Source organism: Opisthocomus hoazin, chromosome 7, assembly GCF_030867145.1.
Source record: "Opisthocomus hoazin isolate bOpiHoa1 chromosome 7, bOpiHoa1.hap1, whole genome shotgun sequence".
Lineage (NCBI taxonomy): Eukaryota > Metazoa > Chordata > Aves > Opisthocomiformes > Opisthocomidae > Opisthocomus > Opisthocomus hoazin.
Genome location: NC_134420.1, coordinates 22,265,167 through 22,553,524, shown reverse-complemented (window position 1 = coordinate 22,553,524; position 288,358 = coordinate 22,265,167). Strand labels below are relative to the sequence as shown.

The window sequence follows — 288,358 nt, the reverse complement described above, 5'->3', positions numbered from 1 at the left end:
TCCTTGCCACGTGTCTGCATGAATGCTTTTGCTGTGTAAGGGAGGGAGTGACACAGGGATGGGAATGACCAGCTGAGGGAGGGCCAGACCACTCCTTTACTGTGGCAAATCCAAGTTGTGCTGTTTTAAGAGAACAAATGGCACTGCAGTGTAAAGAATGGATGTGTTAGAACTTCCAAGTAAATCAGTGAAAATAGCATCCCCTCACACTCGGAAGCCTCTATATTTTTTCTGTGTCTTGACGAGCTGTATATTCTACATTTGTGTACTTGAAGTAAAAAGAAAAGAATGCTTCAACACTGGATAGCTGAAATACGGCAAACAGGTACTTCAAATGTAAAGATATTAAGTAATTGCAGTCAGGTGTGGTACCATTCTTGCAACATATACACAGAGTTCTCGCAAACACCTTGAATGGAAAGGTGCAGTTTAGATACCTAAATTAAACTTGTATAGTAAATGGGGCAGATGGTTCTTCTGAGAAAACAATTTAAGACTGTGTGGTAACAGACAGAATCATACTGTATTCACAAGTGAGAATGGAATGAACTGGTAAAGGACACGTGAACAAGATTCTTCCTAATACTTGAGGATTTGGCACTCATTTAAAACAGTGCTTTAATACTGTTGTGTTTATGTGAAGATTATTCATTATTTTCAGAGTGAAGTAAAATGAAGACATTATAAAACTGTAATTATTGTCAGTCACCTTATGAGTCTTGGACTCTTATCAATCCATCATGCTTCCATCTACAGGACTAAATATGTAATATGGTAGTGGAGAAAAGCTATTAGCTTAGAACATAGAAGTGGAGGTCCTCTCATGCGGAGTCAGGAAGTATGTCTGTCCCTCTCTGATGCTATTAGGTATTTTGATAACTTTTATGCCCACTTTTTTGGGTACCTGAAGTTTCTGATAAGGAAGCTTCGATCCAGCTCTTTGTAGTAACCCTCCTTGGCTCTTAATTTTCATGTTGCCAAAAATTCACACATATGACAGCAAGAAAAGGGAAAAAGTGATCAAAATGACAGTTTCTTATTAATAGTTGAAGCCCAGACTGAACTTCCTGGGACAAATAGGTCCCGTGACTTTGTATTCCTGCCAGCTTCAGAGTTGTATTAGGTTGACAATTTTCTACAATATGCAATTGTGCAATCCAATCATGTATCACTTACTACTTTCATAATAACTCTTGGTCTGTGGTATGTTCATTTTATAGAGGTGTTTGCTTGTATGTTCTGTCCACCATCCCAGTAAAATCAGCAGTGTGAAAGGCATTAGCCGCAAGGATCATTTTTTGCATGAGGGGTGGGGAGTGGAGCAATGGAAACAGGTGCACCACATGTCTCATTTCAGCTTTTGAATAAATTCATCTGTTGGGGAGTACACACATATGACTTCAGGTATGTGTTTCTGTTATGAACTTAGTGAATTTTCTTCTACTGAATGCTGGAGTTTTGTGATCAAAGAGGAAATCTTGTGAAAACACCTGCAGTCCTGCTGCTTTAAGTTGTTAGCTCTATGCCTTTATGAAATCTGAAATATTTGATCTGTCATTGTGCAACTAAGAATGCTTTCCTAATACAAGCACAGTTTCTCATCACCTAATTTTTATTTTTCTTTAGATAACGTTCAGGAAGATAAAGCAGAAATTTGCCCTTGATTAAGTTCACATTTTTTTAAACTAAAACATTAACAAAAATATTGATTATATAGGTGCTTGATAAAGATTAAAATCAAACCCAGGAGAAAAGAGGGAAGTGAAAGGAATCATAAAGCAGAGAGAAAACTTTAATCACGTAAAGAAGAAACAGAACTATAGAAGCATAAAGTTTGGAAGTAAAGCTTGATGTCAAGCTGAACTCACTTGATATTTTTTTTTCATCTTCCATACCAATTATTCCTAGTTAGAAGATGGAGTTAGAACACTTTTTTTGATGATATCAAAATAAGGATTTAGCAATTGTTAGGGCTTTAGCTATTTGCTAGTGATTGTACAAGATAATCTGCTCTAGGCAATGCTGTGTGAAGTATGAATGATGTACAAGGGTCCTCTGTCACTGAAATTTCCAGAATATGGTCTGCAAGATCTTTAGTAAGTATGGCTAGTTGGCAGAAATATGCTGAAGAGCTAAAACAGTACAAAGACTTTTCAACTGAAAACATTTTTAGGAATATATTGTAAGAAATAGTTGAGGGGAATTATTCAATGACCAAGATAGTTTGGCAAGCACTTCCAAAGATTGGCCCTTAGCAGTCATCCAGTATAATGACTGCAAAAAGGAGTAATGACCCTACAACATCTCAAGAAAAGGGGTACAGTGACTACTGTTTGTGATGGCTTCAAAACACCTATATCTAATGCTGCTAACAGTACAGCTGAGACAATTTGCAGCATACTGTGAAACCTACCCAGGAAATGGGGTGAACACAGGTGGGTATTTTGTGTTGAATTCCCATTCTGCCATTAATCTTTTTGATTAATTGAACATTTGGAAAAGTTAGTCCACAAGGCTTAAAAATTTTGCCAAATCTTCTTTTTGTGGCTGATGAACTGTCAGAAGTTGAATGTTCTGTGAAATTTGGCCAACATTTTCTGTAAATGTTCAATGCTGACAGGGATATAACCCAAAGCCAGACTAGGCAAATCTAATCTGATTTCCCTGCCTTATTTTCTATGCCACGCTATCTGTGGGGTGTCCACCTCCAAAACTTCTTTTTCTTATATGCTAAAGGCTTTGTTCTCGATGCAAATGTACTACGTGCTCAAGTAATTAATTAGCTTAGTTACAGTCCTTATGGGTTGAGGAAAATTAAAGATTACTCTTTTATCTGTTGGTCAGAAACATGTATCAAACAGAAGCAATTTCAGAATCTCTTAATTGTTTGATTGTATTGGTATTTAATATAGCTTGATCCACAATAAGATTGCAGATTTCGTTGCTGTGTTACAATGCTAAAAAAGCTGTAATGCATTTGTATGTATTAGATATCATTATATAAAATAGAGCTTTATTCTCGCTTCTCTTGGGATATTTATAAAGCAAAGGTTTCTTATTTTGCCAAAATGCTTAAGGATGCTACTTTTGGAAGATAACATTTTGTTAGAAAAATTCAACAAAATATTCAAAATGTTTCAAATTTTCAATATGAAAACTAGGAATATTGAGATTATCATGAATACCGTTAAGTGAACTGATGTGGATTTTTTTCTTGTTGTTGTTCATTCTGTAACTCCTTTTAAGTGCTTTGTGTAGCTTTATTGTTTTTATTTGACTGAAGGATTGCTGCATTCTGCTGTGCTGATTACTTAGTAATGATTGTTAGAACACTTACTTCAAAGTTTAAAAAAAGAAAACAAGAAAAAGCAAATACATGTGCCCCCAAATTCTAAAATTTTATAAGAACAAAAAAGGAAAAGTAGAATGCCTAACATGTACAAAACATACGTGTTTTTCCCACCTCATTTTCAGATCTGTGTATTTTAATGGCTGACTACTTATGGTGTGTCTAAATATTGTAAAATATTTAAAAATATAAACCCAGGAGGTTCCTGGAGTGCATTGATATTAATTTCCTTCTCCAAGCAATAGAGGATCGAACGACGAGAGGTGCTATGCTGGACCTTGTGCTCACCAACAAGGAAGGGCTGGTGGAGAATATAAAGCTCAAGGGCAGCCTTCGCTGCGGTGAGCATGAAATGGGGGAATTCAAGATCCTTAGAGCAGTGAGGAGGGCGCATGACAAGCTCAATACCCTGGACTTAAGGAGAACAGACTTCAGCTGCTTCAAGGATCTGCTTGGTAAAGTACCATGGGATAGAGCCCTGGAGAGAAGAGGGGCTCAGGAAAGCTGGTTAATATTCAAGGATCACCTCCTCCAAGCTCAGGAGTGGTGTATCCCAACAAAGAGGAAGTTAGGCAAAAACACTGGGAAGCCCGCATGGATGAACAGGGAGCTCCTGGACAACCTCAAGCACAAAAAGGAAGCCAACAGAGGGTGGAAGCAAGGGCAGGTAGCCTGGGAGGAATACAGAGCAGCCAGGGGTCAGGTTAGGAAAGCTAAAGTCCTCATAGAATTAAATCTGGCCAGGGATGTCAAGGGCAACAAGAAAAGCTTCTAGAGATAGGTCAGTGATAATAGGAAGACTAAAATGTGGGCCTTCTCTCTGGAAAGATATGGGAGACCAGGTTATCTGGGATATGGAGAAGGTTGAGGTACTTAATGACTTTTTTGCCTCAGTGTTCACTGACAGTTACTCCGGCCACACCACCCAAGTCGCAGGAGGCACAGGCAGTGACTGGGAGAATGAAGAACTGCCCACTGTAGGAGAAGATCAGATTCATGACCATTTAAGGAACCTGAAGGTGCACAAGTCTGTGTGACTTGATGAGGTGCATCTGCAGGTCCTGAGGGAACAGGAAGATGAAGTTGCTAAACTACTAACCATCATATTTGAGAAGTCATGGCGGTCTGGTGAAGTTCCCAGTGACTGGAAAAGGGGGAACATAACCGCCATTTTTAAAGCAGTGAAAAAACGAAGCCTCAGGGAACAACAGGCCAGTCAGTCTCACCTCTGTGCCTGGCAAGACCATGGAACAGATGCTCCTGGAAACTGTGCTAAGGCACATGGAAAATAAGGAGGTGATTGGTGGCAGCCAGCATGGCTTCAGTAAGGGCAAATCATGGCTGACAAGTTTTGTGGCCTTCTATGATGGGGTTACTGTGTTGATGGATATGGGAAGAGCAACCAATGTCATTTACCTGGCCTTGAGCAAAGCATTTGACACTGTCCTGCGGGACATCCTTATCTCTAAATTGGAGAGACATGGATTTGATGGATGGACCGCACGGTGGATAAGGAATTGGCTGGATGGTCACACTCAAAGAGTTGTGGTCAACAGCTTGATGTCCAAGTGGAGACCAGTGATGAGTGGTGTTCCTCAGGGGTCGGTATTGGGACCGACGCTGTTTAACATCTTGGTCGGTGACATGGACAGTGGGATTGAGTGCACCCTCAGCAAGTTTGCAGATGACACCAAGCTGTGTGGTGCAGTCGACAAGCCTGAGAGAAGGGATGCCATCCAGAGGGATCTTGACAGGCTTGAAAGGTGAGTCCATGCAAACCTCATGAAGTTCAGCACGGCCAAGTGCAAGGTCCTGCCCCTGGGTCAGGGAAATCCCAAGCACAAATACAAGCTGGGTGGAGAATGGATTAAGAGGAGCCCTGAGGAGAAGGACTTGGATGTGTTGGTTGACAAGAAGCTCGACATGACCCGGCATTGTGCGCTTGCAGCCCGGAAGGCCAACTGTATCCTGGACTGCATCAAGAGAAGCATGACCAGCAGGATCAGGGAGGTGATTCTGCCCCTCTGTTCCGCTCTGGTGAGAGCCCACCTGGAATCCTGCATCCAGCTCTGGAGCACTCAGCACAGGAAAGACATGGAGCTGTTGGAGTGGGTCCAGAGGAGGGCCACAGAAATCATCAAAGGGCTGGAGCACCTCTCCTATGAGGACAGGCTGAGAGAGTTGGGGCTGTTCAGCCTGGAGAAGGGAAGGCTCTGGGGAGACCTTATTGCGGCCTTCCAGTACCTGAAAGGGCCTACAAGAAAGCTGGAGAGGAACTTTTTACCAGGGCACGTAGTGATAGGGCAAGGGGTGATGTCTTTAAACTGGAAGTGAGCAGAGTTGGATTAGATGTAAGAAAGAACTTACTCACTATGAGGGTGGTGAGGCACTGGAACAGGTTGCCCAGACGAGTCATGGATGCCCCCTCCCTGGCAGCGTTCAAGGCCAGGTTGAATGGGGCTTTGAGCAGCGTGGTCTAGTGGAAGGTGTACCTGCCCATGGCAGGGGGGTTGGAACGAGGTGATCTATAAGGTCCCTTCCAACCCAAACCATTCTGTGAAAATGCCCTGTATGTTCACACTGAGATCTTGTAACCTCAAAGCAGCTACACAGCTTTTTATATTAGCAAAATTATTGTCCATGTCAAAAGTACAACTAAAAAACTTTGCAATTAAATTGCAGCTTTTGCATTGACATTTAAAATATATTGCTCAGTATTCTGACTAGTTTCATAACCTATATGAACTGTACAGTATACTTTTGTTTCAGTGGTTGTAGGCATTTTTCGTAACCATTTACATGCACTGTGAAACTGCATTTTCTAGTTTGCAAAGTAGTAGCTCATTTTCTGTGTCCTGAGGCAATTAATTAAAACTGTTTAAGTGTAGTAGTGAGAGTTAACATTGTTTAAACATAATAGTGTGAGTCAGTCTTATGGTGTTTGTAATAACAAGTTTCCACATTATTTTTTCTTTAAGCACCGATATGAATTTTTTTTCTTTGAAGAGGAAATCAATTGTTCCATTCTGCAAATGAATCAGCATTTCTTTTATAAGTAGCTTTTTCTAGTCTTAACCAATTCATTTTTGTGAATTCCAGGTTGACTTTCCTGTAAACAACATCTTTCATCGTTAAAGCTTTAGTCCTGAACTTGCACTGCTTCTTGAAATTATAGTCCTTACAAGAAGATAAAGCATTTTCAGCTATGTAAATGTATTCCTAAAGTTTACCTTACAAGACAAAAGGTATTTAAGAAATAATTTGCTGTCTCCTTTTTTTATCATCTTGTTAGATAGTAATGAAAGACCATGGGTGTCTGTTTTCCAGGTCATCTCTGAAGTGGCTATTCTGACCTTTTTGGGTGTGCTTCTGTAGGCTATTTTATTTGCAATATAAATGTGTATTAAATTATGACCATAACTTTTTGTAAATGTATACAAATCTATTTATGTGCATGTACATGTGTATGTGTGCACATATCATAGTTTAATTCAAGTACCATTATGTCATGTGATCATCCTTCTTAGTATCTTTGAATTCAGTGGTTTATTTCAGTTAAATTTGATAGAGGTTAATCATCTTGAATAATAAATTTCTGATAAATTTCATGCAAATCAGTAGCCAGCAAGAGAAGAGATCCTACTAGCACCGTTGTAAAAAAGACTGAAGAAGCCACAAAAGACAGGTGGAATGAGTACTCTAAATAGAGGGAAATGGGGCATTTAGAGCTTACAACTCCATAGTTGTCAGGTGATCTAGTCATAAGGCAGAAGTTCCAAGGATTTAATCATTTGTGCTCCTCACAGAACTATTTACCCCTTTTTCTGAAAAAGGGAGGTTACTGTTATAATATTCATTGTTCAGATGTTTTATTCAAGTTTTGGGAAGATGGTCTTCTGTGTAATGAAAGGTGACAGTGTATTTCCCCTCACTTTATAGGACTTAATTTATCTACCAGTTACAGAAACAAGCTATCTAGCGATGACAGCTCCAAGATAAATGAAATGCTGTCTCATTTATTGGCTGATTTATTTATGCTCTGAGCCTTTCTCACAGTAGACTGTAACTTTTTTTGTTTGTAACGAACTACTGCATTGGAAGGGCAATGGCCGTTCTTTGAAGTAGGTGCTCAAACACATTTTGACTTAGCATGAGGCAAGCTTCACTGCATTGCTGGGATATGAAAGCAAGTGGTCTCACTGGTGTTTTATTTTGTGTTGTACCTATTCAGAAGTAGACAAATAGGTCACAGTCTATTCTTTTGGAGCCCTGAACAGTGAAATGGACAGCAGATAAAAGGATGTAGCAAAGAAGCTTGCTTTGCAGGGAAAAAATGATTTTTCATAGCATTTCTTTTCGCAAAATGACCAGAAAGCCGAAAGTTTTATTGACATTGATCCCCACTCATTTTCCTCACAGTTTCTTCCGATACTTCAAGTTATTTTTTTCCTCTCTAAGAAAAGTAACTTATGTATGAGTGAAGTGCGTTTTCATTGTATGTCCAAGTTCATGTTTTGTTTGCACATAAGAGGGTTTATATGTTTATTGTATATTATATATATGTATATTGTTTATATGTGTGCTGTCTATTTCAGCAGGGAGGTGATTTTTTTTTTTTAGTTAACAAGCTAACATTTATGAAGGAGAGGGTGAAGAAGGAAGAAAGACCCTTACTTAAAACTTGGCCATTTCCAAGACCAGTTATTAGAACAAAGACAACAGCAAAATCAATCTCCCAGTAAGTCTTACCTGTTTATGGGATACAAAGCTGGTATTGTAGGAGCGTAATTCTAACTGGAATTCTGCAAGTGTTTGCTTAGTGCATTGGCTGCATTTTTGCTAACAACTGGACATTTCCTTCTGGGTCTTTGCTTCCTATCACAAGTTATATTTAAGAGATTATCCAGGTGGCTTCTGAATGTCTCTGTATGGGAGACGTACCAGTAGTGAGCCTTGGACAACAGAGTCTCCTGCTGGTGCTGTCCATAGAAGCATGGTTGAACGGTTTTCTAGCCTCTCAAAACTTCTCAAAGCATAGAACAGTTTGAATAGCTGTTTGTTCCCTTCGGCACCTTGACTGTTTCCAGATACAGCAGCAGAAAATGATGCTTTGTTTCCCAAGGCTGTTAGAAAACTGGCAACTCAGTTCTCAGCTGTCATGGTGGGAGGTGTGATGGGAAGTAAACTCAGAATCCTGGAAAAAGTTGACTTGGAGTCCATGTACAGGAATATAAATCAGAAAGCAAGCTGAAGTAATTTCTGACCCATAACCTAATCAACAAGGAAGGCTTTCCTGAGTTTACTAGAGCCAATTTTTTCTTCAATTCTCTCTGCATGACTTACATATAAACTACTTAGACCTTTGGCTGGTGTAGGAATGTTTCAGTTTGGGATCAAATAGCTATTCTTGGCACAAATTACTTTGGAACAGTGTCTAGAGACAATGGTCTTTATGGGTGCATTGATATCACAGAAACAGCTTTCTCCTGGTAGCAGAGGAAAAAAAAAATACTATGAGATAAATGAAACCACACATTATCTGCTTCAGATCAAATTGGTGTTACTTGCTGCTTTTCCTTGTCTTGGTTTCAGAGAATTTGGGGATGAAAAGTGTAGAACTGTTTGCATGTCAGGAAGTTAATATTTAAAAAACCAAAGATTATCCCTGTTTGCTGTCTTTTATATAATTTTTCCACTTTGCATATGGATGGTGGGTTTCTTTTGGTGGAGTGAAGAAGGAATGTTCCTGAATTTGATCACTTCCATTTGATATAGTGTATGTTCCAGTTAGCCTTCCCAAATTTGTAGTACTTCTTATGTTAGCTTAAAGGAAGAGGCAGATTGTGTTCTCTTTCCATACAGTTTTTTGATTGGAGATGTGTACAACATAAAACTGCGATACATGCATACAGAGCTTCTCATGTCTGAGTAACTAATTACAGTTCAGGGGTTGAGAGTGACTGTTGAACATGAGGCTTCATATTGGAAATATGACAAAAGACTATGAAAATAAACATTCTGGGTTTTGTAATATTGACTCATATTATTCAATTTTCTTCTCTGCAATGTCCCTTTTTTGGCCATTCTAGTTTTAGCTTCTTCCTTCATGTTTTCTCAGAGCCAGCAGGAGGAATGTGAGCGCACAAGGTACAGACACTCTCTGTTACGATGTCTAACTTCACAGTGCATTCCTCTCAGGCCCAGCTCTGATGAGAAAATGGCTTAATATCCACAGCCTGAAGCTGGAGAGTGCCTAATAGAGGTGTAATACATAAATCTAGCACTTAACTTTAAATAACATTTTTTGAATTTGCCCAAACTATGCACATTTTTTTTTTTCTTCTTCAGTAGATTTCCAAAAGTGTAATAAGTGGTTAGAAACTTTATAATGTGTTGTTGTATAACGTAAAGTATCAGGCTACTCAAAATTTGGGCTTTATTTGTAAATTACGCTGGACCAATAAATAAACCTGTACATACAGTTTTCACACACATTCTTTCTAAATTAAAATTTTGTAATTGTAAAATTAAGCTTATTTGTGAAGCTGTCACAAACAGCTTTGCAGCTGTATAGGTTTATGGTTTTTATTTTTGAGGGTCTTCAGAATAACTTTTGTATTAGTTATGTAGAGCACTTCCAAGTGCCTTAAATGCTAGCCTTTCTAAACATTTGACTATTTAGAAAATAGTGATGGGATTATTATTTTTACTCCTGCAGGTTATTTTGTGAGATCTTTTGTTTTCCTGCTCTGGGAACAACAGGATTTTGTCCCTGTAAGCAGTTACTCAATGAAGTTGTTACTAGATCTGAACTTTTGTTTACAGATTAAACAGAAGTGAAAAAGCTCAAAGCTTGCATTCCAAAACTGATGATTTTTTTTTTTTGAGGGGTGCGTGGGAGTAGAAATTGTGCCATTTAAAATACAGAAAAAAAATCTATTACTTTGGCTGTTTACTGCAATATATTTAAGCATATAAACATTCCTTGAAAATCCCATGAAGTTTTAGCAAAGATCTTTTGTACATTTCTTTACAAATTTGTATCTCTTTTCCTGAGCTATGGTGAGCTCTGCATACTGTCATTCTTTTTCAATTGTAAACATAGTTTCGGTACTACCACTTTTGCACCAAACGCTGTTTCTAAGCGACTGCTGACGTCAGTTGTTGCAGCACAAGAAGGTTTGTGTGTTTATCTGCTGTGGGCAGACTCGTAGAAAAGACGAAAGTATGTAACTAGATTAGGCCAAAGAAATTGCTCCTTTAAATAAGCACACATACTGTTTGCAATGTCATACTTTACTTTTTCTGTATTTTATTTTCATTAACCGTTGTATCTTCCATTGCATGTGTCACAGTATCTAGTTTGCAGGAGATGATAAGGAGGGGTATATATTCACTTTGCTATGGCTTTAAAGGAGTAGCCTTTTTTCTTCTTTTCTATAGCAGAGTTAGAATGAGAACTTAAACGGAGTGTGTGTTGTAGCGTAGAGCCTGCACCTACCTGATCTTAAGCTTAGAAATAGGACTATTAGAAATTAAAGCAGGCATACAATTTCCAGTTCAAGGTAAATGTATTTACTTAGAGATTTTTGGCCAGAGTCTATACATCTGGAAAAAATGGAATGATACTCTTGGAATATTTTGCTGCATGCCTTTGTGTCCAACAGGGTTGGAGTGGAGCAGGCTTAATAACCTGTGTGATTTCTTTTTCTGTCCTTGATTATACTTGTAGTACATCCACATTGGATAAAAATTACCTGTAGAAAAAACTCTTTGTATGAAAATCTTTTTATGAAAGTAAAAGAAATAGTAGAGGCACTGCAGTCATGGCAGGCCAGAGTGAAGCTGAAGAGTTTAGAGGAAGTAGTAGTACCGGATGGGTTAATAAGGTAGGAAGAAAAATGACAAGCATAGAATCTCTTCTTCAGCTGAAGAATAGAAGCAGCAACTTTCAGAATTAAATAAAAGCTGAGAACAGTTCCTCCAAACTAACTTAAATGAGATTAAAATTTAAGAAAATGCCTGTGGGACATAGGAGGACATTAGCAAGCATAAAGGTGAAAAGGTCAAGCTAAATAAAGTCTGCTTTGAATGTGGTGATTGTGATGATTTTACTGGTCTTGAAGTCCACATCAATCGTTTTACGTTTCCTATAGTGTTAGATTATGCTGTCCAGTATGGCCTCGGAAACCTTGAAGGTTGGAGACTGCACAACCTCTCTTGGCACTCTGCTTCGCCTTGTCCCACTGCTTCTCTGTCCTCATAGCAAGAATTTTTTTCTGTATATCTAGTCTGAGCTTCTCTTGTTTCAGCATTGCCTCTCATCTTCCTTGTACACGCCACTGGGTACAGCCTGGCTTTGTTGTCTTGATGGCCTCCTGTTAGACACTGACAGGCTGCTGTTAGGTCCCCCCAAAAGCCATCGCTTCTCCGGACTGGTTGAGACCAGTTCCCCCACCCTCTTCTCGCAGGGTAGGTTCTCCAGTCCTGTAGTCATCTTGGTGGTCCTCTGCTGAACTTGCTCCATTTTATCGATGTCCGGGGGAGCCCATACCTGGACATGCTGTTCTAGGTACGAGCTCACAAGAGCTGAGCAGAGGGAGCAGTGATTTCCCTTGGTCTAATGGCTGTGCAGCTGTGAATATAGACCAGCATTCTGTTGGTTACCTTTGCTGCCAGGGCGCACAGCAGGCTCGTGTTCAGCTGTTCATCGTTTTCAGAAGAGCAGCTCCCAGCCTGTGTTGTTGCAGGGGGACTCTTCCTTCCCAGGTGCAGGGCTGCGTGTATGTATTTCCTAAGACTCCTATTCATTCATTCTTCCATGCTTTCTAGGTCCCTCTGGATCGCAGCCCTGTCCCTGCCTGCACTGTCTGGTTCCCCCAGTTTGGTATCATCTGTAAGCACGTCTTGTAAACTTTAATCGTTCAGAAGAACATAGTGGGTTTTAATTCAGATTAATACAAGTTAAATAGCTGCAGGTACTATTACTAATTTGCCCTTACTTCTGCTTCTTCTAGGTCTTTATTTTATTTTCATTCTATTTAACCACAATTTCTTATTATAAGAATCTTTTCTCCAGCTTTCAGTAGCAACTGTAGAGTTAGGAAATGACATTTAATTCGGTAAACTTTTTTTAACAAATGGGGAAGTTACTAGTGAGTTTCATTAGTATAAAAGCATAAAAATGGCTCAGATTGAGAGTTTATTTAGTTTAGTATTCTGTCTCTAATCTCTGATCTTTGTCTAAGGTCATGTTTAACATCTGTTCTTATCAGTTAAATATCTGTCACATCCTTGACTTGAAGGTGTCATATTAAACAAATTTTTTGGGACCAAAAGATGGATTAGAACTTTTTCTGTCTATCCTGTGCATCTGCCTGTTATTGCAGTGTCTCCAGAAGCCGCACACTAAGGGAAAAAAATCAATAAAACCAGTAATCGTAAGTTGCTGCTTACCATCTTCCTGTCCATTACAAGGGCTAATGTGCAATTAAATGCATTAAAGATCATGGGGGGAAAAGAAAGTAGCCATAATCAGAGGCCGATGGGAGGATAAAAATATGATAACATATGATACTCTTTTTTTTCCCATACCACCTTCCTAGACTGTCCCAGCTTCCACCTGTTTTCAGCTCAGGGGACTTCCTAATGTGGTTTAGCTATCTAGTTACAAGTGCCTGTTCAGTCTCCCTTTCAATGTATGGGCACTTCCTCCTCTGCCCAGTTTCCCCCTGAACTTGTTTAAACTTCTTGCATCCACAACTTCCTTTGATAAGGCAGGTTACTTGCTGCCTGTTAATGAAGAACTGCTTCTTTCCGTTTTGGACCTGGCTCATCCTAGTTCTTTCTAATGGCTTCTGGTTCTTGTGCTGTAAAAAAGTAGTCTGTTGAGTTTAACTTTCTGCTGACCAGTTCCTTGGGCAGAATTTGCAACAATCATGAATTCAGTGTAGCAATATGCATGACACCTAGCAGTGACAATAACTAATTTGTTTAAAAATTATTTTAAGGTGATTTGAGAGACCAGCTTGATATGTCTTTGTATATTTTTAGACTGAATATATTGCAGTAATACATAATTTTGTTGTCTCCTGGAGTTTGATAACTGTCTGCCATTAGGATTTTTTGTTGCAGGATGATGCCACTCAAAGTTCTTCCCAATGATAGCAGATGTTCTTGTACAAAACACCTGGAGAGAAATGAAGAGCAGAAAAAGCCGCTCAGAGAAACGATACCGTGCTATTATATTCATTTCCTTTTGCAGGGGAAAGTTGTTGCTTCTGTATTGTGTGAGACCAGTTGGAATTACTATAACTGTCTTTGCACACTTCCAGAGAAATGGCTGCATCTTGGATATATGGTTTGGGTTTTTAGAAGTATTTGTTCTGCAGGTTCGGCTCTTGTTCACAGAGAGCAAACTTTGTATGTTTGTTTTGTTTTTTTTAAATAAATGGATTATTCAAAAAATTATCCTTTCAATGTCACTGACTTCAGAAGGCAGCCACAGAAGGGATCCCAAAATACAGTTTTATAGACAGAGAAAACGTCACACTTTCCGTGTTAGGTCATGTGTTAACAGCAAAAACAACAACAAAATATCTTTTAAGAAAGGAACTAATTTTTTATGACTTATGATCTTATAACAATACTGTTTGAAATTTTGAAAGCTGTTGCTCTGAGATACTATTAAAATACATTGAATTTCTAGAATTATTTTTTAAAAAATGAACCTATTTAATTTGTTAAACAGTTTAAACAGTTACTATAATCTCTCCTTGAATTAAGGGTATAAAACATTAAAATGAAATTTCCAAGAACACCTGTGAGTTAACCATAATTATCTTAAATTGAGACAAAGCAAGAGACTTTTATTACATTTCCTAATTGCAGTACACCCTATAGCAACCATTCTTGTCTCGGGTTTCTTAGTTACCATCCTGTATGTTCTATCAGTTTGTGAAACTATAACTGGGCTCTGATCCAAAACCTCCTCTCTGTAAATTTATAATAGACAAACCGAGAAGCATTTGTCTCTCGACTTGCAAGAAATACTTGTTCTTTATAACTTTTTGATAAGTTATTTGCTGGATTATTTTTAGCAGTCCAATGTTACTTTTCAAAAAGTTACATTTTTAGTGCGGCATCATAATATATGAAGCTGCATTATTCTGTCATCTAGGCTTTTTTAATAGGTTTTCAATACAATTTGTAGGTTTTCAATCATCTTAAACTGGCAAGCACAGTTTTAAAATTTTGAAACACGGTGTAGAGTCAACAGAACTTTTCAGAACTCTTTTGCTCATTTACATAGGAAAATTAAGTTTTAATAAGGAAATGGAATAAATTGGGAAGACGTGTGATGTTACTATGAGATGTTGGAAATGGAATAATGCTTCACTGATAATTGGCTAACAGATTTTGTTCTTTTGCTCATTGTTTATACAAAGATTATGAAAATATAAATTTGATCTAACTTTGAGCCTGTAAATTTCTTCTTCCTACTTTTCATTTGACTTTTGCTCTTATTGCAAATACACAATTAATCAAGTACAAAGCTAGTGTCTTCAGAAAGATCCTGAAAGGCTAGGAGACTTCAAGAGATATAGCTTGATTTTTGGCTAGCATGTGTTATGCAGTAATTAATAAGAAGGTTGGTTGGTAAGGTGCGTTTCTAAAGTTACAAATTAAATATATTTTTACTTAAGCAGTGAAGATGCTTTTTGTCTCTGTAGCCCAGAACAAATACTTCTATGAGGGATAGCTCACATATGGCTGCCAAAAAAAGAGAAAAGGTTTGCAGATAAACTAGACCTGATGTCCGAAAGAATTAGTTTCGACTCAAATATGGCAATTTCTAATGTAGTCTTTGGAGGCAATTTGGACACAGGCTTGACTTTGTGATGCCCTTTTGAGTTGTTCTTTTTAGGAGGCAACCACTTTAACATGTTTTTCCTGAGGTGGATTCATAGCATATTCTGTGAAATACTAGTTATTCTTTTTCTGCTCTTCGTAGCTTTGCCTCGTTGCCTAATTTCAGAAACTGACTGTTCTTTTTGGCCAGATTGATTCTCTTACATGTTGTACAGCAGTGGTACCCAAACTACTTGGGGTGGCTGATGGTAACCACCCCACTTTGGGTTACAGCAATTGCAAGGGGAATTCCATCCCTGATGTAAAATATAACTGCTTGTTAACATTTGGAGTTCTAACTCTAGCAGATGAGGCTTGAGATAGAGATTATCACAACACGGGAAATAAAATTGCCAACTACTCCTTTTGGTATAAAGGTAAGATGGGGATACAGCATAATGTTTATTCTTTCATAGAAAACATCTACTATTAACAGGAGTCTATGACCTCTTCATGTTCCTTTCAAACAGAATTATCCTAGAAGACTATGTACCTGTTGGTGTGAAATTTTGTGTAGACATAGCTAACTAGTTCAGGTACTGCTGAGGGTATGTTTGCAGTAGCACATAATTCTTCTCAGGCTGTGAATCCTGGGAAAGGAGCTGAGCAAGTATTTAAGCACTGAGTCAATGTTGAACTCTAGCCACTGTGGCTACTGAGCTAGTACTACCACAGTTTTTTAGCTTGTAGTGCTCTAGAAAACATAGAGGAGTTTTCTAACACAGCCCGTACTGGCTTGTATGAATGAACTAGAAACATCTCAGTACTTTTGACTACTACTTATGTCATTGTAGAAATAGGCCAGACAACTTCATATGTCCCATCTTGCTTTTCTTGGGATTTAAACTTGCAAAAACTAGAGCGTGCCTTATTACTTTAACCAGTAGCTCAAACAGTCTGTTAGCTTACCATGTTAATGTAAACTTACCAGAATGTATTAAATCCATGTTTCAAAAGGTGACGGGAGCAGACTAAATGTTTAGTGTTCTGAAACATGCATTTTAGATGCCTGTAGTATGTTCTCACTGTATAGCACAGCAGTCATAGCAATGATGTGTTCAAATCATATGCCTTTAAATATCATTGAAATGTGAAAAATTCTTCTACCATGATATAAATCTTAAGTTGCACTGATGTTTAACTTAGGGTTTTGGTTAAATCTTGTGAATTTTGGAGGAAACTGTTCGTATACTTTAATGATATGTTGCAGTGCTCTCTGACTGCAGCATTAGTTGCCTTTAATGTTAGTGACCGAACTCTTCAAAAATTAAAACCTGTTGTTGATATTTTTAATGTAGTTCTCTTGTCTCCAGGCTGGTATGAAACCTTTGTTGATTTTGGATGCTGTTGTTTAATGCTGCTGAAGTAATTCATGATAGAATGAGCTTTGAAGTATATTTTGCTTAAAAGCATGAGTCTGTGTCTTCCTTTTGAGAAGCCTGTTATGTATGGGAGAATTGTCAGAAAGAAGTGATACCAGATGATTCTTGTCCTTCATTAGATTCCTTCAGCAAAGTATGTCATGTGTAATTAGTAAACTACATACATGATTCACATTAGAATTTTTAAACTGTTTTACTCTGTAAGCACAAAATCTATTTTAAAATTCTTGGTTTGTGAATCATATCAAATTTTGTTGTGTTTCATGAACAGATTACAGGTAGATTTTGAACCCACTGATCTTTACTTTAACTGCTAGTACTTGAGCTAAAGAAATAATTCTGAAATCCCTCTGTAGACCTGTTCCTAGAAAAGATTTTATGCACATTTACCCAATTAATTAGTGAATCTTGGGGTTTTTTTGAGTGAAGAACCATGCAGCAGAGGAACCCAGAGTAGGAACGGTGCTGGATCCCACAGCAAGCTGAGATTTCAGAGCTTAAATAGGTTAGCACCTGGTAAGGCCCTGCTAGATGTCACTCTCCTCCATTAGATTTAGGTGCTACAGTGTCTTTTGTGACTTTGATTTTAAAGCTTGTTAATAGCTTCATTAACTATTATAGGTGTTGAAGCAGCTGTTTGATGCACTAGACCACTAAGAAATCATAACTAAACATTCTGTAACAGAAAAATGTGCTTCTAAGGTCTACAAGAATTCATCATTGCGTGAGTAGTATACTGAATTTATGTTATAGGAGTTTAAAAATTGAGTAGTCCCTTACAACAGGCTTTATCAAGAAAGTTAGAAATTAATGGTGGTATTATGAGTAGAAATAACACAGTAGAAAAGTTTGCAAAAACTATCTTACAAACCAGTCTGAACAAAAGAAAGAACAATACTGTGGGGTTTTTACAAGTTGTCATCTATGTGTTTAATTAAAATTAGTGAAAATCTCACAAGTCTAAAGAGTCCAGGTAATTGTAAATTGTTGGTTGATATTGAGTTGAAATTAATATCAATATTAATTTTAGCTTCTAAATAAAGAATGAGCTACATATGACAGTAAAAAAAAATTAAAATCTTGAAAGCTACAATGAGTATCTCTTCACAAAGCCGTAGTGTGCAATGTCAATACTGTCAAGAGTTATTACTGAATATTGAAGTGGATGGCTTATGTGAGTTAAAACAATAAATGTTTTGTGCAGATAATGTGGATATGTCTTCAACTGAGTATACAAGTATATGTATGAATAATTATGGAAGCTCTTGCAGGTGCTTGTCTGTTCCTCTGCTGTCAGCTTAGAAATCAGATAAATAGCTAAGAATTTTTTTAAATGTTTCAACAAGACTTTTTCTTCCTTCAGAGATCTTGTGTTTTGTGGCACCTTAAGAATTTTATAACTACATTAATTAAATATATCATTATGTAGATTTAGATTTTGTGTGAGTGTGGGGTGCTCAGATTAAACCTTTAGATACCATCAGTGATTGTTTATTGAAGCAGCCAGTCACAGAAACCAGAAAAGGAAAAGCAACTGTCAACTTCTTCCTGAAAAATATTTAGGATCTGCTTCAAAATAGTAATCAGAGTGCATCTCCGTAATGATGATTGCAATTCATATTGGAGGAATGGAAACAAGAAGATCTGTCATGCTTGTGCTTAAATGGCAAGTATATCAGTCAGAAAAATTGTTAAAATAAAAGGGGAAGGTAAATAAAGTAGAATCCCTGCAGGTGGCATAGAGACTATTCAAAGACATCGTACTGGAAACTTGAGAGAAATGCATGCATTTATCAAAACAAGATAGAAAGATAAAAGGAAAGAAGCCATGATTAAACAAGACAGTAAATAATGCTTACAGGAAAAAGTAAGCATTCTTGAAAAAAGTTGTATCTAGAACAGACAGGTTAAATGTAGTAGTCCAAGGCAGACAAAAAGTAATCTGAAGACAACTTGTAGAAAATATAAAAAATTATTAGTAGTATTTGTTCAAATGCATTAGAAGCCAGAAGCCTCCCAGAATGCCTGTAGGACTGGTAGGTTCTCGGAAATAGGAGGAGTGTCCATATAAGATGAGGCACAGCAGAAAAGATTCTTTTTGATAACGTTTGCTGTGGGAGAACCTGGAGAAAATTCCTATGCTGGAAGTTTACAGGCAGTGTTTCGGAGGGTTTAAGTCAATTTTAAATGTTGTAAAAGAAACTGGGTAAAGGAAATACAGCAGAATGTCAGGACCAGATGACACACGCCCAAGGTTCTTGAGAAACCTGAGGATGAAATACCTGATTGCTGAATGTAATGTGCAGCTTTTTACTTAAAATTGATTAGGTCCCAGCTGACTGCAAGTTGGCTGATGTCATGTCACTTTATGAAAGTTCCCAGGAGAGCTCTAAAGAACTGTTGACCGATAATTATGACTTTCATAGCAGGCAAATTGGGAGAAATCATAACAAACATTAATGTTGCTTATTTCAGAGAAAGGTGCTGTTTTGGGGAAGAGTAAACACTGCTTTTGTTAGTGAGTCTTGCATCAAACAAACTCGCAAGAATTTTTTGAAGGAACCGGCAAGTTTGTAGAAAATAAAGATACCATCTGATATGGTCAGCTTAGATGTCTAAAAGGCAAGGCTGGAAAGGGCAAGAGAAAGAGGTAACAGGGCTAATCAAAGCTATTGGAAACCCTTTTATACAAGGCACTATGAGGGCTGCTGTGGGGGAAGTTAACTCCATCCCAACCAGACCCAATACAGTGGGCTGTGACTGCAGCAGAGAAAGATAGCTATAGGGAGGATATGACGGTGGTCTGTGAAATCGTGAAGGGCAGAGAGCGCCATAAGAGGCTAGGGGTATCAGCTGTTTGAGCCTTCTTGAGATGTTGTGTATTTTAAGCTATGAAGCATCTTCCTGCAAGACATGTAGATGCCAGAAGTTTCAGGAAGAAAATTAATTGACAGCAATTAAATACAGTGCCACTTTGAGGAAGCACTAGAGCTGCAGGTTGCTGGATACTTGGAAGGTTCAGGAGAGCAGATTTTTTATTTCTGCCGAGGAATCTTCTGGTGACTTGTCAAAGACAGAATACTAGGATAAGGAGGTTTGTGGTCTGATCCAGTGTATTCTTGTATTCAGTGTATTCTTGTTTAAACCAGTTAGGACACTGTCTGTTACTTCTTGTATAATTTAAGTGGGTATTCTTGATTGCAAGTACATACAGAAGAGGAGGGAAGAAAGCACAGGTAAATTAACAGTTTTAAAATCATAATATGTTTGTTTTTCATTTAATCAGAGGTTCTGATGTTAATTTATTATGTTTTTTTGAACTTCCATGAATGAAAATAACAGTAGCTGAATTCCCGATAAAACCCTACTTTATTTTAACATAATTGTAAAGAATCTTTTGGCTTGTATTCCTAATGACGAATAACTAAATTTTTCTCTCGGAGCAAACTGGAGTTCAAAAGTAGGCTACACAGTTATCTGTTACTGTAAATTTGCTACAGAATTCCATTAATACTTTTACAAAATACTATTCTGTAGATTTAAGTTCTAGATCTAATGTTTAATTTTGCCAACTGTTCCCCCTCTCAATGTTTAATCATGTTTTTTCTTTTATCTTCATTGGTTTACAATCTCTGCATAACCCAAACCATGAAGAACTTGTAGAGGGAAAAATGAAAGTTACCTTCTTCCAGTTACAGTTCTCAGAAATTGATTCTGAATATTTATACTGTTTGTGCACCTTTCACTTTGTCACCTGAATTACCAGTTATTAGGATTTTGAAGAACTGGAACAATTTGATTTGATTGGAGTACCAAAGGCAGGGGCAGCTGGTGTATGTGAGAGTCCTTCAGCAAGTATTGATTTCAGGAATTGCTTTTATTTCATGTGTTTTGTTAGCATGAATACATGGAGTCCCTCTTGAAGAACTCAAATTACAAGTATGTAAACTTATTTTTGTGTAATGCTATAGGTAACGAAAATGTAAAACCTGGACTGAATATAGACATATTTGAGTAGAAATTTGTGTGGTTTATTTTTTTAGCTCTGCACATAGACGGACATAAATTGTTAGGTTAGATATGTGGTTCTGAAGTGAAACCAAACTTTTATTAAGCCTGTCTAGCCAAAACTCGTAAATTGATTTCTAAGTTATGATCTAGCTTGCCTTTGCTTCCTTTTTCCAAAATGAAAACTACTAACTTGGGAAATGGACTGAACTTATTATTTCTTTCCTTTTCCTTTCATTGGTTTAAGACCAATGTTATCTTAAACTCCTCTGTTGTAGGACAAGACCAGAAATTTAAGAGAAATGTCCTTTATGACAAGGATATGTGTATTGTTATCTTTGTGAAAATCTGCTTTCACACCAGCTATGTTTTTTAAATGGTATTTTGCGTATGCTCAGTAGAACTTCTTTTATCTTTATTGCACAGCACCTGAAGATTCCACCACAATGCGTACGATGCTGTCTGAAATGGACTTGGCCTATGGTTTCAGCTCTGAGCTTGGGCTGTGCCCCAGAACTGAACAGGAGGATGGTTTCTTCTGTGCTTTGTCTTTCCCTTGCCTTGTGTTGGTTAATTTGGTTGCAGTAGGGATAAGAACTGGATGCAGATGTGGGGAAGAAAATAAATTAAAATGTTTTCGTAAGCAGAATGGAAAAAGTTGGTCTGAAGAACAGGAGGTTGAAATGGTACTTTGAACTTGAATGAGAATGGTATACTTTTGTGTCTGGACTGTTGAGATTGACATGCTAGACAAGGAGGTTATGGTGAGAAGCTAGAGAAGTAGACATAGCTGGAGATAACTGAAGAATGAAACTGGGATAAGGAGCTAAGGGATGGGTCTGGATTAATGCTGGAAGGGACGAGGCTGTAAATCTTATATTCAAGAGAACAAACAGAATGCATATGATTTTGCAAGCTTAATCATATAATTCCATACTGCTCTCCTGTGTCATTTTGCCCGCCTCCCCAACTCCTGAAATTTGTGGTGCATCACAGTGAATAATGAGAGATTTTATTGTTTTATGTCTCACTGTAGTTCCCAGCTCTCCGTGCCCCCAGATAAGTGTAAAGAAGGAGTCAGAGGTCAGAAAAAAAGAAGAGGTGGGTTTAGGCTTAGGCTTGAGGCAGTTGAACATTGCATTGGAGAACTGAGTTTTATTCTGGCTTTGTCACTGAAATTTCTTTGTGTGTGTGAGATCCTTGGTGAGTCACTCAAATCTGATTTTTCCCAAGTGATTACTAATTGTGTGTGCTGGGTTTGTTTTGTTTTGTTTTTTGGGTTTTTTTTTGAGACTATGGATCTGATTTGCAACAATTGTAGCCACCCTTTGCTGTAGCCAAAGACTATCAACTGTACTTTGAATGCCTAAAATCTATGTAAGTGGTGAAAGAAACTGAAAATTCAGTTAGACATTCAAATTTGGCAAGATGATTTTTAATTATTTTTATCTGAGTTACTAATCAGTAAAGTACTCCAGTATTTTACAAGCATTTTATAACTAATTTTGTGAGAATGTTTGTGAATACTCAGGTGTTACCATAGTAAGCATTATACCAAAGCCAGAAGTAAAAAAAACACCAAGGTTGAGTGGTTTTAAACTGCATTCCGCAAGTATGGGACCATATGCTGAACAATAAAGAAGCACAGAACTGTGCTCTCTCTCTGGACCTGATCCGTTGTCGCTCAAGAGTGGCAGCTCACACTTCGCTATATTCCTTGTTGACGGAAAAAATTTCTATCTCATTTACCCAGCTGTAAATCCCTTAGAACGAAATCTTCTTAGTATACTGACAATGAGTGTGTTTGGTTCTTATCTATTTATACACACATTAGCGTGATTTTTTCTAAACGTAATTATTACGTCAAACTTGAGGCTAGCTTATGAGACTGAGAATTTAAGAGATAATTTTATACATTGAATTTTGAAAAAATGCTTTCCATTCGCTTGAATCAGTGATGACGTACTGCCACGTGTCACCAAAATGGAATGTGACGGCTAATTAATTGTTCCGCAGTAGAGCAAGTTCTGTCAGTCATCAATTGAAATTGTTTATAATACATCAGCTCATGGCAGTCGTACTGCGATCCTAAAACATTAACCTCAATATTTTTAATGTCTAGAGCACTGTGAGTGCTGCTTGTATACTATATAACTCTGTTACAAATATATATATGTATATTATACTATACATTAACTGTATAGCAGATTTTTGTAATTTTAATTCAAATATTGGAGTTTTATGTACAGTAAAGTACTGTGGTGCTTTTAAGAAACCTGCATTTATGCTTTACAGTTTTGCTTGAAATGTTACAATACTGATAGCCCACACTTCACTTCCAGTGTATGTGACTATGATAAAGCCTTTCCTTTTCCAGCAATCATTTATCTTTTTCTCCAGGCTGGATGTGTTCAGAGAAAATAATCATTGTAGATAATTAAAGATCTGCAATAAATTCTGTAGTTGATAAGGCTTCTTAAGACCTATGCCTTGTTTTTGTTTCAGGGTTGAATGAGGAGAAAGGATCATTTTGCAATTGTAATAGCTGAATGACAAAGAATCCTTGTGATACAGTATTGTTATGCTGATAACCAATCTATTTCAATTGTCTTTCTGTCTTGGTCTGTCTTTAAAATATTTATTATAATAATTTGATCTGTCTTGGAGAAGATGGAGAATTTTTTTATTTAATAACATTATAGAAAACTCATTAGAAAATTAATTTGTATTCTATTCACAGTTTGGAAGGTTTACGGTAAAGAACGTATGAGGTCACACTAAATGCATGGAATAGAAAGAAATACTGAATTGTTTCCTTACTCAAAATGGCCTAAGTTAACCTTTTATCCCATAATCATTTAGACGTGTGGGTGGGTGTGTTACTATCACCTGGCTAGTTTGTGATACATCAGCTGTTCTGCGGTAATTGCCAATGGATTTGCTTTTATTTGAAGTATAGTAGTATATTCCCAGTGTGTTTTCTCTGAGGAGTGATAACTTGAAGAATTTAGTTTTTTAAAAACAGTAAGAAGCTTCAGATGGAACAGCTGAAAAGTAGCAGGTTGCACCATGCTAATTGCCTAATGGATGAGTCTGAGAGGGCCTAATGGTTAGAAAAATGTCCCACTTCACTAGGGTGGATTCAACTCTACCTGAAGCTGCAGCAATTCTCATATCTTGAGTTATGTAGTATCAACCTATTTCTACCAGTTGAGAAACCAGGTAATTCACATTTCCTGGAGTTAAGAGGTATATATATTGAGAGCTTCAGATTTATCAGATTGCTTTGAAAGATTGTAATAATTTTAGTGCTTTTATTACTTTATTCATAACTTCCAAGAATTTACTTTGCACCTTCTTTACAATACTACAAAGAAATGTCAGCTACTGCTTGCACAGAAGATGTAAGAATGTTAAATGGGTTGATTTAATTTATTACAACATTAATATTAGGAACCTTAACATTTATCTTTGGCTTGAGTACAGGTTCAGATAACACAATTTCTGTCCCCTTGATTTGACCCAATAGTTTCACATGCTGACCTGACAGTTTTAAGCTGATGATAAAGTTTTCTTGAGCTGTTTTTTTTTTTTCTTCAGAACATTTCACCATTTTACACGTATTCTGAAGATTTAAGTTGAAATTGCTGAAGTCCAACGAATGTCTGTCTCCACTGCTGTGGCAGGCAATTTCTGTCCTTTACACCAGTGGCATCCAACTTTTTCTGATCTGCATGTGAAAAACAGTCTCCCAGCCTTTCATTGCCTATACAGGTGTAAACGTTCTGCTCGCTTGGAATTGCGGGATTTTATCTGCTCATTATGCAGTGTGCTGGTTTCTCAGCACTTTAACTTCTTTTCCTTTCCCACCAGCCTATAACAATTTGGTTCAAACATTTGCATGTTAATAGTATAAAAAAAGTCAAATTTGCATCTTTTACCCACCAGTAATCGTTTTCTGCACGCACTGATGATGCAGTAATGAACTAGTTATGAGAGGGCAACTCATGAATATAAATAGTCCCATTTTACAAGTATTTTGCCAAGGTCAGGGGGAGGGAGGAGGGAGGTCAGAACTAGCTCCTTAGTCACAATCACATCTGGAGCTGAAACAAACTCTTTCTTTGTCTGTAGAAATTTGGCAATGTTTTAGGGTTGCTGGAGTTTAGATGCTAAAATCTGGGACAATGGCAGAGAATTAAATTGTGCATACAGAGATTAACTGTGCATGGAAAGTACAATTTATCATCTGCATAATAACCACTTTTTCTGGATTCCCCATAGCCTTGATTTCTGCATATTTGGAAAAACAACTGTTACCACAGAAATACAGGAAAAACCATAGTCTACATGCTTTTCATATGGCATTAGATTTGACTACTAGAACATAACATCTTAATTATACAGGACATCTGGCAATCCTATGAGGTTCAGTCTGCATTTTTCCCTCATCACAGAAGAAATATTAATGCATCAGCAGAAGTATTCTTTGGATACAGTGATTATTGTTCAAGATAGAACTACTGGCACTTGGTTTTGACCTCTAAACTTGTTTCCGCTTGGCAGTGGCTTTCAGTATTGTCCAAGTGCAGACTGGTGTCTTCTCAAATAAAAAATATTTTTGCTTTCTCTTTATCTGTCAATCTGTCCACTTAAGTAGTCTCTGTTATCATAATATTATAGAATGCAACTTACAAATTGCCTCTGAGTGGGGAAAAACAAACAAACAAACCAAAACCACATGTCTGCAGGTTCAAAAAAGGATGGTGCTTATTGGATTCTTTTTGCAGTTTCTCAGTTTAATATGGATTTTAAGGAAACTGTCTTGGGAACATAAGCTCTTCAAGGAAAGAGGGCATGGGTTGTCTTAAAAAAAAGTTAGCAACTCAGGACTACAATAAGTGTGTATTATTGCCACAAAGAACACCGCAGCCAAGGGACATGGTGGTGGACACTTTCTAGGAAGTGTTTTCCAGCCAAAATAGTCTCCTTTTTTATGTATACTTTTTTTTGTATATTTTTTCTTCCATATCCAACATGTCAAACTGATGGAGTACATAAACTTTTTCTATAATTACTGACCAATCTTGTAGTTTCACTGAATAAATATTTTAGATTTGACAGTTGTCATTATACATAATCAGTCTGGAATAATGCCATAAGGAGGAATCACTGAATGTATGCTTGAGGAATGAGATCATTGGCCCTTAGCTATCAGCTGATGAGTAAACCAAGCATTGTGTCCTCATGCCCCCTGAAACATTCCCACAGGTTTGAAGTACTGTTTGGATATGAGACTTAACACTTTACGAATTCAAGGCCTTTTATGTTACAGTTCAGTGTAAAACTGTGGTGCCGTATAGATTCGGGAAACCTGAAGTACTTTTAAATTACCTAATGGCTGTAGTGATATGTGTCTGAAATGACAGAGTTGTGGTAGAAGGCTTTAAATGTGTTTAGTTTTTTTTCTGCTGCAGCAGAGTAGGAATGGTTCATAACCCGCTGTTATCTGAGCTGGAGTGAAGGCAGGAGCAGCGTTAGCTTCCTGTGGGCATCATCTGCCCAGTGCAGTAGCCTTAGCACATTACTGATGAGTCCAGAGAGAGCATTAAGCTACATGAGTCATTTGATTTCTGGTATCTGAGACAGTTTGTCAGAATGGTAGCTTGAAAATAGGATACATCCTTAGACCTTTAGAAGTTTCAGATGATAATACTCTTTGAATTTAGTGTTCAGTTGTTGCATATAAAGTTATGACCAATATGGATATTACAGCATGGCGATACCCTCAGTAATATCAGATGCTGTGACCATTTTGAAGTAGGAAATCTTTTTAGGAACTTCTTTGGGAAGGGTGTTATTAGCTTCCAGAAAGGTTCATTCAATGATGAGAAAGCCATAGTGTGAACCATGTGGATCTAATAACTATAAGCCATCAAGTAATTTTTTTAAAACTATTTTGGATCAATGCAACAGATAGTGGAAGAGGAGTGGTGGGATGAGATATCGGAATTTTTTATTAAAATTAAGAAGTCGATGATGGAAAAATCAGCCTGTAGGCTTTTTCTGTGTATTTTCATACCACTGGAAATGTCTATTGGTTGCATTTGTTTTATGTTTTAATAGTAAGTATTTATATACTCCCCTTTTTATTTCAAAATATAATGCCTGGTATAGAAAAGCAAACAAGGCAAAAAGCTCCTATTCAAGCAATGTGTGTATCTATATAAATGTATGCATATGTGTGTATATATGTATATGTACACATACATATTAGTGGTGTGACCTCTTAAGTGGTGTGTCACTATCCCCCCAAAAGATCATAACTAAGAAATCAATTTCTGTCCTAGTTCTAAAGTTATTCAATATGTTTAGGTGTGGACCTACAAGCAAATGATTATAACTTTTCCACAAAATGATATGATGGAGGGAAAAAATATTGGAACTTGCTCAAAATTTTAAAAATTTCTTTGATCTCATCCGGGACTACAAACTTGTGCACCGGTCTTAGTTGTGCAGTTCATAGAATCACAGAATGGTTGAGGTTGGATGGGAACTCTGGAGGTGATCTGCGCCAAGCCCCCTGTGCTGGCTGGGCCACCTAGTGCCAGTTGCCTAGGACCATGTCCAGATAGCAAATGACGGCCTAATTTGAATGTAGCTTTTTGTCTGTGAAAAAGAATAACAGGAAAACTGTTCTTGTTGTGGATTCTTCTATAACTGGCTAAAAAATTTATTGTGTTCAGTATTTCTTATGAAGGTCAAACATAGCTAGAAAAATTACTAAATATTGTCAATCTATTTTAAGAATTAATATTTTTTGTTGTTGCTCTATTTTAGGAAGACTGTTTAACTCGAAACATACAAAAGATATAGCTGAATTTGTAGACTTTTAAAAATATATTGGCTATTACATTGAAACACTGATAAAATTTATACAACTGGTTTTAACTGAAGTGTGATAAGGAGGCTTAAAATATGTCATTGCAGAGAAAAGTTCATTTCTAACGTAGTACTTCTGACCTTCCTCACTGTAGGACATTGATTTTCCTGCAGATGTCTTTGTCATTGTTTTAATTTCTTTAAACACACTAGTACTCATCGGGGGTGGTGGATTAAAAATAATTAAAAACAAAAAAAGGAGCTTAGCATTATTATAGATAAAAATTACTGGAAAATAATTATTTAGTCATTTTATGCACTTAAGTTGTATTGTTGCATGTGAATAATGTAACTTTCTTTTCCCTTTTCAAGTTAAACTTGATCCTTGCTCAAATGGACTTCATTACAAAAACTGAAATCTTACTCTTTTTGCAGATTATACAAACCACATTTTTATTGCATAAAAATGCATTTTCTTTTCTTTAGTTATTATACAAAATGATTATTTATGGGTTTAAACTGTCCATATAATCAGAATTACTGTGAAGTGGAATGGAAAATTTCATAGCTGTCCCCTGGTATGGCTCACTAAAAATGTTCATATGGCCCTTCGATCACTTGTAGTACGCTAGTGTCTGACAGGTGGCTTCTTGTTTGTTAGATAGTCTAAAATGGTCACTCCTCATTGATCCACTCAGTGGTCAGTTCTTCATGATTCTGTTACTGCTGTTACTTGGTTAAGTAAAGGACAGGCCTCAATATATGCATTTCTGTCCTGTCAGGTTCCCATTCCTGACAAGTGTTTATACTATCTGTATAAATAATGAAGTAATAGCATGCGTGTAGGAGGTTTTTCAAAAGTCAGTTATTAGTTGGGTAAATCTTGTGTCATAAAAGTTCATGGAATTGTTATCCATCTAGATTTTTTTAAAAGGTTTTGATTTTTTTGTTTATTACTTAAAAGTGGCAAATGTATTTGTACGTATTGACAGTGCACCTTGTAACAAACATATTAAGGCTTACAAAGCTACATTTAGGATGTAACAAAAATGTACTATAGTTGAGGTCAGAGATAGCTATTGTTCTTATCTGAATCGGAGCGGTAACTGTATGGCCTCAGCATTGCTGTGTGAGATGGGAATAGAAAGATGGTGCAGTGGCATGAAAGAGACTGCATCTCCTTTACATCCATCCCTTCAATGTTCCGGGGGAGGCTGCCTGACACTTTATCATGTCATTCACAATTTTGACGTTCTAGGTTCATGCAACAGATGGATTTAAACTGTTATATTTCCTTTTTTAGAAATTAGTAGAACAGAAAGAACAATTCCTAGAGAGAAGTAGTATGTATATTCAGTAAATAGTATTGGAGGTATAATATGTATTTTAACTCCGTTTCCAAAGGAAGTGAAGCTTATATGATTCTGCCTTGCAGGCAGAAAGGTGCAGGAGAGTGTTTGTGCTATCTGTATTTGCCTGTACATCTGTCCCCTCTTGCCTGCTAGCTTTTGAACCTGTTGCATCATTTCAAAAAAATTGATAGAGGAGTAGTTATTTTACTGATGATCCAGTTCCTATGAGTTTTGAGATTGTAGGTATTAAGGATTTTATTTTAAGCCTCTGTGTGAGCTCTGCTACTTGATAGGGATCACCTGTGGGAGAAGGACCTCACAAACATTTTAAGTGCATGGCAATTTCAGTTTCAATTTAAATTTTTGGTGTGACTATTCCCTTTTGCTTGTTTGTCATACAATATTTCATTAAATGAACTCTGGGGCATTCGTACTGAATTTTTGTTTTTTAACTTTCTCACTTCAATAGTAAGCCCTTTCCAAGAGATTTGCTGAAATTATGAGAAGCAGTGTTCCTTTCTGTAAATCTTTAACTATATTGCAGGTACCAGGTAATCAAGCAGGAGTTTCCCTTCTGTCTTGTTATCTTGATGTTTGTAAAGATGTGGAGTTCTTTATGGTTCTGTCTTATTCCAGCTGGTCCTTGTCTATTCTAAACGTGTCTTGTTGAGCCAAGTAACTTGTTTGAGTAGGTGTGTGACTGTTATGTACCTCTTTGAAGTTGTTTACATTGTTGGAATTAAGATTTACCAAACTAATTTTGATCTTATGATTTCTGTTATACTACTTTATTAAATGTAGTTGTAATGATTTTTTTTATTTTTGCTACAAGTGCGAACAAATTACTAGACTTTATGACTAATTTTATCTCTTGGGGGGGAGGGAGAGAGTAAGAAGAGGTAGAGATGACAGATTTAGGCGTCTCCTCAGTTTTTCTAGTTTTGAAACCAAAGCCTAACTTTTGTACTTATTTGGGGAAGTAATGTTGGGATAGGGCTTGTAGCAGAGGTATAGTTGTGTTCTTCATTTTGGAATGTCTTCTGCTGTAGTGCTGGTTGCCAGGCAGTGATACTGTAATAATATTTTGGCAAACAAGTATTCCTGCTGTGTTAGGAAACAAAACAGAAAGCCACCACCAAATAAGGCATATTTACTTGTTTAATAATGTTTCTGTTTTGGTTTTTCTGTTATGTGTGTGGATTCGTGTGTGTTCTGTTTATAAACCTGGAGGTAGTCTCCTAATACACAGTTCTTCCAGCTAATTTGTCAAAATACAAAGTGTAGATTAATGATTTTAGCTCTAACATAGTCTGACTTTTTCCTGGTGAAGAGAAGGCCCCCCCCGAGATTGAAACGTGCAGAATTTAATTTTTATGTATTTTGACAATTAATGAAAAATTACTGTGAACAAAAGAGCATTGAAGAAATTAATTTGATATGATACAACTGTCAAACTTACTCAGATGTGCTCAACTTGAATCTTGCTTGCTACCTGCCAGAAAAATAACCCTGGCTTCTTTTCAGTTCATGGCTGGAGAGTATTTCTATATTACATTCTTAAATTATTGAAGCTTTTTGAGAACTAAATATATGAAACTCAGATGGCAATATTTGAAAGAAGACAGTAGAAATAATGTTTGTTTTAATTCCCTCACATAAGTAGGGTAAAATAATGTCACTTGTGTACGTAATTATTGACTGTTTTCTTGAATAAGGATGTAGTGCTTTTTGAATGAAAGGTAGCATTACATGAGTCTTGGGACTTAAGCAATTATTTAAGATATCTTCCTGCAATTTGAATATTGTCATTTGGTTTCAAGTTTTTGGAAAAGCTTGCTAGCTTTTAGGTGAAATTTAATTTGCCACTTTATCTTGGTAAAAGCTGATAAGAAGGAAAGACAGGTGATGCTGTAGCATCCATACATTATAGTTGAATGCTGAGAGTTCCTTCAGGCTGTCTCTTACTCTCTCAGCCCTGTTCTGAGCCCCAAGATTCAAAAATGCTTGCATAAATGGGTACTTTTTTGTGAGTTATTAATGCTCTCTTGGGTATATAGTTGCATGTGAGCCGGATTGGCTACTTTCCCAGCTTGCATCACTGGCAGCTGTTTTGTTTGAGGCAGATGGCTTGTAAGAGAAGCAACCATAAATTAAGACATTGCTACATTTTTCAAACTGTTCTGTGAGAGAGAACCTGATGAGCTGATGTTTCAAAGTGTTTTTATACACCATGATGAACTTTGTAAGTGTCTAAATAATACATTTTACAGTCATCTCTGGATTTTTTAGAGGAATCTTAGGGCAGTACAGACACTACAATGTAGTCAGCATGAAAATGTTAAATTGTATTAAGAACATTGATGATGTTCTCTGTATGAAAGAAGGTTCTGAGAAAAACAATACATATCAGAAAGAGGAAAGAACCTTTAAATTTTTATTTTTGCAATAAGGCATGCATTTGAGAAGTGTGATATTTGATTTAGCTTCATACTCCAGGAAATAAAGGATTATTAGAGGGAACATGAAGAAGTTGCTCCAGTGAAGTCCTAAGCTTTCCTGCTCTGGTGGCAAGTTGGGAAGGTTTCTAAATCTAGCTCAGGCCCATTTGGGACATAAAGCAGAGAAAAAGAGGCTCTGAAAAAGAATTGGTCTCAAACCAAATTTAGCCCAGAGAAAATAGTTTTTTTCTTTTCCCCTGGGGAAGCAATAAAAAGTTGAGCTTTGTCAGAGCTTTTGATCTACAATATTGGTCCAAGCTGCCTTTGTACGTGGACTACTGTTAAATCTCTGTGTTTCATTGCCTTCTTGCCTTACAGTGCAAAAGTACTTGGGAGAAGCTTTGCTTACAAACTGGCCACAGAATTGAAGTCTGTCTGTCTTTATCATGCTGTTATTTATAAATTGCTTTTTAGTCGTTAAAACATTTAAATAGTTTATTTTTTGTGGTTATGGCAGGTGTCTGTTGATTCCCTCCCTGGCCTCAATATTTTTACTTTTCTTGAAATGCCAGATTTGTTCGTTTTACTACTGAGAAGAAATGCTGAAATGTAACGGTGGTCTTCCTGGTCTGCTAAACTTGCAATATATTTCTTCTTTGTATATGCAACAGATACTGTAGGTATGTGCATATTCTTTTCAAGCAGAGAAGGAAGTTGGGAGTCTGAAGATAGGTATGAACTGTATCTTTCTGTAAGTGTTCGAATCAGAATTATTTTTTTAAAATAACCTGGATTTTGGGATGATGGGTTTTCAGTGCTCCCACACAGTCCACAGAGATGAGGTGATTTAGAGCACTCCTAGTTAGGCTGCATATGACATAATCTAGAGCAAATATTTAAAACATTCATTCACACATACTCTCTTTCAAGTAAAATTAGCTTCTGTGAAAAGACCCAGACATTCTCATGAAAAATAGGCTGTAGAACAAACCAGTTGGTAGTTATGGGATGGGTGCAGAAATTACTACAATCTGTTCTGTCCTATGTAAGTAAAGAATAAAAATAGTCCCTTTGGGCCTAGTATTTCATAACTTTGTGTGTATCCTGTTTTATCTTCTGCTGTTAAAGCTTAACTTGGCTGCTCTTACTTCTTCAGTGTTAAAAGATACTTTCAGCGATCAGTGGCATAACTGAAGCACGGGAAACATGGGCAAATGCTATTGCTGAGCTCCAAAAGAAGAGTATCCTCCCTGTTTGTGTTAACCTGGAGTTAATAATAGGCCTTTAATGAGCGTTGCCGTTTCTGACTGATACCTGTCTTCACTGACCAAGAAGGCACCACTGCATAGTTAGAACTGGAAAGATTCAAATCATAAAGTCTGAAGCAGAGAGGGGTTTGAAATAAAGGCAAACTGTTGCATGTTTTTTTTTTCTTGTACAAATGTGAAGGCAAAAAAAAAAAAGAAATAGCAAACGCTGTTGGCAATTTTCAGGTGAGTTGGGTTTGGGTTTTGTTTTGTTTTTGTAAAGTTTGTCTTCCTCAAAAATTGAGAGAGATTTTTTATTTTTTTGTTTTTCCTGCCATCTACTGACTGATCTCTGGGTCAGAATCCCTGGTAATATGTATGGCAATTAGCCTATGTCTTGCTGATCTAATTGCTCTTATAGGCCAGCTGACTGTCCTTGGTAGAAACAACTATTAAAAAGTTAGACAGTATGAAGGCAGGTTGAAAAGAGAGGAGTTAAAAAAAAAAAAAAAAAAGGAAAGGCAAAAAAGGTAACATAGAAGAAATCATTCCTTCTCTCCATATATTTCAGTCAAGGTTCTGTCAATCATTTTTGCATTTGTGAGTTTATGGGTGCCTGACTTGAACCTTTTGTTTGAAACATTTGATCTGTAAGGTATGTTTATTTTCAATAGCATCAATGGCATATAAACTTACATGTCAGTGATTTTCTGTCCATTTCCACTAGCGTAAATAGAGGTTTTTTCCATATAAAATGTGTTTATTTCTGTCTTCAATACAGGTTATTTGCTATAATATCGTTGGAGTGAAGAGACAAATATTCTGTATCTACTTACCACTACTTTTCAGGGGAAGAAGATATTGGTTATTTTGGCTATCCTTACTTCAAGACATTCCCTCTCGAATATGAGAGTTAAAGTAGTTTAACCTTACGTTATGCTGTTTGTAGTTGGGCAAAAAAAATGCTGTAGTGATAGACATGAAGAAATCTAGCGTGGTTCAAAAGAATAAATACCCTTCACTTGAAGATTTGCTGTTCTCCACTTTCCCTATCATATGACTATTTTTATTTAAGAGGACGTGTAAACTTAAGTTTAAAAGCTATTATTTCAGGTTATTTGATCCAGTACAGTGGAATACGCTCCTATGATCATCAGCCATTCACCATCAGGTTAAAAAATAAGCAATTATATAGATAAAGCAGATCATGGAGCTTTATATGACAATCTGAGCAGTCTGGAAAAGGCATTTAAAGTATTAAATAATCCTTTTGAAATAAAATGGCAGGTTAAGGAACGGTAGTTTAGAAACTCACCAGAATATTAGTGCTTCCTTATTTCTCTTTTCCCCTTCCTCAAGCTGCTGCTCATCTAGTTTCTCTCCAAGCAGTAATAGTAAAATTACTGGAGGATAAATAATGGGGAGAAAAAGGAACCTGTTTCCATTTAGGACTGTAATGAGTAGTAAACACCTTTTAATTTAAAATTTCAGATACAGTTTCTGAAGGTCACTAGCTAGTTTTAAGGAAAGTGCTAACCTCCTCAAGATTTCTTACACGTCTTTTCTGAATTTGGGTTCTTTTAAGCTATTCGGTGATATAACGTTCCGTTTAGAGGCATATACCTTTTGCCTTTTAAAACAGGTACAGTTATGGTTGTGACAGTACCTGTCATCTTCAGATTAGACTTGCAATTCACTCTGATCTTCAAAAAGTAGATTCTAATTGGATTTGCTGGTAATAGATTCATCAAAGTGTGTGTTTAGTTAAGTATAGTTGTAAGCAAGGTCTCAGCTTTATTGGCTTGCTATCTGCAGCTTGGTTCAATTTTGTGTTTGTTTTAAAATTTGATGTTGCATTCTATTACTTGGAGATCTGTGCTGCTGTAAGTGCTGCTCTTTGTCACTGTGGAACCTTCCCAATTATTTTTAGTTACCAGCCTGATATTCAAATTTTGAAAGTGTAAAGAGAAATAAAGTTGAGATGCATTAAATGAAAAAGCAAAAGTTCTGTAGCTTACTCTTTGAATGGATTTTCTGAGAATTATGCAAGATGATGTTTTAGTATATTTTTTCAGTTATTTTGTTATGTTACTCCATTTGCTGATACTCTAGTGTGACAGAGGTGATAATACTATTAGTGCTATTTAAGAAACTTCCCTAATGTGATTAGATACTTTATATACCCATTTCTGTAGAGCTTTTCTGTATATACATATATGTGTATAAACATGTATATACATACATATGTATGTACATAAAAATATTAAAAAGTCCAAAAAGGAAATGTAATAGAGATTTTCCAAGCTCTTTGATCTGTCTTATGTTGAAGTTTTGAAGAAGGTACATATATAGTTATTGGTGGAGGAAGGCTAGCTCATTAATGTCAGTTATTCTGCAAAAGGAACAGATGGATTAAGTCATATTCGAGCAGTAATATAAACAAATCTGGCGGATAGCATTTTTTTTTTAAAACTATATTTCTTTTAAAGGGAGTAAGTGTCATGTGGAACTCTCTGGAGGGAGTACACTTGAGAGCATATTGGGTGGGGGGAAAGAATAGACGCCTCCAGACTACAAGAGTGGAGGTAGAATGAAATTTACAGAAAGGAGCTGGAGACCTGTAGTTCAAAGACAGAGATGGATGAGAGGAGCAACTCTGTAACCAGGCCTCAGAAGGGAACTTCCCAAGGACACAAAAGGCTAGTACAGTTTGCTGCAACCAGGAAAATTGCTAAGATGGGTCCATTTTTATAATTACTCACTTGATGTTAATTGGAGATGGTATCAAACTGGTCCACTCAGCCCAGGCTTTTTATGTTAATAGTAGTCAGTAGTAGCATTTGTTTCAGAAGTGAGTTTTTTCCCCTCTGGGGTACTCTGCCGTGTTCTGTCAAATTATGATTTGGGCCATCCTTAGCTAGAGGATGTGTCTGGGCTGTGGTGAGCAGCCATGGATTGACCAGTCTCTGTGAACTTTTTTTAACATCTTTGGTTATGTTTAGTTTCTGTAAAAACCTGCAGCAATGACTGCAATAACTTAATTATGTAGTGTGTGAGAAATACCTCCTTTGGCTTGTTTTCAGACTGCTGCTAGATGATCTAATTACATGGTCCCCATTCATGTGCTTGTGAGCACTACTGACTAACTATTCTGTATTTACCTTCTCCATAACATATGTAACTATGGAGTATTGTTATAACCCTCTGTTTGCCTCACTTGAGAGATCCCAGTCTGTGTAGGTCCTCACAGTAGAAGCTGCTCTATATCTTTGATTTCTTTTATTAGCCAGTTCTTTTTTTATTTCTTCTATACTTCTGTATCTACTTGCAGCACTCAGACTGTGGGTCTAGCAGGGGTTTATGCAGCGACAGTGTTTTTTCTGTATTGTTTGATGTTCCTTTTCTAATATTTCATTCAACATCTTTGAGAAGTGGGCTGATACAAATGAATTCAAACTCTCTTTCCTTGTTGCTATTGAAGTAATATGAGCCCAGCTTTCTATATAAATAGTTAAAATTTATTTTTGTTCTCAGCATTTACTTATTAGTTAGTACTGAATTTCAGCAATGTCTTATTGCCTATTTACTTGCTATACTGAAATCTTTTGTTGCTTTTTCACAATCAACTCTATTTCTGATTATCCTCAGGAATTCTGTGTCAGTGCATGTTGACACTTCAGGCATCTGTTGCCTTTTCACTTAATTTGGAGTGAGTTGATGAAGAGAGATCCCAGTTTGAATCTTGAGGAACTCTCTATTAGCATTTTTTTCTCTTTTTTTGTGAGCTTTCTACTCTTATTCTTTACTTTCTATGTTTTAACAAATTGCTAATCCAGAGGAGAGCCATCCCTTTCTTTACATGATGTGACGTTTCTTGACATTTCTTTACTCCCGATTTCTTCAGAACCATTAATGGGAGACCATGTCAAAGTTTTTTGCTCTTCTTTTTTTCAAATCAAAGTATGCTGGCTGACTGGTTCTTTTTTATTGGTGTGTGCAGTCTGTTTCAAAGAGTCCAGTAGATTTCTTGGGCATGGTATCCATGTACAAAAGTTCTACTGACTTTTGTCAATGTTTCAACTTAAATGGTGCATCTATAAATTCATTCCATGGCAGGATTTTTTTTCCCCACAGTTTTTTTTCCATTTGCTCTGACAGTTTCCCCTCATTCTTCTGGATCCCTTGGACAGGCTGGAAAGTTGGGCAGAGAGGAACCTGATGAGGTTCAACAAGGGCAAATGCAGGGTCCTGCACCTGGGGAGGAACAACCCCATGCATCAGTACAGGCTTGGGGCAGACCTGCTGGAGAGCAGCTCTGCTGAGAGGGACCTGGGAGTGCTGGTGGACGACAGGTTAACCATGAGCCAGCAGTGTGCCCTGGCTGCCAAGAAAGCTAATGGGATCCTGGGGTGCATTAAGAGGAGTGTGGCCAGCAGGTCAAGGGAGGTTCTCCTCCCCCTTGACTCTGCCCTAGTGAGGCCTCATCTGGAGTACTGTGTCCAATTCTGGGCTCCCCAGTTCAAGAAAGATGAGGAGCTGCTGGAGAGAGTCCAGCGGAGGTCTATGAGGATGGTGAGGGGACTGGAGCATCTCTCCTATGAGGAAAGGCTGAGGGAGCTGGGCTTGTTCAGCCTGGAGAAGGCTGCGAGGGGACCTAATATATGCTTACAAATGTCTCAAGGGTGGGTGTCAGGAGGATGGGGCCAAACTCTTTTCAGTGGTGTCCCAACACCCCTTCAGAACAAGGGGCAATGGGCACAAACTGAAGCATAGGAAGTTCCGTCTGAACATGAGGAAGAACTTCTTCCCTCTGAGGGTGATGGAGCACTGGAACAGGCCGTCCAGGGAGGTTGTGGAGTCTCCTTCTCTGGAGATATTCAAGACCTGCCTGGACAAGGTCCTGTGCAGCCTGCTGTAGGTGACCCTGCTTTGGCAGGGGGGTTGGACTAGATGACCCACAGAGGTCCCTTCCAGCCCCTACCATTCTGTGATTCTGTGAAAAGTTGGTGTTATACCTGCTGGTTTCTAGTCCTGTGGTAAAGACACAACTTGTGATTGGTTATATCATATTGCACAGATTTTACTCCTTTGAAGGTTACTATAATAAAATCTTATCTTTCATGTGTTGGATCAGGCATGATTAAATATTTGATTGTTTATTTTGGCCAGTCTATCTCCTAGTTTAGTTTGTATGTGCTTTACAAGGGTATTTGATTAATATACACATTTTGAACGTCATAATTTAACTGATATATTAAAAATACTCAAATAGAGAAAAAATTGTAATTGCTACATTTCAGTGTAAAGACTGTAATTTAATGCTGTAGATGATATTTGTTTATATGTATTAATTCTAGAATGAAATCGGTAATTCCTGTTATGGAAAAACTCTTCTTAAAGCGTAAGGTGTACAGCTTTCAGGTTTAAAAAAAAAACAAACCCCAAACTATACAACTATTTACCTTTCTCGTAAAGATTATGAGGTTTTTTTTAAATGGAGTAGCCAATTACAGTGGTCTGATAGGTGTTGTAAAAGCTTTTCTGCTTGCCTCATTGGGACAGTATTTTTCTAGTCAGATATTGCTGGGGAATCGTGGCATCCCATAGTTTTTCTATGGTTAGTGTTAGTTTCAAATTCTAGGTATTTTCCCCTTTTCTGCTTTAAAAAAAAAAGCAAAATGTATACAAATTCTAGGAGATGCTAGTCAAGAGCTGAATTTGTTGATAAGAACATAGAAGTAGTCACAGATGAGTGTAGACTCTTTTTTGTTAGATTCATCTCATGAATAGCTATTTTGAAAACACAGTCTGAAAGAGACTTCATAGCAACCCCATTAAAGGCTATTAGAAACAGGCTGAGAAATGAAAAAATTAGTGGTGTTCCCTAAGGAAAAGTTACTTTGCATGTATTTGTAATATTTGATGGATTTATTGGACATGCTACATGGTAACTTTATTGTAAATAATACTTGTCCCAAATGGCAAATGATAGTCTTGCTGTCAATGTTGTACTCTGTAGGCATTTATGTAATTTTCACTATTGTGATGATTTTGCTAAAAATGTCTTGCAGTTTAAAAGATCATCCCAATACTTTTCTGCTTGGGTAGAAAAGGCTGGCGAGTTATTATCTTAAAGTCGTTGGAAGACACTTGACCCATCTTGACTTCTTTCTTTCATACTGGTTTCTCCATCTGAGTCATGCTATTAAAATGAAAGAAAAAAAATATTGTGTTAAGTCTGGGTATTTCTGAGATTATCTCAACCTGATATATTGCAAGGTTTCATTTTTTCGGGAGGTTATCAATTTCACTCGTCAAAGTCGTAGGAAAACCTATTATAGAAACAAAAGTCAGTAGGTTACTTGGAATAAGGAACAAGTCAATTTCACTATTTTTTGTAGTTCTCTTTTTTGTGCTAGAATTTCATATACCTGTATTCAGAAACCTTTGCAATAAGAATGTTATACATAACTGTAACTTGTCCTCTACAAACAGGGTAGCAAAGTGGCGTAGAGAGTAAGTCAAAACACTAGAGTGAAAACAGGCTTTTGGATATGATTTTCCGTTACCTTTGCATACAGTACGTTGTACAGTTATGTCTTCAAGTGTGGGAGAGTCCTGTTGTAGTTTGAACAGCAGAATGGAACATAATTTATGAAAAGGCCAGTGAAAGAAATAACCTGTAGTTTTGGAGATGTTGACTGTGGTACAAAGATGATTTTTCCTTCCTGAAAGAATAGCTTTAGTCACCACATTAGCAGTGTGTGAAATTCAGCTGACATCTACATAAAGTGAATCAATTTCAGGAGGATGTGCTATCAAACGTTTAAAAAATACAAAAAATTTTGCAATGACCGATGGAGTTTTAGGGTGTTGGGGATTCTTTTTCCCTTTTTTAACTGAAATCTGAGCTTGTTCAGCTCTCAGTCTTCACAGAGAACTTTTTCACAACAAGATTAGTAACTGGCAACAACTCCCAGAGGTGTCTGACTGCATACTCACTTTCTAGACAGATGAGTTTATCACGAGGCAAGGTGGATCTGTGCATGTGATCCTCCCCGTACTGTTAGTGGTGATTCCTTTGCTCACTTTGCACGTGCAAGATAAGCATGACATAAACAGCTGTCTATTCAAGACTCACGATTTAGGGGACAAAGTGGATCTCCCCAAGTAGTTTTATTTCATCTAGTCATCATGTAATGTTACAACAAGTGGGAAGGCATCATTGCTCTTTTTCATTTGGAATGGCATCACAACATTACTACATAGAAAAAATATTCTATGTTTTTTTCAAATCTGCTGCCATTTGAGTTTTTTCTCAGATGCTTACAAAGCTGCCAACTGAAGTACTATTTAGCATGAATACATTACAGAAAAGTAAATTGGCACTTTCTGTAGAACGCAGCAATTTGCATTCCCTTATTCTTCTCTGTTTCCGACAGCAGTCTGTATTACATTCTTTAGAATTTCAATATTTTTCCCACAAGAGATCTCATCTTGTATTTCCTGACACTTCAATCAGAAACTCGTCCATTAGGAAATTTTTTTTTGAATACTGATTTAACTCTCACTAACACAATTGCTCTTGTAATCAGACTCATAATTATACTCTCATCTGTTTTTAAATTATTGCTTTTCATTATTCAGCTTGAGAAACTGAGAATTTAGTTAGTTCAACCCCCGTGTATGACTTCCAACCACAGCACTGCAGCAATATTTGCTTTCCTTTATGACATAATATCTTCTTTGGCTTCTTGACCATTTTCTTTCAGCTTTCTTCCCTAGCTTCAGTCCCTGGAATGTTTCTTTTTGGGTCATCATCTTCCTTGATTGGATAAATTATTGCAACAAAATAATGCCTATTTGTGTAAAGCTTGTACCTTGTGCCAATTTTGTAAATAAAAATCCTTAAGATAATAATTAATGCAATTGAATAAAAAAGTGGCGGTGTTTAGTGAATTAGAGGTTTTGTTACTCTGAAGGTGCTGTGTCTCTGAATTAACTAGCCTGGGGGATTAGAAAATAAAACATCATAGTCTGAAAAAAAAATTGTGTCTTGTGGCTGAAGTTAGCTGGAGAGTAACTGTAGGCTTTTGCAAAAACAAGTTGTTCGGTAGGTAGACTGCATGAAAGCGTAGCTGATTGTGTGCTTCCTCACTGTACGAATTTGACGTGGACAGATTCAGAATGAACGGGAACTTTGCATAATCTGTATTTAACTTGTGAAATGCCTTTGTGTATGATACTGGAATTGTCAGAAGTTTATGTGGATTCTGGAAAGATGATCAGGGAGATGCAAAGGTGAAATATCTATTGACCTTTGTAATACACAAAGGCATACAACGTACAGCTCCTTGAGCTGTGGTGCTGAGGCTGAAAGAATATTCTGAGAATTAGCACTGCTTACTTAAGAATATTCTTATCTTGAGGTGGCTGCTGTTGTCAGTGGCAAGATACTGGACTAGATGATCATTTGGTCTAATTCATTTGATATGATCCATTTTCACATTCATGGTAATTTTTGGCTGAGAGAGTTGTACAGCTTACTTTTGTGCCGCTGGTTGTAGACGGGGACTTGGGGAAAGAGGGGAAATGTAAATATTTTATGAGATTTTAAAGAGAAAGTTGTGATGAAAATCTGTGTGAAAAATTCAGTATCTTCTTCAACTCAGTACTGAAAAAAGAACTTGTGGTCATATGAAATAATTTCTCTTTGCTGAAAAGAAAAAGATCTGAGATTCATTCCTATATCTCTAGTGTAATAGATGGAAAAAACCCACTTGATTAAAAAATTTAAGTCAGTAGAGGGGGAAATCAGTTCATCTCTTGTAAATGTTTTTAGTTACTGCATGAAGAATATATCAGCATACAGTAACATGCTTCAGCATGAGATTTGTGCACGTCCTTCTGTTGCAGAAAGACAAAATTTAAGGTTGCTCGCTCCGTCCGTTCCAACACAATATATTAACAGTGTGTCAACACAGCAGCAAAGGCTTCTGCTGTGTATAATTGTAAAGTAATGCCAGTAGGTAACTGTGGAAAGGTTGTTTTGGGAGCACTTTCTAGATTTTGCTTTTTTGAAATAAACACAACTTTAAGAAATGGATGACAGTAAAAGAAGTGCAGAATGCCAGAGCACCGAAACAACTGTACCAGATCAGAGCAGTAATCCACCTGGCACTATTTCTTTTCTTTGGTGATTAGAACCGCATGCTTGAAAGAAAAATGCTTATAATAGGCAATTAAAGGATCTGCACATAGCAGGCTGTTTTCCTCTGCCCTCCCTCCCCCAGTTGCCATAAATTACTGGTTGGCCTTTACACTGATGTGCAAGTCTGACAAAACCTAGAAGGAACAGGAAATGACCTAAGTGTGGTTTTAGCCAGTTTTTTTCATTACCTACATAAGAAGAAAACCTCCCCCTACTTTCCCTTGAGAGACAAAACCCCTTTTAGAACCTTTTTGAAACATTTGGAGATCTTAAAAGATGTTAAAAGGAAGATGGAGCAAACATAACAAACAAGAAGAAAACTGAAAACTTTCTACAGCAGACAAAGCAGAAGCTGACCTGCTGGATACTCCTGGCTACAAAAGAAGTAGAAGAATGTCTTTTTAAAAACAAACAAATGAAACAAACACATAAAAAAGAAACAAAACCACAACCAAACAAAAAATATTTTTCAGCTTGCAGACAGTAATACTAACTTTCAGAATAAACCTGCTGAAAGCTTATTTGAAATTGTAGCTTAACAGTGGAGCATTTTTGCTCTGTTTTTGTTTCTGTGCTGAGGACAAAGTTAGTCAGAAGAGTAACAAAACACATGAAGACTCTAAAGTGACTTGTTAAAGTTTACTTAAGTGCAGCTCTTCACAAAGATTTGTAGTTGCAGGGAAGACCAGAATACTGTGGAGTCCAGTGAAAACATGGTGGCCAGACTCCTGTATGTTCCAGTGTTGTTCTTATGTGTCCAGCTGAACATGTTGCAGGTGCTAATTAGTGTACAGAATAGCATTTACTACAGCAATTAAGTAAAAGCAAGTCTGTTGCCACAGAAGGAAGATTTAGACTTCTTAAAAAAGTGAAGATAATGCCTTTTATGAAAGAGTTCAGTAGAGTTAATGACAGAGTCTAGGGCAGAAGATACGACTGTTTCCTTCAGTACACGTATCCAAACCTCAGAACCATGAAAGCACGCTCAGTTTCTTTTCAAAGACTGTGGCTATCTGCAGACTTCACAACCTATTAGCCATTTTACAACCCTGGATAAAAAGTTGTAAAAATTTAGGAAGTGATAAGCATTAGAATTCAAAAAATATCCTAGCTTTTTCCTGTCCCATTTATTTTCATGGAAAAGTTTAATGGGTGGAGAAATATCGTCATGACTCTAAATGTCTTAAGTATCATATTGAATGTTTTTCCAAGTGCTGTATTTTGTCTGTATTGCAATAATCTACTCAGGTGACTGTTGTTTTAGCCTGCAACATTTTACAAGCGAATGTTGTCTGTGTTATCTAAATAATGCTACCTCTACTTTGACAGAGTCATTCTTTGGTTGCATTACCTTTAGTTTCATACTGAATACAACTACTTAATAACATAATGTTTTTTCAAAATCTATCTTTTCTACACAGAGAGGGAAAAAATCCTAATAAATAAATAAATAAAACAAGGCTTCTAGGTTGTATACTGTTGTGTTTGTTTTTGTATCATTAAATTACATGATTTTAAAAAGCTAATTGATTGTAAGCTGTTACAAAAGACTAATTTAGAAATAAAAGCAATGAATCTAGCATCAGTCTTATTTGAAAGGCAGTCATGAAAAGAAATGGATATTTAATGTAACCTGTTTCATATTTTACAATAGATTAGTTTCTCATTTAGTTGTAGAATTTTGCTTTTGAATGAGGTGATTTTTTTATAGAGCTGATTTCTGAATCAAGTGGCTATGGTGTTGGTTTCATTGTTTAGTTAATTCTATGCTTGGTTGCTATGGAAATACTTATTGATGGAGCTAATGCCTAATGGTGTCAAACAGATGCTAGTACAAACTAGGAATTTTTTATATTTGATCAATGAAAGACTCAGAAGTAGAAACTCATTTTTGTACTCATTTTTCTCCATTAAAATTTTGGAGCATGGGATGTGAATGGGTGGTGTCAAATAGGACAAGTTTTCTTTTCTTAACAAGTGTTAAAGCACATGCTGAATCTCCTGAATAGTATTGTCATTGAAACTAAAACTTCCCACTTACCTAGTTTAGGCAATCAAACAGCAATGTTACAAATCCGAATGTTGTGTATGGCCTTAGATGGTGTGGATGTTTCAACTTAAGGTATGGAGCATATATATCAGTTATATTCCAGTTTTAAAATGTATTTTTAGATTTCTAAGCTCTGAAACATTTTTTTTTTTTGTTGCTGTGTATTTTAAATCTTTGCATAACTATGAATATTGTAATTCTTGAGTAGCTAAAATGGGATGATTTTATGTTTTATGAGTTAAATTATTCTGAAAATATCATTACACAGTTAAGTAGCCAAATATAGCTGAAGTTGAGCATTTACATTTTTAAAAAAAATTGTTTAAAAATGCTTAGTGTATTTTATAGTCCTTTTGGTGGTTTATAACTTGAGAAAAGTAAAACCCGTAGGCTTTTATTGCACTTAAACCTTTAGAATTTTAATTTACTCCTCAAACATGACTTTGGCCAAAGGGAGCTGTGGCACTCATGCAAAGAAGATGCAAAAGAACTCCACCCTCTATGGCATCAACTTGGTTCTGAAATACAGATCTGTTACAGGTCCTGGAAACTCTGGCTTTGCTGTGATGGGAAACATAACTTTTTATATGGAAAAATCATTAAAACCAAAACAAAAACCCCTGAAGGTCTGCCAGGTTTCGTTGCCTGTCTTCTCCCATTTCTCATCTGAATTTGGTTTTATTTAGAATAGAAGCTTCTTGGAGGAGCACTTTTTTCCCTGTTCTATGTAAAAATTTATATTGCTTGTTGCTGTTTGAACTGTGAGCTGTATGAGACAAAGACATTTTTACTGTTACCTTGTATAGTTTTTTAAGAAATGTTTCTGATATTGCTAACAACTTCTGCTTTGCAAAAGTGCCATCCTTAAGTTTTGGTAATTCTTGGGTTGATACTGAACAAGGGCCTTTGCCTCTTCTTTTTTTTTTCCAGTGAATACATGGATTACAAATAGTGTCAGATAAATTGATTGTAAAATTCTTGTGTTCAGATTGCATGGCAATTCCTCTGGAGTGTATGGAAATACAGTTTTCATTGTTTGAGAAAATATAGAAAAGGGTAATATCTGATGCCTACTCTCAATTTTCCTACATATTTCCACTAAGTGATATGTATGTAACGTCTTCTTAGATTTGACTAAACATCCATAGAATTGAATATAGTGTTCATTCTTCAGAACAGCAACTCTCTGGAGAGTTTGTTGGGCTTTAACAACTTTTTTTGGCCTTTAAAAAATGTATTTCCAGTGATGTAAATTCCCTCTGTTGATTGTCTCAGCCTGTTTTGAGTGACGTCTTTCAGTTTGACCTAAACCCGTCACTGGCTGATGGCGGCCAAATTGGAGAAGGTCACTTGGACTTGCAAAAAACTTCTTTGTTTTACAAGCAAAAGCATTTTACAAAAACCCTTAGTTTTTGTAAGCTAGCTTGTCTTCTTTTAACTGTGTTGAAATTTATTTCATAGGCTAAATAGATTCAATTATTATAGTTAAACATAATACAGTCCCTGACTGTTAAAGAACAAGGCATAGTATTGTGTTATGCATGGGTTTTTGTTTTTGTTTTTTTTATAAACTGTCCTTCAAAACCCTGATCAGCTTGACAGAAAATTTTATAAAGCTGGGAAAGTGTGATCATTGCTCTTTGCATGGACTGGGAGCCTCTGGATTTAGAGTCATGCTGATAGAACTTCTCCAAACTGGTAATTTGGTATACGTGGTTATAGGGGGAGAGCTATACATTTCTCACCTTTCAGAAGTTCATCTGCAATATCAGAGTCCACTGCACTTTCATTTTCAGAGGAGCTCCCAGGTGTGTGATTGCTGTGATGTTGGCACAGACAATGGATGCTCAAAAGCCGAAGTGTGAGTTGCTAAGCAAAGGTTTAAGTTGTAGCTTGGAACTCTTATGACTCGAGTCCCTCCTAGATCAGGTGTTTCTTGTTGGAGTAGGTGAGGAAGAATGTTATGTGCAATGGATTACAAAATCTTAGTATTACAGAGTACAGATCTTTCTGCAACAAGTCTTCTGGTTGCAAAATCAAAAATTGCTGAGGATCTGCCTAAGACCTATTTTAAGGTCTGTTGGTCTGTTCACATTATGTCAAAATAAACTGTATCCTTTTTACTCCTGTTGTAAGGGGGAATACTTTGTAACTTTTGTTGATGATCCACAGTAATAAATTAAAGCTTTGACTGTCGAACTCTCAACAAAAACAATGCCAGAAATGCTGCGTTTTTAGCACTCCAGATGTATCTTGCAAGGCATGGAGTTAGGCTAATTAAGTCTGGTAGGCAGTGAGAAACAAAGTAGTTTCCTTGCAGGTAGTTTCTGAGTAGAATGGTAAGGAGTAAATTCTTCTTTAAACAGAAAAGTTTTTGTAAAGAAGCAGAATTTATCAGCTGTCAGCATTTAAAACTGTCACCCCCTTTGTCTCTCAAACCATTTCAATTCTGCAGAAGGTCTGTTAAGGAATACGCTGCTGGTTTCTGTTCATTTCTCACGCAGTGGTTTTTGTGGGGGAGGCTCTCTGGATTTGAGTGCCATCTTGTGGTGCATTGTAAGCAGCTAAGAAAAGGTGATAACCCCCCTTGCATTATTAACCTGTAAGGATTTGATCAGTATAGAGACGTACCAAGTTGTATTCCCCACAGAAAAGTATTCATTGTATAGTGATCTGCATTTTTTCTGTTGTGCTTAGTAGAAGAGATTGCTACTTTGTGCCTAAAATTTTCATCTGCTTGTTTTAATTACTTCAATATGTGGCACATGGAATGAGCCCTGAAAATTTTACAGCTAAAATAGACTGTGGTAGCCTGTTAGCTGTGTTACACCTGTTTCCTCTCAGGAGATATGATGTGTAATTAATGGTGATGTATAGTGAATTAAAAAAAAAAATCCATTGGTAATGTACAGGTGAACTTAAATTCTGTTTATTTCAAAACTGGTTTAGTTTCTTTGCTGTGAAATTAATGTCAGTGGAGAAGCTTAAATCTTCTGGTTGAAATGGCAACAGAAAATTTTCAGTCATGAATCCAAGCTGTGAAACTTCTCATTTAAATAAGATTGCATATAAAATGGTGCCCTGCCATTTAAAATATCAAACCATTATTTGCATTGGAAGTAGATTTTGCATGAGCTGTGCACATTCTTTTACCTTGTGTCTACTGGGTGAGTGTGGTACACAAGACACAGCAGTAACATTTTCCACGGTATGTTTTCTGCCTTTGCAACTTTGAGCCTATTTCTTTACTATAGTAGGGTTAAAGCCAAAAGGAAGTTTTTGAACTTTTTGCGTCGCATAGATTGACCCCTGAAATTATAACAGTGTAGCTTATGTGAGCGTGCCTGCGTGCACATACCTCTGCACAAAAGCTCCCAGTGGCTTAAAGGATGAATAAAGGAGGTTGCATTAATAAAAGTAGTTGCAGTGAAAGGTATGGTACAGAAATAATCTGGAGTTAGCAAGAGCATAGGCATTTTCTTAAGATCTCATTTACAACAAAGAAATAAAATCAGCTAACATACCACATATTTAAAATAAAAATAAAATACCAGAAGAGCTGGGGGAAGGGAAAACTTTTTTGTTTCTGCTAATGGGGGTTGCAGGATTGCAAGCAAGCTGACGCAACTTTGTGTACCGTTAGTATCAAAGGTTGCTAATACAACTAACAAAACTCACATAGACATCTGATCTTCATTGCTGGTTGAGTCAAAAGTCAGTGAAGCAGGGTGATGCAGTCTCTGTGTCCAAGCTTAGGAGGGCAGAATGAGACCATAAGATTTACTTACGTTTGATACAGTGAATAAATGTCAGTCTGGAAAGAGAAACCTGAGGATGAAGAAAAACAAGAAAACCCAGCCTGCCCAGATGGACAACTCCATTCTGGTTATGGAAGACAAACCCCTTCACCTTGACAATTATCATGCTAAAACCAAATGCATCATGCAAAATAGGTGGTGTGGTAAGATAATGTTGGTCATTATCTTAATGCTTGTCAGTGACAGGCTAACAGTCATCTCACATGCTTAGTTTTAAAAAAAAAAATTCATGGAGATGGTGATGGTAGCTAGATTAATGACTTAAAAAACCATAAATCTCAAATTCTGAAGTTCTTAATTCTTGATTTAGATATGCTTGTTTACACAGTATGATTTTCTGCTATTCCATAACTTACTCCCACTTTAAGCACATGCTTGATGATAGATCTCTTCACTTTTCATAGCAAGTAGATGTCATAACTATTAAATTTAAATGTAGTTTAATGGTATCTCTAGGGAGATAACAGAAGAAAAAAAAGAGCTTTTAAGTGCCACCCTTGCCTAGGTACGGCTGACAGGTCAGCCTGTGTTTCTTTATTGACACTTTCTGCACCTTCTGCTGGACATGTGCCAGCCTGGAACATCGTGCTTTGTCCATGAAAGAGCTGCTAGTCTTAGAGGAACAAAAGCAAACACAGTTTTCACCTATAAAAATAGGCAGAAAAACTTACAGGACTGCAGAATATGAACTACAAAGTGGGGTGCTAGCACTTTATTTGTGCTCTGTAGCTAAGGAAAAGTGGGGAAAAAAAGGGTTATCTCTGCATATGTTTATTTTGTGAATGTGTGTTGTGCAAATGAATTCATTTACCAGAGAATAATTAGAACCCATAAGAAGTCACAGAGCCTGAACGCTTTTGAAACAAAACAGACATCTGAATTTCATTTCTTGTATGTTGTTTTTATTTTTTGTCAGTACAGAAGAAAAATTAAGTGAGTGCTGTTGACGTACTTGAAGTTGATAGTATCTTCAGATTATGTTGCTGACGTTCTTTTGTGGGTTTGGTGGGTTTTATGAAGTTATTCAGAACATGCAGATTTGTAACCATATTCAAGCAACACCTAACAAAACCTCCTGCAAGAAAAGGATTTTTAACCTGAGATATCAGGGAGCTTTTTGCCTTTTTTAAAAATAAATGATGTTAATGTAGTGCTTTTTGCACTGTATTTACAAAATTGCTACTGCTTGAATGGTTCTGGAAGGAAAAAATTATAAAATATATTGGAGGTTTTAGAGGAGATTTGCATTTGTAAGTTGAGGTGAATAGAAGCAAGAAAGCGCTGTCACCACCTAATTATTGTACATGTTAAATGATTTATAAACAATCCAGAAGTATTGAAATAAGGCCATATAATTTATTCTGTCATCAAGATATCTCTGTTGCATGCAATTTCTTCAAACTCTTCTTTAGGATTTTTATGGGGGTAGCATTAGCTGAGAAAATGGCCTAAGTTACATACAAAAACATGAAGGGAGAAGCATTTTATGTTACATTACTTATAGTCACAATTTATTCCATTGTTTTTCAGCATCAGCATATCATCTATTACTCTTTTTTTTTTCTTTTTCTTTTTTTTTTCTTTACAGATGATACTTTGGGATTGGGATTTGAAGCAATGGTACAAGCCCTATTACCAGGTCAGTCTATTATGAATCTAGTTATTCTTTTGGGAGATGTGATTGAGTACAAAATTCACTGTAAACTGTCAGATTTCAATTTTTCTGTGGATGTTTTATTTACCTAAGCTGTCCTAGTAGATTGTAGCTCTATGTAGCACAGACTTGATATTTAGCAGTTCTGACCAAGTTGACAGAGATCTGCTTTCTGTGGTGTATATGTGAACAGTCTCAAACCTGACTAAGATGGGAGTGGGTTTTTTTTTTTTAAATATCCATTAGCGTAAGGTTAGGGAGTGATTCCCCAGAAATGTCACCAAACTCAGCTCTACCAGGTACTCACCTTTTTGCTTGATTGCTTATTTCTCCCCTTCTCTCTTGTATCAGTGGTGGCATCTAATAAGCTATTGCTGTTCCTGTTCAGAGAATTATGACAAATAAAAACTAACCACTTTTTTGACAGAATTGTTAGGGTTTGTTTCAGTAGAATCAGGGTTAGTAAAAGTAATGAATTAGGCTGTGGAAATTGCACCTCTGTAAGGTGATTATAACAGTTTGGCCACCAAAATTTCTGTTGATATTATTGGAGGAGATAGAAGATGAAGTTAATTCTGAGACAAAGTAATGAAAAATTGAGAGAAAAAAATCGGCACCGGATCTTTATTTTAAATAGAGAAAAATAAACTGAAAGCTAATGTTGAATTCTGAAATATTTTTTTATTGTGTGAAGAAAAACCCACAAAAAATGGTGTCTGAATATGTCTATATGCATTATTGTCTTTAAAAGAAAAATACATTGCATTGAGGTTTTCTTATTTTTAAAATTTGCAATGGATAAGATGCTTATTTAAAACTTAGAATACTGTGACATGTTTTGACGTGTTAATAGTTTGCAATATTTCCATCTATTCTAGAATGCTGGCAGTGGAAATGGAGTTGATCTTTCAGTACTAAATGAGGCTCAGAGCATGCTAACAGACCTCCTGACTGACCCATCCCTTCCACCACAAGCGATTTCTTCTCTTCGAAGCATTAATGGTTTGATTGGTGCTTTCTCAGGCACGTGCAGGCCAAAGGCTAGTCCATTCACACCGTTTCCTGGTTTCTTCCCCTGTCCTGAAATAGAGGATCCTGCTGAAAAAGGAGATCGAAAGCTGCTCAAGGTCAAATGAATTTAAGTTTCATTCGTGTGTGTGTTGTAATTAAAAAAATATATATCAAGGACAATTCATCTGGAAGGAATGCTCCTGTATGGGTAATAGCTTCTTTACTTTAGTACCTGTGAACTACATTTAAGGTCAAAAGTGAGCAGCTGTAAAAACACATTAAATGAAGGTAGATGAATGCATGTAGATAGGTCCTAAAATACAAATTCAAGTGGTTGATGGATAGACAGGTAAAAGCACTGGTCTGCACTCTGAACGTGTTTCCTTGAAATAAAGACAGGATTAAAAAACTAAAAGGAAATATAAAATGAAGATGTTATATTCTCATGATATGGCACAAACAGAGTTGTTCTTTCTCAGTTCTCCCATATTCTTGATCTAACAATTAATGTGGTTTTTTCACTGACTTTTTCTCCAAAGACATTTACTCTTGTGCACATCAAACTAACCATTAGACAGAAGCAAATCACCTGTGTAAAATGAACAATAGCTTTTTCTGTGCAGCACATCAAGTTATGTGACCAGTGTTTAAGTCTACTGTCACTTCTCCATTATCTAGGATAAATAAGTGAAAGCAAGAGTGTAGTTACTATATAACATGTTAAGGAACATGGTGGATAAACATTCAAATATAGAAACTCAGCTGAAGTGCACCAGAACTGAGAATTCTAGAGTAGCCCAGTACTGACAGCTTGAGGCTGTTTATTGTCCAGGCTGGTCTGGGACGTCCCTGCCTTGTAGTTGCTTTCATTTCCAGGCAGTGGGCAGCTTGGCCCAAATTGATCAATTTGTTGGCTTAGTATTTTGGAGCCAGATAAAATCCCTGGAGCCAGATTCAGCCTGTGAAATGTCTGTAAGAACCATTGTCAAGACAAATGCTTTTGGGGAAAAGCTCAGTTTCTACAGATTGCTCTGTGGAAGAGCATGCAGGATTGTTGCAGTATGAAAGCCATTGGAATATCACATGGATATCTGCAGAAGTCAGTTGGGTAGGGATCATAACCATTCAGCGTATGGAGTTTTTTGTGGATTTTTTTGAAAACTACTAAGGATCGGTACACCAATGTGAAAAATAGAATTTATGTGAGTGTGCAAATACAACTTTGGATTTTTAAAATTTCTGTATAGCTAGTCAGAATTGTTTGAAATGAAAAATATTTATTGTCGAAGACTGGTTATAAATCATATGAAATTGAAAGATTATGTTTTTTTCACAGCTATTCTCTTTTCCTCCTTCCTAAATGTAAAATTTGTTACTCTTTCTTTAAGTTTGGGGGGTTTTCTGTATATTTATTTACCTGATAGATAAAATAGTGCTTGTCACTATCATGAATGTTTGACTTTAGTATATGTTTAGGAGTAAGCCAAAAGATCTACCCATATGTATGTTACTGTAAGAAAGAAAAAGATTTCTCTTTCAAAAACCAGGTAAGTCAGCACAAACTTCAGATGATGACACACCAAAGAAAATCAGAAGAAAATATTTCTTCAAAATGGGACTTTTCAGACTATATTGAATGGTTTCTATTCTCTCTTTCCCTGACTTGGAATATGAAATGTCTTCTCCATATTTTAAATAAGTTGTTTCTTTGCTGAGGGTTATGTACATCTTTATTTCACTTCCCTGACTGGCTTCCAAAATGCATCCAGTTAAATTTTTTTCACTTTTGTTGGGGAACTGCCTGTTCCTTTTGGTAGGAAAAAAATAAGAAAACACAAGAAAAAGAAAGAAACCAGGCTTGAGACCTTGGGTTAGCAATAACTGGTTATCTAATACTAACTCTTCACTCTGAGTTTCTTGGGAGTTGACAACTTGGAAAGCATAAACTGCCCAGCTGGTGCTGTTTACTGATCAATCTCTTTACATTCCGAAAAAAAGAAAAAGGAAATCTTTGTTAGACAAATAACATCTCAGGGCTGGTCTGCCATCAAAAGACTTTCACTTCCATCATGACAGAGCTGTCCCTGGATTTCCTAGCTTGTAATGACAGTATGCTGCTTGGTAGATTGATGGATTTCTGGAGTTACCAACAATCATGATTTTAACAGTTTTCACACTTTAGGCAAGTAAAAGTTGTCTAGGCAAGCTCTTGAGTATCCACATCCCTTGTCTTCTGGCCTTGTTATTGCTGATAACTGAAAGTTTTTCATAATAACTTTGATTTCTGGCATGGTCTAAACTTTACTCCCAGAACAACTTTTCCTCTTTGTATAGTGTTTACCAGTGACTTCGCTAGCATAGAGTGATGTGAAGTTCCTGAGTCCTTTGCTACCCATGGTTTGTTTATTCTTTGCTTCTTTATCAGCAGGGGAAAGTTCTGGAGATATGTCATATCCCCAGTGTTCACTTGTTCTTAGAGGGGAACTCCTTGTTCTCCTTCCCTTTCTTAGCCAGGAAAAAGTGCAGGTGCTGAGGGCCTTCTTTCTGTATTCTACTAACATACGAACTTGTTTTGGGAAGTGAACCTTCCTCTTCCAGCGTTGGGGATTTGCAGCTGTGCTCTCCATGTTGTAGACAGCACTCAGATTAGGTTGATGTGGTCCGCTGATAGGGGAGTCCACCCTAGCCTAAGAGTGTTACCACTGTGCGACAGCACACAGAATATGCTGCTCCCTTTCTCTTTCTGGTAGGGCTGGTTAAGGACTACTGTATGTTTCTGTGGGTGATACGGTGGTCTTACTCTGCCTGTCCAATTCCACCTTTCTGGCTGTAACTGCAGCTTTGCAGCAAAGCAAACAGAGTCAAGGTACATCCCGTATCAAGGATTCAAAGCAGTCTGATTTTTCAGGGTAAGAGACTGTACTCTTTTGTGTCAACACTGTTTCATTTTTTGAAATATGTAATAGCTTTGTGGGTTAAGTATGATCTTTGACCACCTGATGAAACTTAAAATTGCCAAGTCATTATTTCTGCCAGACTTTTGAAGTGATCCAAGGGTCTTCTGTCCTCACACGTGACCCTGCAGAACTTACTCAATACTGCAAATACTGCTTTGGATTTTTTGTTTCAAACATTTTTTTTTCTGGTATCTGTTTTACTTTGCAAGGTCTGATTACACACATCAATATTATGCAGAAGGATCTTCCCCCCCTTCCCCCCCTTCACTGAATGGCCAAATCTAGGGATGAGTTAACAAGCAGATTGTGGATTGAATGCAGTGAGGAACACTTTTTTTAAAAAAAAATTGTTCAAAATGCAATGTATAGGTTGTCTGTGCAGTGGATGCAGGTATGCCAGAGCTGGCTTTGCAGTTTCAGTTCAGTGATCCTATCCTTTCTATTAGCTAAGTTCCACTAGTTCCTGTTTGAACACAGATACATTTTTCTGGGGGCATTTCAGTAAAGCAGAGCTAAGAAGTCCTGTGTTACTTCCATACAGGACTGAATGCTGTTGCCCTGCTTTGCAGAGGATTTTGTTCAGTACTGCAGCGGTTCCCAGTGTTTGGGCTGCAATGTGCCTAAACTAACACAGCTTCCAGGCTGGGAGTGGCGAGGTGCCTGGGAAGCTTCCCGGGTGCTGTTGGGGCTGGTGTGGAAACAGAGAGGGAGCATTGATGGACCAGAACTGACCCTGTGCATTGTGCATCACCCTTTCCACAAGTTCCACAATACTTGCACTGTCAATATTTAGCATGTGATTTATCGAAATCTCAGGCTATCCTCAGAGCTGGAGAGCTGGCTGTGGTCGATCGGGATGGGTAGAAAAAGGATCTGTAATCTTACAGCAACTACTATCTCTAGAAGATCTCAGTTTTTAAAAGCTCTGAAGAATAATTCTTGGACCACATGGCTTTCAGAGTACAAATATATTCACATATTTTAATTTGGGGGAAGAAAAAAATAGATACGAAAAATAACTGTTCCTAGCAAGAAAAATAATTTGATTGCATCTTTTTTCATTTTGTTGAGCAATAAGAGTGAATATAAGATACCATACTTACTGTTTCACTATAAAAAATTAACAATAAATAGTCTTCACAAACAAATAAAATTTTATTGTCTGGTTTTTATTATATAGATTTTAACTATGATTAAATTACTCAACAGGGGATAAATAGCAGGAGTAGCCTGCCAACACCACAGCTGAGACGAACTTCAGGAGTTTCTGGCATTCCACCTATAGAATCAACATCTTCTAGGTGGGAACGGAGTAACAGCAAGAGATCTCATCAGGAATATAACACATCAAGGTAAGCACTTAACCACATTTGCAGGGCAATTATAAATGTAGACTTTCTAAAATGTTAATGTCTGTAATGTTGGAACTTGGCAGCAGAAGTATTTATTGTAAAATCTTGTGAATTAAGTCTCCAAATTCTGCCAGCATAAACTGGAAAATGTTTCAAGTTAATTATATACTATACTTTGTAACTCTGATCTCGACAAGAAGTCAGGTCATTCTGAGGTTGAATGGCGTGCTCTGTCATAACAGGTAGGCCTACATATCAGTTTTAGGAGGAAATGAAAAAAAAGTCCAACATACACGATTGCAAAACAAACTAGTTTAGCCTTTAAACCTTTACTGACTTCCGTCTTGTCTTTTATACTTAAAATATGTATTACTTTCCAACTTCCACATACCCAAAAATTTGTTTTCTAATTAAAAAGATTACGTAGCTTTACTGCATTTAGTAGCCACTGTTGTATGTGTTGTAACATTTGTTATTCCTATGGTCATCAAGCAAGCAGTAAGGTAGACTAAGAAAGTAATTTCTTCTCTACTTGTTAGACAATATGTTGCAAGCAAAGTTTTTATTTCCAGAATTATGATAACATTTTGATTTAGGATTAAGATAGTGTACTTTTTTTTTCTTAGATGTGTAAATGTATATGGCTTTGCTCAGTATCTTGTGAGAAAAGTACAACAGATATTTGAAATTGTGTTGCAAGTTGAATCTGTAAAAATATGTGTGGTTTTGCTTTTTTTTTTCTCTTTTAATACTTGATATCTCTTAATACTGTAATGGTTTTACACAGGTCATAAGGAAAGTATAATAGATGCATTTTTAAAAAGAAAATGAGATATATGCTAATAACTGATAATTAGTAGTAGTGGGTGAAACTATATACACACATCCAATAATTCATCAATATTATATTTGATTTTAAAGCGAACCATTTAAATAATTTGGCCCTTGTCAGTGGCTTTTTCACCTTGAATAAAATATACTCTTGAAGTTTTTACATAGTCAAACTTAATTTTGGTTTGTGTATAATATATAATTGAAGATACTAGTAGTAGTAGTAGTTGAAAGATTGTATTTTCATGCTGATTTGGTTGTCGGTGTTTGAAAGAATCTCCTCAGCTGTATCCACTGGAAATAAGCAGAGACCAGAGAAATCGCTTTACATTTAGAAACTGTGGGACTTCATTTTGAGGCTCAACATTTCTGGTTCAAAGACAATGTACTTTTACAGAGGGTTTCCTTACAGCTCCTACCGACCAAAGACCCTACTCGAGCTCACCCGATTAAAAGTTGCAATACAGAAAACACCCTCGCTTGTACTCCATCACTTTTAAATGATCCCTTGAGCCTGATGACTAGCACTTTGAGTTAGGCATGTTCCCCTGCCCTGCTGCCGTCCACCCCATACAGCCCAAGAATATGTGTTTGCTTTTTGGTGGTTTGTGTCCTGCCCTTCAGAATTCTTGCCAACACTTGCACAGTCCGTGTCTCCTTACATCTTCCAGTGATCATTCTTATCAACTTGCCTTTAACTTCTAACACATAATCATCTCTGAATCCGCTCATGGGTGCTTGCCTTATGGATAAAGTTAGATGAAATAGCTGAACTGGCATAGCTGTTCCTGCTGCCGATAGAGGCAGTCCTGCATTCCTAGAGCACTTTGTGCCTTTGGCTCTAGCTGTTGAGTCAGCCCCTTAAATTGTCAGAAGAGTAACAGCAATAAAAAGACAGTTTTTCCTGCCTTGGGGAGCTGATTCAACCCAATGAAGGACTCAAGGAATGTTGGAGGAGAAGCAAGGAGGATCAGGCTAATAGTAAAAAGAGGGAGTGAAACAGCAAACTGCTCACTAGGAGGAAAGCTTGTCAAAAACCAAGGAATTTTTTTACATACAATGACTGCTTTCAACTGAATTCTAGCTGAGTTCAGAAAGAGAAGATATTACGTAGCAGTACAATAAATCAATATTGCTACAAAATTTGACTCTACGTTCCAGAATTTTTTTTATCCATCCAGATAGTGTTCAAAAGCAACTCTGAGGAGGTGCCGTTTTATTTGCATGCAAACTTTTAATTTGGTTTCTCATTCAAACACTAGTTCCAGCTGAACTGACCTTGCTTAATGTGTTTTTATGTGCTTTAAAAGAATACATTTAAGCTACAATAGCTAAACAATGTACAAACAGTGAAAAGTTCAATCTATCCCAGTTGTCAGCTCAAACATTTTTTAAAGTTGACTAACATGTCAGCATCAGACGTCAGAAGAATAAATCTGTGTTTATTCTTTAAGTTTTTTTTATTTTTATATGTTTAAACAAATGATGGGAGATCAAGTACTATTTCTGTGTTTGACTGTGGTTATAAATCTGATTAAACAAGATTAAATCTGTTTTGGTAAATACCTTTTTCCCATGATAAATGAAAGAATTAGTTTTATATAAACTATTTTTACTATAATTTACATGTACACTTTGATTTTTAATTGCATATCTGATTGGAATTTTGGAGTGCAATTTCATGACGAGAACAGCAGATGGCGTAATTCAACAATCGAATTTAACAATGCAGCTGCTGAAGTACAATATGACTTCAAAAACAGCTTTAGTTTTAAGATTAGTAAAACGATTAATTAAATATGCAATATTGATTTGAAAAGTAAGCCACGGCTGCATAAGATTGTCATGGTATTTCCAAAGTAAGCAATCTTTTAAGTGTTCTCAAATCTGGTAGAAAATAACTTGATTTGTTAAAACATTCAAGAAAAGTAAATACCATGTTCAAAAGTAAAACCTGTGGCACGAGATCTGAATGTATTTAGTGTGTCATTTTAGGACTGCATAAAAGTTTTCTGTTGCTTTCATCCAGTACCCAGCATTTTTTATTCCATACAATTGAAATACATTGTCTAGCTGGTCTTGAATTTGACTTATTTGTAGTACTTTCTGTCTTGAATGGTAGTGGACCTGTAACAGAGCAGTCTAGCTATTTAATAAGCATTTTATTTAATAAAAATGGAAAAAAAAGATGGGAAAGAAAAAAAATTCTTGCTGTTTTGTTTTCAGCCAAGGATCTCATTCAAATGGGTCTTTTGGTGCAAATTTGCTGACAATACCAAAACAAAGATCATCATCTATGACATTGACTCATCATATAGGTCCCAGACGAGCAGGTAAGATTGTGCAGTTTGTATAGCTTAGTGGCAGGCGGTCAAGGTAGTAGTTAGTACATCATGTATTACAATTGGGTTTTTTTCAGGTAAATGTAGTGCTAAAATAACATCAGCATGTTGCATATATTTAAAAAATATTTATTTTTAATCTGGTTCTAAGAATACTAGAAATTACAGTTAACATCAACTTTGTAGAAATCTCAACTATTCAACTAATACTATGCAGCTGCAAAATCTTATGATGTTCAGTATGGCTGGTATCTGTTGAAAACTTCAACATTCACATACGTTAATAAGGGACAATTTTTTAGTAATTATGCTTTTTGTAATGGAACAGTGTCACTTAGACACTCCTAAATACCTAATAGCCATCTGAGATTAATATTTAAACAAATTTTAGGAGTTGGAATAGATTTTATTCTAACACTATCAGTGTCATAAGCCAGTAGATACTGTAACGGCAGTGCTGAAATAATGTGTATATCAGTATTTCAGAGATTATTATGGTCTGTTTGCCTATATTAAGTGAAACTTTAAAAACGACTTCTTTTGACATTTCTGCCTATCTATTTTAGCATGATTTAAAAATAACAACCTGTCGTCAAATTTTGTTTTGTAGAAGTTTAAATATTCAGGTTGGATTGAGAGACATGAATTCACTCTATTTTAAAAAAAAAAAGCACTAACCAAAAACTCCGTAGTTTTCTCTGTGTTACTTACTGATGGTTTGCTCATTTCACTTTCACTCTTTGAAACACCAAGAAACATGCAAACTCAGGCCAGATGTGTATGTAAACACATTGTTGCACATTCTCAGTGGTTCTGTCTTCATAAAAAACTGGGCTGCCTTCTGCACTGTTCTACTTTGAATCTTGTGGAAAATACAGACAGTAATGATATGCATTAAAACCTGCTGAATGTGTACACGTAAAAAGGATGAAATTAAGTAACCAGCATTAGAGTATTAATTTCTTTTCGTTCTGGAAGGAAGTTTACAAATTGCTTCTTGACTTTCCAAATCTTTCTTTACAGCAGTGAAGTGACATTTGCTTTCTAAAATTTCTGTCTCTGCACCTAACAATGTGGACTTTGAAAAATCTCATCTTTTATTGCAACAAAATGTAATTACATATTACTCTTAGGGTGCGTGAGTCAAGTCAATGTAGCCTATGACACTGCTGGAAATGTATAATCTATGAATTCTTATTTAAGGGCAATACTCTATATTCTCTTAGTAATTTGTTGTCAGGCACTGTACAGTCATAAAACTTCTGATGGAGTTTTTGTTTCATAGTTTGCAGCAGAATAAGTGATTCGGCTTTGGAAAAGTCCACAGAACACTTCATTATTTTCCTCATGGGCACTTTATTCTTTTTGATAAAAGTATGTTTACAATGGGTATAACTTACCTTGGGCACTCATAGATAACCTGTTTTTCGTATATTTTCACAAAGGAATGAAATGATGTTTTGGCTTAATGAAAAATTTTTTTGTAAATGAATGTTAGGCACATAGAGTAGCCAAAGTGGAGATTTACCAGCTTGCTTTCCTAGATTTTGGAGATGGAGGCCTGAAGTAAACCCTAGCTTACTGTTTGAACAGGAACGGGGAATTTCATGGATTTAAGAAAGATGGAGTAGTTTGTTGTTGGTTGGTTGGTTGTTTTTATCTCTAATCACCCACAAGGAAAATTCAGATTTTTTTTTTTCCCCCCAATGGCTTATTAGGCAGATTTGTATGGATTATCATGCCAAGAAAAAAAGGTACTTGCCTGTCAAAAAAGGCCAGTATCTGTTCGCTGTAATCCTTTGCTTCAGTTACATTTTGCTGCATAGTTATAGATCTCAAAACTTGGAATGATCTAGCTACTTTATATGTGTTTAACAGTGTGAACTATACACCATGTTTTGAAAAGTTGCACATTCTTTACAATTTATAAAGGTTCTTGTTGTTTAATTTCAGACTTTCTAAACAGTAATGTTTTTATTGTAATCTGAACCCCATGTCATGTTTGTTTTGGAAGGTGCTTCTCCTGGCCTGAGTCCTGTGGGTTCACCTAGTCATACATCTGTCTCCAGTGGGGCTTTCAGCAGCTGGTCACCTGTAGAATTTCCTGATACTGCTGATTTTCTTACAAAACCAAGTATTAATATACATAAGCCTCTGGGATACACAATTAGTTCTCCAGATTTTCAGCAGCAAGTCAAAACACCTGTAGGTTATATGTGTAGCAGGTACTGTAAACTCTGTTACATTTTCAGTAACTTCATATGTGCTGAAAAGAATACTATTAAAATGAAAAAATATGACAAGACCTATACATCCACTAGTACTGAAAAAAAGGCATATCATTTTATAGTAATCTGTAACTATGTTACCCAGGGGACACTAAAGAAAGCTTGTATGTATGCTATTGATTTGAAATGGCTTATCCTTGAAAGCAGCAGTTATTGCAGAGTAACAATATTTTACAGATTTTTAGAAAAGGAGGAGTTACTACCTGGGAATTTAGTTTTGTATTTCTGAATACTATCTAAATAATTAGCCCTACTTTATTAATTCATGGAGGTGAGTCCTGGGAAGGTGGAGGTTGATTATTTTCTAAGTACAAACTAAATCTGTATGTGCCAAATTTAAGAGAAAATACCAAGGTCACTTGGCAACCTTCAAAAGCATGCCTTTTTAAGAAAAGTAATTTGCGGATATTTTTCAGTACAACACAGCAGTAGCAAAAGAAGAAGGTTACTGAATGTTGTAAATATTTTTCATGTATTCTGTAAGCTGTGGACGTCAGATACTCAAGCCTGTTCCAGCACCAGAACCAGAATTTGCAGAATATAAAGACAGAAAATCAGGTGGGATTTAAAAATAGACAAATACTTGATATCGACTTCTTGGGGATTTTTTAAAGCCAATTAAATTAACATTTTTAAATTTCTACATGAGATTTTTTTCTATACTTTAAGTAACTCATATGCATTTACTTTAATTTAGTTTGTGCTTTAGGATATTCAGTTTAAAATATTCCTGCTTTCCACTAAGGATTTTATAATACGCTTCCACTCACAGATTTAGAATTCTGTACTCCACATAACAAGTTCTCTGCCATCTTGGCTAAACTAAACACTGAACGAGTTTTTGCAAGTAAAAAGCTGTGCTTCAAGCTTTTCTCAATTTTCAGATAGGTTTTGTCTCATAAATGTTGTCCTTTACAATTTTTGTTGTTTTTAAATTATTAAATAAAAATGGTTTAGAACCAAGCTATTACTTATATTTCTGTGAAGTGTCTTAATGATCAGTTCAATAATTATTAGACAGCAGTAAGTTACAGATAAATTATTGATACAGTATTTATGTATGTATTTTCTTTAAGGTGAAATTGGAAGTGCTAGTGTTTCAAAAGAATCTTTCCACCATACAGAGAAGAAAATAGAGGAAAGGAAGGAAGTGACTGATCAAACACAGAATAATCTGCTTGTAAGCATGCAATTGCAAAAAACCTTGCAATAACTTTTACCAATATGGTATTTCTTTATAATTTCTAACATGCTGTAAAGAGGTCTTTGCATTGCTACGAGTTATAATTTCTGAAGGTAAATGGTGCATCGTTTGAATTCAAATTGTCATTAAACAATTGTGTATTTCCAGCTTGCATAAATTTCACTAGCAAATGACAAAATTGTGATTTGTATTAACTTTTTGTTGATCAAAATTAGTTTGTGTAGATTTAATGTTGATAGTATTCTCAAACTGATTGACTAGTATTTTCGCGTGGAAGTTCATGAAAGATGTGGCAGTCTCAGTGAGACTTACAAATGAATGTTCCTAAAGTGCAGTATTTTGGAAGTGCAGGGACACAAATGGTTTAGGATTCACTAACATTTTGGGTTTATACATAAATTTTTTTTAAAGCTTGTTCAATTAATGAACTGTCAAAGCCCAGTAAATATTTTGTTAGCCTATGCATATTTTTGCTTTGTTTTATTAACTCATCTTGTTTAAAAAGAAGTAAGAATGAAAATTTAACACCATCTCAGAAAGCCCTGGAATCCCAAAATATGAAAAGTCAAGCCATTAACTGTGCTATTTGTACTGCTGATTTATGATTTTCTCATAGCCATAGTTACAGTGCCATTCAATCACTTGAATGATTTATGATTTTCATGGCTTTTTTGCCAATAAAACTGGAAAATTAGTTTTCATTTTTATTTTAGAGATGATAAAATATCTTACTCTCATACAGGTGGAGCAGAGTCCTACATTAGAAAAAATGTCATTAGACCATGATTCACTAATGGAGAAGATGAACAATTGGAATTTCCAAATTTTTGACCTTGTACAAGAAATGCGAGACCAGTCTGGAAGGATCCTTAGCCAGGTTTATTGTCTTTTATTATAATAAGGAAGGTGCATAAAGCTGTCGTGCTTACATATTTTATTTAAACTGTGAAGAAGTTTTGCAGTCAACAAATATATGAATGCTAACTTGAAAAGCGGAAATATAATTTCTCATGTACTCCATCTCATTGTAAACCATACAAAGCGATTTATCTATAGACAACTTGCTCCAAATTTTCTGAATTTTATTCTCCATGTAAAAATAGGTTAGATTCACACTTGCTAGGTTTTGTAGTAATATGCCATTTCCTATGAAAAATTGTCTCCTGCTTTCAGAATTACTACCTTGTTTGTCAACCATTTCTTTTTTCTTTATTTCAGTAAAATATTTCTGCCAGAGCTACACCTGTGGGGGAAGAGAAGTGATCTTTTAGGCAGTCTTTTGCCTCTTGATCCTACAAACAATGGGATTTTTTTTCCATGCTGCTTTCTGCATGTAGTATCCCTTTTATGTCTTTCTGACTTATTACTAAGCTCTTTCATGCAGTTTTGTGTTGTGCTGAAGCAATCTACTGGCAGGTGCAAAAGTATGATCCTGCTTGCTCTTCCTCGTCCTCTCCCATTCATCAGTGTCATCTGAAAGCTTCTGTCTCTTTCTTTATGCTGGATTTAGAAATCATGGAGCTATAGTATGAGCTGGATTTGCTTCTGATCTGACCACTAATATTTTTATTGCCAGTGTCTTAGTTTCCTACCTAAGAGTAGACTGCATATTACACTTCTGCAAGGGTGTAGTGTTAGGAACAAGCAGCTGGAGGGAAGGGAACAGGTTAGAAGCACTCGGGTGCAGTTGGAACCATAGGCCTGCACGTGTACTGAAGAGAGGAAAAAACAATGGGGATAATCTAATTTTTGTTATTAGACAGTGTCTTTTCTTTCATAATACACAGTATTCTGGGTATTGTTTTTAAATCTTCAGTTAGTCTTGTTTGATCAAACGTTTTCAGGTCTCTTGTCACCTCAGTTAGTGACAACTGTTAATGTAGAGACTAGAATGCCACAATCCACTTTAGAGTGGTGTCTTTACTGTAGTATACCAGTACTCTGTGATCCACATTAGCTTGCATTTCATTGGTGTGCAGTCTAGGGGATAGTTCAAACCTGTAAGTACTGAAGTGTGCAGGTTTCTGCTAAACTAGCAGAATTTCTGTATCAGTTGTTCCTGATATCGTGTGTATGTATACTACTTGTCCTACTCCTCCTCCTGCCCCAGTCCTTTTGTCTGTTGTGCTGTAAGCATCTGATACATATTTTACATAAGAGACAATTAAAAACTATATTTTACCGTTATTGATTGTAAGGTTCTCAGATTGGGTATGTGTAAGAGGAATGGTTGTGACAGGTGGAAGGAGAGGTGTCCCCTCATTTTGCTCACATGTTCCTTTGAGAACCTCCCACACTTCAGAACATATTCTTTCTCTCAAGTGTCTGGGAAAGAAGTGACAAAAATGAGTAGCGGTGGCTTGTTCTGGAAAGCTTTCTTAATATTTGCACTCTTAAGGAGGTTAGGTCTTTGTAGCCACAAAGTTCTACTTGTAAACCACAATATATTTGCACAGTATATACATGTGTGGGTGTTCTGAGTACATTTTTGAGTTATTTTTTCATTTACCAGCTACCTTTGTTAAAAACATACCCAAGATAAGTCATAATGAATGAAAAACAAATAGGATTTCTTTGCCAAAGTCTTAATAAATAGTGTGTTGGGGTTTTTATATTAATGGCTCTACTACTATAGTTAAGTAATTTAAATTTTTGAATAATAAGTAAGAAATTAGATTTCTTGGTTGTAGGTCACTGATGGAATAAAAGTGTGAGTTCTTTAACATTATGAAAATTTTGGAGAATTTTATTGAAAATAATTAGTTGTGCATAGAATTTATCAGTAAAGAAATAAAAGGTTTTATTATTCTGTATTTGAAAGGATGATAAAAATCACAGTTTTGTGCTAAAAAGAAATCATTAAACCTATTTCTATGACAGTAGCTTTCAGATACTCTTTTCAGTAATTTCCATCTCTGTCAGCAAGCAAAATTTCAGAAACAGGAATATTTTTAAAGTTGAAAAAGCAGAATATGCTTAGGTATATTTTTCAGACTAAAATTAATTTTAATATGTATTTAGGTAACTTATACCTTGTTTCAAGACACTGGTTTGTTTGAAATTTTCAAAATCCCAACTCAAGAATTCATGAATTACTTCCGTGCACTAGAAGATGGCTACCGAGATATTCCTTGTAAGTACTATACAATTACATGTGTTTTTCCTTTATATTAGTGTATCTCCTTTAGTTTGTGTATTGGTTTAATGTTTAATACAGAGGTAGACAATGTCTGAACTTTGTATATTTTTAATTAATACATTTGTCAGAATTTAGAACTGATTTAATGAATTGCAGCAAAAAAAATGGACTGCAAAATGGAATGTCTAGCTTGAATATAATCTTAAAGAATTTGAATGAGCAGCTGAGTCAAACCTACTGAAGCCAATGGAAGAATATTTGTTGATTTAACAGAAATTTGGCTTAGGCCTGTAATAGAATAATAACAAAATACGGAATTTTGACAGTAATGATTCATCTTGCTATTTAGGGAAGCCAAATTTACTGGAAAGTAAAACAAAACAAAAAACATGCCCCACATCCCCCACCCCACATGTCACAGATGTTTGCACCAACTCAAATGCTTGTATGTATCAAATTGGAAGTAATGCTAGTGGCTCACCATCACTGATTTAAAAGGCTACTTAATCCCTTCCTGACTCTCAGGTAGGATTAAGTACGCCTGGAGGATGTTTGATGTTTATCTAACTTGTTTCTTAAAAATGTTCAGTGATATATCCTCTACTAACAAATGAAATTCCATTTTTCCTTTATATTTAATCAAAATGTCCCTTATAGTAAATTTGGTACATTATATTTCATTTTTTTTCTTTTTATTCCTTTTGATTATATTTCAGATAATATTTTTGATTATACTTTGATAATTTTCAGATCACAATCGTATACATGCCACAGATGTTCTTCATGCAGTATGGTATCTGACAACACGGCCTATTCCTGGATTTCAGCAAACTCAAAATGAGCATATAATGGGAAGTGATATGGGTATGTATTCACATAGGTTATTTTTTTTCTTTCGATGTAAGAATGTTTTAATGAAACTGCAATAGGTAAAACAAATTACTCTGGAGGAAAATACCTCATTATTCTTATCACTCAAATATTTTTTTGTATTTTAATATAAGGCAGTAGAAATATCACAATGTTAGTACACACTATTCAGAAGTATCATGCAGTAGATTTTCACAAGAACTATTAGATGAGTAGTGGTTAGTTTGTTAGCCAAGAATACAGGCTCACTTAATAAATTCTCTGTGCTGAACGAAACCTCTGTATACTGCCACAGTCAGCATATTTTTAGCATTTGAAATACATTAGACTAATATTTCTTAACTTTATTGGGAAATTGAATGGATCAAAGAAAAAATACAAAACTGAAATTATTTAACTTAACTGAAGTTCTCCTTAATGGTTTTAATGTAAAAATGAGTATTTCAGAGTTCTGTATTAGATATCACATGCATTCAGGCCTTGAAGTCACTACCCTAACAATAACTGCATAAAAGCATCCCTGAAAGAGAAATAGAGATTTCAAAATCAAATTTTGTATGACATTTGTTCTAAAGAAGCTTGCTTTTGTGTTGTCTGTGACTTCATGGAATTAACTTTTAAATACAGATTTGTAGTAAATATAATTGTTCTAAATCTACACCTCTACACTAATATATATGTATTTAAGAAAAATAACATTGGGAATCCAGCAGTAAGAACTCTATTTTGTATGTGCAGTAAAAAAAAAATAAGATGCAAGTCATTTGGCTTTTAAAGGGCTGTAATTTTAAGGAGTAATTAATGAACTGTACAGAACATCATACAGTATGTGTCATGTCTTCCTTACTAATTAGCACCTCTGCTGTCACCTTTCTCTTTTTTCCAAGTTTGTCCATATCCACTGATTGCACCCTATTGCATTTTCTTTCTCTATGTGTTAAAGGGGTTGGGACTGCAGACTTGTTTGGAGGAAAGAAAATTGATAAAAATACTTCTGTTTCCCTTTACAAAAAAGTAAAATTTAAATAAGAAATTATAGTTTAATGCTTTGGAATTCTTCCAGTATAAATGTTACTATGATTTCTAATCCTTGCTTATTCTATTAAGGCAAAAGAGCCCCTTTTTATTATGCGGTGAAGAAAGAAGTACTATTGCTTTTTTGTTTTTTTTGAAGTAGTGACTTTGTCCAGGGGAAGGAGGAGAATAAAACTGTGAATCTCCTTATCATGCAAATATTTCTAACTTAATGGGTTTAGTTCCTTTTGCAGTAGCTTCCACTGTCCCCTAAGCTTTTCCTATAGGTCTGCAAGTTCAGGAAATGGGAAAATTATAGAAATATTAAGGGAGATGCTGATTGATCCTTTTTTGGCCTTATTGAGGTTGGAGAGAGACTGTAGAAGGCTCTTCTAGTGCCTTCATTTTACGAAGGCAATAAAATTCCATGTCTGCATAACAACAGGAGGTCTTTAGCAGCATGACAGTAAGGGGAAGGCAAAGAAGTTAGAGACCTGACCAATAATGTGTAACCATTGGTATCCATGTGGATTTCCTAAGATCTGTAGTCTGGACTACGAGACACACACTTTTGCTAGTTTTTCTCCTTCTCTTCGTTCCCTCCCACGGAACAAATACCTACAAGTGCATTTTAAAACCTTAGAATGTTATTGTTTCTTTCTAATCTAAATTACAACTCTACTGCAATCAAGAGACATGGACTAGATGGCCAGTGTCCCTTGTTCCACTAGATTGCCTTCTGTGTGTGCTGAACCATTCCTCTGAACCAGCCTTCTGCAGCATAAGTGAACTGTAGCTGCGAAGAGAGTGACTTCCTCTGTTTTATGTCTTCTAAGGCACCATACAGTTTCAAGAATCAAGGCAAATCTTTTCTTCCTTCCTCTCCTCTTCTGATGAGGGCAGTAAGTGTGGATATGTGCCCCACACATATTGCCAAAAGTGTAAAGTCTACATTTCTTCTTCTGAGATTGTGTGGCAAGAGTGAGTTTTGACTGTGGTAAATTAAAAATACTTCTTTTTCCTGATTATGACTGTTCACAGCTCTTCTGAAAATATCGTTTATTTGTGTGAATTGTAGTTATCCCTCAGCATTGTAATGGGAAATCTTGTCTGAAAAAGTGGATCCTGAGGTATATCTGTATGTAGTACTAGGTAAAGAATTTGGTTTAGAATACAAACATTCTGCTTTCCAGTTTTGGGACACTTCTTACAGGCTCCCCAATGTCCTGTAGGATTTTGTCCTCCTTGCGTAATGTCATGAATGTTTGCAATAGTATCTGGATGAGTAATTTAAAATGTATTAAAAATATGAATGAAATAATGTTCTAAAATATTTTAATTTTGTATTTTCGATTTTCTTAGACGAAGCCAGTGGTATTGCCCCTGTTCAAGTTAGCTATATTTCTTCAAAGAGTTGTTCTATTGCTGATGACAATTATGGTTGTCTAGCATCAAACATTCCTGCTTTGGAATTGATGGCTTTGTATGTAGCAGCTGCCATGCATGATTATGATCATCCTGGTCGTACAAATGCCTTTCTGGTCGCCACAAATGCACCTCAGGTAAGAAATTCTTTAACCACAAAATTATTTGTCTGTATCTGAAATAAGAGCAATAAAAATTCTTCTCTGTTCCTACTGTAGCCTGTTTAGGATCATTTGCTCAGTTTAAGAAATGGGGAAAATAATTTTCATTTAACTTGTGTAATACTTCTTTTTTCCAAATTCTGCTTTGTTTTGTATGTATTGGTTGTGTATGTGTGTAAAAATAATTTTCAATTTCCAAAATTGAAGAAAAATCCTAAATGCAGGTTAGAGTCAAAGACTATTTCATAGGGAGCTGGCCCTAGGACTGTCTAAGCAGATAATTCATGGATATCTTGCATTTTGGGAGTCCTCTGAAGTTATAGTGGTGTCTGTAGTTACCATAAAAACACAGGTTCCTCTAATAGTCCGATTATCTGCGTTGCCTAATCTCTGTATTTCAACTTAGTCCTTTATGGTAAATAGCCATTACCTTTAAGGGAGTGTGAGTAAGACGAAATCAGCAAGGCATCCTTGTTTTTATCTCCCATATTCAACTTTTTTGTTAGAAGAGAGAGTAGAAGGGAAGGAGATGTTGTGCTCTTCGGGATCTAAAAGGCTAAGACGAAAGAGGTAAAGGAGAGTAAAGCTAAACCAAATAGCAGATAGGAGAAAAAAGTTGGGGCAGGGAAGAATTGGAAGGACGAGCGCTGAAGAAAAGATGCCTAAATTGCGTGGCGAAATATTTTTATCTGAAGAGTGGGAAATTATCTGGGGAATAATATTTATGATGGCTATTTGGATCTCTCTTAATAAATTAGAGACAAGAAACTTAAATAATAATAATAATGACAACAGCAACAACAATAATAATGGGAAATCAGAAACCAGTACAGCTTGTCAGGAGACGGAGACTTTAAAAGTGAATTTACCAGTCAGTTTTCAACAATTCCTAATTGCAAAAAAAGTTTAGAATGTAGGCAGTTACATATTTCTGCTCAAAACAGTGTACAAGGAAGAATAAAAACAAAGCAGACATTCATCTCCAATTTTCAAAAATAAATACATTCATTTTGTTAATAATCTCTTCCTTTCCTCAAAACATAAACATTATTTTTGCAATTTTCAAAAGAATCTTTTTCAGGTCCTATTTAATCTATATTCAATTAATTATTTTCTAGGATGTTTTGTATAAACATGGGAGTTGTGAGTAAAATCTACTACTATTTTAATATTTTAATTAACTCATTTGCTGTTAAAATGTGTTCATCAGCATTAAATGTAGCACATTGAAAACTAGTGATACTCCACACCATTTTGCATTAACCACAGTTCTTAGATGCTTTGGAGTTCTTTTCATGCGGGTTTTTTTGGTTTTTGGTTTCTTTTTTTTAAACAATACTGGAGTTAAGAGGAATTAAAAGCATATACTGAGATCTGGGTTTTGGTTTGGGTTTTCTTGCTTGGTTGGTTGGGGTTTTTTTATGTCAGTATGTGTGCTCCACATACACTCCAAGAGTGCAAAGTCTACATTTTAAGTGGTTTCTGTATGTGTGTCTACAGTGTGAATGTAGATGTCACTAAGATATCTTTAAGGACTTCTAAAAAAAGAAAAAACTTTGCTAAATGTTTGGGGATTTTTTTTTCTCATCTGCCATTTTTGTTTCACTTTAACCCTCAAACCTAGAAGGCAAAACATCATTTCCACTCGTTGTTTTGTTTGTTTAATTTTTTTTTTTTTATAATTAAGACTTGTTTCTGAGTAGGCCTTAAGCTTCAGAATATTTAATTATAAATTTAAATCTTTACTATGTCATTTATGATTCTCTTTTGTTTTTTTGTAGGCTGTTCTCTACAATGACAGATCAGTCTTAGAAAATCACCATGCTGCTTCTGCCTGGAATCTTTTCTTATCACGACCAGAATACAACTTTTTATCAAATCTTGATCATGTAGAATTCAAGCGTTTTCGTTTCTTAGTGATTGAAGCAATCCTTGCCACAGATCTCAAGAAGCATTTTGATTTCCTTGCAGAATTTAATGCCAAGGTTTGTTAAATTTTAGTGTCTGCACTGAGTTGGTCATGATAGACTGATGTTGATGTTGCTGTGAGTATTAATAACTTGCATTTAAAGTTTTATATTATTTAAATTTACGTTATGATTCATAATTGCAAATAGAGTATTTGTTTTGTATAAACCACTTGTAGGTTGTTTTGTAGATTGACTAATAAGCCTAGCAGATGTGACAGGGACCCACAGGAGACCTCGATCATATCCCATATTTCCATCTTCTGCAAGATAGTAAATGACTGGTTTTTTTCACTGTATAAGACAAAAAATGATATAGAAAAATTAATGCAAGTGTGTGCTGTGGAAAGCCTGAAAAAAAACATGTTGATGAATAGTTTTAACTTAATTTTTAAAAATGTATGTGCTCAACCCAGGTAAATGATATTAACAGTCATGGTATAGAATGGAGCAATGAAAATGATCGCCTACTGGCCTGTCAAATATGCATTAAACTGGCAGATATTAATGGCCCAGCAAAAATGAGAGAGCTGCATCTGAAATGGACAGAAGGCATTGTTAATGAATTTTATGAACAGGTGAGTATGGAAAGTGTAATTTAATTTACTCTTTTTTCATGATAGGCAGATGATGAATTCTTTGCATTACCAAATGTATAACTAAATTAAATGTTATTTCTTGGGTTAAATCTTCAGGTAAGGTATTTCCATCTTCTCTTTCTGAATACTGAAAAATTATTTTTACAGGTAGCACACCAACATAATCTTTTACTTCCTATCAATTGTGTTAGAAACTTGAAAACAAGCTCCCTGCCAGTGTTGTCCATTTTTCAGATATTATTTTCTTTTGGTTTGTTTCGAGTTTTGGGTTTTTTTTTTGTTTTTCTTTTTGTTTTTCTTTCTTTTTTTTGTCTTAGGATGATGCTAATAAACCAGAATAACTGCTTCAACTTTGGGAGGTTATGTTCATTGGAATGTTTCCAGGTCAAAGAATAGGCATAGAATCCACAAGACTGGAAATGTATATTCAGCTAACTCTTAGTGCAAAGACAGACGATATTTGAAAACTTTCAAAATGAAATTAAAAAATATACATTAGTAACTAACAATATTGAAATGTAAATAATATTTTTACAGTGGAACTTTGATTAATAACCCTATCAAGATTAACGGGGAAAAAAGTCTGAAAAAATGTTGCCTATTTATACATTTACAACTTCTGTAAGTCCCCCAAAATATATTCTACATTTCTACTCCATTATTTTTCTGTAGTCAGCTTTAACTGTTTATGAGGCAACAACCAAGGATAGAAAAATATTTTTCAAACTACGAAGATAAAAGTAAACAACAAAATCACTTGGGTAATTTAAGCAATAGCAATAATAATCTCAAGTGCTTACACTTAACTGGAAGACCTTAGTATTCTCAGTTGCTCCTTTAGGAAAAACTTTTGTAAAACAATCAAGTCCACAGAACTGCTTATAACTTCAGTTGTGTATGAGCAACTGTTAAATTTTTTCTTCTCCAATTTATAAAATGGGAAAAAAAACAAACCACTTTATTCTGAATACTACAGTTCATTTCATTCTACGACTTTTGGGGGAAGCCGTTTACCGGAATGCCTTACCCTAGTTGATTACTTTCACATTTTCTCTGTTTATCATCTCAGCAATTGGAATTCCAATCTCTGCCTACCCTGAAGCCATCCTGTAAAGGCAGAGGAACAGAAGCTCCAGTAGAACTAGGTCTCCATCTGTGCACAAGGGTATCTCACAGCAAAGCTGAAGGGAGGATTGTGGGCTATGCAAGTCTGAGATATAATGTGTCTTTATTTTAAATTTGCCTAATTAAATTGTCATTCACTTAGTCTATATTATATCAATACTGTTATTGCCCTTAGTAAAAAGATACAATCCATATGATGTGTACTTAGTTCCTTAAAAGTAATATTTAGAAGAAAAATTTAAAGTTAATTTTTTGAAAAGTTCTGATTTTTTTTTTTTTTTTCATTTCTTTTTCAGGGTGATGAAGAGGCAAGTCTTGGATTACCTATAAGCCCCTTCATGGATCGTTCTTCTCCACAGCTTGCAAAACTGCAAGAATCTTTCATCACTCACATAGTTGGTCCCCTTTGTAATTCCTATAATGCAGCTGGGTTGCTTCCAGGGCAATGGGTTGATGAAGAGGAGGATGATGCAGAAAGTACTGAAGATGATGATGGAGCACAGTTAGACAGCGATGTTGAAGAAATGGAAGATGATCTCATTTTAAGTAAGCTTCTGTATTTCAGCTGACTTATATAGTTGTCATTTAATAGATTCAGACATAGCAGTGATGGTTGAAATTGTGTAGTACAAGTATTGTAGATTTTGCAGTTATGCTGCTTCATAAATTTTACTCTTTTTAATAAGAGTTTTGTTAAAAACAGGAGACCTGCAGTTTGAAACAGAAACCCATTGTTATCCTTTGCTATGTCACTATTTAAATATTCTGAATAAGCATCCATGCTTTTTGCTCAAGTTTACATCTCTTACAACATGCCATTGGTTTTGTATGTGTAAAATGTAATTACTTTGAATCTCAAACAGTCAAATATGCTTACAATTTTACAGAAGCTCAAAGGAAAAAAGGTAGACGAATATTTTGCCAGCTAATACACCATCTCAGTGAAAATCACAAAATATGGAAGAAACTGATTGAAGAGGAAGAAAAAAATAAAGCTGAAGGAACTAAACTGCTGACTGAGATCTCATCTTTACCTCAAGCAGATGAAATTCAGGTTATTGAGGAAGCTGATGAAGAAGATGAGCGACAACTAGGAGAATACAAGACATGCTAAGAAAACTTCAGTGGTCTCCAGTATGATGACAGCCTATTTTTTTTCCACTGTGCTGACTTTAGCCTGACACAGTTCACATAAAATTGAAAGGCCTTAATACTGTGAGAGGATTCTTTCTACTCCAGTGGAATCCCCACTCCTATGCACTTTTGCCACACAGCATATGAAACTTTATTCAAAGATTGAGTATTGTATACCCTGATGCAAAGTTCTTTATGCCTTAGTTGGTATAAAATATCCTGATATAATGCTGCCTTGCTGAATATGGAACTCTTATTTTCCTTGAGGTACCTGCAATTTTTAAAAACATTCAGTAACTTCAGTTACCAAAGTGGCAAGGACTTTTGCTGACAAGGAGATGTGGAATGAATCCTAGTATTGTCTTGAGTTGTTTATTTCATGTTATTTTGAACATGAATAAGAAAAAGTCTGTGCCTATATGAGAACTGTGTTACTGTTGCAGTGCACGCCTGTTGTGGGGTGTCTACTTAGTGCAGTAGCGTGCTTAATGTAGTCATCTCAGAGCAACTGTTCAAGGACTATGACATAAATGCTGAATTCTGGTATTTGTGGTTTAAAAAAGAAAAAAATCTAGGTGCATCTATTTCTGATGCTTTTTTATTATTGTGCATAACCTGATGTTTTATTTTTGCAGAAAATTTTTGCAGGTTTGCAGTGGGTGTTCATGATAATTCATTGAGTACAAGGCCATTATCATCTGTTGCCTTGCTGTTTTATGGTAGAACATTAAAAACCTGTTCAGCTACTTAAATTATTAAGGGATTTTATTCTTTTAGTCATAATGCTATATTTCCTGCCCTTACTCAGGTTCCTGTTTAAAAAACAAGTCAACCACATCACAGATTTTTATCTTGCACCAGTTTCCGGTATTAAATTTTAAGGAACTAAGATCTTATTTCATTTATTCTTTGTATGTAAAACTTTAGGAGAATTAAAGATTTAAAAAAAAAAAAAAAAAGATGACATAAACTACTGTTTCAAAATGGCTAGTGTATTTTAATGTGCCCCACATCTTTTCTCCCATCACAGACATAGCTTATATTGCCTTCAAGTTGGATGTACATCCTGAAATATATGGAAAGCAGAACATGAAAATGTCGTGTAAAGCCTAAGATAAGCATCACTGTACTATATTACATTCTTATGGTTGAGTTTTTAAATAAGAAAATTAGTCACACCACACATGTATTTTTTAGGAACACTACCACTATAGGTCGGGGGGGGTGGGGAGGGAATAAAAAAAGCAGGAGCATAAACTAGGCTACAGGTATGTAAGCAAGCCACAAATAAAGCTAGTTTTAAAAGTGCACCTTTTAGTATTAAACATTTATACGCTGTGCAGTTGAAGTGAATAAAAACAAATGAACATGTATGCAAGTTATTAAATGTATCTTAGCATATTTGTGTTTACATTTACATCACTTGACTTGAAAAAAAAGGTAACATTCCTAGGATGACCTTGTGTAAATTGTATTGCACTATTTTACACAAACAAATTTTTATTCTGCTCTTTGGCCAGTTTAAATAACTGAAAGGAATTATTTTTTTTTAATTTTCCACTAATAAGCTTTTTGTTGATCCATTAAGAAGACCACTGAGAAGTGCTTTTGCTATTTTATATATTCAGTGCCAAATCCCCCTTTGCTGCCACTATTACTATCACTGCAATTTTTTGTAACATCAGCAGTGTTAAAACCAGATATTTCTGTCATTAATAAAATGTTGCACTATTGAAGCTGGCACTTATTTACCATTCACTTGTATTTTTCATTTGTTGTTCGTATATTTTCCTAACAGATAATTTGAAGACTACAGAAATTATGCGTGTTTCAGTATGCTGGATTCTCAGCATTTTGTGTTTAGCGTATGTGTTTGTACATTAAAAAAAAAAAATCATTTCAATACTGTTTAGTTTCATATTTGCTTCGACTGAAGAAAAGATGCAAGTGAGCTTGTCTAAAGTTACTGTTATATTATTTTACAGGACAGTTCCATTTAGTTTCCTTTTAAAAAATGATAATTAAAAACTAATATAAAGAAAGAATAAGAAAGTAAAAATAACATTTTTTCTTTTACTAAAGCACTGGCAGCATTTATATCTGGTGACAACAATGCCAGCAACTTTCTTATCTCAGGTTTCCCTTAAACTCTTTAGAAATACTGAAGCAATTTTTAAATTCAGAAACAAGTAACAAACCTCAGCATTTAATAACCTAATGTGCTAATATGTATTTCCAATTAGATATTTTCAAGTTACAATAGCTTACTTCAAAGATATACTTAATTATGATGTATTCAAAATCCACAAAATGTCTGTTATGTATACATAATATGTGGGATTGTTACTCTAAGAGCAAGGGTAAAAGAATGTACAAATGCCAGCAAAGGTTGGTTCAGGGCATGTTTGCAGAAGGGGATGTAACTGTAACAGAAGGCGTCTTAATCTATCAAAGATGTTGTCAACAATAACATATCTCCATACAAGGTATATCGCTCTTATTCTGGTAATAGCCCACTGAGAAACTACAACCAATGTAAATCTGTGATCACACTTCACAGCTACCAAGGGATCCTAAGGAGCACAGAAAAGCACACAAAAGAACACACTTAAAATACTTTCTAAAGCAACACTCACCGCATTTTTTGTCAAGAAGTAGGCCAAACTAGGCTACACTGAAGTTTAAGCTGCTACAGTAGATATACATTTTATGGATAATATTTGGAGGTTTAAGTGAAGTCTTCAGCCCCTTTTCCTATCAAGAGTCTCCAGTCTCCTCATTGCCTTCCATTACAATGGATGTTGGATTACTTGCTCCTACAATATGCTCCTCGTACAGTGCATACAGAACTTGACTACAAAGTTTGCTGTAAGGACCCAATTCCCTCCATGCTTCTAGAGACCTGTGGATGTTATGGTGGTGCTACACTAGTCAAAAGGAACTACTTGAATCCTCTTCCCCTGAGTTCTTCCTCCATGACAAAGTTAGATGATGAGTCTAAGATCCAAAATGAAAGGACTGGTGCGACATTACTTAAGGTAAGTCCAAATTAATGATGTTTGAGCAAGACCTGATTTGCTCTGTGCATAGAACCATTTTTTCTTGGTAATTCTTGCATTCAGTTTTAACCACAATCTGTGGCAGGTGAATCAACAAAAGGAGTTAGCAGAGTTCTCAAGGGGTTACTTTTAGCTCTGGTGCTTCCTGCTGGGCAGGCATAGTTGAGGCTGGGCTTCTGGTTCCTCTAAAAGTATACACAGAATTTGAGGTAGTCGAATGTGTGGCACTAACATTCACAGGGCAGTACTTTCCCTCTTGTCCAAAAAACATTTGAGTAGGTGTGAGAGGTGCAGAATTGGAAGCATCTCATAAGCTGGTGAGTGTGAGGATCAGGAATCCCAGTCAGAGACATGTTTTGGAGTCAAAGGATGGAATTAGCTTAGGTGATGAGAATTAGAAAGGAGAAGTAGGAGTGGCATATACATACCTATAAAAGATATGTTCTTATTCAGGAGAGAGACACTGTTTATTGTTTCAAGCCAGTTCATTGTCTTCAAAAGAATACGGAAACAGGGTATATTTGGTAAGTCAAAATATTAGAATTATAGAATATATTGTTAGAAATGACATTAAAATAGAAGTGAGAAATAACGATACAATTATCATAACTTAAGTTGTGATACAAGTTTAAGAAAATTGATTTTTCTGTGGCCAATAAGAATTAGATGAGAGAAAAATATACAAAGTTGATTAAATGAGGTACAAAAAGTATGATCAAGGCCTTGTTTTCTTTTGCTTTTTTTTCTTCCAGCTTTCTTCAGAATTGTGTTTCTGGACAACTTGCTTCTTATGTCTGTGTCAAGGCAAATGAGGTAATGAATTGCTTTCATTTTTGCAATGAAGAATTTTCCTTTTGGTATCTCCTGAAGCAAGCCTTTAACTTGCTGTAAGAATCATACTGCAGATCCTCAGAGATTAAGCTGGCAAAAGAACACAACTGTTAACTGGTACCTATCTGATCTTAATTTAATAGGGCCATAAGCAATTAGTACTTTTGTCATCTGCTAAATGATAAAGAATAATATCTTATATTTCAGAGGAAACAGGAAGAAAGCTTATGGACCAAGCTGCTATGGGATAAACATTCTAGTGCACTTGAGTTTCTAGCTGGCAGTGACCCTCCTGGCATAGTGTACATCCCCCACATTGTTATGAGTCCAGCTAACAGATACGTAACTCTTAACAGAGCAATCTGTCTCAATGGATTTGTTGTCCATTGCTTTCATTTCTCCAAGACATTACTGGCTTAGACTTGAAATAATACTTCTGGTTAGTCTCATTTCCGTTATCTGCAATACCCTAAAAAAATTAGAGTAACAAGCAATTGCTTGTTTTGTTAATAATCACAGATTGGGTTGGGTTGGGTTGGAAGGGACCTGATAGATCATTTAATTCCAACCCCCAATAGTAATAGCATTAAGCTATGGAAAGTGGTTCCAGTAAAGAAGAAACTGTTTTCCTTTGGTACTGAGATGGAAACATCTGTCCAGAAACTGGCTGACTTTAAATGCTATTGTTGTGATATGCTCAGGAAACTGAATAATGGATGCTTAATGTATTAAAGTGATTGGCACTTATTTGGTTCTGTGACACTGCAGGCACCCTTTAAATAGGGCACAACATAATCAGAAGTATTTGACCGGAAGGTTTCTTTTGGAATCTGTACACCATGAGTCATCTTTTGATTTCTGTACTCCAAGAGATCACAGGTGACAGCAACTGGTGCCTATGATAGGTTCTACTACACGGGCTGTATTACTGGCAGAATGTTACAATCTGTGAAATGTAAGTAAAAAGAATAAAAATCTTATACAGAGGAGAAACCTTCTGCCTTTTGGTTCTTCTGTGAGGTTTCAGAAAAATAGAAGTGTGTAACATTAAACCAATAGAGCCGTTAAATAACAGTGAGAGAGCGTAGTGTTTCAAATGATTCCTACCATTCACCTTGTAATTTGTCCATGTTCTAAGTACCTTGCCAAAAATCAGGTGATGAGTCACTTCTGACTCATCTCTTCAGATCAGCAGAACCCTTTGCACCTTGAATGAGATCAAAGTCTTTTCATTTTACTTCCATATAAAACAAAGACTAATGCTTAGCTTAAAATGTAAGTATTATACCAAAAATCCAAAGGATAAGTTTGACATTACTTATTGCACGTGGGGAGCGGACCGCAGACTTTATCACCTCTGCCAGTTAGATGTGAAAACTTGCTTCTGTGTGTGCTCATTCAAATGGACTTAGTATACCCCTCTTTCTTTTATCATGACATTCATCCTATTAGAATTTATTAATCTCTGTGGCGTTGTCAATTTATCTGACTCACATATTAACTAAGCTTTCTTAGTCAGAGCAGTGAATAAAGAAGCCCTCCTATTTATCTTTGAGAATGGGTTTGTAATCACTTTATTCATAATAAATAAGGCATTACCAAAATACTGTTTCTAATTTCAGATGTCACACTCCAGGAAAAATACCTGTCCATTAGACAGATTGCAGAATACCAGTACAGACCAGCGAGACTGATGGCATAAAGAGAAGGAGAAAGATTTCATTCGATAGATTTTTCCGAGTCTAGACAAAATGACACTTAAATGAGATATTCTGAGGTTTTAAATACTTAGTAAGGCTGCTTTGAAAAGCAAAGTAATCAGAATAATGTTTTCAGTGTTCATAGTGTTTAGGACAAGAAGTAACAGCTTTAGATTGCAAGAAGGAAGATTCAGGCTCAACATGGCTAATTGTCTAAGGATTGAGAGGACTGTGACTCACCGAAATAGATTGCCTTGGAGTATTAAAGGAAGTCTTTAAAAAGTCTGAAAAACAGCTTTCAGAAAAACATATTACTGGGTCAGGTGAGTGAACTGCGTAACTTACTGAGATCCTTTCTGGACCTTTTTTTTTAAATACTAGGACTAGAGATGAGATCTGATATAGATCACTTTAAACACCAATAAGAAAATGTGCACAATGATAGAAAATAGTTAAATAATAACATTCAAACAACAGGAATTGGATATGTCAACTGAATCTCTATTTTGGTGAATATTGAAAGCTTTTCATTTACTAAATATTTAACTGGTAATGCATCTTCCACCAGAAACAGTCTTTTTATTTGTTGAGGGAGAGATCTAGAATCTTTTGAAAAAATAGACAAAGTTTGAAGCTCAGCCAGAGTTAAGATTCTGTCTAGTTGTCAGCTTATGAATAAATGGAAATGGAGTAGCCAAAATGTTTTGTTTTTTTTTTTTTAAATTGTCTAAAGTTAGTTTGCTAAAGCTTATTATATTTTAAATATTTGTCAAGCTATATGGTCCTCTCTAGATCTTAAGAAAGTGCATACTTAAGACATTGGGAGGTGTTGGATGCTTTTGAAGATGATGTAATTCATATACTTACAAAGAGGATTAGTTTAAGCAAGTGGGGATTTTTAGATAAATTTTAGCCCTTAGCACTGAGGTTTATTGCAATCAGCAATGAATTATTCTTACAGTCTCGTTTCAAATATGTAATCATGACATTCATTATGATATGAAGAATTTGAATATTCTGTAGGTTATATCTACAATTTGTGATGAAGTAAACGCAAGATTAAGGTATATTGCATTTCCCTCTATACTGTGACAGTTTAGACTGTACATTCCTTGGGAGAGAAACAGTATGTCTTTATACAACGTAAAATACAATGGAAGATGCCTTGAGGGGCTTCAAAAAGCAACTTTTAGGCTTCCAAAAAAGAGCAATTAAATTAACTTCCTAACCTATATAGGCATAAGAAGAGTCATAAGTACCTATGTTGTCCCTGGAAAAATTAGGCATGTTCACCAGCATTATTATTTTAACTGAGCTTATTGTGCAAGTCGAAGGGTGTTTGGACTCCTTAAACAGGGATCATGTGGAGAAAGGAAACTTAATTACCTGAGAATAACTGGACTTCTTGAAGATGTTTTATCCATAGTGATTCTATTAGCTAACTTTCATTCCTTATTGGTATGAAACCCTACCTGGGTTACCTATATTAGTGAAGGACCTGAACAACAGTTGATTCCCTCATTTTAGTGAAGGTGTAAGACTGTCCATGGGGCATACAGCATGGACCCTGTTGTCTAGATGCTAATGGTGGGACTAATGTGGTTAAGCATCCTAAAAAATTAACTGTAATGTAAAAAGTTCATATTTTTCTATATGTAATATTTTTCTCATGCTTTGGATAAGTCATAGTTTATACAAATAGAACATATTTATTTTAGGATTTTTAGTAGGAGTATAGAAAAGGAAGTCAGCACTTGAAAACAGCAAGGCAACACATAGTAAGTTTATTTGGTTTTCTGCTATATTACTATAGGCTGATATATATTACATGTAAAATTTTAGGCAAGCAGCCATCTGCTTCGGTAATAGTAAACTGTTGGATTAGATTGCACATTCTGATATGCTCCATTATTTTAATCAATTTAATCTATTTGGAATGTTACTTATTCAGAAGAATGTAACAAACGTAATGTCTCCTGAAGTCTGGCTATCTTCCTAAGAAATGACTACTCTGTGAGTATGGGTTCTGCCTAATTCTAATCACATTGACATCAAGATAGTTGACAGCCCTCAAAAATATCTAAAGGGATGATCTAGAAATGGAAGAATCTGATGATCCTCAAATTGTATTGTATGAAAGAACAGAGTAAGGCATAATATTTCCAGAACAGGTTTAATTTTATTTTGATTAGACAAAGGGTTTGAATTATGAGGCCCAATGCCAAAAAAACCACTAGCATCCAAACATCTAGCTGCTATGAAAATGCAAGTCTGTACCGTCACAGACCAATTTATACTGAGAGTTTACCTTTCAAAATCTTATTGAATAGTCCACTGTACTTAGCTGTGTTATTGTCTGTTTTCATCATTCCATCTACCTCACCCAAAGATAAACTCTGATCTGGCATCTTCACCATGATGATTGTTTCCCCCTGTTTATCCTTAATCCTTATATTTTCCTATTCAATGCATTGTCGTAAAATTTACAAAATCTTATTTTCACCCCTTTTTCAAAGTGATTTGACTATCGTTTATTGTGTTCTCTCCGAACTTGCTACTTTTCAGGTGAATGTGCTATCTTAACGACAACATAATCTACCTCATCTACTTGCTAGTGCTTGTACAAACCATTAGGATCAATTTAAGATGAAAAAAAATTTACATGAATAGTTTATTTTCACTATTTGGACAGCCTGAATCAGAATTAGATTCAGAATCTAACTGTGTAGCAGAACAACATAATCAAGAAAAGACCTGTTTGCTATGTGAGCTCAGGCTGCTTTAACACTTGAATAGCTAGCAAAGGTTTGGAGTTCAGAGAGAATGGCAAATTTTATAAGCTGATGATTGAGACAGGAGGGACTACTGGTACCTTATGTAGTTTACATCTCATGCTGAAGACAGTGCAAATTAGAACCAGAGCACAGGAGAAAGATCTGATAACTGGTTTTAAAATGTCTGTAACAATACAGGAATAACTATCCTCATTGCTAGCTATACAGCTGATTTTTCATCTAAAGCTGTTCCAAGTATTCAGCTGGTTCCTAATTTAAAGATATTTCACCTTTGACTTCTATATATATTCTTGTCTGCTTAGTGAAGAGATCTTTTATCAACTTTTTGTTCTCTGTGTAGATAGCTCTAGGCTACAATCAAGTCACTTAATCATGTGTTTGGTGAGCCAAGCAAAGGAACTGTCTTGAATGTGTCACTGGCCAGTATGTTCTAAAGTACTTTTTTGTGGTGCATATTCTGGAGAAATGCTTGAGCCTCCAACTTATCCAAAAACTTTCTAACAGTGCCAGTGTGTCACCGTGTCTAAAATAATAAATCATTCTGAAATGGAAGCATATTAGCTTGGACATGGTGCTGCCCTGATATGATCACATACTATTTGGTCAGCTCATAAAGCAGTACAAGTACCTTTCAGCAATCCAGCATGTATAGCATAAACATATTCTTAGTAATTTTTACAGCTTTATAGGAATACTAACAATATTTTTAAATGCCCCTTCAGTTGTAGGCAACAGAACAGGACACAGTATTCAAGGAATGCTTGTGCCACCACCAAATATGCATATAGCTTCTGTATCCTCACTCAACATCATGTTTAACAACCCACTATGAATCCCAAGCTCTTTTAGAATTACAGCTTTTCAATATAGATTTCCCTCATCCTATGTCTGTTTTCTGTGTCATTGGCTCATAAACACCTGAATTTATATTTGCACACGTCCAAGAAGGCCAGAGTCCAGAAGGAAAGACCTTCCTTCTATTGATATTGGATCTGGCCCACAGGAGGTCAAAAACATACTCTCTGAAATTAATAGAGTGTAGTGTAAATGTACAAAATGAATGTAAATCAACTGAATTCTTTTCAGGATTACAGTTTTATAACTTCTGCAACATTACAAAAAATAGCATGATCTTGTATTGGAAACTTACCTGCACGATGATGATGCTTATGGAGGGATCACCAGAACAAATGCAGAAAGATCTATGACTTCACCTCAAGCTCTGGTCTAGTCTAGTTATGGGCAAAGAACATTTGGAGAGAGATGCTGAATACCCCTGAATAGAGACCACGCTACATTCCTGCAGCATAAAGTCAGTGCACATCATATCCTGTGCAGTAATAGTTATCAACACTGCCTACATTGTGGAGTATGTTGAAGTTTCCTTTGCAAGACAACCTGATGTAGGGGAGAGGGAGATGTGCACATCTGTTCAGCAGCTTAAATTCAGCAAACATTCATGAAGAAGAAAGGGGAAGGAGTCCACAAGCACGCAAAATGGTTGTTAAGGGTAAATTGGGTTAATAAGCAGAGAAACAGCATTAGTGTGATGGTCATTATACAGCAGGTACTACTTAGGCTTCTCTTCCCTTGCAGTCTAATCTGTGCAGTTTTGCAAGAGCCTGTACCTCTCTAAACCTAACTCCAATATCTCACCTTGGACACTACGAGGAGCTGATTTTGATATCCTACCTAGACTCTTTGCTTCAACAATCCTTGTTGAACACAATCTGCAAAGAAATGAGCTCACCTTAAGCATCTTCATGCAAAGTTGCCTAGTTTGTCCTTGGCATGCTGAGTAACTTTGGGAGTTTGGTCCAGCCAGTAACACGTTATTGTCAGTGACATGTCTGTTCTCTCGACATACACAGAAACTATATACGGAGATATTTCCATGCCTGTGGTGACAGCTATCCTCAACAAAACACCTGAAAATTTACCAGCTGTTGTCCAGCCACCCACAGGCTAAAGATGGCATTGCCGTGGATCTCCAGGGTTATTTAAGCAAGGTCCCTCAGCTAATGCCAGATCATGGTCCCACATAACCTAAATTATTCTGGGTCTACAGAGAGCATATTCACTTTGCTGTCTTTAAAGCTGTCTGGGGCTCCTGGGCACCACATTTCCCTTTACCCACAATACAGTGGCATACCCCCATAGCAGAAAGAACTATTGGTTCTGCCCAATGAAAACACAGTTTTCTTTGCAGGTTCAGTTCCTGGTTTCTGCAGTGATCTCAAACTGTAGACAAGGGAGATCAAGTCTTCCAGGCATATTTTAGCTCTTAAGTCACTATGTATCTTAAACACAAGTGAGTTTTGCTCCTTTCCAACCCTGATTCTGTACAGAATTAAAAGTTGACGCAGTCCTATAATACACTTAATTTAAGGATGAAAGAAGCAGGCTCTTTGTAAAGTCCAGTCTGAAATGGTGCTTTGGCTGCTACAGATACAGTGATTTCTGGTACTTAGTCTGAAAAATTCTGCCAATTCAATCCAGAAGTGTATGGTACTGACTGCAGCTCTTGCATCAGTGTTAAGAAGGGAATCTCCTGCTGGATAGTAAGATGTGTTGCCCTGGACCTGGACTTTAGTCTATGAGTAGATATAGGAATAGCCTGTCTGAGAAATAGGGAAGAAAGCACACATTCTCATGGTACAGAAATGGCACGAAAGAGGAAAGGCATAGAACCACTTCTAGAATTTCTGCTTTAAGGCACATATACAAAACCAGAGCAAAGATGGAGAAAATAGATGTAGGAGAAACATACAGCAGCTTATAATCTTCCTGCTGGTATTACACTGTAGTTGGCTGTGGAGATCTTTGAATGGGATATAGTAAACTAATACAATGGTGAGTTGACTATATTCTCCAGTTAGCAGAATTTCTGTGATTATACTCAGAAAAGACAACTAGTTATTGCTTAAGGAGAAATTAAAATAATTAAGAATATAAAATCAAGTCTTAATCCTAAAATTCCTGTTCTTTAGGAAAGACCGCTGAATCTTGTCTGCATTTACAAATACTGAACAAGACCAAAAAACAGTGCAAAGGACATCACAATAATCTGACAGGAAGGGAAAAATGCTGAAGTGGATTTTTTCCTGGACAAACTAGAAAAAAGAATGATTCAAAATTGTATAGGTATTGAGAGCAGCAAAGGCAAGCTAAACATGCATTTTTAGCTACATTTACAGCAAAAGTCCTTCACTGCCTTTAGGAACAGCAGTGGAGTTAGAGAAGGTATGTGAAAGTTTCTTCTTGTGGTTGTGATACACCTGTATGTGGAAACAGTGCTCCAGTTCTAAACTATCATCATGAATTCAAAGAGCTAACTCTGCAAAAGTAAAAAATGAGAAGACTATAAATAGTGGAGGGAATAAAACTCAAAAACTTGAAACTAAGAGCACAATAAATGGCAATAATATACAGAAACAGAGAGGTTACAATTTAAATTTCAAGAATCTTTCCATCAGTATCTGGACACATTGTTTTAATCCAAAACATTAGGACACTTAAAGCCACATAGGAAAAACTGCAAATGGGAGTGATCTTACCTTTACACATTACTTAATGTCTTTTTTCATCCTTAAATTCTACAACCAGAAAAAGACATGCTGGTTAACATATCAACATTTAATCCCAAAACAACATTAAATGGCTGCCAGTTATGCTAGATATTTCAGCTGCAGAAAACTCTCACCAGGAAATTCTCAACATCTGGCTTGCTACTGATGTTCATTACTAATTAATCTTGATACAATGGAGAAATTCCAGAGGACTGGAAAAAACTATTATTATGTCAGTATTCCAAATTATTAAATTGGATCATTAGGATAATTCTAAGTCAGAGGGAAAATAATGAAAAAGTTGGTACAGAATGAAACATGTAAATATGACTAATACTGACATAGATTTCTAGAAAAGACAGCTTGTCAAATGCATTTGATTGCTTAAACGAGACTGTAAGCTGACAGATAATGGTAAAAGTTTGGATTGATATTCTGAGGCTTTTATAAGGCGTTTTGATTTAGAAACCAGAATGACATATAATCAATATGGTTCTCATTAAATGGATTAAAGACTAGCCAGGAGTTAGATCTCAAAATGCCTCAGCAAAAGGGAATTATCACTGGCCAGCTGCATTTTGAGCATAGCCCCTGCAAGAACTGGTTCTTGATTTTTTTAATCCTTCCCCCACTTCAGTTAGGGCTATTTGAATCGTGTTTTAACCAAACGATGTCCTAGTTCTTGCAACCCGGAAGGCAAACCCAGATACAACGAAACTCTGTCTGATCTAAGAGCACAGGGTGGGCTATAGGAAGCATTACCATGAGTCCAGAACTGTAGCACTGAACTTTTCTGTTCAGTATTTCTTCATACTGAAGGCACCTAAATTTGGTAGGTTCCAGAATTTTTACTCAAGCATTTCACAGCACACAATATCTACTTATGCAGGTACCCAGAAAAGCTTCAGTCTTGATTGCTAAGCCCCACTGTTTTGCCAATATCTTAGGAGCAGTTTATTCACAGCTTTCATGGTGCGCCCAATGCACAGTGATGACGCTTACCTCCTTCCTCCTCTTTTTTAATTTTAAATCTTCTCTACAGAAAGGCAGTTATTCGGCAAGAGCAGGAGCCTGTCCACCCTCTTCAGAGCACTAGGAACATATGTTTGAGACGCTCATGGTGGGGCATGTGGGTCTGACTCCCCTCAGAGTAAGTAATTTAATCTGGACCTGCTTAAGTCAATAGGCTATTATATAAGTGGACTGGTATTAGCTCTGTTTGATCCTTCTCGTTTGCTATTTCAAAAGAAAGGAAGTATTTCTGCTCCATATAAGCTGGAAACATTAGGTCAGCAGAAAAACAATTTCTGCCTTTGAACCTTCCTGCAGCTCCAAGTTGAAGCATAAGCTGTATAAAGAGCAAGGTCTAATCTTCATCCCAGTGCTTAAATAGCCGTTTGCCCAGTGTGTCTTTTGCTCTGAACCCTGTTCTCAGGCCCTGCTTCTCCACACATGGTGGGGACTGAACATACCATATTTAGATTCTCAGGTTCTCCTGTATGGCCTGCATGCATAAATCTTTTATCTACCAATAACCAAAAAGCAATACCTGCCAAGAATAAAAAGTAAAGCTGGCAGAAGTCAGGAGTAGCTGTTATGCCTGAAACTTGTGCTTAAAATCCATTTAAAATCTGTTTCTCCCCACCTTATTCCACTTCCCCTCCGAAAAAGGTCTCTTCCCTGGTCGGTCTTCTAAGCAGCTTATTTTCTTGACTCGTAGATAGTTGCATGTGACTCTGGTAACACACACACCATGTTCTCCAAACTACTTAGCCAGAGATTAATCACTACATAATGCTTTGTGTTGGGAGGCAATGGAGGACATGTATCTGGAAACACAATAAACTGGCAAAAAAGATTGCTGTAATTGTCAGGAGTACGGCAGTAGTTGAACACTTTCTATGTGTTACTAAACGAGAAGCAAACCATAAAAGATCTTAAAAGTGAATTCACACAGTTATCTGATTCACTGGAAAATTATGACCAACTAGGAAGACAGGGCAAGCAGGAAGGATTAAAATGCTTTAATAAGCAATTTGTTTGTCAAAGCTGGAAAAAATAGTTTATTCTGAGTTACAGAAATTTAAATAGATACCTCTGAAACCTTTTTAGCTATGTAAATTTAATGGAGAATTACAAAGAATAGCTTAGCTGGAATAATGTAAATGAGATTTCCGTGGATGAATCCGAGTATAAAAATACTGAACCATATTCTCCATATTCTCCATGCTTATAAAAATATCCTCTCAAAGTAAAATGGCTTGCTAAGTAATTAAATATTTAAAAGCTGAAGGAGAAGTTAGATTCAAACAGACTTTGGAGTGAAAACATCAACTTTAAACACAGGATATGCTTCATGTTTTTGGTTGACACTTTTTTTTGTGAAATCCAAGTAAAAAGAAACTATTAACTTGTGAACAGTCAGAATTTATCTGCAAGTCATTTAAATTTTTTCTTCTGACATGAACACATTTAGAAATAGAAGGCAAAGTGGATCCTCAGCTGCACCTTGGAGCACTGTGCTCCACCTGACAATCTAGATCTTTCTCATCATCGTCTCTCTGCACAGATGAGGTATGGCTGTGGTTGTAATGTCATGCCTAATCTTGGTTTGAGATCTGGAATCACGCCATGAGGAAAACACAGGTGAAATCGTTGTAGTAATGAAGTGAAAAACAAAAACATTTCCATTCGAGCCAGCTGTTCTCCAAGACAATGTCTTCTTCCTGCATTGAAAAGAAGGTTTTGAAAAGGCTTAAAATGCGTTCAGTTACATTTTCGCTCTTACTATAAACAAGAAGGGTCATTTCTGTGTGCTAAAAGGAGCTGTATGAACTTGATGGTAGTATTCTGTATGAGAGGATAGCTGATAATTTACAGCAAGAAACAGATTTTAGAGAATTTCTTCCTCTCACTACACAAATGCCATTGTAACTAATTCTGTCAAATTTATTTAGATAAGCGATTAGCTACTTTATCTTGTCATGAAGTGCCAATCTAGACAGATGTTTTTAAAAATTGATACTGTGAATTTCAGCCTCTGTCCCCTACTATTTTCTTAATTACATCTACTGCCAGTCATTATTAACTGGCAATTATTATAACTTGATAAGGAGAAACATATGAAACAGGTCTGGATAACGCCTTTAAATAATAGTTCTCATTCTGCGCATGACTAGTTACAGGGAGTAAATGTGGTTGTGGAAGACACAGATGAATGGATAACAACACCTGGAACTGGTAAGGTCAAACAGGCAAAAAGAAACGTAATAGAATACACAATAAAGATGGACTTCATCAAATCTAACTTTGGCCATTTAGATGTTGTGCATCTATTCCAAAGGAATTGTCTTGTCTTGTCTCCTAGTTTTTGGAGAAAGAGTATCCCAGATAAATAAGCTAAGTTACCCTCTACACAGGGCTATGTCTTTCTGTAGACTGCAGAGGTAGCCCTGGCAGTTAGCTTATACAGAACTTCTAATTTTTTAAGGTCATAATCACATGTAAGGTAAATTATCCACTCTTATAGGCATCAAAAGACAAATCCATGATGACTTAGGACTGCCAGAATACTTCCTCAAGACAGAATGCAGTGCTACATGCTGACCCCATGCTAGTTATGAGTAAAATCTGCAATTGCAGGTGCTGATCTAAGTGCTGAAAGTTGAAAGCTGGTTGTGTAAATCACCTCTATGTAACGACTTTTGCAGCAAATAATAACTATTAATTGTGAAACAAATAACACTTACGTAATGCAATGATATAAAATGTATAGACTCCTCAGATAAGAAGATATTGTGCTGTGGTTTTTGTTAGTTTATATATAATAATGAGCTCATCTATATAAAAGATATTATGCTAAAATCTGTTATGTCCAGAGCACATTATACTGAATATCTTTAAAATAGCTGTTTCATCAGAACTGTGGTTATTTTATATCATTCTGTCCATTCCTGATTTATTACCATCACTTTTATGTTACACATCTCTAGATTTATGAACAGGAACAGTGGAAGGAATCACTCTTACCTAGTGAAAAAGGAATAAATGCATCTTTCTTGACAAACTGCCCGCCGCTGTCCAAAAATCTCTCAGGAAAAAACACTTCTGGATTGCTCCAGTATTTTTCATCAAAATGAACGGAGTAGAGATTTGTAATGACTGTAGTGCCTTCAGGAATAGAGTAACCACGCACAACAGTATCTTTGGAAGTTGCGTGAAAAATACCTAGTGGAGCTATATTACAGAATCTTAGAACTTCATGCAGAACAGCCTCAGTGTATGGCATTTTGCATTTCTCTTCTAAGGCAGGCATTTTGTTTGGGCCGATGACTAAATCGATTTCTTTTTGAACTTGTCCTGTTAGGAACAGGAATAAAAGATGATGTTTAGTGTGTAATATCCTTTATTTTTTAATTTAAGCTATAAAATATTTACTTTTAAAAGCATACTGAAACATGAAATATCTTATATAAAATATAGTAGCTTATAAGCTTTTAAATTTAGACTCTATATTCCTTATCCTGCTAGTAGGAATTATTAGTAGCATATATATCAGTAATCTTAATTTCTAAAGTAATTATTCTCAGTAAAATCGTGTTTTAACATACTCTTCTTTGCTTGTGTATATTTTTATTACTGGAGCTCTGCAAAACTAAAGAAACAAGCAAAAGCCTGCAAAGATGAAGTACACTAAATACTTGAATGAACACAGACAACACTGAAATCAGCCACTTGAACTTTCCCTTCTCTAATTCTGCTATGATTCTTTCGAATTGTCACCATGTAAAATCATCCATTCTTACACTGGAAATATCTGATACAACATAGAGTTAAAAGGGACAGGAGTCTGAGTTTAACTGAAAACGAAGAAATTCAGTCACTGTTTTTTTTTAAGCTATTTTAAAAATGAAGTTCATAGGTTATTTAAACATTCTCAAAGGCATATAAACTGTCTCTTTTTTTTCTTAATACACTTTCCTTTTGAAACTGTCAAATAGCTCCTAACTAAAACAAAGTTGGACTTTTACAATTCATGTGGAACCAATAATGAGAATCTGGGCAGTGATAGAAAAGTTCTACCAGAATCACCAGGTTTTTCAATCTGAAGTGACAACTTTTCACATCAAAATAAAGAGGTGAAAAGCAGCTTAGTGAAAGTACACTCTGTGATGTAGTAGTGTATAGGTGTATATTGTAATACTTGGACAGAGAAAGTCTAAAGAAATGAAACCTAACAGCATTTTTTATTTTTATACAGATGAACAGATTTTTAATCCAAATTCAGAAACACATTATATCACAAGGTCTGAGATCAGAAGATTATTTTAGGTGAGTGGATCTCTACAAAATCGGTCAATGGACAGGAGACACAAAACTACAAAGTTTTCTTGATCTTTATTGAAAAACAGTATCTTGGTCAGGTCTCAATAGAGAAGGAATAAGGATGGTATTGTTTTAAGATATGAATACTGTTTGTGAGCCAGGACAGACTGATCAGAAACTGTGATTCAAGCAGACCTTTTTTGCATTTGGGCTTTTTATATAATGTAAAGCACAAACATATCCTACTGACTGATTACGACACTTAATATATTTCAACTAAAATATTGACAATGTATATATGCATCCTAAAACTTAAGTATTTATGAAATCAGATTCTCATTTTTTCGTTTTATGACATGTTTTTCTTCTTTGGTAGATTTTCTTATTATACTGTGTAAAGCATATAGATGAATCAGTGGAACTCGGAAGCCTAAAAGCATCAATTTTTCTAAACCTATTTGTTTTAAATAATCTGAAATGTGTTGACTGGTTAAAAGTAGCAACTGCAGCCTTAAGCTTCCACACACAAAAAATTATTAGGTGTGCTTAGTGAGCTGAAGCTACAAAATTCTCTGAAGTATGTCCCTCAAAGTTTTTAAAATTAACAACTCGAATCCTGTTAGATCTTGCTTTTAATCCTAGGCTAGAAGTTTTCCTGTTTTTTAATATTTAATCAGTTTCCTCATATTCAATTAATTAATCAACTAACTAAAACAGAGTTGAGTAAATGAAAGTAAGAAAATATATGAGGTTATGGCTCTCAGGAGATATTTGAGCGAACTTTGGTTCTACTTGCTTAGCCAGATATTTTAACCAGCTCAGTGAATACGGGACTTAAAAATAATGATAATAGCAGCAACAAAAGAGCTTCAGCATCAACTTCTTTATTTAATCTGAATGTATTTCACTGTTTATAGCATGTCAGGTCTTGACATACATTATCATCATATTTTAATTTTCATTTTTTTTCAAGTAAAGCTGTACCTACGTTAAACATAAATATAAAATGGGATCTCTAATTTTAAAATAATTGCTTTTGTCCACCCAACTTAAATTAAAAATTATTCTGAGAAGATCAGAAGGTATAGAGTCATGCATCTGCTACCGTAAGAAGAAAATACAGTCTTTTGTACATAAAGATATCTGGTTCCTATGCAGAACTCTTGAGAACAGATCTCAAAAGCCGTATAGCTATGGGTACTGTTGTTATCCCAATCTGGAAATGATGATGAAGGTAAAATTGATGTTAGAGCAGTATTCCTTGGTCAAAGTATCAATAGTGACTTTCCAAGTTTTCTAGGTTGCTCTGTCTCCAAATACTGAAAGTCCTTAGTTGAACTACGCACTGCTATGGTTTTGACAGGAAAAGCAAAGTGGAGGCAGTGAAACAAGAAACGTGACTGTTCACTTCTAAAATGCAAACTTCTGCACAAAGTGTCTGGGCTGACATTCAAACATATATTGCTGTCTTACTTCAGAAAGACTGTAACACATTTTTATTTTTAAAAGCTATTTTTCTTCTTCTGGAAGTATAAATATAGAAGACTATAATACATAAATCTATTGTGAATTGAAACACTTAAAGGTAAAAAGAAGTTGTACTTAAACTGTTAACCACAATCTGATTTACACTTTTGCTGATGTTTTCATGTTTATAATTTAGTTTATTAATTTCCTATTTAATTGCATTTGCTTATTAACTATAGATTAGTACATCTACCAGCTGATGTTATGCATCAAAACACTAAACTTAAATATATAAGAAACACTTTAGTAAAACATTAAAGCTTCATAAAAATGTATTTACAAATTATTACGCTAAAATTTTATCATCATACTTCACTTTTGATATCCTCTTCATCTGCATATAAAACAAGCTTTTCACCTCTGTCCACAGTGTATTTGGTAAATGATATACTAGAGTAATATATACAAACCTTCCTCTTTGGTTACAACTATGGATCACTGCACCACTTTGGGGAAAAAAAAAAAAAAAATTTAAAGTTGCAAAAGCAAAATGTATCGGTTCCTCAAAATGTCAAAGTCCTTACCTTGAATGTTTGGATAAAGAGCCATAAATAACACTGCCCATCTTAAAACATTTGTTGTGGTTTCTGTCCCAGCTATGATGAGTTCTCCAACGGAGAAAATTAAGTTTTCTCTTGAATATGTTGATTCTGGATCATTTTCATTGCAATCCATCTCATCTAGATATGCATCTACAAAATGCCGAGGTGACTGAGGCTTCCTATTTTCAGAGACACGTTCAATAAGCTCATGAAGAAAGTCATAGACTTCAGCTGCATTTTTAAACAGCTGCCGGTGTTTCCCAAATGGCAAGATACCAATCCAAGGGAAAGCATTATATAAAAATACAGAAGCACTAGCAGCTAATTCAATGTTTTCACTAAAAATCTCAATCATGTGCTGAAATTCAGTATCTTCATATGTAAAACGTTCTCCAAAAATAATCAAATTAGTAATGTTTGAAACAGCACTTGTTATGAAGTGCTTAAGATCAAATGGTCTCCCTTTGTATGTATCAATGGCATCAAGAAAAAACATAGATTCTTCTGAAATTTTGTGTTCAAAGGACCTTTGACCATATCCAAAAATTCGAAAGGTATTTACAGCTAATTTGCGGTGTTCTGTCCATCCTCTGCCATATTTACTGTTCAGTAAGCCTGAAAAAATATTTTGACACAGTATTTTATGCAACACTTTATTTTCCCCCCACAAGATAATAAAATTAGTTAACAAGACAAAAAATTACACACATCTTGCTGTGGAACATAGTCCAAGAGTGACAATCCTTTCCAAATAATAACTTTAAAGAAGCATCAAGTATTGGCTCGATGTCCAAATGGTGTCCCTCAGGGGTCCATATGGGACCAGTGATGTTTAACGTTTTCATCAATGACTTAGATCAAGTGCACCCTCAGCAAGTTTGCAGACGACACCAAGCTGAGTGGTGCAGCTGACACACCAGAAGGACGGGATGCCATCCAGGGGGACACGGACAAGCTCGAGAAGTGGGCCTGTGTGAACCTCAGGAGGTTCAACAAGACCTTATTGTGGCCTTTCAGTACCTGAAGGGGCCTACAGGAAAGATAGGGAAAATCTTTTTAGCAGCGCCTGTTGCAAAAGGACAAGGAGCAATGGCTTTAAACTAAGGGAGGGCAGATTTAGACTAGATATAAGGAAGAAATTCTTTACAATGAGGGTGCTGAAACACTGGCACAGGTTGACCAGAGAGGCAGTGGAGGCCCCATCCCTGAAAACATTCAAGGCCAGGTTGGACAGGGCTCTGAGCAACCTGGCCAAGTCAAAGATGTCCCTGCTCACTGCAGGGGGGTTGGGCTAGATGACCTCTAAAGGTCCCTTCCAACCCAAAGCATTCTGTGATTCTATGATTTTATGAAATGAGATAAAGAAGTAGACAGCTAAAGCAAATGTTTCATGTGATGACAAACCCATCTATTGGACAGCAATTACATTTTTATATAAAAGACATTAGTACTTACCTCCCATGTTTGTCAGCTTCTTAAACAAGGGAAGAGACGGTCTATCTGCAAAAATTTCACTTTGATGAACAAGGCATTCTTTTACCGCATCATAGCCATTCAGTACAATAGCAGATATGCCTCCAAGATCAAGACTGAAGATCTTTGGGGGGGGGAGGGGGAAAGAAAAAAAAGTAAAATGCTATTACAACAGAATCTTAAGAGCAAATAAAGAAAACAAGTAAAAACAAGTAATGAAAAAGTGAAACAACACTAAACATCAATGCAAAATACAGACTCCAATAGACTTCAGAAGGGCATACAGGTAACCAGAGGCGGTACAACTGTGGCATTACACAGTAGAGTCTGCCGAGAGCTGATGTACTCTGTCAACAGAGAAAGTAAATTAGCCCATGCTACGTTCTGTGCTTTGCTGTGCACCTAAAGTGACTAGCTCTCCAAAGTAAGGACTGGGGATGCTTTCATATAGTCATTAAAAAAATGTCAATTGGTATGACAATGTATATTTGTCAGAAAAAATGTACTGTCCCTTAACATTAGTAGATACAAGTATATACTAATACCCACTACTGTCTACTTATAAGTATATAACATTATTAGATATAAGGTATAGTTTTTATATAAGAACTAGAAATAAAGTACATGTATTGCCTACTTTCCTAATTTGCTGAGACTGTTTCCCCAGGAGGGAGGAAAGCTTTACTGCTGTATCTGCTCCTCCTGCCTGCCTGAGGAAAGGTCAATTCCCATGGTGTAATTTGATTAAGGGCGCTACGACTGAAGCTACCAGTTCGCATCACAAAGACTTCTTCCAGCATGTCACTTCGTAGTGGCAGACACAGAAGTGGTGTCAGTTGTGGAAACAGCCAGGCTGCACCCAGTCCATTCTAGCTCTGAAACTGGACACCAGCTTACTTTGCACAGGCTCCCAAAGAACCATCAGATGATAGAAGCGAGAGCCATGATGACAGCCAACAAATGACAGCATAGCCCAGCTAGTCCCATCTCCTGTTTCCAGAAGTGGTTAGCACTAGGTGCTTTGGAGAAAGATGCAATACATCCTGCAGAAGGCACATACAGGATAAACAAAATGAAAATCTTAACCTAAGTTTTAAAAATTAAAACCAAGGCTAAACTCAAGACTGAAATCCTATATCCCTTTCCATACTTTTGTTAGCGTTATAAATCTGTACTTTTGCCCGCGCAAATCTCTAGTTTCTCCTTCATCTCAGAGCTGTTGACCTCCACAATATGAAATACTGTTTACCTAATTATACATTCTGTGACAACCAGGCTGTCACCAAAAGGCTTGTCAAGCACTGGAACAGGCTGCCCAGGGAAGCGGCTGAGTCACCATCCCTGGAGGTATTTAAAAGGTGTGGTGCTTAGGGACCTGGTTTAGCGGCGGACTCGGCAGCATGAGGTTAACAGTTTGACAGGATGATCTTAAGGGTCTTTTCCAACCTAAATGATTCTGTGACTGTTTTGTTTTAGCAAACTTGATATTTTCACTGTTATAATGACTCTTCTTTTCTCTGTGACAAGAAGACACTCCCAATATATTTTTGCCAACCATTTGTGAGCTTTGTATACTTTGATCATAGCTTATGTATCTTTCTTCCTATGTCATACATCATTTTAGAAAAAAATCCTTTCATTGCATTTTTCCACAGCCCCCCCAAATCCTGATATACCATCTTCAAGTTCCCTCAAATTCTGCAGGATCCTTTCTGACAGCAGGTGACTAGAACTGCAGACAGCATTTCAGGCAAGTAGAAAGCTTTGTTTATTTGACAGCATGTTTTCCTTCCTATTTCCATTCTGTTTGACCTAGCGTTTCGCTTGACACACATTTACTTTTCTCTACTGCCAAAATAAATGAAACAAAAGATAATCCTATCCTTTTGTTTCTGCCATTTAGCATGCTTTTAATTCATGCACTTTGCTTTGCTTCTCATTGATGAGAAGACTGAGGTTTATTCTGTTTCTGCTGTGGGTTTCATAAATTATCTGTCAAAAGCTTTCGACGGGCTTAAGTTCTAGCACCAGTTTCATTTGCTTGCTAGGGGTGTTACATTTAAGCACTTCTAGCAGTTGGAAGGAGCTGATTTTCTAGACATGCCGTCGTTCCCTGGACACACAGCGCAGTCCTTCACAGGCCTCCAGCGATAACCCTGCTCGGTGGGACACCATGGGTGTCACACACGGGCGGGAGATGCGCAGGCACTCCGAGCGGCTGCCCCGGGGGTGCGCGCCGGCTGCCACCAACACCTACCGAGGTGTGTGTGTGCGCACAGGCCCGCTCCCCAGTGCTCACACCTGCCTGCTTTCCCCTGCTGCGGCTGCGCTGGGCTGAACTTCTGGGCAGCTTGTAAGAATAGACTGGTTGCTTGAAACTGGCCCATGAAACACCTGATATATAAGGAAGTATGAACAAAAGAAAACAGATCCCTTCTACAGTCGTACTGACTGCCCGCCGGCGAGCGTTCCACCGACCCCACCGCGGGTGCCCTGCCGCAAGGCGCTGTCAGGGAAAACGCTGCTCTGTCCCCGTCCCCGCTCTCTGGCCGCTGCGACGTTGTTAACTCTCAGCCCCCTTGGCGCGCCGCGGGCCCGCGGACACGGAACCACCGAGTCGCCGCCGGCCCCGGCAGGGCACCCGTCCGAGGGCTGTCTCAGCGCCCCGGCCCCGAACCGGGCGCCGGGCCCGCCGCCCGCTCCTCTCCGCGCCTCCCGGCCGGGGGACGAACGGACGGACGGAAGGAGTGAATATGAGCTCCGGCACCGCGGAGCCGATCGACGCCGCTCCCCCCGCTCCCGCGGAAAGGGCTGGGACCGCAGGGCCGGCTCTGCCTTGCGGCCCGGGCCGCGCACCGGGCGCTCTCCCCTGGCCCGTCCGCCGGCGGGGCGGGGGGGCTCCGCCCACGGTGCCGCTGCCGCCGGCCCGGGGCGGCGTCACCCGGCCTCCGCCGTGCCGCTCGCTCCCCGGCGGGACACGGGCGCCCACAGCCGCCCCGGGCCGGGGCCAGGAGGCTCCCCCCGCCGGACGCGCCACGCTGCCGGGGCGGGTCCGGGCTCCGCGGCACCCTCGGCACCGGGACGGCCCGCCCGGCTGCCTCTTCCCGCAGCTCCGCCGCCGGCAGCGCTGCCCGCCCCGCCCCAGCCCGCCCCGCTCCCGCTCCGGGGGGCCCCGAGGAGGCGGCAGACGCCGCCGGAGCGGCGATACCTGCCCGTGGATCTGGCTCTGCCGCCGCATGTAGACGTGCGGCTGCTCCGCGCCCAGGGCGTGGATGTTGCCGATGAGGGGCAGCCCCGCGGGGCCGGGGGGGAAGCCGGGCGGCCGCCGCTGCTTTAGCAGCTGCCGCACCACCAGCGCCAGCACCGCCAGCAGCGGCGGCAGCAGCAGCAGGAGGCAGGCGCCGCCGCCCGCCGCCGCGCCCGGTCCCGCAGCTGCCGCCGCCGGCCACATCGCCCCGGCCGCCGCCGAGCCGCTTCCTCCGGGCCTCCGCCCCCGGCCCACCGCCCTCATGGGGCGGTGCCAGAGCCGCCCCGCGCTCATTGGCCCGCGGGGTCTCCGCCCCTCGCGTAAGGCCGGGGCGGGACGGGGGAACGGGGAGCGGGGCGGGGTCCGTGTCTGGGCTGCGGTGGCCATGTGCTCTGGAGCAAGAGAAAAGGCTGCTCCCTTCGGGTTCGTGAAGTGTCGCGAAGCCACTACCGACCGTGCGCTGAGTACGTTGGCCTCGACGGCTGGGCAACAGGGCCGGCGATCCTTTGCTGGCTGTTCAGTCCCCGTGGAAGCCAAGACGCGCAGTTCTGAAGTGCCTTTCCCAGAGCCCCTTTGGGTCCGGGGAGCCCCGAGCCAGTAATTCTCGCTGTGTTTCCCTCCCTGCCCTTTCCAGCCACGGCGGTGGAAACACAGAATGGTCGGGGTTGGAAGGGACCTCTGTGGGTCATCTAGTCCAAACCCCTGCCGAAGCAGGGTCACCTACTGTAGGCTGCACAGGACCTTGTCCAGGCTGATCATGAATATCTCCAGAGAAGGAGACTCCACCACCTCCCTGGGCAGCCTGTGCCAGTGCTCCGTCACCCTCAGAGTGAAGAAGTTCTTCCTCATGTTCAGACGGAACTTCACATGCTTCAGTTTGTGCCCGTTGCCCCTTGTCCTGTTGCTGGGCACCACTGAAAAGAGCTTGGCCCCATCCTGCTGACACCCACCCTTCAGATATTTAGAAGCATTTATTAGGTCCCCTCTCAGCCTTCTCTTCTTCAGGCTGAACAAGCCCAGGTCCCTCAGCCTTTCCTCACCGGACAGATGCTCCATTCCCCTCACCATCCTCATACCCCTCCGCTGGACTCTCTCCAGTAGCTCCTCGTCTTTCTTGAACTGGGGAGCCCAGAACTGGACACTGGAATCTGTGTTACCTGACAGATTTCTGCTAGCAGGTGGCCAGCTGGGTGGGTGGCAGCTTCACATGTCGTGCCTGTAATTCCCGGTGTCGCACAGCCTGTCCTCGGGTCATCTGATCTGGCAACAGCAACACCAGCGCACTGCAGCGGCCGTGGGAGCGGGCCTGGCCTCCCTGCGCTCCCTGGCAGCTGAGCACAGGAACGTCCCCAATTCGTGTGACCAACTGGCACGGGAATGGCACACACAGCGTGTAAGGGCTACTGTCACTCAGCGGGATGATGCCTCAGGAAAGGGGGCTTGGGTCAAGAGACCGAGGTCATTTACGGCAGAGCTAAGAAAGCAATGCCGCTGTGCAATGTGACGTCCTGCTAAAACACTTCATAAAACACTCCGCTTTGTTTCCACTTGCACTGTTCTTGCTATTGCATTACTGCTGTTTTACAAGCAATTTTAAGCATAACAGAAGCATTTCTGCTCGGTTAAATTTTCTATGTTATATGTTTCCAGTTTGAGATTTCTTGCTTGTTGAATTCAACTGAACATCTCTGCATAGATTTGTAGGAATGCTGTTAAGATCTAAACCGATAAAGAATTTATGCTGATGAAGTTCATTAATAACCTGACTGATCAAAGCATGCTCTGTACTTGACAATCTAACCATTGAATGCTTAATTCTCAGTACATTCCTGTGAAGGGAGATTCTGCTTCAAATATGGCCATATTGACCTGAGAGAGCATGGCACAAACACTGAGGAGGTCCCCAGATGTGACTCAGCAGGCACGTGGTCAAGAACTCAAGCACAGCAAAGGCCGTTGCTTTGAGGGTACAGAGAGGAGGTAACAGCTGTGGGTACAACAGGGGGACAGGGAGGGGACCTGAGAAGTGATGAAGTGCAGTTTTTTGGCTGGCGATCTGGTTGCAAGGCATCTGCGAGGCTTTGAGGCAAGCACACTGGCTATCTGGGTGCTTGCTGAATAGAGCACGAGGCTGTGAAGTGTGAAAAGAGTACAGGATTCAAAGAGCGTACTCGCTCACGTTTGCCCAGGATGGGCAGATTGCGAAGGAAAGATAAACATCACGTGTATGTTACAGAACATACCAGTGAAGGCAAGTGCAACGCTGCTGACCTGGTTTTCTCAGCTGGAGTTGTTGATGCCTGCGTGTTGTCATGCGACGAAGGCAGTTTGGGCTGGTTGGCTGGACCAGGCTCTATGCTGGTGTCCATGGGTCAATGCACTGAGAGACTCCTAATTTTCAGCTGCATCTTCGTGCAACGGGTAGTCAGTTGCACTGGCCCCAGGATCTTTCCTTGTCCTAGCTGCAAAATGCCTGCAAAGAGTGTGTCAATGCCGGCGTCCTATATCAAAATCTTCCCAGTGTGTCAGAATTCAAAAGTGGCTTGAGCGCTGCTGGATGTTTATGTTTTTCATTCTTCTTCCAAGTTATTTATTCATCCTTTCTTCCTTCCAGTATGATACTGCCTGGTGTCGTGACTGAATTACTTGGGACATACCTGCAAAATCTGTCAGTATTTCAATTTCAGTGCCGTAAGATTTCTCACAAGAGGGAAAGAGATTCAGGACCTCAGCTTGGCTCCAGCCAGAGGCAGAATGAGGAAAAAAGGCCAAGGATTAAAATAAGACATGCAATGTGCTTAAGCAGCTGTGCTGAAGCACGCAAACACAAACAGATAGATTGAAACCTGATTACTTACATACATTTAAACAAAGAGGGGGTCCCCGAACACTTTAGCTCAGCATATTCAGCTGAATCGAAGTACCCAGGCTGGCTGGTCAGAAAACATTTCAGAACAGTGTGAGGAAAGACTAACTCACAGCCTCCAGACAATTATACAGAATTAACTTGCAAGATGGCATTGCTGTTGATTATAGTGGGAGTAGAAACATTAATGTGCTGGATACATCATGCAATTATATGGTATAGTGTATATACATATGGTTATTACTGCAATTTCAGTTAGAAGGATGTATGTAAGCTTCTGTCTTTGGAAAAAAAGATGTTGGTACTTTTCTCTCTTCATCCCTTCCTTGGTAAGGTGATACTTGAATAGTTCTCAAAGTATGAGGAAACATAGGAAGAGGTACTATTGCTTTGGTTGATTGATGTTTACTGCCTGTCATCTTCAATGTTCTGTTATTTAAGCATGTAATACTTCACATGCACCCAGTGCTTCAGCTCACTACGATTTCCACTGCATCTGTGTAAGAAAATGAAGGAAAGGTGACTGACAGTTTTGACAGCAAGCATTTTGAAGGGGAAAAACGGGGAAAAAAAAGCATAGAAAAGACACAAGAAGAGAAGAAAAAGTCAGAAGAGAAGTCCAAATGTTTGGCTAAAAAGGAAGGAATAGACTTGTATAGGGAAAAAAAGCAGATGATATTGGACAGTTATCTTCAAGCAGGGGAGAGAACAGTCAAAACTGACCTTACCATAGTGTTTGAGCCTTGGTGATGGAGAAGAGATGGTGGTGTTGTCCACTGTAACAGAGGAAGAGAAACTGAAGAGCATGATTGCAGAACATTAAATCAGTTTTGGTCAAGCCAAATGTGAAAAGGTGGTGAATCAGCCAAGATTAAAGATCCGAGAAGCTCTAAAGGATGCTTGATTAAATGGAGGAAAAAATACCAGCATGGATAAATATGTCTGAAAGTTGTCTAAAGTAAGTGATAAATAAACCCTTGTGGACAGATGAAATTACTTAAGAATGCAAGTTTAGGGATGCAGGACTCCAATGGCTATCCAAGGGCAGGATTCCTTGCCAGTTTCTGACTGATCCTTTTTTTTTTTTTTCCCTTTCATTCCTTCAGAAGTGTGGGGGCAGCTCGTGCTGAGTTGCTTCTTTGGGAAGGTTTTACTCATCTTAATCACGGATGATCAAATGAGTTAAGTCATAGGATGAGTAAAGGGGTTTTGATTTCAATTATAAAAAAACGATGACTGAGTAAAGAACCCCATTAAAGCATGTATCTTTATTAAATTCTAAAACATTCTAGTCATCAAGATTTACAATTACTTTGCATTGTAAATTCTGTAAGGAGAAGTTGGAGACAATCGAGTAGCAGGAAATGATTGTATTCCTGTCTTCTCAAGAAAAGTGGAAGGCAATTCTTTGATGGGGAGTGACTACAAATACGTATACATAGCTTTGACTTTTGAAGAAATATACTGACAGATGCGGCTGTTCTTTTAGTAACAATATTAACATACTGATGATAACTCTATTACACTCTTGGGAGAAAAACTAAGCAGTTTCGAAATTCCATGAAATGTCTGACAAACTTGCGTTCAGCTACGGTTTGAAACAGGCTTCGGCTTTCTTACTCTTTAGCATGGACATTGTCGCTGCACTTCTAGAAACCAAGGTCAACCTTTATCAGGCTAAAGTGCTTTCCATTCCTGTAGCAATGTCTCTTGTCCAGTGAAGCCATGCCACTTTTTACAAAATGTTGTGCAGGAAACCAACTTTTTTGTAGCAGAAACGTAAAGATTTTCTCCTTTTCTTTGAGGGCGGGGCAGGGAAAAGAAAGCTATCCGTAGAGATGTATGTAAAATAGACATGCTTCTCGTTGAAGAAATTAATTTCATAAGCCCACTGACAAGTTGTGAGTCATGTGCAGATGTTATCTATCACGCTCACATAGGTCTGTTTAACACACCTGTATCATCATAGTGAATGACCAGTTTCTAAGTTAGTTCTCTCCTTAGCTAAGCCTGTGATGATGTTGGTGTTTTGTGGATTTTCTAAAATAGAAAAACACATCTAATGTTTTCCCTTGTGAATCTGGTGAATGGTTGCTGAAAAAACCCCATTTCCTTAATCACGGTCCTGCTGTGCCTAAACGTTTTACGTTTGTCTGCCAGATTCAGAAAACTGTGATGCTGGCTCAAGGACTGTAACTTCAAAAATAGTTTTGGCGTATTTTATTTGCTGGCTCTTTCAGAGTGTACTTAGGTCGATTTTATGCATAAATTTAGAAATTTATCTTTTTAATTGATAGTCTCATGTGACTATTGGTTCCCAGAAACTCTGCTGTAAGTAGATTACTAAATATTATGTTGTAATAGCCTTTGCCTTCAAGTACTATTTACCAGCACCAAAAGGAGAGGGTTCTTTCTCAGTCTCGGATTTAGCTGAAGGTACAGGCTAAATAGTTGCCATTGCACAAGTTCTTTCTGTCAAGAGTCTAACAATTAAACAGCCAGCTGGGAAACGAGTCAGCCTGGTCCTCCTCACACAGAGGGCAGTACTGGAATCAGCAGGGATGTGTAGCCGTAGTACCTACCAATGCCGGGTCAACTGAACGGTCCTGGAAAGGACTGAGGTAATACCAAGTTACAGTGCGGCTTAATCAGACCTCAGTACTACCACGACAAAGAATGAAATGATCTCGCAAGATCTTGCACCCTGCTTCTGTCCTGTAAAGAACAAGCATGGGATTAACATGAGAACTTAGGATATAGTTTCTCACCGTGTTTTGCTGACATACTCTGACGACACAGAAGATAGTAGCATAGCACTTGTGCAAGCAATCAATTCGAAGTTTTATAACTACACTGTTGCTTAATAAGGTTAGTTTGCTGTTCTGAGGTTGTTTTCCAGAGAGCAGTTTGTTCAACTCCTGTCTCACCCGCAGAATGCATAAAACTGAACTGCAAGTAGGTGCTGATTTTGAAATATTTCCAAAGTGAGATTTTCCTCCATAGTTCATCCCCTTTGTGCTGCCCTGGTGATGCTGCAAGCCTGACCCTGGCTGCATTTGGTGAGCTGCGAGTTCCCTTTGAGGGATTCCCCCTCTCAGTCTCCCAGAGGTGCAGCCTGGGACAGCACTGGGTCTGGTGGGAGTGCGGCTGAGTTTTGCCAGTTGTCAGAGGGTGGGAGCGTGTTGCCAGGTAGCACGAGATAGGGCTGGAGCCCCTGCGAACCCACTTGGAGGCTGGGCTGCGGAAATGCAGGACAGAAGATGACAGAGCCATAGCCAGCTTCCTTGCGATCTGCCCCTCCTCCCTTGCCAAGCAAACCCCGGTGCAGGACAGCGTGACCCAGTTTGTTTTAAAAGATTATTCAACGCTGGGTTTTTAATATATGCAGGGAAACTGCTGCAAAACCTGCTGAGCAAAAAAGCTCCGTAGGAATGTTTCAATCAGGTTAAAACAATGCAACACTGATCTTCTGTTTAAAATGCCTTCCGTACGCCAGTCTGGAAGCTTTGCTAAGGCATTTTGGAAGAAAATTTCCTTCCAGAGTGATTCATATTCTCAGTAATTAGTTGAACAGCAGTTCTACTTTCTCAAAAGTAGTCACTGAAGTAGTCTAAATCCAGATTTAATGTCCATTAGAAAGGAAACGCTTTCGTGTTGGAATCTCTATCAGTGTTCTCCGGAAAGTACTGCATTCTTATAAAACAAGAGGCTGTCATTTTTGGGCCAAATTCAAACCGAACTGCAAGATGGATAGGTAAAATACTATTTCTGTGGATAAGATTGATGTGAGCTTGTTCTGAATCTGAATATGGCCTTCTGGAGGCTATGGAAGCAGAATTAAGCAAAGGATTAGACCAATTAGAGATGTAAGTTTTGTAAAAGCAAATGCAAAAGCAAAAGTGTGGATGATAGATAAGGTGTTACATTTCAGAGTTTAAGCCAGTCTCTAGCTATTAAAATTACAGAATCGCAGAAATTGTAGGTGAAAGATACAAAGAGAGCACATTTAGCTGATTATATTCCTTCCCCAGAGCCTATCAACTATACATGTCATTCCTGACAGAAGTTAGACTACCACGGCGTAAAACCCTCCAGTGAAAGATATGCTGTAACTGCAGTGCAACCTATTCTTACATGTCATTAGTCTCAATTGTAGAGAGCTCTTTCTCATGTGTGGTTTCTCCTGTGTTGCCTTTTTAAGCCCATATATTTTTATTGTTTTGAATATAGTACCAGAGTGTAATTATTACTGCTTCATGGCAAGTATTTATATTTTTGTTATCACATTTCTCCGTAGTCTGTCTTTCTGCTGTTTCCCCAATCTTTGGGTTTGTTCCCCTAATTCATGTTGTGGGATGTCTGATAACGCTTGCTGGTATTTTTCTGGACTTTCTCCAAGTCATTTTGAGGTATGGCGTGCTGTCCCAGAGTACGCCAGCAGATCTAGATCTAATCAGCAACAAGTCGACCGTAAGGATCACCTCTCAGGCCTTAAACGCAGTACTCCTGTTAATACACAGCTCGCTTTTACAACAGCACGATGCTGTTAACTCTGGCTTAGCTTGTATCATTTTCTGCAGAACAGATTACAGCGAAACGTTAGCAGTATGCTTGCACAGGAGCTCGCTAGTGCTCACTCTCCCCCGTGTGGCTCGTAGAGCCTTCTTCGGTGGCAGCGTTTTCTGGCCGTTTGTGGAGACAGGATCCTGAATTAGACAGACCGGGCATCTACCAGATAAGTAACTCCCCAGCTTCTCCTCGTGAAGAAAGGCCATGTGATTTTTATAGCTGCTTTTATCATAAATTGTTCTTATCTGCAAAAGTCTGAATTAGGTGCTCTGAAGAACAGGCTTACAGAGAGCAGAGACCTGAATCATGCTCACTTCCGTGGTGAAGAACTTACATGTCTGTGGATCATGGCATGGTCACTGTCTACCTTTTCCCTTTTGTAGGGTCCTCTCCTGTCAGACATGAACCGTGCTTGGGAATGGGAATTTTGTCTGTGCAGCTCACAGTCTTGTCTATCTTGAAGGATTACATTTTATTGTTGAACTAAAACCTCAACGTAATATATAAATGCGATATTTTTGTTTAACGGCACGTCAGCTGGTAACATTTAAGAACCTCACTGCAGTGTCTGTGGCTTTTTGACATCATGGCAATATTTACAGTAGGAAAAAATGGTTGCACTTTAAAATGTATTGGTTAAATAATATTAAACAGTAGAATGTTGTAAGAAGTTATATCTAGTGCAGAGAAAGAAAGTAGCTTTAAAATAGGACAGTTTTTTCTATTCTCTACAAATTTAAATACATTTCTTTGAAGAGGAAATTCCTTTTACTTGGAGCTGCAAGTTGCATTAGATCTTCTGATTGTTTAAAAAAAAAATCAGTCATTCTGTAGCCCTTCATTTCATCTGCTTTGAACCTATACCCATTGATTATTTTACCTGATATATTATCAGGCACTGAAAAAAAGCAGAACAATTTCCTTGGAACAAATTGTTTTAGTAAATATCTTGCTTTCCTAGTGCAGCGCTCACAAGCACCCCACTCTGCCAGTTGTTCCCAGAATACTTAGCCTGTAGCTTTGGATCTAGCTAGCAACAGGAGACCGTTACCCTGTGAAAATCCTGAATCTTTTTTACAGCTTCAAAGGCAGACAAACTGGTCTTTGGAGTTCTTGGTACTGGGTAAACTGTCTTCTCCGTCTTCCATATAAGAGAAGAGAGGTTTGCAAAAAGAAAATATATCTGGTGAGACCAGATGACGTACAGCTGAGGGGAAAAAACAGGAGAAGCGTTCCAGCTGGGAGTCCCTGCATTAGCTCTGGCGAGGAGCAGCCAAAGTGCTTGCCGACATCCAGGTACTATTTCATCTATCCGTGCACAAAAGTAGATCTCTTGGCATTCGTACCTGTTGCTGTAAATTTACGTTTGTTCCTGTGAAAGCTGAAAGTAGAAGTGTTGGCGTCTGAAACGCCGTGTCCACTGCACCCGACGGGCTCCAGCCCGCGGCTGGGTCACGCTGGCGAGAGAAGGGCTCGAACTGAGCCGAGCCAACCGTACGGTGAAATTTAACTTTTTCCTCCCTGAAGAGCTGAAACACGCTATTACAACGGAGCCGCCTGGGTTCTTTTTTTTATGGTTAAACCGGGAATACTCTGGGTGGACAGGGAGTAAATAAATCCCCAAAGGGAATGTGAACGATTAACTGGTAGCGCAGCCAGAGGGAAGGAGCGGTGGGGTCAGAGAGAGGAATGCCTGACCGGGAGCCGGTCGTTTCAGTCCCTACACTTCACCTCTGTCGGTGTAGCTGTGCGGGGCACGGTAAAAGCGCTGCTGGGCCGTGTCGTTCAGTTCTGCCCGGCGTTTGGGGATGCGGCCTCCGAAAAACCGGCTGAGAAATCGGACTGGGAGCCGTGGGAACGGAAAAGGTTTAAAATCGAACACTTCAGCTCGCTCTCCGGGGAGGGTTCCCGTGATGAGCCCTCGGGCGACGGAGCTGCTGTTTAACACGGAACCTCGTGCGGGGCTGAGGCGCGTTTCCCCCGCCACGGGGGGCCCGCACCGGCTCTGCCCGCCGCTGTCCCCCCCTAGCCGCCCCCATCCTCCGGGCGGGTACCGGTACCGGCGGCTGGGCAAACACCCGGCCCGGGCAAACATCCCCCGCGGGCAGGTGCGGGGCCGGCGCGCCGTGACAGAGGGCCCTCCGCGGGTGATGCATGGGGCGGCGGGCAGCTGCCCGGTAATCCCCCGCCCGTAGGTGACCGCCTCCCTCCCGCCCCGGTGCCTCCTCCGTGCGCGGAAAGGCGCTGCACCTGCCCCTCGGGCAGCGCGGGGGGGGTGGCGGCTTCCCCGCGGGGTCCCGGCGCGGACCAGTCCCGGGGGGCGCCCGGCGGGTCCCGGCGCGGAGCGCTGCTCGCAGGTGCCGCGGGCCCCGCGGCGGGGGGCGGACGGGGAGGCGAGGGGGCCCGGGGCTGCACCCCCCGGGCGGGTTGAGGCTGGCCCGCCCGTGCGGGACCACCCGCCCGCTCAAGCGCCCGGGGGGGGGGGGGGGGGGGGGGGGCTGGGTACGGCCGGGCTCCCCGCTGACGCCGCGGCAGCGGGGGAAACCCCGGGGAGGGAGCGGCCCCGCTCTGCAATGCGGTCCCTCTGCTGCAGAGGTCGCCACGCGTGAGCGATCCCACGGGGGAACGGCGGCCGGGCGTGAATGGCGCACGCCCCCCCCCGCTTCCGCCCCGCAGAGCCCCCGCCGGCGCCTCACCCCGCACCGGATTTTTTTGTGAATGGGACGCTCACGGAACGGGGCATGACGTAACCGCCAAGCCGGGCTTTGGCGCCCAATGGCGGGCCGGGCCTGGCCGGGCGGCCGGGGCGGTGATTGGCTGGCGGGCCCGCGCGGGCGCCCACGCAGGCTGCCTCGGCGGCAGGTATAAAGGGGAGGCGGCGGGCGCTGCGTGGTACCGCGGCTCGGCGGCGCCACCGGCACCCTCCTGCGCCCCGCACCGCCGGTAAGCGCCGGGCCGGCTCGGCTCCCGGTGAGCGCCGGACGGGTCGCGGCGGTCCCGGGGCCGTAGTGCCTCCGTTCGGGCTCTTGTGTGCGGGGCGGCGAGCCAGGGAAGGGGGGAGAAAGCTCCCCCTCGGTCTCCCGCTCCTCTGCCGGCGCGGGGGGGCGAGCCCCGCAGGGGGCTGGCGGGGGGGCTTGCGGTGTGCTCGCTGAGCTCGCTGAGCCCGAGGCGCTGCTGGCGGTGCGGGGAGCAGAGGTCTGTCTCGCGGCGGGCACCTTCAGCTACGCGCCTCTTACGGGTTTCTGTTCCTGTGACTGGTTTCTGGATTCTCCTTCTTCTGGGTCCGGAGCAGAAATACTCGCTGAAATGAGATGCTTAGTTCTTGCGGTGGAAGGTGCGCTGGGGCGTTAGCGTGCTGGTGTCTGTCCCCAGCAACTGCCAGGAAGCAAGCAGCTCCAGGTGAAGCGCCAGCAGCCGCACTTCATCCTTAAAACTATTAAACACTGAACGTGTTGTCGTTTTCTTTCTTTTTTTTTTTTCCTGTTTTTCTCGTGACTCTTATCCCATAACTGTGCCTGCTCAGGCTGGACGTGCTGGGCATGGCTTTTTCTGCCCATTTGAGGGAAAGTCTGCATGAAGCTGAATGCAGATAGCTGGACAGAGCACAGAGCAGCAGCCCTGAAAAGCTGCACTTTTATCCACTCTAATAGTTTTAAGTTATTTTAAAATACTGAGAAAACCAAAGTGCAACAGCAATGAACAAAAGAAATGGAAAGGTAACATTAAAGCAAAAAAAAAAAAAAGCTGTTTGTATTTGTGTTACTTGTGGCTAGGAAATGATGACCTCTGGAGTAGCTCTTACAGGACTGAGAGGGTTGGAAACCAGCTACTGCTTGATGTGCCTCTTTATTGTAGAGAGGAAATCATGGTCATGCTGAAGATCTCATCTTTCCTTGCTGTTTATGCCTTGGTCGTGTGCCAGATGGACAGCTTCCAGGCAGCCCCCGTCAGGTAAGAAGCTGGTCCCATTGCGGAGTGCGGTATCTGAACGGTACGAAAACACGTACATGCTTTAGGGATCTCGGAGGGAAACAGACAGCAGTGAACGTGGGAGCTGGCTGCTTCTGATGCTCACTTTGACGCAATGGCTCTTTAATTACATATATAAACCCCTGACGCTGTGCATGAGGAGGGTTTACGTATCCACTCTGGTGAAAGGCGCTGTCAGTGACACAGCGGCGCATGACAAACCCCTCTCCTCCGAGTGTGGCTCTCTGTGGCAGCCCGGGTTTTGCTCATCCTGTTCCGCTTGCCTGTGCTTAGACCTGGCTTGGAGTCCATCACAGACCGAGCGACGCTCAGTGATTACGAAGCTCGGAGGTTATTAAACGCGCTGGTGAAAGAGTTTGTACAGATGACAGCAGAAGAGCTGGAGCAAGCCTCTGAGGGGAACAGGTGAGGACTGCAGTCCTGGGGCGTGAGGAGGGCAGCGGGGGAACGTTACGTGTTTGCTCTTTGGCAAAAGCCATCTGATGCTGCAGGTCGAGGGTTTTTTTTCTTTTCTTGGGGTTATGGCTAACTGTGGTCACTTAATTGGTAAAGGAGGATACTGCAGAGACATCCTCACGTTGGTATCGGGAGAATGGCTTCCACCTGGTTAACCTGCTTCTATCTGTCTTTTTGCAACTGAAAGTGGAGGGCGATTTGAGCTTGAATGAGGGGGTTGTGTTTAAAATATGGCAGCGAAAGGTATGTCTTCCCAGTGGGAGTGATAGGGGCCACTCAGTCACTCTTGGATTCTCTGTTGTGAAAGTGCATGCTGTTGTGAGGCATGGAAAGCCCCTGGCAGAGGGGACCTGTTCCTCCTAATGCACGCGGAACCACTCTCCCCTGCAGACCAAAGGCATGCAAGAGCATTTGCATTGTCCTGGCAGGGTTTGTGTTGCAAAGCATGGTGGTGATGTGCGAGAGGCTGAGCAGCATGCTGAATACGTGGGATGTAGAACTTCCCGACCCCTGACTATGAGCATCCAAAAGGCTTGCTACTTCCACAAAGTTGAATTCATTGTAAAACAGTGTTTTCCTTCTGACTGCATTTGTCTGAACCTTCCTTGCATGGAATGTGATGTGGAGGGGTGGTTTTTTTATTTTTATGGTTTTTTTTATAGTTTTATAACTGTAGATGTTTATCTAGGGAAGAAGTGCATGAATGTGCATGTTTGAGATTACTCTTCCTTTGGGCATGTTTTTTTTCCCCCCTGCAGCCTGGATAGACCTATTTCCAAACGCTGTGCCAGTCTGAGTACTTGTGTGCTGGGCAAACTGTCTCAAGAATTGCACAAATTGCAAACTTACCCTCGCACTGACGTCGGGGCTGGAACTCCTGGCAAGAAACGAAATGTGCTGAGTGACCTGGAACACGAACGCTATGCAAGCTATGGGGAACCCCTGGGAAACAACTAGACGTGCTTATTTCTCCCTTTCTCCCTTTTTTTAACCTGATGCATGTGGAGCTAACCTTGATTGCTAACTTTGCTATGTTCTTTTGATTCTGTTTTCAACAGAGAATGTTTGAGATGGACCTAATGTTAGGAAGACAGAACAGAACATGCATACCAAGCTAGGGGAAAAAATAAATAAATAAAAAATGAGCAGCACTGCCTTGAGACTTCAAATGATTTTCTTAGACACTGGTTAAAAAAAATCTCTAAACAAGGCGCTTCATTTCTCACTGCTAAATGTGCAAGTAGACTCATCTTTTGTGCCTGTCCATGCACTTGTTCAATACACCTATTTTTCTATAAGGATTAGATCTGCTTGGTTTGGTAACTTGTTTTAGAGTGTGAGATATCTAGATACAACTAGAAAAATTTTACAAGTTGTCTTGATGCTCAAGAGAGGCAATGCCAGTAATTCTAGAAAAGTTGAAAGACAACTTGGAAACTGAAATTGTGCACAGGCATTCATATATATACTGATGTAAACAGGCATGCATGCAGTCTTATTAGTAAGGATCTTAAAGTAGAGGAATCAGGAAAGGCACATGCAGACTTGTTCAGACAAACTAGAAATGTAATCCTGTTTAAAACTGGGTACTGAACACTTCCAGGTAAGAATTTCATGTTCTTTTCCTTTTTCCTTTACAATAGATCTTTACAGTAGTATATTCAACACTTGTCTATCTTTAAAATACTTGGGTTAATTCAAGACAATGTAATGTAGGTGAATTGTAAATTGAGAGACAAACCCAGATTTCTTTACAGTTCTTCTGTTGCAGCACTGGATCTATCCTATACTCGGTGGGCCTGTTCCAAAAACTTGGCATTGATGTTATGAACAGTATCCATTGTTAATGTTAATCAACCGTCTTCTAATGCTTATCTGGGAAAAATTTCTCCTACTGCAAGAAGTCGTTGCTTTAGTAGAAAATTCCTTCAAGCAAGGACTCTGTGTATGTGTATGCCTTGAAGTCCCCTGTCGAGCAAAATTATTAGCTGTAGGCTGAACTCTGAGCTCAGAGCTGGTACTGTTGAAGCTGGTGAACTACTCCCATACTGAAGTGCTGTACTAGATAGGGGTCTAACCCCAGGAAAGAGGGGTTCTGCTTAAATACATGGAAGTGGTACGTTTGGGTGGGTCAGCTCTGAAAGCAGCTGGTCAGCTGCTGTGCAGGTGCAGCCCTGCCAGGGTGGCTGACAAAGCTCCTGTAGTCATCAGCGATGCTAGGATTTCATGTGTTTGCTGGGTATTATGGAGCATAGGTGCTGAAGTGTGAAGCTACAGATCAGTGTCTGCTACTGTCCTTCAGCAGCACCACAACCAGAATGCAAGCCTAAGCTGTTGGAGGAAGTGGGGATGGGTTAAATGCTCCAGACCTGGACCTCCTCAGCACCTCCCTCTTGGTCATAATTACTTGCTGGAGGCAGGCAATGGCTCAGGTGTTGCTGAACATCTGGCTTGGCTTAGTCTTCAGTCCAGTTACCGAAGAAAGGAAAGGCTCAGCCACCTTTTGTAAACTGAGCCTGACACTTAGAAGAACATAAAGATGTATCTTTCAGAGCTTGTAAGCTGTGCGTGCCAAAGGTGCAAAAGTCTGCTGCACAGCAAGCCTGCTTTTTCTTCTAGGGAAGAATCTTCCCTAGGCATAGCATCCCTTAGTGACACTTCATTGTGTGCAGGGTAGATACCCTGGGAACTAACTCTTTACTTTCCTCTTGAAAAGCAGTGTAACAGCACAGAAGAGGGCGTGCAACACAGCAACCTGCGTGACCCATCGTCTGGCGGACTTCCTGAGCAGGTCAGGAGGAGTGGGCAAGAACAATTTCGTGCCAACCAACGTGGGATCCAAGGCCTTTGGAAGGCGAAGAAGAAGTGTTCAAATATAAAAGCTGAATGATAATGTGAATATGGTAAATACATTGCAATAAACCAAATCTGCAGCACAGGCAGCCTGTGGCATTATTGGGATTTTGGTTTTGCTGAATGAATAACACCCCTACAGTGATAATCTCTGAGAAAGCAGGGCAAGTAACAGTATAAAAAAAAAATGTTACAAATATAGCAGTAGCATGTTTAGATGTTGAATAAGAACTTTTGTAGGAGTTCTGATTAGGTAACTAGCTTCACAGTGCATTAACTAAAGGCAATAGTTTGGTTGGAATTATTTGCTTATTTTACTGGTAATGTTTCAGTATCAACATATCAGTAACTCTGGATTTGTTTTTCAGATTGCCATGAAACTGAAAGTTCAACTTTAATTTCTAACAAAAGCAGCTCTTCTCCATAAATCAAGACAGCCAAAAAGATGATTAACTTTGCATCCAAATACTGAAAATATTTTATTTAATACAAAGGAAAACACTTCTGTTATGTATAGTACAAAAGAATCTAGTTATTAAAATTAAATTATTGTATATTCTTTTTATATGCAACTCTATTTCAAATAAAATATGACAGCATCTATTATTTATCTTCCAACTTATATGTGATCCATGCTACTTATCCTGGCCTTACTGCCGGAACTCGGGGATTATACTAAGCTGCTGCCTGGCAAGGCAGATGTGTATTATATGGTGTGCTGTGCCTTGATGTAAAACACTTAACTAACCTGATTTTACAATATGTTTAAAAAAAAAAAAACAAACCAAAAACAAAACCACAAAAAACCCATTTCAATGTTGTATCATTTGTGAATTTACGCAAAATTAAAAAAAGTATTTTAGATACACTTGGATTGAGAAACTGACTTTTCATTTGAACACACTTATGGAAACATTTGGCACTAACCCACCCTTAGGGCAGATCTGCTGGCCCGTTGATCTGCAACAGCTTTATTCACTATAAATGCTGGCATCCGAGTTGAAAGTTCACAACAGAATGAATAGCTGACTTTTATGTATATTCATAAAGCAGTAACTTGAAAAGGCACCACTTAGTGAGACTTCTGCTCAAATAACAAAAAGAAACCACAGTTACATTTAATAAAACTATAGAGACAAACTTCATCATGTGTGGGTGAAGACTAAATGTTTTTATGCAGGATGCAGTTTAGGTGAAATGGCCCAACATGCTTTGTAGACTTCTTTTTTTGTCTAAGGTCAAAAAAGTGAATTAAAACAGGAGGTAAAAAGGAGCAACAGAAATGTACATTTCTTTTAAGCAATCCTGAGACATAGTCTATTTAGGGATCAGGGATAAATAATTAGAGTGAGTGGAGAAGAGGGTAGCTGGCAGCAGTCCATGGACTTCTAAGTGGTGCTGCCAACTTCCTCCTCAAAGCTGCTGCTTTTTCAGTTTAGTAGCTGAGTCAGATAGTTGTTTAGATTTGTTTTGTGCTCCAGAGCCGGACTCTAAAATCCGCTTCAACAGTTCAGATGAAGATCACCCCACCATGCAAAGTAGAGGTTAAGGCTCTCATGCTGTCTCTGTCTTTCTCTGCTGCAGGTGTGACAGCAAAAAGACAAGCATGGTCAACCAGGTGTAGGCACAGCCAGTAAGGCCATCCACTGACGGCACTTCTGTACCTTGCTCTTCTGTGGCTATGGTTTTACTCCTTGGCGAACATTTCAGCCCTGGTAAGTCAGCGCACAAAGCAGACCTTGTAAAAGGTATGAACCAGTTTAGAAGGAACAGTTCCAGTGCCTAAATAGGCAAAGGAGGGATGTTCAGACTTGGCTTGCAGATCAGTCGCCCAGAGATGATCTCGTGATTTTTATCCATTTTCCTCTGAGGTATCTGAGACTGGCTGCAACCAGCTGTTCTATACCTGCATGGTGAGCCACTGCCCTGTGTTTGTATGAGGACCTGGTTGGGTTAGACTGCCAGTTACGGAGCCCAGAAGCATTCTTTGCCAGGTTCCAGATATTTTTCCCCATTTTCCTTTACGCAAAGTGGCGGTCACAGGCCGAGATCACCTGGCTACCTCAGTAACGCTTGTCCCTGTCCTTACTGAGTCTCTGGGCACACGTGGCAGGTTGTCATTTTGTTCCCTACTACAGCACCCAGCTGCTTAATCTTCTCCAAGATAAAATGCCTAAGCACAGTTACTGGGTTAAACACATGTAATTTAAGGATTCATATTCAATAAGAAGCCAGGCAATGCTCATGGGCCCTTCCTGGCTTTCAAGTCTAAATAGTCAGGCAGTTTATTTTTGCTGTCTACAACCATTCTCTGCTGAGAGACCTGAGGCTGCTTCGTGTAATTTTATGACAGCCATAGTGTCATTCTCTGCTAAAAACTGTTAGTCCTTCTTTTCAGTTTAACGAAGTTATGCATTTTTTTCTGCCAGCCAAAGGGATTTCCTCAGACTAATATTCTCCACCAAATCACAAACCTGACATGTAAAACAGATTCTAATAACCTTGGTGCTGGTTTTTACATTGTCCTGGTTGGAGGAAGGTTGGATGAAACTTTTGATATGTGTTTTTTGTTTGGTTTGGTTTTTTTGGTTGTTTTTTTTTTTTTTCTTTCGGAAGAAATAGTTACTTTCACATCTCAAGATCTATATCTGTTGTATCTTCTATCTCTTTTCTCATTAAGATCTCTAGCTGCACAGCAATAAAATACATTCACCAAATAAATACGCCTGTAAAGGACAGAGGGCCACAGCACTGTGAAAGCAAGGGTGAATAGCAAAAAAAGGTGAGGACCCTTACAGCCTTTCCCGTGATGTGAAGAGATGGAACCCTTCACTGCAAAACTCAGCTGCTCACAGCTTTAGGAGAAGCAGATTATCATTGAAACAAGACGAAACTAAAGGTGTAAACACTAATATTTTAATCTTCTAAATGTTAAAGCAGTGAACATGGTAGAAGGAATTGCAGGGCCTCTAGAAGCCTGTCGATTGCATTGACGGACTGTGAACAGCAGAAAAAATTGCTTCCATTTGTTAGAAGTGCTGTTCTTGATAATGTTACCCAAACTTGTCAGCTCTTAAATAAACTCCAAACTTCTAACCCAGGAGAAAATCTGTTTTGGAATTAGCATTTAATAAAAGAAAGTATGGTTTCTCATGTACTCACCTTTCCATTTTAATTCCATTGCCATTCTAAGCACGCTGAAAGCTGGCAGAAAATACAATGTTGTTGCAGTATCTGTGAGTGGCATCAAATCCAAGTTTCTTAGTGTTCACTCAGCCAAGACAACAGAGATCAGTCACGCACAAGTGTTTGTATTCTTGTTTACGAGGCAGTATCATCATGCCCATAGTTTGGTTCTGGTGTTTTTAGATGCTTGTCAGTGTGTTTTTTTCTTTAAAAAATAGGTTGGGTTTTTAAGTTGTGTGCAAGCGAAGGCTGTGGGAGCGTGCTTTGCAAGTAAAGGCAAATGGGGGAGAAATTTCTGAGAAAGAAATATCTGAGGATAATTTATTGTAAACTACCTTCATGTCATTATAGAGTTTTGTGGCTTTGATTTTGCAGATTATTTTCTAGTGGTTTGGTTTTCCAGTACAAACACGGACACAGGCACCTTGTGGGCCCGGGAGCAGTTATGAATTTTGCCTGGTCCCCTGCCCTGAGCTGATGGGAAGTAAAAAAAACACCATCTCGTGGCCAGCAGATAAGCACAGTGAGGGCATGCAAGGATCCCTTTGGGATGAGGGGTTTCCCCACTGGCTCCTGCTTTTGTCTTGCTGGCGAGTGCAGCTTCCAGCTGGACATGAGGTGGGTGAGCAGGGGTGGCCCCTTGGGCTGCTGCTGTGAGGCAAACTCACCCGCTCGCCTGCTGGAGTGGGCTGCGGGGATGGGGATGTGCGGGAGCACGTTGTGGGCTCCCTGAGGTGTCACGGGCCCCAGGTCCACGGTGCAGGGCTGTGGCACCCACAGAGGATCAGGCAGGTGTGAACCAGCTGCTGTAGGAACCGGGTGATGGATAACAGAGGAGCCAATACTGGCTTATGTCCCCATGGGCTTTTGCAGCTGCCCAAGCAGAGACGCCGGAGCTGTTCAGCTGTGCCCTTCTTGCCAAGGGGCAGGTGGCCTCCTCCTCCGAGAGCTGATGGAGTTTTCGATTCTGGATCATGCACCAGGACATCGCTACATGTATTGATAGAGCATCATTTTGAAATAACCCAAGTGGACTTTCACTATGGCTCTCTCCAGATATTTAGATCCATTTTTTCTCCTTCTGTTAGTGGAATTTAATTCATCTTCCTGAAAGCTTCTATCGTCTGCAGCGTGAGAAAGGAACAGAGCTAATGCTATTGCTTCTGACACTGAAGACTGCCAAAAGCAGCATATAGCAGGCAGTAGTAAATTTTGGTATTGGTTATCTAATCCAGCATTGTCATGTCTAATTAGCAGATTGAACACCTCTACAAGGTGAAGAGTTTAAAACATCCTGGAGAATTTCGGTCTGTGCATTTTTCTAAGCTGAACTATCCTGGAACAGGAGAATACCTGTCAGAGCTGAACCCAAAGTTTCAAGCCTGCTTTTACCCATGTTGAGCACGAGCAACTTCTTTCCAAGCGGGTCGTGCTTACTGCCTCTGGCAATCCGGGGAATGCTGCCCTGGCCGCTGGAAGGGGTCCACATTGCGCACGTTTGCTGCCTCTTTACTGTCCTGAAAGGCATCACATCCTTCCTGTGCTCTGCACAGAACTGTGCTCTGCTTTGGATGCTCCTTGTGCCTTTTCAATTTGTTCTGCAGATGTCCAAGGAGTACAGTACATTTTTTTTTTTCAGATAGTAGATAATTCCCACTTCTAAATTATGCCAAATGTTGCAGTACCTTCTCTAGGAGATTTCTGGTCCCTCCTTGGAGTAAGAAGTACCATTGCAACATTTCTCTTTTCTTTCTATTATTGGCTTTATCACAATTCTTGTTTGCACCAATTACTCTTTTGGCTGGGGCTGAGATGTCACCCCAGCTAACTAATTAGTGTCAGCTCCACAAAAGCAAGTGTTGCCTTTAAAAATCTGAGTGTTTACCTCTGGACAGGCTTTTCTTTTTTTCCTCACTTCTCTTTGCTGACTCACAGGCCATTTCTGCTCCATGCAAGAACTTTATCCTATGGCTATTTGGAGTCTTTATATCTTCTTGGTAGCTTTGCAAACACTTTGAACGTCCAAATCAATTATGTCAGCCACATTAATTTGCCCGTTATACCACTGACATGCTTGAAAGGCTGTTGTAGGTCTTCACTGTCTCTTCTTGTGGAGGGAGCCAATTATTCTAATTAGCATATATTCCTAAAATAGTTACATAGATAGTTTATAATTCCATTCTTAGCTCATGATATAACCATGTTTTTATATTGAACAACATAGTTATCATTACTAGTGGGTAGGAATGGTCTGTTACTGCAAATGAATCCCAAACAAGTGCATCAGGGGGAAGGATGGCGATGCCAGTGCAGTGACTTTCACATGGACAGGCAGATTTTACCTACGGCAGACGCTCAGAAGATTAGAGGTGCTTTTCAGCATGTTGGTTCTCCCAGAGAGGCTGAAGAACACAATGCTGCCAGTGACGTTTTTGAGTGTGTGTGTATTTTCCATATGCTTAGTTAATGCAGTCCTTTCCTCCTAGTCTGGAAAATTCTTCTTTATCATTCTATAGTTACAGAGGCTATCTAAGTGTTAAACTAGTTATGAAAATGAAGATTGATTTGTGTTCTTAATGTAATATAAGCAGAGAATTAAAAGGAAGAAGGAAATAGATCTGACCTTCAAATGCTGGAATTGCAGAGTTTAAACGAAAACGGCCTTAGTTTTCATTTAAAAGACTTAAAGATAAGCAGATCAGAGACCAAGCCATTTGAATCACTTCATGTATATTGACAGTGAAGTCAAAGAATTTTTCATAAGCTTTATGCATTGACTACTTCTAGTTCAAGCTTGTTCCTGGTAAGGTTACACACTTCAGTGTGCAAAAGTTTTGTTCGCATTATGTGAAGCTGCCTTTTGCTTCTCTTTCCTAACTAAGGCTCTCAGAAGAGGCAAAAAAGTCTATATTGTACCTTTTCCCAGCTAGACAGTGGCAAAGCTATGTGTTATCTTGCTCCTCAGGTGTCAAAGCACTGGTTTTATAATTGTGTATTTTAAAAGCACATGCATTTAGTATTTAACTAACTGAAACATCTTTGTGACTGAAGTTCTTGATAGGATTAGTGTCCCTATTCAGTTATTCCAGTGACTTTCTGAAAGGTACTGGAATACTACCTTGTAACAACAGCATCTGCAGTTGCAGCACTGGTAACTACAAGTCTCAGCATCGTGTCCCCTCTCTTGGTAGCACAGGTGGACAAAGTGTCCCACTTGCAGGAAGAACAGCCCTGGTAGCCTCAGGGTCCCTGGGACCTTTCTCTCACTGTAATCACCAGTATTTCGCCTCACCAGAAGTTTAATTGCTTTTTTGGGTATTACTTGCAACATTTGCAGAAGCTGTGCTTTCTGGGATGCCACCGGTGCCGCTCTAATGACATGGCAGGTGGGATTGGAGCTAAAGCCCCTACTCTTACAAATGTTAGTAATATGGCAAGTGAAAAGCACTTCTAGTTCAGGAGCTCTTGATGATATGTCAAGCCAAAAGTTAACCTGGGTTGTCTCTCACAGCCACCCAGCTTTAGCTGGTCATGCTCCATTTGCCCTCCTAAACCGTACAAGAAAACCCCTTTCTCCTGCAGGCTGCAAGATCTCTGTCTAGGGACACCAGGCTGATCTTTCTTTATAGGCACATGTTTTCTGCCCCGGTTTTACTGTCTAATCAGACATTCAACTTGACGTGGCTTCACAGAGCACAGTCTCCAGCATACTGCTTAGAAAATACTGCAATTTGTACATCAAGTGTTTTTTGCTGTATGCCATTTAATGATCTTATTTAACTTTGTAGTTAAGTCAGACTAAGAAGTAATATCCCATGTGTCTCACAACTCACTTTTTTCTCGATCGGTATATCCAGTTCCTGGATTTGAGGTGGCATTTCTCAGGTGAGCTGAAGCTGCTTTACAGCACTCATGGAGAACCCTAAATGGCTAGAAATATAATGTAAATCCCATTTATATTGCCACAGAAGAATGAAGTGCCTTTAATGTAAATGAGAATCTAGACGAACATTTTCATATCTTCATTTCAGTCTCAGGTAAACATTATATCTGGGAAGAAGAGAGGAGAAGGCATTTCACTGCCTGTTTTAGTAAGATTTTAGTGACTGCAGAGAAATTAAAATCACATAAATGTGCTCAAGTTAAGAGAAGGTGACTGGTAAATACATCTTCTAGAAGCTAGAGGGCATAGGAGACACAGAAAGTCTCCGGTATAACTCCGTTATCAAGAGGTGCAAGTGAGTCATTGAGAGTAACTTTCTGTTGTTTTCACAGAAAATGGCATTTGCTACTGAAGTTCAAACTGATTTTGTTCTGTTTCTGAAGACAAGCGACTCAAAAGCAAAAATATCTTTGTAGATTTTTACCAGTTTTGCAGATGGTCTGAAGGAAAATCAGTTATTTGTAGAGCTATTGATCTAAATGAAGATGTTAATATACTTTTCCCATCTTTAAGCCAGGATAGTTTAGTAAGAAGTTTATGTTCTGCAGGGGCCTCTATCGTCAACCATTAAATAGAGAACTACTAAAATTTGTTTTAGTGGAAAAGGTCAAAGATAAGTTCATGGGTATAGAAGCATTCCTATCAGGCGGAATAACCATAGACTTGAGATTTTCACTAGTTTACCTGGTCTGGTCAAAATATTTGGTAACATTTCTTTGCCCCCACACAGTATTTCTGTGATAGCAAAATCCTGCTGTGTTTTATGTTACAACCCATGTGTCTACTAGTATAATACTTGTGTGAGAGAGATGCTGGCAGACTTTTTGCGGAATTAGACGAAGATTTATTTTGTTTGCATTTTGAGAATAAAGTTCACAAGGCTTACCCTAAATGTGTAAGAGGAACAAAGCATCCTGAGCTGTTGTTTGGAAGACGTCCCCAAATTCCAGTGTGTTTTGTTTTTAATTCAAAGTAGTCTGATGCGTGAACCGAACTCGGCCACAGTCTGTGAAAGAGAAAAGATGTATGTATAGATTAGTTCATGCTGAGTTTCTCAGGTCAGCTGACTTTCTCAAACAGAAAATCAAAGGCACGGTGAGTTTGTAGGACACCAGCATCAAAGAAAGGATTCGCTCCAGCCGTTGTGAACTACTACACTCGCACAGGTTTTATGCCTAAAGCTGGATGAGTGCTGAACCGCAGGATGATATTCCAGTAAACAAAACAGGACTGGTGGAGTAATGACACTCTGCTGAATTATTCATTGGGTGCTGAATGATGCAGAGAGTGTTACTATAGTGAACACCACTGAGGATGAGAGCAGTGCAAGGCGCAGCCCTGCCAATGCGGTACAACTGACTGGTTCTCTCAGGTAGGCATCTGCAAAAAGGAATGTCTTGTATAAATGAATTGGAACAACCATGTTTGGTAGCTGTCCATTACTCATCCAGAAACAGTCAATCTAATTCCAAAAAAACATCTAAGTGCATGCTCCAGTGCCATGGACATAAAACTAAATGCACATTCAAGTGCTTTGCTGAAAAGCAATGGACTTCTTTCTACACAGCTTTAAAGAGAAGCACATCTTCAGGCTTGCTGGCTCATATCTGGTGATGCCTGCTAATAAATATCACAGGTAAATACAGGGACACAGAATACATCAACACAGAGCTGGTTCCAAAAACCAGTCCGTATCAATGATGTAATTTTAGCCCTTGAAGCATTTTCCCAGCTGGCCTTTGGAAGCTGAGGAACTCTACAGCCTCATCAAAAAGGTAGGTATCTCGAGGGTTGGTATTCCTACTGCTGTCACTGTTTAATAATGATCAGTGATGTGTTCATATACCGAGTGAGGAAGTTAAAAAAGGGTGTCCAGCACAGACAGAGAAGCTGGAGTGGGGAAAGTTATGATGTTAAGGCAAACTATGTCTATAAAGCTATAGAATTCGCCTTTCAAACAGAAAATATTTGGAAGTTTATTTCTGGGTCGTGCTGGGAGGGAGTTTCTGCTGAAGCCTGCTGATAGTGATGGTGAGTGAATCTGTCTCAATCCACAGCTCTGGAGGAAAGATTACATTAGGGGTAGGGGGAAGGAAGAAACCGACAGAATAAGTTTGGAATCAAACCCTCCCATCTTCCCAAAAGAAAGTTTGTTCTTCAAAACCCCATTATAAACTTTGGTGGAAGCAATAAAACATTAAAAATTACAGCATAACAGTCTGATTGCTGGTATCCACTCATGGTAGAGAAGGGCTGGTGTTTCAGATTTGTGTCGGGCTTGAATGTGGTAGTGATGAGTGCTATAAGAAAATCCAAGAGCAAAGTAGGGGGTGATACCACCTCTCAGGGTTTGAGAAACACGCAGTGCTGTGAGGACTGGGGAGTTACAAAATACTGTTCGCTGAGTGCCATCTGTACTGTGTACTGAGTGAGGCAGAACTTTGTAAACAAAATAGAATATAAGTGTGTAAGTCAGGGCAGCATTTTGAGATGTGAAATAATGAGTTAAGGAAAAGCTGTAGCACTCAAGCTTCCCCACATGTGACTTCATAACTTAAATAATGTCTTTTTAACACTGTATTAATATAAAATCCAAGCATATAGTAATATGCAGATTGATGTAACTCAGGTGATATCCCATCTTAGATGTAATTTAACTCAGGTGATATCCCATCTTAGATGTCTGGCTTCCTTCTGATGATGGTTACTGCCAAGAGCTGTCCTACTGCTTGAAATTCCCTGGGAACAAAGTACCGATATTGCTTCACCATCAAATGTCAGAATATTTGATTTTTCAGTCCACCAATGTTTTGAAAAAATATCATTTGCAATTTATTACAATGATTTTCTTGTTCATCAAAGGGAAAGTAAAACTTATTAGGATGGCTTTTAATCCTAGAGTAAAATTTAGCAAAACAATCTGATGCTTTGTCATAAGAAGCCAAAAAGTTATTTGCTTTGCTACTGGATATTTAAGCATATGGCTATTGGAGAATGTGACTCTGCTTAAAGGCGTTTTTTTTCCTGATAGTAAGTTGCAGGAGACCAATACATGGTTAATCCTAAAAATGCAGGCTTTGATTTAGCACAATATTATCAACTTCATGTGGTAGAAGACTACTGTCTTTGCATTTTCCAAAGCAGATGCACACGCCACCTTTGCTAGCTCCGTTTGGTGAGACTCTATTGCTTGGCAGAAGCGTGGAAAAGTTCTAGTGGTGTTTCCTTGAAATTGTATGTATTTACGTCTTGCCACTGTCTCAGGACTTCTCCTTCCAGCCGGGTGACTGGAGCCATCTTCAGTACTAGGGTTTGGCACTTTATTCTCTGAGCTTGACATCTAAGAGATCATAATGTATAGGGACCTTCACTGGGAATCCATTTATTTTAAAAAGTTATGTAGTCATGACTTCTCCTGCACAACAGGCTTGTGATTTTTGGCTTGATTTTTTGTGATGTCTTTGTTTCTGCACATGAGCCACCCAGTCATTCAGCTTGGTTTTTTTGGATGGCAAAGCCTTGATTTTGTCTTCTGATGGAGGACATTAGAACATGGAGACTGCCCGTTTTTTGTGGAAAGGCTCCAGCAGCTCTGGCATTCTTGCATGATTGGATGTGGCTACCAAGATCCACAACATTCAACAGCTGAATTAAAACTGACCTTGGTAGAAGTTACGCGATTTTTGTAGCGTTTCTTCGGGCTGCTTTGGGTGCATTGGTCTTCCCAGGAGACTGTAACTCAAGCTCGTGGAAATCCCTCACGAACAGCCCTCGAGATTATTGGCACTCCTCTCAGCCTGTGCTTAACTGATGCTGCCTGCTCCAAGAAGCTTTGGTGTTCTAAGCCCAAATTTGGCCTAGTTTCTCGCTTGAGACACATGTTGAGAAGGTTATACTCTGTTTAAGTCTGACTGGTAGTACTTCCAAAAAAGAATACATTAAAAACTGTTTGATCACTGCTCAGGCCAGATTTCCAAACAATGTCTGCATCCAGCAGGTCTCACTAGGATGAGGGAGCCAGGATGAGCGCTGTGGCCATCAGCAAGACAAAACAAGAAGATTTTTCAGAAAAGCCGACTTTGGGCTATCCTGGCAAAGCCTTTGTTAAACTCCTTGTTTTGGACCACAGTGCTTGTATGGGTGGGAAGAGCGTGCAGAAACCTGGCCTCCTCAGTGCTGTCGGCATAGGTCAGGCGGTCTGAGAAGTGAAAAGCTGGGTTTCCTCTGACAGTGGTGGCTTTCACCATTGCTTGTAACAACACATTTTACATTATTCAGTTGCTGGGATGAATACGTGAAGACGGCAGAAAAGGAGAAAGGAAGCTCGTGTTTTCTAGTCAGAAGAGCAAGCTAAACTAGCAATCGTGCAAGGGCTTTGGTGAGTGCCTTCCTGTAGGCACTGCCAATAGTCCCATTGCTATGGGGGCAGGACAGAGCAAGGCTAGGCGGGGACGGAGAAAGCACGTAAATGAGAATATATCAAAAGTAAAACAGGAAGAGATAAACCTGAAAAGGCTAAAATACAAACCTTAAATTCAAAGAGAGCAGATTATCCTGTTTCTTCCCCCTTCCAAGTTTTTGGGAGGCCAGCTCTGGCTATAAGCTGTATGGAATTCTGTTAACAGAATTTGGGATGCTATTTAAGTTTCATTGGATGCAATGAGCAAGAGAGAAAAATGGAAATCCAGGCTCTGCAGAAGAGATAGTTTTGATTGAATGCAGTTGCAGAACACAACCACGTCCAATAGCCAGGAAAAAAAGAGCATGTTGGTGGTACCATTAGGAGTGCTAAGGAGCGCTGGTGTCGATGCCAGTGCATACTGACCAGTCTGAGCGCTTACAACGAGAACAAGTAATACCAGATTCCTGAGAAGGTGGTGGAATTTGCCGAGCATCCAAAAAACAACCAGAGCATTTTTAGGTCCTGATTATTTCCTAATAAACTGCTTGACCCCAAAGACCTGTAGCAACCATGAAAGTCTGCCTTTCCAATGCCTCTTAGAATAGTTCCATTCAAATACAGACATAATTACACCTCTCCTCACAATATTACATTTCAAATATCCTTCCAGTAATCAGAATCACTGCAGTGTGTGAGGAGTGAAGAGCTCCTTTATCCTTACAGCAGAAAGCATCTGAAATGTTATGAGCTAAAGAAGGTTTATAATGAGAAAGACTAATAGAATAGGCTTTGAGGCATCATCAGAGTCACAAAAAAGGCATGAGCAAATCTGAGAGTGAGTGACAATGCCATCCCTTTCCTAGAAAAAGCTCTGATGGAGAGTAAGCAAGAGAGAACAAGAACCTCTTGCCTCCCCCGCAGAAAATCGCAACTACAGAAAAGTTGTTGTGTATTTCAGTTTGTTCCCATGGTTTTAATCTTCTAACTTGCTCTAATTCTTCCTGTTCAAGGCTGATTTATGTTTGGCAACTTTACATTAGAAAATGTTTCCACTAACAGAATTGCAAATGTGAAGCAGATAGAACAATGGTTGTGCTTGCAGAAAGGATGGGGCGAACACGACGTGTTCAGATGCAATGTGACCGAATCATTTGGCCAAGCTTTCCATGAAAATATCTCTGATACTGGCTGTGCCTACTGATTTTTCCTTATTTGCACTAGGCCCTTGGTTTTCTGTCTTCCCTTGATGAAGAGCAGAAATGTTGACCTTATAAGGGGTTTCTTCCAGTTTGTTTCCCATGGGTTTTTTTTGTACTAATACATAGTTTATTTAACAACTGCATGTTTTCTGACATGAGCATTACGTAACACAATGGTAAGCCTGTAAGAGGTTTCAACCAGCTGTGCTGTGTTACGCCCTGACATTCAGAGCTCTGCTTTCTAGAATGGAGATTCGTCAGTCATACTCGGTATCCTCACGCTGGGATGGTGGCTTCGCAGGTAGTCGTAGGACATATCTGACACCTGTGTAACTGGGAAAGTCTGTAAAATCCCAGCATCTCATACTAAGTTGTTACAAGTTTTATCGAAGTCAGCATCCAGTGCAGTGAAACCCAAGGTGATTTCCTAATGAGCGAAATGTGAGTAACGAGCTGCTCTCTTTTACAGAAAATGCCAGTCCCTGTGATGTGGAGAAGGGCTCAAGGAGCCTGGCAGAAGGGAGCAGGGGAGCCATAATAGGTATAATATGGGGCATGGTAAGGAACTGAGATTAGGAAGTACATTAAACAGCATGGAAATTATAGGAAAACAATGTTTGCTAGTTCTGCTGCTCGTACAGAAGTATGGACTTTGCAGTTTCTCTTCTGTGGGTATGGGTGTGCAATCACTGCACAGAGGTGTGTCATCTTGGGAGGCGACCATTTCTTCAAATAAAAAGCAACTGGTAGTGGTGATTTGATGGTAGGACAGAAGTGAGAGCACAGAAAAAATGAGTAGCTGAGCTAGAAGAGGAGCCTGAAGTTACAGCCAACTGGCTCCGCAGGCTTCGCTTTGCATTGCATTAATGTTTGTGCAGCCCAGCCTAGCTGAAGGGAAGGTGGCTGATGTGCCTGTTGTCACCTATACACGAAGACAGATACGCAGGCAGCTGGTAGAGAGAATGTAAAATGGAAGAAGCGTTGGTAACGAGTGAGCTGTACGCTACACGATTGTTACTGCAAGAGACTTTACTGAAACTGCCTGCAAAGTTTGAGGACTGTAACCATACGCAGAAACAAACTGAGCTGGTTTGACTGAAAGCCTGTAATTTCCTAGACTAACAGTTTGCAGAGATATGGTTTAGTACTGAGGGTTGCTAACTGAAAAAAAAGAAAATCATTGTTCAATAGATATTGATTTGTCTAATTATATGCAGGATTTATTTCAAGAGGAGACTAGTCTGCTTTGAAAAACTGGCAGTGGGCGTCTCTGTCTGAGGGCCATTGCTGTTGGAAGCATCGGGTTCCCACATGTGGTATCATTGAGTTGTTTTCAAAACGAGTAAGCAGGAATGCATTTCTTGATACTAAATTATCTTATCTTTGATGAAGTACAGGTGAACCCAGGTTATGTCTATGGTGCTATCAAAGTGGCGTTTGACATAATGAAGGAAATTTTATATGCCCCATGGCCGTTAGTATTTCTGAGGAGAGTAACGAGAATGGGCTGAACACTGAGGATACTGTGTGATGGTTACTCTGTGGAAGGGCTCTGGGTCTGCATGGTAAAGTGGGTGAGCTGGAGCTGGAGCTCTGTGGAAGCCGTCAAGGGGTGATTTCGTGGTCCCACTTGGTTTCCACAAGTCATGGGGACTGTGGGAATTTGGTTTCTCGTGAATGCAGTAATGAAGAGTGGTGGATGACAAACTCCTGCTGGAATTTTTTTCCCAGTTTCATTAACCCCTGTATAGATATTATTTTAATTAAAATAATCTTGACAGCACCTTTGAAAAAGCTGTGGGGTTTGCAACATCAACTAAATGTGTTGTCAAAAATGACAGAGCAGCCTGACATCACAGGAAGGAAAATAACACTCTGACCAATAACGGAACTGTAATCTTAATCCAGAGCTTTTTTGCCTCTCAAGAACTCCTTGAAATGGATGGATTTTGAAGACCAGGCAATTTTAGAGCAAGACAGTTAAGCAATAGGTGCATAAAGCATCTCCCTTTTAAAAGTCAGTGTCATAGTGGTGAAATAGTGGCTGATAGCCAGCCAGCAAGAAATGTGATGTTAATGAGACATTAATAATGGTGTATGTGCAAAGCCTTGACTATTTTCCTAAATTTTTGGGTATTGGAAAGATTGGGAAATCGCATTCAATATTAGGTCCTGGCAGTGGAGTTTAACAGCGATCTGCATCAGCGCTGGTTGTTTTGGATTGTCCACTATGGAGAGAAGGCATGGAAATGCTGGCAGGCTATTCACTGTTGTGAGGAACATAGGGTTTGAGAGCCTTGGTTTCTAGATTATGTCACCCTTTGCCTTTCATTGCCTGGGAGCTGTGCTGACCACATAAATGCGCAGGTCTTTTGGTAAATGACAAACTCCCTAAATCATAGTATTTTGTTTATCCTAAAGGCACCGTTCACGCTTTTAGAACTGGCACCACATTTGAGCAGGCACAAGAAAAATCAAACCCTGTCTGCTGGCCCAGGTTGGAAGGTGCAGTCCTCTCCCCAGTCACACCAGGCTCCAGAGGTGCAGATGGAGCTGCGGCGGGTGCAAGGACTGAGCCGCTCTGCCCAACACACTCACAGAAGGACTGGTGAGAAAAGCCACCTGGAAGGGGCAAGCTGTAAAAACAGCTACGGTTTTACTATGGGAGAGGGTGCCAGGTGATTGAACTGAAGGCTGGACTCAAATGGCTTCTCGGGAGAAGAGAAATGAGAGGAGCCTGTCAGTAGGCACCAGGCAGGGCGGATACAGGGAGGCTTGTAGGACCCGGGAGTGGATGAAGCTGTCATTATTCAGAAACTCTGAGTGGAAAACGGTGCTAAAAATGATTATGGTTTCCTGGGTACCCCTGCAGCACTACCTGAGGTAAAGTGCTTCTCTACCTGCCGCAAGGGGTGAAGGTTTACCAGGGATCCTTGTAACCAAGGGTTAAATGGAAAAATTCAAAGCCTATGTCAGCAAGAAAAGGGCTGACAAGTTTAATAAAGATAATTCTGCCTTACCCTTATCCTGCCTTCCCAAATGTAATCCAAGCAGAGCTGGACCTTGCCAATTAAGAGTTTGCTTTTGCCCTTCTGCCTCCACCTCCGTACCCCAGCTCGTGCTCCTCTTCTTTGTATTTTCTTGGCCCGCTCTCAGCAAACATGAGAATTAAAAGACAGGATGATAGCATGTTGTCTTCCTGGTTAGGGAAACCTACACAGTAACATGCCTATGTTTCAAAGGGTAGCAGCTTTCTTGTCCTGCCGAAGCTTGAATAGCCTATTGGCTTTTCTGATAATGTGTGTGCACCTATCTAAAATGTGCACCCGTCTACACAGAGGCTTTTTTCTCTCCCTTTTTCATTCCTAAAATTAAAATGAATCTCTTCATTCAGTTGAAGCTACCTCTCACATGAGCTATGATTTGAGGAAGAAGATAGTAAGTAGCAAGATGTTAAAGAGCGAGCTTATTTCTTGCTTGCTTTGCCATAACGCCCAGCAGTGCAAAAAGACTGGATCCTGTTATACTAGAGACTAATTCAAAATGTAGTGACATCTTTCCTACCCCAAGGACATTCACACTGTAAGGAGACTTGTAACGTCAGGGCAAAAAAGCAACACGTATGTATAGAGAACTGGGGAACAGAGGGACAGCGAGTGCTTCTTTTCGTTGTTGAGGAAGGCACTGTTTGTTCCTCACAAACCTCCAACCTAGTGTTATGGTTGACTAATGTGTTCTGGTGCATTTGGATGAAGGGTTTGACCTGAAGGATAACGACAGCCAGGATGAGCTTACTTTATGGACAAATTCAGGGGAGAGCATTCTACACTTAAGCAGTAGCTTGAAAAGTAGCCTGGCAGGCAGCAGTGGCTGGAGAAGCCCTAAGGCTGACCGGCAGGGTAGGGTGTTCTCTTGGTGAGCAGGACCAGGAGACGGGGACTTAGAGCTGTCAAAAGGACTAAAAAGAGGTATTGGTGTTTAATGACAAAGGGCAGCAGTGGAGGACATCAAAGGGGGATTGATGGGAGCAGAATTAACAAGCAAGCATGAAAGGGGCAATGGGTGAGGAAGTTGGAGCAGAGAGGAGAAGGCAGTGGAGACAAAAGTTCAGTCTCCTCGATGATGACGGAGCTTTGGGGAATTGAACTAAAAGCTTCCCTTGTGAGGAAAGTCTTGTGTCTGCAGAGCTCAAGGGATCAGTACAGATGCATGCTGAGTTTCACTGTTAGCTTCCAGACTGAATGTACACAGGAAACGATCATACTGTCTTATAGATATAAGAAGAGTAAAAATTAAAAACAACAGAATCGAAACTTGCAGTTTCCAAAGTATTTTTGTACTTTACAAAGTCAGAGGATTGGGTTTATTTTAGAAGTCAGCAATAGGGAAAATGTGAAGTACTTCTAAGGAAACACCTGTGTTGAATAAAAACAGTAACATACCAGGCATAACATGGGTGGCAAAATAAATGTTTGGCTTTCCGTGTAAAATCATTAATTTTTTAAAATGAAAATTATTTCATTAAAAAAGATAAGTCCTATGTATGTTGAAAATGTGCTGTTGTCCCACTACTCACGACAGCAATGCTGTTTAAAAAAAAAAAAAAGTTTTTTACAACTTTCTTCCATTAAACCACATCTGGGTTTTTAACCTCATTGAAAGCTTTTATCGTGCTTCTATATCAGACTGTATTGTGATGGAATCGTTCTTTATCTCTGAATTTACCCAAATCCTCCCCTGTGAACCATCTTATGTTTAAGAGGGTCTTTAATTACATTCCTCTACGAGCTGACCACTACAAAAACTGAAATCCTCACCACAAATCTGTAAAAATGTTTCCGCTTGCACTGAGAGACAAAAATAGAATAATTCCATGTCTTCTTGGATGAATGCCTAGCTGAAACTATGTAGGGTTTGACTGACAAGAGGATGTAGTCTTTGCTGAGAGCATTTTCTTTAAGGTCTTTTTTAGTCTCCAGGAACACTGAAGTAGTGGGACGCAGAGCGGCTTTGTGCTAGCTGCCCTGCACTTTCCTTAACTTTGCCCGCTTTTTTGTAACTTTTGCCTTCTGCAACAGAATCTTTTCAGCTCATTGGGCTTACTGAATACATAATCACAAGCTGGTAAGTAGTAACTTCAGGAGTTTTGATTGGAAATGGCACTCTATTCTTTTGCGTGCAGCTGTGGTAGAAGAATAAAACCCCTTTGTGTGGCTAAGCAAAAGTAGAGTTATTTAAGCGCTCAGTATTTGCCAGGGTTATAACTGCAAAGTGTAGTCTTTCAGTGGTGAATAAATACAGTTAACACACAGCTCAGCCTGCGAATGCAGCGGAGAGCCTTTACTTGAGTAAGTTCAGAATGATTTTGCATCCGAGTGAGCTCTCCCCGCTGTGCTGCACGGTGCGTTATCCGTTTCGTGCGGAGTGTGGATGGGGGCTGACAAGGCACAGCAGGTAATTGGCTGCTTCATACGAAAAAGCAGAAAAAGCATTTTTGTTGGTATATACAGAAGGAAAATGAGAATAAATGGTAATTATTGTCGGGTGATAGTATTTGTCCATAGTCTTCTGAGCTGTCTGTGAGATTAAATCCATACCGACACTCTGTAAGAGCAGTGAGTGTGTTAAATGTGATGTTTAGGTGGTCGAGCAACTTTTCCTGTCAACGCATTTTGGACTGGAACTTTCACATGCTTTGAATGTAAAAAATGAGGTGAATATGTTATGTGACAACACAGATTTTCAGAATGCTTCCTTCTGCTGTTCAAGACTTGTGTTTCTGTATCTCAGTGTATATTTTTGTATTGTTTTATTTTGAACCATGTGTTCATCTTATGTGAACGATCCTATCTCTGAAGTCAGTGGAAAATTAACATAGCTCAGCCTTCAGGCACTTCTTTCTGTACTGCTAAAACTCGCTCACACTGATACAAATATTTCCTTTTGGAAAGGGAAAGCTATTACTGGGCTAGATACTTTTTCTCAGATACACATGTGGCAGTTTCTACAGACAGACCGAAAAAAGCTGTTTAAAGCAGTTTACATTCAGACGCGGGGGGGGGGTAGAAGTGTGTTGGTAGTGTAAAGTTGATTGTGCCAGGTTCTTCCTAAGATAGGGTGAAAATGTTTTTATTCGCCTCTTTTTCTTTCCCTCCTCTCTTTAACTAAACAAAGCATGAAGTCAAGGCTGATGAATGCTAGAATAACATAAAATCTATTTTAATTTTCATAATATAAATACATCAGGTAAAAATAACCATATCTGGGGTTTCATATTTTAAAGACTTATGTATGATGAGTTTCACTGGAATTGGTTGACACAAGAGTATAATATTAACTTCAAAAATCTGTGAGGTTTGATATTGCAGGACTCCAGTCTTTGGATAGTTTGGTTTTAATTTGTTTGCTGGAAATCTCACCAAAAAATCTGTACACTGTGTTGGAGGTTGAAATTGTGCGGCACCTGTAGGAGGAGACAAAGATGGAATATTTTATGGATTTGGTAGGTCTACATGACTGTGTAGGGAGGATACTTGGAAGACTGAAAAATAGATGATACATTTTTAACACTTTACTATCCTCCCTAGTTTGTGTCCTCCTCTTCTGTAAAGAGGAGTTCAAAATGTTTCTGTGCTTCTTTTATACACTCTCGTACCCTTTGCAGTGGCTTTAAAACTCCATCAGTGTCGCACCAGGTAAAATATGTAATAAAGCATTAAGGGAAATGGGGTTAAGGCATGCAATGTCTAATAGAGGATATTAGTATTTATTGGCAGTCATCTTTGGCCTATGTTAATTTTTTTTTTCCAAAGGGCACTGACATTGCTCTTGCTCTCTTTACAACCACCACTCTGTGCAGAGATGTGTGTTTCCCCATTCACCTTTTGTTTTGATTTTTTCAATGCCAAATACTTAATGTGTCTTTTCTGGCAGAAAGTTCTGGTGATGAAAGAGGAAATAAAATGAGTTTGGAGCAAGTTGCTGGGGAGGCACATACAGGATGGCACAGCCATGGAAAGGTCTTTTTATTTTGCAGGAGTTGCGTACCGGTCTTCATACCAACTTAATGAACATGGGAGGAAGCACATGTTTTTCTTGGGCCTGGAAAGCAAATGTGGTCTCAGAGTGCAAGGTTTACTACCAGTGTGATCAGCTAGAGTAGTGTGAGCGACTGTGTGCCAACTTTCTTTTACCTCCTGTGTACCTGGCCCAATTAACTCCATTTTTCATTCTTCGGTCATCTCCCCAGGTGGCTATCTGGTGTTAATGGGCCCTAAAATGGGTGGCACTGGTCCATACAGAAAAGCCTTGTGGTGTAGGGGGTCTTGTAGCCCTTTACAGGGGCTCCTGAGAGTGTCAGAGGTGGCGGTGCTGTCTAAATGGAAATTCAGAGGAAGAGCACCCGTGCTATATTCCTGATTGCTGCAAGAGTCTCTCTGAATAATGTAGGATATCTGATGGAAGCTAGATTGGTTTCAGAAAGATACACAGAGGATCCAGTGGAGTGAACTTATGTTAGGCACAAAGGGAAGAACTTCAGCTGGGATTAGATATTGTTGTCCTTATCTCTTAAGCAAGAAGATTTCTTCTTTGCTCCTCTCTGCCTTCCTCCCTCCCTCCCTCCCTCCCTCCCAAGTAGCGATTAACCATAACTTTTCTCATTGGACTTCTAAACAGATTGTACTTAATTGCAAGTCAAATGGCTCAGCTGTTTCCCTGCTATTCCCCCTGTGTTTTCTGGACTCTAACCCTCTGTCTGGAGATGTTGATAGGGTGGGATGCCGCAGCGGGCAGAATGTCTGGTGAAAGACGCGCGCTCTGCAGACTTCAGAGTCCAAAGAAAAAGCCCTGGGAAGGCCTGAACTTCTGCAGGTGAAGGTCCGCAGAAAGGGGACACAGCTCATGCTGGGAACCCAGCAGAATGAGCGAGAGCCACAGGTTTTTGGGTAGGCTCATGCTTGAAAATGCATTGAAAACTTTTTAGGAGGCTTGTGACCTTTAAAAGAGATTAGATCTAGTTATTAGTTCATTTCTACCTCAGCATGTTCATTTCAGTAGGTGTGCTAAATTAAGTGCGAATAGTATGCAAGTGATTTTCTTCAGTATTTCATAGGAATTGTGTAGAGCCAAGGAATGTACTTGACTACATATACCTATTCCTTGGGGTCTTCCATGGAGATGTGCTCAAGCTCAGGATATTATCCAGAGTGTCAGGACTGAAACTGTTGACTGAAACGGGAGAAGATCAGATGAGAGGATCTGGGACTCTGCAAAACTTTGTGGCTAAGCCAAACTTCTCAGATCCTGTCTTTCTTGTGTGCATATTTGACATCCAGGCACTCCTGTATTCATCTTGTTAGCATGAGAAAAAAACAAAAAACTGTCTGGCAAACAAACTCAAATCTACTAGGAATGGTTTGAAAGAGGACCGAGAATTGGGAAGTTGGATTGCTGACTCATTTTGTTGGGAAAGTCGTGACACATGGGGATAATACACCTGCTTTTTGACACTCTTATTCATCTAGGAAATTCAGAACATTTTGTGAAAGTAAATCTGCCCAGCTCTCCTGTCAAATGGGAGAAACTTGTGGCACAGAAAGAAACGGTTGGGAAGCATTCCTGTGTGAGCTCCCGTGGGCATAAATGGTCATCGTTTCCCCCCTGGTTGCAGAGGAACGAGGTAATAACCCATTTCACTTCTTTGTTTTTGTATTTAGAAGGAGAAGGGTCAAGTACCGCTCTGTATGCCATGCATAGCTCTGAAAAGTGACCACAGTATTCAATGGACCAACTTACTTGCCTGATGCATTTCAGGAATTGAAAATTTGTTCTCAAACACACTTATTTTTGGACCTTCGTCCCCAGTTAGCTCAGTGACAACAATCTAGTTTCTGTGGTCCTGGTTGCTCTCTCACATGGAGCTGCACATGATAATTTTTGATTCCAGAATGCCATCTCATCAAAACTGCAATAAATCAGAGCTACTGAGAACATTTTTTGGTCAGACCTGACACCAGTGAATATGTGGTTTTCTAGGAAAATGATGCTGGTTTACATGCTCACATCCCCAAACTATGTCCCCTGGCAGAGCCCTAACGTAGTCAGTGGAGCAACTTTAATTTGTCTCTGGCCAGGACAGGACCTCATAGATGTAAATGAGTGATATCTACATGAAGGAAGAATAAAGTCTGTGACTTTGTATCGTACAAGTGGGCCTGGAGAGCGCTGAGATTAAAACAGGAGATGCTGGCACCCGTCAGACTTAATTTAGCAACCTGTCCCTGCAAACCCAAATGCACCTCACTGACTTCAAGAATTGTAAGGGAAACCCAATACACCCAGATGGTGACGGATCACGGGTAGCCATAAACTGCTCGCTCGGACGCTTTTGGGATTCTTGGTCAGGAAGGAGTTACCACCAGTGCTGGAAGGGAGCTGAAATATTGGGAGTAAGAGATTTCCAGAGGAGGCTGTGCTGGCCAAGGTTGGGCTTAGTTCTTTCAGCTGCTCTTCTGCTCTCTTAAAATGTGAAAGGTGTAACAAACACAGTGGTTACAGGGTCTTTCGAGGCATGGCTCACACCAAAGTCATTTGTTATTTGCCCAGCTGAAGCACCCACAAATTTTGGATGTAAAACCTGGCTTGCCCTGGGGGGAAGGTACAGAATGAGGTGGCTGAGAGCCGCCCTGCGTCGCCCGTGCCAGACTGCCGAGCTGCCCAGGTTGGGTTGGTGTGCACCAGCACCCATGTCCTTGGTTTGGCTACGTGTGTTAGCTGGAGCAGATTTGCTTCCCTTCACAGGGCAGGGGAGTCAGGGGGAGTAAAATTGTGTTGCTCATTTTCAATGTTGTGATTTCAGCAGAGCAAACTTGAAAAGGAACCATTTGGACAGCATGGGCTCCATCTCCCCGTAGGGGTTTGCCACGACAGGACGGTACACCTCGCCTCAGGCAGGACTTCCTACGCTGCCCAGGCTCAAATCCCATCTCTTTCCAGAGAGGTGCACCAGACCTACACCCCCCGTCACCAGCTCTGCACCTCTCCTCGTGGGGATGCAAAGATCCTTCTGCAGGTTCTGCCACAGGGCAGCAGCTGCCGAGGTCCTGGTGCCGTGGGGAGGCCATGACGCCAGGGAGGCAGAGGCAGGAGTGCTAAACAAACCCTGGCGAAAACTGGTGGGCTCTTGGCTGATCTCTGAATTCTTCTGGGGTGTTGAAGGTCTGCCGAGGGCAGCCAGAAAACCCGTTCAGCTCCCTCCAGCCAGCTGTGCGTGCCTGGCGGAGGAGTTCAAACTCACTGAGACAGGATGGCTGTGTTGGTCTTATTATTCACTTTAAAAAGTGTGTCATTCTTTGTTAATTATCCCTCTCACATAGGTCAAAAGTGATGTATGGTTTGTAAGTAAGAGTATTACTTGTGTTGTCTTTGACACCAGGTCCGGCAGTGACAGGGCACAAACTGCGTTTATGGAGTGCTTACTGCAGGTGAGAGCTGCACTGGGGTCCTGCCTGCAGTGCATGCAGCTGGTGGCCAGGTCTAAAAAACTTCAATTCAGAAAGTGTCTTGGAGACATTTCTCAAGAACAAAGCATTTTGCAAGTGCTGTATTTCCAACCAGCGAGGGCCACGTTAGGAATAGCATTTTTGTCAGCTAATTTCTGTCCTGATGAGGAAGCTGCTTCCTTCCTCTATTTAATCCCTTTGCTACTTTGACCTTCACCCATGCGACTTGCTCACCGAGATCCTCTCGGGAGGATCAGTGTCAGCTCTAATAAGCCAGCTGTCACTTTACACCAATGAGAAAGTAAATGTTTCATTTGTTAAATGGGCCAATAGAATACATTGCCTTTTTCTACCATCCTGAGTTTTCTTCTAGGGGAAAGTGTTTTACTTTTATGTGACTAAAAGTGCATAAAGTGGATTTGAAGCCGCAGATTTAAGTGTCTCGAATGAAGACTGTTATGTAAGACTTTATTTATCAGTTTTGATGAAATACGGTTGGTGCTACAGCACAGGGTCCGGTCGCAGTGCATTTTCTTGTGTTTCTGGTAAGCAGACAAGGGATACGCTGTGCAAGGAAGACACTGGGAATGTCTTCTTTAGCGAGCTGCACAGCAAGGCATGGGGAAAGTCAGATTATTGCACAGAGCTCTCGGCGACTGATGCAGAGTGCAACACTGCTTCTTGTTGGGACTTCTGCTGTTGACTTGATTGCAAGCAGGACAGGTTTTCTCATAGCTGTCACAGCATCTCCTGCGTTAATTTGTTGCTCCACTTCCACGGCTGTTTTGTGCTGACAAACCCAGCCTGTGCTTTGCTACCAGCTTGCACAGGTGGGTTAGTCTTACGCTAAAGAGCTTGGAAAGTATTTGAGAGTAGGTGTTGAGGAGGGCACTTCTTTTTCTGTGCCTTTGGTGCAGAAGCTGGTGTTTGGGGGTTGAATTCGGCCGCTTTTGCAGTGCTGTTTTTAAATGGTGTCTGGCAAACATGAAATTGGTGCACATCGCTCACCAACCGCTGCAATGGAGAGCAGTTTGAGGCAGGAAGAGAAGGTGGCAGCTTCAGTGCAGGAGAGGAAGGCCATGGCTTTTTTTCTATGGACCTGGAAGTTGTGTAAGTATGGTTACTTCTGTGGATTTAACTCTGTGTTTTGGGTTGTTTTTTTTTTTTTTAAGCCAAAACCAAGCCCACATATGGAGCTAGATGATGATGGTGCACCATCATCCTCTGGCTCTGCAGTGACTCTGTGTGAAATCAGCCCTTCTTCTCATGTAAAGTAAGGCCCCTTGGTGATGCTCTTGAGGATATCAGCTGCTCAGCTCTCAGGGCAGCTGAGAGTCTTCTTGCTCAATATTGATTGGAGGTATTGCTACAGCAGTGCAGCAGTACCCCATGGGCTCTCTCCTCCCCATGGGCAATCCCACATGAGCTCTTCAAACGAAGTCACTGCTGCACTGCGGCAGAGGTGGCCTTCGCCAACAGAGGAGAAGGGGCAGCAAGCTGCTTAGTGCATGTTAGAAAAGGCTGCTCTAGCCTTGCCCTGGGGATCAGCTTTTCACCTCACTGGCCACAGGTGTGGGGAGGGTGGCTTGTCTTTTGTTTCTCTGGGCACTTAGCTTGTCCTTGTCTTATGATCTGCATAAGCTGGAGAATCAGGGCCAGAATCCCTCTTTGTTAGTACCCTAATTTATGCGCTAAACTGACTGTATCTATTTCAGTAACAGAAATACAGTAACTGTATTTCAGTAATTGCAATAGGTATCTATGAGAATGATTTCAAGACATTTAAATCTAGGTAAGTGTCCAATATACTGTTAATCAGTCTGAGCTCTGAAACTGCATGCGTATGACAGACATATGCCTGTCTTTTATGTAAGTATCTCTCAATGGATCAGGAAGGGCATTGAAAACTTCAGATCCAGAACCCTGCACTTGGTCCTGCTCTGCAATGAGCATCCCTAATGGCAAAGAAATGGTTCTGGTTTTGTTGTTTTGGTTTTCTAGATTTTATGTTGAAGTTTTTCTTGGATACACCTGATGGATACGTTTCTAAGACTGTGACTTGCATTGGTGAATCTGGTATTTTGTAGTGGGGTGGTTTTTCGGTCCACTTCAACCCCCCTCCCCTCAACAACGTATCTACAAAAAAAGGGCTACTTAATCATTAGGAAAAAGACCCACCACCACAACATCTGGCCATGGCAAATGTGCACCCTAAGCAAAGCACTCTGTGGCCATTAAGCTGCACAACTTTGAATAACTGACTTTCTCAACAACGGATGAAGTTCATGGCTTTTGAAGTGAATGGAGCTGGAGCCTACAGAATAACTGTCTGTTCAAGCCGCTGCCCAGGTGGGGGGTGCAGTTAGGGTAATGAGTCAAAACTTTTATAAAAAAGAAAAAATGGATAGCTTTATTTTCAAGAGATCTAGGATTGATTTTATTATTTAAATGAAAATGTATATTTCAGTGTATGACTATACAAACTTATATACAGAAACAACAAATAATCAGTGTGCAAAATGTGTAAGCAGTAGATATCTTTCAGCACATATTACCTGAAAATAAACCTAGAGAAAAAAAGATGGTTCTCTTGTGGTTAGATCTCATCATGGGAAATAAGTAATTGGTAGACCTGTTGTAATTACTTGCTGTTAGATTTGGCAAACAGGCAACACACAATTCAAAAGATAGTTCTAACTGTATCCTTGATAAAATTTGGTCCATGTCACTCCCCGTGGATGTGAACACAGCTAGTAGTTAGGAAAATGCAGTGTTGCCTTGTGTTTGGTATAAGGCACTTGTCTGAGGCTTTGCAGATGGTGTATTCAGTATGCTCCAAGAGTACTGAAACTTGGCAACTGAACACTTGCTAATATTTAAACAAATTGTGATTCATGAATGAAAACTTTTTTCTAAACTTTATATTACTTAGAGCTTTCTGTAACAGTCTCTGTCCGAGAGCATGAAGCCATAGCATGATACAGCACATTTTACTTACAGTGAGTCTATTGCAGAATTTTGTCCTAGATATAGGTATTTTATTACTTGTAGTCCCCATATATGAATTAGTAAAAATACAGGTTTCCTGCTTGGCACTTTGTCATCTACATCTTGGTTAGGGCTTTATTGTCTTGGACATTATAAAAATACCCTGGAGGAGCAGATGTAAAACGTCAGCATCCTCAAATTATCTCATTTAAAATGTTTGCAGCTTTCTAGGCTGGGACACCACCTTACCCTCATCATTCAAATTAGGCTTTTTACAATCAATTGTGAGGAAGGTGTATCTCTGGTCTGGGAAGCCTTCTCTGCTCCATGTGTTAAGGTTTAGCAGGCTTAGTAACATTAAGACTACATATGCCTCCCCTAGCTGTGTTCTTCAGAAAAATGATATTGGTGGGCACCCATAGCAGTCACTAAATAGGACTGTCCTGAGTGCCCTCCTGCAGAGGCACCCCCATGCAAAGAAGCAGCACTGCCGGGGAACTGCTTAACACAAGAAGAAACAAACAAAACCAAACCCCAGGTAGCTGGACAGTCAACATCGGGTGATCTGGCACAGAAATATAAATCACTGCTTTTTTTAATACAAAGTTTCTTTTTGAAATGATTAATATCTCTGAAACTGCAACAAATCTTAAATATGCTTCCTCATACATTGTTCTCTAAGGTTTCATTGCTATTTTGTTGTCCTCTACAAATGGAGAAGCTATTAACTGGCTCTGAAGTGTAGAATTTGGAGTGAAAATTTTGCATCTTCTGAATCTGCTTAACTTTTAAAGTTAAACTGTTGATGTGTGGTTGTGATTATATACTACATGTCCAGACCTAACTTGCAAGCTGTCACTGAGGCTTTACAGCTAGGGATGCAGATTTGTGTTATTGCCACTTAGAGGTTGGCTTTCTACGCTTTGGAAGGTGGGGTAACTTTCTGGTTTTTTTGTTCTGCTCAACCAGACATAAGTGTGCATGCTTGCTGTTTTTCGGTGGAATAGAATTTAAAAAAAAAAAAAAGGAGCTCGGCTTATAATTACCACGTGCGTGGAAAATGTTTTCCCAAGTGTGTGTTGGGATTAATCCAGCCAATACCTGTGAAAGCTCATTTCAGTCAAACAGCAGATGCTGTAAATTCCTTAGTAAGTACTTTGGAGTAAGCATTCTTCTTAGTGCATAAATCTGTCCTCTCCCTTACTTCCTTTCTCTAAGCCCCCCCCATCTGCTTTCCCTTTCTGTCTCTAAAATGCCCCCACTGTCTGGAAATCAAAAAAAGTGTATAACTTTCCACTGAGACCTTCAAAACAGCTGCGTACAATGAAGATTATCTTGCATTGGATCTGTTCAGCTCTAGCAAAAGTTAGGATTTATGCAATTATTTTCATAATAGCCTGTAGGACCCAATGTGTGTTGCAGAAAGGTCAACAATGAAATAGGCCTGGGTACTACGCACAGGGCCAAAATGATGTGATAGTAAATTGTAGTGCTGGTAAGTGTCTTGTTTGGTGTGGAAGGGCGGCAGCGTGACAAAAATAGTCTTTGTTTTGGTCTGAGCATCATGGTGATTGTTTTGTATAGATGTGAAAGCAGAGAGGATATGCTGTAAACTGCCAGGACTACTATGAAGCCCTTTGCCACCCTGTTAGTGTTGCTTGTTCATAATAAAGTACAAAAATGGCAAAACAGTTTGGTCAGTTGTGAATGTGCACTGCTATGTTTAATTTTTTAAACAAAAATAGGACAAATATGCAAAATAGGGAGGACAGAGATGTCACTTCTCTCTCCGTTTGATTGTTTAAATTTCTAATGCTTCTGGATCTTCCATACTCCCTTCGTCATGATGGGTAGAAATCAAACCACCATCGCAATTTTGGTGCTGATCTGAGCATGCTAACAATCCAGCTGGGTTCAATGAAGATTGACAGAAACATGCTGGTTATCACACAGGAGACTGTCATTACAGTCCAGTTCCTTGTCCAAACTAAAGCCAAAGATGGAAGGATCTCTGGATGTTAAGAATTGTGTACTTTGTTACTGTAGAAATAGAAAAAAGAGAAGAGCTTACTTTCTTTACGAGTAGCTTAATTCAGTTGTCTTTTAGACAATTATTTAAGACAAAAAAAGAAAATGAAAAGCCTCGTTCTAAAGGTGGAAGAAATAGTAAGACTTCAGATTCCTATAAATCCCTTTCTAAAAGTCATCCTACTCAAAAACTGCATAAAGATAAACACTATTTTTGTCTTTTTAATTATGGATTTTGTGGGAATGGCAGGTACCTATCCTGTAGTGCTCAAGCGCGGTGCCAGAGCTCATACTCGTGCTCTGTTGTTCCATCTCTCATCAAAAACCACCATACATGGAAAAATGACTTTGTGACAAGATGTGATCCAGATAATATTTTTTGATTTAAGAATATTTTTTTTGCTTCTCTTAGTTTCTTGGGGGTTTCCATGGATAAACATGTCATCTAAACAAGGTGCTTATGAAATGTACTTTTTCCTAGAGTGAAATTACTTCACAAAATCCCGGGGGCAGATTTTGGAGCTATTTCCATGGAGAGGCTGGAATTTGTGCCTAAAGGATGGCCAGGAGAATAGTTTGGGGTTAGTTAGGTTCCCTGTACCTTGAGTTTTCCTTCATGGTGTCTGCCTTTATGATCCTGGTTGGCAGCTCTTGCACCTAATGGTATGCTGAATGAGATCATCTCAACTTTTCTCTTGAATCTTGCATTTTTTGTACACAGCTAGGAAGATGGAATTATTTGTGTCAATCTTGTTATTTGTTTCTATTTTCAGCAGAATCTTATTTGTCGTTGTCAAAGCCTGAGCATAAGAAGATATGTCACAAAAGAATAGTAAATAAAACTTATTACAAACAAAGCAAAAATGTTTTTTAACACTGTGGATCTCTGTCCCATTTGTCAAAGTCAGACTACCGTTTAATGAGCTTTGAAAATAGAAACATTAATCAGATCTATTTCTATAGAAAATAAATGAGGCAGTTTTTATCACATGAATGAGTTGTTCCTTTAGAATATTGTTTTGCACCATTATTGCTTCAAGTACCATTTATGTAATATCCTAATGAAAGGCCTCAGTAATAACTAGCACACCAGGTACGGAAAAGGCTCAAAATTCCCAATTCCTTTTGAAAGCAAATGCAGTATGTCAGAAAGGAGAGGAGAAGGGAGGGGAAAAGGGTAAGGAGCTAGAACTCATTTCTTTGACTAAGAAGAACAGTCAACTAGTCAGGGGAGAAAAGTTCTTATAAAAGGATAATATGTAAAGAGTTTTTCACACTGCCTCAAGTTTTCTTCGTTAAAAATATATTCAAGTTGTCTAGAGCTTTTTTTCAGTTTAAAATACTGTCTGTTTTTCTCTCCCTTCCTGCCCCCCTCCCCCCCTCAGCCCAGGCACCTCCAAAATAAATTGAAGGAATGGGCACAGGGGTAATTGGTTTGAAGAAAATGAGATGGGGATGTGAAAGAGGGAATAAAATTGCTAAAGGGGGAATAATGCTGCTCAAAGGAAGGAACTGACGTGTCGTGGTGCTATAAAAGTATTCTTTCAGCTTTCAGGTTGTATTAACTCTATTGCTTTATTAGTTATTACTTATACTAAATATAAGTAACTATAACTCTCGATTTTGGAGAAATAATGAAGTGTAACTTTATGTGCCAAATCAATCTGTTCATTACTTGTTATGGATTTGATTCCGTAAACAAATTGCCCATCGGCGGAGATGAGATCATATCTTAAATGCCAGACAATCTCTGTAACAGCTACAGGTCTCTACAGCAATGCCCGCCTCCCTTTGACCTGGCTGCCAGCTGCTACTTTTGGGAAGAAAATTTTGATTTGATGCCTGTTCTATGCTTTTTTTTTTTTTAACTTGTCTGAAAGTGCCAGCTGTCCAGAGAAAGCACAAAGGACATGGACCTGAGTCTTCATGGAGGGGAGACCTGTAGTTTGGCTCAATCTCTGATTCATTGAGGCTAAGCTGCTTCACGATTTCCAGTAAAAAACAAAAAGTATACTTGTGAGAAAGGCTTTTTATTTTTATTTTGATTGCTGTGGAGTTTAATTGCCTCAGACTGGGGCAGCCTTTTTTCTGTCTTGCAGTTAAGTAACTCTGGCATTTATGATAGCTTGTAATTACTGTGCAAACTATAATTTTTCCATTTCAAAAGTTAGCATTTCTCTGTGCTTACCGCATTATTTAAGATACCACAACTATGTGCATCTTCAGAGAGAGGAAATGGCTGTGGCACATCACATGCTGTGGTGTGGTGAGTGTAGGGAAAAGTATTTTGGGGGTTTCTGTGATAACTGTTCTTATGGAGCCAAATTTTCATAAGCATCTGAAGAGATTATTTTGTTCGTTACACATACTGTAATGCCTTTCCTAGGAAGACTTTAGATCAGCTATTCATTTTAAGTGATTTATACATATGTGCAGGATGGTATATATGAGGTAAATAGTAGCAAAAACAAGTTAGTGAGAACCCAAAGTCTCATTTAGTCATAGGCACACCTAAGAATAGGATCCAGGAGTCAAGAAGGACCAATATCTTTTTCTAAGTAGGCAGTGGTCTCAAACACTCAAACATGTGCTAGGAGGTCACTTCCTACAGGGATTGCTAAAACAGCAGATTGGCGGTGCCAGGCCTGGAAAAACTGTGCTGTGTTGGTATTTGTTTGTTCTGATTTGCTCTTCGGCTTCTTGGAATTTGTAGAGTTCAAACTCAAATATGTGGTACCTGAAAGCAAAGCAAGAATTAATCCTTATCTTACCTTTTTGTCAGAGGTTTGCTATTTATTTTCTCTGGCAATGCGCAATCTGCATATGACACACTGTAAGTGGGAAGACAGGGGTTTCGTCATTGTCTGATCTCTGATACTTTGGGTTCCTGATGGCTTCAGTGGTGTGGAGACTGAGGGACATTTACAGATGGATTTGGATGTGTAAGATCTGCTGCAAAAATAGATGCAATTTTAACATAACCTTACATAAGGCAGAATTAATACGCCTCTTTTGCCAGTGAATTGACTAGGGATGTTGAAAAGTTATGTCAATCTCTCTTTTGCCAGAAGCTGTGGGGGAGAACTATGGTACAGGCTTTAAAGTTTGAAAACTTAGTACTCTTGCAGAGCTAATCTGTCAAGCTCATTTTTTTTTTTTTAATAAAAGATAAAATTTGCATAGGGATGTTGGTTAATAGGTTATTATGCAAATGTAGTACAAGATCACTTTAGTTTATTTTTCTAATGTTAGCAGAGATGTAACTAACAACTTTCAAACACTTTGATAGCTTGATGTAATGGGATCGCCAAAGACTTCAGCTTTCCTTTTTGTTCTTTCATGGCTTTTGGACAACTGGTAAACACTTGCTTCATTCTACATAAAGGGTGGAATCAGCTGTGTTTATTGTTGAACAACATAGCGTTGATTTGGGGAAGAAAAGAATCAAGCAGCAGGGAAGTAAAATCCTGAAGCCTGGCTGTGACCATTGTTTGGTAGCCCATCTGATATAGGACGTCTTGTCTCCTGCTCAAAGTCCTTTGGAGTTCAGGACATGCTTGTCTTGGGTTCAATCTGCATTCCCATGCCTGTCACATTTGCATGATCTATTTATGTTTGTCCTGGCCTGTTCTGTGGCTTTGCTCATGCTTGTGTCTTGCCTGGTGGAGGGTAAGCTGCAACCCCTTCCCGCAGCAGCACCACCACTGAGTACTTTCTCTTCCAAAGACCACACACAGTGTTTTATGTGGCTTCTGCTGTAACAATTCAAACACGGCAGCCACCCATGTAGGACTCGTAAGAGCTGACTTTTGGTTTTGCCTCAGTGGCAGTTTTAATAGTGTGTTAGTACACTGTGTGCTTATCTAATATTAATGAGAGAAAAACAGGATGTCATTTAAAACTTTTATTTTCTAATGGATTTAGTGTTGCTTTGAAAGGTAAGAAATTGAAAGGAATCGCTCTGCAAACTCATTTATACAGGCAATGATACATATGTTTACATGAAAAGTGGTTAAACTGCAAGTGTTTCCTTAATATGTTCATAAAAATTCAGTGGATGGGCAGTTAATAGGCAAATTATTGATAAAATGATGACAAGGTTGTGTAGTAGAAATATGTAACTATGAGTGAAAGAAGATTTAAGTTCTGTTGAAATGTCTGTAATCTCTTTAATCTACTTAAAAGCTCTTTTAGAGCTATCTGAAAGGGTTTTATGCTTGATAAACTTGGCAGAAAAGTGCCTGGTGTATCAGTTTTACAGTAAGCTTCCTTGTCTGAGAAAGGGAGCGTGGTACCAGGGAGGCCAGAAACCTCCAAGGTGTTACTAATAAAATCAGTTATTGCCTTTCTATACAAGTACATAGAATGAATGGGATGAACAAAACCGCCCTCTGCCTCTTCCTCTCTGTTTATGAAGTCTACTAAGCAAGAAGGGGAATGGCCTTTATCTAGCCAAAGAAGTGGCTTCACCCATTTTCTTAACCCTTTGAAACAAAGAGCTAGATGTGGCTCTAATTCAGTGGCAGGTATGTACAGTCCCTCCTTCGACTGTGAGCACTATTTTGTAATATTGCCATCAAATACTGTGCAAAAGGATCAAACCCCCTACACGAATACACTAAAACATAAGCAAACAGTGAGAGAACTTTTGAGATGTTTATGATTTGTCCACAATAAAATATTCTTCTGAAATAACGAAAGTGATGCATCTTAGAAAAGGACTTCAGTGAAATTGTTCAAATGCTGAGCAGGTGGCTAAACTTCAATGCAAGTCATCTCTGTTCACATGAACCTGTCGTAATTTGGTTCTGATCAGTATTGGTGTATTGCGGTCCTTGTTTATTGCATGAAACAAAAAGGGTGTAGCTAAAAGAAAGCATAAGATACTGATGTAAAACCTCTTAGGCCTCACTGTATGTAGATGTAGCTTATTATAGGGAGACTGAAGATCAGTGAAGTCCCAACTTTAAAGTGCCACTTGAAGTTATAGGCAACAGTATAATTCAAGCAAATGCAAGGTACGGTTTTCTTTAATGCCACAGTATCAAAATAATATTCTCTGGTCTAACAAACCTCTGGTGATGAAAAGTACTTGTGTTGACAAGGAGTCAATAGGTTCATCTGATAAATAAGGTTCACAATAGTGGACCATTGTATTTATTCTGGAGACCCCTTATGACTCTTTTGGGCTGCCAGCATGGGACAAAGTTCTCTTTGAGCACTGCAGTGCCAGCCACTACAGTGGAAATGCTGTCCTTTGTTTGAAGGATCTGTGCTTTCTGGTGATATATGAAAGAACACATTTCTTCTTGAGTAGTTAAATGAGATTAATAAATGCCAGTATGGGATTTCGCGGCCGAATACAGGCACTCATGCTGTTCCACGTGCTTGAAGTAAGTTTGAAGCTCCCTGGAAGTCCTGGACTACTGCATTTTGAGGACTGTGACTGTATCTCTGCGGTAAGCGTGCTTCACTTCCAAAGTGCTGTATCTACCATGTGAGTGATAGAGCTACACCTGGATTCCCAGCATTACTGACATGTGGCACATGACCAGCAATATTGTGATTTTGAAGGATTACTCAAAAGCCCTGTGCAAAGTGAATTCTTGCTTTATACATGTGGATCATAGCCCTGTGTGGGTTTGATTTTTGTTACGAGGTAAAGATGAGTAGGTGGTCGGTACTAGAGCCTGGGAATTCTTGGTGGTGTCTCTTGGTGACCTGATGTCATAGAGAACTACTCGTGTATGCAGGTCAGCCTCTGCTAACCTGGTTTATTTCCTTTTTTTTTTTATTTAGAAGGAGGGAGACAATCTTGTATACTTCCATACGTTGGGATTTTTTGGCTAGTAACCTGGCTTTCTACTGATAGTGTGAGTTTCATTTTTGATGTTCAAAACATCCATTTGTGCTAACAATTTCTGCATAGGATAATATTTCAGGGGATCAAAGGCTGAATGATGAAAAGGCAGATGTTTGTTTGCCACTATGCTGCATCACCCCATAGTGTGCTGATGCCTTGTTTGTGTGTTAAAACATTGTCCTCCCAACAGAAGTGTAGCCCTTGCATTGTTCCTTGTTACCAGAAAGGACGATACGTGCAGAGATTCCTTGGGGTGTTTGTAAAGAATGAGACAAACTTGCGTATAACCAAAAGCAGCATCAATTTACCATTGCTTGTTTTGTTTTCTAAATGACAAACTAATTTTTATCTGGGTTTGTGAGTTGTGATATTGTTGTCCCATGTTCAACTTCATATTCACAAGATCCTCTCCACTTTTGTGCTCTTTTTTCTGCTGGAATCTATATTGTCATTTGCAAAACCATCATTTGCCTAAAACTATATATTTTTGGTACTTTCTTTATTGAAAGACACCTTTAAAGACTTGGTTACTACACATTGTGTTTCCAATATGAAAATTGTGGGAGTCTGTACAGTATATTGCTGTGTCTCATATTTTATCACTTGAAATAGATTGCCAACTGCAATCTATGTATATTTAATTTGTCTAAAAAAAAAAAAAAGGGTTGGCCAAATTTTCACATCTTAGAGTTATTCAATTTACCGTAAATGGCCTTTAACTGAGAATTATGCTCACACAATGGAGGATAAAATAGACTGAAAATTTTTCTCAGAGCTATTAAATATTTGAACTTGATGAGTTCCCATGCAGTTCAGCAAATACAGGTTTCTGAGTGTATCCCATATACCTGTCAAATCTGGCAACCAGGAGTTAGATTTCTTGAGGCTCCTGGAAGATGAAGGAATTGTATAAAGCAGGAAATGATGAGAGGAATGTGATTATTTCTAATCTAGAGAGACTGGAGGGCTGGGTGATCAGCTTGTGTCCAAGTGACATCATGTTAAAAGCATAACCATGCTGAGGCAATGCAGGGGAAGCAGACTTCTGCATCTGCTTGGCAACAGCACCTTCCCAGATAATACACTGCAGTTATTTCCTTCTTGGAACCTGAGGGGAAACTAAAACCTTCAGGTGCTGTATTTTCATTCTTGACTTCTTTATATTAAAAAAAAACGCAACTCATCTCCCCCTGCGCGCCCCCCCCCCCCCCAAACCTCCAAGCCCTAATGTATTTAAGGACATACTTCATAACTAAGCACTACTAAAGAGCTTAACGCATACAAGGTGGACTATATAACAGCACTGCGAAACCTGTACTGAAAACCATTCCACTGTGCTAAGTATGAAGGGACAACCCATGGAAGTTTCATTTGGATGTAGCTTATTGACTATATAGCCAAGAGAGAAAGGCAAGTGAAAGGGAAGAATAGCCCTCTGCTGTTTAAATTTTTTCTAGTAGAAAGTAACATAAGCCTCTAGTCCAACAAAGCAGAAACTTGCTTTCTTTAACGCAGAACATGCTCAAATCTTACTGAACTAAATTGGCCTTAAGCGTATGGTCTATATCTTCCTGGCTAGATGTGCATTTTGCTGAATTAGGGTGTGAGTCACTGAGCTGCATGAGAACTGTGGACGGAATTGGACTGGTGTTCTAACCAGAAAACAATGTCTGTCCAGAATAGTGTGTCACTTCCAAATGAACTACCAGGGGCAGCTGCTTTCAAATAGCCCTTAAGGTAGGTGTGCTGTGCAGCTGTTCCTTACGAGGCATTAAAACAATCTTCTGAGTCTAAGCAATTGCATGGGAGGTATGTTCTTTTCAGTATTGTTCTTACTGAAAGTTTCTGTACCAGGTTTCTCTTTAATCTCTTCAAGAGCTATGTCAAAGACTTAGAAACCACTTTATGCATTTTAATGGAGAAGCAGCAGCTGTGCTGATGCAAGCCTCAAGTGGCCCATGCTCCAAACCACGGGGTGTTTGGAGAGGTTAAAGGCAAGGGCCGAAGGACAATGCAACTAATTTCAGTGAAGATTCACAAGCAGCTTAGCTGAGAAGTGCTGAGGTTGCTGGCCCTAATGTAGCAAAGCACTTAAGCAGGTGTCAGGTTTTAAACATGTGAGGTTTTTCATTTTGGTTCCTATGAACATCCTGAAGTCCTTTGCTGGATTGGGATCCTGGCAGGACTGAAACCCTGGATATCTCTGCACGTTAAGCAGTGTAAGTTAAAGCAAGAATTTCTTTGGATTTGCAGCTTTTCCTTATGTTAAATAACATATGCAGGCTATTTCCTTTTTGGTTGTTCTTGCTTCTTTTTGTGCTTGAAAGAGTTCACTGTTTTTAAACATGTTTGCATATCTAATAGCAAGAGAATGTAGAATTTTAAATATTTAAAAGAGCTTGGGGGCAAAAAACCCCAACAACAAAAAACTACAGAACTAAAACCAACAGGAAATACTCCTCTTCCAGAGCTTCGAAGCTATCCATAGAGAGAATCGCAATCCTGTCAAACAAGTAATCGCAGAGAAGGAATTATTTGTATTCTGGCTTACAAAAAAGAGGTGAGCTGGAGTGCTATATTTGTACTTAGCATGAAGCCAAAGATAAAGCACAGCTAGCAACAGCTAGCTGAGCTTATGCTTTTCCTTTGAAAAAAAAATGTATTCAGGTAAGAACTCACTGCTAACAACAAACAATCATAAATGAAGTAATAGTTATACTAGAAAATGAGTGCTGTTGAGCTTGATTCTACTTGTGTTTCATGATTGTATTACATGCCCATCTGTGTCTCTTTGGTGATGATACCTTTCTCTTTTGTAAAGTTTCTGTATGCTGGTTTTTTATATATTATTGAAGAAGTGATTGGGAGGCTGGATGGCAAATACTGTACGCAATGAATTTTTCAGAAGGTGTTAGTTGTTAGCATAAACTAGCTGAATTAAATGCTACTAACCATCAAATGACTTTTCAGTATAGAACAATATATGTTCTTTCTGGCTGATGAGAAGCAAGCTCAACCGAGGCTGGGAGAGCTGTTAAGATTCAGGCAGCAGGAACTGGCCTGTGCTTGCCTAGTTTGCTCTGTTGTAGCTTGCAGGCTTCCTGTTATTCTTCTAAAGTAGATTTTTACATGTTGATCGAGGGTCATCTTCAGCCTGAAGTGACAGAGAATGCAGCAGTTCTTCAGTGCAGAGGGGTCTTGTTCCAGCTTTAGTTACTCTGTCTTCCCAGCTAATGAGTCTGAGACAGATGGATTTCAGTGGTTTCCGGTACAGAAAACTGGGCCAAGGAAGAAACCAAAGAGGATAAGATTTCAGAAAGAATTTCACTTAAAAAAAATATATATATATACAGTCTTTTTAACAATTAAATGCTGGTCTTTTGGAAACGAGCACCGTTACTGCTGTTCTTCTAGACGGATGGATGAAAACTTGCAATTCCAAAAGCGTACCAAAAATTGGCCCACAAAGTATGACCCTAGTTGCCTCAATCACGTCATGGACCTGACTATTATTTTGAGGTTGCACAGATTTTTCAAAAGGGCTGAACTGGCCCCTTCATTTCTTTTCTAAAAATTACGTTTTGGTAATGAAACATGATCTTGGCTTTTATTCCTTTCTCCAGTGGTAGTGAAAGGAATGGAGTCTACTTTCAGCATTATGTCAACTGTTGGCCAAGGCTTTGGTTTAATAATATCTGCTGTTTGAGAGGTACCCAAACTGGTAGGAAGGCTAGTGTTCACAAGAACTGTGAAATAACTAGAGCCGTGCACCTTTGATCCCCTTCCCAGTAAGCCTATTAATTCAACGATGGTAAATGTCTCTTGGAGCAATGTTTTCATCTTAGCTCTTCTAGTTCGTCTTTGTTCAGGTTACTGAAGAGGCAGCCATGGGGAAGATGTAGCAATCTGTTGGACCATATGTAGGTTTTTGTTTTTAGTACATTTATGTCTATGCTCAATGCAGTATAGATATGCAATGTGCCCATGCAGAGCTAAAGCATTTACTACTTTCCTGCTCTCCACTCAGCAAACCTGCAGTGGGCCGAAATGTACTCAGCAGTCCTACAGATATCTTGAAAAAGTGACTTGTAAGATAAATATCTGCTTGTTTATTAGGATGAATCAAAAGACAGAAAATTAAATGACATGTCTAAGTACTAAGCTGTGCTATTATGCTGTGAAAAACAAAATGAACTTTACATTAGTATGTTTGCTTCTTTGTTGTTCTTGATTTATAGTTTTGAAAACTACTTTTAAGCCTTAGTGTGACCATTTTTTGTGACCTAATCAGAACAGTATATGCTTTTAAAGGGAAGGATTTTTTCTTACTCACTACTTGGATCATCTGATTACTTTTAAATTTCATGGACTTAAACATGTATGTAACTGTTACAAGATGAGGTGAACACCAGAACCAAAATCTCAGTCTTTGACTGGAAATGAACGTTGCCTTCAGTCATAATGATCAGGATATCTGGTTTTTTGTTTTCTTTCAGTCAGACTATTTTACTTATGATAGTAATTAATATGGTGTTTAATTAATCATGAAATATCAATTGATTTATTAGTTGGGTGTTTTGTGTGATTGAAGTTTACTGTGAGCTGTATGCTCCAAATAATAGTTCCTAAAAATTGAGGATAAAGTTGCAAAACTTTTGGAAGAGCAGTTAAATATTTTTCTGCCTTGTGACATCTCTTCAAATTATTTTTATTTAAAAATTATTCTTTACATAACCTAGTCAATAGTGACAACACAAATCACAGAATCACAGAATGGTAGGGGTTGGAAGGGACCTCTGTGCGTCGTCTAGACCAAACCCCCTGCTGAAGCAGGGTCACCTACAGCAGGCTGCACAGGACCTTGTCCAGGCAAAAGGACCTTGTCCAGGCGATTTTTTAAAAATTAGATCAGTGCTGATAAATTCTTAATGTTTAAAAAATTTAAATTATATATCCTGAAGAGGACTTTCTGAATCATACAGTTTCAACTTGTGCTCTGATCCTACAAAAAAAGAGCTTTTCTTTTCCACTTGCTGGCCCTATGCTGCAAGATAAGACCAGTGTATGGGGAAAGGAAATGTAACATTTATAGCTGAGTTTTCTGTGTAGGGAAGTGGTACCCAGAGGTGCTGCATTTCCCCAGGGACAGTTCGTTGCGTTGCATATGCTGAATTCTAGTTCACTGCCTGCTTCAGGACAGAGTATAAAAATTTCAAAGAAAGTACAATAGCTGGAAATGCACGTTAATAAGCCTGGGCTTTATAGCACAGTATCCTTAGATTCTAGCTCTTTATGGCAAGGGGAGGGAGCCATATTTTCAGCTGGTGAAGCCTGGCACTGCTCCATGATTGCTATCTCTTGTTGGCATCCATGCTGTCCTTCAGTAAAACAGAAGCTGTTGATTCACCATAGGTTATGTTCCTCATGAATCTATATTACAACATTGTTTTGCTTTGGAAAAGTAATTTTACACTTCATATGTCAGAAGTGTGCTTTGTGTTACCTTGGAATCCATATATTCGACCATCAAATTTAGAAAAGACTTGTGATTATTTTGTTGTGTTTTCTTAATCTGAAAATCTGTTCCCTTGAATGTGGTCTGATTTCTTGAGAGATTTTTTTCTTCAAAATCTCCTTCATGAGATCTACATTCATTTGGAGAAAAAAATTTGAAAACTTTGTCACTGGCATCAAATGACCTCTTGATCATCAGCTGTCTTCAGAAGACAGCTGGAGTACCAATGACAGATTAAACTAAAGTAGAAAAAATATATATGCTAGAACTTTGCTGTTATCAGAAAGAAGCCATTAGAAGATATTGTAAAGAGCAATCTTTGAGGGCTGGCTGGTTACATACTTTCCCAGGTGCTGCAGTTGGGAAAGCAAACCTGTTCAAAGAGTCAAGCACAGGAGGAGTTAAATCTAGGTCAAATTGTTCTTGAAGATCAGGATCTGAGTAATTTGCAAATGTCAACTTTCCTCATAGAAAGGAAATCTACTGTCAAGTATACACTGAATATAGGGTTTAAACCTGTCTTTTCGGCCCAATGCAAGCGAGTTTGAAGGCATTGATTGTAGCAATAATGGACTGACCTTTTGGTATTTCATTTTTTTCCAACTCGTTTGTTACAGGCCAGGTGAGATGTTTCAGGGTGGATGACTGGTTGTTTTTTGAAGCCAGAATTTTTTTTGGTGTTAAAATCATTCTGGTATTGTGTGATAGAGCAAGCAGCTGCATTGGTTGGCGTCAATCCGTCCCGCAGTAGTGGCAGAGTGAAATGTATGCTCTCAAGTTTATTGGACTTGTGTCTTTATTGGTATCTGCTTAATGCACTGACCTGTAAACTGTTAGGGTAGGCAAAACCTGCTCCTGGAAGACTGTATTCACTAATACCAGGGCAAGCTGAGGACTAGGGTTACATTTTCTTTAAAAGCCATGATATTCAATGCCAGTCTGAGTCTTGGAGCCTGAAGAGTTTTATGTATATTGGATTTTTGCATTGCTGTTTCTAAACCTAGTATTGAAATGACAATTTTATTCTTTGCCTGTTGGAACAGGCTTTAGTTTTGGTTTGTTTCTAAGCTGTTTAGAGCAGAAAGAAAATTAAGGTAGAAGAATACCAAGCCTGTGCTGGACACATTAGTTTCCTTTGCTGCTTCTGTTAGCTAGCAACCATGACGTAGTAACATGAAGGTATAGATGTGCGAGAGATTGCACTTATGTAAATGCTTGGAGTTTTCTGCTGACACTGTGATGGCTGCATCATATCCAAGACAGTGGATGTGAGCAAAGTCACTGTTATCTCCAGGGCACTGTGCTCCCCAGGAAAGCAGAGCTAGATGCCTCTGGGCAAATAGTAGTAGTGCAGATGGTGATCTGGCTGCTTTAGTCCTACACACAATGCTTACACATTTACATGAAATTCCACCAGAAAAGATCTGAACGGTTGCAATAGCTGTACTGAGGAAAAAAGGCACCGTATGAGCTTGAAACATAATTTTGTAGTGATTTTTGCATATTTGATCTATTGTGCCTTAAGAAACACACCTTTGATTTTTCTAGGTGTGATTTCTATCCCTTGTGGTCTCTCCTTCCTCATCTCCCACATTCTGTAAGTATTCTGTCAAATCCAGAATAACATGGAATTAAGAAAATATACTAACTGTGCCTATGCTGAGGAAGTGGTTTCCTTAGAAATGGTAACCATATGAAAGCTATAAATGCCGATACCAAAACTGTAGTTGAATATACGGATGTGGGCCCTGGAAAAAAGGGAAATAGGATCCGTTTGCTAGCTAAAGGGAAAAATCTTGTCGCTGCCTAAGCTTTTTGCCAAAGTTCAGCTGAAGTGAGATTACTTTAGATGTGTGTTGTGTTGCAACTTTTCCTCTCTTGCTTTTTATATAAGGTGCTCATAGAAACATGGCTATGAACAAAGGAAAGTCTGGTTTGAGTTTGTATTTTCATGGACTCATAACTGAAAAGGTGGGCATATACTTTGACAATTGTGTGTGTGGGACAGGGCTCCTGGTGCTGCCTTCAGCTGTGATTTGGTGCTGCTCGGCTCCCTGACATGTCTTCTGGGGTGTCTGGGCAGACACAAGCTGGACGCCACTCTTGCTGGTCCTGTCACAGAACTGGTGAGGGGGTTTGGCAGCTGAAAGAGGTCAGAGGAGCAATTGCTAGCAGTGGAGTGGGAGACGAAAACCAGGAGACAGAGGAGTGTCATTACACGCAGAGCTCCATCCTCCCTGCTTTCTCGAAGTGCCCAGGCTAACCAGCAAGGAGACCTTCTTGCCCTGAGTTACAGTAGCAATGGAGTATAAACATGGCATTGGTTCTCATCCTGAGAAAATGTAGGCCATCTGTGAACAAGAGGTAGACAAAAAGTTGGAGCTGATTTTCTCTAGAAATGTTAGAATATGGCAGTGATGCGCAGCACTGCTAGACACCAATGTATAGTCACTGAGATGTAGAGCTTTGCACTCATCTTTCAAGTAGAAAGAGGATTTTCCATTGAAATTCTGTTATCCTCTACCTCATAAGGTATAAAGTTTGGTACTTTTATATCCACTTTATTTTTTTTCTCCTGGGACCTGCACTTTGATGTGAGTTACAAAATCAGTCAAACGATAGGACTCTTTTAAAGGAAAAACCAGGAATGAATATTCATCAGTCCTAAAAATGCTCTGGAGAATGCAGTCTAATAAGGATGAAATAAAAGGCAAAATCTGATTACGATTCCAGAAAATGGAATATTAATTTATTTATAGGAATTTGAGTCTTCGTATGCAAGATTCAGTAATTTAGTTCTCAATGTCCTCTGTTTTAAGAAGTTCTGGAGAAATCATTAAATGAAGGAAAAGTAAGAGGAATTTTAAAAGTGCCAAATTATGTTGATTTACGAAAGAAAAATGTAGCCAACATGGATTGTCTGGTTGAAGGATGCATGACTAAAATATAACACCGTATATTGTGCCTGAAATGTGCTCTCATCTTTGCTGAAGCATTGCCCCATGCCAGGGACTTACTGTCTCCAACACAGATTGATGTGCTAAGCCAGAAGCATAGGATGCAATGAGACTTTTTCATGGTGGATCATCTTATTTTTCAGACCAGGTCGTAGTCCTTTTGCATGCAAGTGCCTCCCTAGAGCAGATATTTCTTTCATATCTATTTTCTTACATCCTTTGTGTGTTTGAATGCTCTTACTTCTCTCCTCCTATTTCTAACTCCTAAGTATATGACTTTGCTAAGTATGTGACTCTAGGAGAGCATTAGTAGGACTTGTGAGAAGGTGACCTCTGGCTGCTGAGAAAGAAAAGGTTAAAAAAAAAAAAAAATGCTGGACTTCCACTTCTATATGGAACAGCTGCTGACATTGTGGGAGATCTGGAAAGCTGCAGCGAATCATTCCATCTTGTGCAAAAATACGCTGTGTATACTTTTTTTAATCCATACACATGTGAGTTATGAAATCAGGGAGAGGTGCCATTATAGGGTGGCATACACAATATCTCATATGGAAATGTTGCCGGTTTTTTATTTATCTAGATATTACTATAGCTAGAAAACAATGTCAAGGGTTTTGAGGGGAAAAAAAAAATTGTCAAAACAAAACTAAGCAAAGCTTGATGCCGTGTGAGCAGGGTTAGGCTAGCTAATCATCATGCAATTTTCTAGCTGATGTATGCACCTGACCCATAATGTCTGTTAATTGTAATATGAATAAAAATGCGGTGCACCTGCATAAGATGGAGAGAACCTGTACTGTATTTTGGTACAATTTCACTGTGGTCTGCGTCTCAGGCATATTTTGGGTGCTTTCTAAATAATACTTGTAAATGAAGTCCATTTGGAGCAGTTAATGTCCTTGTTTTGGAGAAACTTGGGAATAATAGACACAAGGCTCTTGCTCAGGGCAGAAAGGATTGGTAGTAAATGGGGATAAGCACACGGGAGCTGTGGGCCCCTGGGCCTAAACGTTCCTGTCTGTACCATCTGAAGGGAACTGATGTCAAGTGACTCATCCTAGGCCATGTCATTCCTTCCAATAGTTGCTCTTATACTTTCTTGGCACCAGTATTAGCCACATTCTTTGGCCTACTTGGCCATGCTGTCACTGCTGGTGTGAGTGGCCCACCGAGCTGTGTTCCCACCAGCTGCATGGGCAGCTGATGCACCCTTCGCAGCCTGGCCCTGGGGAGTGAAGGGCTGCTCTGGGAAGAGCTTAGGGAATAACTGCAGTGCATCATTGATGACTCCTGCCTCTTCCCCTTCAGTGTATTCTCTTGCCACTCTGAGCAGCTTACTCTAAACAACTGTTCAGAAATATGTATGCTATTTTGTACACTCAGTGCTTCATTTTTAATACTGCTCAGTGTAGCTATGACGGATAGCAGCTTTTATTGGCAACAATCTTCTCTGTTGCTCTGAACTTTCCAGTTTGGCTGTCTGAGTGGGGGATTCCAGAACTGGAAAAACATAAATGTTAATCATTTGGTGTAGAGAGGTCTATTTTAGTGAATTAAGTCATTAAAAATGTGGATTCAAATTCACATTATCTCTGTTTTTTTCCCATCTTTTACAGGTTCTTTTTAATAGTTTGGGCTTCCTGGGTGATTTCAAGTAGCAGACTGAGTGTTTTCATTACTCTTAACTTCTCACTAAATGAAGAATTGGCTTGCAATCTGTTTTAACTCAGTGCCTTTCAGGCAGGTAATTTTTCAGCAAAAAGTAACTGTGGAACGTTTCAGAGGATCATCGCATGTTTAAAGAACGTAAGTCTGAGCCGCTTCCTTGTGCACCAGAGGGAATGTCAGCAGATATAAATATGTTTAATCTGAGTGCAGGAGGGTGGACAAGGAACACATTGTATGAAGAGGTGTAGGTTGAGCAGAGATAGCCCCTAGAGACTGAAAGACCAGAGTATTGCTTGCAAAGGTCTAGAACTGTTATTATCATTACTTGTATTACTATAGCCTCTAAAAGATATTTCAAAGGGAGGGAATTTTAAAGTTTCTGCAAAGAATAATGGACTAATATTTGCCTAGTAAAGACTGGCATAGTATCCACAGCTTAGAGCCACTCAGTCTGCATTAAAATTTGCTTAATATGTTTGATTCTGAAAGAGCTAGAAATTAAAATAAGATAAATCCTTCATAAGAAGGGAAAGGTAGCTAGCAAAATAAGCAGCCAGTGTCAAAGTGCAGAAAATAGGCTCTGGAGCCATTGAAATGTAGACCTTCCTTAGGAATTCAGGAACTATGTGTGTAGGAGGTCTGCTAGACAATCTGGCCAGCACTTTCAGTTATATAGGCACCAAATGACAGTTAAATTCATAATAGTCTAGTTGCAGTAAGCTGGTCTTTTGACTAAATTTACCACTACAGTCAGTCTGGAATGCTTGCTCATGGAAGTGAATGCATATGTACTAAGAGGAAGGATTTCACTGTGCCAGCAGCTTTAGAAGAACTGAAACAACAAGAAAAAAAAAATTAGTCCGTTCTGTAGCCTTTCAAATGTGTCCTTTCAATACAGAAACTGGTTACAGCTGTATTTTCTGTAGTGTGTTGCTTGCGGTCCCCTGGCAAACTTCACTTGCTGGCATAGGCAAATGCAGATCCCATTAAACTTAGCGGGAACTGTGCTTGCTGAATTTGGCCCTCTGCCTTCAGAAAATTAAATGCATTGGCAGGTTAGCCAGAGGAAAGTGTTCTGCTATTTGGGGTGCTCGGCACTTCTGAAGCACACTGGGCTCATGGAAGAGAGAAATTCTCCAAAATCAGAGCTAGCCAGGAGGGTCAGAGAAACTGCCTCTTCCTTCTTCCCCTCTGTATTAGATGCTGGGAGGCCTGAGCACTGTGCAAAGCATGGTCACTGGCAGGCTCAGGGTGCATAGTAGCCCCACTTGCACCTTTGAGTTTGTGTTTGTACCCATAATAAGGAGAAAAAAAATCCTCTATTTTCTCTTTTATGAGGCAGGGATTTTACAGGGGACATCAAAGTTATGGCTTCAGCCTGTTTCCAGGTGTGGTGGCTGCAGCAGCATATACACAGTGGGGATTGTAACATGAGTGTGTGCTGATGCGTGGAAGCACACCCTTCAGGACATGGCAAAGAACAGAAGGATATATGAAAAGTGGCTATTTTTTGAGTTATTGCGGTGTGATCATTTTCCCTTCTAGACTGTGTTGTCGCCCCAACCTGCACTTTTCTAGCTTGTCCTTTATTTGATTATTTTTATGAATCCCCCTCTTAATTTGTGAGGGCAGCTGAGCTGTCCTGTCCTGGGATTTCAGGAGTTACAAATACCCCACAATTGAAACATCTTGGGAAATTCAGTCCTGTTTCTGAAAGCGAGGTAGGCACTTAATAGTCTAAATCCCATTACAAATAAATGGGATTCAGAATTGCTTGTGCCTTTTTTTTCTAAATGGAAATTTGGTCTCCTGCTTCCATTAAAAAAAAAAGAAAGATATGTGTCTCTGTTACTAGAAATTGTGCTTAAAATACAGCAGTTCTATAAGATGCTGGTTACTAGTATTCCTTGCATTGTATGATGGCTTACTTCTGAAGTGGGCAGAATTATATTATCCAGAGCTGCAACACTTCAGTCTCTTAGAATGTTTACAATAAAAATCTGATGCTGACAAGTATTGTGGAATATATTTATTCTCTTGCTGTGGATTAAACAATTGATTCTGAAAGATTAGAATTCCCCACCTGCCTTCTTGCACACTTCTGTTTTGCCGTGTCAAACAATATAAAATGAATACCGCACTTCCCTCTATCTAATTGAATAATTTACTGTAAATAGCTGTCATTTACTTTAGAGCAGTAGGGGATCATTAGCCAAATGGATGTGAGTAAGTCATGCCTTTAATGCGTTAGAGGGGCCTAAAATGGAATCATCTAAATGGGCCCATCAATACAGCATGCTGAATTAAGTCAGAGGCACTTAAAGCTTTAAGTCCTCTTTCTTGTAAATTACATGCTCCCTCGGCAGAAAGGTAATCAAGAGCTTGCATAAAATACAGCATCTTTGTTTCAAAGCTTTATTTTTAATAGTACAATTTAGATGACATGACTGGTAGGTATAACTGTGTTTTGGATTCCCCTTATTTTAATTACCTCTCTTCCTTTCCGATTGAAGCCTCCTTGCTTGCAAGCATCTACTTGTGCTGACTAATACTGGCTCTATTCTGTAAATAACTAAGATGAGCAGGTAATAATGTGTCACTTCTTGACTCTTTTGGGTATATGACCTGATAAGTATTTGCAGAAGTTGGTATTTTTAATATGTAATTTTAGAAAGGTCCCAGTCAATCTTAACTCCTGAATGTACAATATGGTTTTGGCTTATTTCTCTGCTGAAGTCTGTGGCGGGGTAGTTGGGTACTTTAATAAGTCTGTCCTTCTCATTGACTCTTCTGCCCCCATCTAGTTCTTCCATTCGGTTCCCTGTTATCCTGGAAAAGGCTGGTCTTCAGTTAAAATTGGAAGCCAAACTTTCAACGACATCCGAAGAGGGGGATACAATACAGGTAGCAACCCTCTTGCAGTGCAAGTCTTGATTCAAAAATTGTTTTAATTAATTGTAACTTTGGTAGTTTGTATTACCTGTAAGAATGTTCCTTTTTAAAGTTTACTGAGGTGCCTTTCAAGCTCAACCATTCTGTGATTATGTGATACCAGTTTTTGAGTCACAATGACATTGTGGGAACAAGTGGCACATGTTTTATGGAAAAAAAAAACAAACAAAACCCCAAAACCCAACTTCTGAGTTTTGACTTGGCTCTGTTTTACTCTTCTAATCTTTTAGGGGTTCTGGGATGTTAAGGTTCTTGACCTATTTTTCCATGTTTATTCCCTACTGAATACTTCTGAGTCATCTTGTGTCAGTGGTCAAACATTTAACTTTTTTTTTAAGCTTTTTTTGTACACTAGGCATTCCACTTCCACATGTATGAACTCTTCAATTCTTGGAATTAGATTTGTTTTTGAAATCAGCTTGAGGTTCAAGGGCTGTGAACAAATAAGAAAGCCCCCTTCCCCAATAATATTATTGCAAAGGTAATCTGGCACTGCACTGAAGAGAATAGAAGAATTTGATACACTGTTATTTCAGCATACGGAGAGGTTAAATAACTTGCTGTGTAGCTGGGATGGAGGTGGCGATGAACCTTGTGGTAAGCAGGACAATTTCCTTGTTCTCATTCCCTAGCTGTAACCAATGCCCTATGCTTCCTGTAACTGATTCCACCACCACCCCCACCTTCGTGAAATGTTGTGGATTTTTTAAGGTAAATTTTATCTTGTGCTTTGAAACTTTTCAGTATCTGTTTATGAACTGCTTTCACTTTTATTGAATGAGTCATGAGTCGAAAGCTATGTCCTGTAGTTCTATCATGAGTAATGCTTAGCATTTTCTTGAGTTCTCTTTTAGAAGACTATTAAATTAAAAGAAGAATCTGTGTTTTGATATCTTAATGGACAATTAGGTGGCTGAGTCTCAGAACTGCTTTACATTACCACTGCAGTAATTTAAATTTTTTCCTCCAATTCAAGGATGTCACTTTTTTTTTGTGTGTACATGTTGCTGGTCATAGCTCTCCATCTTTAAATAAAAACATTTCAGTGTTTGTGATTGCTGTACAAGTATTTATTCTGCTTTTGGGGACAAGCTTTCACTGAGGTCTGTATTGACCGTAGCTGCCAAAGCTGGCCTGTGTACACAAGCCTCAAGTTACCTACATGACATCCAAGTCATGGTAATGAATGTAAATAGTATATGGCTTCAGGAATCCTGTTCTTTCAACTGAGCACTGGCTGAGAGGTCATGGGCTGTTCCCCTGAATCCTCTGTGCTGAGTTTTGTCCAGATAATGTGTATCTAAAAAAAAAAAACATGAGGTCTCTACTGCTGGTGGGGCAGGCTGTCTCCCTGACTGCGCAGAGGGCAGATCCTTCCTCCTCTCGGATGCCAAGGCACTGGCACATCGGTTGATGGGTACTGGCAATACCTAGCAAGTAATTTGCCATACTTGGCCCTCAAGTAGTTACTAGTATAACGTAAGTGTAGTTGGCCCAGGCAGTTCTTTGGATCCAGCTGATGTAAATGTTGGATTGTTGGTATCATCTCTAAGCTTAGGCATCCTGACAATTATGAAAGCCATACTTGCAGGTGGAATATACACTCTGTCCCCATGAGGGGTTAGATGTGTGTGTGTGTTCTTGCTGAGGCCAATTATTGGCTTCAGTTACATTGGCAATATTGGGAGATGATGGGTACTTGGAGATGAATAGAGTTTTCTGAAGCTGAGAGTGAAAAATGCGGATATATGAAACTCTTAAACATGAAATTGTGTCTAGAGGTCGTAGATGGAAAAACGCTGGTATTTTAATAGTGAAATGAGCTCACTGGAGACATTTGGAATTTGTTTGACTCGTCTTGGCCTGTTCTTGCAAATGGGAGATGGGCTCCGCAGCCCACATATCACAGGTAACAAGAACAAGCCTGAAGTTTTCCAGGGCAATGGATCAGCTCTGTGGCATCTGCTACATTTTGGTGCATTTGCACATGAAACGGTCAACACTAGATTTCTGGGAATGGAAGTTTCTACAGAACTTTCGTGCTTAAATATTTCTTTGGTCTTACCAGCCTCATGTGCCTGGAGAGTTAGTAGTGCACAAGCTTGCATTGGAGGGAGAGAACAGACTGCTTTCCTAAATGTGAACCTGATGTGTACCTGTCTTTTTGACTTTCAGTGAAGTATTAATGAGCAAGTTCTGTGGTGTAGTCATTTATGACTACAAGGCTCAAGCCAAAATTGTGGATAAGATAATGAAGGTCACAGTTACATTTTTGTACGGGGAGGAAAAATAGAGTCTGGAATCTGAGAACTACTAAGCCGCCTAATTAGGAATTCATTGAATATGGCTGCTAATAGCAAAAGCTTGGCTCTGGGACCTTTACTTCCAGCTAATTCTGGTGTATGTGTCTCTACTTGTGCCATCATCACCTATTAAAACCTCATTATAAAATTAAGAAATATTTATCAAAACATTAGCCCTTTTCTGCAATGACGCTTGTAATGTTTAAAAGATAATTCTTCTGTTCTTTCAACATCAGTTTTTAGAAAATCATGAGAACCAATACAGCCGTCCTGGAACAGACTGCAAAGTAGTTCATCCTGTACTCAGAATTTGCGTGCCAGTTCCCTTGAGTAATATGTTACCAAACATCAGCTGAGGAGCACAGTCAGTTACTGTAGTTCAGCTGATAGATGTGAAATTGCTGGACTCCAGTAACTTGCTATGTATCTGGGAATTACTAATGAGAAAGAAGATATAGGCTGTAACTTGTATACCTTCTAAATTTGGGGCTTCACTAAGTTAAAAGCACTGTGGCATCTAGACAGTCATTTCTTAAATTAAGCTATGCAGACCCCTACTGAGCTACCATATTTGTAGGCATGGTAATGTGTAATACAGAATTATGATGTATATTACTCAATATTGCTATAAGCCAATGGAGGATGTTGTGTTGACTCTACAGCACAACTGGATTTTGAACAAAAGAAAAAAAAAAAACCACAAAAGGCCTAGCACGAAGCCTTCTTTGCTTTACACTAATGTTTTTGTCCTTGTACTGAGTGTAAGTGGCAAACCCTGAAGCTCTTTCTTTGCTATTTTCACTGAATCCTTACTGATCCTACCTTTTCATTGACGGACACATTTCTGGAAAAGGGCATCCAGTTTCATTCTGTCAGGACCAGGAATGTTATAAGCTCTCAGGTGTGGCATAGTTCTTCACATGCACATCCATCAACATCCAAACTTTACTTGCTAACAAACAATGCTCCTCTCCTTGTGTGTCTTTTTTGTTTTGTTGCGTGTGCTTTCCTTCTTGGTCCTTCCATACTAAAACTTCAGCCTATGAATTGGGGGGGCAGGGGGTAAACCATAAAAAAGCAAAACATATACACACCTCCCATCCCAAACAAACCCCCAAACCCCATGAAAACTGTGCCGTAACGTCAGATAATACCACTTGAACTTTTTTCACTTGGCTTTCTAGAGCTCTGAGGCCAGAGGCTCAGGAGTGCTCTCGACACAAACTGAGTGCAGCTCGGTGATTTGGAGCAGGCTTTGCACTTCCTGCTCCAAGCTTTTCACAAGACACAATGTGCTCTCTGGTGTAAATGAAATCTTACTTGTACAGGCTGCAAAGTTGCCCTGAACCTTTAGATTTGCTAGGGATTTCCAGATGTGCTCTGGCCATGTTACACCTGCCTCTGAGACACCAAATATGGGAACGATCCTACAGAGCAGTTCTGCCTCTAGTCCTGCTGGGGATTCCCTATCTGCTTTGTTACAGCTTTTTGGCTTGTTCACGTTGTTTAGTGCGAAGAACAGCGGGAGAAGAAAATGTCTGATTGGATACTCTTTGGCAATGGTTCAAAAATATAAATGCAGTATTTTCTCCTTAAAGAGAAAAAGTCCACTGCTGCTTTATTACTTGACGTTTATGTACAATTATAATGCCTAGGCAACACAGTTCTGCAGACAGGCTGTTTGGAGGTACTAATTGCAGTTATTAAAGGAAAAAAGCAAGAAATGGAAACAATGCTCAAATGTTACTGTAGCTCAAACATTCATATTTTTTGTGTATAGATAATTTCACAAACATACTCTGATTTAAATTTATCAGCTTGTACGAAGAAGTTTGTATTAGTCTACTGGATTTGTTGTCTCTATCTAGAAAAAACATGGTTAAAGGTAGAAACTGCAGTTAGCATGAAGATAGCCTAGGGGAAGAGAATCACTGTTCAGAGAGCTGGAATCCTTTAAATTAGGTAGCTCAGCCACACTTGTTTTACATGTTCCTTGGTGTGTGGTGACTCACCTTGCATGCTTGTCACTAAAATGGATCTCCTGTCCTTGTATTCTGAGATACCTTCTTAGCAGGCAATAACTTTGACATCTTTTATCTTCTTTGATTTTAACTTTTTTATAGCTCTTTGATGTCCTCTTTTTCTCCAATATATAGGGGAAAGGGGGAAAAATGTTATGATGAACTTCAGTGTTAGAAGTATAATGTTTATTGCTAATTGAGACAGAGAAGTTGCTCAATGACTAGAGAGACCTATTCTTGGCCTTTTGTGTTTGTGTTAACTTCTAGATAAATCTGTGTTTATCTGTATTGGTCTAAAGCTGGTTTTAAGGTTTTCAGAGTTATGACAAAAACAAGCAACTGGATATTAACTTTGTAAAATGAAAAACTTGATGGCTGCTGGCAAATATTCTGGAAATACCACCACTGTTTACCATGCAATGCCTTGTGATACTTCCAATAAAGACTTGGCTGGTGTGGGCTGTAACCTGAATTAATAATATTGTTTTGCTCATCTCTGTTAAAATGTCAGATTTTTTTTGTTCTTTAGAGGAATATCAATGTAAGTAAAGATGTCTTTCAGACTGCCTGTCTGACTAACTGGAATGGATATTAAGTAAGATGAAATACTTCCATTACAGAAAGTGGATTGTATACAAAGATGTGCAAAGATATTATTGTCATTTTTCCTTGCAGTGAGTAACTGATGTGGATCCTTGTTCTTTTCCCTTCACTGAAGTTGTTAAACACAAGGTTATCGTCCTCTCTGTGTACTTATTTACAGTATTAAACATTGGGATATTTGATTTCAATTTCTACTTGTCTCATGTTCAACTTTAGGTAAGTCACTTAATTTCTCTTTCTCCATTTCCTGCCTGGACAGGGAGATGATTTTCATTTATCTCTTTTCATTTCAAGATCCTTTTAGAATTTTTTGGTGTTTTTAGAGGGAATAATGAATCTTGGCTGTCATTTCATTACACTGAGAAGCCTCATGTTAACAAATAACAGTAAAACAGGGATATTCTGTAGGCATTTCTTCTGAGCAGCATAGTCTACACTTGTACAAGCTTGTATAAGGTAAGACGCAAAAATCTCCTCCTATTTTTCTTTGTGCCCTACACAGTGACTAGTTGAAGTAACAGCCCTTTTATTTCTGATCTTTGCACAACGAGACTGAGAAGATGCAAGGTCCCACCTCCTGTGGAGGAGACAAGATGAAGTCCTTTAGACTGGATGTTTTTTCATGTAGCTGTTCTGTCGAGGGTAAATCAGACAAAAGCAGGGGAATTTCACTTGAATTAGTTTATTGCCAGCCAACACAAACCTCTGACCTCTACTCTAGGTGTTGGGGGAAGGTGTGGGGGAGCCCCCAACGTGGCCTCGGCTGCTCTTATTTTCAGGGAGACCTGGGAGGTCGAGGTGGTGCCAGCAGCGGTTTCCTCCTGGTCCCCCTCATGGCGGCTGCAGGCTTTCCCCTTCGGGGTGGCTGCAGACCCCTCCTCGGCTCAGCCCTGAGGCTGCAGACCCCTCCTCAGCTCAGCCTGGTAGCCATTGCTGCTGCAGTGTGGTTTGGGCTGGTGTTGGGTTTGCCACTGGGTTGTTGTTTACCTCAGGGCTGGCTGGAACCGGTTCTGACCGGCGGGTGGCAGCTGGGTGCTCCCCTTGCAGGCGGTGCATGAGGACCCTCAGAGCTGCACCTGTGAGGTGCTGGATTCACAGATGGTGTGTCCCTGATAGCTGCTTTCTATCTAGTTGGGACACACGCACAAAAAAAGAACCCCACCTCCCCCCCAAAAAATAATGGAGAGGGGAGTTGTTGCTCAGTCTGGCAGCTGAGTGTTTCTGAAGAGAAAGCCCTCTCACCATGTAGGGGTCATCAATGCAGGTACTGCCACGGCCGAGGGCAACCTGCTGAAGAGGGGCGGTCTAAAACCCCTCTGTTTCTCTTCAGAAATACCTTCAAAACAAAGAGGCTGTGGCCAGGAACAGGGATGCCCCTGTTGTGAGTGTTTGAAATGAGACTTATATTGATGCAGGTGATGTCAAAATGGCTGTTTGGTTTGTTTTAAGCAGGGAGGGGGAAAGCACTATGCAGTCTGTCAGAAAGCAAGGGAAGCATAAATACAGAGGAGTTGTACATCTCAGCATTTTATGGTAGCAAGTTGCATTAATACTGCTCTGAGAACCAATAAACATTTTTATATGGTGATTATTCTGCATCACATAAAAGATAAAATATAGCTCTGGAGTTCACCAGCTTGCCACCTATTATTCAGTTCTTGAACCTCAAAAGCAAATTCTTTTCCAGCAAAACTGCCTCTAAAATGTTAATTGCTAGAAATGTGACCACTAATCAGTTTGCTCCCATAATACTGCCATCTATGTAAATTGGTATGCCTCTTCCAGAAGGGGAGATTTTTAAGACTTTCACTGATAAGATTAAAAAAAAGATGCCAACTAAGTGATTAGCCCAATGGCTTTTTGCCCAAAATAATTTTAAGGGGGAGGGGGGAATCTTAAAGACTGTTTTGCCCTTCTCTATCTCTTTATTTTAAATATTTTCATAATGTAGTCCATGATGATTTAAACTCCATCTTTCTAGAGATTTTATATTTAAATGGGAAAATTTGCTGAAGATACGTTGTGAGAAAACTCATGCCTTGGCCAGGACTGCCTGTAGCGCACGCAGTGGCAAATGTCTTACATTCCTAATCTCTGTCGTTATATGCATGCTTCATCATGGAGAAAGCTGGATTGCCTGGGTAACATGCGTCTATGCTTCTCCTTCCCGTGCAATCAGATCTTCTGGTTGAATTGCAGATATTCTACTTAGTGTGTTTCCATATCATCCACCTGATAAAATAAACAGAATGAACAAGCCGACATCTTGCTTTAAAAGCAGACTTTTGCATTGTGGAGATCGCACAGAAAAAATTGTCATGTTCAAGGATGATGTCCTGAAGGCTCAAAAACCAGAAAGTTGAATGACAGAATCAAACTCTGTATGCAGATAAATGACACCATGTCTTCAGGGACTGGCTTCAGATTTCTACACTCCTCCTCCTACCTTGATATTTGCAGTTGGCAATGTTGGAATTCTTCTGCAGTCTGAAGATCTACAAAATAATCTTCCCTGTCTGCAATTTTTAGGATGTTTTATTTGAACTGAGACAGATCTTTATCTGCCTCTTATCTTCCACCCCCTCACCCCCACCCCCCCAATTTCTAAGGTATAGCTGTGTACAGTAAGGCTAAGATGAGGAAAAATCCAGAACAGAAAAGAACTAGCACAGACTTCAGTTTCCATCAATAGCTACATTAGATAGATATACACACACCCCATACTCCTTTTTTATGTGCACGTGTATATTGTAACACTTTTATAAATATTTACTATAAAAAATATATAATGGAAAATATTTTAGAAAAATAATTGAATGTAATAATAGAATATATTTAAATCATAGTATGATTTGTGTCAGAAGGGACCTTATAGTTCATCTTGTCCGTGCCACAGGCAGGGACATCTTCCATTAGATCAGGTTGCTCAATGCCTCATCCAACATGGCCTTGAACTCTTCCAGGGAGGGGGCAAATGAATGTTATACAAATATATGCTATGTTATGCAAAATACATATATATTGTATATTTTTGTGTGCTTTTTTCTTGTGGTTTTATGGTTTCTTACATCTATGACACTCAGCTTAATTCTGAGTTGGCTCATACTGTTGTAATTAATACATGTCTGCATAAACCTGTTATAATACAAAATAACAACAGGATCCCGAGTCCTGAAAAGGTCACTGTGGAAAAAATTTGGATGGACCAGGCGTGTTGCCGAAGGACAGAGTGTATGTATTTACTTTCTGACCCATCACATAAATGCTGTCAGGATTTTGCTATTAATTTGATTTGTGGCATTCCATTAACAGTTATTCTGTGTACCAGGAGAATAATAACTAATGATTCCCAGACTCCCCGAATTGTAAAATAAGGGCAGGAGCTGTTCGGTAGAACAGACATTGTACTTTACTACAGACAGAAACTGTCCATATTAATCAAATGATATCTAATCTGAAATTATTTTTAGCTAATGACTTTTTATTCTGAGGATAACCATATTACTTATAGGTAACACGCTTTTCTAAGTCTGATGATTATTAATAATCAAAGGTTAGATGTGTGGATTTCTGTCTTTCAGAAAGAGAAACGATGCTCTTGATTGACCTTATTTTAAGGTTTCCTTAGTGTTGAAATTATAATGTTAGGGGTTAGAAAAGGGGGTGGTGAAAGTTCATGAATTTGCCTTTTGATTTAAGCCTTTACAAGGGTGGACATATGTGCAGTGAATGAACTCAAAAATTTGAATTTAATTGTGTGAGTTTCAGGGCTTAATTATTCGGGACATCATTTTGTGATGGAGAAATTCCTTAGGGCCTTCGGTACTAGGAGGAAATGAGCCACACTTATCGCACCCTGAATATGTGCTGCAATTAGGATATTTTTGGATGTGGATGTGTTTCTAACAGAATACCTGACTGCTAAAATCCTCCTGATTTCTACCTTGTTAAATATAAACTAACATGATGAATGATAGAAAAGAAATATAAACTGGGAGATGTTACAAGATGCAATTTGTTTTCCTAGCAGAAAGAACATCTCTTGTAGGATGCTAAAAAGCCACGTTGCACTGTAGAAGCTGCTCTCCAATGCTAAACAGACTTGAGCAAGAAGAGGCTTCCAGCAGGGAGTTCCTGTAAGGGAGGAGGATTCTGCTGTTGTGGGACCAGTGGTTTGATGGCTCCCAGCTGCACTGCTGTGCTGGCAAGGCATTGCACAGGTGTCACAGGTGCTACCAAGCCTGGTGTAATCTAGGATGAGACTCCTCCTTCTTCAATTTATGGATGGGTTAGTGTTGACAGTTTTTTAAGCTGTTTTTAGTTCTCTGTATCAACTGGCAGCACCAGGCCCTGGTGATTGTGTAGAAGAAAGTTACCTCTTCCTTGTGATGCGTTTTTGGGGGGTTTTTTTGGCCATAAAAGTCACATCCTCTACTGACACTGCACTTTCTGTAAGCAATGCTTACATACTGTTTCAGGTGTGATGCTTTGTTTTCTTCTCGTGCAGTAGTTCTCTGAAAGAAGCTTTTGGCGGACAGTCTTCGGGAATGAAATGTGGTTTGTGGTCTGCTTATGTACACCTATCTAGTAAGCATGAGGAAATAACATCTTAATTAATATCTAACAGTATTGACATGACAAAGAGAAAGATGAAGGACACAAGGAGAGTCTGCTGCCTTGAATGCATCTAATTCCACATGCACATACTGCTATCTACCCAAAGAATTAAACTGATTATAAGTCATTATTTATAATTGTGATACAAGTCTATGTGCAGACATCTCTTTATGTAAAATCCTATGTAAGGTATTAAAAAATTTGCCTTGTAGTCAAAGGAGGACAATTTCATTGTTTTAGCATGTGTCACTCAGGCTTGTACCAAAATGACCAGTATTGCGAACTAGAAGTAGTGTTATTCTTGGTACAAAAAACAGATGGCATCTCTGACCAGCTGTGGGCCTGACCAGTGGCCACTGGAGCCCTGCCAATGTTGCCTATTAGTATGTATATACTTAATAAATGTGAATGTATATATATACACAAGACATATAAATATATATGTTTTTATGAAATTTTAAGTCAGAGGGGCATCTTTTAAACAGTCATTAGGAGAAAGGTCTCTGGATTCAGGCACTGTTTTAGACGTGCAGCTCTGCTTGCTGCCACACTGTCTCCACCATCTGTGAGGAAGCAGCTAGTGGGAAGGATTAAGAGGCCTGTTGGCATAGGCTTAAAGGTTGTGTATCCTTGAGTATGTGTGTGGTCACGTGCATACCACCTGTTTTAGTTGTGTTATAACCCTTGTGTGAAAGCTATTGAACTTCCTGGTGCCTCTGCACAGAGGCTTAGACAGCCCTTGCAACAGAGGCTGTGCACATTGCCCTACCCATGTTTCGGTCCCTCAAAGAAAAAGCCTTGGAAAGGTTTTCATGGCAGGTTGCTAGCATATGTGTTTCTCTTACTGACAGCGTGTCTCTGTTGTCCTGTGTTTGCCAGAGTAAAGAAGCGTGTCTCTGTTGTCCTGTGTTTGCCAGAGTAAAGAAGACTTTGACCCTAAGTAGGATGTATTTTGCAGAAGATGGAATGTTTGATACTCTGAAATATTCTTGCTTTGACTTGGTGATGCTTAAGGCATCATCAACATGGTCAGCTATAGTAGAAGATGTTCCTTTTGGGAATGCTGACTAGAGTTCAACACTGTGTTGTGGCCTTTCGTAAGAAGCAGCAGCAACTAACCAGAAGGATTCATCACTCCTGTCACAGTCTTTACTAGCAAGTACAGTTTTCTTGGCCTTAACCAGAAAAGTGAATGAGAACATGGAAAACTGAACAACATCTGCAGCTGCGGACCATAATTGCCCAGGGCATGTGGAGGAGTCACTCTGAGCAGGACCAGAAGCCCATACCACATCAGCGACTGGGTCTCTGACCTCTCTTGTAGTCATGGGTTTAGGTGGGCTAGTGTGGTACTTTCCTGTCCTGGGGGTATAGGTGGTTCTCTGAAAGACTGCCAGGTACCCGGGGAGAGCATTTCCTCATGCTGTCAACATTAACTTGGGCTTAATGATTTGAGCTAATATCTAATTGTAGTCTTGAGACAGATTGTTTGTTGAAGATATTGGTGTGGCATTTTGTTATTGTTCCTGGAGCATAAGTGACCTATAAGTAGGAGTTGATCATGTTTTTAAAGGCTCTCAGCCATAATATAAATGCGTGTTTTGTGGGAAGACAGCGTATAAAACGCTGCATTTTTGTCAGGTTTCTAATTTACGGGGAGCAATGACATGCAATAATCTAATTTATGTCTGTGTACATTATGTCACCAATCACAAATAATGGAGTACAAGCAGATGTTTTGATTTGTATGTGTAGAAATTGTAAGTGGGCTGAGCTAATGGAGAAGTAGGTTTAGCTTGCCAGAGGGAAGCTGTTGACTTTGTTGGTAGCATAAGAATGTAAATCTTGTGCCTGATGTTGAGCAAAAGGGAATAGCTTGTGTCGGTGAAGTCTGTGCTTCTGCAGACTGACAGACTATTTCCTTGGTTCTTTATGTGGTAGGATTTAGGATGGGAAACTTCATCTTGGGTATGAAGACTTTATGCAGACATGTTCATCTTTGACTAAGGGTATCTTCTCAAATGAACATAGTAATAATCATGATAATTTCCAGTAGATCTGATCGTATGATTTTTTATATTTGGTAGTCTTAAATTTCTTCGACAAAAGGACAAAAAAAAATTACCTAGTAAAAATGAATGAAGGTCATTGATTTATTCCAGTTGTTAGTGAATTCTCTGCATAAGATACTAAATGTTTTAAAAAAAACAACAGTAATCTTGTTTTTCAAATCTTGGTGTGTCATGGAAGCATAAGGATACATACTAGTATTTTTATACTAGTGAATTCATACATATGAATTTTGAGGCACAGTCTGAAATATCAGATACTTGCAATCTTGTAAATCAGAGAATTCAGTAACACCTAAACTGCATATTTTTAATTTTATTAAAAAAAACCCAAACAGATTATTCTCGCATGTTTCAATATATTCCTGCATTAGATGCATGAACTAGGAAGATCAAGTTTTTTCCTGGAAAATTTGTAGGGTGGAGAGGAACGCAGGACAACACCATTACCAAAGCAATCTGTGGACAGGGCATGTGAGTGCATTACTCTGGTTGTGATACTTTATGTACTCAGGACGATGTTTGTGGGATCTTGGAAAAAAAACAAGGATATGCATTAGCAGTGAGATCAGTTTGCTAGGAAAGCTGCTGAAGACCACTCTGTGTCAATTAAGAGCAATTTGGAGTGGCAAAGTTCTTAAATGCTGGCTGACTCAGCTTGCAGAACGTAGCCAATAACCAAATGACAGAATTTCACAAGTGGCTACATCAAAAACATTTTACCTCAGTTGCTGACACAAACAGCATTAACTTCCTGTGTAAAGTATTTTCTCCAAAAGCGAGATCCATTGATCCCAGGTTTTTCTTCACATCTAAGAAAGCATCATTTCCCCACTGTTCCTGTCTCTTCCAAATTTATTCATCTCCTCCTTGTTCTTGTTGAGTCATGGGTCAATCTTTTCCATCAAGTATTTTGTATTAGTTCTTCCTCTAGCCACATGGGTGAGTGGGAATGACTTTACTCTTTCTGGTACAATTAATCCTCTCTGGTTTTTCTTGATAATATGCATTGATCTATAGAGGGTAATGCCCTAAAGTAAGATGGGGCTAATTAAAAAAGGAAGGAGACCGCACCTGTTCTCATTATGAAAATGAGGAGGCTCTCTTTCACCTTTTCTTTTGCGTCTTCCTAGTACATTAGTGCTTGGACCATGTCTCTTGGCCACCAGGTATAAAGGAAAAATGTGGAGGAAAAAGATGTGTACAACACTTCAGACAGATAGAGGAATGAAATTGTTTAATGTGGAAGGATCCAATACTTCAGTACCGTAGACATCAAGGGCCTTTCTGTAAACGTAGTACTAAATGACGCTGAAATCTTATGAGCATACACTTGCTATCTCTTGCAATCTTTCTCACAATAACCTGAAGAGTTACATTCATACTAAATGGATTTCCTCTAGAGTTCAAGTTAATTCAAAATAAATGAGGCTAAATAATAACTCAATAGTAATTCAGAAATGTTCAACCCAGATGCCCCTCACCTGTGTAGTCCAGGAAGTTCAGGAATATGCAAATACTATGCTGCTTATGCCATGAAATGTACTTAATGGCCTTGGTTATCACCTGGAGTTGTGCGGTAACCTGAGGAAAAGAAGACTTTTGAATTGGTTTTAAGGAGTTGGTTCCACAGATCAGCAGAAGAATGCCATATCACCCTGGGACTGAAGAGGCTTGAGTTTCGCTCAGCTTACTGAACTCCTGTTTGTTTTCTTTCTAGATTCCAGCCTATGGAGAAGTGCATATAAGTATAGAATAAATATGGCTTTTAAGGGTGAGGACCACTTAGGCTCCCTTCCATTACCTGTTCTGCGGTAAGTGGTGCACTATTCAGACTTGAGTGATTAAATGCCTGTAAGGTTGCAGCTGCACTTTCTTTTGAGGATCTGAAGATGCTTAAAAACTCATTTTTAAACTTGGTTTTAGGTAATGTTCATACAAAATGTTGAGAATGAAAGTAGGAATCTGGAATGCATTTCTCAAGGCATTTGCAAATTGCATACCTGCAGTCTGGTCAATCATGACAGTGAATAAGCAGTCCTCATTTTAAATGGATGATACATATTTGTAACAGAGATGTGAATGTATTTACTACATCAGTTCTTTGTAGTGATGGAAATCACTGGAAATCTCTTCACTCTGTGAAGACAGCTGAAAACTCTAAATACAAATTTCTTTAACCTGATTGACTTTCAGGTGTAGCTATGGTGGTAATATGAAGGTTATAGTATAATCTCTCCAGTCTGGTGCCTTGGTGCGACTGGAGATATTGGTGACTCTGATAGTCAACAGGTTTTTACATTGTGGCTGTTGGTTGGCACCTAGTAGCTGCATCTGTGTAGTATAGTTTTGCTTCTAGCATAATGGAGGCTCAATGAAAAGAAAAAAATAAATAAGGAATAAAATAACCTTCTGCATTTTCATAGAACTGTAGTCTTGATATGCAGAGCAACTGCCTTTGGGTGGCGTGTGTGCTGCTGAATGCAAGAATAAAATAAAAAATAAAAAGGATTAAAATGTCAGTCTTTTTCCTAGTCTTTTTACTTCAGGTCAGATTGTAAGTCTTTACCATAACCAATTGGCTACTGACACGCAATCTGAAAATGCAATGCTTTTCTTCATCAGGAATTTGATATTTCTCTACCTTTCCCTACCTAAGTCTTCCAGTAGATACTTTGACAATGCCATTAAGCTGACAGTCACAGTAAGACCATATGAGTATATTGTCTTCTGGAATAGATGTTATGTGGAGGAACGTAGCTTGGGGATCCCACATGGCAAGGTAACTGGTACAGTTCATTAGAATCTAGCCAAAACTTGCTTTGGAAATCAGTGAGTCCTGGAAGTCCTGAATAGCCAAGCATGGAGTGGGCTAGTATAAAAAGCAATGAGGTGTCCTGTCTCACTAGTTTAATTCTCTTCCATGGGATGGAACCATGACATATCACTTCACATGCACACAGTAGTGAAGACAGATTAATGACTTTGCTATGGAAATGCTTGGGCTAACCCAATGGTCAGAAAAGGTGCCAGCCATCCAGGTTCGTTGCTTGGCAATAGGTTCCAGAAGCTGAATTCTGGATCAAAAAGTCAAAGAGGTTGTTAAAGCCAACTGCTATTCCAAGAACTTAGGTTGCAAAATGGGCCAGTGAATCCTCTTATTGTAGTAGAAAACTGGCTGCAAACAGAACCAAAGGCTATGGATGGCAAGGGCTGCTCTGGGTTGATGGTAGAAAGTTTTGTTTGCAAATAGATAAACAGGGAAACTAACTACAGACTCTCTATGCTAGCAACCAGCAATGTGGCATAGTAATAATGCATGCAGCTCTTAGCAGTAACAGCAGCACAGAACTGAAAAGCACAAGCTAAAGACATCTGGAAAAGGAAACAGCTTGCAGATCAGTTCCGCTGCATTCAGGGAAGCAGAACTCTGCTGTGCTACATGAACAAAACCATGCTGCCTTACCTTGACTCTGCACTAAGGTGTGTCTTAGCACAAGAAGTGATCTGGAGAAGTCCCATATAGCAAGCACTATGTTTTGGCAAACTGCTTGGCTCCGCAGGGCAATTCTATATAGTGAAATTTAAAAATAAATAAATACTCTCCCCCATCCTCCAGTGAATAAGAAGGTCCTATTTTCTGTGTTTATTTTGAAAGAGAATCCTTTTTTCTTTTGATGAGGATAGTTTCTGAGAAAGCCCATGTAGGAAGGTCAGCAGACTGAAGTTGTCAGTGGTCAGACAGGTAAAGGCACAGGTTAGGCTGCAACTGAAAAAGATGAAATGTGTTTTTACCCTAAGAATTTTGAAGAAAGTACACAGCATGGACTAGATTAATAAAGTCCAGGAATTGTACAAAATGTTTTTCTCCGGATTAGAGAAAGGAATGCTATGGATTCTATAGGGAATTAAAAAGCATTGTCAGGTTTCAAAATAACCAACAAAATTTAAGGGTTGTTTATTCTTTATTGTTATGTAACCATGCCTAGGTTGTATAAATGTCTCAGGATTCCAGTTCACGTTCCTGCTTTTCATGAGGGACTTGAATTAACTTAGACATGCACTGTTTTGTCCTGGCACAGGGAAAAGGTATCACAGATCCAGCTGAGGTTAGTGCTGTGTAGCACCACATCCATGACTTGCTTTCTGTTTAGGTCAGAATCTTTCAGAAGTATAAGTAGACACATCCCCAAGCGATAATATTTGTCTCCATAGGAAAAGTATACCATACACACACAAACAGATTCCAAGTGTTTTCACAGCAGCCGTTAAAGTCAACAGTTACCTTCATGGCGTCATGAATTTAGAACTGGGTCCTGTGCTGCATGAATTGTTGTTTATACTCTTCTCTCCCTTCAGAATTTGTAGGAAATCACAGCTTGTATTGGAAAGTCTCTAGAGTATTGAGTCACAATGCTAGTGGTTTTCTAACATACAGTCAGAACTACTTTCCCTAATTGACATCTAGATGGCTATGGATACAGTATTTAAAACTACGCAGTATTCTGAGGGAAAAAGCACATTATTATTACAGAAACTTTATTTTTTGTTTCAATGAGTAAGCAACTTGAAATTAGTAATAGTTTTGTCTCTTAGGAGAGAAAACATTTGGAAATAGATGACTTTTTGAGATAACTGATCTAGTTACTCTCCAAAAACTATTGGTAGTCCTACATAAAGTACTTTACAGGACCATAAAAAGTAATCTGTTGCTGTTAGTGATGGCCAGTTCACTATAGCATATGAAATGTGTCTATATTCCTTAGAGATGCATATATCCACATTCTACAGTAGACTTATTTCAGTATAGCTTTTGAAAAATGTTGTGACCCTTTCCTCACATCTTTCTGTTGATGTGGCTTTCACATATTTCTGGCAAGTTTTTCCAGATGGGAAAGCTAAAGTAAAAGAAGCCACCTTTCTTTTCTGTCCCTCCCCTCACCTCCTGTGTAAAGGAAGTTTTTTTGCCTTTTTGTTTACTTTGAGGTAAAATTGTAATTTGCACGAGTTTTTTTCATTGTAGTTATGGTTTCTTGTACTTTCCATATTGGACACTAAACTAAATTGGACATTTGGAGTGCTGAGTCTGAAGTAATTCATCTAAAGAAAAAGCACTCATAACTAAAAGTGAAATAGGACGCTGTTTTGCTTCTCAGGTTATATGTTCAGTTCAATGCGGCAACTGTCAGAAATACAGTATGATTAGACATATTTTTTTGAAAAGTAATCATAGAAGGTCTTCAATGGTAATTAGGTAAAAAACACACCATCAGTACCACCACCAAAAAACCCCCCAAACAAAGCCAAAATCAAACAAAAAAACCAAAAAAAATCCCAAATGGAGAAAAACCTGTATCTTGCTGAAAGATGTTGAAAATTGGGCTATGTGTCTTGGAGGCACTCTTGAAAATGAAGTGGGGGCAGGGGCAGAGAGAATTTGTCTTCCTGATCTTCAGAAACGCAATACAGCTGGACTGTTTAATACATTTTCTAAATATCCTTACAGCTTCAAAAATGAAAGATGATACTGGAGGTTATAATTTCAACTTGCACACAAAGAGCAATGCTGATTATTCAAAAGTTTTTAATGTTTGTTTGTAAAAGTGAATACTTTGAGGACTGGGAAGATAAACCTAATAGATGTCTATGTTTAGCTTTTTTTTCTGGTTTTTATACTACTGTAATGTTGTTTTCTGGTGGAAGTTTTCATCATCATAGGGATACAGATGAGAATTTTTCACTGCTTCAGATGAAGGAGATGAGACAGAGAAAGCAGACAAGCGTTTCAAACCTAGGTACTTTTGGTTAAGTCCTTTGCAGCATTTCATCTCTCAAAATCACTTCTTCCATTTGATACCCCAAAGCTGTAAAAGTTTGCCATAAGGGACTCCTGTGGCAGAGCCAAAAATAGAATCCAAGTTTCCTGTCTCCCAGTTCTTAACCAAAAGACAGTCCTTCCTCCTTTTGTTACTTTCTTCCTTTTTTTGTTGAACTAAAGATCTGAGCCCTATGAAAGAACAATATGAATGAGGTCATACCATGCATATTTATAGCCTTGCATTGCTCTTTAAAATGTGCTCTGTATCTGCAGGTGTTCTGGTAACTTCTCTAGAGGATCTGCTTAGGTGTCCTGTTATATAAATTAAGAATAATGTGCCCTTTGTTTATAAGAATAATAAGAATATCAGTGTTTGAGTATCTATCAGCTCTTAAGAAATCTGAATTTCTTCCAGTATGCCTTCTGGGTTTCTAAGCCTATTTTTTGTTTGTCTTCATTTGTTTCTTTTTTTTTATTCCTTGCATCGCTGTCTTTGTATTTCTGCACAGTAGGTAATGTGCCAGGTAGAGATCTGTTCAGTGTGCATGCACGCTGTCTCTGGTGAAAGGAACTGTACAAGCTGTAGTGATTCCATCTCATCTGTACACTATGTAAGATATGGAAATAACTAAAGAAAGGAGACTCATAAAAGAACTTAAGAAAAAAATCCTCTTATAGGCACAACTTTACAGTGGAAGCAAGCATATGCTTAATGTAAGAAAGGTATGCTTAATGTAAGAAATGTATGACTTTTAAGTCCAGGTAGAATTGTAATCATCTTGCCCCAAACTTAAGTTCACTGAAATAAATGGAGTAGTTAAAAAAACCCAAACAAAACCTGGGAGTTGGTATTTGCTGGTATGATACACAAAAATCAATGTGTTCTTTAAGTTCAGATTGGAAAACTTTTTCTAAGTAATAATTTGTGCAGAGGAATGTACTTCTTCAATATGCAGCAAGAGCAGGTCTTTAGAGGGGTCTGTGTGAGAAGCCTGCATGTAGCTGAGATAGCAACACAGCAACAGGCCTATTGCAAGGCCCACACTGATGGTCCTTGAATTAACAGTTGCTTAAGGCACAAAGAACTAAAGCAGAATAGACACTGAATTTCAGCTGAGGTCAGATTGGGCTTGGTTATAAGAGAAAATACTGTTCTGTGTCTGTTTCCTTGTTTGACTATGTGTAAGACAGATGAAATTGATATTTGGAAATTTATAACTTGTTAGTCCCCTGAGATCCAGAGGAACTGCGAATAACCTGGGGGATGGGGGTGTGTCTGTGTGTTAGAGTGAAGACTTGCAGTGGAAGAAAAGAAGGATTTGTTGATTAGGTTCAAAATCCAAGGGCAATACTGAAGGTTCTAAGGAATGTATAGTGAGAGAGAACCCAAAACTTTTTCTCAGCAGATGATATGAACTGGAATACCGTCTTATAGCAGACTGCAGGAAATTCTGGATGAATTTCCATCTAGAGGGATCTTCACAGGCTAGAGAGGTGAGTTTCTGCAAACCTCTTGAAGTTCAACAAGGCCAAGTGCCAAGGTCCTGCGTGTGGGTTGGGGCAATGAGGTGCATATGGGTCCTGCATATGGGTTGGGGCAATGAGGTGGATTGAGAACTGGCTGAATGGCAGAGCTCAGAGGGTTGTCATCAGCAGCGCTGAGTCTAGTTGGAGGCCTGTAACTAGTGGTGTCTCTCAGGGGTCAGTACTGGGCCCAGCCTTGTTTAACTTCTTCATCAATGACCTGGATGAAGAGTTAGAATGTACCCTCAGCAAGTTTGCTGATGACACCAAACTGGGAGGAGTGGTGGATACACCGTCAGGCTGTGCTGCCATTCAGCGTGACCTGGACAGGCTGTAAAGGTGGGCAGAGGGGAACGTGATGAGGGTCAACAAGGGCAAATGCAGGGTCCTGCACCTGGGGAAGAACAACCCCATGCACCAGTACAGGTTTGGGGCGGACCTGCTGGAGAGCAGCTCTGTGGAGAGAGACCTGGGAGTGCTGGTGGACGACAGGTTGCCCATGAGCCAGCAGTGTGCCCTGGCTGCCAAGAAGGCCAATGGGATCCTGGGATGCATTAGGAGGAGTGTGGCCAGCAGGTTGAGGGAGGTTCTCCTTCCCCTCTACACTGCCCTAGTGAGGCCCCATCTGGAGTACTGTGTCCAGTTCTGGGCTCCCCAGTTCAAGAAAGATGAGGAGCTGCTGGAGAGTGTCCAGCGGAGGGCTACAAGGATGGTGAGGGGACTGGAGCATCTCTCCTATGAGGAAAGGCTGAGGGACCTGGGCTTGTTCAGCTTGAAGAGAAAGCTACAAGGGGACCTAATATATGCTTTTAAATATCTGCAGGGTGGGTGTCAGGAGGATGGGGCCAAACTCTTTTCAGTGGTGCCCAGCGACAGGACAAGGGGCAACGTGCACAAACTGAAGCAGAGGAAGTTCCGTCTGAACATGAGGAAGAACTTCTCCCCTCTGAGGGTGACGGAGCCCTTGAACAGGCTGCCCAGGGAGATTGTGGAGTCTCCTTCGCTGGAGATATTCAAGACCCGCTTGGACAAGTTCCTGTGCAGCCTGCTGTAGGTGACCCTGCTTCGGCAGGCGGGTTGGACTGGATGACCCACAGAGGTCCCTTCCAATCCCTACCATTCAGTGATTCTGTGATTCTGTAATCTCAAGCATGGAATACACGCTGGGTGATGAGTGGATTGAGAGCAGTCCTGCCAAGAAGGACTTGGGAGTGTTGGTGGATGAAAGGCTGGACATGAGCCAACAATGTGCGCTCACATCTCTGAAGGCCTGTAGTGATAGGACAAGTGGTGATGGCTTCTAGCTGAAACAGGGTAGATTTACGTTGGATATAAGAAAGAAATTCTTTACTCTGAGGGTGGTGAGGCACTGGAACAGGCTGCCCAGAGAAGCTGTGGATGCTCCCTTCCTGGCAGCGTTCAAGGCCAGGTTGGATGGGACTTTGAGCAACCTGATCTAGTGGAAGGTATCCCTGCCCATGGCAGGCGGGTTGGAACTAGGTGATCTATAAGATCCCTTCCAACCCAAATCATTCTATGATTCTACGAATTGTTCAAAATAACTTGCAAGTTTTCAGTAAGCAAACTGAAAGCAAACACTTGAAGGTTTCCTCTAGAGCTGTAGGACCAATGCCTTCCATCCACGAAATGCTGGGAACCATGTTGTAATTCAGAACTCTGTTAAGTACTTTGCTGCTTGCCCAGTGGAGAAAGAGGTATAAATTGAAATTATGCTAAAATCTTTATGAAATGGAAAGAAAAAAATATTGTTTATGTTTTGGATTAATGCATGTTTTGACAGGTAGTATTTCCCAAAATTTGAAAGTTGAGACTTGAAATAGAAGCAAGAGAAATCCAGATTTTTTATACTGCAGAAACTGCATTGATTCCACTTTTTTTTCCTGTCAAATCAGGACAACAAACCTGCAGAACTTTATGCAACATACAGACATATAAGATGAAAAATAGGGAATTCCATAATGGATTTTTGTATAATGGAAATTGCATTTCTCATCCAAAAGAACCCCAACACTTGAAAAATATTGCCATTAAGGAAGTTGTGTAAAAAATATTTGTCAAATAAGATGCATTTCTACCTGTTCAGGAACTGAATTATTTAAAGGACTCTTCACATCAGATTTTACTTCTAGAGCTTCATGTGGCCTCTGTGCATCTGAGAAGAGGTGTTTTGACAGACATTGAGTTTGAGGTATGAGACACGCAAAGAGCCTTTCATCATATTTAATATTGTGTTCAGATGTCCTTTGTTAAGAAATAGAACTCAAAATAGGGCTTTCAGGAACAGAATGGATCCACCTATTGGATTTCTATCCCTAGAGTGTCTAAAACTTCATAAAATACTGGGTGATTGAGTCCTCAGAGTTGAAGGCAGGGAAATCATGTTATCCAGTCATAAAAAGTAAGTCTTGGCCAAAATTGCACAGGTATATTCCTTTTTATTCACCTAGCCGATGATCTCTTGCACCTTGTGTTCTGTAGTGATGGGAATCTATAGGTTTTGATGCCATCTGTTCATCTGGTCTTAAGTTCAAGTTCGGTTCTGGTTTTGACTGAATTTTGGGCAGCAGGTTGTCTGGTTGTACATCCCTTCATGGAAACATTTCCTGTTTGGTTATCTATATATTTTCTTAGACATGAATCCCTCAGGTGAATGATTCTGAGGGATATGACTTCTGTGAATTAACCTGAACAAAGGTTATTTGACTTTAACTCATTCCAGTCTATGATTTTTATAACAGTCTCAGTTCTTGTTACCTTTCTAGTTCATATCTGCATGGCTTCTGTGCTTTGTTACCACTTCTGTTATTAGTGCCTGTCCTCAAAAGATTTGCCTCATTTTTTTTTCGTGTTTTTATAGCACCTTGACCCTTCAAGAATCAGCAACTCATTTGTAAGTATGCACAACTCTAAGACTGTGCTGAAGTTCATAATTAATCATAAAATCATGTCTAAACACAAGTGCTTGAAATGCTTTGTCTAATCAGTGATTGTATGTGTCCTTACACTTTTTAGACATCTTCTGTAAGTGCTTAATCCTTTCTGTCTCATGATTTTCTGTAGTGTCTGCTGCTGATAATCAAGAGCTTATTCTGTATTTCTGGCTTTTCCCACTTCTGCCTGCAAACTGAACTTCCTGTCTGACAAGCACTCCATGCAAAGTAGAAAACTTGATTTGTATCTCCTCTGTATTTTACAGGCTACTTACTGTGCATAGATCTTGCCCAGCTAATTTGAATCCTACATTCCCTGTAATCATTTTTATTTGGATGATGTCAGGAACTTGTATGTTGTGGCTCTTTAAAGCATTCTGATAAAGACTGTAAGAAACTGTAGAGAAAAATAGTATGTTGTCTGTAATACAAAAGCTAGAGCTGAGCATTTTCAGAGTCCAAAGTCCAGCGTGCTTACATGGTTTTATGAATTGCTGCTCTATGAAACTTTTAAAAAACATTCAAGAATGAAATACTTTCTGGGGAAATTGAAAATGTTTTTTGAAAAATCTTTTTTTTTGCTGTAAGCTGTAGGAATGGAGTACTACAGAAGAAAGGAAGGTACTCTGCCAAAAATGCAATAAACGCATCTTCTGATGACAAGGAATAAATTCAGTTATTGCATAGCTCAAGACACTAATGATGCCTCATTTAATGGCCCTGTATTCTTTTCATTTCACTCAGTTACACTGTGATAGTTCAGCAAAGAATTTTATAGCTGCAGAAAGGGAGCTTACATTACTCTTCAGTATCTCTGATTTTAATGATCTGTATTCTACCTGTAACCAAACTGAAAGCTGGGCTGTTTGTGGGGTTTTTGATGGTGACAGTTAAAACAGATTTGTGTATCTATATGCTCCTTCTGGGAAGGATTTTCAGATATGCTAGTTGACTGGATCCAAAAGCTGATGTTAGTAAAGTAGTGACTATGGATTGGCCATCATTTGGTGGTATTCATGAGGAACATGAACTCAACAGACTTTTTTTTTTTTTTTTCTTTCAAACCCTGGGTAAAATATCTCTGTTCCTATACTGAGGATGTTAAAATGTAGGTCAGCAGTTTAGCTTGCAGGCAGTAAAAATAATCGCATTTCACTTGTACTTTATACATTTTTGATGCGTGCAAGCGTGCCAGAATGCAAGATTTTTCCTAACCTTTTCATTCTGATAGTTTTATCACTACATCTTTATATTGAGTCGTAGAACATGCTGTAGGCACATATTATATTACTTCCCAGAGCTATGCTGTAAAATATCCTATGTTGAACTGTAGAAGTCACAAAAGAATTTTGGCTTTTAACCTGAAGGAAATTTGAGTTTGTCCATTATAGTAACTTTGAAATTACGGTGACTTTAAAATGCAAACAATTGAGTTTGTCCATTATAGTAACTTTGAAATTATGGTGACTTTAAAATGCAAACAATTGATGAACTTAAACTATCGGTTCAACTGGCTTCACTAGACTTTCTTTTTCATTAAAGTTGGTGTTTCTTATTTGTGGCTTGCTGTTAGTTGGGAACTTTTTAAAATGATCAAGCACCGTCTTTCATTCTTAAAGGCAGTTAAGAATTTATCCTGAATCCCTCTTGCCAGGGTCAGTAGCATGTTTCATTGTATGTGGCACACAGGCGCTGTTAAGAGGTCAAGTTAATGCTGGTATAGCCTTTATCATAGAAGTTGTTTGGCTGATTATTTCTAGAATGCATATTATTGAAAAGTGACAGTCTATAGAAAAGACCCTTCTATTGTATTAGAGAAAAAGCAGTTCCCATCTGCCTGATGTGTTTGGGACTTCCTTTTCAGAATGGACCTGCAAATTAATGTCTTTGAAATAACAATAACAGAAGTTGCTTGGATGTTAGGTTACTTTATCTGCTAGACATAGATGATTTTTTCTCACTGTATCTTCACAAGTATTGCATGAAATTTTTATTGTGACATCAAATCAGTAATCATGTCAACTTTACACCATGTAGCTAGCTCTTCCAGCCACTGTTTTCTGGCTTTCACTCCATGGTTTGTGCTTCTCTGCAAACTGTCCCTGGTATTAGCACGACCTTTTCGAAGACTTCGTATGTTGTTTGTGGTCAGTTATGTTTACTTGCATTCAAATATTCATCATACTTGTTTTTCTGCAGCATACTTTGGAAGATAATGCTGATGAGGTTTACACATATGCTACCACTCCTGTTGTATGTCTGTGCTATGTTTTCAGAAGACAGTCTTGCTAGTTGTTTCTGTGTTTAAGGTTTTATTCTGCACTTGGAAGTCTTCTTTCTTGTTAGTGAATCATGCATTAATTGACACAAATGCGTTGATTGCTTTCAGTCTACTGAATGTTTCTACTGCAGTTTGATACTTGTCTGCTTTGTGAAGTCTTCTAGTAATCTAGATGGTTTCTTGTAAATTTGTGATATATAGCTGTACCATAAGAAGCTCATGGAACTTTGTATTTGTACAATTACCAGTACATTTATGTTGCATTTATATTGTTATCTTAGTTCTTTAACTCAAAATTTCATTTTCATATTGTATACCTGTTATTATAACTGTTTACACTTTATGCATATTTTAGCATTAACAGTCTACCCTTTTGGTTCACAGGTAGTTCCCATATGCCTGCTGCCACTATCTCCCCCCCCCCCCCCCCAACCTGAAACTGTTTACTTTTGATACAATTTTCAGTAAAGTATCTAGACGTCTTATTTATCATGTCTTATTTTCCATAAAATGCTTAGGAAAAAAACTCCTAAAACCTGCCCTAAAAGTTAAAGAGCTTCTTTGAGGAATTGTTGTGCAATAATGTTACATTCTTATGTAATAATGTTTCAACTGTGGTTAGCTGGTAGGAGCCGCATACTTGGCTTCTCTACTGTCTATGTGAGCTTCCTGGCATCAGAGTCCTAAGCCTGAATTGTAGTGTGTCTTTCGGAACCCAGTGTATTAGCTATGAGGAAGGGATATACAGAAGAAACCTCTCCCAGCAATTTTATTGCTAAGAAGGAAAAAAAAATACAGAGTAAGAAACAGTAGAACATGACAGGAACAGACAGCTATGATAACTTGGTATGTCTTGTGACATGCAAGGTAAGGAGGATTCAAATTTGCACTTGAGTGGAGCAACTCAAAGGGCTGTGTCTTGCAGAACTCCAGGCTGTGTCTTGCAATGGTGTGTCATGTGGTCATGGAGCAATGCTGTGTGCCTGGCGATGATGCTGTGCGCCTGGCGATGATGCTGTGCCTAAGGGATTGAGGATGCTCTCAAACACTGTCTCCTGGGTGTAAGAAGCAATGAGCCAGAAATGGTAAAGCTGGCATTGGCAGGTCATCCTGAAACTAACTTCATTCTTGTTCCTATTCTGCTCCACAAGAGTGGATGAGTGCCTCAGACTCTGCCTGTGAACTGTACAGAGAACTTTATTGCTGCACTGGCTGCAGTTTTTGGTGTGCACCTTAGAAAATTTTGGATTTGTTAGCAAGTTTGGTCACACATGGAAGAGTTTGCAAGTTATAAGGAGTCTTCAGGAAGGCAAAAGTGAGTAGTATTAGTTGTAAGGAGCACAGCTTACAAGGACAATACAGTGCCTGCAGTGTCTGATCTTTGACTCGATTACTTTCCAGGTCTTTCTGAACTTTGACAAATTACAGTAAAGACTGTGTCTTTGTTTTTTCCATTTACAATATAGGATTAGTAGTTATCTGTTCTGCAAAATAATTGTATGACCTTGATTTTCTATGCAGTTTTATGTATATCAAAAAATCTGAATTTAGTATTCTGCTGGCAAGAATGACGATCCATACTTTCGTGTCTCATTTTAGCAGATAGGCCATATTATTGTTGTTATCATGTAAGTAATGCAGCTGGAATTATTCTTGTCAGCCTTGGAAGGCAATTAAGGATGAAATCCTGTCTGTTGACTTCAGTATATCGAAAATATCTTTACTGTATAACATGTAAGCTTTGTAGAAGCATTCCAGGGACGTTTACCCTCACTGTGCTAACCAAGAGGGAAAAGAACCAAGTAGTCCTCCTTAACAGGAATACACCTCTTCATGCAACCTGAAAACAGAGGCCAAACTAATGAAGGGATCCTAATGCTCAAGAAAGCAGACTCACTGAAATTGTTATTGTCTTCTTGTGAGAAAAGACACTCTTGCCATCTGCCTTCAAAAAGGCAGTAAGGTTTGTTGAAGCTTTACTTTTGATTTGAGCATTATACATCATTCCTCCTGATTCTACCCTGGATATACTGCTGATTAATCTTCTTGCCTTAGGCAAACCACTTTACCTTCCTGTGTCTTCCCTTCCTCCACCTTAGCTGGGAAAACACAATGGAAGTCTTTATTAGCCTATCTCCACAAGCTGCTATTTTAATGATACTTATACAGTACTTGGTAAGTTATGACCTCATGTGCCTTGTTATGCCTGATATGTGTGCATAATCCTATTGCACTGTTGCAAGGTGGTAATGTTGAATACTACCTAACAGCTGCTTTCAGTAAATGCAAAGAGTGTGCTTCTGTTCACAAAAATGAACTTGTTCTTTTTCATGTGTTGTATGTTACCATCTTTTTCACAGTGGTGTTGCCTGGCAAGCGAGCTCACTAAACTCTCTTTACAGCCATGGCTATAACAGAGGATGAAGATTAATTACACATACCTTATTATTTCTGAGGTGTTTTCCCACAATCCAATTTTAAAAAGGAAATCACTTCATTAAAGATGTTTTAATGGTCTTACTATGACTTGTCTTCTCAGCGATCTACTAGAAATATTGTGTTAAATACAATATTTGTCACTTCACATTTCTTGGTAATTTCTTACTTAATTGCCTGGTCTTTCTTAATCTGATTCACTGCTGTCTGGGGGTGGTGGGACGGTCTTGTAATTGGTTGTTCAGTAACCTGTAATGAGCAAATTTAAGAAAGCTAGCAGAACAATGCTACAACTTTGTAAATTTTTTTTTTTTTTGCCTTTTTTCCCTTTCTGGCAAACAGTAAGTGATGTTAAGAAATATGCTGGTCTGACCTCATTTCTAGTCTCATTAAATTTGGTAGTGTCTGTTAGTGGTCAGATATCTGAGCTCATATTAAACCTGAGGGATTTGGAGTGGTGGAGTGAAATGCATATAGGAGTTTAATGTTAAGCTGAAAGGTGATCGTTAGCAGTGCCAGTTCATTTTTTTTGCTTCTTACAGTATTTTAGAGAATGTGATGAAGTATGTATGTGTATATATACATCTATATGTTATTTTATTTAGGTCAATATTCCTAAAGGACTATCAATGTGCATCCTTTTACTTGTTTGTAAAGAAAAAACTTTTTATGTTGCCTGTGTAGACTATGCTTCAGGTACTTTGAATTTTGCTTCTTGCCTGCTGAAGGCGTCCTGTGGCACAATGCAAATACAGAAAACATCTACACCAAAAACATATATATATTGTCCAATTAAACTTAATGGAAATATTTTTCCATTGTCTTAAATAGCAACAAGACAGCTCAGAATAATATTAGACAGGAGTGAAACAGGAGAAAGCTAAAAAAACAAAGGAAAAAGGGGAGAACCAGGAAATGCTATCAAAGATGATGGAGGTTATTCAATGTATGACAAGATAGTTGAAAGCAAGCTTTTGAGAAGTGCTACAGAGCAAAAACATCTTGTTCAGCATCAGTTTTGCACACACAAATGTTTGATTTAGGATTTGACCTACTTTGCATTTTGAAATAAACTTTGTAGCTTCGATTTTAAACACACGATGCAGGAAGTAAGCTACTTTGCTACAGCAATGAAGAATTATTTTTGATATTACTTCTGCAAGAAGGATAAATTAATTTGGCTTATCTGTAGTTTAAAAATAGATAAATTTAAAAGTAAAGGAGGTTACATGATTATGAATCTATGGTTTCTAACTATCCAGGAAGCAAACATTGTGTGACATTCCATTAAATTTTCATTTTTAAAAATTCTGCTGTGTTCAGAGCACAAAGTGTACTGCTAACTGGGAGAACCAAATGATGACTCCTGGTTATGCTGGGTAGAGTGTCTAACCCTGTATTGCTCTTGGCTAAAGCACCAGGAACAACTGGGAAAGAAATCACTGTGCTACTTCCAAGGGAAAACAAGATATTTTTTTCCCCAAGCATTTTACTCTGCTCTGAAGGGCTGGAATCACACTGGACGTTCTCTGTGGTTCAACTGCTCTGCTGAGAGGTTGACCTCAGTAATTTTGAGGAAAGCATTGTTTTCTTGGTAAAGTGTGAAGACAGTGCAAATGAGTAAACTGATTCACAGCTACCCTGCTGTAAGAGTGGGGTGCATCAAACTCAGCACTGCTCTACTGCAGTTTCAGTTACTGCAAATGCAAGGCCCTTAGTAAATGCTCAAATTGAGCATTTTTCACTATTTAAATTGACACCTCAATGCCAATTTACACACCTTTTCAACTGATTCCCACAAGAAAACAAATTGAATTTTGATTTTTAATTTAAATGTCTACTGTGAAATAAGAAGCAGGGACGTTGCTTGTCGTTTGCTCCAGCTCCTTACTTTGGCTTGTGTGAACCGATCTTCCACAGCCCACCCACTGAACACTTTTAAGCTCGCAGAACACCAGCCTCGTAGGACTGTTATGGGCAGTGTAGCATCCAAGAGTAGATGTGCCAGAAGACTACGTGTGGAGGAAGTTCGCAACCACACAGCATCACCAGTGCTTTGTGTGTGCTATAAGGACTACGGTAAGAGGTGAAAGCTGAAGCAGACTGACAGTTGCTTTTTCTGCATTGGGGTCAGCGCTATACTGCAGTTACGTCCACTCTCAGCCTTTGCTAGTGCCAGGCAGGATGAATCGGGCCCTATGTCTTCATTAGGTAGGAAACTGGAGTAATAAAGCTTTATTACTCTCTTTATAATGGTAGACAAGGGTTAAAGCCATTTGTCCTGTTATCTTTGTGAACTTTCCAACATCTGAAAAGGATACTGCTCTCTGCTTATGAATGAAATTTCAGTGGGTGTATGTATGTGCTTGTGCGAGAAACAGGGAAGTTCTTTGTACAGTTCTGACGATATTTTTTCAATTAAAATTTAAGACAGCATTTGGCTATCTGATTTTTAACTAGATACAACATAGGGATGTGTATGATATACAATCAGTACATGCTCTATTAATTGTGCAATAGCACAGAAAATTTAATTTTAGTTTATTCTTCTAGCAAATCTGTGCAGGATCTTGTGTCTCCAGAAAGATGCTTAAAACTGCATTCAGAAGAAATGAAAAGGGCTCCATATGTTTCAAAACCTTACTGCCATTCTCTGTCCTCTCTACTTCTAACTTTTGCGGGCATTTTTTGAATGATCCTTTCTCCTTGACTGTTACAATTTATTTTTTACATAGAACTGTCTCTCCTGCTGTTCCTCCAGTGTGTCTCAAGGAATGCTTTAGCGTCATGGCTCTTTCCACTTGGTATACATGATGCTTTTGACAATGACACTCGAGATGAAATTTCCTCAGAATTGGTTACAAAGAAAACCAAACTATGCAGAGAGACTGCCCTCCATTTGTATTAGCTTTGTATATACTTGATGTCATGTTACTCTGTTTCTCCCCCTACTCAGCATTTGATCTGGACCCCCCTCAATGTGTGTTTGTACATGGACACATGCCTATGTTGTTGTAAGGGTATGCTTACCTGGAGGCCCGTATGAAGAACAGGTGAAGCCACCTTAACACTCTTCCATGCCTCTACATTGATTGCCTGTTTCATATTCCAAAGAAATGCCTTTGGAAAACATAATCACCTAGGCATTAAATAAATCAGAAATTATAAAACTGATAAGCTGGACCGTAACGTAATACAGGAATCATACATGCTTTCTGCAGGTATATTAACCTTAGCTTTATCTGAACCTACATACAGCCTCCAATCACTTTAGCTGGAGTACAGCAGTTCTGCTTCCCAAATTAGGTCCTTAAGTAATATACAACTAGAAGTGAGCTTAGTTGTGTTATGTATCTCCAAGAGGTTTAACAGTGAAACCAGGCCATTATCATCAGAGGTCTGTATACATCCCTGCAGCTTGTTAGGAGAAGTTTTTGCTACTTCAAGAGGATGAATGAGGTACAGATTACCTAATTTACTATGGTTACATAAGACATGTTAGGATTTCAGACATTGTTTTATGTCAGAAATAGTTGAACTTTTTACTAATAAATAACAAAGTGCTGCTGTGATATTTGCTTTAACACTATTCTCCAAACATTTTTTTTCTGTCTGCCTGTGAAGCTGTGGTGCCCAGAATGCTGTCGCTGTTAGGCACCTGTGCAAGGGGTGGGCAAGTTGTACACTGAGCCACATACAGGTGAAGAGGCCATCGAAGGGTATCCTAGCTAACAGTAGTGTGACTCAGGGATTATTTAGCATGACCTAGAGAATTCCTTTGAGAACCTTTCTTCTGCAGTGTTCTTCAGAAGTGCGAAGATAGAGAATTGAATGAATCTTGCATGCAGGCATAAGATGATTATTTCACAACAGCTTAGGTCTGCGAGTAAAAGGAAGGGGAATAAGAAGGTGTGGTAGGGCTGTTTATCAAGTATTTCCATTTTTTTTCCTCAAAGCTGAAGTTGTGCACCAAATTATCAGGAATTCTGCATACAGTTGGCTGAGAAATGGTTCTTCTGTTTGAATATTTGAAATTTCAAAAGTATTTGTTTTACTTCTGCATAAAGATAGTGTTTCTTGTCTATTGTACTCAAGTATTTGAAACCAGCAGAAGATGATCTTCCCTTCTCCCAGATAGCTTCTATTTCCCAAAAGTATTCCTTGAAGTGAGGATTAGTCAAAGTTCAGTGTAAATACCTGAATATATTTCTGGATAAACATGAATGTGTTAAAGGAAGCACTTTGTGGCCTGAGTCAGGAGGTATTTGGCCTGTTGTTAACCCACAGGTGCTGGGGTTTTGACTAGCATGGGTTGCATATATGTGCACTCTTCATTGTGACTATAAGTTAAGTCTGGTACATACAAATTGATCTGACAAAAAAAAGGGAGGGAGGGACACAAACAAAAAAAATTGTTCAGAAAATTGCCAGCCACTATGAGGTCTGATATGTTAAACAGAATTTTTATGTTTGGTCTGTAGCCTTGTGGATCTAGCAATTACTTTTTTTTCATATGAAGTATCATCACATTTGATTTAAACTGCTTGTGTTTCTACAAGTGAGCATATTCATATGACACGGACAAAAGTAAGATAATTACTTAATTGGCATATACTCTGCTGTAGTTTCACTCCTGTAATGACCAGCCGTCTTTCCAGGCAGCTGTGAACCACAGGAAAGACTACTTCCAGTAAGATTATGCTTGATGGAAAATCCAACCATATATTTAATAGATCAAGGGTGCAGTAAGACAAAGGTGGCGTCCCCTGAATACAGGAAGAGGATACTGTCCCAACCCTCCCCAGTCTCAGTAGGACCAGTGACACTTGTATCAGTGTTGCTCTTCAAAGCCTCGCTATCGCACGTTATCTCAAGTCTCCAAAACTTCTGACTTCAGGTCAGAAATCTGGAGGGTTGAGGTGGAGGTAAAAGGTGGGGAGGGAAAGGACGAGCAAAGACATAAACACACAACTTTTGTTGTCAGTGTACATCTGCCAAAATACAGACAGAAAATATTTAATCCTGTTTTCACTGATTTCATTATAGGAGTAAGTTTGCATCATGTAGCATTGATTTTTATTTTTTTAATTTTTTTTTATTACTACTACATAGAGAATTGAATGTGATTTAATGGTGGGAAATCATGGTGAGCTATTATTGGTTTGCTTGTGTTTTCTATCACGCTGTTCTAATGCTTGGGTTTTGACCAGCCTTAAATAGGTTCATTGGAATTTCTTTTATGCTGTCTTCTGGAAATGGGTTGTCTTCAGCTTTTGTGCATAACAGTAGTGAGAAGCAGGAAAGCAGGGAGATCTTGTTTGGTTTGTTGTTGTGTGTTGATTTAATGCCTGTTTTTTTGGTAACAGAGAACAGAGGTACATGTCAGTGCCTTTTGAAGAGCACATCTATTTAAATTATTAATTTCTGGAATACATTAGACAGAAATGCTGTATCTTTCCTGAAATAGGAAATGCATCGTTGGTTCTTGTGTCCTGATTTCTGCAGAAATGTTCAGTTGCTTTGCTTTTTATGGATAATCTCCAGTCTAATAATGAATTTAGTTAAATGAAACTTGTGTGGGAGGAGGACACTGGAGAGAGAAACTCCATCTCTCTAAGTTAGAGATGGCCTAAAAGACACAGTTTTGATCCTGTTTCAAATGTTTTCAGATATAGGATGTGGATTTGAGGGCGTTGTTTGAGTCCTTCCAGAAACAGGTGTTAGGTGAGAGGTGGAATCCGAATTGCACAGTCTTTCGCTTGCAGTCTGTGCGAAGTTAGTGCTGAGATTCCTGCCTGAATTTTTTGTATCAATGGTAGTTATAGAAAAACGCATTCTGCTTGAGAACTGACAGACTTTGAGAAACTATTGTGCATGTCCTTTGAAAATTTTTCAGTGTGATGAAAATCCTTTAATAAAGCTATTTTTACTTATTTTTGCACTCTGGAAAACAGTAGAACATAGAAATCACATAGAAAACCAGACTTACTTGTATTTGCTTCTCTATACAATGAAGTCAGTTATCTTATTTTCTGGCTATATGATGGCAGCAGGAAAGAATTGTTGATCGGACACTTGACAAATACACTGAGAGCTTTTTTCCTTCCTCTGAAGACTTTACTCTCATAATAGAGATTGACAAAGAGAAAGTAAAAGAGAATATTCAGTGAATAAGCCATTTGTTTTTTGTGTATCAGACATGTATTTCCCATTTGTAAGGAAGTTCTGTTATCCCACAGTAATTTATATGAAGCAAATTTCTTTAGCTAAGGCTGGTGACTATAACAGACTTCATATTACAGAATATTTTCTTCCTTCCATTTCTGATACATTTTCACATTCAATTTGCTTGTTCTACTGTGAGGTATCATAAAGCATTATAGCAGGACAAAAACCTAGTTCCACTTATACTTAAATTGTTTTTAATGCAAAATATTGTACTCACATAAAATACCCATTTATTTATATTTAGTGCCAGAGGCTAATTCATTGAGTCTGGGATGTGTTATTACAAAACAATGGTGTTCACTACACTTTTTCGCTCTGTTATCTGTTTCCCAGGTTCCTTTCATGGCAAGTAAGAGTTCAATAATGCTAAATAAATAATTAAGAAGGGATAATTGACTTATTTTTGTGCAGTGATACCAGAATGATGCTTTTTTCTGGAAAACATCATTGTTCTGTTTTTAATGCACTGCAGAACGTGGAGCCTGCATAGCCTTATGAATCATGGATAACTCACTTGCACCAGAAATTCACTGACAGTGACCCAAACCCTGCTCTCTCTAAATGAAGAGGAATAAATAGATATGCTGTTTCATCCTACTCACTAAGAAGGAGAAAAAGAAGAGATATTTTTTCTGTCTTCTCTTCTTGTCATCATTTGTGTAATGTTCTCTCAGTCCCTGTAGAAGCCACCTCATTCTATCCTCCATGGTGCGTAATTCTTTTCACCTGATCCCTTCTGAAGATGAAGATTGACACCTGTGCAATGGAGATCTTATCAGCAACATTTGTTCTCTCCCTTGCTCCTCTTTTACCTGTGAGATTACCAGAGTTGCTGAACAGTAGAAAGGTGAAAAGTCCTAGCTAATGAATTATTTCCAAGGAATGAGCAATCTGCGGGACTCCTAACCCATACATTACTTTCACAAGGAAACCAGGCTGTGGTTGTTTCTTCACCTCATTCAGGATTTTCAAGAACCCTCCTGAACTCTTGTCTCTTTCAGGTCTTGGAGTCCAATTGTTTTGGATTTTATATTTTAATGAGACTGTTCTAGCTGAGGCATTCTTCACACTTCAGCTGTTGTCCCTCATTCAAAAGCAACTTTATGGTAGTAAAAATAACCACTCATTTCATAGAACCATAAAATCATTAAGGTTGGAAAAGATCTCTAAGATCATCAAGTCCAACCACCAACCCAAAACCACCATGCCTACCAAACCATGTCCCAAAGTCCCATATCTACACGTTTTTTTAGCACCTCCAGGAATGGTGACTCCACCACTTACCTGGGCAGCCTATTCCGATGCCTGACCACTATTTCAGTAAAGAAATTTTTCCTAATATCCAACCTAAACCTCCACTGATGCAACTTGAGGCCATTTCCTTTCTCCTTTTGCTGATTAGCGTTCAGAACTCCTCTCAGGATTGCTTTGAATAACTTAGGTTTTTGCCTTTCTCCACTAAATATTTTACAGTAGCATCTGGAAGCTCCATCAAGATCTGAACACTGTGTGCAATGCTCAGTGCAAAAGCAAGAAAGTGTCATTTCATATGCTAAGCAGAGAAGAGAGAGTCTAGCAGGAGGTAAGGATGGCAGGAGGTGACAAAACTTGTCAGAATATTAGCAGGAAGGCAAAGAGTGGCATCCAACTTTGTGAATTTCTACTCAAGGAGTCTGTTCACTAGATCACTCTGCTGCTCTGAGTAAACTCACTGTGGCTAGAGGGCCACACAAGCTTTAATTCGGAAAATATAAGTCTGGATGTGTACAGCAAAAGGAGTGCAGATACCTCCTGCTTCTGCTTGGCTCAGGGGTCTCTGGCAACTAAGCAGTGGATCTGTAAGCAGAAAGAATAAGACAGTGACTTCAGCAGAAGGAGGGAAAGGGAAGAGAAATCAGAATTTTGAAGTACATTCAAAAGGCAGGAGTGAAACAGGGTCTTTCCCTATTAGATCAGAGCCTTCCACCTAATCTGTTTAAGAGGGATGTAGTGTAGAGAAGGGAAATGGCATATGCATATGGTGTGCATGTACACATATACACAGAGTAATTGGTATTATTGTACCCTAATATGGAGCATAAGGAAGGGTCCAGGTGGGGAGACTAATGCAGCAAGTCTGTTTTTATTAAATAACCTTTTAAGAGGTGATATGACTATGAAGGACTCTAGTATGTACTGTCAGTTATACTTTTTTCCAATGGGACTTTTGTTCAGGAAAGCAACTGAATAATATGAATGCTATCTGAATTCAATAACCACTCAGATTAAAAGAGAAGATGGCAAGAAATGCTTACTTGATGTAATTAGTAAGGAGTAAACACAGTCATAGTACCGTGACTGAACAAAGATTTAATTTTCAGTGCAGACAAGAACATTAACCATCTAGGTTTGACTCTGTCATGTGCATGGAAAGAGGAAGAAACGTATTTGAGGGATCAGCAAAACACAACTTAATCTGCATGAGACAGGAAAATGACTCTACTTCAGCTGCTGAACTTGCTAGCGAAAGTTTTTAGTGACTTCAAGTGAAAAGTGGCAAAACATAATGCTTATATCTAAGGATTGAGAGAGGGTGAAATAAGAGATAACTGGAAAGGAAAATGAGAGAAGAAATTGAGGAAAAATTCTAGTAAAGAGTAGTTAAAGGTTTGGGATTAAATGGAAAGGGGGATACCAAAACATAAACCTGCCCAGGATGCGTTGTACTGAATAACCTGCTATCGTTCTCTGATAAGGTAACTTTATTTTCCCTATTTTCCCTTTTAACAACAGAAAGTCATGGAGATTTTACACATGGTAATTTACTAGTAAATACAGAAAACACTAGCTATTAGACAAAGGGCAAAATGGGAAAAGGCAATGCCAAGCTTTCTGTTTGAAAGCAGAGAAATAGAAGTAGACTTGAAGTATTGAAGAAAAAGGATGAGTAAATGAAATATCAAGGTTATGCATTTAGGGGCTGAGAACAAAAAAGTCTGCAACAATTTGTAGCTCATTTCATGGAGGGGAAAAAAATAATTAGGAGAAGGACCTATGTATGCTAGGTGATAATGAGATGACTGACTGCATTTCCTAGTAAGATGTGGTGATGAAGGCAGCCAGATCAGTCCTAGACTGCATGAAGTGATATATTTCTGGTGGAGATAAGGATGTACTAATCTCACCATGCAAGTTACTGTGAGACTTCATTTGCTATCAAGCATGATACAAGTCTTTCAGAAAAAAGTAAATTTTGCAGCAGCTACGGATCTACGAGGCTGCTTATGGCAGGGTGAGTGGAAAGCAACGTAGTTTCATAAAAGGAATCTAAAGAATTTTGCTTGTTAAGTCTTGCAAAACAGAAGCTGAGAGCATGTGTTTGCTTTCTGGAAATGCATTAGAAGATAAATTCTTGTTTAAAAGGAAAGAAGAAACAAAATGGGAATGAACTAGCTCTTAAGAAATTTAGATCAGAAATAAGAAATTTCTAACCATTGGAGTAGTGCAGCTCTAGAATAGCCACTAAATAGAACATATCTGAGCCCACAGTACATTACTTTCAGAGTTCATTTTTAAGCCATTTATGAATAAATTATCTGATCTGGTTACTTCTAGTGTCAGAAAAGTCATTTTGATGACATAAGATTTCATTTTCAGTCCTCTGCCTTCTACAGAAGTATGTCAGCATGTGCTTAAACATCGAATTTATTGATTAGAAAATGTTTTCTTCTTTGAATGAGACTACTTCAGGTATTTTTTACCAACTCATTCTGATATTTGTGACACTACTGCTAGCCTTCATCTTTTTTACTTGTCTGCTGAAGGGTTAATGTTCTAATGTGAATCTTAGAAAAGCCAACAGCAGGCTATCCTTTTCTTACCTCTTTTTTGGCAGTTTTAGGTAGAGCTGCTGTGCGATAGATGTGACTGAGGGTCCCCAAATTTCTGTAGTCTCCTGAGTGATACTGATTGCATACCTCCCTGTAAAGTGGTTGTTGCTTCCTTCATTAAGTAATCCAGGCTTTACTTAATCAGTAGGGTTAGGACCTTAAATGACTAAATAACGAAAGGCTAATGGTGGTTCTCATAATGCATGTCGTAACTCCTTTGAAAAAGGCACAGAGAGCTGTACTGTTTGTTATTAAATTACAAATTAAGGTAGATTTGGAGGAAGAATAGAAAATGTTTGTTGAAGCACCGGCATGATTTTCATGGACTCTTGTGTTAGTCTCCAAATTAGTCTGTGATTGTGTTTGAGCATTTCCGCTGTCTATGGCCCCAAATTACTTCCAGTGCTGTTTTTCTCCTTCTCTCTTTTACTTCTGTTTCTCCCTTGCTGCTAGATATTTACAAGGACTTCTCTCTTACAGCATATTGTTCTTATAAGGCTATGAGGATTCTTGTCTTCTGCAATTATAAATGTAGCCTAAGTATCAGGAAGCAGTGAACTGGGATGAGCTCTCTGGTTAATATATCTGAGTACATTCTCTCTGGCTGATAGCCTTGTTGACTTTTCTGTCAGACAGTGCAGGAAACATGCCCAACTATTTACGGGAGTGAGAACTTTGTGTGTACTCTGTAATTAGCAATTTAAATGTGTGCTGATGACAATATCCCTTCAAGATTCTCAACATACTTCAGTCACCAAGTCAGACTTAGTCCTAAAAGAAGCTGTAAAAATGTTCTCAATAGATCTGCCTTGTAAAGTTCCATTAAGCTATGCTTACATTTGGCTAAATACTGTCCAAAGTTGTGGATTCTGTCATTGTGCACAAAGCGAAGACCCTTCAGCTCTGGTATCTCATTTTTCAGAGAAACTGTAACTGTAACTGTTTCATGATTTTTCAAGACCCAGACTGTCATTTTCAAAGAGAACAAGAGTGGTGGGATCTTACCTCTTCAGCACTGCTTTTGTCTGTGCATCGGAGAGTAGTTTCTTATTTCAGGACCTTAGATGAAGGGAATGTCTACTTTATCCAGCTCCTCAAAGAGCAATTTCCCTGGGAAATGAAAGGAATCTGCTTACTTAGTGCAGAACAAATGATCAAGTACTGTGATGAACAAAAGAACCAGTATCCTTCATGGACCTTGGTCAGTGGATATATTTTTTTTAACTTCACGTATAACACTTTTGTCTATCTCACAATGATATTCTGTAAATATCATTAAAAACAACAGCAGTGTATCCAAGAAAGAATTCATTGGATGGTCTTCTCCTAATTTTTATAGTCTTATCTTTTTTTTATCAAAGTTTGTTTTTTTTTGTGCAGGGCACAAAAGTGCCATATGATTTGGTAGGTTTGGCTAAGTGAGAGAACATCCAGGCCAGTGTAGCTGATGGGAGTGCATACTGCTGCTGAAAGCAACTTGCAGAGGACAACAGAGTTTAGATGATGATCAGTGTCCTGTTGCAAATGGGTTGTCTCTGACTTTCAATGAGTAACACTCTTACACACAGACAGAAAAAAAGTCAATATTAAAAAAAAAAAAAAAAAGTTGTCCATCTGGTAAGTTCACCTTCATATCTAGTTTTAGCAGTAGTCAGATGGAGATTAGAAAAATATAAGCATGTCAGTAACCCATACCAAAGCATTTAGCTGAAGGGAGCTAGCAGCAGTGAATTTAAATTGGCAGTCCCCTACCCCTACTTCAACATGAATGGACTCTCAAGCAGCAGGGCCAATTGGAGAGCACTTTTTTCCCCATCTACCTTATTGTCCAAATTCTAGAGTGGCTAAAATTGCCTGCTATGTCTCTGGTGGCTTCCTTAAGTTGGATCCAAGTCCATCAAGTCTGATCTGAGTACATAACAGTTTACTAAGTCTGAACATGTCAATATTCCAAGGTTCATTCAACTAGCTGGTTTTGGAAATTTTAGTTTACTGGTTTATGATGACATTACAAATGAAATTGTATTTACTGCAAGTGTGAATTAATAATACTACACAAATATAAATTCAACAGACATATTTTAGTTGGTGATCGTTGTGACAGTATTAGCATACTGTTTGTTCAGCTTTGCCTGTAAGCAGGCCGTTTAGCAGCCTTATACTGTCATTAACTTGCTGAAAGCAGGGTTTATTTAGCATTTTCTTCCTTTCTGTCAGGAAGTTATATTCTCTTTTACTGCTGTCTTGACTTTCTGGGAACTCGGTGGCTTACGTTCTCGTTGACAGCTACTGTTTTAGCAATTTAATGTACCAAGCACAAAGTAAGAATCCACAAAGCTAGTTTTAACTAGTCCTTTTACCTTCTGACTATTCCTTCAGTTGACAGAGGGTGGAAAAGACCTGGTCCTGCTCATACTCTGACCATGTAAAGAAAAATGATATATGATACGTTTATACTAAATTTTACGCAAGCTGATCAGCAAGCTGAATTGCTCGGTGTTTTTATATTGTGTCTTCCTTATGTTCAGTAGTGTGCCAGTAATTCTAGGATGGTATAATATTTCCAGACACTTTTAGAAGGACAACTTACAGTGAGGATTACTCAGAAAAACATAAAGATCTGGGAACATCGGTGCAGCGCTTAACACTAATGATTTACATTGCCTTTTAAATAGGTGCGATGAAGCTATAATTAATTTACACATCATACTTTATATATTACAAGTGTTTATAGTGTTTCTACTTTCCTTATAGAAATTTCTACACTGGCGAATGCATAAGATTTCACAGAATGCAGTACCCTGACCACAAATATTTAGGTCTAAGTTTGACAAGTTGGTCTTCATTTTATCTTCCTGCAGATGTTGGATGGATGTTTAACAAGGCACAAGCTATTTGTGTTTTTAACGTGTTTTCTGTGTAGTAGCACTGATTTTGAGGAGGCTGGTGGTTTCAGTAACTCCAGCATCACAGAGTGCATATGCTAAACTGAATTTGGTGCTACTGAAATTTCAGTAAATGGCAAGGAGGGACCATTGTTGGTTTCAGGTCAGGTGAAGAGACTCATAGATATCAGCTACCAGAAAAGTAGCAATATTGAGGTGTCCCTAGTCAACAAAATAATTAACTAATTATTACCACTATGGTAATACATTTGTATTTTACTTGTGATCTTTGAGTAATTCTGGTTGTTACCAATATATATTTATTCTGTCCGCTGGCATGCTGCTTATTGAAACTAGTGGTAATGCCTATTACTTCTGCTGTATTTCTTTGTAGTTTAAACCTAGTCCTAAATTAAATGGAAATGTTAAAATGCAGAAGGGTGATCAATGATGGCTAACAGAATTCTGCCTTCCACAATACACTTCAGGATATCTCGCTGACTACAGTGCACCTTTCCTTAATTTTTGTTTTGAGAAATGTTTCAGGGCTGTAGTTTGCATTGTCTGTTACTGACATAATTTGAGGAAACTGTTAGACTTTAGTGACTGTAGTGATTGAGTAATCACTGAGACAAATTAAAATACCATTTTAATATAGCCTGTTAACTTTTTTGATATCTAGGAACTAACTTGCTTTTATCAGTGGTTTTTAAAGGATTAAATAATTCATACTAAACTCATCTTTTGTCCTAGTGAAGTTGGATTGCTGATGTTCTACTGGAAAAGAAGAACATGAAATCAAGGGGAAAAAAAAAAGAATACAGTGCATATCATGTGGCTAATCTTTTAGCTCGCCATGTCAATTACAAATGACTAATATTCATAGACTTTTAGTACTTCAGGAATGATCTACAAAGCAAGCGTGTTCACTTAAATATCAGGAATCTGACTCTCAGCTACTTTAAAGCTATTCTGTATCTTCCAAGCTAACTCTCTATCTCTACAAAATTTTACTGAAACTGGTGCAAATACAGTATCATGGATCTACAAGGCTCTTTTATGCAATTAGTATTGTGTACAGCAACTTGAGGGTGAAGAACTGTTTCTATGGCTCTCCACTAAATTCCTCCACTGAGAGTTGAGTTCTGTTGTCCATTGTATTGATGTAGAAACTGGCCTTAGGTATATTGGGCATCTATGAATTATTTTAAAAAGATAAATTAGAAAAAAAATCAGAGATGATTTATGTTCAAAGAGGGGGCTAAATCCATTCACGAAGTTGTTTGTTGCCAATTAATTACCTACTGCTAATTAGAATAATAAATCTGACTAGTTGTAAGACTTGGCATTGCCTTTCACTGTAGGCTTATCTGGAAACTGTACTAAATGCTATCATTAGGCTTGGTAATAAATCTGTCATAATAGGTGAAAATGGATAAAAAGGCTAAGAAGCCTCAAAAACGTAATTTAACTTAGCAGAAGTCTTTACACTTTATAAATACGACTACTCGAATTATTCATGTGAATTAATCAGCTCAGACTTCAACACAAAGTTATAAAACATGAAACTTTTGCACTTGGTGAAACTTGGTGCTAAAATGGAGGTATAACTCTTTCGTTATAACATTTTCAATTTTAAAAAATTGCATGTGCTGCCAGTAAAATTGTGGTAGAGAGCTCCAAGCTGGAAGTTTTAAACAAATGATCTAGTTATTAATTCTTCACTTCTGTATTTATGTACTACTAACTGGAGACAGAGAAATCCTTTAGATGTCGATCCGTATTTTCTGTCCTAAAGATCTTCTGATTCATTAGTTAAAAACCTACTTACTAGACAATAGAAAACAGCAAAAAAAAATCTGGTAACAGAACTCCGAATATGATAGGCTTTTTTTTAGAAATTTAAAATGTTTTTTTTTTTTAATCTTTCTCCAGGATGAAATTTCCCTGCAATGTGATATATAGTGCAGAAATGTCCGTATGAAATAAGGCCTAAGCATCTTTTGAAGCTATATACTTCTAATCTGCTGTTGCTCTAAGATAGTCTCAGCCAGTGACACCAAATGATTTTGTCTAAATAACACAATTTTTAAAAGACTGGTTTTTGGCAAGCATGTTAGATTTCACAGTGTTCAAATTGCTAGTTACCCAAGTTCAGTTGAGTGCTCTTGAAAACTTTGTCAAATATTTTACAACCTCAATTAAAATAGAATGACTTTGAAGAAATGCTGGAGACTTTCTTCTGAATTTTTATTTTGCACTGAATTATTTTTACTGCTATTTTTACATGAAATGCTGCTTTTATGGTGTAGATTCTAGATAAATTGCTTTTTTGTCAATATGCCATAACATACTAAATTCAGAAATTCTAACTTGTGGGGAACTATTATCTATATATGTCAGGAACTCTGCCAGTTACCCAGCTACTGTTGCTCAATTAAACAGAACTGGGGAAAATCACACCAGTAAGGTCCCTTATGCTTGAACTAATCTTGCTTAATGTATTTAACGACCTGAAAAATAGTTATGATATGACAACCACATTTCCTGCTGATGCAAAACTGTTCAGGTTAACTTAATATAATGTGCAAACACAAGAAGTCTCACAACACTGAATCAGTGAAATGTAAAATCCCAGAAGAAATGATATGTTAATGAAGATAAAGTAGTGCATGTGAGGAGGGGAAGGGAACTGAAGAGAAACCTTTCATCATACATACAGAATAGCAAACACTAACTTAGGTACTATCACTCGTTGAAAAGACTCTGAAATCAAAGTAAGTAGATTTTCTGGAAGGTAAAAATGAAACAGATTTATGGAAAACACTTAAGCAACAAAGAAATTTGGGATTTCTTGGAAGATAGGGACAGTGCAGAAAATGTACTTCAAATGTATAAATCCATAATTTAACCTTGGATATTTCATGCTACTCTTGTCATCACATCTTAGGACACAGGAAAACTGGAAGAGGCTTTTTGAAAAGGTGGGGAGAGTAAGTAGACAATCAGAGGAGTGAAGTCACTTCTGTATGGTGACAGACTAGATAGACTGACTTTCTGTACCTTGGAAATGAGATAACCGAGAGAAGATAGGGTAAAGCAAATAAAATAATGAATTACACGAAGAGGGTGAATGTGAAACTATCTTTTCAGTAACTCTTGGCATACAAGAATTAAAGAGTTTGTGTTAATGTCTCCAGGCAGCAAGTCTAAAACAAAAAATAAGAAACTTTTTCATACAAACAATAATTAAACAATCCGAGACACTGCCACTAGATGTTGTAAAGGCCAAAAGTTTAACTGAGTTCAAAAAGGGATTAATGGCTACTTTTGTTTCATGAATTGTAAAATCATCCTGCTTAGACACAACTTCTGCCTTAGGAAGTTCCTAAACCACTAATTGCCAGAAGATGGGAAGGAGGGGTTGTGCAGCTCTTGCCATGCCTCTTATAATCTTTCCTTATGCATCTCCTAATGGCCATGTTGGGAGCAGGATAATGGGCTAGACAGATTTGTTTTGTTTTGGTTTTTTTGTTTGTTTTTTTTTTGTCTGACCCATTATGGCTGTTTTTATTCTGTAGGCGTAGATTTTTTTCTTTTTTTTTTTTTTTCAGTAATGGGGAGACAAAATGGAAAATTGCAACTTGTTTTTGGAGTTCAATAAATGCTATCTGGAATATGATTCTTAACAGCTAATTAGAAATGATCACAGTTTTTTCTTTCTTTATTTTAATATATAAAAAATTAGTCTACAAAATCATGTCCTGACTGGTTAGGAAGATTTTCACTAAATGCAGAGACATGTGGATGAAGGTGAATCTTTTATGTATTTCACTCGAGTAATTATGATATATGTGTATTTTAAAGAATAATGTGTCAGAAAAGCTGACATAGTGAGCAGGGGGAGTTTTCTGTCGTTCGTCTGTCAGAGAGGAGGTGAATAGTATTATTTTTGCCACTGTTGTGAGATGAGAAATATGAAGTTTCAGTGACACAACATCCTAAATTCTACAGTTGTACTTCTGACAATTAGTAGGAATAGAGGCAAACAAGGAGAGTTTCTTTAACATCTGTACCTTATTTGTACAACTCTATCATCCTCTTTTCTCCTCAGACTGAAGATTGACTTTTGGGATTTAAAAAAATGTGAACGATTATTTGTTTTTTCCAACTAACCTTCTATTCTAGGTTTTTTGCATGTGAATTTATAATATAGGAGTTTATTTGTACCTACTAAATAGATTTAATCAATTATTATAGTGCACTTTAGAAACGAAAAATATATTTGTGTCAAATGATTTTATCCTGTACTGCATGCAAACTATACACTTTGTTATAAATCATGTTCTCAAACTTCTAAATTTGTTATTTTTGTTTATTAGGAAACCTTGCTTCAGATCCAAAAGGTCAATAAGGAGACTACATACAGCAAAAAAATCAAGCCACAATCGATCATGAAATGCAATTACACAATATTCAAAGCTGAGTGAAATAAAGACCTTAAATAGCAGTAGCCTGTAAAATTTAAAAATAAAAGTAGTTTTGTTGTATATTGTGAAAAGGGGGATTGGATTAATGAAAATGATCTCTTGTATCTGTTGATTTATATGAAATTATACTTCGGATGATCCTCCTTTTTGTATTGTATGTTAATAAATTTTGGTTACTTGTGGAATATTACTTCAGTGGTCTGGAAGGAGAATTCTTGAGTTCAGCCAGTGCTCAGTGTATGAATGGAAGCATGAGAATGAAAAAGGCCTTCTGCCTTGTCATCCTTAGCTTGACTAATGTAGTTGAAGATTTTGTTCTAACAGTAAGGCCCTACATAACAGCACAGAGCATTAATGCTGTGATGCTGGGTTGCAATAAATCATTATCTGGATTAAAAGAACAGCGGCCATAATATACATTTTCTTTTTGTCCTTTCTGGTATAACATCTTATAAAACTGCAGCATGTATCCAGAAGGTTGACAACAATCTAGTACACTGTCAGACTAGCTGTAGCATACCAACAGAAATTTGGAAAAAAAACAATTAGTCTCAGTCTCTCTTGCTTTCACTTAGCTTCTTTTTCATCTTTCAACTTCACTACTTCGGTATTTTTCAGTTTCAATTTATCCTTAGCTAGAGGAAGAGACACTAATGTTTTGAAATATTTCCTGTTAAGAAAAATTGCCAAAAATTAAGACTGAGTCTTCAGCTGATGAAAACTGTCAGAAAAACTATTTTATTCATTGCAGATCAGAAATCTGAAATTCTTGCTGGATAAAGTCCCCCTTTTGGAAGTGTGTTATGTGTCCAAATATTACATTCATGGTCATGCTTGTGTTTATAAATTCTGCAGAAACTCTTTCAGACATATAAAAATCAAAATCTCCTATGCCGTGGACACTTGCAGTGATTCTTTGAACTCTTGGGCTCCTGCTTTGCTTCATTACCAGTGAATGATATTGTGTTGAGAGCGGATTTTAGCTTCACGTAACTGTCGTTCAGATTTTTATATATATACGTATTATATATGTACTATTGACAGTAAAAATGACTTTTTATGTATATTTATGTATATATTAACCAGAGGAACTGGCCTCTTCTGAGGACTGGGGAGGGGAAATGTAAACTGAAATAATTTGGACCCACTGTTAAATCTGAAAAAAATTTTGGAGGGTTAATTTGTGGAGATGGACAATGTATATTCTATCCTTGGTTTTGAAGCAAGGTTCAGATGGGACCCCATGGCAGAGGCGATGCTCCCTCCCTGGGGAGCTCCCTCCTGTAAAGGGAAACAGAGGTCCAGCCTTAAGTATGGTAGGAGAGAGTCAAAATACAAAGATGGGAGCCTGCATTCTGTGCAGACAGCCTGAGAGAATGTAGGAGGCAGCAATGGGCTAGGCAGGCCTTGGAGAGAGGGAGCAAATTTCCAGGGAGTAGAAGGGATCGGGGTGCTGCTGCTAAGGAATTCCCTGAGCTAACTGGAACAAAAGCAGTAACCATATCCTGTCTGCCAAGACAAAGTAGGTAAGGATGAATGCGGTGGTGCAAATGTCTGACCTAGGGTCCTATGTCTGACCCTTACATACTGTTACATATGTGTTAATAACACTAGTCACGTGTAATAAAACCTGGTTCTGTATATGTGTATGGTTGGGGTGAGGGTTAAGGTGTTTTTTTATTAGGATCTGGGCACCTCACTATAAGAAAAAATTCTAGGCAACTCTGTCTCAAGGCAGCAGTTCCCTCTGGGAAGAGCTCAGTGCAGCTTCTGCCTCAAGTACCGCGTTTTGCTAGCTGGAGGGTGCAAGGGCACAAAATGCAGTCCCATTGCCCTTGTGTCAGGATATACTCATCAAGGAGTTTGTCAGCCTCACTGGTTCAAAGCGTATTTGATGTAGTGCAAAAAACGGGATTTGGAAGTCAGATGCACAAATTGTATAGAGAGCAGTGAGAAATAGGGGGGAAGGTAAAGGACTGGTCAGGAAGTAGAATCCAACTGAGGTTTAAGGGATTATGATACGACAGAAACGGATATTACTGACAGTACTGATTGCTGTCTTGGTTTGTCTGTGTCAGTGTGGGTGAAAGGGCTTTGGAGAGATGCTGCAAGGTAAAGCCTTTTCTGTTAAGTGTCTAACAGGCAAAGTGTCTAGAAAAAGCTGTCAGTACAGTCCCATAAACAACAAGAAACCACACTCATAACTTTGCTTCTTCATCACGTTAAACTCTGAATGTACAAACTCTGAATGTCCCCAGAAAGTATAGTCTAAACTTCTCTTGTTTACTTATCTCTAATCTCTACTGAGTTTTTTCACAAATAATTTTATTGCAGGGTAAGTGGTGTACAGGTGATTACAAACCCAAAACCTGTGTTTGGAATAGCAAGCTAAGCATGTCACTGTGTTACTACAAGCAAATTTTTTGTTCAGTTAGTTGCCTTTTGTCAATCGGCTGCAACCTGGTAGGTGGACGCAACTGTATTGTATTGATAATGGTTATTCTAAGGTTGTTTTGCTTCACCTCATTCTTCCTTCTCTTTCTCTGCCTTCTAGCATGCACTTAATTCAGGTGGATTCCGTTCAGCGATGGATGGAAGATTTGAAGTTGATGACAGACTGTGAATGTATGTGTATTCTTCAGTCCAAGCCAATCGGTATTGAGAAAGATGAACAAAATGAACTTATCCTTTCCTCACAATATAGTACATGTGATAACTTGCAGCTGCTACTAAAGAGAGCTTGGATCATAAGCACAGAGTTGACCAGGATTGCTCAAAAGCTAGAGAAGAACAGATGGCAGAGAGTTCACAGCATGACAGTAAGAGTCAACTGTCACGTACGTTCAATGATAAATGAATACAATACATTCACCAGGAATTCTTCAGAAGAAATGCACCAGGTAGGATGCCTTACATGATGTCGTGTTTGTCTTGTTTAATTTTTCTGTTGTAATAATTGAAGCTTATCTTAATCTGTGAGATATTCTTAGTCACTGATACTGGTCCCTTGTTGAAGAATTTGTAACCTCTGTTCAGCTATCGAAGCATTCTTGACTTATTTTGGATCCTATTTTATCATAGACCTGATTCTGAATGTTAATAATATTGACAAATTACGCTGAAAAAAGTTTTGGTTTTGAAGGCTACCAGACTAAAGTAACTAGATGCCCCATTTGCGAGTTTTTATCTCTACTTGTTTTATGCACAAAAATAGCAAAAGGATATGCATAGTATATATGTTTCTGGAGGGTTATCACCTAATTATCATAAGCACACATTATTTATTTTTAGAAAGCAATTGTGCATGTGGATATTGCTTTAAAACCACTTTCTCTCTCTGCAGTTTGAAAAACTTTTAATAGACAAGTGTTCAGAATTTACAGCATTCACAGAAAGGTAATTTAAATTTTCTAGTTGAAATATTCATTTTGCTGTTTTATTATGTTGTAGAATTTCTAATGAGAAGTACAAATCTACTAACACCCTCAAATGTTTGAACTAGGCCCCCGCAGCTCTGAAATGCATTCTAAATTTTAGCCTCTGGTGGGTGAAGTGGTGAAGTGAATTGCTTTTATCTAAACTACATCTTAACGAAAGGTGGGATCTGCTGTTGCACAAAGAGCCTGACATAGACACAAAGCTGCATGCAAGTGGATTTTTCAAGGCTTTTAGACATCAAGGGAGAAAGTCTGGCTCTAATGATCAGCAACGAAGTTCCGTTCAAGTTCTGTGGAGACAAGATTTCAGCTCGTGTGAAAACTTAAGTTGCAAGATTGTTGTACTATGTGTTCCTGCATGCACATATCCATGTATTAGTAACCAAACCCAAATAAAGACACATACCTTTAAATTGTGTTTGCAGGTTTACTCAGCTCAGTGCACCCCAGAATGCTGAGACTGGAAAACAAGAATCTCTTTATAATTTTTCTCATGATATTTCCCCTGCCTAATATAAGATATCCTGTTTCTTCCAGCACAGTTCAATCAGTCTTTTTTGATTTACTTTAAACACCGTGCAAGTCATCCTGCTTGGGGGATCATCAGGGAAGAAAACTCCATCTAATTATTAGGAAAGAATACTTCTTTAGCACTACTGCTTTTTGCCAGACCCACACAGCTCAGACCTTACTTTTATATTCTATCATGAGACACACTGATTTAATGAGAGCTCCGATCTGCCCCAAATAAGCCCTCTCCCCCCTTGTCTGTTTGATAAAAAGTTGATATAGGTGGGTGAAAGACAGGGAAAGCTGAAAAGGGGACCTACTATGTACGTGGAGACACTGATCAACCAAACTATGTCGTCCATTACAGTGGCCTGCCTGGATGGAATATATTTTGACAATTCAAAGGAATGCATTTATGTAAGGAAGTTATTAGTTATTTCATTTTAATTGTACAAAGTTTTCCATTTTTATTTAATTTCTTCATTTACAGCCAAATATCACTGGTTACAGTATAGCTATACTAACTCTGCAAAGCTGTTGTACGTAACCTTTCTGCATAGAAGGCCAAATTTTACTTTGAGTATGCTGTTTAAATTTAAAGGAACTTTACTCATCTGGGCAAACATTCATTTTGGGTGCTTATCCTGCGCTCATTAAACTATGGCAGAGAAGGTAAAGAATTGAAAATTATCAAAAGTACTTCTTTGGTCATGAAAGATGGATGGATGATGGATATACAGAGCTGCAGCTGAAATGCAGGCATCCTGGAGTGGCTGTAACTATAAGCACAAGTGGAAAATAGCAGAGTTATACTGCTATAAACACAGCATCTGCAGCAAAATTTGTCCTGCAGTCTGTGAAGTAAATTGTGATTCCAAAATGATTCATTGATGTCCACTGCTGTCCATTGATGGTATACAAGAGATTCTTGTTTTCCAGTCTCAGCATTCTGGGGTATACTTACTTTGTATAGATAAGGCTTTGATTAGAGTCTGGTGTGATGCTAATGGCACAAAGGCAGTGTCCTCATGTGAGCAGTTGAATTCACATTATATCACCATTATTAACACAGAGCTCACCTGTGACAATCAGATTGATATAATTATCATTGTCTATTGCAACTTTTCTCCTTCATCCTTTTTCTTTCTCTTTCTTTTCAGGTGCCTACAAACTGAAGATGAACAGATACTGAAGTCTATGAAATCTTGTATTAATGAAACGCTCACTACTGTAGCTCAGTATTTTGGCCAGTTAATAGATCTGGTTTTAACACATGAGGCACAGGTTAGTTTAAGAAAAAAAAGTTTTTAAGAATTGTTGACTCTTGAACAAAAGCATCCATTAAGATGAGGATTATAATTACAGCTCTCAATTTCCAGCAAATTTATGATCAGTAATTCAAATATCTTGCAAAGAGATTTAGATGTTTGTATTCTCAAATTCTCCAATAACCTCAAATCTCAGACACAATGGTCTTGTGGCTCAATATGTTCCTTACTCCTCCTGATAGGCGTCCTTCATTGCAAGTTACGTAATTTCTGGACAGTGTCTTGTTAATAACACCTTTGGACGCTTTTTCTCTTCCTTTCATGCAGACGCTGCTTTTCTTCAGAAACCCTCAAAAAATTCTCTCCTGCTCTCAATGATTCTCATTAAAAATTAAACTTTTTAGAAAATGTATGTATAGCAAGTATGTTATTACAGCAGACATTTTAACCAGTGCATGTCTTACACTCTAGGAAGTAGTGATAAAATACAGTGTTGTGTACAGGCTATACGTGTGCATGTAACCTTCCAAAAATGGTGCTGTGTCATTGGAGGCATAATTTACAGCTTCCAGTGGTGATTAAAGGTAGATAAAGATACTGAGTGGTTAGGCTGAGACCTCAAATGCATAAAATTTTTTCCATTAAACCATTCTTGCAATAATAGCAACTTGCAAGTCTACCCAATCTATCTTGACTTATACTAGTTTATTTCTCAAGATCTCATTAGTAATCCCTTTGCACCCTCTAATCTTTCTCAAATATTAAATCCTAAATGGAATTATGCTCAATGAATTTGCACATATTTTAAAGGTGATGTTATGCTGAAATCTTATTTTGTCCCTACAGAAAAAAGGGAAATGAGAGGCTTAGTGGTGCGGAAATAGTTAAGTAGTATTTACTGCAGTGCTAAAACAAAATGAAGACATAGTATTGGTTAAATTCTAATGTACCTTGATGCATTAAGATAGGCAAAAAAAAACAAGTTGTGGCTCTTTCAGAAACATCCCTTGTAGTTCTAAAAGATTATTGCTAGGAAGAATCTGCAGAATACATTTGCAGAATTCTAGTCAAACTAGCAAGCTACTTGATAACACACTTTGGTTAGGATTTATGAGAACTAAATGAAATACGACACATGAGTTGAAGTGTGTAAATAAATGTGCATATTTCAAATTCGGTGACTAGGTTGTGGTTGTTTTGGTGCTTATTCTTTTTAGTCTGAAGAGCAGTTCTTCATTGCTAATAGTTATGTCTTTGGGCACTTTGACATCTACTGACACACCTGAAATCATAGTCCCTTTTCCTTTTAAGGGAGCAGAATTAATTACTCTGCACCATCTTGTGTGCATTTGTGTGGCTGAAGACTTAGATCAGAAATCATTAATAAAAACATTTTTAAGAACCGCTTTCTAAGCCATTCAGTCAGGCTGCGTACCCACTTCTGCCATTGTCTGTGTGTAGTTCGCTGCTCTGGAGCAGACTGAAAATCTGTGTGACAGGGCAGAACTCTCAGCTTAAATTGTGTACTTCAGAGCTTTCTTTTCCAATTAATGTATCAAGATTTTATTCAGGATAGGTTCATATCAAAATGTGAACTGATAAGTTACGTCTTTTATGGAACATTTTTCTAAGGGGAGATGCTAAAGGTGGGAGAACACAACCTCTTAAAGGAAAGATAATGGAATTTTGTATCAGTAACTGTAAAATGTGGGATATTTCATTGCACTTCTTTCAGAGTTTGATTAAATATAAAAATGCTTCTTCCTCCTAGCAAATATGAGTAATTCTTCCTCTAATAATGGTTTGTACTTTCAGCAAGAGTAAAATTAAATAAACTTCATGTTCTTCTGACAGCTGTGTTTCTCTGTGAAGTTGCAGTGGCACACATGCGAAAGAAAGATAGCTATTAACAAAGATAAAAATATTTAACCTGTTTCATACATTGGAGAAATAAAATATATTTCTCTACAAGAATTCCCTGTACTAGTCGATGGCATTTGCTGTGTATATGGAGTATAGGGATGAACCCAGGGCCTTAGAAAGTCATGTTAGAAAAGATATAGCAATATTCCTTATAAAGTAGGTGGAAATCTTGTATCACCTTGTGATACAGCTTCAGCACTAAGACAATTAGTTGTCCTCTGAAAATTTTAGTTCAATCCCAGGCCAAACCCAATAATAATTTAATAAATATCTCGAGTTTTTTATTGAATGTTCTCACACACATACCTGTTCTCTTGCTCTATTCATATTTACTTTTAAATATCACTATTTGTGGTTACATCTATTCAATGCAATGATAAATGTGTTAGTGATCTCAGTTTGACTCCTGCCTATGTGTTGTTTTTCCTTTGCTTTCTCGGAGTGAGAAGTAAAATGATATGGATTAAACAAACTAGACTTTCTACTCCATCTTATCTTTAAATATAACACTAATATTTTTCATTGGAAGTAAATTATGTTTATTATCTTGTGTCACACAGAACCTGCTGAGACAAATAGAATTGTCAGATAGTGTGTATATCACCGAGTCAGCAATTAACAGTTTATTCAGCCTTACCCAGGAAGGTGCTCATCTGTGCCGCATCATAGCTAAGGTAAGAGGATTTATGGATTAATTCAAAATAAACTAGTGATACAAGTACACGATTTTACTTAACACAGTAGTGGCTGCAAGTTTTGAAATGTACAGTACAAGATGAAATACTGTATTTCAGGAGACAAATAATCTAGGTTAAAGAACAACAAAATTTACTCTGATAAACTATTTCTTTTCTTGCACTGCTTTTTACAAGGCTTACTTACTTACAATCTTTCTGTTAGATTAAAATTCAAAACCAACCAAACAAAAAAAGAAATAAAGCCCACAAACCCCAAAATCTTTAATTCAATAAAGCTCAATGCACGTGCAAGCAACTGCCATAGGACCGTAAGCTCCAGCAGGCATTGATTGAACTACAGTTGTCTTTGTGTCACCTGATGTCTTACCACTCACTTCAGCATCTTGGGCATTACTTTAGTGTCTCTCCTGACAGTACTTTAAGTACCAGCCACAGAGGTGGAGAGAAACTTCACAACCCGCCATGTATATGGCTGACAAGTACTCAGAGAAACAGTAAGGTTTTTCAGCTGTGTGTACAGAGGAGGTTAGAGACGTTATTAAAGATGTAATTTAAAAAAAAAATACTTTGTATACCTTATTTTCCTTTTACAGAGGAATGTCATTACTGTTACTTCTGGCAGTGTGTGTTCTCATTCACTGAGTAGTTGATGCTAACTTTCGCTGCAAACGAATCATTCTGCCAAGATCAATGCTACTAGCAATCCCTGCTGAGTTTGCACCTTTGAGGACATTTAAATCTTGAAAAAGTGAGAAAGGCAGGGCACTGTGTGAGGTCGAGGATAGGATAATCACAACCGCACTGTGTATAAGAAGAAGAAAATTTCCTTTCCCAAGCTTCTGCTTGTGGAGTGGTGTGCCATTCCCTTGTCCTGCTCAGAGATAAGGTTAAACAGGCATTTGATTCATTTTATTTCTGATCTGCATTTAGATGGAGGTTTGCACCATAAAAAGTATTGCTCTGTTCTGAAGGCTGTGAATGAGGTAGACTCAAAAATGTGTAGTGGATCCTGGCAACAGCCTGAGAGGTTTAACTTTTTCTAAACTGATATTTGAGCTCCACTCAGTGGTATCCAAAAACAATGTTAAAATGTTAAGTATTGAGGAAGGACAGAACTAACAAACTGAGGAAAATTGCTCTTGTGTTTTTTTAACATTGTGTGAATTCCATAACAGTTTAGTTTAGCAAAAGTAAAGTATGACCTTCCATAAATCACTAAATTAATTTGTTGTGAAAACCTTGATGTGTCACAGGTTTACAAGGGAAGAAATGCACCCCCTTCTGCAAAGAAACCTAAGTGGTTGCCAAATTACAGCAGTGATTGCATCGCAGGTGGGAGAGGAATTGTAACAGACCAGAATTTTTAATTCAGTCTCTTCAGTGAGTTAGCTACGACAGTGAAAGTGCAGTGTGACTTTAAAAAAAAATAAATTAAAAAAAAAAATCTAAATGACACTCATGAGGGTGAGAATAGATTCAATTTTTGTAAAGATCTCCAAATCTGCCACAGATACAGAAGTTCTCTTGAGAGTTGTCATTACCTTTGTGAAAACTAGCCAGAGAAGTGGAATATTTGTTTATACTGAAAGCAAAACTCAACAGATTTGTTTATGTAAACTTGAAGTTATATTCTCCATGACATTTTGTGATCTTGTGGAATGCTGCTGTTAGCTTTTTTTTTGTCCCAAGCTATAAATCAGAGCTCTCAAACACACCAAAATCTTGGACATGTGAACAAAGAACCACAACAATATTCTAAAGCTACAATATTATAGAAACTGGTTTCTTGCTTTACATTTTCGTAAGGATTTCAGTCTTCTCTCTCCCTCTATTCCCCCATCAGTAGTTTTACCAAAATTTAAAAAGTCTTTAAAATGCTAATCCCCATGCTGAAGTATCACCTATAATTTAATTCCACCTGGAGGCATTTTTTGACTTTTTCTTTCAGTATGTAACTTTGTAATCTGCTGTGAAAGAGTCATGTTGCTGACTCACCCTGGCAGCCAGCTAGTCATTCTCACTAGCTGACAGAAGGATAAAGACTTAAGATCTCTAACACAAAAGAGTAGTAGCAAGGGCAAGGTAAGAAATGAAGGGGGAAAGTCTAAATAATAATAAAAATCCTTGAATTCTGAGCTAATAGAATAACCAACGCTGAGCTGTGAGTTTCAAACCATAATATGTAGTTATCATCTACAAGCAACTACACTGGTGGCAGCATAATGGAAACTCCACTTGTTTAGATAATTTTAAAAGCAGAAACAGAAAATGAGGAAAGAAAGACCCAAGTAGAACACTTGTTGCAACTACCAGGGAAAATTTTAAGTCACATTTCTGTCTGCAGATTAGTTTCCTACCTTTGGAACCAAACATTGCTGAAATACTCATCTGTCAAGTCTTATGACAAATTCTTAAGCATCAAACAATATGACTAACTTGCTGTATCATTGCCTGGGGTTGCATTGCAGAGATGTATTCACAAAAGTCTTTTTTTGCTACATTATTGATGTATGGAATTATTTTTTATTATGTTATAGATGTATGGATTTGATGGATGGACTGTTCAGTGAATGAGAAATTGATCACTAGTCTTTGGATGTGACCATCCAGCCAATGGTTCAATGTCCAGATGGACATTGGTGACATGTTGTGTCCCTCGGGTCCGTACTGTCACCAATACTGTTTAATGTCTTCATCAATGACATAGTGGGGTCGAGTGCACCCTCAGCAAATTTGCAGACGACTCTAAGCTGAGTTATGCAGTTGACATGCTTGAGGGATGTGATGCCATCCAGAGGGACCTGGACAAGCTCAAGAAGTAGGCTCATGTGAACCTCATGAGGTTCAGCAAAGCCAAGTGTAAGGTGCTGCACCTGGGTCAGGGCAAGCCCTGGCATCCAGACAGGCTGGGGGATGAAGGGATTGAGAGCAGCCCTGTCAAGAAGGACTTGGGGGTATGGGTGGATGAAAAGCTTAACAGGAGCCAGCAGTGTGTGCTCACAGCCCAGAAAGCCAGTTGTATCCTGGGCTGCATCAAAAGCAGCATGGCCAGCAGTCGAGGGAGGTGATTCTGCTCCCCTGCTCCGCTCTGATGAGAGCCCACCTGGATTCCTGTGTCCAGCTCTGGAGCCCTCAGCACAGGAAAGACATGGACCTGTTGGAGCGGGTCCAGAGGAGGGCCACAAAAATGATCAGAGGGCTGGAACACCTCTCCTGTGAGGAAAGGCTGAGAGAGTTGGGGCTGTTCAGTCTGGAGAAGAGAAGGCTCTGGGGAGACCTTATTGTAGCTTTTCAATACTTAAAGGGGGCTTATAAGAAAGACGGGGACAAACTTTTAGTGGTGCCTGTAGCGATAGGACAAGGGGTAATGGTTTTAAACTGAAAGAGGGTAGATTCAGACTAGATATAAGGAAGAAATTTTTTTTATGATGAGGGTGGTGAAACACTGGAACATGTTGCCCAGAGAGGCTGTAGATGCCCCATCCCTGGAAACATTCCAGGTCATGTTGGATGGGGCTCTGGGCAACCTGATCTGGTTGAAGATGCCCCTGCTTACTGCAGGGTTGGTGGACTAGATGACCTTTAAATATCCCTTCTAACCCAAACCATTCTATGATTCTATGATTATATCTATCAGATTTTGATCCTGAGATCTATCATATTAAAATTTTATCAATTAGTTTTGGGTATCAAAACTCTGTCTTCATGTTCTGGGAGCAGGAGGAGACACTAAAACTCAGAAATTATGAATTTCGAGTGGACTTCAGCACTATTATGTTTCTTTGACTGAATGGTACTGTTCACCCATTTTACCAATTTCTGTGTATTCCTGTCTGATGGAATAGTTTTGTCATCATTGCAAAAGATACAGGGGAGAGATCTTGAAAAACATGAATACATTCTGGGGAATGCTGAGAATCCAATGAGGGGTGTATTTTTGACTAGCCATAGAATCCAGCTCAGTATTTCCTACCTATTCCATATTTCATGTACACTTCTCTCGGTTCATTTCTTGTGATCAATATTTAACAGCTTGGTAATGGCACACAGGGCACAAAATAAACAGTTTAGATTTCCTCCTGACAAATGCAGTGATGAATCACTTCCTGTCCATCAGAGGCAAAAGCAGGGTGCCCATTTGTCATTTAGAAAGCTTGAAGCCAACATCACTTGAGTTTTACTAGTGCTGTGCACACACTTCTGCTTATTATGACTAAAGCAGAGAATCAGATCATCTCTGATTCCACTGAACTGTGGGGGCTTTCAAACTGATAACAAAAAAAAAAAAAAAAAGAAAAAAAAAATCTAAGTTATGTTAGGTTTGGGGACAATACTCTAATGGTTTTTTTTCTGTGTTTTTCATGGGTAATTTAATTACTACTTGGGTGAAATATCAATATGCTTTCATGGAAGGAAAAATACAACTGAACCTTTTTTGTGAGTGTACTGCCTTTTTTTTATTTTAAAGGCTCATAAATGTCGTTTTGCAGTAGGCTATATATAGCAGTACTAGATATAAAACAACTCATACAGAAATGTGCACTTCTTACAATTCCAGAAGCAAATTTTTCTTTTAGCAAACCTCAGTAAGCCTACTGTTTTCACTGATCTAAGAGAAATTACATATGCATGTGCAAAGACATAATATAAAACTTCTCTCTTGAAAATATATTAAGGTGTTAATTTGCTAATTTTCTTCTAAATTGGTACATATTTTTGTTAGGCTGAAGAGATAGCTTTGCTTGGTCTATTATTCTCTATTCCAGCAGAACTAGTACAAAAATGTAGAATTCTGAAAACGAGTGAAATCTGAATTGTAATGCAGAGGCTTTATGTCAGTACAACCTATTGACTGTTGAGTTTTCAAATAGCACAAATGGTTGAGGAGAAAAAGACTATTTCTGTAAATCTGAAAAATATTTTTATATAGAGGCTAATGAAACAGATTTAGAAAGAAGGATGTATATTACACTTGGTCTTTGATTCCAATTATTTTTAATTTAGTAGTCTAATCTGAATACTTCAGCCTGAGATCTTTCATGTGTCACTAATATTTTATATACTTTCTTCATTATATGTCTGCTCCTACATAATATAAGGCATCTGTAGTCTACTTGATGGCATAACATTTTGAAATGTAGGACAATCAAAAATAAAAAAATCTGCCACATGAAGCACATGCATTATCTGTGTTTAATTATATTTTTCCATTTATTATGTAAACTTTGCTAACACTTATGTGTTTACAAGCTCTGTTAGAAATGATTAAGAATGTATCTGTACTCAAATCTTTGTCATTATTGCCATATTTAAAGGAAAAATTGTAGGAATGAAAATTTTGTGTGTTAAAGAATGAAGATATGAATTGAATCTGTATAGAATCTGACACCTGTTTCCACATTATTTTCAGTAGCTCTTCGACTAGATGACCTTCTCTTTCATATTTTAGTGTTAAGTAAACATTGTATGGAGCTGAGAAATGTATAGGAATGGGAAACATATGCTAAAAAAATCTGTTTTGAACTAATAGTATATGGTTGAACTGTCACTGAAATGTCACTCTAGTTGCTGCCTATTGATAATTCTTTGTAATTTTTGCATGAATGTCAAGTTTAATTTAAATTGTGCTTGTAATTGGTAAAAGTCAATCGGTTAAGCACAGCTCCCACTGAAGCTATATTACTTTTTCCTCGCTTAGTGTATAAGCATTAATCAGCTTGAGTTCTCTGTGTGAGCTTAGCATCCTCTTTGTTGGTGTTGTGATGATAGCTAATTTGGATAAATTACTAAAGGAATCTGCTCCCCATCCCTATTTCTGTTCAATACTAGGGAAATGTTCAGTGCTGCTTTTCTTAATTTTGCTTTTCCCTTGCAGGAAGGAGGTGTGGTTGCTCTCTTTAAGGTCTGTCGCCAGGATTGTTTCAGGTGCCTTTATCCCCAGACACTGAGAACGCTGGCATCCATCTGCTGTGTAGAGGAAGGGATGCACCAGCTGGAAAAAGTAGGTACTTCAGTGTTCCTTACCGACTGTCATAAAACAGAGAAGTCCTGTCTTTAATATCTTCTATGAACTGATAACTTGGTAATGTTTGGTACTGTGCTCCATACTACCCTCATTTTCTCTGTGCTGAACACATCTCCAGTCTTTACAAAATTAGTCCCAGCAATAACATCCTATTCTGTTGCTTGCACAAATAAGCTTCCTACATGGGGATAATTTTCACAGAACAGGTAAATATGTTAATGACTACATAAAATAAACTAGGGAAATTATTATTTCTGGGCTCTCTGAAGTGTTTGTTTAGAAAATCCGATGTTTCAAATAACCCTTAAAATACAGAAAGCTTTACACCTCTTTAAATCCTTTCCTGAAGCTCAGGTAGGGCACTGCTTGTGGTACTGCAGTAACTTGTGAGAGTTGTAATTGCACAGAAAGAACTGGGAGAGGTATAGCAGCTAGCCAATAGAAAAATATGCCTGCTAATCAGCAACAACTCTCGTAAAAGCCAGTTTTAACTGGGATGGCAAACACCAAAACATTATCCAGCTAAAATTATATCAACTGCTTAGGCTCTATTCCTTTCTCACTCTCACTACATACTGCTGTGTTTTGGAAAACGAACACTTCTGGTCACTGAATCATGATCTCATCCTTTGTATTTCATAAAACAGTCATCTTCCACAGCTGAATAATGGCCTCTTCAAGTTAATGATAAATGATTTCTCTGCCATTTTACATTGACGTATCTTGTAATTTACTGCCCTGAATTCAAGCAAACTGTGACAGAACATCTGCAGCAAAAAGAAGTCTCTGAGCTTACAGTAAATGAAGATGACTTAAATTTTTTTTTGACATAATGCTGGTTCAGACTGACACCAGAATCAGTCTAAAAGGATCTTTCATTATGTCCACTATAATAGTAGAATTAATAGAGTTAGAAATTGAAAAGATTGATTCAGCTCACCTGGTCCAATTCCTGGCAGTGTCAACATGCATTTCTAATATGACCCATATCAAAGCTGATGAAGCAGGAGTCCTAGAAAAAGTGATATTTCTCAAGCTCATATGTCTTTGATCTACTTTAATGTTGATCACAAGTAAAATTGCTCAGGGTAAACTTTGTCACAATCAGGATTGGAGTAGGGTTTAAAGGATTTTTGACTGAAATCTCTACCACTGGTTTCAGTAGTTCATTTTTCACATGGGCCTTCAATTCCTGAATCACATCTTGGTAAAACCTAAGTCTGCAGCCTGAGGGGCTGGACATTAATCCCACTCACCTGACTGTACCAACAGGTTTGACAGGAGTATTTGGTTATTGTTTTGTCAACTTCTTTGCCTAAAATTGTGTTGCTGAGAATCCATATGTTATGTGGATCCAGTGCATGCCTCGGTTTCTTGTGGTGGAGGACGGGATGTTTCATGTCAAAAGAAGCAAAGACTTTTTCTCTGAAAGGTGGGTAATGTCCCTCCAAGTGCTAATGGAGATTAAACAACACAAACTAGTACAATGCTACGTCATCGGGAAATAATCTGTCAGCTGGTGACAGCCCCAGTTTGCCAATTTATAGAGCTGAAGCAGGATAGTAAATAAGAAAGTTTTTATATTCTTTGTACTCTCTTTTCACCCTTCTTGTACACCTACTTAGAAGCGGCAAGATATTCTGACCATAGAGAATCAATGGAAAGTGTGTGACTTGGATGACAAGTATTTTGATGTGAACAGCACTCAATTTTTTTTATATTGTTGTCTTTAAATAAGAACGATCTTTTTTTTCAAAATTTGAAGTACTCTTGCAAACCAAAAAAGAGAGTTAACAATATTAGCATTCCTTTCATTACAGAAATTACCATAGGACTTCTTATCTGACAGAAAGAGGAGCTTCTATTATTCAACTAAGAACCTGGGTAATGGTGAAGCATTTAATTTGCTCTAATGTGAATATCATTATGCCACCTAGTGCATTAAAACATCAGTGCAATTTGAACTTGATTTTTGATGACAGAAACCTCATTCAAACAAATAAAGCTTGCCCTCCAAACAATTCAGATTAGGTAATTCAAGATTAAAAAAATTTTTAAAACCCCCCAAAACCCAAATAAACCCCATCCTACTCTATTTTTTTATTAGATTTCACAACCATTAAAGCATTTAAAAGACCAATTAAAAGCAAGCAGCAAGAGCTATCATTTCTAATGGAACATTTGTCTGGGAGGTGAAGTAAAATGAGGTGGAATACTTTCTGCAGTAATTGTCGTGCTTTATTACTAAAGACATTCGGAATATTGTTTATTTATCCACTGCTCTTTGATCTTGCCAATTCAGTAGCGACACAAGAAGGTAACAAGAACATCTGCGTTAATGTGGATGGTTATTTCGAAAGCAAGCAAAGAAGTCAATAGTCCACAGGAGGCAAACCAATAGAGAGTATTTTAACACTTTTCTTGGGTTTTAAGACACCTGAATATTAGGCTTTCTTTATAATTAGTGCAAATTTATTGTGAAAAATTTAATGTGAATGGTGTTATACTGGATTTAAATAATTTGTCTTGAGTCAGTTTTTGGATTGCAGTGTGGAAATACTGTCCTCATTTACTTGTGAAGGAAAGTAACTATTGTGTTCTCACATTAAAAGATGTAGAAAATTGCCTATTTTAAGCAAAAATGTCTTCCTCAATTTTTAAAAAAATAATTCTTGTTCTTCCCAGTCATGCATCTTTAAATACATATCTGCACTGCTCTCTTACCAGCACACTTGAAAAAGCTATTATTACTTTTTCACGATCGTGACAAACAAGCTGATCTTTGCCATAATCACAATGACCAAGTAGTTGTTCCAATGACTAACTTTTACTCTTTTAGGTGAATCTAGTTTGCTGCATGTACAGTAATGCAAAATCAGTTGGTTAAAATGCCAGTTTTAGAATAGTTATTATTTCACTTGCAAATGCTTTACTGACTTTTGAAAAGATACTGTTACTTTGTTGTACCTTGTCCTACAGAACTCCAGGAACTCCACAGTAACAAATTAGTCAGGCAATTAAAGTAGAAAGACAGTGAAGAAATACTCTCACTTTGTGACTGAGGTCTACATGTAAACAAAGGTTCTATGTAACATGTGCTCCATAAGTGGTAATTTTGGTGCTTCAAGCTACTTACAAATGTGTGGTTGTTTGGTATGCTTTAACATCATAATCCACTGTCGCACCAGCAGGTTTGAGATCGTCCTTTGGTCTCAGCTGCCCAACCAGTCCCACTTCAGATAGGAGCGGAAAGACCCTGGAAAAACAATCAGAATTTTCCTCCTTTGCATTATCCCTGTAGCTGCCTGTCCCTGTACTCGAGAGATTTGTCGTCTGTGTCTTGTGGCACTTCAGCATGCAAAGTTTTTAGGAGAAAGCTCACTGCATCAGAAAGGATGGTTATACTTTGTCTAGGCATTCCAGAGTTTATGCAGAGACGATATATAATACAGGTAATAGATAATACAGAAACCAGCCAAAATTGCTAAAACCAGAACTGAAAGGAGTTTAGGGGAGATGAGCAGGACCGGAAACTGAAGAACAGTGTTAGAGCTGCACACACAGACCTGTGTGTGCATCCAGCCCTGAGGTTTAGGACAGAAATACAATGATGTAGTTGGAGATTGGTTCTCAACATAGACATTTGTTGAGGGTTCTAGAGGGAAGAATATCTGAACCTTCACAAGTGCGCCTTGAAAACTTAATTCACCTCAAGGGTTCCCTTGTTGGAAGGACTGCTGAAAGCACAGGGCTGAGATAGATTAACATGTGCCTTTCATGAAACTTCAGTCAAATACCATTTTCGTTATCAAGACACACATAAGATCTAACAGATATTGTCTTTAACATGAAGCAACCTTGCCTGGAAAAAACATTTGTAATTGAATACAATCACATATCTTTACACATTGTTTGCCTAAAGCAGTTCCTCAGCCCTTTCCATTCCTGAGGTTACATTAGGTCCTTGTTTTGCAGAGCGCTCTGAACGCAGTGTCTCCTGTACACATGCTGATATGCAGCTTCAGTAAACTCTGAAGACTGTGGCTGTTCCTCTGCTGCAGGTCTGTTCATATAATGCTGCTTGTTGACTGGTGCTAGAAGGCATGGCTTTCAAACTTTTGTCCTATGCTGAAGCTCAGTTGTGTGATTTTCACTGAGGCAAACTTCTTGCTGCAATAAAAGAATTGTAGAGTTAGTTCAGAAATAAATAGCAAACATATAGTGCAATGTACTGCAATTTTTACTGTGCATGTGAAACATTATTACGTTAAAAAGCTGCAACTCAGCTGGGACCTAGATCAAGGCTTAACTGCCACAGAAACATAATGAATTATAGAAATAGCCATTCAAGCAGCTGCCTAAATATTATGTGTGCAATGTATGTTTACTTTCATTATTTAAACTACTCCAGAAGGCAAGACACCTGGAATCAATTAATTAAGAGAAGATATTCCTGAGAGACTAGTGACAACAGTTGTTACTTTCATTAATAAAACCTTCTTTTTAACAAATGGCACAGCTTTTATCACTGTACTTTAACCAAAATTGCTTAGATATAGATTATACGTTGCTTTAAACTCTTCATTAAAGCACATTATACCAAATTGCCTCCAGAAAAAGAATCTGAAGACGGGGGAAGCAAGTACAAAGTGTACATTGTTTCTGGTTGGGAAGCCGCATGAATTTCATGAAGACTTCCTAAACAAGAGTGACCTAAAATCTATTGTTCATTGTGAATCCAGTCTGACTTTTAAGAACAACCATGTTCTTCTACACAATAATAACTGTGAGCATGATGGGGACTTAGTCTGTCAATGATATACATGAAAACAAGTTTTTAGTGGGAATTGAGTAAAAAGTTTGTTACAGAACCTGCAACTACAATTTATTCATAGCATTTGGGTGAATGTGAGGTGATCACTTCATTCAGGTCTAACCACTTTGAATTTTCGGTTTTTAACATCCACCTAAGTCAAAACCAGGGAGTAACTTCTGTTTTGGATGAAGTATATGTGTTACCTTAAATCTCCGCTGCTAAAACCACTAAGGTTCACGTAGCTACAGGGTGAGACAGAAGTGAGAATTATGGAGAGGGTTGTGAGAGCTTAGATGGTTATGGAGAGATTATGAGAGCTTAGACGACCTGGTACGAGGGTACAGTCACCACTACTAAAATCTGCCTGGTGGCCCATGGATTTCGTTGTCATAGCATGTGAATGCTCTGCGATCATGAATGGTTTTATTCTCCTCTTACCTGGTATATGATGGAAATAACTTTGTACCATACAAGAGATCTCGTATTTGCCTTATCTGAATGAACTGTATAGCTGTCTTCATACTTGAATATTCTAAATGCAAAATACCAGGGGAAGCTAATACATTAGTAATGGTCTCCTAGAAAAGGAGTGTGAGATTGCCAGTGACAAGGAAGGAGACCCCCATAGGTTGCTACATTTAAAAGCATGTCTGTAGGCTGTTTGCTTCTTTCAAAGGGCAGTGTGCAGCTTTCTGAGAAGCAGTGAAATGCTGATTTTTAATATGGCAAGTAGTGGCTTATTCACATGGCTTCCAGCAATGAGAAAATCTCAGGAAGTGCAGAGGTCTGCCTCAGCCTGTTAACCCCTCTCACTCCTCAGAGAAAAGCTTTGTGTTAAAATTTCTTTTTTTCTGGTTAATATATAAAAAGTTCTTCTGGCCTATTTCAGTGGTTTTCACTCGGTTCCAGAATAAGGGATTAGATGGACCTATAAGAGGATAAAATTTACATAGATATTTCATTCTAAATTGGTTGAATTAAAGAGCTTAAAAGATTAAGCATTTGTTTTTTTAAGAAAAATATTTTCAAAAATCCCATCGTTTTCAGAATTTAGTCTATTTCATGGAAAATAAAATTTCATGCTATTCTGTCTCTGGAGTGAGACAGGGCAAGGCTGAGTATTAGCAGCAAAATAAAGGACTTTTAGAAGTCATTAGAAGGTGATAAGCTGTCGAGGGCGCTCTTCTCTTGTCTCTTTCCCACAAAAACAGGTAACACACAAAATTATAAACCTTTCTGAGTTTTTCATGGGTTGTGCTGACAAACACATTCTCAACACTGTTTTATGAGGGGGAATATCTTTCTGCTTTGTTCCCCAAAATAGTGCTTGTGAAGCTTCATGGATGGGAAGAGACTGGAAACTTCCTGCATGCTTAAAACCACAGAACCCTATCTTGTGTGCTAAGAGCATGTGAGATGATTTAGATGGAAAGAGTTCAAGTGATGCATTCCTTTTACAGCCCTTTGGCTGAAGAGTCAACTCTTCTGGTTTGCATAATGCACTTTTCTCCATCAGAGAACATTGTTTTGGCTCATCTTCCATGGCTGTTTGTAGCCAGGCTTTGAAATCATGCTTGTGAAGTTACGAACAGTAAGCAGGCATAGATAAAGAGATTTCTATTGTTCTGAACTTTGAGAGAGGAGGATAACCTTTTCAGGACTAATTCAGGCAACTTTTGACATGCAGTGCAGAGCACACCGAAACTTGGTGTAATTGATAGCTGGGAACAGTCTCACCTTTGTCACTAGGTAACTGTGTAGATCACAGAAGAATGAACAGCTACAATGAGACAGAAATATAAATCAGTCTTAAGGAATAGCATGGGGAACTACATTTTCAAAAGCTTCTTTCCACATAGCCTTTTTGATAACCAGGCAAATCTATTTCAGTAGCTCAGTTTGTGGTACAATTAGATAATGTAAAGTTCTAGGCTTGCATCTCTAATTTACTGGATACTTCTTCTCAGTAAGGCTGTTTAATTAATTGGCAGTGAAAAATGTGCTGGGTTTGGCAAATTACATTTCTGTCAAAGCCCCTGTAAGATTCATTAAATTGTATCTGAGAGTGCAGGATCTGCCCTTCCTCAACTGCAGGCTTCATATCTATTAGATGGTGTTTCAAATTTTACCTCCTGATTACACAGCTATGTATACATAATTAGTAAATGCAGCTTCTTTCAGCACAATCCTAGGCAAGCGTAACAATACTTCTTTGGTCATTGCAGAATCTAACTAACTCCAGCTGCGACAGGCTGCAGTTCTAGGACAAAATGCTTTGGAAGGCATGAAGAGACGTGTTTCCGAATACTGAATACCAATGTGAAAACATGTTTAAAGAAAACCCCCACCCTCTCACCCCCTGCCCCAAAGAACCACCACAACAACAAACTACCAAAACCAACTGGCGGTATTATCTGATCTGTTGAAAACCTTCTGCCACTTACACAGCAGTTTAACATTTGCTTGCTTTACAGTAGTACCCACTTTATCATGCAAAGAAAAAAGTAAGAGTTTTTTTGATGGACTTATTACTGAAGAGACATGGAATTGAATAAAGACAGGCGTGTTAGTGTAGCATTATGGGCATTGCCAGATCTCGGTAGGAAAAAAAACATACACAAAATTCTTTGGCTGAGGTCACTGCCATTATTCCAATTCCGTTAAAATGACTGATTGAATTATAGTGGTTGTGTTGCTGTAACTCTGATGGTCGAAGGAGATACATATCAGTTGCTCTAATAAAAGATATTACCTCTCCTTGCAAACCTTGCTTCGCTTTAATTATATTACAGATTTTAGAAGAGGGAGAAAGGAGCCAGCAAGCATAGCACTAAAGATAAACATTTTGACAATACTGATAAAGCAGGACAGTGTGAGACTTAGCTAAGGAGTTGGTAAACAGCTGCGGTTTGGAGGACACCAATTCTGCTGTTTATCAGTAGATCCTCATTTAGATACCAGGCCTGGCCCAGACTCTGCAAACCTATACACCTGCACTTAGCCTTAAAAATGTGCATCATTTCATTTAAAAACTAGAGGACCCCTACTTGTTAAAAATGTCAACAGAGATGCACATCTGTCGATCTGTTCATGATTGAGGTTTCAGACTGCAGTAAAATTCACAGAGTAAATATTCATTTGAAGATCACTGAACACATAGTGCTGTGAAACAAAGAAAAACTGAGTCAGATCAGATAGGTACAAGACCTTTTTGAGAAACTTTGTCTTTTCAATAAAATGCACAGCAGGCAGTCTATGCATTGATATGTAAATCTATCCTTAGATAACAAAAGTGTGAGTTGTCTTTTAACCCAACATTATGAACGCTTTAAGTCTTTTGCCTTTAGTCTGAGTCCTTCCATGTTACCCACAGATTTAGGCTCTGTTTCCCTTTGTTGTGTGATTAAAGTGCATATTACTACAGCATGGATCTGTTACAACACAGCCACATGCAAAAATTTCATAACAGTCAAAGCAGCCTTGTTTTATTCGGGTTTTATCATGTCTCAGTAAGACCTGAGCAGGAATAGACATTACAGTGGCATTCAGGTATTATCAAAGATGTACTGAGAGCAGATCTTGCCACTGCTCTGGTGTATTTTTTTCGTGGCTCCAGAGCAGTGTTCATGCAGAGTTAGAGCTGACAGAATTAGGTGTACTTTGGCCTTTGGTTCCCCTATATGAGCAGTCACTGTAGGAGGAACAACCTCTTCTCAGCTCTGTTTTTTATACATCTAGATTTTTTTTAGCTGAGGTACAGAAGAGAGAGCATCTTCAGGTTTTTTCTTCTAATTTTAAAAAGACAAGTTTCATTGAAATAGGTTTTGAAAGCTGAAAAGGAAAGTCCTTAGACTATGCCAGCTTACTGAGGTATATGCTTCAATGTGCAAGATCAAAATGGAGCGGTGCCTGTAGATTGCTGTTCCCTCCAACTTTGTTTTGAAAAATTGTGCTGGTGCCAGGTTACCACTCTGCACTTGTTTGGCTCCCACATAATTTACACATGGTTTTTGCAGTCAGTTATGTTGGTATTTTATGCTATCTATTGATTTTATATTTCACTAAGTATTTTACTTGAAGCACTCTAAATAGCACTAGATTTATGTTTCAAAAGTCAGGATGTTAAAAGAATTTTATAAATGAAAAATAATTTGGAAATCACCAGATGATGATTTTTCTGTAATGATTTAAAATATTGCTTAAAGAGATGATAGTGATCACAGCAGCAAATAATCCATGAATGACGTCTGAAGGAACAGAAGCCAAAACATCAAATGACAGGTGGGTTTTCCCTACCTAATAACAAGAATAATAATCTATGAAGCAAATTTAATTTTAAGATGAAAGAAGTAGCTTACTCAGCTCCTAAAATGAAGGCAGAGATTAATGAGAATCAATCGAAGCATTTAAAAAGAGTGCAGGGAGAGAGATATTTTGGACCTCAAATATTCCTCATGTCCCTGAAAGAGGCAGAAAAGCAGCTGGAAAGACATGGCCTTACAGAAAGACCTATCAGATGAGTAGCTTTCATAATTCTTCTTCTCACTTGGTAGGAAACTGTTGCATTGCATATCTGCATTTATATCCATATGTAAACACACGTACTGAGTGTTCTTATGTTGTATGCATTAAACAGCCGTAGCCATAATAAAGTGTGAGGATGGGGTGAAAATACTTATTAAATGAGATGTACACATTAGATAGCTCTCCCCTCACAAAAATCTCAGCTGAAATTAGATACGCTTGTCTAACTGACCCATGCTGCTGCGGGCTTCATGACTCAGTATTGTTGATGATTTTTGTGACTTATTAGAAAAGTCCAAAGAGCTTACTGTTCAGAGGCTCCATTTCTTGTTTGGCTCAGCTTTGAGCTTCCCTAAACCACCACTGATTTCAGAGACCTCTGCAGAAAGAAAAGCATACCTACATAGATTTTGTTACACAACAGGGATTTAAATGCCTTTGGAGCCTGAGAATTTGCACTAACATTTTCCATTCTAAGGCTTCTGCCACATTTATTTTCTTGCATGTATTAACTATGACTCTTGGAGTTTTCTAGTGCTCTACGTGGTTTCTTGTACATCTATTCTTCCTTGAATAATATTGATTTTCAAAATTTTTACACATATTTAATTTTTAGGGACTTGAACTCTGAGATGCACATTACTAAAAAGCAAAATGAGAAAATACTTTCTTTGTTCATCTAAATGCAGCTATGGAATTCCTCCCTGGAATAAAACTACACTTATAAAAGTACTGAATGGCTAAACCCTTCAAAAATAAAAAATAAATCTTCTGGTTCCAGATGATTTATATTTCTTTTCTTTGGGGCATGCCAGTTGGAAACAGGTAGCTCTGTATGTTCTATCTGTCGGAGTTAGAGCTGATCTCAGTCGTACCTGAGGATAACACGACAGAGGCTGCTAGATAAAGCGACTAGCTTGCTCGGATCTGGTAATGAATATCGGTCATCTGTTGGGGTGAGAATCAGGACTTGAGTGCCCTACAGAAAATTATTTTTCCCCACAAGAGCATCAGTATTCGAGTTTGCTTCTCAGCTTGACCACATCCGTGGGCTTGTTTTTCAGTAGTAGTTCAAACTAGCAAAATACATAAACCTCAGCTTACGCTCAGCTTAGACTTTGGCTCTTTTCCAAAACCACTTCTGTAGTTCTCTTACTCCCATGAGTGTTACTACCCTTCCTTGGGTTCATCTTGGGGTTGAAATGCCTCTTGTACCACAGCACTTATCAGTGTTCACACTTGCTTTGGCAGTGAGGCTGTAAAAGTCCTGCTGTGACACAGGGTTCAGTGCAGGTGTAAACTAGGAATCATTTCTAGCTGCAGGTATTAAGCAGCCTTTGCAAACCGAGTCCCAGTAGTGCTCCCAAAATATGCAAGCTCTGGATATTTTTACTGAGAGTGAAATTCACAAATTTGTATTTTGCAAAATCTCAGTTTATACCTATAGACTTTCTTGTGGTTTTGTTTCTTTTTACACAATGTTTGCCAAAATTCTGTTCAAAATACATGATTCAAAACCTCTTTTGTCTTTCCTCTCCAGTACCTATCACTGCACCAAAGTGAGAAAACACTTCACAAAACAGGAGAAAAAGTACATACAGGAAATTTTTTTACGATATCTGCTTTGACCAAGTTCCAGCACTGGCCACTATTACTTAAAATTTCTACCAGTAGATTTGCTTGGTTTAAATGAATGCTTAGCAGTTTAACTTTCTCACTCAAACAGCATTATATAAACACAAAACTGTCCCAGGTTTTTCCTACCAGTGTTGGTATGTTCTGACTCTGTCACATGGGCCAAATGCTAACTCTTGCTGGAGCTGAGTTTTTTTTCCCAGAGCTAATTGTTAAAAATGACACAGAGGAAATCAAACTCAGTGTAAGCTAATTGACTAATTAGCTGAAACTCAACGTCCTTTCCTTGTGACATGCGTTTTAAGTCAGGGCTGGAGGTATTGAATTACTCAGGTGAAGTATCCTGCATGTGCTCCTAATGGAAAGAAAAAGCAAGTTAATTGCAGAAGTTTTTTTCTTACTTCACCTTTGTAATGAGCTAAGAGTTGCCATGTGGCTTAGCTGAAGCTCAGCCAGGATATATATGAGTCTCCCTGTATTTCTGAAAGTGAAGGTTAAATAATAATTAATGGTAGGTGATGTAGAGGTATGTTTGTGCATCTGTAAAATGTTTGGTGTTTTTTTTGCTTAGGCTTGTTTGCAGGAAACCACTTAGATCTGGCACTCTGCCTGATTTATACTGAAACTTTCATGTTTCATAAAGCATCTACAAAAACATTTAAAGATTTGTTGGAAAAACAATCTCATGTTTAAGAACATAATCCTGTTTTTGAAAAACTAAACGTCTAACAGTTTTTCTCCTGTATTTATTGTATATTACTTCTCTTGCCTATCATTAAGGTCCTAGGTACTAGCTCTTCCACTGACTGTTCCTTCCCTTGCCAGTACCATCTAGAGCTTTTCCATTTCAGAGGCTGTTCAGTTTGTTCATTTGCCATTCTTGGGAGTGGGTGAGCAAGATTTTGTATGGATCAGGGCATACTGATATGCAAAATCAGTCTCAATTTTCAGAGCTACTTTGCTGCATGTCCTAGAATGGCAGGCTTCCCCATCCAGCTTGTGTTTTGATAGGTAGGTAAAGTCCACAGATTAATCAGGGCTGACATAGACCTGAGCTGGAAACTTGAGCTAGTTGTTCAGTGTTATTCTTTAATTTGGAAGTAATCTGGAGGTCTGCAGATTGTCTCTTGGGCCTTGTGCATAGCTGGTTTTGTTTAACTCCACTAGCCTTTTTAGACTTCAAGTAAAAGTTTGATCTGACAAGGATATTCAGCGAAGTTCTTTGCAGAAGGAATCCCTATGGGACCAGCAGGTGGTATTAAGAAGGCAGAAGTTTCTAGTTTTTATAAGAGCTCATCTTTGTCATGTTGTTCTCACAAAGAAGGTAGGGAAAAGATTGCCCAATAACTTGGCTTCATCAAGGGCAAGTTTTGCCTGACCAGCTTAGTGGCCTTTGATGATGGAGCGAATACATTAGTGGACAAGGGAAACGCTACTGATGTCATCTGTCTGGACTTCCATAAGGCCTTTGACATGATCTCCTAATACTAAGAACCCTGCCATACTGGGCATGGCTGTGTGCCCCCTTTGTACTTTGAATGTAACCACCATATAACCTTATTTTCCTGTCATCAAGTACAAGACTTTTTATTTGAAATAAACTGTTAGTTTCAGTCACAAGAAGATAACATTACACTCTTAAGATACTAACAAAATTAACAAAGCTCCAGAGTCTGTCTCTTTTCACAGGTGTTACAGTAACCCACTCTAAGAAATTTGTTTCTTGTAGACCTTGTTGCTTAGGGAAACTCCTTGTGTGATTTGCTAATTCTTCTGCAGGGCCAGTTATCCAGTATTACCCCTTAAAACATGGGCAACTATTAGCAACGTGTTGCTTTTCTAAACACCCTGTCTAGCTGCAGTAATGGCATCATATAATTTGATAGCACATTTAATAGAAAAGGTCAACCTCTTCACCCATAGACATTCGGATCCCCCTTGCAGTGTGAACAAAGCTTCATGGGATGTATGTAAGAGCAATATTTGGCTTCCCTTCCAAATCGCCTTTCTGAAGTGTTCATGCCAACACTGTCCCATTTCATAAATCCACGTAAGCCCACTTTTGAGTAAAGACAGACAAGAAGACACTAGGACGCTTGTAGAGACACACAAGTGGGGCATTATGGAGCCACAACAGAAGTTAGAAAGGAACTTTCAGTTACACCAGCAGGCTTTGGATTAGGCCCTTAACAGAAATAAAGGGGTGAAAATGTCACCCTGAAGAAACCTGCAGAAGAATAGAGCTCTTTAGGGGAGAAACAAATGGTACGAGCAGAGTTCTTACCAACATAACGCAACACAAGCAGTGGCCATCAGAGTCCATCAACGAATACTGAAATTTGTTACTTGCTCTAGTGCAAGTGAAATAGAAAAGTGTTATCTTCTTATATGGAATGCAAACACATTTGAAAAGTTCATATAATTTTTAAAGCCCCAGGTCCTAATTTCTGCCTTCAGGAGGAGCTCTTTCTTCAGTATTAGGAGGGCTGTATCTTAAGGGCTTCGGTTCTGCAGTTTCTTTGCTAAGCTTCCATGCATGTCTTTGCAGCCATGTCCTCTGACTGGTGACAAGCACACAGAAGGGGGAACAGCACACAGGGAAAAACATGCACTGATTCACAGCAGGATGACAGTAAGCATGTAATAGTTGCATTGCTTAGTGACAGATCTGTCCGTAATAAACCTGCTGTGTGTAGTTTTCTTAAACAGTGGCTGCTTGCATGAATGCTAAGAGGGGCTCTTATCCTCCAGATCCAGGCAGAAATAAATGAAGAAGAAAGAAAATTATTTTCTGAGAAACAAGCATCTCTCTGATGGGTACTGTAAAAATAAACCTATTTATATTGGCATCATTTATACTATGTTTCTAGCATCAAGCTCTGCAATACTAGTAAACTAGTTGCTTTTAGCAGACCCCTGGCATCCACAAAATCTGAAGAAAGAAGCACACTGTTGTCAGGAAGTTTAAATTCATCATACAGGTGGCAATAAATCAGGGAGGGCTGAAAACCCTCCTGTCTATAATAACTCTGATTGCTTCAAGTGCAAATAGGACACAATCCTTGTAGATTACCCTGATCTGAGCCAGCCCTCTGCAGAAGAGCTGGCAGAAAGAATGGAGGGCATGGAAGATGAGGAGCTTCTCTGCAACGAAACCCTGCTGTCTGATCTCGCCATGGGAAGGGGCGGTCATGGTTTAATGCAGAAAAAGGACGAGGTAACTGGCATCAGTGAAGAGGAGAGGGACCTTCATCACAGCCAAAGCACTGAGGAGTGCTGCTGTTGTTGCGAGGATGACGATCCTGCTGTCATAGCAGAGAATGCTGGATTCCACTCTGAGAGCTGCAGTGAAGCAGAAGATTCAACCCAAGAGGACCTGTCTGTGGAGTCAGAAAATGAAAATGCGACACTGAAAAAGCAAAAAGGCAGTGATTCAGATGAAAGAGGCACGCTGAGAAAGCGCAACATGAAAGGACTTGAGTAACAGGGACAATAGAGGAAGTTGTCTAGATGATGAAGGTAGAGGTTATAAACTGTCATTTGTGTGTTTTCTCTTCCCAATAGACTTCTCTGTGTTCATCTCCTTGTACCAGTTTCATTCCTGTGGTAACAATCAGTCACATCATCTACCTGAGCTGGAAGCCAATGCCCTCTTCCATGCAGTCTTGTCATGGCTTACCTTGACGTTGCCAATGTCAGAGCTTTGTGCTTGCTTTTTGGAGACTGGTATATTGGAGCAGATTATGCCATTCAGAGATTTGTGATTCTTTCCGATTCTGAACAAACAGTCCTTGGTTTTGCCCTTTGTCATCCCAGAGTTAACCAAATGTCTCTTCTGACTTTCTCAAAAATATCTGTCTGTGTGCTACCAGTTATGAAAATTAATCAAATCCATATATATATTTATGAGGTTGTCAGGAAGCTGGAGGAGAAAATTTGCCTTCTTTCTTTTACCTGAATGTTAACTGATCAGCAGAACAGACCATAGTCACACATGTGACTCTTTCTCAACTGTGTCATTGCTGCTCTACACCCATGAAACTGTTCTCACTCCAATCCACAAAATTCATATGCTGCTCCCACCCACAGCCCATTTCCCATCTTATTGCATGGTGTAGGGCCAGTAGCCTAATCAGTGTTGTGTTCCAGGAAGAGCACGAGCAAGACTGGAGCGTTATGAGTTGTTCTTTCTTTGTCATAGCCATGGTGAAATGCCTTGGTGAAACTCCCAGATGAGTGCAGGAATCGGACCTTACATTGTGTTAGAGAAGAACACTAAAAATATCCGTAGGGATTAGAAAAGAAGAGCAGTGAGAAGGTTTGTCCTTAAAAGCAGAGAAGAGAGCAAGGGTGAACCTCAGACTGAAAAGAAACCCTGCCTCCTCCAAGCCCCAAGGAGCTCCTTCGTGGCCTTCCACAGATGTCTGACATGGTGACAGCACTGTGGCCCCAAGGACACCAGGCCCTCTCCTTCAGGGCTCTATGCAGAGGAGATGGCACCTCCCCATGCACCAGGGGCAGGGCTATGGGACATGGAAGAAGGGCCCACACAACACTTGGTAATCAGCAATTCTTTTATGGAGTGGTGGGAGACCTCGCGCAGGCCAGCTGTGCCTCGCTTTCCCGCTGGGGGGTGCCTGGATGCTTCACCTCCTCTCTGCTGCTGTTGAGCTTGGGGAAGATCATGGAACAGATCTTCCTAGAAGTTTTGGCACATGGAGGACAGGGAGGTGATTCGAGACAGCCAGCATGGCTTCACCAAGGGCAAATCTTACCTGACCAACCTAATGGCCTTCTATGATGGAGTGACTACATCAGTGGACAAGGGAAAAGCTATGGATGTCATCTGTCTGGACTTCTGCAATGCCTTTGTCACAGTCTCCTACAACATCTCTCTCTCTAAATTGGAGAGGTATGGATTTGATGGGTGGACTGTTAGGTGGATGAGGAATTGGCTCAATGGTCACATCCAGAGAGTAGGGGTCAATGGCTCAATGTCTGGATGCAGATCAGTGACGAGTGGTGTCCCTCAAGAACTATTTCATATCTTCATCAATGACATAGACAGTGGGATTGAGTGCACCCTCAGAAAATTTGCAGATGACTCCAACTTGAGTGATGTGGTTGATGCACCTGAGGGATGGGCTGCCATCCAGATGGACCTGGACAAGCTTAAGAATTGGGCTCATGTGAACCTCATGAGGTTCAGCAAAGCCAAGTGTAAGGTGCTGCACTTGGGTCAGGGCAAGCCCTAGCATCCAGACAGGCTGGAGGATGAAGGGATTGAGAGCAGCCCTGTCAAGAAGGACTTGGGGGTATAGGTGGATGAAAAGCTTAACAGGAGCCAGCAGTGTGTGCTTACAGCCCAGAAAGCCAGTTGTATCCTGGGCTGCATCAAAAGCAGCATGGCCAGCAGTCGAGGGAGGTGATTCTGCTCCCCTGCTCCGCTCTGATGAGAGCCCACCTGGATTCCTGTGTCCAGCTCTGGAGCCCTCAGCACAGGAAAGACATGGACCTGTTGGAGCGGGTCCAGAGGAGGGCCACAAAAATGATCAGAGGGCTGGAACACCTCTCCTGTGAGGAAAGGCTGAGAGAGTTGGGGCTGTTCAGTCTGGAGAAGAGAAGGCTCTGGGGAGACCTTATTGTAGCTTTTCAATACTTAAAGGGGGCTTATAAGAAAGACGGGGACAAACTTTTAGTGGTGCCTGTAGCGATAGGACAAGGGGTAATGGTTTTAAACTGAAAGAGGGTAGATTCAGACTAGATATAAGGAAGAAATTTTTTTTACGATGAGGGTGGTGAAACACTGGAACATGTTGCCCAGAGAGGCTGTAGATGCCCCATCCCTGGAAACATTCCAGGTCATGTTGGATGGGGCTCTGGGCAACCTGATCTGGTTGAAGATGCCCCTGCTTACTGCAGGGTAGGTGGACTAGATGACCTTTAAATATCCCTTCCAACCCAAACCATTCTGTGATTCTTACTACTTCTGTGATCTTGCTGAAGAAGGAAGCTACTTCCTGTAGCAGCTAAGCTCTCCAAAGGTAAGATAACTACATCCAAAAGGCAGAGTTCATGATATAGCCTACTGGTTAACTTCAGGGGCTGCGAACAGCGATATCTTTGCAGAGCAGAAACTTAGTAGTTTTACTAGTCTCTATGCTGCTGTCCTTAGTTACAACTGAGTGGTCGAGATACCAGCTAAAAGCACTGTCTCTGGCCCTCAGGAATTTATACCCTTTCCTCCTGCCTCTTTATGCATCAATTTTTTTGTAAGGAAACATGCATCTGCTCTGTGTATCCTGAATTTTCAAAGAAGCCCCTTTGTGAGGGGAGTGGGTGACAGCCTTGATCTGACTGAAGGCAATGCAGAGCTGGATGTTCATGAAGCTGAAGTCCTGTGCCAGTGGAGGCCTTGTCACATGCAGATGTGCAAGTAGAACCATGGAAGATGTCCATGTGATGACATCTTCATGTGTGTGTGATGAAATCATTACCCGGTTAGTCTATTGTCTGCAAATCTTCATCTATACTAAGTAATGCTGCAGTCTGCCATGTCTAACTGAGATAAAATTCATCTAGTGTCCTTTCATTTCTGACCAGAGTCCCTGATGAACTAACATTTATGAAATAAGGGAAAGAAATTAAATCTAAAAGAAAAGAAAAAAAAGTTCCCTAACTAATAAGTAAAATGACTGAAGTTGAAGTCTTCTGGTAGCCTGACCATTGCTCTGAAGAACTCTGAAGGCAAAAAAGACTGCTTTGGAAAGTATTTCTGGTGGCTGTGAACAGGCAGTTTCCCTGGCCTTTGGTGAGGTAAGAAAGAATATAAACGTTCTAGATTCCTGGAAGTACGATTGGACCCAGTTTCTTCTGGTGAAATTTTTTCAGTTCAGCTGTTAATGAAAAGACAGGGCTTTTCCAGTTTTGTGATAGCACAAATTGATTTATAAACATGATCTTCTTCCCATCTGTGACGTTTCCTTTACGTCCATAAACATATGTCTAACAGTCACATATCAATTAAAAGAGCAGGTAGACAGTTGTTTTATCTTGTTGCTGTTTTTATTATGATTCAATAAGTATGCATAACGGGAGCAACCACGTGGGTGATAGTCATTCCTACAGAGTTTGCCCCTGTCTTCAGCAACTTGAAACAATTCTGGTTATGTCAATTCTGTCAAATGAACAGTATGCCAAATGATTCCAGTATGGAAGGATAGCATGAAATCTCCTCATAACAGTCTTTTGCCTGTAAGAATTTTTCATGTTTAGTGTAAGCTCTCAAGTTCTCCCATTAGGTAAGACTGAAATTAAATCTTGCTATTGTTTATTTATTTATCATAGTCCTGGGAAAAGGAAATAAAGCAGAATTCAAGAGCAGGGATGCTATGAAATAGATGGACTAAAGGTGACGACACTGTTTGACCAGAACTTTTGAAAGTCATTCATAACATTAAACTTCAATATTTTTGGATTGCAGGTTAAGTCACCAGAATGAAATTTGGTATCTAGCAAGTTGTGGATGTCCACCAACCATCAAATGAAAATTACATCCATGCCATAAAACTAGTACTTAATTGACATTAAATGCAAACGTAGCCTGCTAATGTATTTTCAGCATTACTGACATCCTTCTGATGTGCACTGAGTATTGTGAAGGTCAACTATGGGTTTGTGGTAAGGTTTTACCCTTGTGGTAGTTAAGCTGTCATCAAAGTACTTTAGATGGAGACATGTGGTTATTGTCCCTACAGAGATTAAAAAACATAGGTCAAAATAAGGTGCTATGTTGATTATCAGTCACCATGGAGGAATAAATCCACTCATGGGGCTAAAAGTCCCGTTCAAGTACAAAATCAAGAAAGAATCTGAGTGCTTCTGCATTTGAGCCTTTTAGCTGTAGTGATCTTAGAGAAATGAAATCCTCCTTGTATTTCTGTCTCTAAAGGGATTATCATATGGCATTTTAAGGACATAAAAATGAGTGATGACTTTCTGAATATGGCTTGAAAACTTCACGAGAGTGAACTGCAAGTTGAAAGTCATTTTTTTGCCAATTTGTTAACTCATGCAATGCAATCCACACATTGCGTTATGCAACAGTGGCACCCAGTGGAAGTTGGAATTACAGCAAAGTTTCTATTGCTACCGCGTAAAGCTTGTCCAAATCTATCCCGAGTTTAGGACTGCAGGTGCTGATTCGGGAAGGTAGGTCTACGAGGACCAAAGCTATGCACAACTGAAATGTTCTTCTAAATCGAGAACTCTTACCTGTCGACCGGGCTTTTAATTTGAAAAGTTTTGGCTGGCTGAGGATTTATCTATCTGTTCACAAAAAACGCTGGGTAGTGTGAGCGCCTTTTTCCCATAGGATAAACCTTCTGCTTTAGCTGCATTAGTTCAAAAACGTTAAGCAACATGTAATGCAAGAGCTTCCTGGTGAGTGGAGGAAAAATGCCCTCCACTCCTACTGCCCTGAAAATAGAGCTTTAATAGTGACAGTATCAGCCTCAAAGGCTTGGAGAGAAAGGGAAGAGCAGCATATGTGCATGGGGTCAAGGGCGAGCAGAAGGTACCTGTGGTTCCTGATTCAGTCACAGTCTGGACTTAGATGTAATAGTCTGGATAGGCTACAAGGTGTTTGAGCGAGGAGTGAGAACAGGAGGAATGCCAGACGTGTGTCATGTAGCTGGGAAGGAAGTCTCTAGGGAGCATGTTTTAATGTTTTAAATTCAGGCAATGCAAACAGTAGCACCACCAAAACTAAATGTATATTAATAATAATCTGTAAGCAGATCAACCCACCCCCTTTTATGCGGAGTCCTTGATATGTTATAGTGTGCATGGAATATCGGATTTCTCTAAATAATATATTATTTACTACGAGGCTGGTCAACGGTGTGCTCTATGTGGAATGAGGCTACATGTGTCATGTTCGGTTTATGGTTTTCTCAAGAGTGATGTATTGCGAATTGTTGTGGTGAACAGGGATTTGGGAGTAACTGACCTGTAGTGCCAGAGAATTGAATTAATTAGAATAATGTTCCTGTGTACCTAGTGCTGTTGAGCTGAGATTTCAGTTTCAGATTGCGTGCCTACTCAGTGTCTGGTATTATCAGAAAAATGTGATTAATGAGGATGATGATCTGAGTTCCTAGAAAATTTTCATCTTTAACTGGTTTAGCATCCTCTGCCCCTTTTCTTTGGCATTTCTTTCAACATTTCATTGTAAGCACTGGATGCTTTGGCATTTTGGCCATGCTGGAATTACTTTAGATCTGCAAGAAGAGGCTGGATGCAGAAAAGCATGTTCAAGTACCTCTTGTTTAGCAGTCAAGAAAGAGTTTAAGAAAGGAAGCATGACAAGTTGGACCAGTATATTTACATACTTTGGAATTGTTTTCGTAGGTGCAAAAGTCATTAGGCAGAAGAGGCTGCTTATTAAGTGCATTCTCTGTCACTGTTGCAGTCGTATATTTTGCAAGTGATCCCAGAAATTCACAAGGACTTTCTGTTGATTTGGTTACTGTTCAGTGTAAGATGTACTCTCGTAATTTCTGGAGAAATGACTACTTATTTTAATAATAGGTAGTATCAGTACAAGGCATTTATCCAAGCATCATGTGGTGGGTGGTAGGTAAGGAGATTTTTATCTTTGTTTTATAGCACAGTGTGTGAGAGCAAAATTAAATCTCTGAAGAGTGAGAAGCTGCCTCAAATGTGTGACATGAACTTCATGGTTGATCCAAACATGATGTTGTACTACTGCCTAGGTTGAGGAAGGAATTATAATGAGACAGAAGACAGATCTTAAACTTCTTCATCAACGACCTGGATGAAGAGTTAGAATGTACCCTCAGCAAGTTTGCTGATGACACCAAACTGGGAGGTGTGGTAGATACACCAGAAGGCTGTGCTGCCATTCAGCGTGACCTGGATAGGCTGGAAAGCTGGGCAGAGAGGAACCTGATGAGGTTCAACAAAGGCAAATGCAGGGTCCTGCACCTGGGGAGGAACAACCTCATGCACCAGTACAGGCTTGGGGTGGACCTGCTGGAGAGCAGCTCTGCGGAGAGGGACCTGGGTGTCCTGGTGGATGACAGGTTGCCCATGAGCCAGCAGTGTGCCCTGGCTGCCAAGAAAGCCAATGGAATCCTGGGGTGCATCAAGAAGAGTGTGGCCAACAGGACGAGGGAGGTTCTCCTTCCCCTCTACACTGCCCTAGTGAGGCCTCATCTAGAGTACTGTGTCCAGTTCTGGGCTCCCCAGTTCAAGAAAGATGAAGAGCTACTGGAGAGAGTCCAGCGGAGGGCTACAAGGATGGTGAGGGTACTGGAACATCTCCCCTATGAGGAGAGGTTGAGGGAGCTGGGCTTGTTCAGCCTGAAGAAGAGAAGGCTGCGAGGGGACCTTACAAATGCCTACAAATATCTGAAGGGTGGGTGTCAGGAGGATGGGGCCAAGCTCTTTTCAGTGGTGCCCAGTGACAGGACAAGGGGCAATGGGCACAAACTGAGGCACAGGAAGTTCTGTCTGAACATGAGGAAGAACTTCCCTCTGAGGGTGACGGAGCACTGGAACAGGCTGCCCAGGGAGGCTGTGGAGTCTCCTTCTCTGGAGATATTCAAGACCCGCCTGGACAAGGTCCTGTGCAGCTTGCTGTAGGTGACCCTGCTTCGGCAGGAGGGTTGGACTAGATGACCCACAGAGGTCCCTTCCAACCCCTACTATTCTGTGATTCTGTGATTCTGTGATCAGAGCTGTTAGAATAAGTTTGCAATTTATTTTTGCGTTAGATACTTGATTTGTTATAAGCAAACTTATTAAATGCTGTAAGACACCTTTTTTTGTTACTCAGTAAAGATTTCTCCCATCTCGTCCTGTATCCTGGAAGAAGAGCTGGGTTACAAGTTCCAGGATCTCACCTAGGAAATAGTCATGGATGAAGCCATGTGTCTCCTGACTTCCTGCTGCTGTTAGAGAAATTTGTTGTATGTTTTTTTAAGCCCATAACAAATTGCTTTTCCCCTTACTCAGAAGAGGATTTTTGAGGAATTGTGCCCCAGGGAACAGGCAGTGTTTGAATTCCCCAGTGCATGGCACTTCTGTGCGCTGTGTCAAATTATGTCGAGAAGCACACCCTACACCTTTACTGTACTGGCTTTGCCGTCTAAGTTGTATTGCAAGCCATATTGATGTTACTCTGAGTAGAAATTCTGGGTGCTGTTCCCCATCTGTTCATCTTCCCTTCAAGCTCCTTTACACGTTAAATAACACATATCTAATTTTTGGCCTACTTTTGCCACTTGTCTGCTAGAAGGTTATCTGTCTTGTATAAACTAGTCAAAATGAAGGACTTGCCACAAAATGTATGAAGAAGGTAAGGCACCTAGGACCTAGGGTAATGGAGAAGGCACTAGGACAGAGAAGTCCAATTAATTAGATGAAGACTTTCATCCAAAAAAGGACAGGTAATTGAGACATACTCATGTAATTACAATTGATTTTGCTCACAGAAAAAAAAAGACACAAAGTATAGCAATTGCTAAAAGTGGTAATGGAAAAGGAAGTAATTATAAGTAGAGCTGACACTGGCTTTTTTCTTTCCTTTTCCTGCTTAGTTTTTAAAGAAAGCTATGAGTACTGACTTCTAATCCTAAAAAAAGCCAGTCAGGGTAAGCCTACACCAATAAATGATATTTCAGAGTTGCAGGAAAGCGCAAATAACATAGCAAGAGATAGAAAAAGATATAAAAAATCAAAAACCATTTCAGTAACATGGTTTAAGATTTACAACTGCATTAAGAAAGATTAGTTGTTCAAGCTCATTAAAATAGGACTGATAGTACTTTTTTCCCTTTTTTTTTTTTTTTTTAAGCAGAATTGTTTATGGCCAGCTGTTCTGAACAGAAATGTGATTGCACTTTCCCTTAAAATCCTTCAGGCTTTGGAGTAGGTACTGTCTTGCATTTACCTTGGCCATTCATCTTGGTTTGTGATGACTTCTGTATTTTACCTCTGGTTAATGGTGCTCTTCAGTAAGACAGCCAAGGATTTAAGCTGTAGGCATCAGTAAAAGCCCAGCCAATATCTCTGTTGCAGCTGGGTGACTAGTCCATAATGGCTACCAACGGAGATGACAAAGAGACAACCTGCAGGCTTTGTGCGTAGGAGTGGGAAGCCTTAGCTTTCTGCTGTGGCTATCTAGAAGGTAGTTTGGATCTACTTTGCTATAAAGGTATCTTTGCTCAGTGATGTGACTAATGAATCTCCAGAGTTTCTCCAGGATTTTTGGACCTGAGAAGACCTGAGTGGAAATAAACAGTTAATCAGAAGCAAATGTGTTTCTAAAATTCCCTGGATGCATGATAAAAGATGCTTTACAAAGCAGTTTAAAAAGTGTTTTAGAAAAAGACTTAAAAAAACCCCTCTACATTGCTCTGCTGAAGTCCGAGTGGTGTTACAAAGATACATGCTCTCTTTGGGGTCTTAAAGTTAAATGTAAAAGTTTACTCTCTAGAATTGTCAATCAGTCATTGTAACTTCTAACAATGCCATAAGAGTGACAGGAAAGAAAAGCAAATTGGAAATTCATTTAAAATGTGCGTATGTTCTTGGGCAATATCATGTACCTATGAATGGTAACCTAGCTGTTTTGGAACTGTGAAGACACATCTAGTAAATGTACTGATATTTAATAGATCTCACAGTTAACAAAATTTCACATTGTTGTGACAAACTTTTGTCCATAGGCTTTCAGGAAGAACTGCTAGAAGGTGTTGAGTGAAAGCATTTAGAGTACTTTAACAGTGTGACTGCTATCTTTGTGATTCGCATTATGGAAATTATTTTGATGTAGAACAATAGGGAAATAAATGCTATTGGTATTTGATTTGGGTATTAGGAAAAAGCATAGTCACAGAACAAAACCCTATGATACACACACACACATACACATAGAGAGTGTCTCTTCAAGAACTGACAATTCTGTAAGTATTTTGAAAAAAAACCCTCTCTTGTTCAGCTGTTGTTTAGGTTATTAAACAGAACTTTCGAGCAGACACTGTGAATAGAACATCTAGGTGTCTAGGCAGTCTGAGAGTATTCATACATATAAAGGCCTATAGTGAAATTTGGGACAATATGGGATGTGGAACAGTTCTTAGCTCAACTAGGTCTTGATCCTGTGGAAAGACTATTGTTGATGGCTCCTAACTTCACTGGGGAACGATAAGACTTCTGTTTGTCGTAGGATTAATGTACCTGAATTGCAAAACACATTTCACACATTCTGTGTGAAACTAAGCCTGCAGTGTGATCTTATTCATGGAGAGTGAGAGAGACAGTGGTTCTTAGAACACCAGAGACTCAGTTTTGAATGATCTTTACTAGAACCTCTCTTCTGTTATATGTAGAGATCAAAAGGAAAAAGATATTGGCCTAAACTTTTTGTGTGGAGGCTACTAATCTAGTGATAAGCAAGAATAAAATGTGTGGGTTATTTTAAAAAATTATTTGTACTGATTATTCTTCCCTCCTTACAGGTCTTTGTTTTAAAATTGCTATAATTTGTTTATATTGAGTCTTGTTTTGTATAACTTACCTTCTTCATCAGTCAAAATAAATTTCAAAAACACACCGAACTAATCTCTGGTAAAAAATAGTGGGAGTGATATAACATAGACTTGGCACTACTAGCTTTTCCCTAAGGGTTGCTATCATTACTTACAGTGCTAGCTCAGTCTTGATGCAACTCTTTCCCGAGGGTGAGAAGAATGTGACCACGGCTCTAATGCTGGCCCAGTGAAGCTGGACACAGCTGTACTGTGAGAGGTGGCTGAAAGAGCTTCCAGTCCAGTATAAATAGAAACATGTTCATAATTATTTCTTCCTTTTGTTATTTGTCAGTTGTAGAGCTGAAATATTGTAAAAATACTTCCATTTTAATATTTTATTTACAATCAGAATTATTCTAAAATAGATTCCCAAGCAAATGACATTTATTCTGTTTATTAGTGCTTTTGGAAAGGGAGACTGCACCGCAAGCAAGTCTCAGGAGAGAAACTAGTAAGCCACTATTTCATTCTAGTGTTCAGCAAGGCACTGTCCTTCAAAACAGCATTTTCTTTCTCCCACTGTTTGAACTTTAACAGAATTTGAACACTTTCTAGAAGTGTGGTATACTTTGATCTAAAGTTACATTCTTTGCCTGCAGGGATTCAGTAGTTCTGACTTCACAGCGCCATGTTTATACCCCTGTTTTCTAGCTGTCACACTTTTCTAGTATCTCTTCTAGATGTCCCATGACATTGTCTGTGCTTCCCTCTGAAACAGTAAAGAATAGGTCCTAATCCTGAAAGCCTCTCCTGGAGCCACGGGAAGCAGCCCTGTACCGTTCTGAGGAGAGCTGCAGTGACTCTTGTGTTATTTACTGACTGGCAGGTGGCAGAACAAAGCCTGATCATGTGAAATTTCTAGCCCAGGCTGGGGCTTTACAGATCTGGAGGATAAAGTTGGTTTGAAATATGAAATGAGAGTTTTTACAGCTTATGTGAAGTGAACCTTGAGTTTTTTGGGGGAATTCTAATATTTAGTACTTGCTAGTTGTTAGATTCCTTCTGTCGCAACATCTCTTGTATTATTCTAAGAGTGAACAAACTGGCTCACAGATCAGGGACACTATTAGAAAAACAGGCAGTGACTAGATGACAGAATCAGAACAGTATTTGGGACCTTCCTCAACAACATGCTTATTTTCCCAGGTGTGTGCAGCTTCTTAGCTAAAATACAGCAAGTTGAGGTTTTTCCATCTAAAATAACCAGGGAAGGTTCTGGGCTATTGAAGCTGGAATCCGCTCAATAGGTAAATTCAACTTCATTGAGTTCTGACATGGTTTTCTGATGTGAAATCAGTTTATGAAAATAAGCCTGACTTGCAAATATGATTTTTAATGAAGATTGGAACTGCTCCTGTATCAAAGTGCTATGTTGTAGCTAACTTTGCTTGCTGAAAAAAAAAATCTCTGTTGACAGTGTAACCAAACACGTGGTTTTGTTACTTCTCCAATGCACCATTCAAACACTAGCTTAACTTTAAATATATATGTTTGTTATCCTCCATAAGGGTGTTTATTTATGTTGAGACCTGGTAAGGCAGCAAACAATATTGAGTCAAAGAAAAATCAAAGTACAGCTTGTAAAATACTCTATTTTGTCAGCCTCTCTGCATTGTCCTTATTTCTTCTAATATAGAATCAATATAGCAACTGTATTTGACCAAAGAGCAGTACTGGGAGGTGTTAATGGAGAGAAAAACCTCTGAGATCATTTTACCTAATGGCTCTTAGTAGACCTCTGACTGCTCATAAAGATTCCACACAAACAGCTGATCTTACACTTGAATTTCTTATGCTTAAAGCGATTCTGAAATTATTTTATTGCCACTGCAGTCATAGCAATAAATCAATGTTTGTAGGAAACCCAAGGAGATTTCTTGAAGGAGAGGAAACTTAGGAACAAATAGCTTGAGTCTGCTGCAGCCAGTAAAGTTCCATCAACTTTCACCAGATGAAAACTGCTACTTTTTTACTTTTTTGAAATTCTTGTTTGAATAAGGGTAGCAATTTCCTCTGTTGTTATTACAACATGAATGGACTCTTACTGCGTTGCTCTTTAAAAGTTTTATAGCTAAAGTGCTGTGAGTGTTTTCATTATAAATGTCTGTTCATAAAGCTCTATAACTTGCTTGCAAAAATTCTCTGCCAACAAAAATCTGGCACATACAAGGTTGGTTCTGGAGCTAATTTATTTAAATTAATTTATTAAAATAATTGAATAGCCATTGTGAAGTAATGAATGTAGCAAACTGATATTAATCCTTGGTGTTGCTTGTTTCTTAAAAACAGCAAAAAGTTTTAGAAAGAACAACAAGGGTGAAGCACTGAGTCAGTTTTGGCTATTAGGTGAATTGAGACATAAAAATATTTTTCTGAACAAGTTGCTGTATATATTTAATACATTATGTTAGACAAATGTCCTACTGTTACAGTGCGTTTAATCAGTGTACAAGTGATTCAAATACTGCAGAGGCCTCCTTGCATTTCAGAGACTGGATATTCTTCAGGCTAAATTGACTGACGCTGTTAAATGAGAAATATTTGCATGAAAATTGTTTGCATAAGGATCTGTTTCTCATTGCATTTTCAAATTCTCATATTTAAACTAACAGTAAAAAAAGCGACATCCTGTGCTATCTCCATTGCTCATTCACTCTCTCTACCTTTCCAATGTAACTCTCTCCTTTCTGCTGTGGTGGTTTCATTGTCATACTTTGAGCATAGGGTAGGGTTATGTTTGTTTCTAACTTTACGGTGTAATGACCTGTTCAGGAATTTTAATGTGATGAGAGGAGAAGTTGTATGTGAAATTACAGTAATAATTAATAATAGTAAGTCCTTTTATTAACTCTTTAGCATGATTATGGTTTCATAGTATTGATTTAAACTGTATTTCCTAGTATTGGTTTCATAGGATTGGCTTGAATTATTGACCATAATTAAGGTTTCAAAGTATTTACTTAAACTCATCCAGGAAGATTATCAGGTACTTTTCCCGAGAGAAGAAAGACCCTATCAAGGGTTAGATCACTGATAATGACTGACTCTCTGGCTGTGACCTCCATGCTGCTCTTTTTGGATAGAAGCATTTTCTCATTATTGCAATAGATGAAGGGGGTCTTCTAAAAATGGGATTTTTTTTTTTTATTGTGAAGAGACACTTCTTGAAAATAAAATTCATGGTGTTAAACCAAAAACTAAATGATACAAAGTAATCAAACATGTTGAAAGAGGGTTCTTGTTTTTAAATGCTAGACACCAGATGTTTGAGAATATGCCTTCATGCAATGAAGTGTCTGTGACATTATTTATTTAAAACTAGATGATCGGAGCATGTTTTTTTTCAGTGAGCACATCTCATTTTCTGGAGTGCCCTGCTATGCATAACCCTGGAGCCCCTGTTTGTTTATACGAATAGTTGAGGTGGTTTTTTTTCTTTTTCTCAGACTATGATCCCCCAGGGTAAATAAAAATGAGGGCTATGTGAAAACTACTAATATATGGTCTTTCTCTAATTCAGACTTCAGGTCCCAGTATCTTGTTCAGCATTCTTATATAACACATGACAGTTTCTCTTATCTTGTTGCAGAGTCCTTTTTGTGTCTGTGTGGGTTCATTTTAATGAAATTCAGACCCCAACGTATAATATATAAAACCTTATCCATTATTTAAAAGAAACAAGCATATACTTTCTGGAACTTGTAATGCAGATATGAAGAAACTCCTACAAATAGGAATAGATTGCTGCAACTTAAAATCAAGCCAGTATATCTAGCCCTCCAAAATGTAGGGCAAAAGAATCTGAGCACACTTTGGCTTCTGTTATGTGCACATAACTTGAAGAACATAATCTCTACCTTTATCATACATGACCACAAATAGTTCTCCCCTATTCTTACATGCTCCTGAGATTCCAGATAACACAGTCATTATTGTGATTGTCTTTTACCTGTGACAGAATATGAGAAAGAGAATGTAACAAATGCTGAGTACAAAGGCCATTGCTAACATCATCTTTTTTCCAAGCCACTGTACTCGCTTGTGCTTGTTAGTTTTCCTTCTGCTTTATCAACGCATCACAATTCTATAAACACAAACAGTGGCTGAGTATAAGGATTTGTGCTGCAGATGACTTCTACATAACTGAAAGTGAATTCCTTTGCAGTCTATTCTTCTGCCCTATGTAGCCACTCAGCAGCTATCCTACAGAATTGGAGGCATGTGGGCAGTAGGTCAGGAAAGTTGAACGTATCCTTGGGGGGTTCACCTATGTTTGTAAAGTGTAGTTTGAAGCAATATAAGCTGTGATTTATGGGAGTGGGAATATGTGAGCTGCTAGGCTAATAGCAGTGTAGTTCCTGGTCTCTCTTCTCAACTGCAGAAATAATACTTTAAAAGACTGCCTTACCTTTCATATCAGTCCTCAAAATTGAGGGAGTTCAAAGCCAACTATTCCCTCATCCTTGAAGCGAAGACAAGAAAGAAGTCTGAATGTTGATCTTCTTGATTTTATCCATCCTTTCTGTAAAATGACTTATTCTCTATTACCGCTTTGACAAACAGTTGCACTTTTTATCTGCAACAAGCTTAGAGCATCCCTGACTGCCAAAGAACATGCACTGTGAGGTGACTGCTTGACCTCTTTCCCTAGGTTTCATAGGGAGAAAAGGTTTACATACTATTTATCCTTTCACTCCTAGTCAGCCCAGAATCAGGAACTTCTTTCATCTTGTTCTGCAGTTTGTTTTTTCCTGCAGCATGGCTTCAAGGTTGCTACTTAGGCATTGCCACATTTAATGCATCCTTCAAGCCGATACAGCCAACTGTCTCCCTTTTTTTTTTTTTTGAGAGAAGGTGAGATTTTTTTTTTCACAACATATAACAATATTCCTCATATAGATCAGATCATCTTCACACTGCTCCTCGATGGCTCTCTTCATTAGCTTGACCACATTATGAAAGAGGGAAGTTTAAAATGGAGGCCTTAGTTGAAGTTGCCATGAACCAAAACACCTACTCACAGCCAATTTAGATACAAAACTAAGGTTACTGTCAGTAGTTTTAAAGCTACCAAGATGGGAAACATTCAGCCTTTATTCAGCCCCACACTATTCTGTGGAGTATACAATAGGGCTTATAAACCACGTCCCATGGCCACTGTTGTACAGCAGCAGTTATAATTATCATTGCAGTTTTGTTCACTGTTCACTGCTGCTGCTATGGAATTGCTGCAGTAGCTTTGATTACTTGGAATAGTATTTGCGGAAATTTTAATGGCATTGCTCTATTAATATATCATCTCACTTTAAAATAGCTGACCAAATCTTAATGTGTTATAAATCAGCACAGTTCTCAGCTAGTGGAGCTAAGGCAGTTTTTATTTGCAGAGCACTTGGCAGGGCAACTGTTCAAATATGAAAAATCATTGTGTGCAAGGTAGAATACTTTTGTCCTTTATCCTTCCTTTCTTTCAGTGCCGAAATTAAACAAGACATGTAGGCCTTCTACAGGTGCAGAATCAGTTACAGAAGTTGACACGGGATATACCTCATCCTTGATGATCAGGAATTCATTTAACGAGTAACAGTTCATCAAAATAACGGTACATGGATTCTGCTGGATGACACTTTCAGTGGAGTTCCAGAATAGTGAAGAGACTTCATGGTTCATGCGATGGTCTGGGAAGTGAAGTAGATTGTGTTCAAAGAATGCTGAGAAGGGGATTAAAACATTTCCTGAATATGATAGTTTTTCCTCCCTTCCTCCCTTCCTCCCTTCCTCCCTTCCTCCCTTCCTCCCTTCCTCCCTCCCTCCCTCCCTCCTTCCTTCCCTCCCTCCTTCCTTCCCTGTCTCCCTCTTCCTCATCCCATAAATTTTAACGTGTTCAGATTTTTATCCAGCTATGTAGTTTCTATTTAGTCTGCTAATGTTCATATCTTCACCTGTATAGGTAACCTATCGTAGCTTCAAGTTGGAGGTGCTAATATACAATATGTGTGAAGGAATAAAGAAAACACAACTCTAATCTGTCAGTTCTTGACTGTTTGATGCAGCCTCTGCTTTTGAAATTTTCATCTACCCTCCTGGGAAGGTTGAGATAATGTTTGAGAGTCAATCCCCTTTGCGATTTTGTATCTGGATCTCAACACCTCCCCTCCATTCTTCCTTTAAAACTGCTTTGGAACCTGCTGGTGCTGATTACCAGAAGTACCCAGTTGTAGGCTGATAGTGTTATTCATGGATTTGACAGTGGGAAATCAGCTGATAGTCTGTAAGGTTTTCCAATCTCAGCAAGATGACTTGGGAGATCAGTTTAGAGAATGCAAAAAAAAACACATTTGAGAAAGTTTACCAATATGTAGAGATCATCTGAGTGTTAAGAGTGGGCAAATAGGAATGTTGGAGAAAGTCATAGTATGAGCAAAGGCCTTCAGCAGTGTTTTATACAAATGAAGACAGACCTTATTAGAAAGAAGGCAATGGTTCTTCATTCCCAGAGTGGCACGGAAAGCCTGCCTTGAACCTCCTTGTAGAAAGCAAACTGTTAAGACTGTTGTTTTATGTAATATTTAAAATTATAAAGTCATTAATGTAATTCATCCCAAGTTCTGTATTGGTATATTTAACAGATGTCTAGTTTTATTTAATATTTTTAGGAGGACGAACAGGTACACTGAAGAAAGAAGAGGGCTGCCCCAGAACTCATTCATTCCTGTTGCAGAGAAAAGAAATTATTTCCTTTCATAAGACATGATCTATGCAGTAAAGCAGTCACGTATTTATTTTGTCACTTGGATTAAGTTTCTGTAACAGGGCTATGATCACAAGGATGTAAATTCTTGGCATTTTTCCAGTTATCAATATTGAAATATTAGTGATCAAGCATTTACTCAACGCCATTCCTCAAATGCAGGGTCTCCACAGCATCTTGTTGCGTTCATGGAATTCATTTGTTTCCATTATCTGGCTAACTGGTTCTTTTGTATTGCCAAGGTGATGAACAGATTTGACATTTAGCTGATTACTTCACCAAAATTAAACAGAAAACAGGGCAGCCATCCAAAGTTCCTTTCAGTGTGAAAGCTAATTATAAAAATGCTTTGAGCAGCAATTTCTTTTTGGACGTTAAAGTGCTTTTATTAGATTGTTCCCCTGTCATTTTAAAATTTATTGCTAGGCACTTATAAATGGGGTTGCCTGCTGGAGTAGAATTATTTTATTTTATTCTATTTTCTTTATTTAAGACTGGAGACAAAATTGCATAGAGCAAATTTTAGGTTGAATTTGTTAGTATTTTACATCTTTCTGAATAGAAAGGAGAAAAGCTAACTAGTGCTGGCTCTCATGGATACAAAATATGTATTTTATCTTTATACTGAATAAAAACATATATCCACTTCTATTTACAATTCAGCAACTCCCAATTTCTAAAAACATTTACTTAGCAAATAAAAAAATCACATATGTAATTTAAAAGTTGAGTAGAGCCCTTGTATTGTTAGAAGCTTGTATTTTATTGTGTAGATATAAACAATCAGCAGTGATGGAAAAATCTAAGCATGTGCTTGTACCCGTGTTTCATAAGCCATTACTTGTTCTGAAATAGCATAAAACTACTCTAAAGCAATTTTGTCAAGGTCATTGAGTAAGAGTTGGCCAAGTAAATTTTAACTAGTAAATTTAGAACTGAAGAGTGCTGTATCCTGTTACCAGATCTTAGAAATTTCTTGTGACGTATTTTTTGAATGCCTTGGAATATATTTAACTTTTTATACTGACTGTTATTATTAGCATCCTTTGGACCCCAGACAAGGTGTGATCTGGGGAGGTTTCAAGGTGACAAAGTTGGGGGTTTTGCATATGATATTGTCTAGCATACTTTGGCTACTAAATCATCTTGTGAGGACATATATTAATTCTTGACACTGAGATCTATTAATATACCTTGAAGTCAAGTGAATTATGTGAATCTGCTGTTTCAAGCTGTAGAATTCTGCCATAACTAGGAGGAAATATTTTGCTGTAGGTAGATTAATGTTGAAAGCTTGTCACGAAAAAGTTTAACATTGAAAATTTATTCTTCCTCTTCTTGCCAGTACTTGAGCTACTATACTAAATCCCATTTGTAATCTGAGGAAAAATAGAGATATAATTTCTTTTGTATTTATCTGTGTTATTAGAGTTCCAATGATATAGTCTATTGCCTATTAAAAAGTGCATCACAATGAATGATCTTCCAGAGGGTAATTTTTGCTCCCATCAATCTGAGAGCTTTTCTTGTAAAATACATTAACTGTCACATCTTATCACATAATTTAATTCATGCCCATTGCAGGATAAGTAATTAAGATAACTCAACATTCTGTATTAATAAATAACAAAAACACGAATAAGAGATTTGCTAAATACCTATTGTGGAGGTAATGGATAGGACTTAACATGCGCATTCTGAGGAAGCTTTGCATAGACAGAGAATGCAGTCTGAACAACAGACCTGCAAAAGAGTCTTGATGAGTGTACAACACAAATGTGGGTTTGTTTTTGTTTGACTATTAATGTATATTTCAGTGTTAAGCCTTCATAACTCCTCTTCATAAAGAGTCCAAGCAATATACAAGGCAGTAGACCCCACATTTTTTCAGAACTTTAAATAAATAAATAAATAAGGTCAGCTTTTGAGATACTCAGTTAAATTTCTAAAAGTTCTGATCATTTGTAAACTGTCCCTATAGGTACATTAGTTTCATTAATGTAAAGATTTTAATTAGTGAATTTATGTGGGTTTGACATAAACATGTCCATAATTAATTACATAAATCTTCACGCTCTTGTCCCCTTTAAGCACATCTACCTGCCTGTTTGACAATGTGAAGAATTATTCAGGGATACATTAAACAGGGGGAGAAACATAGTCCTCTTAACTTGAAAATTCACAGATTATGTCCTTGTCTACAGAGAATCTTCCTTTGCTGGGTTTGGTTGTTAACAGATGATTCATTTCTGCAGTTTAAGCTATCCCATTGGCTATGCTCTGTCGCAGTCTCCCATGGCAATAGGTCTCCTGTAATCCAGAGCAAGGTGTGCCTATATGATGTATCTGCCTAAGCTGTGTAAGGAATGGGCTTAGAACACTTCAGACTCTAAAAGCATAACCTTATGTACGTTATACTAATTTTTCTGTTTCTTTTCCAAGTAAGAAAGGGATATATGGACCTAGCTTTAACGTGAGAGCTGTGCAAACCCATCAGGTGCAGCTTGGCCAGGCCCTCTCTTTGATAGTATTTTTTGATCCTGACATTAGCTTTGTGACAAATTCAGAAAAGAAATGGCAAAAAAATATGTCTATGAAGAACTTAACTGCACACTCAGGCTTGAGTCTCTCAGTGGGACACACTCAGGCGAGAGCTTAAATGAGGCTGTGGCATAGTAGCAGTTAGCATTTGCTTATTTTTCATTAATGTTTAACTTGAGATATCTGTCAGAAGGACTTATTTGTTTGACCAAAATCAATTCAGCAGAAACATTAAGGGAGAATGAAATGCCAGACTTTTTGCTGGTCAACAAACTTTTACACTGAACTCATTTGTATTTGCTAAATTGCAACTTCTTATGTCATAATGCCACTAAGTTTAAGTCATTTTTGAAAATAAACTGAGTAGTTTAGCCACAGCCAAGAAGAGAGAACTGTAAACCCATCTTTGGTTGCAAAAGTATTTCCTGAAGCATTTCCAACCTATACCTATTGTTTTCCGTAGGCTGATGGGATACTGTGCCTGGCTGACATTCTTACTGATAACACCCATTCCGAAGCTACTCATGCAGAGGCAGCAGCAGTAATTGCACAGATCACATCTCCACAACTCACGTTCACTCAGCATCTCAGCAGCTTTCTGGAACATATGGAAGAAATTGTAACAGCACTTGTCAGTAAGTTCTTTATGGGACTTCTGAGTCTTTCCAGTTTAAATGACAGGTTGGGGTAGGACTTACTAGATGACCCACAGAGGTCCCTTCCAACTCCTACCATTCTGTGATTCTGTGTGATTCTGTGAAATAATGTTTGCCATTCTGTCCTTAAAAGATGAAGGAACCCAGTAATTTTTAATTCTGAATCAGGGCATTCTGCAACTACATAGTATTTTTTACTCCAATCTATATTTGAATAGAATCTATGTATATTTGTCAAAATAATAACTGTGTGAAATTCCACCACTAGAGCCACAGAAAAGACTCAGCAAAGTATCCTCTTGTTCCATGTTTGTCTGCAGAAGAGCAGTTTCTAATAGTCGCTAACCTTTATGCCTGTTGCATTTTCTAAACTTGCTAGAACTCAAGCTCACCACTGCCTCTACATTTGTATGATACTCAGAGAAAAAGTACATATAGTATAATCTATGGGCACTGTTACAAGAAAATAAAAGGTTTGTCTTTCTTGTCTAGGCCTCTGATCCATGGTAAAATGAGGTGAAGGTAAAAGCAAGGTTTTCCTTAACCTGGGTCAGTAAGGACACTTCAGAAAAATAAGATGATATTTCTCATGACTTTCGAAAGAGAGGAATCTCTTATTTCTGGCACTGTGCTCCATCCCTCTCAAATACTAGTAGCTTTCAGTCAAACATTCTCTTCTTCTCTCTGATCCTGAAAATTCAGAGGTTCCCAGGGCTTCATGTCAGAAAGTACAGTTTAGGTCATCTAGTTTGATTTCTCACCTATAATATATCAACACATCTGGACATTTCTCTACTGAGGCCAATGGTTACAGTTAAATGACAGCACTCCAATTTTCAAGCTTTTTTTTTGTTTTAAATAGAACAAGAAAAGAGTATAGTAGTGCCAGTGCCTGAGGAATCTGCAGTGGCTGGGAATTATCTGAGATGTATTTAGGCATTCTTTGATATGCCCAGACAGAACTAGTGCTGTAGAAATCAAGGAAACAATTTATTCCTGATGACCAGATTGTCCAGCAACAAATATTGAAGGTTCTGCCCCAAACCTGCCATGAATAGGATGGGTGGAATTAACCGATGCTGAGCTTGGTTCTGCTGTAGCTAGACTGCTAGAGGCATCTGACCTGATTTATTTAAGATGATTTTCCAGGTTATTGCAACGTACCACAGTCAAGGAACAATCTGAACAGCCTATCCAGAAGATATTAGGAGGTAGAGCATTTCCCCAATTGTCACAGTTTCAGTTTCACAAGACGCAGTAGTATATAGTCTGCCCAAGAAATGTGAGCATTAAAAATAGAACATGTATAACTTTGGAAGAGCCCTTTCAGTAATCACATGCCAGTTTCCTTGTAATATTTATAACTTAGTAATTGAATTACTGTAATATGTTTAATTTTTAAACCATGCTGAAATCCAGTTGCCAGGTATCTTAGTTAAAATACATGTGTGCAAGGAATTACAAGGGAGCTGTGTCTTCAGCACTTCTTACTGAAGCTGGAAAATATGCAAGATGATCTTTGACTATAGAGAAACAGGTTTAGAGATAGGCAAAATGTACACATATCTTGTTCTACAGAAGAGGATATATAGCAGAATTATTCTCTTATGGATCAGTTACTGTTAGCCTTCTGCCTCCTGTATTTAATTTTATTTAGTTATAGCAAACTTTATGTTGAACATCATTCAGTGGAATATTCCCTGTAGAACGGTATAGACCATCTCATTAATTGATGAATGTTAGAAACACTTCATGTCTAGGTTCACGTTCACCATCTTTCCCTGCTCTTGTGGTTCAAATGAAGGTGCCTGATGTTAATATCACTTATAAAGCACCCTAACAATGTGACATACTATGTAATTGACAAAATTAAGATGATTTTCTTTGATTTTTTATGTTTTCTCTTTTTTTATCTTGATGATTATGAACTTGGTCTTAGATACTAAGATTACTAATGCAAGTAGCAGATGTTTAAATATTGCTTTGAAACATATAATAATGTTTTTTTGCAATGAAGGAGAGAATTTTATTCAACTTATTTTCTGCATTTCTAGAACTGTGCCAAGAAGCCTCCTCTGGTGAAGTTTTCCTGCTGGCTTCAGCAGCTCTTGCCAATATTACTTTTTTTGATACCATGGCTTGTGAAATATTGCTCCAGTTAAATGCAATGAAGATTCTTCTAGCAGCATGTTCAGACAAACACATAGTGGATACTCCATATTCCCGAGATCAGGTGAGTAGTTTCTCAGCAAGATGCTGTCTGATCTTATTTGTGTAAAAGTCAACAGGTTTCAGCTCTGTGTCTGTTTTGACATAGTCAAATCTAAATCGCTTTCGTGTCTTCTATTCTTGGCTCTTTTCAATGTATGGCTCTTTCTTTAGCTGCTTCTGTTCTTTTTTATTATGTGCATTATGAAATATGACTGCTTTTAATGTGATTTTGTGGAAAAAAAGAGCAAAGTTCTGTATTTCTAAGATACTAAATTATTTTTCTTTTTTTCATCATGAAGATGGACAAACAGTGACACAGAGACCCAAAGAGGCTGTGGACTCTCCATCTTTGGAGGTTTTCACAACTTGATTGGACAGATCATGGGCAAATAAGATATATATGGAGACTGCAGCCCAAATATACAATTGTCAGTTCAAAGATGAAATAGTTTCAAAAGCTGAAGAAGGATTTGATCCTCAGCCCATCGACATCAGTGGGCTTTGGATCAAGTCCTAACAGTGTGGTAGATGGTTTGCAAGTTTTACTGGCAAATACCACTGACTTTTTGCATTTTCTTTTCTCTTTCACCAGATTCTTTAGTAAAGTGACACAGAAAATTAAAGGTTAGTGCTAATGCATAGATGAAATCAGAGGTAATTCTTCTGTTCCTCTCAGGTACTGCCATGCAATGGGGTGCTGCAGAAGCACTGCTTATTTGGCATTTCAGTGATGAATTTGCCTCAGTAGAGTAACAAGTATAAGGCTTGAGGGTTTCAGTAGCTATTATTAAGGATGAAGGCTGCTAGTCAGCTCTGTTAACCTACTTCTGTTTATGCCACATTGTGAATATAACAAAAAGTCCGTAATTCAGGCCTCACAAGCCCATCCCCTTCCCACCTCTGAAGTAGCCAAAAGATGGTTTATGGTAGACTAGGGATCTGCACTACCACAGTAAACTCTGTGTACCCTTCAACAGGAGCCATGCCATGGGAATCCAGACACAAGGTACCTGAGAAACTGATCACTGGTGTGCTAGAGGGGTTACTAGGGCTGCTTTAGCTTATATTAAGAGCACTCAGTAGTTTTACAGCTCTGGAGTGTTTATGAAAAGATGGAGTTAAGCCATAATTACTATATTGCTCTTTGGGCAAAGTCAAGGACATCGGCTGTGGTGTTTGACATGGCTATATACTACTACTACATATGTATACTATTATCACACCTGTAAAAGTTTTCATGTTCTTTTTTTTATTCCTCCTGTACGCTCTCTTAGTTTTGATTTTCTTATTTATTTCTGCTCTCATCTTAGTTCTCCAGTCAGCTGTGAGTTGGCAGTTTGCTCTGTGGGTAGCATAGCAAGCCCCTTGAAGTATGAGGAAGGCAGATATTTAAAGAAATGTGTATGACTTTATTAGGTAACAGACTAGTTCCAGACCTTTTGCAGCTTGCAGAACATCTCATTAACTAGAGTAACATAGAACTGAATGGTTGCCTTCCAAGAATTGAGGAGATTTCACCCCCAATAACCGCTTATATTCCTTCTTGGAATGAAAATCTAAATCAGAAAGATGTGATGTTTTCTGCGATGTGCTGCAGTAAGTTTCTGAGCTGACTCTCTGTTATTTCTGCAGCAATGGGGACTATAAAATCCTCCCTTGTGTTGTTCTGTTGTTGAGCACCTGATGCTCAGGTGGAATCTGAATGCTGCTCATCTTGCCTTAAGAGCTGTCAGTGTTGTTAGTCAAGCAGTTTGGGGAATGCAACAAACTTAAGAGAAGCCTTTGTTTGAAATCCCGAACAAATGTGTGTTCATGTAGATTGTTTACATTTCAAAAGGTTACTTGTTTCAGTGTTATATTGGAGAGGTGGGAGAATATCTACCAATTATGATAGTTTTATGGAATATTTTGCTTTTTAATTTGCGCTGTGCCTCGTTGTTGCAATGAGGAAAACACACTCAGTAGAGAGAAAAACAACACTACAGTGCTATATTTTTTAAAGGTATTCTAACTTGCCATTTTGGCTTTTGGTATATATACTTTAATTCCTTTTAGGTATATAATATAATTACTAACTTTTCCTGTTATATATATTATTATGTCCTAGTCAGTAGACATTTGTCTAAGGACACGTAAATTACAGTTGAGTAGGTTTGGAAATTTTTTGATTCAGGGTTTTATTTTGGAATATGCATCCATTAAGCTATATGAAATGTTGAAATAATTAAACAAAATAAGAATAAGATGCATAACAACTACAACAAAATACGGTCTAATTATCATAAAATGTTATAAAAGAGCCCCTCAAACTCAGCTGTGTTTTTCATACCAAGCTTCATCTTAAGTAACACAGTTCTCCTATAGAAAACTACCCAGTATTTGTAAATACATTACTAGTTTAGCATTACTGCTGATTTCAGAATGTTGTAATTTGTTAAAATAGACTGAAGCATGCCCACTGTAAGCCAAAAATGGGAGAAAGATGGCTGAAATGCAAGAAAGGGACAGTGAGTTTTGTTTTCATTTGTGCCATTTTGTGTCATCTTAAAGTCACAGTGCGTCCTTCTACACAACCTTTCTAAGGACAGCTAGCACTGGTCAGTTATTACCCTCCACGATGGTATAAATAACTAACATTCTGCCGAGGAACTGGATGTTGGATGCATTTTGTGTTGCCTGCAGAACATATTTTTCTGCTCAAGCATCTCTAAAAGTGTTCTGTATTTTGACTTCTGAAAAGCTTTTGTGTGCAAATGATAACAAACTTTTCCCACCTTTGCTATCCAAAAACCAACCTCCCTCCTCTTTCATCTCCCAGACAGTGTTAGATTAGGTCAGGTAAGAAGTCTAGAACTGAGTGCTGGACTTAATGACAAAGAAGATAATCATTGTCCATCTTATAGAAGCACGTATTGCTTCTGTAACCAGCAGTATTACATTGAGATTGCTTAGTTTTATAACAAAATACTTTGTCTAAGAGTTGTCAGATAAAGCAATAATTTCCAGATGCCTTAGCCTCTAGTTTTGGGTCAAAATGGATTCGAATGTGCCATGTTCTTTTTCTTGCTGCAGATACTTATTTTCTGGATAGCAGGTTTTTTACTTCAAAGGAGCATCAAAATCTCCTTTCAGCAGGGTTCATGCCTAAATTCAGCAGTGTAATGCATACAGTCAGATGTCTTAATGGAATTAAAACACTGTCAGAAGAAGTGGTTAGCCAAAACCCTTATCATTCAGAGACTGCTTTGCTTTAACCATCATCTTCGACTCTACACAGAAAAATATGAAATATGTATGTTTCTGCACAGCATGTTTATATATAATAAAATTTTTTTCTCTGCATTCCCACTTGTCTCTTCAGTGTTGATAGTATTCTCACCTTACCTGTGAAGTTGTGGAGGTACAGTCTAACAGCTTCTGATCTTCTGTTATTCAGGCAGACAAAGAATTAATGTGCAGTGAACAATTTTAAAGTGGTTATTTCTAGGTCTAAAATCAGTGAATTACATTTTTTAAAAGTTTGAGGTGAAGAAAGGCTTTAAAGTTGGAAGGAGAAAATGGAAATTGTTGCTGTCTTTATTTCTACTAAATTTGTTCCTGTTTTCTTGGTGTTTGGGAGATGCTGCAGGCTCTGAAGCTAAGACGTTCCATCTCATTTAAGATTTGAAACCTTTAATACTATTGTTCCTCTAGGTTCCAGATGCTATTCTCTGCTCTTCCATTTTTTTCAGGGCATTTGTGTTTTCCTTTTTTTGCCTTTTTCCCCCCTTTTTTCTCTTACAAGGTAGACTGTAGGGTCAAAATGAGAGCAGAGACAGATGTTACTTTAACATAGAGAAATTTTGATTTTAAAATGTTGCCTAACACCCAGTGAAAGACTTTGAGAGCAGTGTTTTTAATGAGAAGAATATTAACAACTCTTTTAGACTTTTGAAAATCCCTGTCTTGATGAAAGGAACTTGCTGTACTACTTCTCAATCTGAGTTTCTTGAATACTGGGGAATTACTCCTTGCCAACTGCTTTTTGTTTCTGCTTGTTGTCATGAAGACTATGGGATTCCTGACTCCATTCTGTTAAACTGCTGTCGAAATTTTCCCGTATGTATGGAAGCCAGTATGGGCCAACAAGAACAGGGAGCCTGAAGCAGAGTTTGAGCAGTGCAGCCCATGTTAGGTGCCTGTCTTCCTTATATCAGACAAGAAGTATTGGACAAAATCATTGCTGGTCAGGGGGAAGGCAGTTCATGAAAAGTCCTCATTTATGCTTTTTAAAGCTCTCTTCTTGGAGAAAAGTAAGCATGGAAGGGGGAGCTCCCTTTCTCTTCCACTGCTGAGCCATGGGCTGGTCCTTCCCAGAGAAGAAATGCACGTCATACCCTGGGATTCAATCACCTATGGCATGTTAGACAAGCAGCCAGGGACAGGGTTAGGAGCAAAGCTTGGTCATCTGCCTCTGTCACGTCTGACTTCAAAAGATCTAAGCTTCCAGTCTAGTTTTTGAAAATTGTTTTCAAGATCAGCTGCAAGTAATATTTGACAGTCCCAAATGGTTGAACTGCATGCTCACACATCTTTCCTGCATTTCAACACACTTTTGTAGATTTACACACTGTGAGTAAAAATGCAAAACAAAGCCTTTATGTAAGAATGACTAGGTCGTAAAAGGGTATCTGCACAGTATTCTTGCACAGGTCTCCATTAATATCCAACTCTGACATCAGTTTAATGATGACTAGCTGCGTGGTTAGAATTGCCTTCCCTCTCGGTGTTCTGGCTGTGACCTGTGGTTGGTAAACCATACGCTAAAAGTGTGTGATCCTTTCCAGTATTGACTAGATCACACTGAGAAAACATGTTTTCAACTAGCATAGCTGGAAAGAAGTGTGGTAGATTACATAATTAAGTTATTTTAAAAAAACTTAAGAAATTAAACAAGACTGCCAGTAACAGATGCAAAAATGAAAATTAGGCCAAAAGTCACATGACAGTATCTGAACTTTAACCATGCTATTATATCATTTATACCCTCATTAGTTTTCTGTATAAGACTATAACTGTTTCCCTGATGTCCTTCCTTTCTTTTTAACCGGTTATCTCTTTTTTTTACATATACATTTGAACAATATAAAAATATAAGTAACAGTGTTGACTGGCATTATGTGGTCATTGTTATGGATTGTTACATTTCAGGGGTCCAACACTGACTCTCTCTCTTAAACACTAAATCTTATTGAGACAAAATGCCTGTTTAGTTTACAGTTATGCCTTTCACATTTAGATTTGATGCAGGATAAGACAATGTGCACCAACTTGCAAAGCAAGAGGTTCAGTTGGAAGTAAAATCTCAACTCAGTTGAAGAACTCTGCTATTCTTTGCTAGCTTAGTGTGGTGAGATTTTTACTCCTGGGATCAATTCCTAATATTGCTGCTGCTCTGATTTTGATGAAGCAATTTAACTTCTCTGCATTTTTGTTTAATCATCTGTAAAGTTGGGCAGACATCGCACTTAGTGTAAAGTGTCTTGAGAGGAAACACGCTACATCAGCACAATTCATTGCAGTTTTTATTTTCTGCCCTTGCCTGCCAGGTTCACTGTACAATCAGGCTGGTGCTGGGCTGTTTACTGCAGAAACTATAAAGAAGAGTCTTTGCTGCAGGCTGTACAGAAGCACAGAATCACAGAATCACAGAATAGTAGGGGTTGGAAGGGACCTCTGTGGGTCATCTAGTCCAACCCCCCTGCCGAAGCAGGGTCACCTACAGTAGGCTGCACAGGACCTTGTCCAGGCAGGTCTTGAATATCTCCAGAGAAGGAGACTCCACAACCTCCCTGGGCAGCCTGTGCCAGTGCTCCGTCACCCTCAGACGGAAGAAGTTCTTCCTCATGTTCAGATGGAACTTCCTGTGCCTCAGTTTGTGCCCATTGCCCCTTGTCCTGTCACTGGGCACCACTGAAAAGAGCTTGGCCCCATCCTCCTGACACCCACCCTTCAGATATTTGTAGGCATTTATAAGGTCCCCTCGCAGCCTTCTCTTCTTCAGGCTGAACAAGCCCAGCTCCCTCAACCTCTTCTCGTAGGGGAGATGCTCCATGCCCCTCACCATCCTTGTAGCCCTCCGCTGGACTCTCTCCAGTAGCTCTTCATCTTTCTTGAACTGGGGAGCCCAGAACTGGACACAGTACTCCAGATGAGGCCTCACTAGGGCAGTGTAGAGGGGAAGGAGAACCTCCCTCGTCCTGTTGGCCACACTCTTCTTGATGCACCCCAGGATCCCATTGGCCAATGACAAAGCTGTAAGTCAGAGATGGTTATGCATGCATTTTGCTGCATTTTTCATCTTTTTGTCTTCAGTCCTTCAGGAAATGAGACAGCAGATTTCGAACAGCCTCCGAGTTTTGCCACTGATCTTTTTTTCCAAAACATAGTCACTGCCTAGGTGAAGGTTGTGATTTCAGCTTTGATTCTGAGCAGGAGAGCTCACAAACAGTGTTTCTACAGATAACAGTTTCTTGTTTCTTTTTCCTCCTCAAGTAGAAAAGTATGACCTTCTAGGACAGGCACCAGAAATTACTTCCTGACCACTCTGCTAGAGTTAGTGGCAGTTGAACTAGTCCTCTGCACTTTCTGCCTCCTCTAAAATGGGAGTAATTAAGTTTCCTCCCACACACTCAAACCTGATTCCAATTAGACTAGCTAGACAAGCAAAGTTGTTTTCTACAACTTTGAATTGGCTTAGGCCAAATTGTGCTCTGCTCTAGGGAGACCAGATGTCTTAGGGGCCTTTGGTTGATCATCCAGTTTCAGTATCTAAGAAGCTTTCCAATACCGTGAAGGAAATCTGAGGGCTGATTATTTTTTTCCCCCGGATTTTCATCTGAAATATAGAAAACTGTGGCCTCAGAAGTGACGGAGGAGTCACACTCTAGCTCCATCACTGTTTTACAGTTAGATGACCTGTTTTATGGGACATGCCCATTCACCCTGTGACCCATGCAGGATGCATTTCCTATGTGCTTCTTTAAAACAAAAAATGTGACAACCAGGGTATTCTGCCTACTCCTTCGCTGCATTAGTTAGCAATATGAAGTAAAGTAAATAAAAATGTAGTGAAGACATCCTTCATTCCACAGGGTAAGGTTCCTTTAGTTTTAGTCTCTGTTGCTCTGCCTCAGCATTCCAAGACCATATTTCCCTGACACAGTCTCAGAGTAGGCCTAGACTTTGCAAGCAGATGCTGTCCCTAACTGCTATTACTATTTTATGAAGAAGTTTGCCTCTTCCAGTCAGGTGACAGAAAGACCTATTGATCTATCTATCTAGGTACATTTTTTTCTCTGTTTTCAGGAAGAAAACTGAATTCCCAACCACAAAAAATGGCTATCAGAAGTGATGGAAATTAGATTTTGTATTTCAAGCAATATAATGTCCCAGAGAAAATTTCAAGAGATTTCTTAGCAAAGATTTCTCTCCCAATAAATACCATCCTGAAATATTTTTCTACCTCGGATTTATGTAATGTCCATTGTTGACCCCTGCTGTATCTACTCAGCAAAAGCAAAACTGTCCCCCTTTGGATTGATCTTGAATTGTGAAGTTCAGATGTTTTTAATGTACATTCAGAAACAAAGACTCCATCTTGCTTCTTATTAGCTGTCAGATGCTCCTTTGTTTCTGAAGATGGGTATTTGGAACTTTGCAGACACGCTCTGATTTATACCTATGACATTCGTTTTGAACGAATTACGAAATATTCTTATGTAGAAAATTTAATTTTACTTATCAATAAATCAGCCTTAAAGGAGAATTAACTAAGAGAATTAGCAATTCTATATTGATCTACTTTGTCACTCAAATTACTTGCTAATTCTCATTTTGAGCTTATGTCTTTCTATTTATGTTGAGACTGTCAATAAAAGCTTACTGAACAGCGGGCCTTTATTATCAACAAAGGTATATTAGCATCACATCTTCCACCTCTGTAGACACCTCCACTTCCCCCGAGTGAGGTAAGTGACCCTAAAATGTGAAAGATATTGCCCCCTTAAAAGGCTAAAATGTGTGCTTTCATCTTCCAAATCCTATTGCATCTTTCTTCCTGAGCAGCTGGTTTCACTATAATGAGAAACACTTTTATATCATCTTAAATCTCCTGTTAGGGGAAAGTTATCCAAGAAACCTTCTGTTTTTTTATGTGCTTTTTAGGTTTAAATTCTTTGTTGCTGAAAGCATTTGAGATTTACACTCTCAGTGTAGGTATCAGTTTATAACAAAGCATTTTCACCTAGTTTTCACTTTTGCAACAAACATTCAGTACCTTTGTGCACTGGTTAATGAGTATTAGTCACTGTTAGTTGCTTAGAAGGAAAAGAGTTATAGTGTTAGTCATTACATTTTTTTAGCAAGAGAATTTCCAAGATGACTGTTGTTCTTCAAGAGGTTTTGAGCAAGACTGTTCTAAAGGTTCTTAATTAACCATGATTTCTCAAATTTAAATCATTCTTAACAATTGAAATTCCTATGATTCAGTGCAAAGCAGACAACAGAACTGAAAAGGGAGGTTCATCATTCATAAATTCAGTGTATGTGAAAGTCTGGGTGAATGGAGGGAAACTATGTGGAACTAAAAACACTTTGCAAATTACAAAAATAGATTTTGTTTACTAGAGTAAACACTGCCAATTTTATAATGATGGATGATACTGTCACAACAGAGACTTACCTGTGTTTATTATCTGTTTACCTATTTTGCCTGTAGAAATAGAGATTTTTAGTTAGGTTTTAGATTAATTTCCAGGGCATCTGCGAGACTAGCAACATGATGCTGTACTGACATTTGAAAAGTAGGAAATACCTCTATTTTTTTTAAGTTTATTTATTAAATAGGGAAATTTTCCATGGACCTAAAAGGGAGCCCCCTATTCCCCAACTATCCCTCCATACTTAGTTCACGAGCAAATCATTTAAATGTGAACTTTCAAAACTTCTTGATTTTGGGTAAGGGTTTTTTAAGCTCTGAAAGTGAATTCCTTAGTCTCCTAGTCTTGTGAAAAAATCTCACTAGTCCCAGTAGAACTATCTGCATCTTAGTATTTTGATAAGTTGGTGCCTCTTCAAAAGGTGCTAAACCATGAGCTGCTCTGAGACTTCTTTTCCTGGTATTTTGTGTTTTACTGTGTCCCACTACTACATGGTTTAAGTGCATATTGCATAGAACATATTAACAGGTAGGTGGTGAATGCAGGGATTAACCTGAGGCCTGTTCCTCTGGTTGTCTTTAGTATTGTAAATCATGTGACACTGACTTGAATAATTCACCTTTCATCTGGTGGCAAACAAATGTACTAGTTCATTATTTGTTGATCAAGTCTATTTTTCTGCAGTGTTCATTACAGTGGTTTTAGGACTGTCAGTTCCAACAAAGAAAGCTGCAGCCACTAGGTTTATCAGAGTCCTGCCATAGAGAAACACCTGCAATTTTTGATGGATCTGGAAAACAGAGACCAGAGTGTGGACTAGCCCGGGTTAGTCTATTGGAGAACTCTGCTAGAATACATGTACTGGAGATCATGATCTAGCTCCAGAACAGATCTACCTAGCAGACATAGGGGCACTGAGGCAGGGAATTTTGCTGGATGGGATCAGTTCTTGCAGCACATGGTTTCTAAGGCAGTCCACTATAATCTTGTGTTAGATTTGGCAATAGAATGTGAGATCATATGTTTCATTAAAATTTCCACATATGATGAAGCAACTTTTTTTTCTCCTCTGGAAAAATCTCTGACAGTCTTTGCTTAATAGCACATCTGCAGATCCCATATATCAAGATATCATCAGAGTACAGGAATTTGTGGGTGGCTTCAGCGCAGACTTTCTGCATGGTATCATAGCACTGGCAGACGATCAGAGCTCATGTGTCCTGTCTTCAGGATATTTTCCTTTTTATACTTTAGGCAGACTACAACTTCATTGCATGGCTTAGGAATCCAGAAAAATTGCAAGAACCATAAATTGCTTCAGGTGCCAGTCCTTTATAGTCCTGGAGCTTACTCTTTTACAAGAAATGTCTTCAACAATTAATGAAATTGATACTAAATAATACAGTTGAACAGTAGAGATTTCATGTTAAATGTTTTCAAGTCTTTCAAAATTATTTCATTTCTGAAAGAGGTTTTTGTATCTATTTTTTCCAGTGATTTTAATCTATTTTCCTGGTGGAAATGAAGTTTAGGTAGTCACTTTTATCTATATCTGTTTGTGTGCTCCATGTCTCACTATAATTTCTGAACTGGTTTGCTGATTCAACAGGACTTCATAGTTATTTTTGAGAGACTGCCTAATGGTTTATGAAATTTGGAGCCAGATAATGAGAAAGAGAGGCTGAGATAAAGACTGCAGTGTAAGCCTATGTATCATTAGACAAAAAAAAAAACTACAGTGGGAGAGATGCCACTGGAAAAGTCCTTTTTATGGTTTTGGATCAACTCTAAATCCAAAAGAAATGAGACTTCAATAATATCAGTGCTCATGGAAGTGTTGCTTTTCAAAGCAAATTGAGTCTATATTTAAGTTTGTGCTTTCCTCTAGAAAGTTCATCTTTAGTACAAACTTCCTTGAACTTTGATCTGTAGTACAGAGAAAGTTGTCATGTAAGCTGCAGGTATACTGAATTGTAAAATAGGAAAGTATAGGAGAAATACAGCGTTTAACGTCAACTCTTTATTCAGCTTGCCTACTATGTGTTTACATCAAGCTGTTTCATGTTACATCGTTTACATTCCAAGAAAATGGGACCTTTTGGGGAAAGGAAAAGTCTATTCATATGGAGTGAGCTAATCTATAGTTTAACTGCCTTTCAAGTCTACTAAGATTTTAAAAGTTAATATAGGTAGAACTTGACAGTTATTGATGATAAGGATCTTTTACAAACCCCTGTGGAGAAGGTTACATATAAACCCGTTAGGCTAGTTCATAAATACATTGCAAAATATAGGGGCCACATAATCAACGCAAAGGAAGTACAGATATAGCCTCAAATAATTTTTGGTGTAAAAAGATGCATACAAAATATTTTTATGTATGAAAATACTTATTAGACAAAATAACTTGAAGCAGTGGAATAATTGGCACGTATTCAAATTGTGGTTAATTGAATTCTTCATCTGTTGCTTAGAGACCCACATGGGGTACAGATTCTGCATAGAGGAAGCAATTTTCTTTAACAGGATATAATTTAGAATGAGAAAACATATACACTCTACCTGAAACACAGATAATAATTAATATGGAATAAATACATAGACATATACTGAGTTACCATATTTCTACCTGTCACTCTTCAGAGTTTCAGTAACTCATTTGCATCCTAAGTAAGTATATTTATTCAGAGAGATAACACTGTAACGCTGCCTTCAAAAGTGGAAGAACTTTATGTCACAGCATCGAAAATGAGTCATCCTTGTTATTAAAATGGCAAAGTGAGATCAGAATCATGATTTAATCTCATGCCTACTTACACCTAAGAAGTTTGCTTGTTTGTGAATTGACACTATACCACTAAAAAGCTGATAACCAGTTCTCAAATTGACCGTTATTCTTGAGGCTGATCTGTTTTTCTGAACTATAATAGAGAAAATTAAAACCTCTTAAGAAAGAATATTATTTTTATTTTGTATTCTACTGACCTATAACATTTATTACTTGGTCTCTCACATATGTTGTTAATATTGAGACATGTTTGCATGCAGAAAGTAAGTTATTTGAAGGATAAAGTAAAAAAGAGTATCTTGCAGGATGTATGAGAGAAAGTATATGATATCAATGAAGGGAATGGGTGATTGACAGCCAACAACTCCACATAATCCAGTCTCTGTCAATGGCTTGCTGTTTTACTTTAAGCAAGCTGAGTTACACCTGATCTTGAAAACAGTTAATGCTATTTCAGATGAGAAATTCTGTACATCAGGATCTCAAAATTTGCTTCGCTTGGTACAAAACCTAATCTTGGCCTTAGCTCAGGAAAGGTATAAATGGATTTTTGAATCCAGCTTATTTTGGGACAGTGCTTTGACATGCACACAACTTCTGGCTTCAGTAAAACTGAAAAGTATTCCTTAAATACTCCCTTGAATCAAGGCCCAAAACTCAAAATCTGTTGTGAGGATTTATCAACATTTCAGCTGAACTCTGAAGCTGAAAGGTAGCAATAACTTAGCACTACTGAATGTACGCTATGTGCTGGTTCTTAGTCTTCACTGTGAGCTCTGCTGAGCTGGAACGTGACTACAGGATTGGGTCATGATGGCGGGCGGCTCCTTGTTGAGCTCTTTGCAGGAGTCCAGGGTTTTTTCGGTTGGTTGTTTTTTATAAATTTTTGTCTTCCTCTTTCTACCAGTTTGACCACTGAACAAATTCACTGCATAGGAGATATGACAGACTTTTATGCATGAGTATAGGAGGGTGAGAAAAACAGGTTTTACTTTTCTTGTTGTCTGAATTTTGGTTAGAAGCCATATATAGTATAAAGACCCCTGAGAAATCAAAAAGGTGGGAATAGACAAGAATGTTTTTTAATTTTATTGGGTTTGCCATATTTCTGCCATACCGATTTTGTAAACCACAGCGCTATTTAATATTACTGAATTGTAGGGCTACACTTCATATTTCCTCCTCTTTTTAATAACAGGTGGTAACAATATTGGCAAACATGTCTGTCTTGGACCAGTGTGCTTCAGAAATCATTCAAGGAAATGGTATGTATTTTAGCTGAATTATATTCTGTATTTGTTTGTGGAGAATGTGGGTGGATGGGAAAGGAGTGGTTACAAGGTAAAGGAGAAAGGCTTCACTAATGATACTTTATTTTGCATTCTGTCTCTGCTGGATATTGCATATACAGGGTGCAATGAGTCCTTGGGATGGTTCTATGTAACTGAAAGAAATTACCACTGCTTTAGAAAACTTTGCATATATGACCATATAGCTGATGTTCTATCTATGTGTTTGTAACTTCTTCGTAGATACAAAGCAAAGTAGTACAAACTGTTTCAACACTGTTTATTCTGGTAATTACATTGTATAAGGTGGCAATTCTTAGACATTGAAGGACATCATTTGATACCGAGCCACCCATACCTGCATTTTGTGTCACTTTTTTCACATGTATACAGAAGTATTATAAATTTTGAAGCATTAAGTTTTTACTACTATACAGCAGCTGCCAGTTTTTTCCCACACTTCTTTAAATATCACATTATGAGAAATTCTTTATCTTGAAAAAACCCTAGGTGTTATAGGCCCACGAGAAGTCTGAGAAGTTAGGTTAATAATTCTCTGCATAAAGATAGAGGAAGACGTAACTGCCTTACTAATACACCTACCAGCAAATTTATTGCCAAGCAATATAGTAAGACAGTGGGTTTTTTTGTTTTGGAGCAGAGAGAGATATTAAATTACAGTGAGGCTTCACATATATTTCTTTTTATGTCCTAGGAATACCCCTTCCACACTTTTTTAACTAAGTTTTGAACAGGAATGATTTGAGTTCGCATCCATTTGCATCTCAGACATGGCTGACTGTAGTTGGGAGAAAGGGTTTCAGAAAGCATCTACATAGAAGCAGGTCTTGAAATAGAATCAGCCAATTCCTATGTAATATTGGATTTAGATGTTTCTTGCATTTCAGTGGAAAATTTGAGCTCTGTGCACAAAAGTATGACTGGCAGAACTGATTTGTTTTATGTGATCCATGTGTGCACAGAGGTAGTATGTATTTGATATCCTTGCAAAGGTGGATAGGTGTTGCAGTTTGAGACCAATGACAATGTGGAGGTTGAATGGATCTAGATACTGAAGCAATTTAATCACAGAGAGATGCAATTTTACAAATTACCTGACTTCCCAGTCCTGTGCAGAAGGCAGTGCGGTGAAGGGGAGGAGCAGGGTAGGTTAGCATGGTGGTTTCTTGTACAACCCCCTTGCTGCATGCGAGGGATCAGCCAGTCGCAGAAAGAGGTTGGTCAGGTCCCCGTGGTGGTTCCTGCCACACTCCTAATCCAAGCCCCTTTTGTTTCTGGAGGTTGGAGAAGTGGTCCTGGACCTCTTGGTGCAGACACATGGGGCTTCCCTACACAGAGGTTTTTCTAGAAACTCTTGGCATGACACTGACATTTCCCAGAACCCTAGAGGTCTGTAATTATAGGATTGGGTAGAGAACAGCTTGTCGGAGATTTGTCTGTTTGACTTGTGCTGTTGTTTTCTGATTTGCTGTTAGGACTCACGATCCAGATATGCCCTGGAAGCTTTTGTACTCCTTTATTATTAACAGATTGGGCATGTAGTTTGGCCATCTATTACCTCGAGCACACCAAAATCTGTTTTGTTGTTTGGGACAGGTGTTTGATCTTATGTCATCTACTTCTACTAGAGCAGAAACTTGATTGAATTTCATGAAATTATACTAACAGCTATGCCAACTAGGCCTAACTCGTACTAGATATTACAGTAGGTGGAGGAGCACATGTGGACTGTCAAGCACAATGTGATGAAGTAAAGTTTGTGTATACACTCCATAAAGGAAGTTCACACAGCAGCTCTTGCTCCCAGGCTTTTGAGAAGGGTTGACACTCATCTTGTGTATAAAGTTTTTTTGTGTCTGCCTGCTTTTTTAATAATCAGATGCTGGTCAGAAGTCAGATTCACGAACTGACAAGGGTCTTTGAATCCTGGAGAGTTTAGATATGTTTTCTTCTCAACTTTGACTTTTTTATACGTCGATTGACTACTATCTATCTGCATGATTCTGATGCTAATTCTCTTAATTATTTATGCAAATATTCTAACAGTTAAAACCTCTGATGCTGCCTGAAGTAATCTGAATGCCTAATAGGATATGGAGTCTAATAGCACATAATTGTTCTCACATTTAAAATAATCTAGATAATAGACATCAGTACATCTCATCTGCTTTTGTGCTGCTACAACAAGAATATCAACTCCTACAGACAACAAGAAGTTAATGAAACCATTGGACATTGATGACATTCTCTCTTTAGAAGCAAATAGTCACACAGTAAACTTCAAGTGGCAGAATTTCATCATTTCCCTCATTAAAGGATTTCCCATTCTAAAATGCCCTTAAACAGTTTGAGACAGGAACATTTAAAAGCTTTCTTAAAAATACATAAACTGAAAAAAAAGTTTTACTTTGATGCAAAGAAAAACTTCATATGGCGACCTGAAATATGTCACTACAGGTTTTAAGGTTAGTGATTACCTTCAGGTTAGTTTAGAAACAAATAAAGAATTGCATTTAGTTTGACTGAAACAAATTTGTGAAATCCAAAGTATCAACTTGTAGAGGAATCAAGAATGTGGACGAGGGAAGAGTTAGTATATTTTCTAGTTGCAGAAGTTCTGTAGCTTCCTAGCAAAGGCAAACTTATGCACAGATCAGATGTGCCTGAATGCTGATGGCCAAATTGCTGTCCACATTCATGTATTCTTCCTGCCCTGTTTGGGTAGTGATTGATCTGTGTTTACCTAGCCTGCTTTTTCCCTTTGCCTTTTTGGCCTGAGTTTTTTGCTGGAGAGAGGATAACAATGGCTCTTACATCCTTCTAGGTGTTCAACTTTTAATGGAAATGCTCTTTGAAAGATCATCTTCAGGAAATTCAGCAGAAGTTGCTGCTTGTGAGCGAGTCCAACAGAAATCTGCAGTTACACTGGCACGACTCAGCCGAGATCCTGAAGTGGCAGATGCAGCCGTAAAACTCAGCTGTAAGGATGTATCACTTGCTTAACGGCAGACTGAAAAAAAGGGAGTAACTGCCAGTCATGGAGAAGGTCTTTTTAATTTTTAGCCCCACTTGGTACACTTTATGGAACAGGTTCCCTATACTGTCTGTTCAGAGAGTGATTGAGGAGGCTGCGCTAAATGAACGTCTAACTTCTTTCCCAGAGGAACTTGAGGTGCAGCATCCAACCAACACATAGCTGTGGCAGACTGTGACAACTGACAGTGTTGCCTTCACCATTCCTTTATTTAAACCCTTGTGCAGGATCTGTCAGTGGACAGAATACTTGGACCCCTGCAGGTTCAGATGTGATGAATCTAACAGGAAGCAACATGTTCATTTGGCTGGAGTCTTTTAAGGGCATGTGGGAGGATTGGTAGGGAAGAAATAGAGGTCACACTTTCCACTCTGAAACAGCAATAGCAGGTAAAAACAATACATTTGTCTGTTTATGCTTTGCAGTTATCAATTGTGACTGCTCTGAGCTGCATAGCTCCATGGACAGCCTCTTAAGCATTTGCATATCTTCTTTGCATTAGAGATGATATCCACTAAGGAAAATAAATATGAAATATCTAAAAAAAAGATCTTCTCTCAAAATAAGGAGTTAGTTTTTCTAAATTATTTCTCCTGATACTTTTTTGTGCACTCAGGTATTCCTCGCCTAATTAAACTTTGCAGATCACCAACTGAAAGAAATAACAGTGATTCTGTTTTAGTGGCATGTCTGGTAGGTACATTTTAATCTTTCTTTCATGCTTATCCTGAAAAATGCAGAAAAAACAGCCTTTTAGATTTCAAAATGCAGAAGTATTCCAGGAATGTTTTAAATTCATGCCAGGGTCTCCTGATTTTCCCCTTAAGCATAATCCTGTACCATGTCAATTATTTATCCTCTGATTGAAGATTTAAGCACATAAAGAAAAATGGCTGCATCTTCACACTACTGAGTACTAAAAAAAATTCACTGGACCACTTCAGTATTTAAGGTTTCTGTAATTCTTAAATTCCATTCTCTGATGATGTTATGTGTGCTGAAATGAGCCTTGAATCACAGGGGTAACAGTCCTTTATCTGCAGACACACACTTGTACGGAAATATTTATGTAAAGTGGCCAAAGAGAGGCAAGGAGATTTTGTGTTTTCACTATGATCCACTTAGAACTATCTGAGTCTCCAAGACAGTATAGTGTCCAGCCAAGGAGCGGCCAACAGAAGGTTAACACTTTCTCTGCTTAGGAGAAAGATCCCAGCTGCTGGCCCTGCACTGCATGGACTGTGAACCCCAGCCAGCTGTCGGAGTTGAGTAATTTCACATAGCATTCTGTGAGCAGAAAGCACTCTGGAAACTTGGGTGATCTAGGCTTAAGAGACAGGTTTTGATGGATGAAGAATGAAGAATATTGTTTGACAATGCTTTTTAGTATTAATGTTGTTTAAATGTAAAAGTCAACGATTATTGCAGCTTTGATTAACAGCTAGCTTTGTATCAGCATATGAGAAATTTTGTTGGTTTAAGCAGGACCCATTCAGGATGAAAAAAGTATGAATGTGAGCATAAGAAATGCTGTGATTATTCTTTGTACATGCCAAGAAGGTTTCTTAATCTTGTATGGCTAGAGCAGAGGCCACAGAGTGATGGCATCAAACCAGACTGTGAGTTTTCTGTCTCACTGAAGTTGTTGCTGCACATTCCTTGAATTCATGCCTATCATCTGAGATATTACCTGCCTGTCTCAGCAATTCTGCTTCTCCTGAGATTTTAGTAGCTGCTTGATGACACTTTCTGATAACCATGTGGCAAAAAAATTGCCCTTGGAACATAAGCTGCTTCAGACTCTGATAGGTGTTGCCACTAAAGTCTGAGGGCTTGTACTGTTTGGTATTTTTACCTTGTTTGTTTACTTTTTCTATATTTTGAAGCAGGTGATAAACATTTGTGTTAGTGCTGCACTGACAAACAGCACAGAGATAAGCTGATCACAACTATCAGACCTTATTAATAGAAGACAATTTTTGCTCTTGAGGAAAGCCAGCGTGCTTTCCAACTGTATCTGTCTTGTCAGGTTGCTAGAAGGTATGTAGTTGTATATTTTAATCCAGTAAGAAAAACAGGTAGAAGGGAAGAGTTTATGAAGATAATAGTAACATCAATGTAATTTGTATTGTGCAGCCTCATAATCAAAACAATTGGCAGTTTTATTGGCTCTCAAATGGTTTTAAATGTATGGCTTCTTTCTGCTACACTGTATCTAAAAGATTTCTGTTATGGACGTTGCATAAAACTTCAGTAGCAGACATTTTCTGAATCAGATGGCTTACAGTTCTCATAAATAAGATAAAAGATGAGAGAACAGTTGAGATACAAAGAGATAGTGTGACGTGCAGCAGATCAGTAATAGGTTTACTGACAAAGTGCTCTGACTCTCACCTCTGTGTTCTTTAACATCACACTGTCTTTGCTGCTCAGGTCGAAGAGTAATGTGCCCAGAAATAGCTGCATTTGAGGGGAGATTCATCTGACAGATCATTGAATCATAGAATCATAGAAACATAGAATGGTTTAGGTTAGAAAGGACCTTAAAGAACATCCAGTTCCAATCCCCCTGCCATGGGCAGGGATGTCTTCCACTTGATCAGGTTGCTGGAAGCCCCATCCAACCTGGCCTTGAACACTGCCAGGGAGGGAGCAGCCAGAGCTGCTCTGGGCAGCCTGTTCCAGTGCCTGACCACCCTCACAGTAAAGGATTTCTTTCTTATATCCAAACTAAATCTACCCTCTTTCAGTTTAAAGCCATCACCCCTTGTTCCATCACTACAGGCCTTTGTTGTCCCTCTCCAGCTTTCTTGTAGGCCCCTTCGGGTACTAGAAGGCTGCAATAAGGTCTCCCCAGAGCCTTCCCTTCTCCAGGCTGAAAAGCCCCAACTCTCTCAGCCTTTCCTCATAGCAGAGGTGTTTCAGGCCTCGAATCATCTTTGCGGCCCTCCTCTGCCCCCACTCCAACAAGTCCGTGTCTTCCCTGTGCTGAGGGCTCCAGAGCTGGATGCAGGACTCCAGGTGGGGTCTCAGATGAAGACAGTAACAAGAGATTAGCCAGGTAGAACAGTCCATAGACCTGCACAGTTCAGCGCTGAGTCTTGGCTGGTATTTAGAGATAGTTATAATGGATTCCTGCAATGAAAACTTTGTCAAGCCTTAACAGTATTACAGTTGTGTAACAGTATTACAATTGTGTTGTTTTCTTTTTCTAGGCAGCCTTACGGAGACTAGCAGTTATGAGTCCTGATGGACTTGAAGATTCAGATTTTCAGCAGCTAGTAAAGCCTAGACTTGTGGATTCCTTTCTGCTATGCACAAATATGGAAGAGAGCTTTGTATAAACGTGAGCCAAAAGCCTTTGAAAAATAATCAAGATGATAGGTATATAATAATACATACACAATTTTATTTCGATTTAGTCCTATTGTTATTTATGACTTATTTATTTTAAAACCATGAACATGTGATTTGTAGGAGAAACAGAATGAGCAAACTTGTTTCAGCGGTTTGCAATGGTAATTTTAAATTTTATTTTCCTGACAAGACATGTCAACAGACTTTATTGCTGCAATCTAACAAAATGTTGTTGTCTTGTTTAATATCATTGAATCAAGGTAATGAAGCCAAGAATTTGGTGCTTTGATATTAAATGCTACTAATAATGTTTTATTGCTGATATTTTTCTACAATTAGAACATTTTGCATTTTTTTTAAGAAATGTTTTAAGAAATGCCTTTGCTACATTAGAAGAAAAATAGTCCTTAGAGCTTCAAATATATATATTGAAATTAAAGGGATGTTACAGTCTGAGTCCAGTTCTTAACTTGTTATTTTTTAGTAGAAATATGAAAATACATACTGTGATTAAATGAGAAAATTTCTCAGAAAATTTTCAAATACTGGCTTGGAATGAGGTTAGAGGACATTCTTACACTGAAGAAAGATGTGCTCCATTAGAGGATACACACTTGCAGACAACTGTCCCATTTACATTTACTGAAATTTCCTAAATAAATAGAATTCTAGCAAAATCTTTATGAAATCAAACACACATTATCAGTGGGAAGGTATCTATGTAAGAATGAAAATCATTACGCACTGATAATCTTCCCTCCTTTCCAAGCCTTACAAGACCTGGAAGTGAGCATGTTCAGACACGTTTTTAATATTCAAACTACTATTTTTGTGAAAAGTTGTGCATACATACACTAAATAATCAGAACTGATAAATTAATTGTAACTTGAATTTTCATTTTTCTGGTTTTCTAACTAGTTTTATATTTCTAAACTGTGAAATGGGACCTTCAGGAGCTCTTGGAGTTGACAAAAGGAGATTTTACCAATTGATAACAACATAAAGAATAGAACTGATTTTAAAATAGATTTATTTTTTTTCATGAACATTCCTCTTAAAATATGCCTTTTTCTTTTCATCAAGAAACTACATCATTTTAAAACTACTCGACCAGCAATATCTTGAGAGTGTTTTTCCCCCCAACTTCTCACAAAGCACTCTGTAAATTATGAAACTATATGTATTTTTTTCTTGATGGCTTGCAACTATTGCTCTGGATCATTTTATGATCGGCAGTTTTAGGGTACTAGGACATCTGCCAAAAAAGTAAGTACATTTCTTCTTTACTGTACTTACTTTGTAGATATGTTAAGCAGCTTAATTCATTAATGTTTATTTAGTATTATGTGGTGTTTAGATGTAAGGCACCAGGAAACTGCTAAACTGTGGTTGCCTTCCGCATTTTCTGTGTCTGAGAAATCTGTCCTGCTTCAAGCAGTGATAAATGGTGGCTACTTTTTTCTCCCCTTGAGTATATGGGTTAAGAAGTCTGTGCCTTAATCTTTCTTCCTTGTGATCTGTTCATTTAACTATGAACTCTGTATTGACTGAGGTTTTAAAACATTAGAAAACATACAACGACCTCTGTCATAAGCAACTACTCAAAGATAAGCATTGAATCAGATGTTTCACAGATGTAATTTTCTAATAAAAGCAGGGATGAATTCTGGTTTGAATTACTGCTTACTTTGAGACAGCTCCTTAAAATTCTGAGATTGTTAAGATGTACAGTACTGTACAGCTTTAAAAATATTATACAAGTGATGAACTTTAACACTTTCCTCACTAAGCAGAAATACATGTATGAACCATGGATGCTTTAAATGGTAAAATCAAAATTCTTGGTATAAACAATGAACTCATAGATCTCATAAAAAATGAACTCAATAAAGTCCTGTTGCTATCATGCTGATAGCGTGATAATCCTTAACAGAATAAAACACATCAAATTTTGTTGTGAATGTGCTGTACTGAACCTTGTTCTGTCAGCTCCAACAAATACCAGAGATACTGGTTTGTTGGTGGGGTAGGGTTTATCCCATAACAGGTAAAGTTAAAATATCATTTAAAAATGTCCACCCATTCAAAGTAAATTGAAGTAGCTATGAAGAAAATGTCATTAAGAACCATAATGTTTTAAAGCCATTTCTAACAGGTCAATCAAATATCCAGTGAGCAGGCCTGTAGCAGTGAATGAGTCTAATTTGCTCTCAGATACAGTAATGTGAATCCACATCAATTGATTTTACTACAGATACTCTCACACTGTAAATATGCGGCCATAATTCTAGGCCCATATTGTCCATTTACATGTGTTCGTATTATGAATGTGGCTGCTTAAATTACAGAAACAAAATATATTTAGTTGGATCTCACATTTGTAGTAGAAAAATATATCTTGAAAGAGCTAGTTCAGACCTATTATCACCTAAATGTCACCAAAACCATTTTTGCTCGGTCTGAATTTTTCACCTAAAGCTGTGCAATTTATTTTTGTATATGCTAAAGTTTATGAGCAAATAAACATATCTCTTCCTTTCCTCTTAATTAACTTGGAACTAACAAGTCATTAAAATATTGAAATATTATTTTCTCATTACTTCTGAATGAATTCTGAATTTAAAATGTTTGCTTTGAAAGTGACTTTTCAGTTTTTAAACAAAAAAAAAAATACAGGAACACTCTAAGCCAGAATAAACATGTATTTAATTTCAATGTAGTATGAAACAAAATATTCCATATCAAAAGATTTTCACTAAAACATATATTTTGGCGGATTAATCTTTGGACTCCCTGTGTATATACATATACAGGTAGTAGAGAGAGGTAGAGGCTCTGCGTAATACACTTACATATCAATTCATATAAAAGGACTCATTGATCTATAGACACAGCATGTAGGTTACATATTAGCTTAATCATGCTGGAAACTGGATGTTAGGCTTGTTGGAAATGTAGTTTCATTTAAATTTTTCTGAATATTTTAGATTTTGCATGAGATTAGAAATGTTAGACAAATGTGCAGTGAACAGCAGGATTCTTTGTAACTTTTATTTACATTCCAGTGACTTTGGACAAAGTGTTCACATTTCAGCTTTAGTTTGAACTGTTTACATATATCCAGGGCCCTGTTGTTTCATTCATAGAATAAATACTTTTTCTCTGTTTATTTTGTGTTTGGTACATGAGTCATTTATGTGGACTGTTACTTGTCTAACATGTTCTGTTTAAAATAGTATTTGTATGTACAAGGGATAAGATAATGTCTTGGTAAATTGGATGTCTTACCTATTTTTTAGAGTTGCCTGTTAATATCCAAAAGATGGGACTTGGCCTGCAGGGTGTCACATTGCCTTTGTACGAGACTGATTCTAGTATTTCATACAGCTTGTTTCAAATGTGCATGTTGACCATCTCCTTTTAATTAACAGCAATGAACAGTCAAAATAACATTGGCTTTTGTATTTTAAATCTCCTTCAATTTCCAGTTTAAATTTATATTAAATTTAATGTATTTAAAGTAACACTCTAGACACTGTAAATTATTCACCAGTGTTCTCATTTTTAAGGGGAGGGAGGGAAGATGGCATTGAGCATTGAAAGATAAGTCTAGAGTGAATTTATTCGAGTTGAAAGTGCTTAGCTGGTGGGGAGGTGAGTGAATAGTTTCAGCCCTTGAAAGGCTAAAGAATCAGGATCAAGGAAAACACAGGGTCATCTATTTTAGATACGTGCTTTGCAGAAATCCTTATCTCTTCTTTCTAGTTTGCTTTTGGGTCTAAGTTTCTCTTTCTCTAGCTGCGAGAAATTTGTGCCTCTTGGGAGTGTTATTTGTACAATTGCTAGTTATCTGAATAGAAAGGAGTTAAATTCCAAGGTCTGGTCCTCCTAATGAATATATTGATAAGGTTTTTGCTGAGAAACTAAGTAACAAAAATAGTTTGTTAAATAAATGTACTCTAGACAACCTAGAACAAAAAGAAACATTTATTGTTCCCACAACAGAGGGCAGAACCAGCACATTCTCCAGAAAACTTGAGAGAAAATATATGTATAATAGTCTGCTTCCAGGTATTGGTACTTTTACAAGCAGACTTGCTAACTAAGAGTTTATCGACTGATCAGTCCTCTGCCAAATAAACACTGAATCAAAGCAATAAATGAAAACCACTAGACCTACAGACAAAACACTGGGAAATCAAAGATTTTTCTGTTTCCTTTTCAACAACCAATCAGTGACTTTTTGTTTTATAACTCAAGTGCACCCAGAACCCAATGGAACCTAAGGGAAATCAGTGCAAACCAAAAGTGCAGTAGGTAATACTGCTGATTTGCTTTTGAGAGAAATTTAAAGCGATTAAAAGGCTTAAATGGTGTGAAGAAGGAGGTGTGTCTAACGTGGTACTTCTTCTATTGCTGTTATGATCACCTGTGTCACCTGTGTCACAAATGCCTCACTGAAAGCTAAACTGCTTGTACCCTTTTTTTCAACCTTTCTGGATAGTAGCAGTGCCTTTTACCTAGCTTTTGTCCACCTCCTCCACAACCTTTAAAGTGTGACCTAAAAATGCACGTCTTCAAAGTAACTTACTGAATTGGGTGTATATAAAAATTTAGTCTGGTTTTTTTTTTCATACCACATTATGTAAAAATCTTCTTTTTGAGTAGTTCTGGAAGGATATTCGTAATGAGATATGTCCATTATGTGTGCTCATCAGGTAAGGGAAAGTTTATGATAAATCAAGAAGATATATCTGAAAAGATCCAGAAACAGCCATATGTGTTTTCACTTGCATGAAAAGAATACTTATGGAACGGGCCTGAATCATCTAGGGAAGCCTTCTTTGAAGCTATGGTAAGTCAGTGTGCCTGTACTGCAGTAAAAAACAGCCAGAGCTAACCACCAAGTTTCAAGATTCTTGCTAGAATCAGAACTCTAGAGAGCTAACACATAAAATAAACAGAAATAAAGTCTCACAATATGAAGCTAAGGATAAATGACTTGTAAAATTTTGTGAGAAACATGTACATTTAAGGAGTATGCTTTGCACATTAAGCAACATGCTTATTGACACATGCTTGCTTCCACTTCCAAAGCAAGATACAATGCCCTTTGTCACAGCTCTATACTTTTGTACTACTTAATTATTAAAAAGGCCACACTTTTTTTCAGAGCAGCTATTATTACAAATTAGTGATTTCTAAAGTTTAGCCGATCTTTAGGAATAAATAAACAGGGAAGTGCCTAGATACCGTGAAGAACAGCTGGTCATTTACAAGAGTGTCTCATCTTTAGAAGGACGCAAACTTTGTGGAATGAGATAGACTAGTTATTGGTTTAGAATATTGGGAGTAGAAGAAATCTATCATGTGCTTTATGCCAGGGCTGAATTCTCATCTGCTTTGAAGTTCAACTCTGTAAGTAGTACAGGCCAATAATTTAGTGGGTGATTCTTTCTTGTTGAGGATGACTGCCCAAGACAGAGAGTATACATAATGCCATGGCGCTGCCTTTGTTTTCCAGTGGCTATGGAACAAAGTGCTGATGATTTGTTTGGAGGAGATGTCTAAACACCTTGACATCTAACTATTAGTTCAGATCACGTGAGATGAATTCCAGACTCTATCTGGAGACAAAAGGAAGGCACTTTTTCAGCTGGGGTTTCACATGCTGTTTATGTATCAAATACAATTCCCATGAAAACAGAAATTTTTGCAGCATCAGACTCTCCCTTTGAAATTACTAACTGAGACATTATTTTCTTGTTTGGTATGCACTAGATGATGACTCTGGTTTGCCAGTGTTATAAAACATAGAATAGCGGGACCAACTCATTGAGCTTAGAATATTACACCAGATCATACTTTTCTTATTATGAATAATCTCTTGCATTTAAAGAGAGGGAGAGAGGAAACAGGTCACAGGACACTAACTCGGAATGGTCTCCAAAATGAGCTATCCTGGACAGTATGTGAAATACCATTGAGCTAATAAATGGCATTGCACATGTCAAGAAAGCTACTGCTCACCAGAAAACAAACAAACAAACCAAACCCCCCTCAAACCCAGCATCCCTTCTTTCCCCAAAACTAATAGGCTGAGCTCTAAGGAGAAAAAATTCCTTTTACATTTCCGACTTTGTTTTACAGTGGTCTTGTACTGTTATTATCTTGTCTTTACCTGTCAAGTTGTCTTTTTTGATTTCACATGTATCAAAGATCTCATGATAATTACTGTTACATTAATAAATTTTTTCCTTGAACTTGAAATGTTTAGCTCTACATGTGGTATTAGATAAATAGGAGATGAAAAAGTGAAAAGTGGATGCTGAATAGATACGAAAGTGAAACCTGAAAAACTTTAAGAGATTTCTCTTTAGAAATGCATTCCTGCATAAAACCATATTGAAACAAGGATTCGATCAAACAGCTTCCTAATGAAGAAGATGACTAAAAAATTGTATGAAGATGATCCTCTTCGAAATCATGAAAAACTCTGCTATCGTTATAGACAAATCTAATATTTCCTGCGCTTACAGACTCAAGAGAACTTCAGAAATGCTTGTTTTGGAGTTATTTACTTATCTGTTTGAGATAATGAGGTGAGGCTTTTATAAATTAATACCACAAGATAAATATAGGTGTGTCTTAAAACCAATATCCATTAATGTGCCATTTCACAAACACCATCACTTTACAGTAGGCCAGAGCTACAGTAGCTCTTGGAGACACTTTTGACGAACGGCAACAAATTTCTTTACACCTTTTCTTCCCCATGATTAGGTGGAAGAATAGAGGCAGCAGCATTTCAATAGCTATAGAGGACTTTGTCAACGTTTGTATTCTGAATTTTTGCATGTGGCCAGACAGCTGCCAGGCTAGGACCACAGGATAACTGTAAATAATGACCCTTTGTTACACAGCAGAGCCTGGGACCTAGCAGCATCATGGGTAGTACACTAATTAATGAGGACTATTTCCAGGTGGTTCAGGCCATCCTATTGGAAGCCATGCTAGTGTGTTATAAGCATAAATGCAAGTTACTTAGTATCAAGGCTATTGCTAAGTCCTTGCGTGGAAGTCTCTGCTACTGTGCTTACTGTGGCTTAAGCACTGAGCTAGCAAACCTTCGCAAACCTTTCTTGAATAAAGTATATGCTTTCCATCAATGCTGCAGATGATGATATATGTGTGGTGGTTCACAACTCTTTTCCTTTCTAATTTTCTCTTTGCCTTTCCACCTGATGTCAACTGATTAATGCTTGTCTTTAGAGTGAATCATAGCTGAAGGATTTGCATGGCCAAATATAAGGGAAAGCAACTGAAAGATCAAACCCAACATCTGTGAACCCCAAGACAGTGGCATGTTTTACAATGTGTTTGCTGGTGCTGTTTCATTGCATTGTTACACCCTCATCAAGGAAATCTCTTGGTCCAGCGCCTTGCATAAAAGGTCTGTTTTCTCATTTGCACAGCTATCACCATCTAACAAATATTTCTCCTCAAATACTCAAATCTTTTTTTTATTTTTCCCTTTTGAAAGTAATTTACTTAGAATAGTTACTGAAACGCTGGGAATTTCTGGATTCTGCTGCAAAGATCAGATGAATATGCATGAATTGTTTCTACTCTCATTTTCTTTCTCTCTTTCCTATGTAGACTGAAAACTACAGGGGTGGGGTGTTCCTTTCCAAATTTTTGTATGATACTAAGTTCTCTAAGATCCCTCATTTCATTTGAGGCCACCTGAAGATAACATATTAAAAATTAATATTGATACAAAGACCAGCTCCTGTGGCAGTACCAACATGTTCTTTGTGTTTGTGACCCTATGATATTCCTTGTGTGGAAGTGTCTTTGTAGCCTGTTTTGCAGTTAATAATATGACATGGCTGGGAGCAGGAGCTGGGAGGGAACATAGCCAGACAGCCAAGTTGGCCAATGGAAAAATTCCATACCATAGGCATCATGCTCAGTTTATGAATGAGGGCTGACTGGGGGGCAGGAGGCTCTCTGCTCTTCTTGTTTCCATGAGTTTGAATCTTCTGTTGTCCGGGAGTACGAACTTTTTCAGGAATTCAGCAAAATTCAAAAGTTTGGCATTCCACGATCATGGAAAAATTGTCTTGCATATAGGTCTTTTTATATATATTATTCATTATAATCATAATTATTATCAGTAGTAGTAGTATTTCCTTTGTTGCCTTATTAAACGGTCTTTATCTCAATCCATGAGTTTCCACTTTTGTCCATTTCGCCCCCCATCCCACTGGGAGGAAGGGGAGGGCTGAGCCAGCGGCTGTTGGGTCCTAGTTGCCGGCCGCCAGGTTAAACTACAACAGCATACCAATAAGAAAATGTCCCAGATCTGAGATATTTTTCTGATGACAGAGTTTTGATTTTTATTCATGTTAAAGGGTATGTTTAAGGACTTACTTGTTGCTAATAATGTAAAAGATCTTTGTATGCTGAAATCCACCTCCCAATTTTGGGTCCAGCTTCCACATAAGCTCCACTAACGCCTTCAGAGCGAAGCTTGCATGCCAGTACTGCAGTTGTAGCCTTGTAAATTAGAAATTTAGGATTTTCTCTGTAGTGTTTGTTACATGTCTTTCTAAATGGATTAGTTGTCTTTTACTTCATCACACTGCTACCTAGAGCAGACAAATTCAACTGGGTTTAGTTGAACAGACTCAAAAATACATTTAACTTTTTTTCCCCCTTTCTTAGTTTAGAACTTTCGCTCACCTGTTTGGTCGTGCAGTTGTCAATGATTAATTGTGAATGATCTGTGAAGCGTTGAATGGACTGTCCACTAATGATATATTAACTATGCATTATCCTATTAACCATGAAACCAGAACACATGTAGTAGAATCATGGTGAGCAGAAGAAAGATATTAATGCAATATGAATTTATTAATAGCGGAGAGGAGGAGAGTTACTTTGTCAGGCAGGCAAAATATTCCTGGTGAAAGAAGAATAAGTCTTTTTACTAAGATCTTGAGGGGAGGCCGAGAAGCAAGAGAAAACTTACATAACTGAAATATGGGGTGTGGAATTGCCTAAATCAATAAAATCTCTAATTTTATTCAGAGAATGGCACCTATTAATTAACTTTCCTTCCAACCTAGTTTCACAAAAGAAAAAAGGCAAAAAAATGTTGTAGCTGTTTTAAATCTGACTTAAAGTTTGTAAGTTGATGGGGACGGGGGCAATAATTGTATTTCTTTAAATACATTTCAGTTTAGCAGTTCCTCTAAGGCCTAGTGACTGCACTAGTGGAATAAACTTCTCAATTACAAACTGTCCTAACATCTTGAAACAACTCTTCACTGTCCGATGACTGTCAGCAGTGCTAGATACTGTGTTTGCCCTTGCATAAGATTTTACCAAACAGGTTCTCATATTTTGTTTTCTTTCAGGACATTTCACAGAGGTTATATGTCCCAGTGTCAACAGACAAAAGGAAAATGTAGTTTCACCCAGGGGCTACTTTTTCTGTCACAGGCAAGTGAACAAACATCATACGGTTTTACTTCCAGCAGTTTTGTAGTCTTGCCCTGCTAACTGAAAGTAGGTTTCACGTGGGAGCCCAAGAGCCAGGAAATTTATGAAGTACAAGGAAGAGTGATGGTCTTGCTGAAGGTGCTTTCTCCTGCTGAAGATTCAACCAAGTAGTCTTCATTTGGAGAATGCTCCATGACCCCTAATGAGTTCAGGTGTGTCTTGCCTTCATTCAGTACCCTGTGGACTTGTTTACTTTTTCAAGAACCTGTTGAGCCGTAACTTCTTTCTGTTCACATCAGGACAGCTGAGAGCAGCAGCCCTGTGGATAGTTCTGATTTTGTATGCATAACTCTTTTTTTTCCGCCTTATTTGTAACCCTTACTTACTGAAGAACCATCTTCCTTACTATTTGCTCATGACACACTTTTCTGCAACCAAACTCACCACATAGCTAATATATTTCTTCTGTGTACAGAAAGCATTATTTTAGTAATTCTGAAGCATTTTCTGGAATACTTAACATGAATAATTAGTCAGTTTTGTCAGGGACAGTTGCTCATATTATTCTCCTCCAGTCACATACTTTTAGTCAAGTCAATAACCTGCTTTTAACTGTTCACGTATAAAGTATTTTTTGAGTTTTCACTAATTTTTAAATAAGGAATCAATTTTAAAGACTCAACATGAAGGTTTGATTTTCAAAAAACAGAAAACAATCAGAAGAATCTTGTAAAAGGAGTCAATCCTCATGCAGCAGCCCGAGGTTTTACCATAGGCTGCATTTTTCTTTTTTCTTGAGAAGGAGTACAATGTTGCTATTGTTCAGTTTCATGTTAGTTCTGGCTGCTATTCTACAAATCCCATTGACAATACAGCAATCTAGAGGCCCCTTTACAGCTGGGTGGGAAAGGAATTGAAACAATAATGTTTTAAATATTCTTAAAAAGTGCTTGATATTTTTTTAACTCATTCAAGTGACTCAGTCACATGAATAAGGACATTTTAAAAACTCTTAGTGATGCATTTAAATCTTATCTCACTTCCTAAAATATTTAAGAGCCAATTTTCCTTACATGTGTAATGTCCCTAGTCAGTTTGTTTTAATCTGGATGAAATCTGAATAAGATTAAATCGTCTACAGACCTGCAAATGAACCTTTCTGAAGTCTTTAAAACACTGTTGAACTCCTCAGAAATATATGATCATTATGCTGTGCACAATGCTGCTATGCATCCACATTCTATGGTTGCATTCTATGGTATGCATCCAAATTCTCTTCCAAGTGTTAATGGATGAATCCAGCCAGAAAGCCAGCTCTTCTTGGGGCCAAATGGTCACATGAAAAAAAATCACACAAAACATTTTCTTCCTCTGGGAATTGTTGAGGATTAATTTTGTCTTCCAAAATTCTTAAAAAAAAATGTAAAATTTGTCTCTAAAGTAAAAGAACGGAAAATTCTTCAGAAAACTAATTTCAGACTACAGAATTTTTCTGTAGCAGGATAAGTTTTTCTTATGTTGGTTTTATACATTATCATGTTCTGCAGATTTGAGTTTCTTTTAAAACAGCAGAGTAAGTAATTTTTTTGTTTTATTCCATGATGCATATAATGTGATGAAAAGTTATTAATTTTATAGAGAACAATGAAAGATGCTACAGCTGTCAGATGCAAGGAGTCAAGATCAGTATAAGCAAATGAATATCCATTGATGTTGTGTCTCCTTAATCAAATATCCAGATTTTAGCTGGCCTTGACTTTCATCTGGTATTTACATAAAAATACATGCTCCCATGGAGACTTCATGTGCAAATGGGAAGGGAAAGTACCAGGAATCTCTGTCTGGATGTAGCTGACCAAAAGGAGCATGAGCCCTCTTCCATAATATGGGAAGTCTAGCCCTCCTGGGCCTCTTGTTCCCAATGGGAGTGGAGAAAAATGTAGCCATGAAAACCAGGTAAACTGAAGCATGAGGTCTCATTTTTCATGACGGGTAGATAACAACTAGTGAAAGCTGAAAATAATTAAACCCAAGTGTTTAGGAAGGAGATACCACTGGGGTTTGTTTAAACCTGTGAAACTAAAGTAAACAAATGTTGCTGGGCGTGGATATGAACACCATAGCTGGAAAACCAACTGTAATCACAATCAGGGCTATAGTTGTAATCAAAGTATCGATGAAAACTTTGATATTTATGAAGTAACAAATGACATGGGAAAAATTAATACAACACTAGATTCTGTTTTGTATTAGCAACAACATCGCTTCGCAATTGACAGCTAATCTGCATGTGATTTGGTTTACAATAGTGACAGGGGCTCAATAAGTTCATGAATTCATTGACACAGATTAGAAAAAAGGATATATTCTCTTTCTGTCAAAATGCATAGATGTAACCCAAAGCAAAATGAGTCTCTGCTTTCTCAACTCATCATGTAGTGCAAACTGAGTTTTCAAAAGCTTCTTTTAGATGTACTTAAGGACTTGCTGGGGGAGAAGTGGTGACATCTACTGGAATTTTAAAACACTTCAGCCTATGTTTCCAAGGCTGCTGGCAAGATGTATTTGGTTTAGGTCTAAAGTTGGATGAATAATGCAGAAGAAATTTCTACTTATATATGTGCAAACTTAGAAGCAAATCTTCAGCCATCTTGGGGTTGCTTTCGGTGTCATTTCCTGCACACACTCATAGAGTTATTTAACTTTAATTCCATAACTGTTGGCAGAAAATAAATGTTAAGCTCACACAGGAATTCTACGAAAAGTGAATTTCTAATATGCTTTCTGTAAGCCTGTGTACCACAAAGTTGATTCCATGAGCTATGTTCATTAGACGGGAGGATGGACACAATATTAAGTGATTTATGGGACCAACTGCAATTGAACAGTGAGCTTGTGCTTGGAGTAGCAACCTCTTACTTTAAAAGAAATTTAAAAAAAAATCAACGAGGAAGGGATATGCAGAAAAAATTGCAAACCACTCCCCACATTTCATGGAAAGAAGGAAGAAAACTCGTCCATCATTAAATGCATTCATTAAAAATTATTCACTCAGATCCATTTAAACCATGATCTAACTTTAATCTCTTGATTTCTTGGGGCTAGATTGTGATGTGTGCTGCATGCCCAATAAGAGTGTGAAGGCTTCTCTTGCATCCTGATGTAGGTTACTTGGACCTTGGGACCGGGCCTGCAGGAGCAGTAGGGTTATACATCTGCTTCCTCTCTCCTCTCAGAGGCAGCGTGTGGAGGGGAGGGAAAGGGGGATGGGATAGCAGAAGATGAAGCAATCCCTCTTGGCACAAAAAGCCCCTCTGACAGGCTTCCTGGGACTGGGCTGGGGGTCAGGGTTTCACAAAATTTTACTACTGTGAACCACTGACAAATAATTCCCTCCGGGAGGAGGAAGATGTATGCAATAAATTCGCTTTTGAGATGTACCTTTGAGGTGTGTTTTCCAATGTTATCTGTGTGCTATTGCAATTTACCTGTCCCATCCCCTTCAGTATATGCCTAATCTTTAATTCTTAAGATCAAAAGAGTTTGTGACTTTATGAAGTTTGTGACCTGATTGTGTGATGCAATTGTGCCATACAATTAAAACCATAGAAAGTGAAGAGTAGGAATTTTCCTGCTCACCTTAAACTAAAAGCCAAATTACCAATGTCCGAAGGATTTCCACAGGCTCTCAGAAACTCTCTCTTTTGCCCGTCATTTTGAAATTTCAGCCTTTGATAAGGTGGATAACATTAAATCATTGTTTAGTGTCTGATTCAAAATTATCTAGTGAAGTCAAACTCATCTTCCTAGTAGAAAAGCTAAACACTGGTAGATCCTGCAGCACTTAGATTTTTTCTGCAATATTTAGAGTAGCAGGCACAAGAAATACCCAGGGGAACATGGACAATGAAGGTCCTTGAAGTCCCACCACCATTTTTCATTTTCGCTAAGAACTGTTTCAAATATTGTGTGTAGCTGGTTCATGTTACTGTCCCTGTTTGTTTTTTAACCATTAGATCCTTTTTGTTAAAAAATGTCTAATCTATGAGAAACTTTCTGTAAGGCTTTCCACCAAGCTATCCTTAAGGATTTTCTACTGCTAAGAAGATTTATTGTTATGGTATGACAAAAGGAAACCACCTGCTGTCATTCATCAAAATTCAAGTCTATCACCCATCTTAACTCTAATTCTAAAAGCTGCAGATGTGTGGAGATTTTTGCACCTGTGAGCATATGACCTGTTGTAATATTCTATTCCTGCAGCCTTCACTTGAGTCCTGTGAATCAAAGTAGATCCCCAGTCACGAGAGCTTTTCTAGCAATGGGAGTTTCACTTCAGCAGTGTGCTCTGGTTACGAGACTGCCTGGCTAAAGAGATAGTAAGTGTGATAGTCTAACTTACCTACTACAGAATTGGAACTGCTTGGCTGTCAGTTAGCGTTATGGTGAGAAACTCTGACATGACAGGTTTCTGACTTCATCAATAAGCTTTAATCCTCCAAACAAGTTTTGTTAGTACATGCTGACTTTCCTGCATTGTGTCTCTGATTTGTTAGACTGACAAGTTTCTATCAATCCATCAATCTTATTTAGCTGGCCTGCTGCTCACAAGTTTCTCTAGATTTATCATGACACAAGTAACAGGTTTTTAATTGAACAGAGATTCCCTGAGTCTGTGTGCATATCCATCTCTAAACTGTTTTCATGGCTAAAGCCTACTCTTACTGCAGACCTTTGAATATCCAAGATCTGTACACAAAATCACTGTATATTTTCAATTAGTACTTTTCATAATTATGCTTTGCTGAATCAGGTCAGGGTGCTCAGTCTGGTGGGGAAATGTACATAAGAAATGCAACAAGTTGCCTGTACAAGGGAGCTGGCATACCATCCGGCAAAAGTGCATAGTATTTTAGTACTATATCTACTTATATAAACTTCAGATCTGGCTGAAGACATTATAGCTACAATATTCTATGTTAAGCTAGTAAAACAATAAGTGATTGAGGGTGCAAGTACTAAAATCTTCCCCAGACAATAGCATATGATATCCAATTAACAGTGACGGTAAATCTGTCTGAAATGTACTCCATATCATTTGTGGCAAGATTTGCTTTAAATCAGAGATTACAGAGAACATTTAAATTAGAAATGAGAATTACCCTGAATAACAAGCTCATTATTTACTGTATTTGCATTTTGTTGAGCTTATTAGTAGCATTGCCTGGCAGGATTCTGTGGATCTTTTTCTTTCCTTTCTGCACAAAAGCCCAACTATGGAACATTTCTGAAAGCAACAATTGTGATTTTTTAATGAACCACAAGAGGGGGGAGAATGAACATAAATGAAAGAACTTGATTTTAATGAAGAACTGTTACATTTAGGACAATGCCATATCAATGCTGAATTTAAGAATATTGGCCAGGTGTTGTGTGTGGAATGAAGAGTTTCAACTAATGGCGAGACACTGTTCCTAAGATTCATCTTTTCAAGCCTGCTGATTTATTACTGAGCTTCACTTAAACCTGTGGACAAACCACACTTCCAAAGTTGCAAAATACCATGCTGGATGTACTCGTCCCTTTCTTTATTGCCTTGATCAAACAGAAAAAAAGCTAATGAAATGATAAAAACAGAGATCTCCATGACCTGAATACTCACTTTTAAAGCCTCCTACCTTGCCTTTTCATTTTATTCCCCGAATTGTATAAAGAAGATCTCTAACTCAAATAATCAAGGAATTTCTCCCTGGTGCACAGATGAAGTTCTGGTGTCAACAGGAAAACCAAATCATCTCACTCTTGTGACTGTGGACTGATGGAGGACTGGTGAAATTCCAAGTGTTTTCAAGCTGCTTTTAAAAGAAAGCTCATAGTTCCCCCCCTCCTCATGTCCAGAAGCAGCTATAGTGATGGCAAAGCTGGGGACTCCTAGAGATGGTACGCTGGGACTGCTGAGAGCACGTGCCTCTACAGCTGGATCGGGTCTTGGGAGAGCATGCACGGGCAGCTTTGGCAAGCAATCGGCTCCCTAATCCCAGGACTCTGTGGGCTTGATGGCAATTCCTATAGCCAGCTGGAGGGTGAGGAAGGAAAACAGATTTCAAGAAGCCACCCACTCCCCCCTCTGCTTTCTCTTGTTTCAAAGTGGATAGAAGGGGCAGGCAACTTTCCTGATTTTTATTCCTCTGTATCTCATGTTCCATGTCCCTCTTGGCCTAC

At 38.6% G+C, this 288,358-nt stretch overlaps 4 protein-coding genes and 1 non-coding gene across 14 annotated transcripts in view; 4 read left to right on the top strand and 1 right to left on the bottom strand.

Annotated features, from left to right (window-relative positions):
- Positions 1-74,627, top strand: part of PDE3B (phosphodiesterase 3B) — a 94,430-nt gene extending 19,803 nt beyond the window's left edge. Inside the window, exons 2-16 of the mRNA XM_075425664.1 lie at positions 49,236-49,286; positions 50,180-50,428; positions 54,479-54,621; positions 57,679-57,785; positions 59,809-60,019; positions 60,567-60,640; positions 61,159-61,262; positions 62,029-62,163; positions 64,308-64,419; positions 65,176-65,289; positions 67,672-67,871; positions 69,677-69,880; positions 70,279-70,440; positions 71,883-72,132; positions 72,474-74,627. Coding sequence (XP_075281779.1) covers positions 49,236-49,286; positions 50,180-50,428; positions 54,479-54,621; positions 57,679-57,785; positions 59,809-60,019; positions 60,567-60,640; positions 61,159-61,262; positions 62,029-62,163; positions 64,308-64,419; positions 65,176-65,289; positions 67,672-67,871; positions 69,677-69,880; positions 70,279-70,440; positions 71,883-72,132; positions 72,474-72,700 — 2,343 coding nt within the window. The 3' untranslated portion in view covers positions 72,701-74,627. The remainder of the gene's footprint in view (positions 1-49,235; positions 49,287-50,179; positions 50,429-54,478; positions 54,622-57,678; positions 57,786-59,808; positions 60,020-60,566; positions 60,641-61,158; positions 61,263-62,028; positions 62,164-64,307; positions 64,420-65,175; positions 65,290-67,671; positions 67,872-69,676; positions 69,881-70,278; positions 70,441-71,882; positions 72,133-72,473) is intronic.
- LOC142362107 (U2 spliceosomal RNA) lies at positions 12,573-12,761 on the top strand. The gene has a single exon (XR_012764678.1). It is a non-coding gene; the product is annotated as a U2 spliceosomal RNA (small nuclear RNA).
- An 11,442-nt stretch (positions 74,628-86,069) lies between the features above and the next one.
- On the bottom strand, positions 86,070-96,992 carry CYP2R1 (cytochrome P450 family 2 subfamily R member 1). Of its 6 annotated transcripts, XM_075426444.1 has the most exons (6): positions 96,750-96,771; positions 94,439-94,584; positions 93,524-93,665; positions 92,051-92,683; positions 88,704-89,033; positions 86,072-87,400 (listed from the first exon to the last, which is right to left on the bottom strand). In XM_075426444.1, the coding sequence occupies exons 3-6, from the start codon at positions 93,528-93,530 to the stop codon at positions 87,225-87,227; spliced, it is 1,146 nt and encodes a 381-aa protein (XP_075282559.1). In that variant the 5' UTR covers positions 93,531-93,665; positions 94,439-94,584; positions 96,750-96,771; the 3' UTR covers positions 86,072-87,224. The 6 variants fall into 6 exon arrangements, with proteins under 6 accessions (XP_075282557.1, XP_075282562.1, XP_075282559.1 ...); XM_075426442.1 differs by lacking the exon at positions 94,439-94,584 and having other exon boundaries at positions 86,070-87,400; positions 96,750-96,992; XM_075426447.1 differs by lacking the exons at positions 94,439-94,584; positions 96,750-96,771 and adding an exon at positions 93,742-94,420 and having other exon boundaries at positions 86,070-87,400; positions 93,524-93,704.
- Positions 96,993-105,439: 8,447 nt separating this feature from the next.
- LOC104330095 (calcitonin) lies at positions 105,440-111,431 on the top strand. Of its 5 annotated transcripts, XR_012764499.1 has the most exons (5): positions 107,096-107,166; positions 108,079-108,174; positions 108,487-108,618; positions 109,428-110,272; positions 111,386-111,431. XR_012764499.1 is itself a non-coding variant. In XM_075425764.1 (4 exons), the coding sequence occupies exons 2-4, from the start codon at positions 108,089-108,091 to the stop codon at positions 109,624-109,626; spliced, it is 417 nt and encodes a 138-aa protein (XP_075281879.1). In that variant the 5' UTR covers positions 105,440-105,519; positions 108,079-108,088; the 3' UTR covers positions 109,627-111,423. The 5 variants fall into 5 exon arrangements, 4 of the variants coding, with proteins under 4 accessions (XP_075281879.1, XP_075281881.1, XP_075281878.1 ...); XM_075425764.1 differs by lacking the exon at positions 107,096-107,166 and adding an exon at positions 105,440-105,519 and having other exon boundaries at positions 109,428-111,423; XM_075425766.1 differs by lacking the exon at positions 107,096-107,166 and adding an exon at positions 106,561-106,580 and having other exon boundaries at positions 109,428-111,423.
- Positions 111,432-113,162: 1,731 nt separating this feature from the next.
- INSC (INSC spindle orientation adaptor protein) lies at positions 113,163-272,612 on the top strand. The gene is made up of 13 exons (XM_075425762.1): positions 113,163-113,237; positions 172,062-172,155; positions 205,378-205,723; positions 206,167-206,219; positions 207,931-208,054; positions 210,522-210,635; positions 216,535-216,660; positions 251,034-251,205; positions 253,281-253,459; positions 266,123-266,189; positions 269,059-269,214; positions 269,885-269,961; positions 272,484-272,612. Exons 1-13 carry the CDS (start codon positions 113,204-113,206, stop codon positions 272,610-272,612), a joined length of 1,671 nt encoding a protein of 556 aa, XP_075281877.1. The 5' UTR covers positions 113,163-113,203.
- Positions 272,613-288,358: the final 15,746 nt, after the last annotated feature.

What these genes read in the sequence shown, in the direction of transcription:
- CYP2R1 (XM_075426442.1), bottom strand. Translation starts at nt 96,992, where the DNA reads ATGTGGCCGGCGGCGGCAGCTGCGGGACCGGGCGCGGCGGCGGGCGGC. An exon ending in GAAGCTGACAAACATGGGAG is followed by an intron (nt 92,684 to 93,523) that starts GTAAGTACTAAT and finishes ATATTTTTTCAG; the next exon opens with GCTTACTGAACAGTAAATAT. An exon ending in TCTTTATCCAAACATTCAAG is followed by an intron (nt 89,034 to 92,050) that starts GTAAGGACTTTG and finishes TGTTCCTAACAG; the next exon opens with GACAAGTTCAAAAAGAAATC.
- LOC104330095 (XM_075425764.1), top strand. Translation starts at nt 108,089, where the DNA reads ATGGTCATGCTGAAGATCTCATCTTTCCTTGCTGTTTATGCCTTGGTC. An exon ending in TTCCAGGCAGCCCCCGTCAG is followed by an intron (nt 108,175 to 108,486) that starts GTAAGAAGCTGG and finishes GCCTGTGCTTAG; the next exon opens with ACCTGGCTTGGAGTCCATCA. An exon ending in CAAGCCTCTGAGGGGAACAG is followed by an intron (nt 108,619 to 109,427) that starts GTGAGGACTGCA and finishes TCCCCCCTGCAG; the next exon opens with CCTGGATAGACCTATTTCCA.
- INSC (XM_075425762.1), top strand. Translation starts at nt 113,204, where the DNA reads ATGGTTTTACTCCTTGGCGAACATTTCAGCCCTG. An exon ending in TGTGCCGCATCATAGCTAAG is followed by an intron (nt 210,636 to 216,534) that starts GTAAGAGGATTT and finishes TTTCCCTTGCAG; the next exon opens with GAAGGAGGTGTGGTTGCTCT. An exon ending in CTCCATATTCCCGAGATCAG is followed by an intron (nt 253,460 to 266,122) that starts GTGAGTAGTTTC and finishes TTTTAATAACAG; the next exon opens with GTGGTAACAATATTGGCAAA.